Below are 288358 nucleotides of genomic sequence, written 5' to 3'. Positions count from 1 at the left end.
TATTAAGTTTTCAATTTAACGTCAATCGCGATACTTTGAGGGCATTTCACAGTAATTCATTGGCCTCGGTTATTATTGCGTGAGCTATCCCTGACAAAAAAATATTTCGTGATAGATTGCGTGCTTTTGCAACAGTTTGCATTTTCACATGCTTCAGTATGTATGAGGTACTCCATGCATTCTGATATCCGACAGCCGACTTTCTGCAATTATTTTGTCTGATAATTATACCAAATCATTCCATTATTTCAATAACGTGGTATGATAGATTCATACCTCAGGACCCTTGTGGAAACCGCTTTGTGTCCACTTCATTGGAAGGAAAAAAAAAGAAGAAGAAAAGGGAATGCAGGCTGATTCTATCATACCTGACAATCTCTGCGTAATTATCATGGTATAGGGTTTCATTCAATGACTCTCAATTATTATTTCTTCATGACTTCATTTTTTTCGGGTGTTAAAAAAGAGATAGTGTCTCGACTTGATAGTGTTCATCAGTGATTTAAAAAGCACTTATTTTCCCATAGGAACACTCTTACATTTGGTGACAAAGTAGTAGCATTGGTGGCTATACTGCTAACACATTGAATAATCGGCACTTATTTGTATCGATGAAGGACAATCAACTTGTCAATCATCAGTTACAACAAAAACACAAGAAAAACGTAAGAATTCATTAATTAAAGGATTTACTTTGACAAAAGCAATTAATTTTTTGTTTAGAATAATGCTAATAGTGCTTTTATCGGTATTTAAAGCACAAAATGTATAACAGTGGTTACTCTACAAGAACTTGATAACCATCCTGCATCACTTAATTGCCGTATCAAAATTTGATGATAGACTTAATACTGTAGAGGTTCAGGGCAAGACGTTTTCTATTCCCTTCTGAACTCGCGAGCCCTGTATGGCGCACTTGCATGCAGAGGAAGGATAGTTACCATGGTTACCAAGCAAGTCTCAGCTGCTCTCACTGCACTAACTACATAGCTCTGATTAAGAAGATCGAAGCAAGACAATCAAAGAAGTAATATGTTGTCACGAATACAAGTACCAATGTACAGTGTATATATTATTTTCTCGCCCATAAATTTGCCAGAACTTGGTCATATTGGTGGCTTTAAAGCGATCATGGCGATATGGCTATATACATAATGATATCAATAGATTTATTAGGCCTATCATTCAAAATCAAACTTCTTCATGTTATGAAATAATATTGTTCCCCGACAATGACAAAAGCAATCTGTTTTCATGCAGTAGTAACGTCAACCAGTGCGTATGGAGATGATACTGCCCTGCGACCCGTTGGCTGGACTCTCCTGCCATTTCGCTGGACATGGTGGATGGCCTTACAGATCTCTTCCGCCGTCCTGGGTATCGTTGGTAACGCCCTCGTCATCGTTGTTATCGCTAGCCGTCGCTCCGAGACTCAGTCCACTGGTATCCTGATCAAGGCTCTGGCCGTCGCTGACCTCTTGACCTCCGTCTTCCTCATCCCGATACCGACGGCGATGACAGTGCCGTCTACCGTGTTGGGAGAGTTCTACTGCCGGTTCATCTACCCATTGTATCACCGCTGGGTTACCGTCTACGCGTCCATATACATCCTGACCGCAACGTCTGTGGAGCGGTACGTCGCGGTGGCTCATCCGATCTACTTCAACCGCTTCGTAACAAGGCGGAATGTTCACGTCCTTGTCGGGATTCTCTGGTTTCTCGCGGCCATCGTCAGCGGGATCGGCCGATTCACCAACATCCTAGACCACAAAACACACACCTGCCAGGTAAAAGGTCACATGAAACAAACTTTGCTGCTCTGCTAGATGTCCTGAACAGTGAAGCGTACTAGACGTGTTGAGAGTTTAGCCATTTGGAAATGTCCCTTACACGCAGCGGATGAGGCCTCAACCTCAACACACCTGTAACACCGTTGAATTCACGTGCACTCTAGCCCCCTTACTTAGCATAGAATATTACAACTCGTTCCATTGCATTTGCTTCTGCGACAATTGCTCCCATGAAATATCTGCACGCTATTCAAGTTTAACATAAATTCTAACCACAAGCATAACCCTAACCTAATCATAATCTTCACGTCACCAAACTGTACCTAAAACCTTATCACAACCCTAACCCTAACCCTAAGTTCTTGGAGAAAATAAGACCGGAGTAATGTCGCAGGAGCAAATGTTGTGTAACCATTGAAATTATTATTGATCGAGTCTATGAAAAAACAAACAAACAAACAGGCAAACAAAATCTAAAAGGTTTAGTGCTGATGATTCTCATTCACCAAACCAATAAACAGGTAAACGCATGTCAGTCCAAGGATGTGATAGCCGAGCCTACTACCTATAATTGATCAGACTATTGGGGTCGCATGGCGATCAATGCTCGCCCTGGTGTAATTAGCAAGTAATCGTTTGACCCTCCATTAAACTTGTGTATTCCGCAGAACACCATCCGCATACAACCCAATCGTTTTCCCCAATGATCTTAATGATCAGAAAATCACCATTTCCCAGTTTATTTTATGCTCGAAGCAGCAGGAGTGTGGTTCAACTGCCAATAGCTTGAAGAAACTAGAAGCGAGGGAGAGATCACATGTTTCTATTATGTAACACTGATGCAATGGCAATTTTGAGCAAGATTGCGCGCCGCAGCTTCCAAAGATTTTACAGAAGATAAAGTATAGGTACTCCTAATTTGTGTGTATATATTTTATTCAAAAGCCAAGATCCTCCAAGTCCAAAGGCGCTCTCCCCCAATTTGAGTTGGGGCGTCTTAGCTTAACAATAACCCCATGACAAAGGATCGCTATTAAGATCACTGTATGAATAGAAATAGATAGGGAATATTGGAGAAACCTAAACGCCAGAGGGAAATATCAAAATTCAGATAAACTTAGCGTAATACTGCAAGGTGATATGTTGTGAGCTTCTTTTTCCATTTCGGGTTTTTTCTTTTCTTTTTAGGGGGATAGTATTGCATAAAGCCACTCTGACAGCTGACAAACGGAAGCGCTACCAAAATCTGATATGTAAAGAGATCAAAGTATTCATGTATTTCTTTCTCAGCTGAACATGTTCAAGTTAAACAAGTAAAGCAGAACAATGCTGACAGACAAAGAACCCTATAGTTCCGTGGTTCCGTACGGCAATTGCGTGACGCACTTCAAAAGCGGATAACTACATCAGATGATGGAATTTTCGTAGGAGCCTTATTTTCTTAATTAAGTATAATACAAAACTGCAAACAAAGAAAAATAATAGGTATGCAGTTCGACTATATCCAGTGAAATCATCTTAAGATGACGTCATTGAATTCAATTTGATACAATTTTCGTGGTTTCTCATGGAAGACTGAATGTAATGTTTGTGTAAAGTAGACGCGAGACCAAACGACGGCGGTTGTAATTCCCCTCCGAAGCCCCATAGGTATTAAAAGGCTTTAGCTATACATGTACTGGCAAAATTGCTGCCATACCAACAGTGGGTATTGAACCAAGGAACTTGTGATTGATAGTCTATAGTTTTCTTAACCGACTCCATTTCAGTGTTGTTCCATTTTTCTCTTTGAAAGCCCGTACTTTCTTCTAACCTCGGCAGGTGAAGTTCTACTCCTACGCCGGTCTGATCTTCACCGCCATCTACCTACTCTCCTTCGGCCTCCTCATCCCGGTTATCATCATGTTCGTGTCGCAAGCCCTTATCGTGTGCAGTCTTCGACGACAGTCAAAGGTCTTCAAGCAGCAGGCCAACAACTCGACAGCCCCGTCCTTCCACCTCGTGGCCCGTAAGCGCGTCATCCGGCTCATGATGCTGGTCATTGCCGCCTTCATCATCTGCTGGACTCCGATCCAGCTCTACGTATTCCTCTTCAGCGTCGGGGTGACGCCCCGGAGCCTGTTCTACGGGACGCCGCTCTTTCAGACGTTCATTGTGCTCGGCTTCTACAACTCGTGTCTGAACCCCATCATTTACACCATGCGACACGCTAAGTTCCGGATGGCCATTAAGGACATGTTCTCTCACACATCGAAAACGTCTACTGGCCCGGTGTTCTGAATACCCCGATGAAGTTGTGAGAAGATACGAAAACGTCTTTAATCATGCAGAGATACGGAAGTCTCACATTTTCATCCAAGTGGTAACAAACAAGCCTGTCACTTAAAATGAGAGCAATTTGCCTCAGCTTAGCGCAAAAACAAAAACAAAAAAATGATTCAATTACATTCGTAACCCCAGCCCACCCCCACCTGTCAATAATCGTTAAAGTGACCTCCTGTCCAATTCCTCATGCATTTCTAAATAAAATAAGTAAAAAAAAATAGACAATGGAGAGGAAGTCTTTTTTGCAAGCTATCAATCGCCTGGAAAAAAAATAAGATAAATCATGAGAATATTACTAACAATGAGCCGTTTACTATGATCATACACGTAACGCTGTGTGAGCCAAAATTTATATTCTGTTTCACATGGTCAAGCGAACTAAGCTGTCTTCTCGTCAGTCATTGGTACCGAAGAACATCTTCAGGAATTAACGAATTCATATCCTAGATCGCATAACATATTTTTAATAAGCATCAAATTAGTCCCGATATAGATTTTTGCGGGCATTTTCGTAAGGAGCATTCAATTTCGCACTCAAGTCAGAGAATACGGATTCATGACGTTGAAATTGAAATGCAGTCAAAAGAAGCATTTAAGATATGAATGACCGAGAAATAAACTGAAGTACAAATCCTTCAGTATGACTACATCTCGGAGCTAAATACACGCAGTATGAATTTTATCAATCAGTCGTCGATCATCAATGGAAATCGATTGCAAAGACCTATAATTATGAAGCTAATCCTTTAATATGTGTTTTTATTCAATTTCATTGAAATACTTTTGATTTTAGCACAAAATACTTCATCATACTTCGTCATCACTGACAAAATTGAATCTTTGCCTTCTGTGAGTGTGTGGGTTTTTGTATTTTTAATGACGTTTACGAATATTTTGTATCAAAATTCAACTTTGCACTTTAGAAACGCCCGCATGAAGCGCTCAGTATAAATGGTATGTTATTGCAACGTTGTCGCTTTTCTTGACTGACGCAAAAAGCGGTTTTTTAGAGATACAAGTGTTAAGATTTGCATACGTCCACATGATAAACTGCTATGAAATGTCGTCAACTATAAAACACTGCTTTTACCCAAACGCGTGCTAACCAAGTTAAAGGGATGGTTTAGTATTGGTGGAGATGATGATTGAACTTTTAACTCTTTGCAAGATACTAAGAAACTATTTATGAAATGTTACAGAGCACACTACTCTAAAAAAGAGGAATTCAAAGTTTATTTGCTAAAAATCACTTTTTTAATAACCAAGATATCCAAAAACAAAGCAAAACATACCGATCCTAATAAAATGTGGGTCCCACCTTTTAGTCCCATCTTTTATTAGTATCGTTTTGTTTTGGATACCTGAGCCATTTCAAAACCAATTTTCATCAAATAACATGGAATTCCTCTTGGAATTACATGGTCTCTCATATTTCGTAAAAGGGTTATCATTATCTCACTACAAAACTTAGAAACCTGAAGCCGGGTCTCAACCAAATCTGTACCATCCCTTTAAATGGAGAAAGAAAGGAAAATAATATAAGGTCCTGCAGAAGAGTGTGGGTATGTATTCGTGCTATAATGACCAATTATAAATTCGAACACTGTTTGTTTTACCACATTAGAATTTCAATTTGTTTAAAGTGCTAACACTCAATATTGTGATTGCTTTCTCCTGTCTATATCGGAACTTAGATTATAAAATGTTCACGCTATAATGTTGTTATTGTGTTATTGTGTGCTGTTAGCGTAGTCTGGGTGCCAAAAGGCTGTTTTTCCATCCACCCAATGTGATTGAGTGGTTTTACCCTATTTGGAGGGTAGAGTGAATCCGAATCTGGATGATCTAACTCTTGCATTCACAAGTGTTTTGAGATATTCAAGATGGTCGCCAAAACTTGAAAGAATAATTTAGAATATATAGATTAATAACTAAGTAATGAATATTGCTAAATAACACGTGGTAATTCATATTTCTACAAACATTTCAATGGTGAAAATTTGTCAAATCAGCCGAAATGGTATCTAAAAAAAGGAAAGATAAAAAATGGCTGCCACAGTGATAACTTATGCGTAATACCCTCGTATGTCTTACAGGATATGTTCACGCCTACCACGTTTGCCTACGCTGAAAGCGTCGATTTTAACATCCTTTTAAAGAGAAGAAAGTCTGACATTTCAGGAACCCAAAATAGACCTAATAACTCTATTATACAACAACAAAAAAACATAAAAAACGGCTTTCAGAATGGCCGCCACGATGGCAAAATTAAGGCCTAAAATCTGACTTTGGCACCTGCTGGACAAAGATAGTCGCAGCAGAACGATGAATAAAATATTGAATGTACTTATGTGTGTTTATTCCTTTTTTTTTTTTTTTTTTTTTTTTGCAACACTTACACCTCGAAGAGCCGAACTAATATACAGGAGTATAGGCCAAGCTCATCGTGTGCCTCTTAAATTTATCTAAAGGAACGATTTTCACTGTAGTTCATGCATGCTTCTCTACACGATGTATTTTGTGTCTGTAAAAGACTGTACAAAGACATTATGTTAATAAAGAACGATTCTGCGTTTTTGCACATTAAATATACTGTCAAACATTAATTATTCATCCATCACATATGGAAACTGCATTTTATATTCCTCCGGTACCTTCACGTGCTTAATACCATTCATTCAAGAAACATTGGTTGCTCGTTCAATGAAGGGTGAAATACTGAGTAGATATGCTAGCCAGATTCGAATATCTAAGTATGCCTACTCATGTACTTCCCATACTTAAGCCTAAATGAACATTGCGCCCATGTTGTGTCGCATCGGTACTGAATGACCTTGTAATGTTATAGTTGTATTGCAATCACTAGTATATGCGCGTCTGTCAGTGTATGGGTGTATGGGCCTACTTACAAGTGTGTGTCTGAATCTATGTCTGCAAGTTGAGTGTCTGTTCTACTTGTAACGACAGAACAATCAGCCAATACACTGTAGCCTATATTTTTAACAGAAAGCGATCTCCCACAATGAGAGTAAGTATCCGCTCTCATATCAAAAGGATATTGCAACATGCATAAACCATCTCAAAGTGGGGATGGCAATAGAAGTGTACTTCGACGACTGCTCCACGCAGAATTCAATATCTTTGGAGTATTAAACCAAGGGAGAGAGAAATGATTATGACGTCACTGGCCTTCACATTTAACATTCGTTACAACTTTACACGCTATTGAACGCAGAGAAGAGCGAAAAAAATGACGGTGTCACCAACTTTTCACATAACGTAGCGCTTATTACTTCACTCCTATTAATGTCGTATCAGACAGTGTACATGCATGTCAAGACTTCTAAAGCATGCAGTGGTTCTTCAGAGTCCACATTATCTTCTTATCATCATAATACACCCACCTTTTTCCATTTCCATGCCAGTTTGTGGGTTTTTTGTGCTGTTTTTTTTTTTTTTTTGACATACGCGAGATGCAAAATTTGGTTAACTACACTTTGTAGCCGATGATAAGAAGACATTAATCGATGTTCGCGGTATACACAGTGTAGTTGTACACTTCACCAAGCTTTAGATGATTGTCAAAGTAATGTCGTTTGTCGGTACCATGATACACTCTCATACACAGCTATTCCTTATTACGTCTACCTTCATATATTTAAACAAGAGAATGCTTTTATTGCTGTTCCTCCTACTTGGGGTATGCCAGACATCAAATTTACAACACCTCAAGTTGTAATAACTATATTTCTGCGCGTTGAAATCAATATATTGTAAAAATAAAAAACAAACAAACAAACAAACAAAAATGCAAATACATTTACAACATTACAAAAAAAAAGAGAAAACTATGTCAGCGAAGTGCAACAACGTGCGCTGGCGGTGCTGCGGTTTCGTGCAGTATTTTTGGACGCGTCACAAAATAACAAGTGTAAGGAGATTACGAGTATATGCGCTGTCATATCATAATATTGTCATTTTCCCCCTGCCCTTTTGACAAAAGCAATAACATCTGGAGGTAATCATCCCAGGGAGGTTCTAATACGATTGTCTCCTCTGTACCCAGCTTAGTTCTACCATTAAAATGTACAGCAAATAAAGAACATTAAGATCGTGGGTTGTTGTTTGTTTGGGGGTTTTTTTTTCGCTGGGGAATCGCATTTCGAAACTTCAAAAACAAACAAACAAACGCACGCCAACGCTGCGGCATCGAGACAGCGATGTTGTCTCCGCCAGTGCTGTCCTAATGCGAGGCATCTTACCGGCGCCTTATAGCCTCTAACACTGTCGAACAATCGATATTCCACACTTGCCGGTACTCACAATCACACTCACACTCTCTATATGTCATGAAGAAGCGCCCCTCGTAATCCCTCGTGGGTTTAAGTCGTTCTAAAGGGTTTACTAACCATCTTTCTGCCGCTCCTTCTATCATGTCCAAGGTACTGTTTCTTCAACATGTCCTCTTTTTTCTTTCCACGTACCTCTTCTTTCTTTTTACATTTTTCTTGTTTTCTTTCTTCAACTTCTTGCCCATTTTCCATTCATTCTATCAATGGCAAGAGACCTGCTCTTTAAAATTACATTTCTCTTGCGTACATCTTGCTTAAATTTCGAAATGCTTTACGGCTGTGGTTAGCCTACCTTTACAGTTCCCTGTAAGATAGCACATATCCAGTGCAAACATGTCTGTTATAATCCGTAATGACTGAAGACAAAAAGCGAAGTATGGGATGTTTGTGTATGCACATGAAAAAAAAAAAATAAGGTTTGGAAGCATGATTATGCAAAGCCACTCAACATGTAGTTGCGTATAAAATCTTGTTTGGTATATATACCGCATTGCCAATTTGTTCGATTTGATATTGAATAGAAACCCAAAAAAAAAAAACTAGAAATATCACTGAAGGTGATTAATACCCCCGCCCCGTGACGACAGTCTTACCCAAGGAATGATCTTTCCTTGATCTTCTGCCATTTAAATGCCGTTACCATGGCAACGCAGCTTCCGACACGTCCGAAAAATATGTCTTGCACATCTTCCCACCAAGACTATTGTGTGTGCCACATTTCATAAGCTTTTGTCAAAAATTGAGGAAGTAGTTCAATCCACAAGATCTTTCCTTGATCTTCCGCCATTAATATGCCGTTACCATGGCAACGCAGCTTCCGACACGTCCAAAAAATATGTCTTGCACATCTTCCCACCAAGACCAATGTGTGTGCCACATTTCATGAGCTTCAGTCGAATACAGAGGAAGTAGTTCAATCCGCAAGATCTTTCCTTGATCTTCTGCCATTTATATGCCGTTACCATGGCAACGCAGCTTCCGACACGTCCGAAAAATGTCTTCCACATCGTCCCACCAAGATCAAGGTGTGTGCCACATTTCATAAGCTTTGGTCAAAAAACTGAGGAAGTAGTTAAATCCGCAAGATCTTTCCTTGATCTTCTGCCATTAATATGCCGTTACCATGGCAACGTACTTTTGGGTACTGTCAAAAAATGCGTCTTGCACATCTGCAACCAAAGGCACACATCTGTACCAAGTTTCATGGAAATTGGGCAAAAACTGAGGAAGTAGTTTGCAACACAAAATTTTCCATCATTTTGGCTCATAATATGTGAGCTGTTACCAAGGCAACATACTTTTTGTCACTGTCAAGAAATGTGTCATGCTGACCTATATCCTAAGACAAACATTCAATATGAATTCCATGAGAATTGGAAGAACACCGATGAAGCAGTTTTGCCATGAAGCATTTTGCCCTATATTTTACCAATAACATGCCGTTACCATGGCAACGCACTTTTTGCCACTGCGGAAATATGTGTCTTGCACATTAACATATTCAGATGAACATCTGTACCTAATTTCATAAAAATTGATCAAAAACTGTGGGAGGAGTTCGCGACGCAAGATTTGTACCCATTTTTGCCCATAATATGCCGTTACCATGGCAACGTACTTTTGGGTACTGTCAAAAAAATACGTCTTGCACATCTACAACCCAAGGCACACATCTGTGCCAAGTTTTATGGGAATCGGTTGAAAACTGAGGAAGTAGTTCGCGACGCAGGATTTGCAACGGACCGACCGCCCGACCGACCGCCCGACCGACCAACCGACCGCCCGACCGCCCGACCGCCCGACCGCCCGACCGTCCGCTGATTCCTATATACCCCCTTCAAACTTCGTTTGGCGGGGGTATAAAAAAAAAAAGCATATGAATTCTTTCGAATGCATTTCATTTTTGATATATCATTGACCTTACACGTCCACTTATGATTTTTTTTTTCTGAATGTCTCTCTATACTATATTTTTTGTCACTTGCACAATTATGTATTTTTTCGCTCATAGGTAAAAGTAATCTTTCTTGTATATCTACAATGTCGCGTCTCGTTGATTTGCGCTATAGTACGCGTATGTTGAAGTTGAAATGGTTAATAATCATCACAATGTTCGTTTCGCTCCCATCGTTACGCGATTATGGATTGTTTTCACAGGCGTATAAAGATCCATCATCGTAGTGTGAAGTCTATGTGATTTCTTTTTTTAAATGTAATTGCATAAAATCCATAACTGACTCGTCATATGTTCCAGCATTCAATAAATGCACCTGCCAACCTCGACGTTCAAAACGGACCAAGTTGGAAAACAGTCTCTACAAAAAAAAAATAACATTAATGATATGATAATAATAATAATAACAATAATAATAAAGAGAGAAAAAACAAAAATAAATGAATATATATATATATATATATATATATATATATATATAATCAACAATCGCATATATTCACGAAAATTAGAACTTACAGACCATCACCTTTTTATATCATGAAAAACGGAAACGTTTCTAAAATCTTAGGAAGATAAGTCAATGGATAAAGTCAGAAAAAGAACTGTCAATGTTTCCCATGGTTACGATCTGCATGTCTCAAGTTCTTACAAGTACTAGTATATAGTAGCATGTCCTTAAATCCGTTCTGTACTCGTATCCCAGCACACTATTAATACGGTCTTGCAGTGACGAACCGAGTTAAAAATATATTACGCTTTCTCGCAATTTAACGAGTATAATTATAAAAATCCCTTAAACTACGAAAGTCGCTGCTGTATGTATCCGTTTTTGTTTCATTGCTTGCTGCGAGTTCATTTCAAATGTAAAACCATAAACTGTGCCACTACACCACAAATTCTGTCGCAGACAACAACAATAACAACAAAATCCAACGTGTAATTATCTATTCATGTTATAGCAATTGTAGGTTTGTATGGATTTGTGGCAACGACCCGCCTATATATTTAATGTGTTGATTTCTTGTTCGCTTGCTTTCTGTGCGATTACATTTTTTTTTTCCAGGTCTTTTCTTTTAACAGCGTGCCGCACGCTTATTGTGTTAATACAGTATCAGGAAATACACGTTATTTGGTGAAGCTCAGATCCGTTTTAATACATCAGTGATCATTCCATCATAGGTTTATAATACTTGCTTTTGTCCCAAATCAGTTGTTCTATTTTATTCTTTTTATTTATTGTATGTAATAGATATTCAATTCAAAATTGTATTTTGAAATACAATTATTATTGTACTTATAGTTACAGTAGTAAGGCCCATATTGGTTTTCTTTGTTTCACGTGAAAAATAATTCTATTGTGTTGCATGACTGTAAACTAGTGTACATGCACACGGATGGCACGCAATTCAGCCTCTGGGCTGCTATGTACCATTTGTGTTCGATCAAAGTAAACTTATAATCTATCTACTGTTGCATTTCCGCGGGTATTTGACGCATATGGATGAACAGAACACGGAAATCATAAAATACACGAGGCTTGCATAATACATCATCTTCCATAACTCAGACTTCGCAGAATAATCACACTAGAATAACACTCGTTCTCCTGAACAGAATAAACGTAAAGACACGTACAACTATGGTTATTGTCATGGTTGTCATTGATAGAGCACTTTACTAGAAAAACAAACAAACAGACAAACAGCACGAATATTCTAACAATGCGATACCAATAAGACCAGTCCTCACATTGCAAACACTCTCATTATTCAAGTACATTTTTAATACTCTGAAATCTCAAAGCAGACTGCATAAAAATGTCATGTTCTTAAAAATAGAAATATAATCACAAAAGTTGAATATTTTTACTGGAAAGAATGCAAATGCTCACACGCCCCCATACAGTCTATATCCGCGTCATCACTGCGTATTAAAGGAAGAAAAGTAAAGGCTGTCATTAAACACGCTTCACGCGGGCAATGATTCTACCGCATGGGTGCGAGTACCAACTGCGAGATATGGTTCCGGCCTATGGGCAATGTCAGAAGTGAAATAATAATAATAATAATAATAACAATGACAATAACAATAATAATAATAATAATAATAATAATAATAATAATAATAATAATAATAATAATAATAACAATAATAATAATAATAACAATAATAATAATAATAATAATAATAATAATAATAATAATAATAATAGTTTTTATTATTATTATTATTATTATTATTATTATTATTATTATTATTATTATTATTATTATTATCATCATCATTATCATTACTAATTATCATTACTATTATTATTATTATTATTACTATTATTATACAACGTACGGTCTTCTTTATCCAGGATGCCATTTTTAGTGTTGCCACTGCCCTACCAGGAAGGCCCTACTTATTATACACCTGGGTCGAGAGGGACATGATGGGTAACAAGACATCATGACAAACTTGTCCCCATCATGGTGGCGTTTCACTATTTTTATAATAATTACGTTATATATCTACTGCATGCAAATTAATTTTCTATTGTACTCATTTATTCATTTTTCATCTTATTTATCCATCTAGTTTCTTTTCGAAGAAGGAAAGAACCTTCTTTCGTCATTGGCTCAATGCTTCTGGTAAACTGCAAAGAGACATGATCTACTTCGTTTACGTCTATTCTTTGGTTTTATCGGAGCGTTCCTCTAATGCACACGTTTCACACTTACAGTTGTAAAACCATATCGGGTAAGTATGCAGCCCTCTATACAGCCTATAACAATCCGCAACATTTTATCAAACGCAAGGAAGCGCACTAACAGATTTAATCGCCAAAGTCTTCAATCCAACACTTTGTGTTTGAGCCTTATGACATTGTGACGGGAATCACTATTATGAGCGTGACATTCGGTACTTGAAAGCACTGCAGACAGTGTGCAACAACCTCTCAGCACAGCTGATAGTCAAATTGCAAGGAGGGGTTATCGTCACGTCCATGTTTAAGGCCGTAAATCCCTTTTGCAAAAAATCACAAGATTATGCGTGGTTTAAAAAAAAAAAAAAATGTCTCCATACATCGTGAATGAAATCTTATGGTAATATACCTCACAGTTTTTAATCAAAAAATAAAAAACTAACCTCGTGCATGTCACTCGAGAATGCGTTCTCCTTCTCAACCGGGAATAACGTTTGGATTTTTTTCGGGGTCCGAATTCACTTGAAATCTATAGTAGGCCTACTGTTTTCCCCTTCATCATAAAGAAGTTTTTATTTTTATTATTCTGAGGAAATATTTGAATTAAATAATAATAATAATAATAATAATAATAATAATAATAATAATAATAATAATAATAATAATAATAATAATAATAGCTGGTTTTTATATAGCGCATTTCACACACTTCAGGGTTTCAATGCGCTTTACGCAGACTATTATCACCCCTGTCTCTATGTTTTGAAAGCGCGCTAGTTTTATCGCTCTAATTGAGAAAATTTCTCGAGTCCAACTCGGGATATTTCCGAAATAGCAGGATAATTAATGCAAACTAGCGCGCTATTTGATAATGTTCGGGCTGATGAGAATAGGAAATGAAACAGCGCGCTAACTTGCGATCGCGAAAAATATCTCGAGCTTGGATTTTTATCGGGCTGATGTGAAAACGCCTTATACGATATCCACCTTCTGAAAGAAATGTAATTCCCAGGGTTGCAAAAGGGACACACAAACTTTAACGATTGTATTCTGTCAAACCACGACCCCTTTTCTTGACCATCATTTCAGGACGCGTCGAACACAGTTTCACCACTCACTTGCGATCAATACGGCCAGTGTCACGTCAACGGATCATTCCATCATAATAATAAAGATGACCTTAAACATATCTCATACATGACAAGGTACAAACCCGATTTCAGTGTTCAGCCTCTTGTAAGCATTTTAATGATGTGCGAATGATAAACTCCGAAAATAATGCGATACAACACTTCTGATCATTTGTACAAGTGCTAGGACTGTACTCAGACGAGGTAAATAATATAAACTGATCCGACCTGGCAGCCAAAAATCCGCCATTATACTGTGGTGTCCCATTCGCGTGTGCACATTTATGAGAATAATGATAATAAAAATTCACGATATTTATATAGCACATTATCACATGAAATGTCTCTAAGCGCTACGGGGGAGAAAAATGAGAATGTATGATATGGCATGGCACCTGTTTCGCGCCCGCCGCAATTCGTATCATGCAGTCAGTATACGCGTGCGCAACTGTGACACCGCAATTAATGGCGGTGTTTTATCAAGTCGGATCGAACTATTGAATAGGAGTGGCCGTTGTGGCTCAGTGCTTAAGACTTAGCTCTCTTAAATAGTGAGGTTACTGGTTCAAGTCCCATGCCAGCAGTGGTTGTATCTCGGGATAAGGGAATAACATCTTTATTCTCATTTTCCTGCTCATTGTCTAGTCTTTCGAAATTGACAAACATTCTGCTCCACGCAGGGTTTGTACTTCTATCAGTGTATTAGCCATCACAGAATAAGCCAAATTAACGAGAAGTATACATACATTGTAGTAACGTATACATTCCATCATAAGAAAGCTCTTTAAAGTATGAATATGAGTATGTAATCTATCATCGACCGCATTTTAATTTTAGTCAGGTACTTAACTTTAAACTTAGAGTCAGGAGACTTATCCACTACTCGTATATCAAGCGACCCTACTTATTTTGTTTCCTATAAAAACTCAACCGTTACCATTGATTGACAATGACTAATAGCTTTACAGTTGTACTTCAAGGGTTGACTGACGTCACGAACTATAAGCTCGGTAAGATATGCAGTTCTGCTTTAAAAATTTAATAATTCCTGATAGTATTTGAAAGCATTTCACATCGCACAAAGATAACCGTCTATCTCCTGGTACTGATACGACCAAATCGCCGGGTCACAGTGAGGTCATCCAAGCTGTTTTACATTTAGATTATGATTACTCCACACGTGAAGGTGAAAATCCGATCAACTTTACCGATCAACTTTGAAGTTGACCTGCAAGTAAGATAGGGCCTAAGTAAATAAGTCAAATAAATTAGAAAAATAAAGCGAATCTGATGGAAGATCAGCTGAAATTTCCTTGGCTTCAGGCATGTAAAAATATCACTGAGTTTGACCTCGCTCCGTCAAACAGTGATGTTGGATAGACTGAATATGCTAATTAGCAAGATTAGAGGCAGTAGCATGTCTCCTGTTGTCCTACACGCAAACTTTCGTCAGATTTCCGGGTATGTTAAACATACACGTACAGTAGCTTGTCCATGTTCTATTCAATCATTATGAAAGACTTAATCATAATCCTTTGTACCTCGACACTGGCGACTTCTTAACACTCAACATGTACACTTTAAAGGGAATCGGTTGGCTGGCTGCTGACAAATCGAGTTTACCTGTAATCTGTATGATATCTTTGGGAACAAGACACATCGGAAGATGGGAGTTTGCGGCCAACATTGTTTCGTGGAAATCCACTGACAGTGGAATTTCATGACTTTCTCATTTCAAAACTTTACCCGTTGATAGTCATCTAAACTTCAACACTACATTATCTTTGAAATTTCACAACTTTCTGATTTTATGTCCGATTTTTTTTTTTTTTTTTTTTGTCAATGAAACCTGAACACTTCTGTGCATGTGAATTTCAAAATCCTGTTAATTTTGAAATCAAATAATTTTCAAAGGAAGTGTAAGAACCGTGAGAATCTGTATACAGTTCCATTCACTTAGATTTACTCTCATTATCAGAAACAACATGAAAATTGTAAAGAGTTCCATTTCAATCTAAAAAAAAAAGTCAACCTCTGACAAAAAAAAAGCTTAATCATTCAACATGTACTAAAATAAGAGAATGCAAGCTTATACACGAATCTATGGACTAAATCAGATAACAGTAGCTTACACAGTACACTCCTACTTGGGAGTTTAAGTGTGCTGGCGATCACAGCACTGTATAGATACATGAAACATTCCCAATGATACATAGAACATAACTATTTGAAAATGAAATAATCACACACAAAATTATTTCACCACAAAGCTATAACAATGGTGCAACCAGATGGGGTAAGCCTGTATAATCTATTATTGGAATAGCACAATCATCTATCACCGGCCAGGCTTCATCTCAATCTAATGTTGTTAGGGGTTTTTTCTAATAAAACCATCCTAAATACTAAAAATAAAAGATACACCAATTACATTTCATGGTGATATAAATACATCTTCTGTTTTAAAGCAATGATAAGTTATAAGGCATTGAAGAAAAGCGTCTGCTTGTACCTAGACTCACAAAGTTACAGACTGTGTCAGACAACAGTATATGTTACTTGTCATAAACGTGGATGACATAACATATAACAACAAAATAATGGTCCTACGAACCCACATTCAACATACTGTATATAGTTAACAGAATGTCATACTATTGCACTACAAATGATAGATATATGCATAGTTTCAAGAGACAGAATATAAATAAATATAAGGTTATGCATGGCCTAGGGGCAATATAAAAAGATAATAGTCCACTTCATATAACGTTATGTGTTGTATATCGGAAATCTACTCTGCACAAACTTTGTTTGTGGAGGAGTAACCACTTCATTATAATGTTATGTGTTGTGTATGGGAAATCTACTCTGCACAAACTTTGTTTGTAGAGGTGTAATGATTTCATTGGATAAAGTAACAGTCTCATATAACACTTAGTGATATTAGGATAAAAAGTAACTGAATTCGAAGCAAAACATCCAATCCATGTAACCCGGTCATTCTAAAATGCTTTCCATGTTTGGCAAGTCTCATTTCTGTGCTGCTTTTAAAATGTGTGGGAAATCCCCATACATGAACAAATTGGCCAAGCACCTGAGCATGATTGTCCTTTTTTTTTTATAATTATTACAGCACAACAAATCGATATTCCAATATGTTTAAAAGAAACTTTTGGTAGCTTTAGAAACATGTTAAAGTTTTACATCACCATATGCACCAGTCAAGATGGACTGGTAACAATACTAAAATACAGCTGCATAACAAATATATATATGTGGACTTTTGTTATAAGGGTAAAAATGAAACACTTTACACTAGCAGGCGGGCAAGTAGGCCTATCTGTTTGACATGATACCCTTACTCATGCGCGTAAAGTTGAACAAATTATTTCTCACACCAAATCATACGAAAGAAAAAGAATAATTTTTTCTATCAGAACTGGCAAATGTTGTTAGTGTAATTTCGTACTTGCACACTAATTAATAGAGCTACTAATGTATCATTTCATGCAATTATATAGACTCGCAATAACAAACTGCCAAGGTCTTTTTACTACATAAAGGAAGAAAGTCTACAAAGATAATGATTAGATAATGAAGTATGCATATATAAACTTTTGTTCACACTGTAAATCATTCTGAGAGATCCTTTGGAGGTGTAAAAATTGTTTAAATTTGGCTGTGAACCCCCACAAACATACACGAAGGTAACGTTTCTTTTTTCCTATAAAATAATGAAAGTGTGATATGAGTCTATTGTTAAACATGACTGCTAATAAATGTACGAACACTAGCTGTAGTTCTATAGTTTGCATATTCTTACATTAGTTCAGCAGCACTAAACTATACTATAAGATATAATATACATGTACAAGACTACATTGTGGATTTTTCTGTGCATCATGAATTTTTTTTCAAGGCCTTTAGACTTGCTAATATAATTTATCTTATCAAATAACTTAGCTATTGAGGTAAGGCCCCTAAAAAGGACTAAAAAAGCCACAACCCTGCCAATTAAGATAGATAATACCAATCAACAAAAAAAAATCAAGGTCATCAACTTTCAATAAAATGAAAGCTACAACATGCATACCAAGATCTTTTAGGTATAACAAAGTATGGCTTAACGTTGCCTGAGCTCTGATTTTTGCAGTGATATGCGCTTCCTTACAAGGATGATTGTCTTTTTTCCAGACATATTTACTTTGATTGTAAGTCAGAATAAAATATAGGCAACTAATGTCCACTAACAGACAATTCAAAAACATACAAACACTGGCATAAGTGGATATCTAGCAAAGTGTACAAAGACTCAAAATCTTAGCATAAATATTCCACTTTTTGGAAAAGCCTGTTCATGCATTTCACATAATGTGTTATTAAAGAGAAATGCAGAAAACTATCAGTGAGACGGGGGGAAAAAAACACGCCATGCTTTACAAATTCAACTTTTCTAAAAGTAAATGTTGGCACCAAAATATCTTGAGAACATTCAGTTCCTGGAAAGCCCAATATTTGAATGCATTGATGGATCATGATTGACACATCACACTTACTTAAACAACTAAGAACAGGTACAAAACATTCACCAAATCAATATGAACAGCACTTTCAAAGTGTTCACAATTTTCAATACTGCAAATTATTCCATGCTTTGGATAATTTTGAGATACACACTCTGGTGGGGTTGACAACTCAGCAAGCATTACTATGTTATATCATGCAATTAAGTTTCCAGTGACTGAATTCATGAGACTTTTAATGTAAGAAAAAATGGGTGCTCTGCTAAATGTCTCCTGGTCAATCTTGGACCCATTCACATCTCGTTTTGTTGTACAACCTCGAGCCAGAGTATAGATCACAGCAGTGGGCAGAAAACAAAACAAACAAATCAATGCATATGAATAAGTGGCTCCTTGCCTCTATGGCATACTGTATATGATTTTGCATGTGAAGAGCCATAATCATAAATATGCAGTCCAAACATGTCACCTTCACACCTGACAGAGCTGACATCCAATAATGAAAACACATTGTGAAGAAAGCAGCCATGCTTACCACAAACACACTAGATTCTGCCATTTTGTAAGTTCACTATGAGTTGCACAGTATTTCCCACACATTTCTACAGAATTTCCCTGTTCAAAATCAATCAAACACACACACACACACACACACACACACACACACACACACACACAGAAATCCTTTTCACCTTGTGTGACACAATCCTGATGGCACGTAGCAAAGACTCATTCATAATATCTGTGATCTACAATCTGTAATCTGTAATCTATCACCTATAATCTGTTGCAGGCAAAATCTGCAACATCCATAATCCCACACAGATTACCAGTAGATCAGAGCAGTGGCAAATTCTATACACTACAAACGTGGACAACCATAGACCAGTCCTTTCTTATTCTTCAAGCAAGTACAGGGCAGCGCTCCCCTCATCAAGAAAGTGAAATGTGGCATCTATCAAAAATATACTACAGACTACCAGTAGTATCTAGAGTACAGTGGCAAATTTTATACACTACAAAAGCTGACAACCATATTGTATACCGGTGCTTTCTTATTCTTCTTGAAAGCAAAAACAGGGCAGAGCTCCCCTCATTAAGAAAGTGAAATGTGTCATCTATCAAAAATATAATACAGATTACCAGTAGTAGCTAGAGTACAGTGGCAAATTTTATACACTACAAAAGCTAACAACCATATTGTATACCGGTGCTTTCTTATTCTTCTTGAAAGCAAAAACAGGGCAGTGCTCCCCTAATTAAGAAAGTGAAATGTGGCATCTATCAAAAATATAATACAGATTACCAGTAGTAGAGTACAGTGGCAAATTTTATACACTACAAAAGCTGACAACCATATTGTATACCGGTGCTTTCTTATTCTTCTTGAAAGCAAAAACAGGGCAGAGCTCCCCTCATTAAGAGAGTGAAATGTGTCATCTATCAAAAATATAATACAGATTACCAGTAGTAGAGTACAGTGGCAAATTTTATACACTACAAAAGCTGACAACCATATTGTATACCGGTGCTTTCTTATTCTTCTTGAAAGCAAATACAGGGCAGCTCTCCCCTCATTAAGAGAGTGAAATGTGGCATCTTGTAGTCTTCAAGCTGTCCTGATAAACCAGAAAGTTCTTTACCCATGCCCATACCCTTCTGTTTCTGTACAGACGCCTGACCTGAATCAAGGTCGTGAGCAGAATCTGGGAACTTCAAGCACAAATCTGACGAATTTAAGGAATACATATATGTACAGCTCATATGGATATTCAATACAACACTAGTACTACTTGCAAATGCGTGGATAAGTTGCACACAAAAAATACAGGCACTGCGTAATATGCGGCTGCATCAGGGCCGTAAGATATATCCAAGATGCCCCAACACCTCATTGTCATTGAAACCGCACACCTCAAAGCATGTACGTAGGGCATTATGCCAATGCAAATTCTTCGATTCTTATACAATTTCTGCACGTGCACGTGTCATGTCATATACACGTAATTTTGAGAATTAAGATTCTTGTCACATGCTAGCCATGGAAGATTCACATTTGTCGCAAGGAATTTGTATTTTGATCTTTCACTCATACAAAACATCATTTTGATCTTTCATTGATACAAAATATATAATATGATAATCATTAAATAATATATATATTCAAATATATATATATATATTATATTTGGTTAAACAAGTTACCCTGTAATTACCATAGCAAAGGATTGATATTGACCTCTTATTTGTCAAACTATGGATTACAATTACTCTGCTTTGCATTGTAACCATTAAAGCGATGTGAGGTGGGCTTTACTGTGCCTGCAGTGTGTGAACACCTAGGAAACAAGTCTGCATGATTTTACTCCATAGATTTCTATATACTGTAAAACAAGAAAATTGGTGGCATGAAACTTTCACAAAGTGGAACCAGCGGCCTTTTTCAAGGCGTGAAATTTTCGCAAATTTGGTGACTGGCATTTGGTACATTTTGTACACCAAACTTTTACATGCACAGTGTATTTCCCTTTCACAAATCCTGGCTCTGCATAAAATTTGCAAAAATTTCATGCACACTAAAGTTTCTGATTTTACAGTATATTAGCAATAATTGCATATTCTATGCCCATAACATAAACATGTTCAGCAGCATGAGCTGTTTAGATGCCAAAGCTAAGAAAAACCTTTTTGGTATTTTGGAAGGTCAGGAGATGAAGTCAGCACCTTTAAAATCATTAAGTAGTCTGTTCCAACACTCTGTATAATTCTGAAGAATCGCAACTGGCATACATTCAAAAATCTCCTAACTCAATTCTGAATATCACAAAAATACTGATTTGATTTGGAAAACAATGCTATTATTGATTTAATTCATAACAATGTTTCTACATTTACTATTTGATGTCAAAATGGATGTTATTTTATTAAATTTAAATATTACTAAAAAAGTAGCAAAAAATGAACAAATTTTTTTCTCTCTCTCCTGAAAAATTTGCAATTTCTAAGATACAAGCTCTTGGAACACTAGAGAGAGTTGGTATGTTATCAGCAACTGGTATTTGACACGCAAATGAGCACTGATATGCAAATGAGCATTATCATGCATGCAAACAGTACAAGAGACAGTGCTGAGGCCAACGACCTCATTGACGATAATACATGTACTTCAAAGAAGTGACACTGAAGGGGTTAATAAAGCAGTGAGATTTTTTTTGTATGTACTGATACTACAATGCCCTCACTGCATACACTGCATATTTTTGTAATCTGTCAGAGCTCAATGTTTCTTTAACCCTATTTTAACTGGGCTATTTGAGACCAAGTTTTTACGGGGGGGTCAATTTGACCCCCCCCCCTTCAGATCTCGGCTGCCGATCGCGCAATCGCGCGAAATTTGGCCTAAAAATAGAGCCGGATGTCAACTACAAGATTGCATTGTCATACAATAGAAAAATATTACCTTTCTATTTTTAATAAATTAATTGTGCAAATTTATGCATGAAATCATATTTTCACCTATAACTCCATTAAAAAGACTTAAGGATTGATCAATTTTTGTGCAAGAATTCCTCAAGACACATCAAACAATTTTGTTGCAAAAAAAATAGCACAATCAAAATCTATTTCTTTTGTTTTTTATTGTTTTGTTAATTTCTTATGTATTCTGTTGTTCTTCTGACCTTTTGTTTTTTATTGCTTTTTGCCCAAATTTGTTGCAGGCACTTTTTCAAGCTTATCTACACTAGAATTGATTAATTTCAATGGTTAAAAGTTGAAATAATCTAATTTATATCATTTTAACCAAAAAACACAATTTGCATTGGATTTGCACACGATATCATGAATTTGAGCTGTTTACGGGTTGACATGCATGTGCAAAACATTACGTAACTTCAGAACGGTGTACCCGGACGTCACAATTTGGTCTCAAAATATGCGGGAGACTTCAATGAAAAAAGTCATGAAACGGCGCGGCAAAATCTTTGCGCGTTGCGGAATTGTGGCGCGAAACGTCGGGGGGGGGGGTCAATTTGACCCCTCCAGTTAAAATAGGGTTAATACTATAAAGTCTAATTTTTTGAGTGACTGTTCTTAATCTTGATTGAACTTACGCATATTAACTATAAGTCTCTCTTCCTCACTGCATCAGTGAATTCACAATTATACAAACATAGTACGAAATGCAGATTTATGTACACTATCATCATATTATCATCGAAATACCCACAAGCATAATCATAAATATGAGGTTACCAGAGACCCTGTGTTACAAAAGCCTTGTATTCATCTTAGAGGAGCTTTGCACACTCATATCTAAATTTGAAAGCCCAAGGATGCATTGACAGTGAAAATGACAATCTGGAATATTTGCTGTCTTAAAGGCACAAATGAGACAGAGACAAAAGTGCTGGGCAAAAGGAGAAAGTGAGTGAATCTGTGCCATGTCCTCAACGAGGCAGTTCTGTGAACGGATTAGAAGGAATCTGGGAATTCATGTCTTTGTGCAACGTCTGTGCAAAGTGATGCCGGTCCCTTACTTTGCAATGGACCAAGAGGGCTTGCTAGTGGGCTGGGTCCAGGTCCCATCCTCCACTGTGACTAAATTAAGGCCTGGGGTCTTTTTTTTTTTTTTTACTTAGCCTGGGCCAGGGCCTTGATCTCAGCGCTGAGAACTTTGGTGATGTGGATGGCCTCCTGCGCCTCGTCTCCTCCAATCTTCTCAAGGGCCATGTGGGCTGCCTCACGCACGTTGGATATGGCATCGTTTCTCCTGCAGAAAAACAGGAACAACAAAATCACACACAAAGTCAGCAATGTTTATTGCAGCGCCTGGTAGCCTTTATTTTTTTTAGACTCCATCTCTTTTGAGTCAAGAGTGTCAACCCAACAGCATTCTGAGATCTACAAATTATTGTGATAAGTGACTTCTATTTACACCTTATTGTAGTGCTTGGTAGCCATTTTCTCAGACTCTAGCTCTTTTGTGTCAAGTGTGTCAACACAATAGCATTCTGAGGTCTTTAAAGTGAATCCTTCAGAGGCAATTCCAGTCCAGTTTAAAGTTAGTGTGAAAAGAAAGAGTACAATTTCATAAGCACAACAGTTAAAATTTGACTATGATCTAATAAATACATGTATCAGGATGTTATGAAATGTTGAATGTTTGCTAAGTATTGAAAAACAGCTCTCAATCAGTTGATATGAAATGCAAATGAGTGAGCTGGTGATAACATTACCCCAAAATTTTCCTCCGATAGGTTCAAATAAGTGACATACTAACTTCAATTTTTCAGCTGGAAAAGTGCAAAACATAATGATATTCCTGGCTGAATAACTGCAATAATAATGATCAGTCAGATGCATTAGGATGTGAAACAGGAGCATAATTGTGTTTGAAATCCCAGATCCACAACAACAACAACAATAACAACAAAAATGCAATACAACTGCTACATTCCCCTATTGATTGTCATCACTGCACTGTATGCACAAAAACTTCTCAGCATACAGCTCTGTTCTATGGTTGCAGTTTCTGTTACAAAATGCTGGTAGTAATAATCAGTAATTTAGAGGTACGAGTTAAGAATCTTAGAGAGTTGACTAAACTTTAATCAAGTTGTTACTACAGAGTTTGTTTTTTCGTCCAATTTTTTTCCAAAGACAACAAGGTACAAGACGCTTTTCCCAATAAGTTAATTTCTGAGAGGTTGAAATTAGTATCACTTACTTCAGTGGGTTAACAAATACTAGAATTTGATCAAGATGTACATAAGTTCTGCAGGTGAAAATCTCTGCCTTGCAAATATGACTGCCGCTAGCGAGTCTAATCATGTGAGTTTTTTGTTGGAATTTCTAACACAGGGTCACAAATGCCTTCATTCATCTCCCGGCCGATCCTTTACACTCTAAACTCACCACAAGTTCACCAGGCTGGGCACGGCCTGTCTGGCCTTCATATGGCCCAGGGCCAGGCAACCACTCTGCCTCACTAGGCGGTCCCTGTCCTTCAGCAGCCGCAGGAGCCGCCTCACCACCCGCAGGTTCTTGGGCGGGGCCACGCGGGCGAGCGAGAGCGCCGCCACGGCCCGCACGTTGTCGTCGCGGTCGGCGCAGAGGTCCATCATGGCTTCCACGACGGAGCGCGAGCGGAACTTGGCTGCGAAAGGTAGAGGAGACGCATTTTATAAAGGAAGATTAATGTGAAAGTAAACAAACACATGAATATGAATAATACATGAATATGCCTATTGCATTAAAACACAGGGACTGTAGATCATTATACAAATGATGCACAGGACAGAGTGGATCGGTGAGCTTTGGATGCACTAGTTTAACTTTGGAACTGTTTAAACACACAAGCGCAGCAGGTGGGTTTTAGAATGTTCCAAAGTTAAATGAGAGCATCCAATTCTCACTGATCCACGAAATAGGCCTGGGCATCATTTGCGTTATAAAATGGGTCCATAAATTCATGAAATACAACCATTTTCCCCATCATGTGTCCGGTACACCTACTACGCTGTACAAGACTTGAGCCATGCGTTTGGATTTTACCGGACGTGTGGCTCAGTGTGGATCAGTAAAAATCAATGCATGACAATTGACCAATCAGATTGCAGAGATTCTAATGCCCATTTTATAATATACAATACATACATCAGTGGGTAGCACACCCCACTTACCAAGGTTCTGGATGGCATCGATCCTGACGGTGGAGTCCATGCTGAAGACTTCCAGCATGGTGTAGCGCTCCAACGCCTGCTCCTTCACCCTCTGCCAAAATTCTTGCCGCTCTTCATCGATGATGCAGAAATCTGAGAATAAAAAAATTTTAAAAAAACTTTAAAGTGCAGAAAAGATTCATAATCCTTTTTTTTTTTTGGACATTTATTGACAAGAAAAAGGTACGACATATTAAATTGATACTCTACATTCTGTCCCTGGGTTACTACACAGCAAATTTTGTGACCCTGTGAACACCTGCATGACAAGCGAAGGCGACTCAAAACCTTCCTACATTGAGGAGTGCCGCTGGTATCAAACCACAGGAAGAGGGCCACAAATTTAGCATCTCGAAAGACTCACGCTCGTAGCTGTCATGCGAGATGAAATTGTCCTGCTCTTCGTCGAGTTCTTCCGTGAGAACGGGAATGATCCACTCGAGGGTGACCCCAATCTTAGCTAGCTCGTCTGTGCATTCCTCCTTGAACGCCACCATGAAACTGCCAAGCAAAAAATATCAAAGAAAACATCATCGGCTTCTTCAGAAAAGATACAAACAAATATGTTGTGTGGAGAGAAACATACAGAATCACGCAATGTTTCTAAGTCTTGTTCTATCATATTATGCCGAGCATTCAGAGTGGTCTTACATGTACTCCATGAAGTTTTTGAAGATGCTTTTAGTGTATACACCAGGAAATCCACAGTTTTTTCCTTTTCACACATTTCGAAAGTCACCTGTCATTTACAGAATCAATAATACTTCTGGTGTTGACGAGATGTAAACTTTACATCATCTCAGAAGTATGAGAGCACAAACTTTTCTTCTTCGATAAGAAAAAGACATATCTTTAATATATCAAAATGTTGTTATTGCCACACAATAAATGTAAATAACAATATATAAATGTGATTATTTCGGCACCAAAATTTTTACCTTGTTTTAACAAAATTTTTCTTAAACTATGTTTGTCGTCATGGGCAGCATCCTGTCAACTGTGAAACCAGAAATTTTCATGCACAAGAATTCTACGAGAAGCCGAGATTCGCCACAGTGAAATGGACACAAACGTTCTTTTTCCTACACAATGCATTGAATTCCAATGAAAATTCCCAAAAAGTTTCATGCCACAAAAAAAAAAAAAGGCTGTCATCTCCAATATGTAAAAGCTTCATAATGCGAATGTTTCTGGATTTACAGTAAACAGAAGAAGCTTGAACATGTAAATGTATGCGGTCAGCAAAGTGACCTTTGAACTCACTCCTCCACAGACACCGACGTTTGACCCTGGAAGTGGCTCTGCCAGAAGTCTTTCTTCTCCTCCTCCTTGTCGACTTTCAGCTGGTGGACGTTGAGTCGCGTCCTCGTCTCTCGCCGCTTCAGGACCGGGTGCTTTTTGCCCGTCTGGCCCTCCCCTTCCTCCTCCTCTTGATCTGTGCGGGAAGGCAGTGAAAACAACGGAATTCTTAATCCTTCTGTACAATATTGCATCATTCACGACAGTTTCCCTCCTCTCTAGTCCTTCTGCACCCTGTCAGTGGTAGGGGGCTTCCGATGCAAAAGAAAATTCCGATGCAAAGAAAATTTGTACTACTATAGGAGTGGGAGCCACATGTATTAACCCATTGAAAGACTAGTCAAAAGTTCTGTTAAAAGTGGAAATTTTTGTGGAGGGAAATTTGGGGCACTTCGTGCAACATGCAAACGGAGCAAAAACAGAAGCACACAAATTGTTTTGCATGTTATGTGTAATTATAGTCATTCATATTTTGATTCTGCGGAACTAAAAACACACGAAATTCATCTCACCCGTCTGAGCGAGGAAAAAAAAAATACTCATGGAAAAATTTCTACTTTCACAGCATGCTCAGCTGGGTGTTTTTGTTTTGTTTTTTTCCGAAAATTGCAACAGGGTGCCTGCAGACAATTCTGGTGCAGGTGGACAGTTCTGCTTTCAGGAGGCGAGATACTGCCTCAGTAGTGAAAATGTTAAAGGAAATTTCTTGAAGTTTCCATTGTTGTAGTTCTTCTCAGTGAACACTTGGCATTATGTGCTGACTTAGAAAAGATGCACTGTATTACTCACAATTGTGATGCCTATTAGAATTTTAAAACAAACAAAATGAAGACAAATTACATGCCACTTTTAAACATATCAAACTAAGTCCATCATCAGATACAGCAATATAAGACCTTTCTAGTGATACCTCATTTCCTACATAACAAACAGAGTAGTCTTGATGTTATGAGTATTCTTGATGTATTCATCATCAAGAGTATTCTTGATGTTATGATTGAATAAATGCCATCAGTGACTTTAATCCCAAATATCTCCTGTTATTATAAAACAAGAACAGAGTTAGCTCATTTTGAGATCAAACTCTTGAAATAAACTTCAATAAATTGACAAGAGTTTTAATAATAAGCACCGAAAATTGCAAATTTTTTTAATTAATCATTTTTTTTTTCTGACAGCAAGCAAAGATTTGCTTTGATAAGATGACAACCACCTCTACAAATAGGGTTCCATGACATTTGCTCCTGAGACAATTGCTCTTCAATAAAATATCTGCATGATAAACAAAACATAATTTCTACCCACACACATAATCCTGACCCCAATCCTAATCCTCAACTCAAACTGAACCTCAAACCCTATCATAACCCTAACCCTAAGTCCTTGGAGTAAGTAAGACCGCAGCAATTGTTGCAGTTAGCAAAAGTTGTTTCAATACAAATAAAGCCACACGTCACTTACTGTTTGCATCATCAAGCTCTTTCAGCTTTGCCTTAATGCTGGCAGCAAGCTGGGAAAAGCTGTCCTCAAATTTGCTCTCATCCTCAAAGTTGAAACGCCTGATGGGCGCCAGCTGAAGTCGCCTAGATATGCACAGGAGAACGAGTTCATTTTTAATCCTTGGAAGACTAGTCCTGAGTATACTCTGGCAACTAACTTGTATGGAAAATGCATGTTTGATAACAAAATCACCTTGTCCTCAATGTGTTCAGACTACAGATGGTCAGCTTTGACCAATGCACACAAGAGTTTAATATGAATCGTCTTAACTCGATCTCTTAATCCAAGCAGGTACAATACCATGCAAGATGTCCATGGTGTTCTTACTTTATGATCCTGAAAGACCTAAAACACAATTCTACAAATTCATGGATGTGTTCAGACAGCATGCACACTATACTAGGTTACAGTTAGCCCCATTATTGTGGGTGTGCAAAGTCACAAGTCATTACAATCAGGCTTGGTCAGACACCATGAAGGTCACTGTACCATTCACACCCTAATTCACATCCCTCTAGCCCAGCTTTATCAGCACAGTGCATTCAAGCATGACTTCAGAAGTACAGTGTATCAAGTACAGTACAGAATTATCCCAAAACAGTTTACAAAACAAGCAAATGTAACAACTTGCCATAGCAAACAGCAGAACATTTTTCCCAAAAATTAACAAAATATGTGTTTCCCATCATCCTGTAAAACTGCAAAGGGTGCCTGAATTAAAATTTCATTTGGTTTCTATTTTGTTTTGTGTTGTTTTGCTTTGTTTTTTTACAGGGTTTCTTTCTTTTTTAAAGTGGTTTGTGAATCTAGGCTGTGATGACATATTGTGTTAAAATTACATGTACAGCTGTACCCCGGTTAAGTTTGAAACAATCAGCTTGATGTTGAGACACATTCCATGATCAATGTGATGGACTAATGCAAGCCCCTTTAAGGAAGAATGGTATGAAAATCTCTCTTTTAAAATGGCACTGCCCCCCCTCCCAACAACAACAACAAAAAAACATAAGCTATGAGAAGACTATCATACCACAGAACAGATTTAATACAGATTTCACACAGTGCCGATTCAGTCATACTGTGTGATAGGCATAAAGGTGACTGTACTAAAGGCTGAGGCAAACTAGTTAGTATGGCTTCCAGAGCATCTGCCTTAATACTCCTTTGCTTCCCAGAACATTAATGCCCTCTAACAAAATTCAAGAAGTAGCAGGTTTAGCTGGATGGTCTTGATCAGCAAAGGCAGCAACTTTCATCGCCATGGAGAGCACATTTTATGAAAAAGACTATTAAAAAAAATGGGTAAAGGGTCTGGAAACTAGACTATAAGCAAACATTCACAAGCAGTTCCTAATTGGATCACAGTGATAAAGACTCACCTCGCCAGCCCATTAGTCCAGATACTGGACGATTTTAATCGTCCGCATTCCCCACATACACAATCATGCATGCACCCACACAATGCGCCCAACCGCTGATTGCGACACTCCACCAATTGGTACTCCCGAAAAAAATCGTCCAGACTACCCTGCCAGAGCGAGCGTGATAATATAGTATGACATCATCTATTTGTATTCAGGAGGGGTGATCTTGTGTAATACAGTGTACATACAGACACCATCAACGTACGTCCGTACGTCACTGCATGTCAGTGCAGGGAGGTGATGCTACGAATACAGTCCAGGAAGTGGACTACAGCCCATGGGCTTTGGGTCATTTTACAATACACTGTTCACTGATTTATCTCCTATAATATGTACATAAATAATAAAAAGGAGAACAAAATAGAACCGAGAGTACTTGATAATGAATAGTTTCTTACACACCATTGAGTACACACACACACACACACACACACACACACACGCACACACACACACGAAGCAGTCACAAAGTCAGAATTGAACTTAAAAGGGATGCTCGGTATAGTTTTGGTTGATATGGGGATTCAGGCTCTACTCTCTTTGGGAAATAATTAGAAACCACTTTCATATGAAATATTAACCCATTGCTGACAGACTGATTTTGCTGTAACACGTATTTCCCATACATTGTACCTGCTGATTATACTCGGGGCTCATCCTCAACAGGTTAAAGAGGCAGCATACTAGAATTCCACAAGGAATTAAAAGTTTATTTGTTAAAAATTGGTTTAGAAATGACCAAGATATTCAAAAACAAAAGATCCAAATAAAAGGTGGAATCCCCCTTTAAATAGGACCACTATATTTATGATTTGCTTTGTTTTCGGATATCTCAGCCATTTCAAAACCAATTTTCATCAAAATAGACTTTTAATTCTTTGTAGATTTGTATGCTCTTTAATATTTCGTGGTTTCTTATCATTTTGCAAAAGATTAAAGCCTGAAGCTCCATATCAACCAATACTATACCATCCCTTTAATATTCCCGTGTAACAAGCATCAAAGAATGGCACTGTGGCCTTCAGAGCTCACATTCCAAAGTCCATGAGCTCTGTCACTTCTTTGGCCGACTCGATCATGCAGGGAAAGATGGGCTTGCTGGAGACGTAGGCCAGGGCCAGCTCGTCCTTGCAGTACTTGGACGTGGCTGACTTGGTGCTCAGCAGTGACAAAAACAGCTGATGGTATCAAAAGACAAAAGACGGTCAGAATGAAAGGGATTGTGAATATAGTTAGGGTTGAGGTGAGGATTCAGCTCGTAACATTTTGCGAGATATTGAGAAACTACTCTAAGCATACAATTCTAATGGAAACTGAAAGTTTATTTGATGAAAATTGATTTTAAAATGACTGAGATATCTAAAAACAAGGAAAAACAAAGAGATCCTAATAAAAGTCGTGGCCAGTCAATTTTATTACAATCTTCTTCTTTTTTTTTATCTCAGCCATTTCAAGGTCAATTTTCATCAAGTAAATGCTGAATCCTTCTTGATTATTATGCTCTTTCCTATTTCATAAGAGATTTCTCATTACCTCACAAAAAATGTTATAAACCTGAATCCTCATCTCAACCAGTACTGTACAGTCTCTTTAAAGTGCAAATTTATGGTGAATGATGGAAACATGAGAGACAGAGCAACATGTTTCTTTAGAGGGATATGGTAAAGGTTTGCTTGAGATATGGATTCAGGTTTTGATTTTTTGCAAGATAATTAGAAATCACTTATGTGACAAAATCTTAAGAGCATACAATTCTAGGAGGAATCTAAAATTTGTTTGGTGAAAATCAGTTTTGAAATGACTGAGACATCCACAAACAAAGTGAAGCTAACAAAATGTGGGAAACAATAGGACCACTTTGTTTTGTTTTGCTTTGTTTTTGGATATGATCTCAGCCATTTCACAACAGATTTTCATCAATAGATTTTGAATTCCCCTCAGAACTGTATGCTCTTTCATATTTCAGAAGAGGTTTCTAATTATCTCGCAAAAAAAAAAAAAAAAATCAAAACCTGAATCCCCATCATAACCAAAACTATACCACTTATCTCTGTAAAGTGCAAAATGGTGAATGTCAGACGTATTAAAATACATACTACAAGAGAAATCACAGAAATAACATGTTCCTTTGAAGATACAATGTACACAGATGTTCAAATTTTCAATACACCTTTCACTTTCATTTTGCCAACTAAAACATCTAAAAAGAAGTGACAGCATGAAAATTTGCTCGACAAAACATCAAGATGGTACATGCTTGTTCTAAAGGTTGATAAATCATTACCTTATTTACTTGAGATACATAAATTTTTATTGTGATCTCAAGGAAAAACAGGGACAAATATGCTCAATTGAAGCTCAAGAGTAAAGTTCATGAAGTGATATCAAAATGGTGATTTGAAAATTGAACACTTATTATGCAAAATGAAAATTATTACTGCAGCATCAACTGTACACTGTACTATGTACAACATATGTGGTGAAATAAATAGTTCTGAAAGAATTCAGCATTTTGCATTCATCACTGCTGAAATCTCCTTCTAAAATTAAAAACACAAAATTTAAGAAACAAGCTTAATACCTCTTTTCAAATTCACTGTGAAAGCCTCGGTAGCATGGGTCAAAGTCAAGGCATTTTAAACTACTGTACATGTAGTCACTCATTGGACCTTGTCACCTACAAGTACATTGTATCTCGTCATTATTCCTCATTGTACACCATTTGTATCATTCGCAAAGGTTAAACTATCAAACTATTTAAGTTCATACCTGTACGGATATCATTGATTAAATTGCTGTAGAGCACAAAATCTTAATAACATGCATGCATACCTCACCCTGCTTAAAGTGCGTTTAAAAATGCATGACCTGACTTAATAATCTGTTATACATAGGGCCTACAACTGCTTTCATATGAAAGTTTACACCACAGTGCAATCATGTCTCTGCTTTTTTGTACACATTTCTTTTCAACATTTCATATACAATTGCAACTGATTGACAAATTGCCCCACATCGACGTAAATAAGCACTGAATTGATCAGTGTTTTAGTAGTAGTCATGATAAAAAATCATGGGCGTGCTCGAGTATGTACGCCCATGATTTTTTATCATGACTACTACTAAAACACTGATCAATTCAGTGCTTATTTACGTCGATGTGGGGCAATTTGTCAATCAGTTGCAATGAAAACATCTCGACGGAAGAATTTCATGAATTTGAATAACAAAGCAGTACCCGCTGCATGCTATAAGGATTAGAACCAACACTTGCTGTCGGGCGAAAGCTCGGTGGTCTAGTGGAGATGACGCCTGTCCGGTGATCAGGAGGTCGTAGGTTCGTATCCTGCTCGAGTATGTACGCCCATGATTTTTTATCATGACTGCTACTAAAACACTGATCAATTCAGTGCTTATTTACGTCGATGTGGGGCAATTTGTCAATCAGTTGCAATGAAAACATCTCGACGGAAGAATTTCATGAATTTGAATTTCATATACAATGTTGTGTATCTACAGAATTTTTAGCAAATATCCAGAGATTTCATTCAAAATCTTTAACAGCCCTAAGATTGGCATACAAGCTGTAGTTTAACAGTTGTTTAAACAGTGGAATCTGACTCATCTAAATCCTTGTATGCAAACTTGTATTTAAACATTGACCCACTTTTTAATGAATGTGCGCAGCACACATCTAATATTGCCATAGTCAGTCAAAAATGCAAACAGACGCACTGAATTATGATTATGGTAGACATCTTAAATACACAGTGACATGCACCACGCACAATACTAATTACGTACTATGTGTATTCAACTGTACACGAGTGAAGTTTTTGACACAATGCACTGTGAGTGTGCATTGTACCAGTTCTGGATGTACACACTGTATAAAATACTCAATTTCTCCTATGATTTATTGCCTGAGGATTGTAAACTATGGAGCATTTTAGGTGAGGAGCAGCAAAAAAAAACAAAACAAAACAAAACAAACTACAATATACAGCGTACACAGTTTGCATTTGATTGAGAGTTCATTTGTACTACACACAATGTCAAGTACATTTTTTGCCACAAAGAACTAGTACATTGTAGTATTTGTACCACTTTTTGTGACTCATGTACTCAATTGATTACATGATATCGGCTTGAAAGTGGTAATAAAGGATTGGTAGCACAAACCAGACCAGAGAAGGTTAGTTAATATTAATAGTTAAAGAGCTGTTGTTTTGGGGGTTTGTTTGTTTGTTTGTTTGTTTGTTTGTTTGTTTGTTTGTTTTTTGTTTTTTGTTTTTTGGGGTTTTTTTGGTTTTTTTTGGTGCCAAAAGGGTCTCTCAAATTGATAGGTTAAGGACGGATTTGGAAAAAAGCCTGTTTTTCAATACGATGATGAAATGATAATTGGACATCTATGCTGTGTTCAGGAGAGTTAAAGGCATTTCTCATTGTACTTGCACATGGCACACAGTTTAGTGTAGATTATAATGATTGGACAGTTAGGTAATTCCATTCTCTGCAATGTCATGTCATCTTGAAATGTGATCTCCATTAAAAAAAAAAAAATAATAAATTATGTAAATCATAAAATGTATGAGGGGATATTAACAAATAAAGCAGTGTTCAATTACAGTGTCATTGCTTTTCCTACATGTTGCTATTGAAACCATCACTTGGCCCAAGGATATATTAAATTTAATAAACATCATAAACACTATTACAAAAGGAAATAATATATATAAGGTAGAGCATCTCATTAATTGTTTATGTTCACTAAAAGGAAGAAATTACTACACAATGTCTACAGTAGCTCAAGAAACACAATGTGATATGTGGGTACCATCAAATATTTGCAGCATGGTTTAAAATTCAAAATGTTTGTTGAGTACATTGCCTGTATCTTTGATGATCTTTTCACATAATTTCTGATCAACGAAAATGTATCTTTAAAGGGACTGTACAGTACTGGTTGAGGTGGGGATTCATGTTTTGAACATTCCTAAGTGAGATAATGAAAAGCCTCTTATGAAATATGAAAGAGAATGTAATTCTAAGAAGGATTCAACGTTTATTTGATGAAAATTGGTTTTCAAATGGCTGAGATATCCAAAAAAGTGCTAATAATAAAAGGCGACATGCCACAACTTTATTAGGATCTCTTTGTTTCACCTTGTTTTTGGATACCTCAGTCATTTCAAAACCGATTTTCATCGAATAAACTTTTGATACCCCTTAGAACTGCATGTTCTTTGACATCTCATAGAGTGGTTTCTGAATATCTCGCAAAACGTTAAAAGCTAAATCTTCACCTCGACCAGAACTGTACACACCCTTTACCTCAATGATTGAATATTTGCCAACAAACATTCAGCAAGGAAAAACCATTCTCACATTGAAATAACTGCAGATTTTTATAATAATTGGAACAATGACATAAAGCCAGGTGAACTAGTTTGCTTCCTTGGCAAGCATGCAGGCAATTTGTCTCAATAAGAGTTTCCTCCTTGAGCAACTTCGTAGAAATGCAGAATGATTATCAATCAAGTAGGAGAAAAACAAAGGAGGTTTCAGGAAAATTGGACAGTCAGTTCAATGAATTTTCAACATTTTACATTGTGGGGTTGTAAACACATTTTGAACAACTTTTTTCCATGACTCAATCCTTCTGAGTATGAAAATGTAGAGTGTTCAGAGATTGATTTGGAAACATACAATTGTACAGTAGGCCCTATATTGTGGATCATTCTCATTCTAAAAGCTGTGCCATTAGTATTTTTCCCCATCACTATCCTGCCTTGTATATTTTTAAGGATTGTTTGAAAAATGCATTTGACTAGCTGCTTCCTTTGTGAAAATCACTCCATTTCCGGACACTGATTGTACCATAAGCCACCTATAAGTGCCAAATCTAGACCTATGATCTATGTGAAAAAAAGACAAGCATGCATCTGTCTCTGATTGTCTTTTCAGCTCTTAGAAAGTTAGTATATTGTGCATTATGATTGATCACTACTAGCCATGTACAATTTGTAGTGAGTAATGGCAACATAACAACTACACTGTATCATATTCAATATAGCCTTCATGAGCTTCGTGAAAACATTTTAACATCAATTTCTATCAGTTTCTGCTCTATTCAAGCATCAGTAGAATCAATTCTCCAGAAAATCAAAGAAGAGAATGATCTGATACAAGGAGAGACATATTATTTTGACACTTTCTCTCTCTCTCTCTCTCTCTCTGCAAGAAAATTTTGTATGAAAAGTTTGAAGACTAAAACACTGACAAACATGTACCACTACATGACGAAGAAGGTAACAATATTACAAATGAATTAAAATTTTACATTTAAGACCCTCATACAGTGTACAAACGTATAGTATCAAATGTTATGGCATGCAGAGGGACGGAGAAACTTGCTGTATTAGTGATCTCTATAAAAGCAAGGGAGGTTGCCAAAATGTCCATCCAAAGTTTATCTCATATCCGTCCCGGTAATTACCCCAAGTAATGTACTACATGTACATTGTATTTAACAGTGATGATTTTTTTTTAAATGATATCCAGCATCCAGTGAAAGGCCACGGTCACTGCTACCTCCATTTGTACTTTATTGGCATTCTACATAATTTTACATACCCCCACACAATTTTGATAGTGCATTTACTTCAATTGTACGATCGTACTTTAGTGTTGTACATATAATTTAATATGATCATTATTTAAAGGGGAAGGCTAGTAACTGATCAGTGGGAATCAGTGGAAATGCTGGGAGATGATTGTTCCAATCCTTATGGGATTCATTCAAGAGTTCATTGTATATCTACTGTTGTGTGAAAATGATTTGCTTCAGAATGGTCTCGTATTCAAGTAATGTGCAGTTTAATGCTTCCAGGTTAGCGTCCCTGGTCAGTGACGGGGCACTAATCTGCACATTACTTGAATATGAGACCGTTCTGAAGCAAATCATTTTCACACAACAATAGATATACAATGAACTCTTGAATGAATCCCATAAGGATTGGAACAATCATCTCCCAGCATTTCCACTGATTCCCACTGATCAGTTACTAGCCTTCCCCTTTAATCATATATTTTTTACTATACATTTTCAATCAAAGATTATCAATAATACAATATCATGCCTTGATGGCCTTGTAAAACATTGTGTCTGCCAGCAAGAAAGTGACACACAATATGAGTGGTGACCTTCCAAACAGAATTCATAAATTGAAAGATATCTCTTTGATACCTTTCCATTCATGAATTAAACAAAATGTACTAGCAAGTGGATGCCAGAAAATTACCTTGGCATCAATGATGGCCTGTCCTATTTTGTTGAGGAATTCTACACCGGCCTTCAACCCAGTCTCATCCACCCAGACAGTGATACCAGCTCCTTCCAAAGCATCTGGCATTCAAGTGATTAAAGAAAGAAAATTTTTAAACAGCTCAGTTACAACACTAATTGGTATGATCATAATGTGCAACAAACTTTGCAGACAGACTTCTGGCAGCTTTTATATTTTATGTCGGACTGCAAAGCTGAACCAATCTATTTACTCCCAAAGCTTGCAATTATTCACATAATGACTTGATGAACTGACAATTTGCACAGATCTACAAAATTCAGTTTCACATTCAAACAATCAGGGCTTTGTTTTGGGACTTTGCATTATACATAGATCTGTTGGAACATTCATAACAATTACTAAAGGTACATTGTGAATTGTCTCCCCACTGAAATCTCTCAACAACTGGATGCACAGCACACTGTCACTGAAACAAAGTTTACTTGTAAACATGGAATGCTTTGGTTTGTGAATAATTCTGCAATTTAATTTAGCACACTACTGAACCAGCATGAAAATAAAAACATGCAAATATGCTTTTTGGAGATCATTAAAAAGGAGAAATTGTATGGGTACACAGAACTACTCTTCCTCCAATACGGCCCAGCTTGAAATAATTTATCATTGAATATCAACCACTTTGTGGTGTCTACTGAGCTCAGTTTCTTCAGTTTCAAAGGGCATGTTGGTTGCCAAACAGTATAGATCTTACTTGCCCATGATAGGGTCATAAGTCAAACTGTAGCACTGTGTATACTCCTCTACAGCACTGGTATACTAAGGATTAAATTCATATTCTGTATGTTGTAAACCTGTGTATGAAGGGATCCCCCCCCCCCCCCCCCCCCCCAGTCCATGGTGATTCCTACCATCAGTCTATTTAAGGCAGTGACACTCTTCGGTTCGGGGAATCGACCAGAAAGTGACACAGACTTGCTTGAGCATTGGGTGGTGGGCTTTTTTGTTGTTGTTGTCAGTTTGTTTGTCAGTTAGTTAGTTATTTAGTTACACTAGTTACGTTAGTTAGTTTGCTTGTTTGTTTGTTTGTTTTGAGACAGACCCAGAGCCTGGAACCAGGGCTATATGGCATGGCTGGACATTCATGAATATGCATTTGTGAATATTCATTTTTGGGATGATAGGCCCTACCCAACAAAAGAACTCACCCCTCATCTGTCTCATCTTGTCCCTGTCCTGATGGCTGTAGCTGATCATGAGGTCCTTTGGCTCCATGCTGAACGTCCTGATTGTTAGTGATTCTCGCCTCTCACCAGACACGCCTGGCGACAAGATATCCGGGTTGTTGTCTTCCGGTTTCACGGAGGCAACTCCTACGTCAGATCCACGCTCTGGTCCTCCCGCAGCGCTCACTGGTCGCGACTCGTCCGCAGGCGTCGTAGCCCTACTTCTGTGCTTGTGCACACTCCCGCTGCTCCCCATTGGAGAGATTTAAAAGGGACACTGTTTGAGAGCGTCAACGCAATATGCCATGGAGCGACAGAAGGCTAGTGTGTCAGACTACGGTTTAGCGATGCAGTTTGCACATGTCCGTCGAGTAAGCATGCGAAGGTGTGATGGAACTGTACAAATGTGTCACCAGTGAAAACAGAGGGAATGTGCAAGGGGTGTGATGATTAAAGGGAAGTTGTAGCATGCAGTCTGCAGCCCCAGTTTCAGTTAATAGATCAAAGCATGCACAGGTGAGGACCATATCCCATATTAAATGCAACTTGACAAGAACACAGAGGATGCAACAGACGAATGCTTTAACCCAGCTCCCATCAGAAAGCTTCTACGGTTCGCAGGCCAGTACTTATCAGCTTGTGAAGACTCCTTCATGGACTAAAATGAGGAAGTACTGTACTGTACATGTATGTAGCTACAGGAAACAAGACAAAGCATACACCATTTTAGCAGTAAATGTGTGAAACTGGAAACATCAGGAGTAACAAAAAAAAAAAAAACTGAAACACATGGCAAAGATCATATTCAAAGGACTGCCTCATATGGTACTGACAGAAACTATTGCATTGTCAGTTTTCACAGATCTTTATGAAGGCATCTACATGTAGGCTGAATATTAGGTCATAAAATGTAAAAATTTCCTGAATGTATTTCATAATATATGGCAATCTCTACTGAAGGACTGAAATTTCTGCATTAAAAGAAAGTGTGTCTAGAATGAACCATATGTCTACAGGGATCTCGCCAGCGTATATCACCCTTGTCGGCCCCGACAAGCGTGCGGTTTGAAGAAGCAATTGCCAACAAGGGTAAAACTTGCCGACAAGGGTAACACCACGCGTGAACTTGCCGACAAGGGTAACTTGCTTGACGAGCTAAGTTCGGACCAATTTCTCGCCTTTTTCAGTCTTTATTATCTGGCTAGAAAAGAAGCTAGATGTTGAAAGCAGCAGCAGTTTACATAGCGCAAAAATTTATCTACGCAGTCACCGCACCGATCACAACAACGCGGCTCAACACAACAGAGCGACGTACTAGCTGATACACACCACATCACACACTTGCTCACTCACATGCGCTCTGATTTGGGGTCCACACACACATGTACAAGCACCCAGCCGGCCACCACTTACAGCTGCCTGCGTGTACAACGGTACAGTGTATTGTGAGAGGGAGAGAGAGGACGGAAAGAGAGGGTCGAGGAAGGCTGACACGTGCTCGCTTGTTGTCACGCTTGTTGTCGGGTTACGCAAAAACAAACGATATGAAATGCATGCCCCTCTCCGCCAAAGGTTGTATTTTTTTTTTTTTTTTTGCTGCTTTGGTTTGTTTGTTAGTTTGTCTGCCTGTCTGTCTCTCTATTCGCAAAATAAGTCAAAATTTGGGAACAGATTAGGATGAAATTTTCAGGAACAGTTTCAGTTGGTTGGTAAAATGGCGCAAGGAACTATTGATGATTAAATTTTGATAGTGAGCAGGATTTATAATACCATCGAAATTCACCGCCAGAATCCAGGATTTTTAGACTTTGTTTCGTATATTTGAAAGGATTCGTATCAATTCTTTAGGAAGCTGGCCATCGGCAATGATGCAAAATTAGATGCGTTCAAAGCATTGCCGCAGAGAGAAAATTAACTCCATTTTTCGTTTAAAAAAAGAAAAGAAAAAAGAACGTGCGATGGAGTAAGCAAATGCAAATTGTTATTTAGGTTTTGGTAGTTTCAGTGGGTTATTTTTTTTTTAATCTAAAAAGCCATGCGTTCCATTTTAGCCTTTTCAATTTCCATGGATTTGTAAACGTCATTCGTGAATATTCCATTTTCCTTCTCCGGGCCGAAATTTATAGTAATTCTGTCATGATGGTCTTTCAAGTGCAACGTACGTAATGCTCCACGTGCTTCTGGGTTGGTTTGTTAAAAGGTGGGTTAGGGGGCATTCATGGGCAGAAAATAAATGGCTGATCATTCATCAATATTCCCAGTTGGTTTACATGCTATGTACACGCTGTTTACGACTACTGAAGCAAGGTGGCAGTACGCGCGACATTCTTTATCTGACACCTGGCTTTCGTGGAAATTTCGTGGAAATTTCCACAAGCCATGATATCAAGTTTCCCCACTGCTTGAGGTCGTGCTTTTTTTTTTTTATTCTTCATTACGAACATCAATTTTTTCAACTTGAAAAGTGTAGATAATTTGCTTCGAGGACGTGTTTCTTTCTTTTTTTTTCATTGCAGCGTCGGTAACATTTTGTTTTGTTCATCGTCCGTGCATGGCAGGGGTTCATGGGAGGAGAACGATAAGAATGACTGGGGAGAAAATAAACTGAAAGAAAGAAGCATCTTTTGAGCGAGCTGTCTTTGTTTTTCTCTACACCAGCATCAGTTATCGCCACCAAGGTTCATTTTTTTTTTTTCGTTACTCCGACAGATTAATGATAAAATGATGCTAGATTCTTTATTCTGAAGGTTCGTTAATCCAAAAATGATTAAGAAAAAATGTCCGTTCATTTCACGACGAAATCAGTTTTGTTATTTCGAACGTTCTGCCAGTGAAATTTCGGAATAAAACGACGGCACAAAACAGCGTGTTTTCGTACTCTAAGGGTCTGTTATTCCGACAGAAGTAGTTATGATGAAATAATAAATTGTAGATTCTTTATTCTGAAGGTTCGTTAACCGAAAATTGAATAAAGAAAAATGTCCGTAAATTTCAAAACGAAATCAGTGCGTCATTTCAAACGTTTTGCCAGTGAAATTTTGGAATAAAACGACTGCCCCCAAACGGTTGCAGTTTTCTTACTCTGAGGGTTCGTTACACCGACAGATTAATGAAAAAATAATGCTAGATTCCTTCTTCTGAAGGTTCGTTAATCAAAAAAAAAAAAATGATTAAGAAAAAATGTCCGTTCATTTCACAACGAAATCAGTTTTGATATTTCGAACGTTTCTGTCAGTGAAATTTCGGAATAAAACGACGGCACAAAACAGCGTGTTTTCGTACTCTATAAGGGTCTGTTATTCCGACAGAAGTAGTAATGATGAAATAATAAATTGTAGATTCTTTATTCTGAAGTTTCGTTAACCGAAAATTGAATAAAGAAAAATGTCCGTAAATTTCAAAACGAAATCAGTGCGTCATTTCGAACGTTTTGCCAGTGAAATTTGGAATAAAACAACTGCCCAAAAAAATAGTTGCACTTTTCTTACTCTTAGGGTTCTCGTTACTCCGAGAGATTAATGATAAAACAATGCTATATTCCTTATTCTGAAGGTTCGTTAATCCAAAAATGATTTTAAAAAATGTCCGTTCATTTCACAACGAAATCAGTTTTGTTATTTCGAACGTTTCCGTCAGTGAAATTTCAGAATAAAACGACGGCCCCAAAACTGTTAGTTTTCTTTTACTCTGAAGGTTCGTTAACTGCGAAAGAATAACGATAATACTTTAGATTCTTAATCGGAAAACTATAAAGAAGAAATGAAAACGGTTATAGTTTCGTTACTCCGACAGAATAATGGCAAAATAATACATTCTTAATTCTGAATGATCGTTAATAGAAAAATTATAAAGGAGAAAATATTCGTTTATATCCAAACGAAATCAGTTTTGTTATTTCGAATGAACACCTTCTGCCAGTATAATTTCGGAATACAACAACGGCCCCAAAACGGTGTTTTCTTATATATTCTGAAGGTTTTTTATTCTGAAACAATAACGATGATAGATGATAGATTCCTTTCTGAAGGTTCGTTGATCGGAAAATAATAAAGAAAAAATGCTTGTTAATCTTCGAACGAAATCAGTTTTATTTTGAACATTCATCTGTAGTACCGACCTTTGGTGTTGTTGTTTTCGATTACAAACCTTCGAAGTACTCAGTAATGAATCGTTTCATTTTATGATTAAACAAACCTTCGGAATAATGACCATCATTACATTTAAAATTGTAGGATGTCTCTTTGATGTCACGGCCAAACTACCGCAGTATACCCAGAAAGGAAAGTGCAACGATGTCCCGAAAGTTCTCGATCGCTTCTCGCGCATCTGCATGCAATAGGCCTACCACGTGGTCGAGCAGACGGCGAGAAAGCAACACGGCGCGCGTTGTTGCGATGCAGAGGCGGCTAGAATTATTGCAACAGTGAAACAGGAAAGGCCTAAAAGAAATCGGAACCTCCACCATCGGCACCTACTTCTCTTTCATTTACCGGTATTATTTAGGAACTGCCGCTAACATAAGGTATGGAGTTTCTGCATTGTTTCTGTGAGAATATGCCCCTCACAACGTTCATTACATCTCCGTGAGAATGTCGCATTTAGTGGCATTTTAGCGGCGATTTATCTGTGTTGTATTGAGCATTAGCGAAGGCTTCCGCGCTTCGCGCGGGAGGGGGAACCCCCCTCCCGTACCCACCCCCAGAACAGCGCGCATAAATGCCGACAAGCGTGAAGAAATTCCTGGCGAGAACCCTGGTCTACATGTCATGATTGAAAATGACCATGAATAAACAGCACCAAATCATTGTAAATACATACTGTTGTAAAATAAACATTGATGAGAAAGTGTGAACACAGTTTCAGGAGTTATCATTAATAATCTCTTTATGTGCCACGTTCGCACGCACAACTCAGTTGACGGCATGCCAACTTCACATATTCTGCTCAAACCCACAAACCAGCCCAAACTGATCAATAAATACCTAAATGCCACATTACAATGAAAGCATTTGTCGCATTTGTCGCAGCAAGAAGTGTTCCCTAATTATTCCAAGTTTCTGTCACTGTTTTGTGTGCAAAAGTCATGCATTTACAGTAATGTAGCTACTGGTCATTTGAAAGCAAAACAATCATAGATTTGTCATACAATTTACATCAAAGCGAGGCTTGGCATTTTCTCTACAACTTTGCTCACCAAAAGACGAGGTTTTATCAAAAATGTATCAAAGTTACGCTGATTTGAAGAACTGAATGTTTTCTCAAAGTATAACTGCGTTGGTGTCTCAGACTAATGTGGCACACAGGGGGTCTGCATCATGGCCCATAAAGTGTTAAAAGACTCCATTCTCCCTTTTTGTGTTTTTGAAAGTTGAAAAAACATAAAAAGAAAATATGAGACATTTCAATCATATATTTGACTTCAAGAATATTCCTTGTTATTCAGTTCAAGTGAAGAATCACTGGAAAGGTTACACTTTGCTCTATTTGGTAATAACCTAACCTTAAAAAGAATGAACCTTAGCCCCTTCTGCGTTCAAACTCTTAACAAATAGAAACAAGTCATAGGCAAAGTTACCACCAGCAATAACAGCAGCGCAAGAATGCAGCAGAGTCCTCTAAAGAAGAGAAAAACAAGCAAGATAAGAATGAAAAATCTACCACAATGAGAACTTCACATAGGACACTGTGCATTAATGAGCCAATAGGGGGAAAAAATGTTGCTACTTAAAGGTAATTTGAATTTTGGAGGTCAAATTCATGTTACACTTAAATATAAAAAGTGTGATAAAAATACTCATTTCAAAGTTGGCTTAGTGGTGGAATAGAAATGAACAGAATGGTTGAGAATTCGTCAAAATCAGATCACTTAATTTTAAAGTTTTGGAAAATTAGCAAAGCTAACCAATGATTTCTTATGGGAATCTGGTATACGTACCAGGAGGTTCCCATGGCGGCAATTGATATGGAAACCTGGTATAGGAGGTTCCCAAATGTAGACAAGAGTGCCTGTGATTCGTGCCCTAAATTCATGTTTATTTATGCTATTCTGCCCAGAAAAAAAAAAAAAAATGGCTTTGAAAGAAAGATTTGGAGTTTTGTCTATGAGCATCTGTTCTCTTCCTTTTACGAAAATGCATATCACAGTACTATTTACCTCTTTTCCACCATGGTACAGCTGTATAAATATGCGCTCGTTTTGCTATAAAACTTGTATGAAGATGTACACATGTACAAATATACACTGTAGAAATCAAGGCTTAGCTCAGTAGATTTCGGTGTTCGCTGACCCCATTCAGGAGCCTCGTTTTGTGTATAAAGAGTCTGTATGCCCATCAGTGTACGCTCTATTCATACTTTGCGCCGTTGACTCCTTTCACACAAGGATTACAAACTTGTTCATTCACTGTCGATGGGCAAAAAGAATCTCGTTTTGGGGAATTGAAGGCTCTCCGAGAATTGCTGGAGGACCGGGTTAAGCACGTCGCCAAACAAAAAGTGATTGCAGTCAAAATCAATAATTACCGGGTATGTCCAAATCACAGGAACTGGTGATTTCATCACAAGCTTCCAATTGTCCTAGACATAAAATCTTCACTATTTTCCCATCAATACCATAAGTTGTCCTTCAGTAAAACCTCATAATGATTCCCTTCTAGGAGAGAAAGGGGGCTGCAAATGCTAAATTGCAAGTGTACTGACGATAAGATGATTTTTTTCAGTATACGATATTTCTTTGCCCAAACTGATGGGAGAATTATAAACTCAGTGATGACATGGTCTTAATTGCCACAACTTCAACTTTTAGTGTATGAAGTTGCAACAACCCTTTTCATTTGATCATTCAGTGAAAACATGTGAACATGTTTTATACGTCTGGTAACTTGCATCATTTTTTTTTTCCCATTTTTGATGAAATTTCACATTGAGTTGGTGATAAGCACAATCAGGGTATGCAATCATGACTTTCTCATTTTAAAAAATTGTAACTTCTAAAAGAATGCACCAACTGACTTAAAAATTCACATGCAGCATGCTAAGACATCAGTAATCACATGTGGTAAGACAATAGCTAATTTCTTCTCATTTACTGTTAATTATTAAAGATTAATTACCAAAAAGTCCCCCAAAACCCACGTAATGCGTCAAAAAAAGCGTTTTACAACTTACGTAAAATCAAGATTTGAGGTCCATATTTTAAGTCTACCCCTATGTGTTTGGTATCAAATTAATGGATTTTTTCCTGGCATTGCTTGCATGCAATAAAAAACAGTGGTTCTTTCAGCTGGAGAAAGTTATAAGGTCTGAAGTCCCATCCTGGTAGGAGTGTAATGCTGGCTTATTTTTGTGACATTGTGACCTTTTAACCCATGCTGTACAGCTATACATGGAGAAACAGCTTATTTTTCTGCTTTTCCTGAGAGTACTGAAGACACACTACAATATGGTGCGCTGTTTGCCAATAAATGTTCAGCCAGTTTTGAGTTTTGAGCCATTTTCAAATGCTAAGTGAAATAAGTGCAGCCGTTTTTCAGTATTTTCAGTGAGGTATATCCTAATTTGACTACTTTAAAGAATCTTTTCCCCTATCGAATATCCTTGTTTTTTTAACCATAAATTGTACATATGTAGAAATCTATTGTGTGAAAATTTTAGCAAATTTGAGAAATAGGAACTTATTTTTTTATATTTTTACAAATTGCTGAGCATAAAAAAGTGTGATACACGCCCATGTTATACTGCATGAAGGTCATATGATAAGTGTTAAGTGTTCATATTTCAATGCTTGTTCAATTTCTAAACATATCATAAGCAAAAACATAGTATTTAGGCTTAATATGTAATTGTTTGAGTGTCACAGCTTGGATATCAACTCAAGTCATCATAAATCTCACATTCATTCTTCTATCTGTGTTTACAAATATGAGAATTGATCCAAACACTGTGCGCAAATTCAAGGTCAAACTGTACAGATAATTTTTTAATGAAAAATATAATATCTTCCAAAGTACCAGCCCTACTTTCATAAAAATAAATAATGCCCACTATATGTCTGTTACCTATTCCTGAAAGTTTCGCCTCTTCACTCTTTGGCAAAAGTGAAATATGATAAAATATGTCAAAGTGGTTTTATTTGAATTCAAAATAATGCCTACAAAATTGATCATCCATTTTGAGAAGTGAAAATATGAAATTCATTCATATTTTGTGATATGTCATGGCTATGTACTGGTGGTGAATGAAAGGGATATTTATCAGGAATATCTAACAGCAATATCAGATGAAGAAAAAAAATTCTCCTTTTTTTTAATGAATTTTTCCAATATATTAGTCATTTCAATGTAATTCGACACCCCTAATTTAAATGCTAATTTATGCGCAGTTTAATGCAAAATTTTGACTCTTTCTTTACATGAAATGAAAATTTGAACACTCAGCTACAACAAACAACAAAAAAAAGCATTTTCACCAAGTTTTTTCATTTTTGCCCTGTTACACAATTGCATACCCTGATTGTGCTATTGACCAGTTGTATTTTCCTTGCCACTGATTGACAAATCAACTTTTATCTCAAATTCAGGTTATTCAAATTTATTTCACATGCTAAAAAGAAAACATCACGTTCATCACGTTCACAATACAAAAAGAAGAGCAAAATACAAACATAGCACGTGAGGGATCAGTAAAGGCCGTATGAAGCCTATCGAGGCGCAGGCCAATACCCTTACAAACAATAAATAGGACGCAATTTCCATCAAATATACATTAAGGAACAAAAACAACAAAGAAACATAACAACAATAAAAAAGGGAAAAGGTGGCAAAATTATTACAATAATTATTCGATTGCACTTTGGATTAAAACATTTCGTATTCAGCTCGTTTTTCTCAAAAATTCAACTTCATTGCAAGATCATACAACTCTTTTGTTCTTAATTTCAATAGCTTGCATTTTTCCCTTCTCAATTATTGAATCAACTATAAAATTGACCAATCAATCACTAAGATACTCCCTAACAACCCATCTCACACTCATCCGTCCAGCAATCATTTTCTCATGCCTCCAAATGACATTAAATGGGAAGCCCGCACTGGTGCTGAACTATTAAGGAAGGTATACTGTTTCTTTATTACTCTCTTTCTGTTGGTTAGAGGATACATACATATTGCATGGCTGTATCATAAATTAAAGCTAAATTTACTATTAAAAATATTCTAACATACTAAATCCAAAGAGGTCCGTGAAAACTGTCATCTATCGTAGTAATTCATGATCATGTCACTCATACATTCTACTTCTTCTATTTCTATGGTGCTTCTCATCAAAGCCTGGTCAGCAACTGGCTGAGGGTTTGTGGTGTGGGTGCTTCAGACAGTGGATGCCATTTGTGCTTTGTGCTCTTTCAAATGTACATACAGGTACTCACTGTGCAAGTGGCCTTTTTTACGATCAGTGGTGTAACTTTTGTACTAAGAGGGTCAAAATTTCAAACAAAATATTTTTTCATTATTCTGTTTGATTCCTGTTGGGAAGTATTCAAATTTTTGAAAAAATAAAATTTCAGACCTTAAAGCTGAAGAGTTATTGGTGTAATTTAAGGAAAACCCTGGCACCTGAAGTAAATTTAAGCAAAATTTTGTTTTCATGAATTGCACCATAATGACAAAACTCTGTAGTCAAACTTCACCATGCAAAGTTTATATGGTTAACAACAATATATAGTTTGTGAATCAAAACTATTTGGGGGTTGAATATAAAGTGAATTTTAAAAAAAAATACATGAGATTTACAAATTTTTGGTAAAAATACCAATTGACATGCAATTTTTAAGATTTTAACCATTTATTGGAGGGCAAGCCAGGTCAAACTCTATACTATAACAAGTCTTTAAGAAGGGCTACCTTCCTATGTAGGTTAAATGAAATTCCAATCATTTCTTTAAATCTTGGATTTTTCACACATGGATGTTTCGGAGGTGACAGTTAACATAATAGAATGTTTCGGAGGTGACATTAATATTAACACTCAGTTTTTTTGAGAATAAGTGACAATAACACAAAACTTCTTCTTTTTATCAATGTTTTTGATAATTATAACTCGAGAACAAGAAATGAACTCCTGTTTCAAGCAGATAAACCACACAGAACAAGTGTTTTTTTACACTTCATTAATTAGCATGGGCACCGGTAGTTTGCCTTCCATTTGGACGAAGGTTGTAAGCTAAATATTGTAATCTGAAGAAACATGGCATTGCATTTTCTACCTTAAATTGAGATGAGGGTGTGAGATCATTTTAGTAATGTTTCTTTGCTCTCAGAACATTTTATTCCACAACACCAGGGAAGAATCACTTCGTTTCGGAGGTGACATTCAATGTTAACATTGTGTTGAAATATTCATTTACAGTAAGAATATGACGGACATATTTAAAGCTAGATATTGTAACCTGAAGAAACATGGCATTCCATTTTCTACCTTAAATTGAAATGAGTGTGTAAGATCATTTTAGTAATGTTTCTTTGCTCTCAGAACATTTTATTCCACAACACCAGGGAAGAATAACTTTGTTTCGGAGGTGACATTCAATGTTAACATTGTGTTCAAGTATTCATATAGTATGTCCCCCCCCCCCCCCCAAAGAAAAAAAAAAATACAATTAGACTTTTGCATTGATAGCACCCAATATGATTAAATCAGCTAAAATCTACTTTGTTGTCTTAAATTATAACATCTTAGCTCTATTTTGCAGAAAGCCCCAGTCAATTTGGTTAAGTGGTCTCAAAGAAATGTGGATTGTTATAAAGGATGTCAAGAGTCTGATTCTTCCAAGTTTAGCACTTGGATGCTCTTGGAACTGCATATTAATGTGTAAACACAATATACAGAACTTGGAGGGAAGGGATTCCTGACATGCTCTACAAAAATCCTCATTTGTCTTTGACCTCTGAAGCAAATTAAATGGGGTTTTCTGCATTAAAGGTGTGGGCAATGAGTTATAGTTTCAATCCCTCAAATTGTATTTTAGATTGATTCACTATCTTTAAAGTTATTGTTGCGGAAGGTACCATTGTAATTTTTTGGTGGGGACATAGGTTATGAATGCCACAAGCAAAAATTCTTATTTGACTTGTATTATGTTTTTGTTTGCACGTAGTATTATAAATAGATTAATTCAAGGATGTTCATGAATTCTTCATCATTCTTGATAGCCACCATACAAATGTTATAATACTGGTGAGAGGTGTTTGGTTCATCTGGGATAAATTTTCTATATACCAGATTCATTTAAACTGTTGACATTACTAAAATATATTTTATGTATCTTTCTGAATTGCTTGAAAATTAACAGCAAATCATATATATTAGTCACTTTTGAGAGTAAAAAGTATAAGATAAGAAAAAATCATTTTATTGTTTTGGAGGTGACACAACACAGAGACAGCCCAACTTCTCAGGTGTTAGCTAATACAATTGTGAACATTCATGTCTTTCCTCATGGCTTTAATTTTCAAATATAAGCTCTTTCTTTCAGTTCTTACTTGTTATTTTGTTTAGTTATTTTCTTTCATGATAGTGGATACCAGCTCAAATTTTGTTTTAGATTGTAATTCATACTAATCTTTAGCAAATTTTTACAGTTTGGTTAAGACAACAGTTTGTGTTTCCCAGCTGAAGAGAGCAGCATAATGCGTTTGTGTGAACTTATGGGGAAAATTTTTTTTAGTTCAGTAATTTTACCCATCAACTTCTCAGAAGGTCCCGGACACAAACTGGTCTCAAATAACCCTATAAGGGACTGAAAAAGGACAAGTTCACCTTAATAGACACGAGAGTTGAGTAAATACAGCAATATTAGTAAAACACATCAGTGAGAGTTTGAGGAAAATAAGGCAATCCGTTCCAGAGTATGAATTTTTGAAGTTTCTGCTCAGTCAAAGCTGAATGAGAAGACTTCTATAGCTTGTGATGTCACACGTGTACAAGGATATAGAGAAAGTATCAAGAAAATTCAACATATTTTCACTTTTCTTGCATAACAAAAGAACACTTGACTTCTCTCTTTTGGAAGGCAGGGTGAATAATATTGCCCTAACATACATCAGTAGCAAGTTGAAGAAATGTGCGCTTTTTTCAAAAAGTAAAGTTTTGTGAAATTCACTTATATTTTCTTTTTATCGTTGTATGCATGTGACATCATACATTGTAATAGTCGTCTCATCCAGCAGTGATTGCATCGATATTTAAAAAAGACCATAACTTTTGAATGGATTGTCCAATTTCCCAAACTTTCAATGATGTGTTCTACTAATGTTGTTGCATTCACTCAATCCACATGTATTTGAAGGTGGACTTGTCCTTTAAGAAACCATTTTCTTTTCCTTGAAATTCCAGTACTTAAAGCCAAATTCTAAGATAAAACATAATAACAAAACAAGGTAAACACATCATCAAAATTATATTGAGATAGAACTACAAATCTTGTTTTTGGATCTTTCCCTTTCCAGTCCTGGAGACTTGTTCCTCTGTTCACTTTAGTTGTCAGATAACTTCAATAATATTTAAAAATACAATGTCATAAACAGTTGGTTCAACTTGGAAAATGTAATGATTATTGTCATATTTAAAAAAAAAAATCACATAATTTTGTTTATGATTACCACGTTGTACATGGAAAAACAACAACTAAGAAATCAAGAACAAGTTGTGCACCAGCTATAGGCATGTGGCCTTTTTGTGGAGTTTGATTATTTTATGATTTTTTTTAAGATTGTGGACTAGGGCATGCATGAAGTGCCACATGTATCACTTTGGTATCAAGGGAATTCTGGTGAGCTAGGTATACAAAAGTCACTTCTACTGTGATGATTTTGTAGATATTAAATGTATTTGAAAATGTTAATAGATAGTGAAAAGGAACTGAAGTCTTGCCTTTCACTATCACATAACAATATGGTGTTAACAAACAATGTCACCTCCGAAACACAAGAAAAGCAACCTACATGGAAAGCTGTGATTGGTAAATCTTCACAACTAAATTGCTTAAATTGGAAATCAAGTTTCTAAGATGAAAGCATCTATATGTTTACTTAACTAAAGCAGGAGAATTGATTTTGATTACAATATTATATATGCAACAGATGGGTGTATTTTGTGCATTCTCTTTGTTAAAAAAGTGAAAAAATGTAAATTTGCACTAAAACGTACAGTATAGTAATAAAAATAAGAGTGAGAGTGTGTTAGTTGATTTCTCCACTTTGAGACTTATGTTACTAAAATAAATGAAACCATTGGTGTACATGATATGGTTTCTCTTCAATAGAAATGAGCAAAAACTCTTGTTAACAGTGTTTTGTCACCTCCGAAACAGTAATTCTTAGTTTTTATCAGATCTTTTATTAATCTCTAGAAAATTCTCACTTCCTGTTGCCATATTACTATTTTCATCCAAAAGAGATTCCTGTCAATTGGACAGAATCAAACAAAATTGCTTTGTCTTCGAGAAATTATCAAATATAATACCCTTGTTGTTTCGGAGGTGACGATTGTTTCGGAGGTGACAAGTGTTAACGGAAAATTGTAAATTGCTCCGAAATGAAAACAACAGGCTATATTTCTACTACCTTCCTTCTGAGATAATGTGAGGGGATATGTTGCAGTTTTGTAAATGTAATGTATAACTGATGTCAAGAATAAAAAAATCAAATACATAAATCTGTTGTCTCGGAGGTGACAGAAAAGTTAACGGAAAAGTTGCATAAATTTATAAACACTCACCAAGAAATGATAAGCTATTTGAATCAAATAATCTTTGGATCAAAGTTAAGTCAGACTGATTACTATTCTGTTTTGATGGAAATTAGCAAAGTTGAATTTTATAATTGTGAGCAAGAGCTAACTCAAAAGAGGGGTTAACTGTTAACGGAAAATCCAGCATGTAAATGCATGCCACATCTGAAAGAAAAAGAGAGGAAAGTTCATTAAGGTACCCAAGGTAGACACTGTGGGTGGTAAGTTTATGAGAAAAAATAATGCATATCTGTTTGTGTATAAGAAAGTTATACACCAATTAGTGCCAAAACCGTGTTTTACACCACTGATTGTAAAAATGGCCAAGTACAAACAAAACTCTGCCATGCTTTAGTTGACTTCTATGGCTCTCTTGAACTGCTCAACAGAGGGCAGTTCAATGATGTGTTGAGGAAGCCCCTATCCCAGTCTCTGATTGTCCTTGGGGGAAAAAAAAAACTGTATTTGTAGGCATCCAAGGTAGAGCCGGTTCTCATAAAGCGTTGATGTTGGCTGCTTCGTATTGTTCTTTGTCTATGTTTGAGGTACTGTGGTATGGGTACTGACTCATTCACCCTTGACAAAAATTAGGGGACCCCTTCCCCCCCCCCCCCACCTAAACACTTATTATACCCTCCTCCTCCATCTCCCTCCCCCCTCCCCCCCCCCCCCCAATGTTTTGCTCCCTTGCATTCTTCTCACTTCCAGCCAGTTGAGACACTTGGAATCTCTGCACATATTTTACAACAACAACAACAACAAAATATTCCGTTTAATACTGCTGTGAGTGTCATTAGGCAGCAAATTGAGAGAACATGCCACATTCATCTAGCTGGACCTAATACTACCTGTAGTAAAATAAAAAAATAGACATGCGAAGTTTTCAACTTCAACCACCACCTGTTACGGGAGGAACATTTGTCATTTGTGCAATCAATAACTATACACAGCAAAGAAGCCGTGCTTGGCATGGCGTCTGGTGGGGCTATACAATCAACAGAATACAATGCGGCACTTGCTCTGGGAAATATAGAGTTCGACTTTTACAATCAATATCCTTTTGAATTCTCACCATCACTCTGCATTAAAGTCTTTTCATGCTTTCACTAAGTTTTCGTTAATAAATATTGTGACAAGTGATCAGGCATTCACCATTTCATGAATTCAAAGTCAAAAATAATACCGGTATCATAAATGGTATGTTTCATCAGTTCTTAACTCCGAATTGAAACAAATTAAAGACAAACACAATAGACAGATAGTATACTGTACACCTATACGCCATATATTTCGCAAGTCTAAATTTGCGCGAATCGGGAATTCCCGATGATTTCGCAAGTGGTTAAATTCGCGATCGTGGAGTCCTACTGAACAGGGAAATGTACACACGTACGTACATGTACGTCACATTCACATCAGGATCAAAGTCGATATTTTCGCGTGCCGTTAATTTTGCGAATAGCACCTGACCTGAAATTCGCGAAAATAAAAAAAATATTCGGCGTATACAGTATGAAATAAATTAGAAATGAGACACCAAAACAAGATATTGAAACTCAAGATCAAGTGCATAGAAAGTGACGTATATGCATAAGGGTGTTTTTAAGTCCATCAGGTGCTATAATGCTATGTTAGCCCTCCTGATCCTCCTAGCTCATCCATTTTCTACTCTAGCTAGACCTGGATCTATTCTATTTTGTACTTTTGACTGACCCTCTTGATGATATTTGTAGATGGGGGTTGGACAACTCGACCGCGGGATAAGTCGTCCCTGGACAACTCGTCCCTACCCCTGGACAGCTCGACCGGGTCGAGTTGTCCAGGGGCGGGTTTGCGATTGGACAACTCGACCCAACTTTATTTGTGCCTAATTTTTACAGAATGAAACACATTTTTGTCATAATATTGACATAGGTTAGTGGAGTGATGTATGATAAAAATGTTTCATCGCATTTTAAGGCAATTCCTTTTTATTTTCTGATGCTGCGAAGCAATATTTAACGGTATCTTCTCTGCTCTGAGAGTCTCGGTGACGGAGCTTTTTCTTGTGACGAAAGCTTGCATGGTAAGGTGAAATTTGTTGAGAAATTTCCATTAAATGCTTAACACCAGCAATAAAATATGGTATTTTACATAGGTACATGTGTTTTCTATCCTTGGTCACATTTTCATGAGCAGAGGAATCATTTTAGTATGAAAAATGAAACAATTGTCTACAGTATGTCGAATCGTCTTCGTTCGTACTTGTTCGGTTTCCATATCGCGGGACGCGCGCCGCGCTGCTAGCTGTGCTGAGAGGCTCGGCTCGGCGTGGCGCTCGCCCACTGGCCACCGGACCCCCTCCCACGTGCACCGATACCAGCACAACTTGTGACGACAGCCTGTTTGGTAAGGTGAAATTTGTTGAGAAATTTCCTTTAGATGCGAATAACCAACAATAAAATATAGTGTTTCACATAAATAAATGTGTTTTCTATCCTTGGTGACATTTTTATAGGCAAATGAATCATTTCAGTAAGAAAAATGAAACAAATCCTATGTCGAATCGTCTTCGTTCGGTTTCCACACCGCGGCACGCTGCTCTCTAGAGTGGCGCACGCAACCACCGATACCGGCCCGCGGGCCCCCCGGGCTGTAGGGCTGGCAGACGTGCAGCTCGATGGGTGGAGCGAGCTGTGTCGCTGCGTAGCTACGAAGTCGACCGTGATCTTTTCTTCGATATTTGAACTAAATTCCACTCAATGAAACTATTTCATACATTTCTCTTAACTTTGAACGATGTTATACTGACTAAATGGTTTGAAAAGTGTCTGAAATTTCACCGGCACTGTATTGATTCGTAAATAAGTCATCAACATGACAACCAGTCTTATCATGCAAGCCCAATAATTCTCCGCACTACCACTGCCATACACTTACCACAAGCAATGGAGAACCTGACTCCAATGATACAGTACTGTGGGGACCAGTACTTTACTGTCAACAAATGATGGGGGAAAAAAACATAGTGACAACAAAGGAAATAAAAATTTTCACTCTTTTTCTTTTACTTTTTTTGTGTGGTTGGTTTATTTCTGTTTTTGCCAAAAAAAGGAGAGTTGCTCTGCATGTCCTGCATTCATAAAAAAAAAGAAAAGAAAAGAACAGGGTGTACATGAGGCACTGCTACTGGCTGTCTTAGCTTGCCTGAAAACTTCAAATGTACGTGTAATCCTCTATTTTTTTTTTCTACGCACTTCTCTCTCGGTCTTTGCCGAAGATATTATTTTGGAGAAAAAAAAAAAGGCCTGTTACTTACACTACAGGTACTCTTCCTGTCCCCCACCCGTAGGTTTCCCAGACTCTGGAACAAATTACCTGACTTGGTAAGGGACTTGGCAGTTATCGATTCTCTCTCATCTTTCCTTCAACAGCTGAGAGGTTCATTTTAATGTAGTGTATTGATAACCACAGGTATGACATACATACAATGTACATGTGTATGAGAATCTCTGTATCTTGACTTTGTTTGAAATACCCAAATGTGTCAAGTTACAGTTATATTTCTTCTCTGGGTTTCAGATTCTATATGTAAGACATTATATAACATTATCTGATTAGTAATTGTATATATTTTTTTTAATGTTCATGCCTTAATTCATGCTCACATTATCTAATATTATTTATGAATTTATGGCTCCAGATATATAATATACATTGCAAAGTGGTGTAATACTACACGAGGATTTTTCAAAGAAAGTGCTGGGTCACGGAGTCTCAGGGTAATGTAAATGATAAAGTTTAAGTTTTGAAATTATTTTTATTTTTACTGTGTATCGAAGATGGTTTGGGGTATGTTGATGATACTTGCTGGCATCGTACACTTTGCTGTCTGCAGTGATTTTTTTTTTTTTTTTTTTTTTTAGGGGAGGGGCGGAGGTTTTGGGCCTTGGGATAGGGTTTGGGTGCAAAGAATTACATTATTAGTCAGTAGTGCAGTTAGAGGGGACATTTGTTGTTGTTGACATGTACTCTGATAATACTTTTTGTACACTGGATTTTTTTCTTTTTTTACGGGAGGGGGTGGAATGAATACCCATTTGCCACAATGATATTTTTAGTTTGTACCATATGTAGAATAATCCTAATGGTGTACACGCTTCATTCAAAATTGTACTGTTTCTTTTCTTTTATGTTCAACTACTCCCTGATGTGCGTTGTAGGCCCAAGGGTCATAGTGATTTTGACTACTTTTTTCCAACCCGGCTCCTTAGGGAAGCTCAACAGGTATCTAGATATTACAATTTGTTGTTGCCATGGCAATGCAGTTTCTCCCACTGATGGAAATGTGTCTTTCTCTTCTTCTGGCTAATGCAAACAGGACTCCACAGCTGGGATATTCAGTTGCAGGTGCAAGGTGTTAGCAGTGCATCAAAAAGGGACCCCCCCCCCCCCATGGATTCCTTGTGCATTTTTGTTGTTGGTCTCATCAGCAATGGCCAATACAATTGTAATTATGGTCATAATTAGATATTTCTATACGGCAGGGAGGTGAGAGGAAACCTCCCTGTATACGGTAACATAGCATACAAAACTGTGTTAACCCCATTCATTTCATTGCAAGAAAGTGTTTCTATGGGGCTGATAGTAACAAACTGGCAACCGATGATCATGGCATAAAGGTGAATTCACCAAACTTTTTAGGTGACACTGATTAAATTGATGATGACTCGATCCCTTCACGCAGCAAATCGTCACTGCAAACCATTAGGGTCAGGGTAAATAAACAAATGCATAACACAGACAGATTAATGCAAAAGGGCTCGTACAATCAGAGACATTTCCTCCACCTTTTTTCAATGACTTTGATCTTCAGTTTTAATAATAATAATAGTAATATACAGTACATTTATAAGGCGCTTGATACGGATGTTTCTAAGCGCACAGTTTACCGGGAAAATTAATATTTAGACCAAAATAATACAAAAATACCAAAATACAGATACAAAAATATCCAAAAAGAAAAGATTCAGTGTATAAATGCGATGAGTAGGCCTACTGAAAAATCAAAATCAGTGTGCACCTCCATCGACCAACGGTAACATAATAAATTGTATCAACCTTCCCCACCACCACCACCACCACTTCATCTCTCTTTCCAGGCTCTCTCTCTTGTATCTCTATCTCCCCTTCAAATCCCCCAGTTACAGATTAAAATAGTTTTTGAATACCAATTCTGTGAGTTATAACTACAAATGTATCTCCTTTTGGATGTCAGGTAGTCAAATCACATTTATTTGCAATCTTTACATTATACATGTACATGATTAAGGATTTTTGGGGTTTTTTTCTAAAATGTTCCCATTTTTCGGCCATTTCCCTCCTTTTGTGTGTGTGTGAGTGTGTATGCAATATGAACTTAAATGAGGAATAAAGATAGTAAAGACAATGAGTCCGTCATGTTTGACATTTTTTTTTTTTTTTTTTGGGGGGGGGGCAACATGACTGTTATATTCTGATGATTTAAATGATCACATGATATTTCTTTGCTGCTAAAAGACATTACATTGTATGTGGCATACACACACATGTGCATGCACAAATGAAAAAAAAAAAGATACTGTGACATCATAACTTGACCAAAAATTTACCATCTATTTTCAGCCTTCTTATAGTTAGTTTTTTAAGAGTACTGATAGTTTTTTAATTTCATTTGTAGAATTCCAACTACCTATATTGAACATTTTGTCCCATCTTGGTAATTTATCTTCAACAATGTTATCAAACTATAATATAGACCACTGGACTTGATTCTCATCAGATTGTGTTATGTTAGCAATTGTCTGTGAAAACAAACAACCATATAGGCCCTATGGGTTAGAAATTTGAAATTGCTCATGTTATAAAAAAGCTTGTGTGTTTGTCCTATAGGCATCATAAAATGAAATGTTTTCCTGGTTCTACAACATACTCCTGTATGTACACACATTGGTTTTTTAAGTGTAGTAAAAGAAAAAAAAAAAAACCTGCTGAAAACTGCTTATCCAATTGTGGAGAGCCAGTGGAGTAAAATTGAGTCAAAAGGGGCCTGAGCTTTGGATCCTATAGCAGAATCTTTGTCAGAGACAAAATAACAAATAGGCAGGGAAAGCAATCATATAATAGGACTTCACACATAAAGAATAGTCAGAGACTGGCTAGGGACACAGAAAGGAAAACAAAAGGGGAGGGTAGGAAGTCATGGGCAAGGAGCCCAACAGGTTTAGGGAGGGGGATTAGAGTGGGAAGTGGACAGACAAAAGGCTGAGGAGGGTCAGTGATGATCAAGATCCGAGGACCAAAGGGTGAAACCTTTGAAGGAACAGGATGAATAGGGAGGCAATATCGAACAAGATAAAGAACAACAGAGGGATAAAAAAGGAAAAGAGTGAAAAGCATGGGGGGGGGGGCTGAGCAAGCAGTGAGCCTTAATAAGGTGTACCAAGAGGAGGCAACAAAATGAAAGTGAGTGTCAACCAACCAATGCAAGTTCTCAATCATATCAAAGCATAATAATAGTCATAATAACAGTCATAATATTAATAATAATGATAATAGGGGCCTAATAATGATAATGATAATGATATTGATAATAGAAATAAAAATGATAATTTATATTCCACAATTTCTATCAAACTATAGTGACCACTTCATTCTGAAAGGTGTTTGCCTGTGTTGTTGCAACAATTTGTTCCAATCAAGTTATACAAGACAATAGCAGTGTATTAGTTGAAAATGTGACAAGCATTATTTGTGTTTGTGTCTTTATCAAGATAATGCAGTTTCTTGAAGGTATGGTGAAGGCTAATGAAGCCATAATAATGTAAAGCTATGTTCTTTTAAAAAATTAATTATGAATGTATTTTAATCTGTTTTCATAGTTTTTAAGCAAATATCTCAAAACTTTGGTACACATGATGATTGTGATATGAAAAAGTCCATGACACATCTTTGCAGTGTCCTGAATTGGTTGCTATGATAATGGCATAGCAAAAATAAAGGATGAAGCATGATTATTAAACCTTATCACAGGATACCCGTACCGGTCATTTTCATGAATTTTGCCACCATTGTTGGCCTCGATAAAAGACTGTAAGACACTAGGTTTCCTTGACATGGTGATGGCCTGTTGTATTATGACTCGGAGAAAACCTCCCAAAGAGAAGGAAACTGGATGGAGGCAGGAGTACCTGAATACAAGGTAATCATCTTCAGTATATATACAGTATTATACTTCATTTTGAGGTTTCATTTTGAGCAGAAATACTACCTGAAGCAAGAGGAATCATTCTGAAGGTTACAGCTCGTTATTCCAAAGGTTCGTTATTCGGAAGGCTCTTAGTCCTAAGATTTGTTATTCCAAAGGTTCTTTATTCCAACTTTCATTTTCGGATTAACGAATCTCAGGAATAATGAACCTTCGGAATAATGCCACAAATGTTCGGATTAACGAACCCTTATTTCATTTTCGGATTAAAGAACCTCTAGGTACAGGGAATTTGCAGTTTAATAGCACACACATTGAGCTAAATGTAAAGCTGTGTATGCCCTTACATGCAAACTTGCATTCGGGAGGGGGCTTTATGCACTGCTAGACACCTTGCCCCTGCAACCGAATATCCCAGCTGTGGAGTCCTGTTTACATTATAACATTTTAATCAGCACTGGGGAGAAAGTGTGTTGCCATGGCAACAGCAAATTATGGCCCTTTAAATGGGGTAATGGACTAGCAAATAAGACTTGATATGCCATTTTTTCAATTAGAAATTACCAGATATATGGAACACATTAAAAAAACTTGATATTCAAAGTGCAAGATACATTTTTAAAGAGTAAAGTGTGGTGTCATGGTAACAGCACATTTTTGATGGCCTCAAAATCAGGAATGCCGTGCAGGGTCATGAAATTCTTTTCCAATTTGTGCACTCAGTCAGTAGAAATAGTAATTATGGAAAATACATAATTTTTTTTTTTGAGGTCAAATAGGCTTTAATGGAAAATACCAGTATTTAAAGGACAAGTTCACCTTCATTAACATAAGGATTGAGAGAATGTAGCAATATTTGTAGAACACATCATTGAAAGTTTGAGGAAAATCGGACAATCCGTTCAAAAGTTATGAATTTTTGAAGTTTTTGTGCAGTCACCGCTGGATGAGAAGACTACTGCAGTGTATGATGTCACATGCGTACAACAATATAATGAAAATATAAAGAGAATTTCACAAAATTTCATCTTTTGAAAAAAGTACACATTTCCTTGACTCGTTACTGACATATGTTATGGGTACTATTATTCCCATTGCCTTTAGAAAGAGGCAAGTCAAGTGCTCTTTTATTATGCGAAAAAATTGAAAATATGTTGAATTTTCTTTATATTTTCTTTATACTGTTGTACTCATATGACATCACAAGCCTTAGTAGTCTCCTCATCCAGCGGTTCCAACACAAAAATTGTAAAAATTCATAACTTTTGCATCGATTGTCAAATTTTCCTTAAACTTTCACTAATGTGTTCTACTAATATTGCTGCATTCTCTCAATCCTTCTGTTTATGAAGGTGAACTTGTCCTTTAAGTGGGGGTATAAATCATCTTGACAGTGACATTTCTAGTTTTCGTTTATACTCCCTTCTTTGAAGTGCTATTCAGCAAAATTTGAGGTTGTTTTATCTAGATACCAGATAAGTAGACTGATGAGCTCACATCAAACTGGGACATAAAATAAGACAAGATGGTATTAAAAATGCACCTTTGTTTATGCCCTGATAAATAAAATGTGATGAAAATTAGTCATGTCCAGACCAGAAATATGTTGTGAAGAAAGGTGCGACATTGTTTTCTGTGATGAAACTAAGGTTTAGAGAGAACTGGATGGTTTGATGGACTTTAACGTGGCCTTAGGATAATGTTACACCATAACTAATGTGTAGTGAAGTGTCTGTAACATCAACCAGTTTTCGCAGATTATATCTTTAGCAAAGACAGAGATAATTTTAAAGGGACTGTACAGTACTGGTTGAGGTGGGGATTCATGTTTTGAACATTCCTAAGTGAGATAATGAAAAGCCTCTTATGAAATATGAAAGAGCATGTAATTTTAAGAAGGATTCAACATTTATTTGATGAAAATTGGTTTTCAAATGGCCGAGATATCCAAAAAAGTGCTAATAATAAAAGGCGACATGCCACAACTTTATTAGGATCTCTTTGTTTCACCTTGTTTTTGGATATCTCAGCCATTTCAAAACCGATTTTCATCGAATAAACTTTTGATACCCCTAGAACTGCAAGCTCTTTGACATCTCATAGAGTGATTTCATATCATCAAATTCAGAGAAGCACTGTCAGAAATTACTGGTGAATATAACTTACAAGTGTTTAAGTGTAAGTAACAGGCATTTTTTTCCCCAAAAATAATGCAAAGACCGAGAGAAGTGCATAGGGGAAAAAAATAGAGGATTAATACACATATATTTGAAGTTTTCAGACAAGCTAAGACAGCCAGTACATCATGTGCACCCTTTTCTTTTCCTTTTTTTTTTTTTTTTTTTTTTTTTTTTTTTAATAAATGCAGGACATGCAGAGCAACTCTCCTTTTTTTGGCAAAAACAGAAATAAACAAACCAACCACACAAAAAAAGTAAAAGAAAAAGAGTGAACATTTTTATTCCCTTTGTTGTCACTATGTTTTTTCCCCATTATTTGTTCACAGTACAGTACTGGTCCCCACAGTACTGTATCAATGGTCCCCGTATCACTATGGAGTCCGGTTCTCCATTGCTTGTGGGAAGTGTATGGCAGTGGTAGTGCGGAGAATTATTGGGCTTGCACGAGTATTAAGACTGGTTGTCATGTTGATGACTTATTCACGAATCAATACAGTGCCGGTGAAATTTCAGACACTTTTCAAACCATTTAGTCAGTATAACATCGTTCAAAGTTAAGAGAAATGTATGAAATAGTTTCATTGAGTGGAATTTAGTTCAAATATCGAAGAAAAGATCACGGTCGACTTCGTAGCTACGCAGCGACACAGCTCGCTCCACCCATCGAGCTGCACGTCTGCCAGCCCTACAGCCCGGGGGGCCCGCGGGCCGGTATCGGTGGTTGCGTGCGCCACTCTAGAGAGCAGCGTGCCGCGGTGTGGAAACCGAACGAAGACGATTCGACATAGGATTTGTTTCATTTTTCTTACTGAAATGATTCATTTGCCTATAAAAATGTCACCAAGGATAGAAAACACATTTATTTATATGAAACACTATATTTTATTGTTGGTTATTCGCATCTAAAGGAAATTTCTCAACAAATTTCACCTTACCAAACAGGCTGTCGTCACAAGTTGTGCTGGTGTCGGTGCACGTGGGAGGGGGTCCGGTGGCCAGTGGGCGAGCGCCACGCCGAGCCGAGCCTCTCAGCACAGCTAGCAGCGCGGCGCGCGTCCCGCGATATGGAAACCGAACAAGTACGAACGAAGACGATTCGACATACTGTAGACAATTGTTTCATTTTTCATACTAAAATGATTCCTCTGCTCATGAAAATGTGACCAAGGATAGAAAACACATGTACCTATGTAAAATACCATATTTTATTGCTGGTGTTAAGCATTTAATGGAAATTTCTCAACAAATTTCACCTTACCATGCAAGCTTTCGTCACAAGAAAAAGCTCCGTCACCGAGACTCTCAGAGCAGAGAAGATACCGTTAAATATTGCTTCGCAGCATCAGAAAATAAAAAGGAATTGCCTTAAAATGCGATGAAACATTTTTATCATACATCACTCCACTAACCTATGTCAATATTATGACAAAAATGTGTTTCATTCTGTAAAAATTAGGCACAAATAAAGTTGGGTCGAGTTGTCCAATCGCAAACCCGCCCCTGGACAACTCGACCCGGTCGAGCTGTCCAGGGGTAGGGACGAGTTGTCCAGGGACGACTTATCCCGCGGTCGAGTTGTCCAGGAACCTTGTAGATCAAATCAATCACCCTGCGCCTGCTGACTGAACCCTAATAACTAAAAGTAAAGTTACACACAGCCCTGTCGCTGTAATTACTAGACCGTAGACGCCGTGCTGAAATTCTTTGTATAGTTCTGGTTCATGATGGATTAGGATAGCCTTAGGTGAAACGCGATAAAATTACATGGGTCATCAAATACTCTCTAGAGCACTGAAATCATAGACACTGTCAAATCACCTCGGCACAAAACCACCACTCTGGCACTGTACCAATAAAAACACTCAGTAACACTCGGGTTAGACCGCGCGCAACAAACACAAATCATAAGGCGTGGGGCAATGCAATTCATTGCGCAATCGGACGAGTGACGGAAAAATAGGAAGAATTCGGTTTGGTCCGATTAACCCTCCCAGACCAGGTAACAAATTCCAGTAATTAGATCGCGTAATCTCATGGTTCTCTCTCTCTCTCTATCTCTGGCCATACTTACGGTACTAACAGTGTAGATCTGTCCTTGAAGGAAGTGATCAACAATCCGCAGTCCACACAATAAAGTTTTGACGGCTAGACGTCGCAATAAACGCATACAATACGGGCGGCGGTGGATGACCTTGATCAGAAATAGTGCCGCCGCTGACCCGTGAAAGTAGAGTTGTGTAATACGAGGTTCCTGTAACTTACTGATCATTTTTTTTTTTTTTTTTTTTTTTTTTTTTTTTTTTTTTTGGTCCAGGATCTAGATGGGTTGACAAATTTCCCAGTCCCAATCGATGGATTGTAGGCCTATGTACCATGGGCGATCTAATGGCTCTGGATCTGGAAAAATGCACTGCACAGAACCGTTAAATTTACTCGCTTATTCTCCCAAAAAGTGTGCAAAACTGCGATTTTCGTGTCGCCAGCATGTTCATACAGTTTTTATATTTTGTCCCTCAGAAATCAAAATTTTTATTCAAATTCATCTGAGAGGTTAGCCTGACCAGACCGCTGTGCACTGAGGGGTCAGACCTGTAAAATACATCAATAAAACTCTAGTGACATCCGGGATAATATTAGCCTAAAAACCCCATGTCGCCAGGACAGAAGTGTTAATATTGCAAGTTGTTACTCGTTAACATATCATTCAAATCAAATCTTAAGTACCTCATTAAATTGCCCCTCGAGTGCCTGAATGAAAAATAATATTACATAACAATATGATGTTTTGATATTTTTCTAAGAGATAATTTATATCATGTCGCCAAATCGCAGTCAGATACGTTACCTTTTCAGACTCTTGAGAGAAGATCAAAGAAATGCCTCATGGCAGTGTAATTTCATGTGTTAAACAAAGTCAACCTAACGCATACATGGAACCATGATTTATTCATTGAATCTCTTGTTACAAAAAAAAAATATACTGATCCGAAGCCGCGGAAGCCAATTATTTCGATGAGCTGATTTCAGATACCTTATACTTAGTTGCTTCATTTAGAAAAAAAAAGTATGCTGTAAATAAAAACGAAGCTCAGATACGTTTGAATACTAAAGGTAATGATTAATCACACAACAGAAATTGTTGGAGAAAATTATTATTTTTGTAGATAATAGTGTGAGAACGGTAACGGCACATCAGATACGTTACCATCAAAGGGTACATGTCAGATACGTTACCAATAAAATGTATCGTGCAGCAAGGTTAACCACGACACGCTTAAATTGCGCGCGGATTTAACCGGTTTACAACGTGCTCTCTTATATGACTTACTAGAGGATAGTTCTAAGAGGAATTAGAAGTTTATTTGATGAAAATCGGGTTTGAAATGGCCGATATATCCAAAATAAATTAAAAGATAGAGTTCCTGACAAGATGTGATGGCTCATCTACTTTTATTTGGACATCTTTCTTGTACTTTATTTTGGACATCTCTGTCATTTTAAAACCGATTTCATGAAATAAATACTTAATTCTTCTTAGAGTTGTATGCTCTATGTATTTCGTGTAAGTGGATTTCGATTATCTTGCAAAAAGTTAAAACCTATATTCATCTTAACCCAAACTGTATATCCCTTATTGTGGCATTTACAAAAAGTGTCGTCAGATATGTTACAAATTCGTTTTCTTTCTGCTTTGTTGTGTTTGTGTGTGTGTGTGTGTCTGTGTGGGTTTTTTGTTCCACAATAACATAGAAAGACTTTAAGGGCTGAATCGTGGTACCCACCTTTTTTTTCCAACTTCACAACAATATGAACATGAACACATGAACGGTCTACCTTTGTTCATTATAATTTTGCATCTTATTTACATAAAATGGGGTTAGTATTATGGTTAAAGTCAAGATCATTTCCTTCGTTGCAGGTTTATGTTCTAAAAATGACAATAGGATTTGATGTCTAACGGTTCGCATCATAGCAGGTTTTGAACCACATATTTGAGTGATGTAAATGGGTAGTTTATTGTGTCAATGGACATAAATACTTTGTCAGATACGTTACCATCGCTTATTGGTTCTTGAGACCTAATTTATTACACACAGGAACAAAGGAAATTGAATTCATATGTATCATTTGCATAAATCTTCTCCAATTTCATTCTTACCGTCCTCCGTGTATCATAATAACAAAATTTCGGAACTATATCAGAAAAGAAGTGTTGTGGATTTGTGCCTGCTTGACTCTCGTATTTCACGTGCATCTCAAAGTTTTATTGAAGAGTTATCTAATCTTCTATCAATGCCGAGAACATTCTTTACTTTTAAAAGTGCGGTGTTTTAACGAAAATGATCATACATTATTGTGATGTTCTTACAAGTTAAGATGAATATATTTGCATGATTGGTGTTGGGTTTAAGATTGTATACTAAAGGAACGTCTGATGCGTCAGATACGTTACCACAAACCGTTCTTCTTTCGATCCGAAATGTATAATTAATCTTGCAGAGATGTTACCTGGCATTTGCAATTTATGACAAGTATAATATTTGTTCATAAAGTTTCATACATAATCAATGAGATTATTGTTATAATTCAAGTGCAGGTAAAAAGTAACATTACGGTAACATTTTAAGCCAAAATATGTACATGTTCTTGATTTTTATTTAGCCTTTATTTTGCAAATTACGGTCATTTTTATTACAGACTGTAGATCAAGGCTGACTCCAAAATGTTTCCACGATGCTTGTAAATGATTCAGCTTGTAGTTTTACATTATCATTGCCATTTTTATGCAAGAAATAAGCAGACAATAAACAGTTTTCTGAGATGCTACCTCTGGTAACGTATCTGATATTTGGTTTTAACATGCAAAAAAAGAACACTACGTTTGGAAATGTTTTTAGAAAAAGTATGGGCTCTCAAAAATCACCCGTTGATTGTTTTGTATTCCTAAGGGATTGAAGTTTCTGAAATGATGAAAAATGAATGAAATCTCTCATGTTGAATTTTTGTCATTTCTACAATGGTAATTGCACACTTTCAGGCCTACCTATAAGAACACAAGCATTCCAAAATTTATACGGCAGGGCCATTCCCCCCCCCCCCCCCGGCTACTATAGCTATGGTTACAGTAAAGATTAGGGATAGGGTTAGGTTTAGGGTTAGAGTTTGGGTTAGGGTTAGAAAAGGGTTATAGGCCCTAGGTCCTATTATGTCTCAATTCAATAATGTTGACATTTAAATTCTTGTAAGAGGGAACTTTCCAACAAGCTCCACGTTTGTGGGGCTTACCTGGTATCTCATCTTCATTATAGGTATAGGGCCAACCTGAATCTTTATGAATATAGGTCTTGAGGGGAAACCATAGGCTCCCTATTTTCAACATTATACCCAAGCACAGTCATGACAGTTATAAAATAATATAGCACAATATTATGCATCGCGTGTATTAATTTTTTCCTCAATTACACTTAATTGTGTTTATATATTATTTCGATGTATTGATAATTATAAATGCATCTTTATGTATGTTCTTTTCTCACGGTGCATTTGACTTTTTGTTGAAAATGAAATAAATGAAAACGGAAACGACGTGTTCTCATTCTCTCGTTGGTCATCATAGGCCTACATGATAACTATATCATCTCATGAGTGACATTTAAATGTATCAAAGTGACCTTGTGCATAAAGTGATTAATATTCCTCATCCATCGCATTTTCGTCGACACATTCGAGGCAACTGCAATTATTGTTTATTTATGCATGGTATAGGACCTAATTATTGCGGCTACTTTTTATGTTTCCGCGAGAGAGCGACATTTAAAATTTTCAAATTTGCTCATTATCTTGCATGGTGACTACAGAGTTTTCGGCTTGTGGTATATTACATGAAACACGCAGGGAGCAGATTTAGTTTCAAACTTCAAAGGTGCTCTGCATGCTCCATAGTTTGGAGAGAGCAAGGTAATGATTTCTCGTATTCAGTACCCCATCTCCACAAGCTTGTCTTCTACGTTGACTTCTCTTTCCAAAAACACGATTTTGTTCAAACAGTACAAGTGTATGAACTCACCTACTTTCTTTTCCAGTTTTTCATTTGAATCTTCATGTAGGCCTACTTTGTATCAGTGACACGTAGGGCCTAATATGTCTTCATGTAATTGTTTTTGAAAGAATGTAAATAATTAATGATTTTTGAAATAGCGTCTTTAAGTAAATGAATTATAAATGATAATGGAATAATCAAAAGGAATAACAAGTTTGTTTTGTCTGTGTTATTATAGTGCCTTGCCACCGCTTATTTACGTCTTCTTGGCCCACAACAGTATATACGCGGCCCATTATGACAAGCAAAATATTTGTTTCAGCGTAAGGTTCATACCCTATCCGATATTTGACCGAAATAAAAAGAAAGAAACGAACGCAAGAAGAGCTAAGGCGATAACTTTTGTATTACAGATTAGATGTCAGAATTTCTTTCTATACCAAATTTCATTGTCTTTTGATGTTATTTTCTTTCTTCCTTCCTTCCTTTCTTTCTTTTTCTTTCTTCCTTTCTTTCTTCGTAGAAGTTCTTATGAATCGTTTATGTCATTTTTCGCCAGTGCCATCTTTTGTCGCAATTCAAGAGCCTATTATACTATTATTTTGAAGAATAAAGAAAAACCATGCCGAACGCCGCTTTCACCTTGTACTGGCTTGCCGGCATTGTAATGATAATCAGGGATGTATAATGATTATGCCATTAGGCATTACATTAAAACGCATTATCTGGCATCTAATAAGCACACATAATGGCATGCAGCTTTAAAGCAGATACATCATTTGTTATCGGCAAAGTTCTTTCATGTATGTGCACACACACACACACACACACACACAAAGCCATATATTTTTCATTATTTGAGTTTTTCTTTTCTTCTTCTTCTTCCTGTTCAGTACAGTCCACCTTTGATGTATTGTCGTACTGTTGGCAGGCGTGGTGTGGAGGTGTTCATGTACAGTGCAGGTTAAAATGACTACATTTTCTAGAGTGCAGCTAAAAACATCCTATTCCCTTCTAGCGGAGTTGAATATCCTGCACCACTTGCTTAAACTGAGCTCAAGTGGTGCAGTTGAAGGTATCCTGGGGCAGAGCATTCAATAGTCTGATTGTGCCTGGGAAGAATGTCCTTTGGTAGCTAACAGTTCGTGCATATGGAATAAAGAGCTTTTCTTTTCTTTTCTTTTCTTTTTTTTTTTAACCATTGATGATGGTTTGTGTAGAAATTTAAGAGGCATAAAGCTCATACTAATCCATAATAATACCCGGGATATCCGCATCAACAACGCATCACTCCCCATTAATGTCCTCATAAAATCGTAGATGCAAAACAACACACATTTTCCCTTCCTCATTGTTGTCAATAAAACAGGCCCACGCTCGTGAAAAGGGATGATTAATGTCCAGATCACTAAGTTTGATATCCGCACGGTGGTAGGAAAGCAATATCACGTTTAGCATGATTGTCTTTACATAATGTTATTTAAAGCCAAGTGCGTAGGCCTAATTATTGAAACGTTGATGCTGATATTTTGTGTGTTCTAACTTCACAAAATGATGGCACCCCTCCCTTAGATAGTCAAGAATAAACAGGCCCGTACTCGCGAATGGATAATATGATGTCCGATATAATATGCATTGATGTCTGCCCTGTGATATGAAAACAATATCATATCTAGTAGGCCTACTGTATGTTTATGATTATATAATATAAAGCAATGTATTATTATCCTATACGATATAAGGCCGAGTGCGTATAATATGAAAACGTTTGTTCTCATGTTTTGTGAGTTCACAAAATGATGTGTTTCCTTAAAGGACAAGTTCACCTTCATAGACATGTGGATTGAGTAAATGCAGCAATATTAGTAGAACACATCAGGCAGAGTTTGAGGAAAATCGGACAATCTGTGGAAAAGTTATGAATTTTGAAGTGTCTTCTCAGTCACTGCTGGATGAGAAGACTACTACAGCTGATGATGTCACATGCGTACAACAATATAAGAAAATATAAAGAGAATTTCAACATATTTACATTTTTTAGAAAAAGAATGCACTTGTTCCTACTTTCAGCTGGGCATATTATAGGCAGGGGGAATAATATGCCAGTGACAAGTCTAGGAAATGTGCACTTTTTTTAAAAAAGTAACATTTTGTGAAATTCTCTTTATATTTTCCTTATACTGTTGTACGCATGTGACATCATCAGCTGTAGTAGTCTTCTCGTCCAGCAGTAACTGAGAAGACACTTCAAAAATTCATAACTTTTAAACGGATTGTCCGATTTTCCTCAAACTCTTGCTGATGTGTTCTATTAATATTGCTGCATTCACTCAATCCACCTGTATGAGGGTGGACTTGTCCTTTAATTAAAGGGGTAAATCCACAACATGATGAAGCTGGCTTTGATTAAAGGAATAGGGTTATAAAAGCAACCGAATCTGACAATGAAATAAAAGAATCTGAAGTACACAATAATTATTTTCAGAACAATGATGTCCACTATACCTATCGCTGTGCAATATGCGAATAAAACTATAGGCGACGAATCTACTTCATTCACGGCCTCGCATGACACCATGCACTGGACATAACCATCATTTCCACTAAACTTTATTTTTGGTACTTTTTTGACATCGAAGATCTTCTCATCAAAATGGCGATTGTTATTGTTCAACCGTTTAGCAAAGAATAATTTATTTGTAGAGGGAATCAATAATGGATTATAGTCACGGCTGAAGTATATGGCCACGAAGTAATTCAAGAAACTGTGCGTATAACATAACAATAATATGTTTTTATTTTCAAACCAATGGAAGAGTATATGCTATCTATGCAGCACTTCTTTATCTGATCTTATTGCACCCAATGTAAGTGTTTCGCAGAATAAAAGATTAGATTCAATATCCCATTACTTTCTTATTTCTGTCTGATTTCATCGAAGCTTTCGCTGTTCCATTGTCTTCATTCACGCTACGTGAATATTGGATTATTTTTTCTTATTTCCCCGCGATTTTCTCATGAGTGCCATATCGAGCGATAGCGTGAGAAACGTTTTGTATAAACCATTGCACGGCCATTGTAGCGGAAGGGGTACATCCAAAGGGGAAATTCATCCCGAAATTTAGTGTGTGTGAATAGAATCAAAGGGGGGAAAAAATGAGAACAGGGCAGTAAAAATATGAACAAATTCTGATGAAAACTAAGAAAGTCATGATTTTTTTTTTTTTTTTTTTAGAAATTGTGATTACAAGCCCAACTTGGCGACGTCATGATGCAGCCGCTTTACTCATTCTCGATTTGTCCCGTACATAGAATTTCATAAAATATCTTTGTGTGTGTGTGTGTTATTGATGATGGAATGTAGCATATACAAGGCTTTATATAACAGAAATATTTCAATGAACATGAAGGGTGCATGGACAGCAAGCAGTTCACGTGATCTGAAATTAAATAATTCTCATCTTATAGCAATTAAGAGCAAATGGGGGAGTGTGGTGAGTTCAAATGTGACATCAAAGAATTGCCTATTTGTATCTGCTTGACCACAACTTCAAACAATCATAACCTTCATCATGTTCATTTAAAGTTTTCATTAGAGTTTGCTCAAAGCTTTCACTATCCTGATGTGCCTCGATATTATCTGCTTCAATTCCCGTGAACTAATTTGCAGGACGGACTTCTCCTTTACCATCTCCAGGCCTCCATATTTTACACATACACCCCTCCGCCCTCTTTCTTCATTTCCTGTAAAAACTCTTCTTTTTTTTTTTCGAGTTTGAAAGTGTATCACAGAGATTTACTGACAAAGTATCATGCGTGCGTCATCAGCATCAGATCATGGCCGACACAAATAGTAGGCTGTGTATTAGAGAGAGAAGAAGAACAAAACAAATAAGAAATAAAAAGTGTTACAGTATCCTTGCGACACCCACAATTGACCATCTCATAAATACTGCAGCCGAGAAGCACACCCAGCAGCACAAAATAAGACAAATAATGCTGAAAGAAAGAAATTTGTACACTTGAAAAAAAAAAAAAAAAAAAAAAGATTGCGTCCGATTCTAACGGGAGATAGGTCATCGTTTGCTCACGGGGAAGATAACCTGTATTGTTCGAGATTTATACCTCTCATCGGCTTTATATTGTTCAAGCTGATGATACCATTAACGGACTGACAGTCTTATAGGAAAGTATTAGAACATCATAATCGTCCCAGAACCATCCCCCTGGCTGTGGAATGACGCTCGCTTCGTATCCAAGGATAAACTCGTCACATCTGAAACCAGTACCTTCAAATAAAAATGCTAATCTGTTCAAATGGACTTTTACGGGGAAAAAAATAGAATATACATGTACATTATGTATATAACATATGGCCTACAGTCAACAAACAAAAACTGAAATGTCCACTTACTTGTACGAAAATAGTTGCAGACATTTTTAGAATTATAACTTTCTCCCTTATTCTTTGTTTTTTATTATATTCCTTTGAAAATGCTAACAAAGAAATCCTCCATATATTAGTCTGATTTTGATGAAAATTTTACTGATTTCTTAATTAAATTCGCTTCATCAAAGTCCGCTCTGACTTGGAAGTTGGGCGTCAATTCAAAAGGTTGCTATTTGAAGTATGACAAACAGGCTCAAAGGACAAGTCCGCCTTCACATACATGTGGACTGAGTGAATGCAGCAATATTAGTAGAACACATTAGTGAAAGTTTGAGACAAAATTGGACAATCGATGCAAAAGTTATGAATTGTTGAAGTTGCACAGTCTCTGTTAGATGAGAACACTACTCCACAGTGTATGATGTCACATGCGTATAACAATGAAAGGAAAATATAAAGAGAATTTCACAAAATTTTATCTTTTGGAAAAAAGTGCACATTGTCACTGACCTATGTCGAGGGTAATGTTATTCCCCCTTGCCTCCTGAAAGAGGCAAATCGTGTTCTTTTATTGTGCGAGAAAAGTGGAAATAAGTTGAATTTTCTTTGTATTTTCTTTACATCGTTCTACACATGTGACATCACAAGCTGTAGTAGTCTTCTCATCCAGCAGTCACTGAGCAGAAACTTCAAAAATTCATAATTTTTTAACGGATTGTCCGATTTTCCCCTAAACTCTCACTGATGTGTTCAATTGATATTGCTGCATTCACTCAATCCACATGTCTATGAAGGTGGACTTGATTCTCATAGCATACTTGGGATTTAACTTATTACGAAAGAAGAACAAAGAGTCTCACTGGGCAGTGGATTAGCGTTTATTTGTGAGTGCTCAATTTCTGCAATGTGTTTGGGGGTTTCAAACAACTAAGAAATGAAATCTCTCTCTCTCTCTCTGATCTCTCTCTCTCTCTCTCTCTCACGCACACACACACACACACACACACACACACTCTCTTTTGTTAACATAATCGCAAAGCTAAAGATCTAATAAGAGACATCAAACCCATCACTTTGCATTAAGATCTACTTTTATTTGCACTTCATATTTGAAGTAGGTGTGTGACATTTCATCCGCAAGACACAGAATCAATACTATTCACAGAAAGTGAAAAAGATTCTTTTTAAAAAGTACAATGTTACTTACATGCTTAAATCAAGAGTAATAAGAAGACATACATAATATGCACAGACACTGGCCATTGCTTTATTCATGAATTTCTCCTCTAATCTCAGCAACAAGAAAATCATGACACCTGCCACAGACTAAAAAAAAAAGAAAAGAAAAGAAAAGAAAAACAAATATAGGAGTGAAATCAGTATTTGCCTAGCCCAAGTTCTGTTAGTCCATACCTACACTCCTATATCTAACATTGTTCTTTCTCTGTTCTTGTTTTGCTGTGTGTTCTAAAAATCATTCACATTGTACGCTGTTCGCAGTGTTTGATTGTCTTGTAAAGCTGCACATATTTTGATAATCGTTTCATCAATTTATCCACAGACTGGTGGAAAGCTGTAAAAGAAATCAAGATGCTGGTCTTGCACTATGAACCGACAGCGAGGCTTTCCTGTAGTCCCACCTATAAGAGTGAAAACTGAAACAAGAAAAAAAAGACAAAAACACACAGTATCCCAGCTCCTCATCACGGCAAGGTGCTTCAGTGATCAAACTTCAATCTCTCCTTAAAAGCAAAAAATCAAGAAGACCTCAAATACCCATTTATCCCGCTGAAAAGAAAAATGAAACACACTTCCAACTTTTTTAAGGTTGAGAAAGTCAGGAAATATACATGCCCACAGGTAAAGAGAAATGTTCATTTATCATTTATTGTTGCAGACCGAGAAATATTGGCAGTAGACTGAGAAATATTCGCTTGTTGTCAAAACAGAATTTTGCAAGAATCTTTATCACAGCAGCAAATTTAGAATGAATACTCTGCCTCTCACATATTTTTCACTCCTTTTTACAGCTTTTAATTTATCTGTCATTTCAAGCCTGATATTGGCGTTAGTTTTAATTTTACATGACCTCAGAGACACTTGCGGCATGAAGAACCATGCAGCCTGGATTTTACAGACTGGACTCCTTAGTAAGCAGTGTCATTCCAACTACAAGGATTACCCTGTCTTTAATAAGAAGATCAGGTGAAGGTATTAGTTCTGGTGGCAACTTGGCATCGCCATAGCTAATTTCGAGCAATATCACTTTTTTCCTGACTTCTATAACCTGGTAACTGAATTAATCATGCCTTCACTTCACATGTGGATTAATTCGCAAAACTTTGACAAGAGTTATATGGTCACTTGCTGATCTTTAATCTGTATATCCTATGAAATGAAAATACTAGCTTCAACTCATGAATGGAGATTTCAGTGATAGAGAAAGAAGATTTCAAAATCATCTATCTACAAGCCTCTTTTTATCATTTTATATCTTATCACTCACAATATTGTTATCGTGAATCGTGTGGAGTGTCAATGACCAAGTACGCTACAATGAATGGAGAATATTCGTGAACTAACAATTAAGATAACAAAAAATAACTGCATCTTTATATGCATTGCAGTACACTCATCATCAATATAATCCAGGATATCTACAATTGTACATCATTTACCACTGAATTGAATTAAAGAATTACAAAACTGACAATCAATCAGAAAATTTGCCATGCATAACAAGCACATCATTAAATCACCTCACCATCCGCCTCCACATACATATGATACACTGTGCACTCAATTTTATTTACACATGATTCGGGATGCTGATATGTACACGCTGAAATTACATTCTTGGGCCTTTTGTTTTTTAAATTCCATTTTTACAACATTGCACGATGCTCAGCACATGTTAAAAAAAAAAGAGGATTGCAGGAAGAAAGAGGCAAAGAGGTAAATGAAAACTATTAAAAGGTAAACTACTACATGTACCATCAAAGCTGCTCATTGGATTTTCCCTGCATGCGCATGTAAAGCAGGATATTGTCAAAATCAACAGAGTGGACATTTTCATGGTGAGGAAATTTTCATTAGGCTATGAAAGTAACGTGAAAATAAAAGCACATTGATATTTTTTTTAAGCTTGTCATACATAGCACTATTTGATATTTTGATTCTGAGAAAATAGAAACACATGAAATTCATCTTACCCGACTGGGTGTAAAAACTCATCCGCATGAAAATTTCAACTTTTACAGTATTATGCCATAAGGATAATTAATCCACAGGGTTCTATGTTGTTTCAATTCTCTCACACAGTGAACCGTTTGCTTCTTGAAGCCTATATCACACAGTTTGCATAGGAATTCATATCAATATACAAGAAATCAACATTTTAAAAGCACAAAGGAAAATGTCAAATATGCCAGAGTGTTTTAGATGAGAGTTTTTCTCAAATGCCCTCGTATTATTCTACACAGGAAGAACTGCATGAATTGTGCATGAAAGAAGTATCAAAACCTGCCATATATCAACAATATCAAACACTTATACAATTTCCTTCCATCCTACAAACTAATGATTGATATACATAATAGATATAAAACTTCTCATCATTTTGATTTGCTACACAAAGCTGAAGGAATTGCTGTCCTCACAAGACGATGAATTGCCTAGGATTGTCAGGGATCCACTGTGACATTTACACAAACTTTGTAAGACAGTGTTTAAAAAAAACAATTCATAACCTGTAGTATTACTACCTTTTGTTTTTCTCTTTGGCATACTACACACACAAGAAAAATAAAAAGATTTTCCCTGCATTTCAACATGTTCAATAAATGTAATGAAATGAGTGGACATTATTCATTAACTTGTACTAAATTGAATACTTCAGTTTACTAAATTGAATACTTCAGTTCAATATCCTCAAGGTGATAACATTTACTATGTATCTCAATATAAATTTCTAATGTGACATACACGCATGTATTTAGTTAGACACAAAATGTGGCCATCAAAGTAGTCTAGTCTAGCACCTAGCTTGTGACAGAGATTCTTTCTTTTTTCATTACTCTGCAATCTAATATTCATTCCAAAGTTGTTTTAAAATATGATAAGTGATAACATCAAGTTTGATATGTCCTTAAGTGGACATTGTGCTGTATGCAATATTTTAACACAGAAGAATACTTACAAAGTACTACATGATTCAACATCACTCATTCTCTTGCTTCTTTGTTTCATCTTTTTCTTGTTTGTAATCTGGTAGACCTATGACTTCAAGACATCTCCAAGAGTGAGAACAGCACTGGTTGACATCATGTTCATTTTCAGGTCAGACGTCGGGGGAGGTAAATGACAAGACTGGTCGCAAAATGAGCTAAGCGCCATTTTTAAATGTTTCAAAGTAAGTACATCATCAGATAGAGCTACACAAAAGCCTTTCCATGAGAAGATATATACTTGAAGTTATGATTTAAAACATTCCATATTTCTTTGTTTTTTTCTAGCAGCTTAAATCGCAAATTATCTCAACTTAACAGGAATGGCCTTAACTCCTTTTGCGATCAAATCTTCAAATCATAGCCCACAGTCCTGAGACCTTGCTCATTTGTCGTCCGGTGCTGGTAAGGCCAGGGCTGGAGGCCCAAATGGGTCCACCTAGAGGGCATGTGACAGAAATTCAAAAATTACAAAATGGGTTTTAACTCTCAGCCAAATTGCTGCCACCTACAAATTCTACTCAAAACATGAAACGTCCCTATTCAGCCTCTGATTATCCATGGCTTATATGTTTTGGGTTTGTTTCTAATTGTTCAATTGCTCCTCTATGCTTATGTAGTTTTGGTGAAGCTTGTGAACAGCTTTCGTCTATCTCTGATCTCCATGCAAGTACACACACAACCGAAAAATGTGGACTGGCATCAACCATTACCGACAAGCATTATGTGCTTCAATGCATATTTTCGCTGACCGGCGATATTCGTTATTTTTAGATGTGCTTGGGTGTGCAGCAAATGAATTGGGCCACCCATGTGTCCCCACACTACCAGATCTTTAACCCGTTGAGGACGGGCTGATTTTGCTACAACACACATTTCCCATAGACGCATTCCAAAGTACACTCGGGACTAGTCCTCAACGGGTTAAGAGGGTGCTCAGTAATGAGAAGAGACAAAGTCTGCTCATACCTCAATGACAGGATGGGTGTTGGCTGTCACCATGATGTCGGTGGCCGACTCTCCATCCTTCTTCCGCGCCCTGGACCAGTTCGCTTTCACCTCCACCTGGTTACGGCTCCCTGTAGGCACAACGGTATAAAGACCAGAAATAGTGAGCAACTGTTCTTATTGCCTTGGGCAAACAAGCTTCTTTTTGAATAGACGGCAATTAATGGCAGGTTTTCGCGATAATCTTACTGCCAGAATTTCATGAAATAAGAATGAGTGAAAACAAGAACATACGAAAATATCACGGATAAATTAATTATAACGGATGAATTAATAAATCAAACCATGCCAGCACCAGATGGCGGGCAACTAATAAATGTAACCACTGTCAGTCTAGCAAGCTGGATGGGTCATGACGTAACGATATCTATGGCATCATAAAGAACATATTAATACAGTACTTTGAATGCAGAACACACTTGTTTACGTACAGGGTATCACCGAGTGTAAAACCTTTTTTTTTTTTTTTCATGAAATGTGAAGTAACAAGTACTAGACCCTTACAACTGTGAAATATCTCACAAGCAATAATTTGCAAAAATATCTGCATGCAAAAATTTAAGCTCATACGGTATGTATAGTAATCTATCTCATTTTGGTTGGCTGTTTTGTTGCCCTTTTTTTACAACCTAATTAGTGCAGGTCAATGCAGAAACTGGGGAACTAGCCAATTTTCAATTGTGCCGTTATCTCGGTGTGATATTGAAAAAACAGGGAATTCCCCCCTCACCCTTGACGCCTTTGAATGCCTCGCCACTGGTGGCGCACACAACCTCGTCTCGCTGGACATCGTCGAAGGCCTCAATGGGTGCCCCGGCCTTGGTGTAGAGCTGGCTGGCCGCTTTGTGCATGGTCAGCTTGACCGTTGCCTCCTTCAGCAGCTCCTCCAGGGTGGAGCCCCACACGTAGACCGCTTTCTCGGGTGATGCGCCATTCTTGTACACCAACACTCGTTTCTGAAGCACAGTGCAAAAAAGGTACACAATCACATTAAGCATCATCTCCACCCTAAAGTACTTGATATGTTTTAAGTTTTTTAATGAATGTCTCTGTCACTCTCAGTGGGCATTAAAAAAAACTAAAAAACTAAAAGGAATTAAAATAGATAACAAGCAAAGCAGAAACATAAATTGTATTACTTTTTCTTAGTAGATCAGTTGCCTTTACAAGTTGAAGAATAAGAAAAACTTTTGCCCATCAGAAGGTGTCTGAAATCATCATAGCATTGCTTAAGTTGTGCATCTATTACAACATTTTGGTGCCTTTAACAAAAGATGACCCTCGTAAGGTCAACTATACTGTAAAACCAATAGTTTTCATGTGCATTTCAATTTGCGAAATTTGCGAGAGTCAATGTTTGCAAAATTAAAGTGCACGCAAAAGTTCTTGTCCACACTACACCCATTGAAGGCCAGTGATAATTTGCACAAATTTCATGCTGAAAAAGCTGGCGGCTCCAATTTGCAAAAATTTCATGCCGCAAAAATTTTTTGCTTAACAGTAGCAACTGAGGATAACTCGTGCAATGAAAATTGTTTCATAAAAATAGGGCGGTGAGTTGGCTCAGTCGGTAGCGCGTCTGCCTCACGATCACGCGGCCCGGGTTCGAACCCGAATCTGGACTGAGCAATGTTGTTTGTAAGCATACCTTCCCCTCTAACAAGAGGCAAAACACTCTGTCCCTCGGATAGGACATAAAATGGAGGTCCCGTGTGTGAGAGAGTAACAACTCATGCACGTAAAAGATCCCGCTTCATTCATTCATCGCAAAGAGCTGGGTGTTTAACCCGGTGAAGTGGTCCCACCTCACATCCAACTGGACCCCATGGAAGACCAGCTAAACGTAGCTGAATATGGGCTATCCAGCCATCTTGTCAGATGGAAAATGAATAAACAAGAGAGGGAGAGGAGGGAACGACAGGGAAGTAGATAACAAGAAGGGGAAGGACTTCAAATTATGAATGAGAGAGAGGGAGGAGAGAGAAAAAGAGAATAATATGATGACAGAAAAAAATGGAGAGGAAGTAGGAAAATGAAAGAAAGGAGAGAGAAGCTCACAAGATACAAATGTAAGTATATAAAATCTGAGACCTGCTTACCCTGGCAGGCTGATTGTACAGCTTGCGGCTGGAGTCAATGATGGGTTTGGTGGTGGTCTCCTGCTCCCTGGACTTCTGGTGGGCTTTCACCTCCGACAGGTGGTTCTGCAGGGGACAAAGAGTCAAGTGTAGGCCTAATATTTTGATTGGGGATGGGAGCGATGGGATTTTGGATTAAATAGATTTGGATTTGGATTTGGATTTGGATTTGGATTTGTTTCTCTTCTTCTTCCCTGTGAGATTCAACATTAAAAAGTCTATTTACTTTCTGTGTTAAACTGTGTTTTTTCTCAAGTGTTTTTCTGTTTCACACTTATGTTACAGTGAAGCCCTGTTGGACTGCTGATTTCCCTCATTTTAACCCGTACCTCATCGTAAACGTCCTTAGCAAAAAAGACCAGCTAAAGACAGTAACGGAAAATATGGACCGCCAGACCCACCTTGTTAAAAGTTGTACCTCATCAGTAGTGAGCTTGTTATGATGGGAATTCCCTGTACATGGTTCTACTGTTCCAGTTCATGGCTAACCCACATCATATGGTTCTACTGTGCCTGTACAGAACTAAATGGCGTTACAAGGTCTTAATACTGTTCTGGACCTAAGCTACATCACATTGCACAGTCTTGTTGTATTAGTCCAGGACTATACCTTATTGCACAGTTTGTGAAATGGCTATGGAGTCTGGTCCAGGACCACATCACCTGATGCATCCATTCTAGTCCGCCACTACCCATCTTCCACAGCTCTAAGTATCCTAAACCAGGACTATCCATACCTGGAACGGTTCTCTTTGACAGTCTACGAACACATCACATCACATGGTTCATTCTGTCACGGTCTCACACCACTCTCCACCACACAGTTTCTCTCATAAAGCCATACACAACTCTATGTCACATGGTTCTAATTTTCTTGTCTGGAGCCAAGGCACAGTTAGTAAAGTTTCTATCTCCCTGGCCCTGGTCCAGGTCCTGGTCCTGGTCTATCCATTTCACCCACCTCAAGCTGGTTGACCTGGATGCTCTTCTTGACTTCACTGACACTGGGCTTGGTCCAGCCTCCCTCCACTAGTACTGGGGTATCTGGGCTAAGAGTTGGTACATGGTCTGGTCCATCCATTCCTGCTGTTCTTCTCCCTGTAGCATAAAAAAAGACATTTGACAACATTGTCAATCCACTCTTTAAAAGTCCATGTATTTGATAAGTTGATGCACTACTCAAAAGCAGACTGCAATGAATAAATCATTTTCACCTTTTTACAGAACAGAAGTTTACAAATCTGTTACTGCCAACTGATTTTCTCTTCTGTATTTTGTCTTACTACAGAGTCTAAGACTGGTAAGATCTCATCAAGTTCTGAGGTTTTTTTATATCTTTTTAATCATTCCTTTTTGTAGAAAATATTAGCTCAATTTTCATCATCTGTAGGTTTCCTATTTTTAAATCTTAAAGCATTTGAAGGAGGGCAAAATCATATCCCTTCAATAAATCTACCACCCCTCAAGAAGAAAATAAGATATTAAAAGTCAAATGCATTTTGATGTGCAACTACACAGATTCATAGAAAATACAGATTTCAAAAGAAAAAACTTTCTCACATTAATTTCTGCATTAAAATGCAAGACGTTCATGACCCATATTTCCAATCAACCCTCAGAAATGCACAAAACTCTACCAGAAAAATCACACAACCAGAGACTGCAAACCATATCCTGGCTTGATGACTATATTTCAGGTATACAGGCAACTCCTGCGATAACGAAGTCCTCAGGACCATTAGTTTTCTTTCATTACACCAAATTTTGTTATAGCCAAACAGTATTTAAAGAGATACAGATGATAATTTGGGTAATCCATCTGAATTTTACTTCATTATTACAAGAATTTCGTTGTAGCCATGTTTATTATGACAGGAATGCACTGTATCCGTCTTGGCCCTGAGCGTAATCTTTGAAAGTAGCAGAACTCTGTTACCCTTCAATCTCACCTTGCATCTGCCTCAGCACATGTTTCTCCTTCTCCAGTTCCAGCATGACCCTTGACCTCTCCTGCCTGAGTGCGGCCTTCAGGGCCCTGGCGTAGTCGACCTCTGTCGTGGGGAAAAGACGCATGGTAGAAAATGTTACCTAGACCGCACAAGATGGGGTCGAACTTGGCGTGATGGAACCTTTGCCTGAAACCTCCCCGGGGTCTGTCTCTAAACCTGATATCCCCCTAATTTACTCCTTACTTTCCCCTTACCCCCCCCCCCCCTTCCAAGGAAAGTGTAATTGTACTCTCTGGTCTGGATAAAAGTGCCTTAACTTAGAAATAGCTTGCTGTCACAAATGTGGAATCAGCCATTGACCTCTCATCTGCAAGTACTGTATACGCCGAATATTTCGCGAGGTTTTTATTTTTGTGAATTTCGCGAGTCGGGTGCTATTTGCGAAATTAAAAACACACGAATATATTGACTCTGTTCCCGATGTGGATGTGACGTATGCTAGTACATATTCTCCGTTCTGTACAGTACTCCAATCGCAAATTTAACCACTCGCGAAATCGTCAGGAATTCCCGATTCGCGAAAATTTAGACTCGCGAAATATATGGCGTATACAGTACGTTGTATGTATTGCTCTCCTTACTATGCCCGTCATCTTGTGGTGTTCTGAGCTAGGCCATGTCTATGTTAGCTCACGGGGGCGCATGGCACAATAGCCTAACTACAAAAAAAAAATAGAGGTGTGAATTTTCTTCAATTTGTCTCCTTCTACAAATGAAATTTGTACGATTGCAACTGGTGATCTGTAATTTAACAGACATGTTGGAAATAAGGAACCATGGGACTCAAACCTGTCATCTACTGCTTTCCGGGCAGCGACACTACCACCAGGCTATCCCTGGTTGCCCGCAGTGAAGAAAATTCACACCTCAACCTTCACCCCTGTGATTAATATCCTCTTGCTTACAATAAAGTAGTTAAAAATCAAATCCATGATTTACATTAAGTTCATGGACTTAAACCACGCCACAAATAGGAATACAAGTTCATGCGCTTTTCTACATGCATTCACATTATTAGATGTCTGCTGGCTGTTTGATGGCATATCCACATTATTGCAGCCGAAATTGGCAAAGTCCAGCTATTATCTCTTATCTATCATGCGGGAGTAGAAATCTTACGTTCGGGTGGCACAAACTGCTCCCCCTGGGAGACCCACACCTCCACCGGCTGCCGCTTGAAGAGCTCCTGGCGGAGGTTTTCAGTGATCGCTTTCTTCATCGTGGCCTCGTCCTTGATGTCTGCATCAAGTAGGTGAGAGAAAAAAAAAGGTTGGGTATCACTGTTATCATTTGATACAACATCCATGTGGAGGAATTAAAGAGGGGAGAATATAGCTGAAGCATAATGCTCTTTCATAACAAGAATGTGTTGAATTCAGAAGAGAATACCCACTACCCACAGGGTATTATCGGGACGAAACATTGAAGACTGATCTTGCCTCTCTTTTTCAATCTCTCTTTCTGTTTCTCTCCCGTGCTCAGCCTTTTTCTCTTTGTCATCATCATCATCACTATCATCATTGTTTTTGTCGTAATCATTGTCCTCATCATCCTTGCAGTCCTCAACATCATCATCATCGTCACTACTACCACCACCACCACCATCACCACCACCATCATCATCATAATCATCATAATCATCATCCTCATCAACCTCGTCCTCACCATCCTCATCACCATCATCATTACCACCACCATCACCACCACCATCATCATAATAGTTAATAGTAATCATAATAGTTAGTAGTAATCATAATAGTTAATAGTAATCATAATAGTTAATAGTGATCACAATAGTTAATAGTAATCATAGTAGTTAGAAGTAATCATAATAGTTAATAGTAATCATAATAGTTAATAGTGATCACAATAGTTAATAGTAATCATAATAGTTAGAAGTAATCATAATAGTTAATAGTAATCATAATAGTTAATAGTGATCACAATAGTTAATAGTAATCTTAATAGTTAATAGTAATCATAATAGTTACTAGTAATCATCATCCTCAATCCTCATCGTAATCACAATCGTCATCTTTCTCATCACCATCATCACCATCAATACCATAATCACCACCACTATCACCATTAATAACATTCTCTCCGTCATTATCCCATTGACAGCATTACCCTTGACAAGAGATGATTTTACCCTCCTCGTCCTCCTCTTACCAAAGCAAATCTTTTGATGCCACACTCACCTGTCTCCGTACCAAGGTCCAGGTTCTGCATACCATAGTTGGTCAGCTTCCACGTGTGGAGGTCACCGAGAGTGAGGAGAGCGGTACCGTCCTGGGTGTAGAGGCGCCGCCCAGCTGTGGGAAGCTGGAGGGAATAGGTGCACTGGTCCAACAACTAGACAGGCGAGAAGATAATGTGTGAAATTTAGCCAGGACAGCCAAACTGATTTGAGATACACTATGTTAGGTTTTTCATTTGAACATATCATACTATTAGTATACAAATAATCAATTAGTGAGAGGGTATAAGTGGAGATGAAGCACACTCCAAGGTATTTACAATATGGTAGAACATGGATGAGGCACAGACAAGTGCATGTTTCACGACATTGTGAATACCTGAGAGTGAACTTTATCTTAACCCGCTGAGGACGAGTCCCAAGTACAAACTCGGGCAAGTGTCTATGGGAAATGTGTGTTGTAGCACAATCAGCCCATCCTCAATGGGTTAGCTAACATCACACACTTGAACCTGTGCATTACTTGGTTTACAAAATTGGTTCTATGAATGATATTTCATTCACCTTTATGGGTGAATACCAGTGAGCCACACGCAAAAAACTTGCTAAAAAGCCAAAATGTCAGAAATGCTCCAAACACACTGAGCACAAAAGTTGTTAAAGGACAAGTCCACCTTCATATACATAAGGATTGAGAGAGTGCAGCAATATTAGCAGAACACATTGGTGGAAGTTTGAGGAAAATCGGACAATCCGCTCAAAAGTTATGAATTTCTAAAGTGTCTGCGCAATCACTGCTGGATGAGAAGACTACTACGGTGTATGATGTCACATGCGTACAACAATATAAGGAAAATAAAAGGAGAATTTCACAAATCTTTACTTTTTGAATAAAGTGCACATTTCTTCGACTTGTTACTGAGGTATGTTAGGGGTAATATTATTCCCCCTGCCTCCCGAAAGAGAAAACTTGAGAGTTCTTTTGTTATGCAAGAAAAATGGAAATATGTTGAATTTTCTTTATTCTTTTTTTATACAGTTGTACACATGTGACATCACAAGCTCTAGTAGTCTTTTCATCCAGTCGTGACTGAGCAGAAATTTCAAAAATTCATAACTTTTGAACGGATTGTCCAATTTTCCTCAAACTTTCACTGTTGTGTTCTACTAATACTGCTGTATTCTCTCAACCCACATGTCTATGAAGGTGACCTTGTCCTTTAATATTATAAAAGTGATTGAGCGCGCGCTTGCACCTGATTGACTGCACGCTGCTAAAACATGCAATTGTGACGTCAATGAGCACGATTACAGCAATTAAATGCATTGAATGAAAAAAGTCACACATTTGAGCAAGGATATCTCTGAGCGGTCGGGAGTAATGGTCATAGCACCGGTCATCCAGAAAAACTTATGCCCACTGACCATGTTATGCAAAATGAAAAACTGGTCACATGACTACTCTTAGCCAATACAATGATCAGGATTCATATCACCATTTTGTAATACTTTCTTCATCCGACTGAGAAGAAACAACACCTTTCCTGCGTCATGACCACACCCTATGTGACTCACCCCTCTCAGCGTGGAGCCACAGATGACGACCCCCTGCTGTGTGCGCCCCTCCCCGTTCTTGTAGGCCACGATCCGCACGGTCTGGACCGGCTGGTAGGCCGAGATCTCCCGGGCGATGACCCTAGCAGAGGTCATCTGGCGGAGACGACGGAGCTCCTGTTCGTAGTGGGCCACGGTGTTCAGCGCTTCAAATGCTGACAGATCGACCTGGAAAGGAAGGGAGCAGAGTTTTCAGAATTACACAGGCTGAATTGATTCATACTTTACTACCTGCTAATGGAATGTTCCGCCATACAGTAGGCCTACTATAAAACCAAAAACATTCACACCACAAAACTTTCATGAATATTGAGCTGACAGTCTCTTTCACAGCATGAAACTTTTGAGAATTTGTGACTGGCTTTCAATGCATGGTGTATACAAAAAACTTTTGCATGCGTTTTACTTTTGCGAATCTTAGCTCCAAGAAATTTGCGAAAGTTTCACGCACGTAAAACTTTATAGTTTTACAGCATGCTAAGTTTAGCAGGTCACCTTCAGGATTCTGTTGGGAAGAAAAGGCTTTACTCCTGACATATGTCTGTCCAAAACTTCCTGTCTGAGAACAAAAAAAGAGTCAAAATTTCCTCTTTCTCACCTTTCCACCAAGAAATTGCAGGCATCCCTTTATCTTCTGGCCCTCTTTCTGAGCCCGCCCAACCTCGCAGGAGAATTCCGTCGGCTGCGTCAGCCTGTCGAGGCGATAGTGCGCCCTCAACGTCCGAGAGCACGCCAGGCAGACATGCGCATCGTCCTGGTTGGCTCTCTTCATTACAAACCCCTGTGAATACAGAAAGAAATATCAATATCTGCTCTAGCAAACATGTCTAATCAAACAAATTGCCCATTCAAAGTTCAATGAATTTGTTTGCCCAAAGAGCATTGTATTCATTACATAACCTGCTGATGAAGCCCATCTGGCCATAGAGATATTTTCTCTAACTCTCTCTTTCATGGGTGGCCTTTGTGAACAGGTTTCACTGTGGTCGACTGAAAACTTATTGTAATGCTTTAGGTAGCAGCAAGTTTACGTCTTTCAACATATACAAAACGGAAAAGAGCATTACAAGGTGTTTCATTAACTATATGAGTAAATCTAGTCAACTGGACTTACTTGTAATTTGGAGTAGCCACATTTCTCATCCTCTCCGGGATGATTCAGAGGATGTGAAACTTCACCACTCAAAATTACAAGTAAGTCCGGTTGACTAGATTTACCGATATAGTTCATGAGATATTTTACCTGGATGACTGGGAACATTCACAGACATATCACAGGGTATTGCACTGTATGCTACTGTGCTCCTCAAACAGGAAGTTGCCACTCTAGGGAGCATTGCTATCTTAACATCTTTTATGAAATGAGCCCCAGGACACTGTTGACAGAGTTGAGACCTCCCAACATCCCGCCCATTCCTTGGTCTTACCGGTTGCTCTATTGCTTCAGAGTCGGCCACAGCAAAGGTGCAGACGTTGGCCCTGTTTGCCGATGTGATTTCTGTGGAGGGAAAACATTACCGAGAAAGATCAAACTTTATGCCTCAATTTACAATCACTCAGTCTTTGTACAAGTCTGTTACTTGAATCAAGTTGTTGAGATGAAATACAATTACTAGACTAAGTTCAGTTTGGTCATAGAAAGTCAAACCAAGCCCCTTACTACTGTAAAACGAGGAATGTTCGCGTGCATTTTAATTTCGCGAATTTCGCGAGTGCGAAGATTCGCGAAATTTAAATGCACGCGAAAGTTCTTTTCTATACTACGGTATATGCATTGAATGCCAGTGGCAGTTCGCGAAAATTTCATGCCCAAAAAAAGGCTGTCGGCTCCAATTCGCAAAAAATTCATGCTGCGAATATATCATGTTTTACAGTATCCTGCTAAAAAAATAGGGCCCGATCAGAAAATAATTTGCCCCCGACGATACTGACCTCAAATCGGACAATATCACAAACAGCTATCATCCTGCTACAATGTATGATAATTGAACTCGTTATAACAAACTTCCACTGTACCACCATTGATACCTTGTTTTCAAGGCATTACTTTATGTGGCTCGGAAGTATCTTCAGGACTTGGGTGACAGTGAAACAGGCAGCTTCCAGTCTAGGTTCCTCCTCTTCGACGGTGCTACATGTCCCTAAAACTCGGACAACCTACGGGGATTGCGCCTTCTTTCGTATGGCTCCTTCACTTTCGAATAAACTTCCGAATAATGTTCGCACCATACACAGCTTAGATACTTTTCAAGGACATGTCAAAGCACATCTTTTGGGTGTGAGTTTCTTCAATTTGTCTCTCTCTACAAATCAAATTTGTTGAAATCGCACCAGTTGCAATCTTAACAAATTTAAATTTGTAGAGGGAGACAATTTGAGGAAACTCAAACCTAAACCTTCACCCCTCTGAATAATATCTTTCTTTCATATCTTTTTGCTCAATCATATAATTAGTCATTTCTTTATTACTTCAGTTACAACCATTGTTAATGTTTTGTGTTGCCTTGTACGGTATTGCACTGCATTATACAGTTTTAATGTTTTGTACCTTTTCTATTTTCTATTTTCTTTATTCATTTTTCCACTTCTATTTTCTTTAACATTGTTAAGGAGAGTGCAGCAAGCGCTCTGAGTAATGTGTAAAAATAGATAGCACTATATACAAAATTACTTATTATTATCTTCAAAACCAAGATCTTGTTACCTCTGTCTCTGTGCTCTGCAGCCATGGCAAAGATGAGTCCCGTCTCCTTCTCCAGCGCCCACACCTGATTGGCTCGCCCGTTCTTCTCCGGCTTCAGCGACTGGAGGACTACAGACTGGCCGGCGAGGCCTACAGGGGGCGCCCCGTCTCCGGGAGTTGCGTTGGGGAGAGTGGCCGTCAAGACAAGGTCACTGTTGGCCTTGGATCGGATGATGCTGCACAACAAAGGAATAGTACATAGAAAGGCAATGTGAAATATGTGATGTATCTGGACTTGTCGACATTAAAAAAAAAAAAAAAAAAAAAAAAAAAAAAACTTGTGGAAGTTTCAAAGAGTTCTCAGGGAGTACTTTTGAGTTTCATGAAGCTCAGCACACAAAAATAATTTGCACGGCAAGAGGGCTTTTATACCCTCTTTTTAGGACATGAAGAGATATCTAATATTCTTGAAGCCTACTGCAGAATCAGAAAGACTTGGCAGCTTTGATGTACAACATGTACTAACACGCTTTGTACCAGGAAGATAGATAGACATACAGACAGATTAGATAGATAGATAGATAGATAGATAGATAGATAGATAGATAGATAGATAGATAGATAGATAGATACACAGTAATGTAGATACTGTAAAGCGAGGAATTTTCGCGTGCATTTTAATTTCGCGAATTTCGCGAGCGCCAAGATTCGCGAAATTAAAATGCACGCAAAAGTTCTTATCTACACTATATGCATTGAATGCCAGTGGCAGTTCGCGAAAATTTCATGCCGCCAAAAAGGCCGTCAGCTCCAATTCGCGAAAAATTCATGCCGCGAAAATATCATGTTTTACAGTAGATAGATAGATAGATAAGGAGAGAAATTATACAGAAAGACAGATAGGAAGATATTATATATCAATGAGAAATAAATGCATTGAATGGACAATAGAGATAAAATGTTAGCTAGATAAATAGATACAGATATAGACAGAGACAGATAGATAGATAAATAGATAGACAGATAGATAGATAGACAGAAATAAATAGACACATAGAGAGATGAATTAACATGAACATGTCTGCATGCAAGTATTTGACATACAAGCTTAACAATATATATATATATATTTTTTTTTTTTTTTTTTTTTTTGCCAGGGGCCCTTCTCCCAAAACTTCACATGGCTTTTTGAATATGAAAGTACCAAATAAACTCACTTGTCATCGCCCACACTCCACCTGAGGTAGGCATTGTCACCGTCCTTCTTGCACAGGACAATGGGGGAGCTGTCCGCACTGGGGTCCAGGGGTCCAAGAACCAAGAAGGGCACGGTCTTCACCGCGATGTACCCATCCATGAAGATGAAACGTTGGTGGGACTGCCGAGAATTGCCCGGACGCGGGGTCCGTGCTTTGGGCCTACGGAGAGATACAAAACATGATTGTATGTTGTTAAAATGTATCATGTAGTCTTGTCTGGGTAGCTCATTGAGCAGAAAAAGCAAAACAATGATAGATAGCTTTAAATTTCTCTGTCATGATAAATCACGATCTCCTGAAATTACTACAGCAACAAGAAGAAATCTGAAGAGCAGCTTTGCTGCTGCTGCTGTTATTGTGGAAGTATTAACTGCATGCTGCTGTTACAATCAGTCTTTGGTCACCATTTTCATGCATGTCCACTTCAAAATGTAATAAAAGCTATGAAGACATGATATCTTGGTAGAAATATGCATACACTTCTTCAACACATGTTATGCCAAAAGTGACTATCTGTGGTCCTTGCTTCAACTGGTAAGTATTACAGAGACAGTATAGGGGAGGTGTGCAAGACAATACTGTGAAGCACGAACATTTTTTCCCCTTGTATGTTTATCGCTGAAAGGCCCTTAACTGGAACATAATTCTCCTCCTCCTAACATACGCACAAACAAACAGACACACATTCACAGACAGATATGCACACGCAAAGCACACACACACACACACACAAATGTAAGCACATCCACTCCCATTAGGAGACACTCACTTCAGTTTGTGGTAGAGTTCAGGGTTCGTGTAGCCGTCCACCGCCTCCGCGCCCCCTTGGTTGGCGTCGGTCACCTCGTCCAGCCCGATGTTGAGCACCTTCTCCCACGGCCACTTGAGCCCCTCGTGCCGCTGGTCAGCGATCATGTGAGCCTTCTGGTGGGCGCTGGAGGTAGAATTGGACATCACAAAAACAAGAACAACATGAACACATTAAAACATGGCTGTATTCTGAGCTTGGAAGCAAACAGGATTAACCTATCACATCCCGGGGTCTTTTTGCTGAAGAAATTATATCCCTGTCCTCTTCAAATTGCCAACAATGAATTTCACTGTGTATCCTTGTCAAAAAAGATTAGAAGGAAGATTGTAAAGCAAGACATACATTCGCAGCATGAAATTTTCAAAAACTGCCACAGGCATTCAATGCATATAGTGCAGACAAGAACTTCTGCATGCATTTTAATTTCGCAAACTTTGCAAAATTAACATGAAAGCAAACATTCCTTGTTTTACAGTACGTAGGTTACACTCATTAAATGTGCACAAAGTCAGAAAGATTTTTTTTTCAATGCCAACTGAGAGAGAAATAAGAATATTAATCTTGTAAAGTGTGTTGTCAATTTAAGAGTCAGTCACTTTTCAATTCAGCAAATAAGCAGCTTCTACATTAGTAATTTTTATAAAAACTTCACGGATGATGGCCTCAAGACTCATGCCTCTATCCTAAGGAATTTCACAGGGATCAACGTTTAATAAATTGTCTTCCATACCAACAAACAGAAAAGGCATGAAAGAAAAGGGAAGCACAGAAAATAAAACAGTTTAAATCTTCTTATGACTTGCACTGAAGACATGAAGTAAATACTCAAGGCATTGGAAGATGAATGAGCATATCCTATTCCACTAGTTTTGAGGACCTCTTCACTCTGGAAGTACCTCTTGACTAATCACATTTACTGACACGGCTATCGAGAGAAACAATATGAACTACCTTTCAACAATAGGGAGCTGTCAATACTCTACACACAAAGGCAAATAGAGAGTACTACAACCCATTGTGGCTTGCTTTCAATGGCATTTACAGATACCAGCATTGTTTATACAGGGAATGATTTCCATTCTAAAAATTGGACAGCAGTTGTATGAGATGGACATACGCTTTTTGAACTCTTTATGTGCCACATTCGCACGTCCAACTCAGTTGACGATGTGCCAACTTCGCATATTTTGCTCAAACCCGCCCAAAACCGATCTATAAATCGCCAAATGCCACAGTACAACTAAAGCGTTTCACTCGATTCCGTTCCTCTCGTCTATAGATTGCATTTTATGTGGTGAATGACTAACAAGGAGTGTTTCATACTGGATTTGTGTGCCAATTCTAAGCTTCTGTCACTGCTTTGTGTGCAAAAGTCATACTTTTACAGTAATGTATCTACCGGGTGCTTGAAAGAACGGCAATTACAGATATGTAGAATTTACATCAATGCAAAGTTTGGCATTTTCTCTACAACTCTGCTAACTTCGTCTACAATTTAACAGAAATTTGTAAATGTTATATTGATTTGAAAAACAGATAGTTTTCTCAACGTATTACTACGCTGGTGTCTCAGAATAATGTGGCACACGGGTGGTTTCCACCGTGGCACATAAAGAGTTAAGAAAGTGGACCAAGGTATACAATTCTATGACAGTTCCACAGAAATGACATTTTGTGTAGTGCCAGTCATATATATAAAATGAAGCCAGTATATATGCTCAACTCTGACAATCTCTTTCAACTTGATAGTAACCTTGATAGTAACAAATCATTTTGCTACATATAGCAACCTTACAAAGAAATTATGTTTTATGTTGAACAGTTAGTTGCTGTAATATGTAAGGCACACAAGTGAGCACAGTGGTGCAATTGTGTAAAATCAAGCCATGTCATCAGTCATAGCTCTCACAACACCACAGAGTTTCTTTGTTGAAGAAACCTATGAATCCAACAAGCAAACATACAAAAAAGAGGAATATAAAGTACACATGAAGGAATATGCATGAATGAATACATAGTGGATATTATGCTTACATGCAGATTATACATAAACCTACATGTACATACATGCACACATACATTCATACATACATACAAGCATACACATATCTGGTAGATACATGTAACTGTACAAATGAACAAGTCATCTGATCACAAAAAAAGAAAAGAAAAGCAATCAATCAAACGTCAAACATAACAAACAAATCAATGAATTCACAAAAGCGTATACAAAGAAATAAAAAGTCTGCATCGTCACCTCATGTTCTGGTACGGGTCCCCTTCTGTTTCGGGCTCCTCCTCTGGGGCCTCTGGGGTGGGGCCCCGGGCCAGCTTCATCCGGTCCTCCTCACTCAGACAGCAGTCACTGACAATCAGGGCACTGCCAGCACCGAGGGCGCCAGTCACTTCCAGACACACGGCTGTTTCAAAACAAAGCAAGAAGATGAATGAATACACAGAGAAATACAGTTCAGCCAGCGATCAAGTTCCCCCTAGATCGCGATCACGGGCGATCAGTGATCGCATACGCGATCAATTGATTGTATGCCGAATTGCATACAATCAATTGATTGCGACATATCGCGTATGCGATCACTGATCGCCCGTGATCGCGATCTAGGGGGAACTTGATCGCTGGCTTAACTGTACATGAAGTAATGATTCTTTTGTCAAATGTTTCAAATGCAACAGATTGACAAACTACTAGCAATGAAAGGCAACTATGAATTAGCTGATAATATGCTCTAAGACACTGCATGGTAATGTCATAATATTATGTCAAAATCTACACAAATAAGTTAAGAATTAAGGTTTAACCCTATTCTGGGGGGGTCAAATTGACCTCCCCCCCAACATTTCACGCTACGATTCCGCAACGCGCAAAGATTTTGCCGCGTCGTTTCATGACTTTTTTCATTGAAGTCTCCCGCATATTTTGAGACCAAATTTGCGACGTCCAGGTATACCGTTCTGAAGTTACGTAATGTTTTGCATATGCATGTCGACCCAAAAACAGCTCGAATTCATGATATCGTGTGCAAATCCAATGCAAATAGTGTTTTTTTTGTTAAATTTATATAAATTATCGATTATTTCAACTTTTAATCATTGAAATTAATCAATTCTAAAGTAGATGTGCTTGAAAAAGTGCCTGCAACAAATTTTGGCAAAAAAACAATAGAAAACAAAAGGTCGAAAAAACAATAAAATACATAAGAAATTAACAAAACAATAAAAAACAAAAGAAACTAATTTTGATTGTGCTATAAAATTGTTGGATGTGTCTTGAGGAACGCTGACACAAAAATCTAGCAATCCTTCAGTCTTTTTAATGGAGTTATAGGTGAAAATATGATTTCATGCATAAATTTGCATAATTAATTTACTAAAAATAAAAAGCCAATATCTTTTTGTTGTATGACTGTGTAATCTTGTAGTTCACATCCAGCTCTATCTTCAGGCAAAATTTTGCCGCGTTCGCGCGATTGGCGGCTGAGATCTGAAGGGGGGTCAAATTGACCCCCCCCCCCCCCAGTAAAAACTTGGTCTCAAATAGCCAAGTTAAAATAGGGTTAACAATTGAGTTAAAAATTTTGCATTTAAGTCATATTTTCCTGACAATCTTCTGTGAGACTGTCTGTCAAGTCAATGAATATATAACAAACACTCTAAAGAATCTGTAACAGTAGGCTCATTGTGTATTTTCTGGTTTATCTCACATAGCTGAGACTTCCACTAATTCATAAAAGTCAGAAGAAATTCAAATGGATCAATGAATAACAATGGCTATGTGCAGTTCAGTGTTTTGAAACTTTGACAAAATTTCAACAAAATTTTGACCAGCAATGAAACAAACAACACAAAAATATGTTTAATCTTTACTGTGATTTGGTTGCTAACTGACACAGATGTCTAGAATATAATTGTCCATAAATTGAGATTAGCTATTATAATCCCCCAATCCCTATTCTGTTACTAAGACCTTCATGTTGGACTGAGGTATGTTGCTACACCTAGGTGAGCTTGCTTTAAACTTTACAACTAGGTCAAGTTTGGATGGATTACTGAATGACAATGCCCTGAAAAGGCTTGGCAGGTTAAGTGAAGCACCCGAGCATATTAACCCATTGGCCCGAATTCACGAAGGTGGTTTAAACTTAGACCATGGTACAAATTTAGACCATGGTCTAAAATAAGCGTTAAATAGGCGTACCAATACATGCGCGCATAAATGCATGTTTTTGTACTGGATGCCTTTTAGCGTACGCAATCTGTCAATCATATCTACGCAGAAGAAATTTACATAAACCATGGTTTAAATTTAGACCACCTTCGTGAATTCGGGCCATTGAGGACGGGCTGATTTTGCTACAACATGCATTTCCCATGGACACTTGCCCGAGTATACTCGGAACTAGTCTTCAACGGGGTCAAGGGTTCAAGAATCCACCCACCTCCGGGGTCCCTGAGGGCGCAGAACATCTTGATGGCGTCCACGTCACTGGTCAGCGAGGCCAACAGTAGCCGCTTCTGCTGCTGCTGTGTGGTCAGCTTGGGGTTGACCCAGGCCTCGCCGCTGCTGACGTACACCAGGTCGTCGCGCCCCAGCGTCTCGAGACTCGTAAGCTCCCGCCCGTCCTTGTCGAAGAGGCGTCGGGCGGCGAAGGGCAGGTTTAGCTGGGGAGTACATCTGTCCAGGAACTGCAGCAATGGCATGAAGGTGAAATGTACCAGAATTATTGGCTAGTACATCTATAAGGAACAAATACTTGATAGACGCAGTTAGAAAGAGGCAGTCCTAAGACACTAGCTTGTCCTTACAAGCTAGTTTTGTTATTTGATAAGCCTATACGTTCAGATTACTTCTTTGAATTGATGCCCCAGTAAAGTAATAGTTATCATTATTGATAACCAAGTGAATGTATGGTAGTCATATTATTTGATAAGTCTGTAGAGCCTAACTAATTTATCTTCTGATATAGCACACATAATGAAATTCCTCTTCTGGTTATGAAAACAGCACACAGATTCATTGCTGAATCAAAAGAAAAGAAGGGCTCAATTATCTGAAACTAAAGATATAATATGTCCCATAAATACTGGAAATAAAGTGAGTGCAAGCATGCACCCTACAAATAGTCCAGTTCAGAGTTTGATAATCCACAATGTAGGATTTTGTTTGATTAATTCATATCACTTCTTACAAGCCAGGCTCCTTACATTCTATACACAATAATTACAGTTGAACCTCTCGTATCCGGACAAGTCGGGACCGGGGCTCATCCGGATAAGGGATTTGGCCGGATACGGGAGACTCAATGCTTTATACATCATGTACATATACATAAACATGTACTGATGTAGCCCATTGTAGTACCACATGTAGTAATGTGTATACTGCAACCTTTTCATTGTTACACTCAGTAACAGACCCCAAAATAGAGGTGTATGTTAATGTTGGAAGTAATATGTAATTCATGTGTGTTTGTGTAGGAGTTCTCAAGGAGTTGGAAATCCCCCTTTCCTCCCGTAATTATAAAAAAAAAAAAAAAAAAAAAAAATCACGGCGAGATTGCGTCCGTATAATAGAGAGATCCGGATAAAGGGAGGCCGGATAAGAGAGGTTCAACTGTAATAGTATATAATACTACTGTAAAATGGTAATACTGGGGGCTAAACTTTGAAAAGGTCTAGAGTGCAACAACTGACACAGCATGAGTGAGGCAAGGTGTCTTGCCAGGACTACAGGTGTGGATCAAAATGCTGACAAAATGTAGGATATTACTTCACTTCTCCTTTAATTCTTTCTCCTTTCTTCAAAGATGTCTAAGCACAGAGGGACTCTCAAAATGATATGTTGCATGAACCATACATGTGCATCATTTTCATTATAATTATCCAATAATCCTCCCCACTTCTCACCAGCTGGAATTCAAGCTGCTTTAGGTTAACTTTCTTAGACTGGAGCTTTGCTTCGACGTCGTCCTTGCTGCGCGACCCCGACCTACGGTGGCGGTGCGGGCGCTTTCCGTTTTGTGCCGTTCGGTGGAGGTCTTTCATCATCTGCGGATTTAAGTCAAGGTAGATTTTGTAAGGATTTGAGCAAGCAACTTGACCAGTTGCTATACCTACAAGCAGTTATTTGTCACATCATCTGAAAGTACATTTAACTGTTTCCTTGAAAAATATGAACTTGCAATTAATGTACATCCGTTGATCCATCCAAATAAAAACTAAGCTTCTGCAAAATCAGTGAAAAAATGATAAATCACTGACTGCATCTGATAAAAATAACCACACAATATTTTTTCACAAATATCCGTGGTAGCTAGATGTAGGAGAATTTAATGCTACAATAGAAGAAGATAACTGTCGAGATGAAATGCAAATACAACAAAGAACTAAGCACTAAATACCATAGGTCTCAAGAGTAAATGCAACATTGAGAAGGTCTAGCCACTTCAGAAAGTGCATATTGCACGCTAATATGGTTAACTATGGTTTCTTACATTTGTGAGATCTGGCCCGACAACATGCGCCATCCTGTTTAGGTCCTTGTCCCCATTCTTCAGGACTCGCAGTCTGAGAGGCACAGCTAAAATCAAACATTAAAAAAAAAAAACAGACTAGTATCAGGAAAACACACAAAACCTCTTTGTCATTTCAAGGATTAACCATACTTTTCAAAGATTCAATTCATATGATAGCAAAGACTTAATATGCATAGCAAAGATTTGATTCATATGATACCAAAGATTTGATATGCATATCAAAGATTTGATTCATACATCACTGAGTAATCTACATAATGTCAGCTGAGAACCAGGAGGGCACTTTCCCGTCCTAAGAATTCAACGTAAATAAAAACAAAACAATCAATTTTCATGAAATCAGAAGTTTACATCTTCAATAGTGGGTAGATTTATAAGTACTGTTTGAAATATTGGGTAAAATCACACCATTGTGTTTTGATTTTTAACATTTTACTGAAAATGTAAATAATTTAGAATTGACATCATAATGTAGAGGAGATTGAGCTCTACAACATGATACCAATAACTCAAGCCAACACCCGCCCCCCTAAAAAAACTTGCGATAACGCCCTTCTGGTTCTCAGCCGATGATATCAAAGTTATCTGTATCTCAACAATTTGATATATTATATAAATGATTTGACATCAAAGATTACATTTGTCATGTGGGACTAACATAAGGATACAACACATTACAAGCTTTTCTACAGGAATGGTGCATGTTCAATTCAGCAAGGCTGACGATGACCAGAAAAAAAGTCCTGACGCAAAGATGCAGTGTACCAAAGTGATTTCTACAGTCGCATTTTCATGTAGTGCTTTCACTGTTGTGTTTGTAACTTAAAGGGAAGATAAACCCCAACAGCAATGTGGATTGAGTGAAAGCAGCAACATTAGTAGAACACATCAGTGAAAGTTTGAAGAAAATCGGACAATCGATGCAAAAGTTATGAATTTCTAAAGTTTTGGTGTTGGAACTGCTGGATGAGGAGACTACTAGAGGTTATGACGTATGAGTGGACAAGAATACCAAGAAAATATAAAGAAAATACTATAAAAATCTATTTTTCATGAAAATTACAAATTCCATGAACTTGACATTGACATATGTTAAGGGTAGCAATTATTCCCCCTGCTTTCTGAAAGCGGTTGGTCCATTGCTCTTTCATAATTCTAGAAAAGTGAATTTTTGTCGAATTTCCTTTATATTTTCTTTGTATTGTTGTCCACTCATACGTCATATCCTCTAGTAGTCTCCTCATCCAGCGGTTCCAACACCAAAACTTAAAAAATTCATAACTTTTGCATCGACTGTCCGATTTTCCTCAAACTTTCACTGATGTGTTCTGCTAATGTTTCTGCTTTCACTCAATCCACATTGCTCTTTGGGCTTACCTTCCCTTTAACTGCCTGCTTCAAATGCATGTGCATCGTATCCATTTCCAATACACAAGTTGACACATGTGAGAAAATGTGCTATCAGCATGACAGCCACAGCCAAGGCAAGCTAACTTTTCGTGAGACTTACTTCGGTACACCTCCGTGCCGCCGCTCTCCAGCGACGCGACGGTGCTCTTGGTGCGGATGGGCGGGGCGTAGGCGATGAAGTATCCCTCCATGGGCCACTCAAACTTTTCGTTGAGGTCACCCCGCCAGTCGACGGGCCAGGAGTAGGCCAGCTTGTTCCACATGGGGTTCGTGGCCATCAGGTTGTTGTGTCTCCATTCTCTCGGCTTCTCCAGATTCTCCTGTTTCAGGGCCCACCTGAAAGATTCAATGGACCGTCTTGAATCATCTCAAAACCCTCATGCATTCAAGAGTTGCATAATCCAGATTTAGATCTCGCAAAATTAGGTAAAACCATATGTTTTGTTTTGTTTTTTTCATCATTTACAAGGAATTGAGAAGGAAGGTCAGATTTTGGCGGCCAACTTTAATGCATGTATTAACACGCTTGCCATCTTGAATGTATCATGCATGAGTTGCATCAATCAGATTTGGATTCAGCACCCTCAAAATAGGTAACACCAAAAAAAAAAAAATTAATTATTTCGACACAACATAAAGAATGCTCACACAAGTAAATATATCAGTCAGATATCAAATTTCATAATAATCTACTAGAGACCCTGAAGAAGCATTGATTGGGATTGGATTGGGGATTGGATTGGGGAGACCACTAATTCCAGCATTCCATGACAGCTTTCATGAATGCGTGGCTGGTATCTTCATTTTCAACATTCCAGTGCACATTGCTATATCATGGAATTTCGTAAAACAAGAAATGTCGCTATGGCGACTGATATTCCTCCACCATAATGCATGGTTCTCCTCAGGAAATAGTGAAATTTTGAGGAGTTGACCTTGACCTTTGACCCATGACCCCTAAATTCCCTCAATAATCCCTGCCAGTCAGTACATGTATATGTACCAAGTTCCATGAAGATACCTTGAACCATTTGCAAGATGTGGAGAAAAAAGTGAAATCTTAATGTTTTCATCTGGCCTTTGCCCTACTGACCTTTGACCTCATGACCTGAAACTTACTATGGAGAATCTTTATTTGGTAGTACATGTTTACACTAAGTTTCAAAAAAATACCTTCAGGAATTGCATAAACATGGTGAAAATAGTAAAATGTTGAGCATTTGACCTTGACCTTTTGACCTTTGACCCCTTGCCGATTTCATTCAAAAACTAATTCATTAATTGACCCACCAAATATCATCCTTGGACCAAGTTTGGTGAAATTTGCTTCGTCCAGTCTTGAATTATTGCATAAACAGATATATTTTAGGATTTGACCTTGACTTCTGACCTTTGATCTCTGGCCGATTTCACTAAAAAACTAATCAAGTAATTGTCCCATCATATGTCATCTTTGGACAAAGTCTTGAGTTAACGCGTAAATGGATACAATTTCATGATTTGACCTTGACCTTTGATCTTTGACCTCAACCGATTTCATCAAAAATCTAATCAAGTAATTGCCCCATCACACTTTACACCTGGACCAAGTTTGGTAAAATTCCACTCAATATTACTCAAGTTATCGCGTAAACAAATGCGGACGGACGTACGGACAGACGGACAACCCGAAAACATAATGCCTTCAGCACCCTTTGGGTGGAGGCATAAAGAGTTTCTTCATAAGGGCAAAGAAGAATCATGATGTTTAAATCAAACTCTGCTTCACAGAGTGTATGCATCCAGTAGAGTTCATTTTTCCTGCACTGGAGCCCTCACCTCTGCGATTTTGCCCACTTGTGTCGGTCCGACAGTCGCTCCATGCCGATCAGCGCAAACTTGTGACCTTTGAACTCCGGCTTGGGCGGCTCAGCCTCCTCCTCCCCGTTCTCTTCCCCGCCTTCTGGCTGGTCCCAGGGGTCCAGTGGCTTGGAGCTGGTCAGCCAATCAGAGCCCGATGCTCCGCCCCCACCTTCCAGGGTCATCCCCATCCCCGCCCCCTCCTCCTCAGGGTTACGGGAGCCAACGAAGGTCAGGAGCAGGTCCCTGTTGTACTGCAAGGGGGAATTGTGACACATTCGCTAAATTACTGCTAGGGGGGCTACAAATGCGGCAGATACTTTAAAGGAGAAGTTTCCCTAAACTTACAATGTACATATGAATTCAACAAATACAGGCTGATTTGTGGAAGATCAAACAGTCCCTTCAAGCGTTATAAATTTCCAAGGTTCTGGTTAACTCCATTTCATTCCATGAATTTTGACGACAGCACTTTGGCTCAGTCGGGAGCACGTCTCCCTCCCAATTCAAAGACCCACGTTCGATTCCCGAGTCTAGCTAAGCAATATTGTGGGTAATATGCTGGGCAATACTGTGTGCTGAGTAATATTCTGTATATTATCCCCTCTAGTAAGAGGCAAAACACTGTGTCCCCCTGACAGGACATTAAAGTTCCCGTGTGTGAGTTAGTCACGAATCACGCACATAAAAGATCCCACTTTATTAATAATCCATTCATCGCAAAGAGGAGGGGTGCTAACCCGGTGAAGTGGTCCACCTACCTACCCTGACAAGAAAATTGTGCGTACAATGAGGACTCAGGTCACTATAGTCAGCAAATGGGATCAACCAGGCACATTGTGCCATATGAAGAAGCCAATTCCATGAATCATGACAATGCATCAGTTTGAACATAGTAGAACATATGTGACACGCTATAACAAAAAGATTCGAAAGTCGGGGAGGGACAATTTTCTGAAAATGACATGATATTATTCCCTCGCTCTTCCACTATAATTTTATATATAACACGAATCATAAAAGTACTCTGTTGCAGAGATATCAATGATTTTATTAGCGCATATCGAAAGGTTTAGGAAATCAGCGTTTTGAGAAAACCGCCTTCAAAGTTTTCCTTCCGACGCTATCATGATCAAGGGGAGGCAAGACAGTTTTCACCGCTTGACAATAGTAGGTATGCTCTTAGCAACCTCCACAATGTTCATTCAAGCTTAGCGCCAGCGGTCTACGCACGACCAATCAGTAACCAGGATGCCACGCCCTGACCAATAAGATCATTTCCTCGTTGCTAGGGGTGGAGTCTAGCTGCGGTGCAAAATCCAAATCTTCGGACACGTTTCTGTTCCGTTGAAAGTCGGAAAATCACGGGGCCAGAAAAACGCTGATTTCTTGCCTTTCCTTTGATCATTTAGCTTAAAAATTTTGGCAGATGATAGATGATACATTAGATTACAAAATTAGGCAAAAAACAGAAACCCAATAGTTCTGACTGGTTTTGATGGTCTGACTTTAAATTCGATTTTTCTCTGCTCAGCCATCAGCGACTTTAGGATTCTTTTGTTGTAGCGGGTCACATATATGGAAACTAACAGGTCAACTCGCTGCAAGATGGCCACTGTTGCCACAGACGATGCCTGGCCACAGTGACCTCCTTCCAGGAAAGCTTACGAATACACTGGAAATCTTACACTCACCTTGTTAGCTATCCTTCCGTCGCTCAGGAAGTCCCACTGCTGTCTGTACTCACCATCCTCCCTGGAGAACAGAAATGAAGGATGTTTTAATCACAAACACCACTAAGGTGTACACTGTGTAGTGTGCTTGACTAAATCACTTTCTCCCTAAACAGTTCCCTCTCTACATATAACTCTTATGCAGAAATACAAGTACATAACGTAGGTACAGTACCAGAAAGGAAACCTTACATTATTTTGGATGGATAGAGCACGTGTGAGCTATTTAGCGATGATTTGGTTTGAACGCTGCTCAAAGAGCAGAGGGGATAACTTACTGTAGCTCCTTGTTCACATGGCAGGACTGGGGATATACAGAGCACCATATAATGGTGGGAAGGCACCATATCAGAAACAGAATCTATCACTGACAATGCCATCATACCTGGCTTAAAGGTATTGTTTACCATTGGGAGCAGTGATTTAAAAAGAAAAAAAAAAGATTTGAGTTATCACATTTGATGCATGTGCAGGTCAGTTGTATCACAAAACATCTTACCATATAAAAAATTTGCAATAAAGCCTGAAATATTAGGGAGATATCACTGTTTTTCTCATTAAACCATAACTGTAGACGGGTTAGTCTAAAAACACCATAACTGTAGACGGGTTAGTCTAAAAACAATTTTATTATAACTATTGTTCATATTTTGCATATTATACAATACTTAGCATTGATTATACTGATTAACTTTTTTAACACAGTGGTTGTTTCTATCCCTAACTCATATTTCAGAACACTTTTGAAGCACTAAAGCTGTGGTTTTTGTTTCATCTGCAAATGGTAAACAATGCCTTTAACTCTCAATGTGCTACATTTGCCAAATGGCTCACCTGCTAGAGGACTTTCTTCCGCCAATTGGCAAAGACGCCTTTTAATAATCAAACATATTTGTCAAAGAATATAGATTTACCTAATCCCCCAACATCTATCAAGGGTCACCTTATTCCTTCCAGTTGGACTGGTTGGCAACATTGCTACTCATGAATGGGCTTGCGAACATACAACTACGTCAAGATTGGAGGGATTACTGAATGCTGATGAAAAAAACTTGGCAAGTGAAGCTGAGTGCCTGGGCACAGAAAGGGTTTGAATTGATATTCTAGGACACAAAAAGTCTGATAATTACCCCAAGACGTCCCTAGATATTTGAAATAAAGTACAAAACAAAACAAAATACAAATGAGAAAGATAGAATCACTAACTAAAGGATTTACAGATAAGGGGGGGGGGGGGATAGACTTACTTCTCCATCATACAAACGGGGACACCCAGGGCCTGGGTTGACCCATCAGGGAAAGTCAGCGAGACGTCCCAGTCCTGGCTCCGGTTGACCATCAGGGTCAGGGCTAGCTTGGGGTGAGCCTTGCAGTAGATTTGACCGTCCTGACAACAAATGATTGGTCAAACAGATTCTATCAAATGTTTGTGGTTTGTTTGTTTTTTAAATCACATGCATCTGTTAACATTGTGATACATTTTGCTTGTAGGATTATGAGCCAGTCTATAATTATATGGGAAAATAATCAAATGTCATTCATGTTCACCATGTACTTCCACCAAGAAGGTCACATTTTTGCAGGCATAGATTTGTCTGTCTGTCTGTTTGCACAATAACTCAAAAAGTTGAAAAAGTATTTGGATGAAACTTTTATAAAAAGTTGATAATGATGCAAGTAACAGGTGACTAAATCTTGGATGTGATCAATTTAAATATGGCCAACAACTAGGCATTACAAGCTGCATGCATCTGAGGTGTGCATACACGCACTGAGATCGCGCTCAAGGTACTGCAGGAAGCTGATGAGGTTGACTATGAGACACTAGAAAGGCTTCTTAAATCATTGGGAAATAGGGTGATTTTTTCCATACATGTATGGGTGGAAATGAGCTGTTTGTGGAGGTCTGCACTCTCACAGTGCTTTTCTAGTTACTTTATGAATCTATGTACCATCTTCTTGCTGATTATCAATTCTGGAAAACTTTTGCTGCAGAAATAATCACCTTGCCACAATCAAATTAACAACTCTGAAATTCACTGCATATCTTACATTGGAGAAAGAATAGATGGAACAGGTCAAATTCATTATTTCTGCACAAAATGAAAAATAACTCCCAAAAACTAGCCAATTTGAGCATGAAAGTCAAGTGTTATTTTCAAAATTCAGTTACATTTTTTTCTGGGTGTTTCTAAAAGAGGGAGAAATATGCATACTTATATCTCTTCATAACCAACTGAAGTTCTTTTCCCATGCCGGTATAAACCATTGCATGAACAACTGATAGAAGTGTCAATCATGAGATTCTGTTGTGTACTAATCATTTATTGCTGTGATATTACAAAAACCTCTTTTATTCGGACAAGTCAGGACCGGCACTCATCTGGATAAGGGATTTGTCCGGATATAGGAGACTCAATTTTTAATACACAAAGCTGCCTACCCAATATGGCAGCTACATGTAACCTATTGCAGGTAGTGTACACAGAAACTCTTTCTTTACTTAATCAGCGCAAAATTATACCAATTACAGGTCTCCTTTTTTTTTTACCAAACTGAAATCAATTTTGCGTGAACGTGTCACCTCTTCGTCAGCTGGTCTGTGCTCAGAATTCTCTGATAATTTGTACTGTGCCCTGACTTAGTGAAAAGTTTTCTGTCCACTACATGTGCTTGTGGTGATTTGGGGGTAGTGAATCTCTGAATGTATGTTATTTAGTTGAAAATTTGATGTGAATGTATATTCATTATGTTGGGAATGATATGTAATTCATGTGAGTTTGTGTAGGAATTTTGTTTGAGTTTGAAATCCCCCTTTTCCCTGTAATTAATAGACTGAAAAAAAAAATCACTGCGAGATCCGTGTCCGGATAATATAGAGATCCGGATAAAGGGAGGTCGGATAAGAGAGGTCGGACTGTACTTACTTTATTGATGCACCAGGCCTGTGCCCTGGCCGGCCACACTTTGCTTGGCTTCTGCTTTTCCTGTACTGAAATTTCCGGCAGTAGGAGCAGGCTCTCATCATCCTGAAAGAAACAGAATGACAACAACAAAAAATTGTCTGTGAACATCCAGCTGTAAAATTAATGTGCACGGCATACTGTTTTCTTGCATGCCATGTTATATGGACATTAAATACTCGGAACATATCACTTTAACCGTAAAAGGGCAAGGGGAGGGGGGTAGAATCCGCCCCCTCTAAGATTCGCGCTATAATTCTGTAACGCGAGAAGGCCTCATCATGAGGATTCTTGACTTTCTGTTTTTCAAATCTCACGCAACTTTAGAGACCAAATTTGCAATGTCCACGCATACTTTTACGAAGCCATGCCCATTTTTGTAACTGCATGTCACTACAAAACGGGTACAATTTTGTGATTTCGTGTACATTTTCTGTGGAAAACAGTGCTGTGTCATGAAACTCATAACACCCTGATAAATTCAGAATCCATCCCCTCCATTTTTAGCACAGCCGAAAAAGCCCGGCCTGATTAGGGTCAAGCCTACAGATTTTGGCAACTGTATTAGTCTCTATATGCACATAGAGACCTTATCATAGGTATCATGCACTACATAAGAATGGTTTCATGATCTAATTACGTCACAAAATGCCCTTTTACTGATTACAGCATCAACCCCTTTCTTGACGAAAAGTTCTGTCAAAGTGAATTACACATAGACTGAGATGTACACAATAACGACAATAATAACAATAATGTACACATTCACAACTGGCAACATAACCATTCAGAGAGGAAGCTCACAAATTGAATGTTCATAAGAATGCAATAACATGTAAGGTTCTCTAAAAGGTTAAAATAAAATAAAAAATAAAAAATTATGCATACACTGATTCCTTCAGACTTAACCCTTTCCCTCTTCGCCTCCTGCAACAACTCACCTCATGCTGAAGGAAGTGGGCATCATAGTGTAGGTCATGTGACCTCATGTCCGCCTTGACCTTTTCCCCGACTTCAAGGGGAGTGTCCTCGTTGATTTCCTGGAAGGCCTCTTCTGGGTAGCAGTCTCGCACCATCCACGAAGTATGTCTGGAATAATCAAAATGGTTTGGCCAGCAAAGTGCCATGATAGAATGATTCTAGTCAGTACTGTAAAAGCGGAGATTTTTTTGTTTTTTTTTTTGGGGGGGGGGGGGGGGGGGCTCCATCTGGTACAGTTGAACCTCTCTTATCCGGCCTCCCTTTATCCGGATCTCTCTATTATACGGACGCAATCTCGCCGTGATTTTTTTTTTTGATAATTACGGGAGGAAAGGGGGATTCCCAACTCCTTGACAACTCCTACCCAAACACACATGAATTACATATTACTTCCAACATGATTAACATACATTACATCAAATTTCCTTCCAAATTGCTTACCTCCAGACATTTCAACACCTGTCCCCAAATGTAACAATGAAAAGGTTGCAGTATACACATTACTACATGTGGTACTACAATGGGCTACATCAGTACATGTGTATGTATATGTACATGTATAAAGTATTGAAAGAGAGGTTCAACTGTACTTAGGTAAATTTCACACGTCTTTACGTTCCAGAAATGATTCTGGCCAGTCGTGTAAAAGCAAGTTTTTTGCAAGATTAATATTTCTGGGGATTAATTTTGACTTAGCATTTTGATGAATTTTGCATGTTTTTACTTTTGTGGGATGAATCTGGCCAGTACTGTAAAAGCTGAAATTTTTGCAGGATAAATCTTTTTTGTGGTCAGCTGGGTAAAGTGTATTTTGCATGTTTTTATTGCTGTGGATGGTCACAACAATAGAGCAACAACTTCAAATAGCTCACTGCTGGCATGGTGGTTAAGGGTTTGGCAGTCTTTACTGTAAAAAAAAAAAAAAAAAAAAAAAAGGTATCTGGTAGATATTACATGCTACAGCACTAGCTAACATGAAGGAAACTACAAATAGCCAAACAGAGTAATCCCGTTTTAACAAACACAGTTATAACGAAACTCCTGTTACAGCAAAGTGAAAGTTCAAACCCAAAGTTGTTGTTTTTTTCTTTATACCTTTATGTCATGAACTATATCAGTAAATCTAGTCAACTGGACTTACAATGTACTTGTATTTTGGAGTAGCGACGTTTCATGATCTACTTTACCTGGATGACTGAATACATTCACAGATACATAAATTATACCTTTACACATTTTATTGTCCGGCTACAACAAAATTTCAATATACCGAAAGAAAACAGCCAGTCCTGAGAACATCTTTATAACAGAAGTCACCTATGCAATAAGTAAAACATTTACACACTTTGTATTCACACTAATTTGACACTGCGCAAAATGCATAAAAATATCTGCAGTGCCATTGTCGCTGCCATCAGTAGTACCACAGTGATATCATTATCATATTGTTGTCGTCAATAGCAACTTTATCACGTTCTCTTTTCTCACTTTTCGGCTCCTTCCGGCAGCTGTTCTGCCAGGAGAGGTTCGCGGACCACCACCCTGTTGGGCTCCCCGTAGGCCTGGCTGAAATCCTTGTACCCGACTGCCTTGTCCAGAACCAGCTGTAGGCAGTACACTGTTATGAAGAAGATATAAAAGTGGATAAGTGCACAGTACATTCTGAAACAACCATACAGTGGTAAATCATTACTTTTCTCTTCCTCCTCCGCAATCTCTCCTTTTATCACTCTCCATCTCACTCTCTCTATTCCCATTCCTCATCTTTGCTTTCTGCCTATCTATCCATCCATCTGTTATCTATCTATCTATCTATCCATCTATTTGAATATCAATTCATCAAAACTGCCTAACTATATCTCCTGTATTTGATTCCAAATACCAATCAACAAAAAAGCTCACCAGTCTTCACTCAACTCAGTGCATTACATAAATATTCTATAGAAACTTAATGTTTAAGGTTACATTCAGAATGTGTGGTAGCCTGGCTAAAGTGACTCCTACCTACAAGAAAAGAAAGCGCATACTTAAAGGGGCAGTTTTTATTCCAGTTGCCAGAGTTGATGATTGAATGGTACTACGATTTTGAGCACCATAACTTGGTGGAAAGGTACTGGGCAACATACATGACATTGTACAATGTATCTCCACATAGAAACAGCAAACTTTGTGAGGTGGACTTTAAAATTACAGGGACACCTTGCCATAATGAGGATCTAAAAACCATTTCCAATTTCCCTATTACAAAATCAGCTTTTTCACTATACCTGGGCCCTGTTTTATGAAGATATGAAATTCATTATAAAGTTGGTCTCAACTGTAAGTCTATGGCAGCCTGTGTGGTAAGGAAATTTAAAATCGATTTTATCTTTTGATAAAACGGGGCTCAGAATACAAAAGCAAAGATATATCAAGGGCTGGGACCTGCAAAATCACTTTGTTGTAAGAGGGTTTTGTCATAACAGACCTCTTTATAACAAGGTTCTACTGTAATTATCTCATGCAGCTTGATTTAAGTACTACAAATAACCTCTTCCTCTGGCTCACCATGAGGGTCTCTATACGGCTCGCCAAACGACACCCAGACCTTCTGGTCGTTCTTGAGATCATAGACGTCGCCGATCTCCCGGCCCCTGTTGTCGAAAATCTTGGTCACGATGGTGCTGAGTGCAGTCGTGTTCTGCTCTGGCTGCACCCAGCGAGTAATAGTATCCAGTAACTGTGATTGGGTAATTCACAAAGAGTACACAAATGGCGATATGTATCTCAATAAAGGGGAATGAAACCCAAAATGTGGCTTGAGTCAGTGCAAAATTATTCAAACAAAGCACCGAAGTTTGAGGAAAATTAGGCAATCCATTGAAAAGTGATGAATTTTCGCTAAATATCAAACAAAGATAATCAAATTACCATTTATCGCCATGCCAAAAATTTGCCAGAAATATTTGCTTAAAAATCACCATGAGATGCAGTTGTGAGTAAGTGAAGGTAGTATTATGGCTATGAATGGTAAGACACATGACTGTGTCTATTGTTCACCTGCAGTGTTACAGGAGAATGATGTCACAGCTGTACATAATACAAATAAAGATGGTCTGGAGGATTTTTTTTAAGGTGGGCTTTACATGGTGCATACGAAATTAAGAGAAATGATTAAAAGTATATGATGCATATTTTCATGAGGCATTCAGTGATACGTTACATACGGACCAAAAGGCATCAATAGAGGTCAACATACATTTGGATTGCAAAGACCCTTTAATCATTAGTATACTCTTTCTCTCTTACAAATGTGAGTTCTTAAATTATCGACTGTTATCTTCTTCTTTTTTAACTCTTCATGTGCCATGGTGGAAACCTCCTGTGTGCCACATTATGCTGAGACACCAATGTTGTCATGCTTTGCAAAAACATTGTTTTTCAAATCTATGTCACTTCTATAGATTTTTGTTAAACTAGACATATAGTGAGTAAAGTTGGAGAGAAAATGCCAAGCTTTGCTTTGACGTAAATTGTATGACAAATCTTATGACTGTTTTTCTTTCAAATGACTAGTAGCTGAATTACTGTAAAGGCATAACTTTTGTATACAAAACAGTGATAGAAACTTAGAATTTACACGCAAATCCAGTAAGGAACACAGCTTGTTGGTCAATCACAACATAAAATGCAAGCTATTTGTAACAGGAATGGAAGCGTGAGGAACGCTTTCATTGTACTGTGGCATTTGGCGATGTATTGATCAGTTTGGGCGGATTTGTGCATTTGAGCAGAATATGCAAAGTTTGAGTCGGACGTGCGAATGAGGCACATCAAGAGTTAAAGAGAAGTGAGATGCATCAAGTGATTGAGCATGGATGGGACCTACAATAACTATGAATACAAATTTACTTACAAGTAAGAGACCAACCAAAAAATACTATTTTATTGCACAATTGCACTTTTGGTTCAAAGGTAAGTACATAACAAATGCAAGCTCATACAAACACAAATGCACAGAGTGGAGGAACTGCATCTTCTATGTGATGCAACAGCACACACAGATAAAGAGAAGGAATAAAAAGACTTTGACAGAATGTGCAAAGACACCCAGACACTCACCCTCTGCATGAGAATAGTCTTGTCACCCTGGATACCCTTGGATGCTTCCTTCAGGTTGAAGAAGACCGTCTCCTCGCCGTCATTGCGGCCATTTTCAAACACCTGACGGGAGATGGCATAGCAGGAGACACAAGTGATGAGCATTTTGCTGCTGACAAAATTGGACTGGGATGTATGTGGCTCCCCGACTCCTGCCACAGAGGTTCTCTCAAATCGGTCACAGTTGCCTTTCAGTCCACACAATTATATCACTCAAAGATCTGGTGGAATATTAGTATTACCGAGTGCTTACATACACCACGATAGTCAAACTTCATCCAGTTTCATTAAATGTTATCCTACATTGCCATTCTTCCATGGATAGCTCGGGTTCTCATAGACATACTGTGGCCACAGAGTTTGCATGGTATAAAATCACACCAAAACACTAACTTGTGTGCCGTCTGTCATAGCCATTGTGTCTTTGCTGCTTTTGCTCCCTATGCTGAGGTTATGTTCTCGCCAGTGTTTGATTCTTTGTTGGTTTGTTTGTCTGTTTTAATAGCATTGCCGGTATAACTAACATTTTTGAACGGATTTTAATACAACTTTCAAGATACAACGTAGGTTCATTCTCAGAAGCAAAAGGAACAGGAGATTAGGTTTTGGCTTTGGATTTTTAAAGGGTGCATGAACAGTTCTATTGTTTTAGTTGGGTGTTGTTGTTTTTTTCTTTGGCCATGATGGGGTTCATCTAGTTGTCACAGTTACTTTGAAAGGGGCTGACTTCCACATCAGACAGTGCTTATGGCATACACGAAGAAAATGCTCTAAACACTGTTTAGAGTGTTAAGAGTGTTGCAACGTGCAGCCTCTGGAGCCAGGCTCCTGAAATGGTACTGGCGTATTCATCCTACCTTGAGTTTGAGACCCTGTTGTCCCACCAGCCTGTGTGAAGAGTCTAGCGCCTTCATGTGCTTCAGCTTGAAAGAGTGACCCTCCGACTGATTACATAGGAACAAAAAGTATATTTAAAATGGTAAGTGGTTTTCAAAGTACCGGTAGGTGAAATACCCATTCTGCACTTTCTTCCAATGTCCATCAATTTCTGGATGACTTCTTACAATTGTACTTATCACTGCAGTAGCTGTAATCACGATTAAACCCATTTAGATTTAGCAAGTAAGCATACAACTATTGGCTCAACTCACTTAAAAAATGCTGAAAATATGGCTCTAAGCTTCATGAGAACAATTTCATTAGATGGATCTTGTGTGAATTACACAAGCTGACCTTTGAATTTCAACCACAATGCATTTGTGTTTTTTTTTTCATATTTAATGACAAATGTAAACAAGCAATGCCTACCAAGAGCATCAATCAAATATAATCCCACATTTGTTTACCCCTGTAAGAGAGCTATGCTCATCTTCAAATGATAATTTTTCAACAACTCAAATTGATTTTTGCTTGTGATTTTAATCAATTTAACAATTTGAAATCAAAAGGGCTGGATGCTGTAAAAGTGAAAATAATTGCTGTAAAGCATTTTCCATGCATATTGTGCGACACAAAACTGGTTCAAAAATAAAAGTGTGTGTGAATACTTTTGCTTGTAAGATGTAATAACATTTCATCAATTCGATTCCACAGAATTAAAAACAAGCAAAACTCAATTTTACACAACTGAGCAAGAAAAAATACATCATGATGTACTCATGTGAAAATTGTCACTTTTACAGTATGTACATGTAATACTCTGTACAAGTTTCTTTTCCCAAATTTGTCCTGAGATTAGGCATAATCATTATATCGGAAAAATGCTTATACTTTGTTTGGTTGTTCTTTTTTTTTTATCTGTTTTGCTTTTTGCTTTCTTTTTGTCACTGGTTCATTGAGGAGTACTATAATTTCAGCCTTTCATTAAAGAATCTCACCATTTCCTCTGCAGTCTTGTCACTTATGGAGTCGATCACATCTTCCATCTTCAGTTGAGCTTCCTGCAACTCAGCAATCTGTTCTTCAACCTGTGGGAAAACACAAGCCAACACAGAAAGGTTATCACTGACTCAACAGTAACTACCTCCTTCCCAATCACATTATATGCAAGCACAAATGCACACACACGTGCAGCTGTGATGCACGCATTAATGCAAAACATGAAATACAACAAGGGCAATAACCGCATTCATGCAATATGGGATATATTGCATGGTTGATTGACCAATCAGATTACAGAATTCACCATCACTGTATAAAAAGATTAATATCTAATGCACACCTGTTTGGCTTCTCTCTGCATGACTGCTGCCTCCCCAGCGTTGCCCCTCTCCTCAGCCGCTGCCTCCCCTTGCTGCAGCTCCCTCAGTCTGGCCCTGTTCAGCTTCACCTGCTGCTTGCAGATCTTCACAATTTCCTTCATGAAATCTGGCAGGGCAAGAAAATGTAATTCTACTTAACCCTCTGCGTGGTTTGAGTGTCGATTGGCACAGAGAATCACATAGCATTGCATGCACTGTCAATTGATCCTGGCACAGAAGTGGTTTAACACTTCATTTCCAATGCTGGTAAGATGATCACCAAGAGACAGTATTCCTTTTGTCAGCAATACGCGGAAGAAATACATCCCACTAAGCTGTCAAATCCAGCACTCCCCATACGCGGTTGATTGTTTACCTCTTTGCATGCCACACTGTAAACTACATTTGTACCTGTGTCCAACATTATTCTGAGACTGCATCGCATGAGTGCATTTTGAAAGCAATCTGTGTTTTCACAGCCAAGTAACTTTTCATAGAAGTGTTTCTGCTAGAAGCGTTGCACAGTTGTAGAGAAAATTGCAAGCTTTGCCGTGACATAAATTCGACAACATCATGGCTATGATCTTTCAGTATACTGTGGAAGGTTGTTATCTTCAGATCTGTTTGTGCGCAGTTGTTCATTTTAGCAGACTATGCTAAGTTGGCAAGCTGTCAACAGAAATGGGCATGCAAATGTGGCAAACACTGAGTTCAGAATACAATGTATACATACTCATATGCAGGATTCACACAGCACACATAACTATCACCAACACCATATCACACCTATTGAAAGAAAAATAAAAGTTATAAGACTTGACACCAAACACATACAGTAACAATACACTCATAAAAATCTGCCACACTGACAACAACCTAAAAAGATCCAAAACCAATTAGTAAATTGTGTATCAGAACACTTCCAGTGATAAATAGAATGCACACTAAAATTACTGTATACCCCATTGTATTTAGCGAGTCTAATTTTTGTGTGAATCTGAATTTCCTGACAAGGTGGTTAAGTTTGAGATTATGGAGTATGGCAACAGAGGAAGAAATTTGTATCACTCATTTTCACAAAGTAAATCAGTGATCCTGCATCGAAAACCAAAATGACATTAACTTACGAAAAAGCATTGAGTATTGCTACATTGTAATACTACAATGTATTTTTAATGTGATTCCAAGATCATTCAAATGAAGCAGATATTCACAGCCCACGTGCTAGTTGATATTTTTACAAAGAGCACCTGACTCAAGAAAATAAAGATTCTGTGATATATATGGCGTATAGAGAAGTTTAAGGTACTATTACAAATACTGCTGTACAGGCCACTTACTTGTAGCAGAGAGGGCACTGAACCTCTCCCCCTTCGATATCCAAACTGGGCCATAGATGGGTGTTGTGCTGCTCTGCAGACATGAGTCCAGTTTGGGTACTGTTTGGACAAGAGAACAAAATAATTAAAAGCTTTTACTGAAATAACACTACTTAGCTGAACTCATCGTTGAATTACATTTTTCCATGGTATACCAGACAAGAGTGAATGGCATTCAATTATAAAATTAGAATAAAAACTACAGATACAGCAATTACAATAATTGCTTTAACAATAAGAATAAAACACTTTTATCATAGTAAACACAACATTGTTGACACAAAGAAATGTGTAGTTACATTAATACAAACATGTGGAGGTTACATATTATCAACTAGCTTTCCGTGACAAGTTCATTGAATCTTTTTGCATACACAACTTTAAAGTTACAAATGTATACATCCATGGTGGAGTTTGGGGGGGGGGGGGATGAGGCACAAAGTAAGGAAATATCAGGTGAGCTCACCCACAAAGATAAACTTCACAGAAATATTGCAGCACAATTTGTCCTGCTTGTCAAATATTGAAACAGAACAGAATTAAACAGATAATGAAGTATGATAGAATTAATCAATGCTAAGCACAATACAGAGGTGCGTTTACACAACTTACTTTCTTCCAAGTCTTCAATCTTCTGCCCATCCCACCTGTATATGAACCTGGCAGGGCTGGTGAGGTTGAGCTTGCTGGTACAGGAGTCCAGAAACTGAAGCAGGACAGAGTTAATAAAAAAAAAAAGTATATATATATATATATATATATATATATATATATACAGCTTTTAATGAAAGTGAGAAAATGCCATTCAATTATAATATTTAATCTTTTTACAACCTACAATGAGCATTGACTGAATGATACAACTCACAAAATGTATGATCTAAAAACATTCTTTTTTCTTCGTTCTTATTGGGGGGGGGGGGGGGGGAGGTTGGGTGAAACAAGAGAGTAAACATAAGCTTCAATGAAAGTAGTTCCACCACATATCACTCCACCAGCAACCTGGGATCCAAACTCCACAAACTTCATTCTCTGTGTCTTCCCTATTCTTTTCAAAAACAGGTACAAAAAAAAAGGGGAAAAAATGACACTGCACCCTTATGCAAATAAAGCAGACTAGACAATCTGAATGCATGCACGGGTGAGTTCTTTCAACAAAGTCTACCCTGGAAGCCAGATCTTCAAAAAGAGACAAAATTCACCTGGTTGAGTTGGCCCACGTTGGCAACCACTTCGTGGGACTCCGATGAGTCACCATTGGCAAACACCATGACACGCCTCATGTTTGATGGCAGCATGTTCCTAAGGAAACGCACAAAAGACATATATATATAAAGACATGCATACAGTGTACAATTCTAGTTGCATTGAATAGGCACTGATATAGAGTAACTGTCACCTTCTCTTGCTTTTATTTGCATAATATGTGTAATATCATTTTACAGGCAAGGCATTGGCATGAACACTTTGCTACATATACAAGAGAATAATATGTAGCTACATGAATACAACCTGCGGCATTAGTGTCCCCATTGATTTATTGTATTTGACATAAAATGTACAGTAAAATATTTTGCTATAATATTTAATTCATTTCAATCTTTTTCTCAATCTACAATCATTACAATAAATGTGATCATAATGACAAGATACAATGATTTCATGATTACATAAGAAAAAGAAAGTATAAATACAACGTTGAAGAAATAAAAGAGAAAAGATTCACATAATGGTGGTGAGTTGGCTCAGTCGGTAGCGCGTCTGCCTCACGATCACGCGGCCCGGGTTCGAACCCGAGTCTGGACTGAGCAATGTTGTGTGTAAACATACCGTCCCCTCTAGCAAGAGGCAAAACACTCTGTCCCTCGGATAGGACATAAAATGGAGGTCCCGTGTATGAGAGAGTCACAGCTCATGCACGTAAAAGATCCCGCTTCATTCATTCATCGCAAAGAGCAGGGTGTCTAACCCAGTGAAGTGGTCCCACCCCACATCCAACTGGACCCCATGGAAGACCAGCTTAAGTAGCTGAATATGGGCTATCCAGCCATCTTCACAGATGGAAAATGAACAACAACAACAAGAAGAAGCAGTGCTTTAGATTGGCTATCCCTTTTCTAACATCATGGCATTTTACATTGTTGAAGAATAATAATCTTCCAACATCGTGTATGAAATCTTACCCTAATATACCTGAGACTTTGAAAAAAAAAAAAAACAAACTAGATATATCGCTACGGCTACTGATATGCCTCCACCATAATGCATGGTTCTCCTAATAGGTCTATAGTACAATGTCTTGACAATGTGTGATGACAGTTTCACACAATTGGCAAAATATTAAAATGACAGGTTTGACACAAATGTGCTGAATGTTCACTTTCCTAGAACTAGGTTCAATTGGATGAATGATTAAAATGTCAGAGTGCAGGTATTTGGGGAACTGATGATTTTTACTTGACTTTTGACCCTTTTATAAGTTTATGCATTTAGTAATTTTCAAGGTATTGAGAAAAAGTATAATTTCAGTATCAAATGGGAAAACAGCATTATCTAAACCTGGTCTTTGACCTTTGACCTCACAGTTCCACAGAGAATCACTGTTTGGTAGAACATGCATAAATATGTAAGTTTCACGATGATACCTTGAGTTACTTTCGAGATATGGAGGAAAAAGTGCAATTTAGCACTTTCACTTTACCTTTGACCCTTTGACCTTTGACCTTTTGGCAAGAAACTTCCCCAAAAATATATATTGGGTAATACAAGCCATACATCAAGTTTAAAAAAAAAAAAAAAAACCTTCCGGCATATTGCATTTTAAGGAAAGTAGTGATATTTTGAGGAGTTGACCTTGAACTTTGACCCCCTGACCTTTGACCCATGACCCCAACTTCCCTGAATAATCACTGCCCATCGGTACAAGCATATATACTAAGTTCCATGAAGATACCTTGAACCATTTGCGAGATATGGAGAAAAACATGAAATTTCAATTTTTTTTTTTCACAAAATAACCTGTGACCTTTGACCTTTGACCCCGTGACCCTAAAATCCACACAAAGTATTATCCCCCAAGGATATACCCTCATACCAAGTTTGATGTAAAACCACCACACGGTTCTTGAGATATCGACAAAAACAAAACGGGACGGACGGACGTACGGACGTACGGACGGACGGACGGACGGACGGACGGACGGACGGACGGACGACCCGAAAACATAATGCCTCCGGCCACTTCGTTGCGGAGGCATAATAAAAAACAAATAACCTCATATCAGTCGACAAGGTGCTTCACTTTTATACCAAGAACAGCAGTTGGATTATTTGGGGGGAGCAAATATTTACTGGAAATCTATAGTACTGTTTCTCCTTCTACCATAAAGAAGTTTCTAGTTTTATCATTCTGAGGAAAGGTCTGAATTGCCTACATCTACAATATACTTGTGTTTGAAAGCAATCTAAATTTCAGGGTTGCAAAACAGACACATAAACTTTGAAGGAAGAGGTTCCAGTAAACGTGCAAGATAACACACGATAGGCTACTGCCGAGATGCAACATGGCAATGCTACAAACCTCATTCGTGCCGAAAGCGTCGTGCGGGTCTTCCTCTTGTTGCTAGGGAGAACCACTCCCTCTAGTGTCCACGCTGCTTGCATGTTCTTCTTGACGATACCTGGAAAATAGGAGGACGCAAATCTAATGGCACATCAGGCGAACCTTTCTAACATCGATTCACTCCTTGAAACATGAAAGTTCCTTGCTACGTGTAGCTTCACAGCATGCACCCAAATGGATTCATTGTAGCAGGTAATAAGGCTTGCATACTACATCTCTTTATATGTATAACTGAGCAACTCAAAGTCTGGTGCAGCACACAGACATACATATATTATACATGTATACAATAAATGCATAAATGCAAGCATGCATGTATACACTATCATAATCATACATACAGACAAACATACCATTTGCATTTCCAGAATGTTCACATACATGTAATATTCTACTTCTCGGCTTGTGCAATTCTCAAGGCTGAGGGTCTTTTCTCTTTGTTGGTAATCATGTCAAGGTTAGTTAATGGCACAAGATTTCTCGAACAGAATTAAAGCTACAGCAAAATTCAATTCAGTACAGTACCTTTATCATACAATCATCTTTCGTGTACACAAGTACAGGTGTGATTTACTAAAGCAAAAGCACTGTACGCCCAAGATCATAAAAAATACATTATATTGACTACCCAAAAGTCAAATATATTTCTTGTAGCTACAGAGTAGAACATGATACTAGTCCAGAATTCTTACAGTCAATCTCAGTAGTAACAGAACATACATGATTCCATGTATCTGCTTTAGTCCTGACAGCTCTCATGATCTAAATCTAATGTATGCTCACATGATGAACCTCACACACACACTAACATCTCACCAGCTTCAGTCAAAATACTGAGGGTATTACCAGTCACGCACTGACTTCTCAGAAATGTAAGAAATTCACAGTACTCTATTTGATGTAATTTCTATACAATGTCTATATCAAAAGGCATCAGGAAGAATTACTGACCTTTGACCGGCTTGAATGGATTCTTGAAAGGCTCTCCTCCAGAGATGTAAACCTCTCCGTCTTTCGGAATTTCCTCCGCAGTCTTCACCTCTGTGCCGTCTTCCAAGAAGATGCGCCTGGCTGCAAACTCAAAGTCCAGTTTGATGGTGCAGTACTCAAGGAACTAAATCAAAATGAGGAAAAAATAAATGTTTTATATTCAGAATCCATTCCCAATCTGCCAGTTGTTTTATTCTTAACTTATTCCTCATCACCCACTATTTCACCAGCAAGCAAATGAAGCCAGTTTCACAAGGAATATTGTTATAATTGGTTTAAAGTTTGATTCATGCACAGAGTGAGTTCCTAGAAACGATGCTAACTCTTTAAAAAATTTCATGAATAAATCTCAAAATACATGGCCTGATAAAACATAAAATGATGAATTTCAGGCACTTCGGACATCCTATTGCTTCTTTTCATGCATGTTAATGAACCAATAAAGCAACAAAGCACTGTTGAAATGATGACGTAACAGTCTTTTGTTATAGCTTGCGTTAAAACCAGCTGTGTGCATGGTTAGCAACAATAGAGGTGAGGTTGTTTTAGAACCAGTTTCCATGGTCATGAATGGCTATGACATCACATTTTGGTACTCCATGAAGAACATTATCATTATATTTAATTCAGCATGTGTGGGGAAAGTGACTTACAATCTTCAAAAGTGACTTACAATCTTCATTGTAGGCGCAGTGATCTTGACGCTCTTCTCCCGGCTGCCGTTGCGGAAGCACACAGCCCGGATGACGTGAGGCTGCTGCTTGTACTGGCTCTTTAGCTTGGAAGCGTGGGAGAACGTGGAGATTGAAGATGTTGCTGATCGCCCACTCCATGGCCTGAAGCAATTATTGCCAACAAAAGAGATAAAGTTTGTAAGCATAACCAGGGAAGTGCTAATAGCAGTCCACCACTGAAGAACAACCATACCCATGGAGCTATTAATTAAATTGCCATCATATACTTTCTGTCATATCTTATCTACGACTAGCTATTTGTAGACATTACTTGTATTCAAGATGAAACTTATTATCAAAAATACATGTATCAGGCACCACTAAAATCATGTCTCATCTATAGTTATGTTTTCACACACGTAACGGGGAATGTCATCATATGAATAAATATGATGCTATTACACACTTTTTACATAATATATGCTAGTATAGGTAACAGAAACCATACAATAAAAAAGAAAGTAATGTTATGATGATTCATTTTCACTTCAAATACACATATGAAAGAAAGAACTGTCATTTTCAAGTGTACAGGTAAACAATACACAAGGCTGCTGGAGACTAAAACTTTTGAATGAAATCATTAAAAGAAAAAAAAAACATCAAAAAGGAAAATGGCAAATCTACACCAGCTTTGTGTTGTATCCATTAAGCTACTTTGTATTGAGGTGGGGCTGATTTTACTACAACACTAAAGGCCAACAAAAAAAAAATCGTTGTATTGGCGTAACCCGCCCGACCCTGAACTTTTCAACAACAAAAAAAGAAGGAAACACATCGTTTTTACCGAGAGAGGGCGCGATACGGGTTTGCGAATTATCAAAAACAACAACAACAACAACAGCTGGTGTCTGAAAATGGCTGCGAAAACGGGAACACGCATGCGGTCTCCTATGGGTTCGAGTGGGGGGGCCAGGGTGTCTTTCCGTATCCAAAATATGATTCTCTTTTAATATTTATTGCTTTTAAACCGGTGATATAACAAACTTTGGATGCAACAGACCCTCTCTATCGAATGGGATTTTGTTAAATATGAGTTTTACACGTAAAATACAGGTAGAAAAAAAAAAAAAAAGGTCCGCCCGATTGACCCTATTTGAAAATCTCATGTTACGCCAATACAACATTTTTTTTTTTTTGCCTAATTTCCCATCATATAGACATCTGCCCGAGAATACTGCGACTAGTCTTCAACGGGTTAATACTACACTGCCATTATTTGTGCAAGTCATTTTCATCACACTCTTCACAATTCTGTACAATCATACAAAGTCTGCAGACGTGACAAAATACAGGCAGTTATTACCTCCACCAAGGAAGGAGGAGGTTAAGTGATCATCAGCATTAGAATGTCTGTTTGCAAAATAACTCAAAAAATTGGGAATGGTTTTTAATGAAACTTGCAAGAAAAGTTGATAATGACACTTGTAAGGAACAGATGATTAAATTTTGGCAGTGATCAAGGAATTTCTATGGAGTTTTGAAGGATTTTCTATCTTTTGGCGTATAAGGCCAATGAACTTGGGAGTTCTAGCTGCGCGTTCTGGAGGTGTATACGCGCACTATTAAAAGCGCATGCTCTGCTGATGACGTAAACAAAAGATGGACTGGCTTGGTGGAGGTCTGCGCTCTCCGAGTGCTTTTCTAGTTCAAAGAAATGTATTCACACAAAGTGACCATAAACCATTGTTTCTTGAGAGAAAGAGGTATGGATCCAAACGCTGCATTACAACGAGAGCAAACAATGAATACAGCGCTCACTTTACTATGAACATGGTTACAACAAATTTTTTTTACAGAGAGGTAAGAATTCAGGTCCTGATATTACTATAATCACAAATGTCTATGGTGGAAAATTCCATAAATTTGGTTATAATGCAACTTGAATATTTGTAACAAAAAGAAGACTACTGCCCCAGAGGAATTCATTATATCCGGAGTTGCCTGTATCTCGGAGTGAATTTCATACTGGACTGGAACTCACCGTGCTTTGTAGACAGGAGCGCTGGCGGGTCGATGTCGACTCTTCCTCTCTTCCGCGTCCTCCGCGTCCTCCTCGGCTACTCCGTTATGCTTGGATGCATCCACCACAAACTTTGCATGGATGCGCTTCCTCTCCCGCTCCGACCGCGAGCCCGACTGGCTGGTGGCAGAGAACGGGCGTCGGCCAGAAGCCGGACGTGTACGGCCCCTGGTGTCTCCAGAGGCTGGTCCGATGAGTTCTGTGTGCGCTAAACGCTGGAGATAAGGGGAGTGGTTCTTGGGGGATTTGGAGAGCCTGTGGAACAAATTTACAAGGAAAACCTGTTAACATGAATAACACAGAAAGTCAATAGGACACATGATTACAAAAACTTGGATTTGCACAGTATAAACCAACAAATTTGAACAGTCTCCTTAATTGGTTTAGATTGTAATTCACGGCTTTAGGATATGCAGGCGACTCCTGTAATAACAAAGTCCTCGAGACTGGCAGTTTTCTCTTAATACATTGATATTTTGTTATATCTGAAGGAAATTTGCTCCACAGACTTTGATAACACTAATTTGGGGGTCTGAATCTATATTTCACTGTAATAGAATTTCCTTGCTATGTTCAAGGTAACAGAAGCGCCCTGTATAAATTTGCATTTTAGATACAAGAACTACGCTGTGGGTAACATTTGTTACCTTATTTAGAAAGCACAAACAACATTAAATAAGCACACTTTGGCATGAATACAACCATGTAGCTTCATAATACAACCAAACACATAACTTTGCATTTATAATCTTAAGAGTGCAGATCTTCAAACACAAATATGATACTTGTGTAGCTAAACGAAGCCGAGTGAAAAGATGAAAGTCACCTCTTCTTCTGCTGGTTTCCTCCTGTTTTCTTCAGTCCTTCCAGGTACTGTGCCACGAGCAAGTCTTCGTAGCTGATGGCGTCCATTTTTGTTCCATGCCCAACTTGTCGTTTGCCCACAGGCGGCATGGTGCCAGACTAGTCGCTGCACAGACAGTACATATTAGATGTGGTTGAAGTAGAGCAGCAAATTTTACTTTTAATGTTTATTGACATTCCAGTAACACTTGATGATCAGAATCACATGAAGCTTCAATAGAACTTAGAAGAGGTTACTTTCTAACCGGCAGCTAACCGGTAATCGATGGTGTAGCGTTGTGGTAATGACATTTTAAATCTTTAACGCCACAGTTTTTGCAAATTTCCATGCAGAGCTATTAACTTAGAACTTCTCTTCTTCTTCCTGTAGTGTACTGTGCAGAACCCCCTAAGAGTATAGGACCTAACATTTTCACCACTCCAGCGTTCACAATCCTTGTAGGAAAGAGTGGCACTAGTGTAAATTACTTTCCCACCTGTTTGTCAAACAATCTCCAAACATGCACAAACTCACTCTAAATATTAACAGCTTTGACTATTTGCATCTGAGTGAGATTCAAGTCCAGTACAAAAGGAATTTTTCACCGTTTTGACACTTCTACACTTGTCGGAATATGTCGATTGCAGCTAGTTCGCTCTGTGATAACTGCATTGCTACAGGAGCAGACAGCGCAGCACGGTGTACAAAACACATTCAGGGCAGCAAGCGCTGCGATTGATCTGAATGTAGCTATCTCACAGCGATCAGAGCAAGTTCTTCTCGATATGGTATCTAAAAAGAAAATACCCTTTTCACCTTTCTCTCAGCTTGTACCGAGTCACAATTTTGGGCAATTCCGTATGGGAAGGGCAAAAACAGCAAAATTCAAAGTTAAGTAAATGCTCAGAAATTTCAGTTTCCCGTACAGATGGATTGTTGTATTTACGGAAACAAAAAACCCTTTTCCAATAACTTTCCTCGTTTTTGTTGTACACACTTTTAAAGTTGGAAGACTATTTATTGTATTTATCTAAAATTTTACAATATTACATGAAAATTTGAAATGAAACAACTTAAATATCTCTCTGCTTTATCCATACTTCCACATCTTTCTTCCTATGCTTCAACAATCACATTTAATGAAGCATTCAGTCACTCTCATTATGATATTTTTTGGAGAAAGTTTCAAAATCTACTGACAAATTGACGTAATTCCGTTACCATAAAATTGAAAAAAGTTTTCTCCTGAACAAACTAATCACAGATTTTTTCTCCCCTTGTAAATTTTTTCTCTACATGTGACTCCCTGAAAAGTCACAAAACATTTTGTGGAATATCTCCTTCAGTTCTTCTGTAATTGTGGTAACGGAATTACATGGTAACGGAATTACATGGTAACGGAATTACACGCACATCTAATATGGAAGAGAATGACATATCCTACTTTCGTGCCAATATGTATGTGAACTATTCATGAAATGGCTTCAGGGCATTATTATTGAGCTTAACAGTGTTAGTGATTGGCAGTAAAGGAGTGAAACTGTATGGTATGATACACTGACATGACTCAGCATACAGTGTATATAGCTGGATGCCTCTGACAGTGAGTCCTGACATCAGGGTACACGCTTGACAAGACTTCTTGTGCTGAAAGTCTCCTCCCTTCTTTCACCTTTTCTCATGTACAAGAACTACATGTGTACATGGAGACTGTGCTAACTGATAACTTTGCTACAGATACTCATTCTCAAATGTTCAAAATCATACTGAATTCTGAGATATCAATGTATATTTTCTTGCTAAAAAGTCTCATGGTTTCATACAAAATCTTAAGTATAGTGATGAGGGACTATTGAATGGGTGTGATGCAGCATAAATTGAATAAAGGTTACAAAGAAGAAGAAGGACATAAAATTTCTTTAAAAGGAAAAGAGAGCACTGCTACTGACAGAGAGAAATGAACAGGATAATTTTTGTGAGGAAAGATCAAGAATTAAAGAGAAGGATCAAACACAATGTGATAGAAGTCATTACTTGACACGGGATGCCCACTGAATGTGACACCTTTGATCTTTCTTTATGCTAAAGGCTTTATTATCACCAAGTCGATAGTCTGACCTTTTATTGAACATGTCCTGTTTTCATCCTCAAGTCCTTTATCTTTAATGGTAAGTGTATGACTATGACCTTCTTTCATCTGTTTCTTAGATCTTTCCTCCACAGAGACATGTATTTTGATTTTCATGCCCATTTGATACAGAGCATCTGCTACCCTTTGAAATTTGTTCTTTAATCCTTTCTTTTTAGAAGGAATAAAGACAAAAACACCATTTGTGAAGAACATTTACCCAGTCAGTAATTGTGATACAGCTCTAAAATGTAACATTTAGGCCTAGACTTTCCCATTCTCGGAAGATTTTAAATATTAAAGTCAATGGGCTTCTACTTCTACCTTTACTCTTCATGTTACCATTTGCTGTACAATCCAGTTTCCTTTCATACAAGTGCCATTACAGTGTACATGTATTTTATAATTTGCTTTCAGGCAGTCAAAATACAACTTACTGCAAAAGAGAAGATGCACACTTCTTGTGAGTAAATCTATGGCAACACTCAGGATGAGAAAATAGACAAAGTCAAAGAAGAAAGACAGAGACAGGAAACTTGTAGGAAATTTATAGGCCTGGTCATGATTATTTTTCTGAAGACGTCATTTGGAAATTTTGTGTGGTCAGAAGTAAATACTAACATTATTCACAGGTTGATTAATCTAACTCTAACACAGTGAGCTGCAGATGGATAAAAGAGGCCCTCTTACCTTTCTATGAAATACATTGTAACAGAATTTGGTGGACTCTAATGGTTGTAAAAGTTGTAGTTTGTTAAAGTTATTTTGCTGTTTTCTATTTCCTTTTAGTTTAGTTCATTTTATTTTGGTGGGCTTAAGTAGGACTTACACTGTAAGGGAATTATCAAATTATGCACTACATTATATACCAGGGGGCAACTTCAGCTATTAGTAAAATGTCACAAGTTTTTAGTGATTAATATATGCCACAACATATAGATAATAATGATTAAGCACTGGTGCAGTACCATAATCATATAAGAAAATTTTCTTTTCTATTTATGATTGAATTGTAATTTGTTATATTTGTCATTGAACCACAACTGCATCTTTTCACTTAACAAATTAAAAGTTTCAAGCATCTTTAGTGTTCGTCCTTAATATTAAACATTGTGTTCAATGATGGGGCTGCACACTGTGCTCTTGCACTGTAAATTGACACTTTATGATTTAGATTTAAATTCAGTGTCAATCCGGACAGTTTTTTATTATTTTCTTATGCATGTGCACATAATATTTATGTACAATACTTGTAAGTAATTCACACATATTGTCAATTATTGGCATATTTAGGAAGAAGAAAACAGAGAAATCTGTCTTGCATGATATCAACAAAAGAAATACAAGAAAACTTGAGTATTGTTGACTGGATTTATAGAATTGTACTTGTGTAGGGCTATTCTAGCGTAATTCCGTTACCATGTGTCTTAGATGTCATTTACCTGCAGAGTGTGAAATTCTCAACTTGAAAGTAGACAAATTTTGATGGATGTCGTACTTAGAAGTTACAAGATCTTGATTGACATAGTTATGACTTCAAATCAAGGTCGTTAGCCTGAACATTTTATGTTTTTTTACAATAAAAACTCATTTGGCACCTATACACTTGTACCAGTTCAAGGTCAAAGGCTAGAGAGTACTTATTTAGTGGTTATATTATAGCTAAAGGCATAAACAATCTTTATCAAGACATTTCAGAATACTTGAGGATCAAGAATGTGTATTTTTTCCAGTGTATTTCAGAAGGCGTAATTCCGTTACCATTTGTGTAATTCCGTTACCACTGACTTTATAAGGAAAAAGCCTGCTGCTTTGAAAATGTGATGAAATATTTGAAAAACAATACAACTGAATTGAAGTCAACACAATCAAAGATGAAATCAAGACAACAACCTACAGTGTATGTGTTATAGATTTCAGAGAAACAACTCCCAAAGTCAGAGTTGAAGTTGTGACTAAATTTTCTGGTAATTCCGTTACCATCGCACGTAGACCTCCTTTGTAACCAACCAAGTGAGAACATTTAACAAATTTGTATTTGGGGTGACAGTGTGAGTACCTCTGCATCTTTTAAATGTATCAAGAGAAGGCAAAGTAATCAATCCTGTATACAGGGTGAAAGAATATGAGCCAAAATTCTCTGATTTGTAATTCCGTTACCGCGGAATTGCCCTTTTAGCTATTGAGGATTGGGGTTGTTCATGTTGTGTGTGTGTGTGTGTGTGTGTGTGTGTATGTGTAAATGAAAGATGATTGTGAAAAATGTTATAAGACAAGGGTGAAAGAATATAAAGACTTAAATAAAAGGCTAGAAAAAGGGGGAAAAGGAAATGAAAGAGAGGATGGAAAAGGAAATGAAAGAAAGGATATAATAAAAAAAATGGAAAAATAAAAAGGTTTACAAAATAGAGAGTTCACTAAAAGATAATGGAAGGAATGAAAGAAGAAAACCTTGTATTATAAAGGAAAGTAAGGGAGAGATGGATACTGTATGTTTGAAAAGAAAAGAAAAAAGCAAAGAGAAAAATACTTTAGAATGAAAACAGAAAAGCAATAGGTAGGGTAAAAGAATGAGAGCTGAATCAAAACTGGATTCTAAAAGCAAAGATGATTAGGAAGGAAAGAAAGAATTATACAAGTTGAAAAGAAAATGAAGAAAAGCATTCATATGAACGACACATAAGATAAAGATATTGGATAGCATAGAAAGGAAAGACCCTTGTAGTTGGAGGGAAAAACAACCCATGAAGGAAACAAAGAACAATAAAAGGCAGAAAGTACAGTTAAATAGGAAATTGAGAAAGTTAGACAAAAGGAAAACCACAAAGAAATGATTGATAAGAAGGAAAGGGAAATTTAGGAATAGATTCTACCTGAAAATGAAAGAAGAGAAGATAGAATTAGAAAAGAAAGACTCACAAAGAGAAAGATATTTATGTCAGTGGCTGCAGCACACACTCGCGCACTCACTCAACCGCTTTGAAGCTACAACCACTAGGATTAACATAAACGCAAGACTGGGCGAGGAAAAGAGAAAAACAAATTTTAGCTTTTCAACGACACCATAGAAAAAGCCGCTGTGTGGCTACATTCAGACCAAATGATCGACCCTTCCTTATATGGCGCTGGACGTATTCGTACTGTGCTCTTGCTTGTACAATCAGAGCAGCATTTCAAGCGATCAAGATTTTCCAATGATTTGCTGACACTTGTAAATACTAAAAGTGTTAAAACTTTACTTCTATCTTCGACTTTGGAGACTCAGCAGATGCAACTACTTTAGGTTAGGCCCTACTGAATAACAGGGTTGATCGTTGAGTTTGTGCATGTTTGGACAATGGAGATCATTTGACAAACAGGCGCGAAAGTACACTAGCTAGAGCGCTAGCGCCGAAAGAGTCAATATTGAAATTCTACCAATCTTACAAAATTCAACACAAGTCTTGCATACGTGTAGCTTAGCAAAAACTAGCGAGATGCTACTCAGTAGTAGTAGACCTCTACTTCACTAACAATTGTTAGAATGTGTTTCTAGGTACGTAACTTTAATAGTCTGAGAGTAGGCCTAACGTTAGGCATAGACAGTACTCAGTAGTATAGTAAGGGTACTAGGTCTCGCGCAGGGACCTAATGATCGCGCATAGCGTAACTGCGTATAGCAAGCGATATTACGCGTAGGACTAAGCGCAAAATTTGCCGATACGCCCATGGAATAAACATACCTGACTTACCGCTCCACATGAGAAGGAAGCAGGTAAGAAATTTTGATTTCCAACAAATTTCCACTAAATTTCCAATTTTTTACCTTACACAAACCTACCTTCCCTTAAAATCTGTTCTAAGGATGTTGTAGCCTAGACGTGTCGTCTCGCTTGTCACTCGTTCGTAGTCGATAGAATTCGTAATTTGTTCAATCGATCGTTTACCACGTGACGTCATCATACACAAGAACAATGTATGCTGCCAGCTACGCTGAAATACTGTTAATAAATGTTGTTTTAATTGTTTTAAAACTGTTGCTTTAGTTTCAAATTTTAACACAACGATTATAATATTACAAAGGAATGAATATTTCAGTCTATCGAAGTTGAAGTGTGATTTCAATTTGAATTTGCTTGTGATTTCTTGCGCTAACTTGTGATATATTTGTGACAGGGGAGGGCCATAATGATACTGAAGAAAACAAATTAACGTTAGATGAGAGTGTGACATGGGTGACGAAAATGAGAGGGTGACGAATGGGTAAGCACACACACAAACACACACATACACACAAAAAATATATGTTCATATTTTACTTTTTTTTCCACTTTATATTATGTGTATATTATTGGTTAAAGTGATTAGAAATATTGTAAGAAAACTTTATAAATGAAAATCATTAACGATTATGAAAATATCAATGATAAAAATAATGATAATAAGAATGATAAAATGATGATGGTGGTGGAAGTGATAATAATAATAATGAAAATGATGATGATGATGATGATTATGATGATCGATGATGGTGGTGATAATAGTAATAATGATAATAATAATAATAACAATGATAATAATAATAATAATAATAATAATAATAATAATAATAACACATATATTAATAATAACAATAATATACACAAGTTAGGTAAAACTGCTGTTGCTTAACAGGGACAAATTTAATATCAAGTGAAAAAATCTTCAGTCTGTTGAAGGAGGCAGACTTAATCAGAAGAAGAAGAAGAAGAAAATATTCTACGAAAGCCGGAGCACGTTACAGCCGCAGAGGGGCAGACACTTTCACGCATGAAACTACAGAGGGCAGCTGCGCGATCTTTACATACCCCGAGAAATTAAACGCATAAAAAAAAGTCCGACATACAAACGGCGACAGCGCACTACTCCGTCATCGTATCATCAGGAGATTCTGGGAGGTGATTTTTCTGCATTTTCGTGATATTCATTGAGAAATTCAGGTATGATTATGGCATAACTTCCATTATAAGAGCATTTCAAATTTTCGTGCGCGATATCTAGACCCCTCAACCATACTAGTAGTAGGTGCCTAGGCCTATATTCCCTAACAGGTTAGAGCCTTGCCTAACCTTGTAGAACTCTAACGTTACACATGTAGTTTAGAATCCTCACTGTACTGCAACGCGTAGACAACATTGATCGATTTTTGACAGGTACGCATAGACCACATTATCATACAAACCTGGATGAATAGAGAATAGGCTGTGGAGTCTACCCCGACCAATTACTCGTACCCGTGTGCCGTGAACGCCGGTGGTCCGGTAGGCATGACGCTGCGGCTCAGCAGAATAGCGTAGCACTCACAGCTCACGCACTGCACTGCCAGCGAAAACAATTTCAAATCGTACGCTTACTAGCTAAAATGTCTAATTTCATGGAAGGCCAGTATGTTCAAGCAAAAATAAAGAATGGAGGCAAACTTACATTTTCTGTTGCTTCAGACGCAGTAATGTAACGTTAGGGCTAGGACGTGAAAGAATGTATGGATCGTACGAACACTAAAAGCAATACCCGCTGTGGATTGTCATGGTGACGTCAGGTCAGCGATCGAGAGACCAAGTGAGACTGGAGCTGTGTGAGCGATTATCGCAGAGGGCAGCATACCATTGATGTGAAACTGATTGATTGACTTCCGCACTCTGTTATCACAGTAAACTCATAACAGTACGTGCTCATGCTGTACAAGCAGTGCAGGTGCATCCGTAGTCTAGTCCGGTGGTCTCGCATGAAATCGCCATGCAAACTTAGTTCAGACCCTACCCGTCAAAATTCCCTGACCATACAACCCTTCCCGACCTGTGGCTATCTCTTAAAAGGACGGAGTGTCCAATATTTCCTCAGTATAACCTCTGTTTATTTAGTATTTGCAGACTGCTAGGATGGCTACTGAGGCGAAATGGGCTGTACAAAATGGAGATCTAGACAAGTTAACACAAATTGCAGACTCATCATCGGTATGTAGTAAAATAACAGAATGTTCTCGGATATGTACGTGTTCTCCGAGAACTGGCAAGTCGTGTGTCCCACACGTACAATCTTGTGTCGTAAAACTTGAATCACGCAAAGGGCGTTGTTCACTTTTTACGCACTGCGTCTGGTATAGACTAACGTTAGACCTAAACTTTTACGGCTTGCTTGTTGACTAGAGACATCAAAAAGACGAAAGTGGAAGAAAAGGGAAGCGCAGACAAATTGAGTTCTAGAGTCTAGACGTAGGGTCTAACAGTTAGAATGTAATTTTAACTCCACATTGTCATTGCATTCATTGGATTGGCAAAGAGCCCAAAGAGGGCTTATTAGAGGAGGGGGGCCGGGGAAGGGAGCCGGGAGGCCAAAGCAAGGTCCAAGGAGGGTCTTTTAAATAATTGATAATAAAATAAAGACGATCTAAATTTAATGATATTTCCAATGTTGATTTAGATCTAGAAAAGGCCCTATTTAGAGTTCTAACGTTAGATTTTTCAGTCGTCTGCATTGCCATTGGTTATTGATGTTTTTGCAGAATAATGCTGGCATATAGCAGTGTTTTATATTGTTTTGTTTTGCATTGAAATGTAATGGTAAATTATGATCAACTCCTGATCCTGCCCTGCTGGACCGGGTCCGCCAGGCCTGGCAGCACAAGCTTAGGTGGTCTTAGACAGAAAGATTCGTCTGTCCTGAGGAGTCTTATATATTTTTTGTTTACGTTAGGAATGCCTATAGTCGTTATCGGCTGTCCGGAGAGACGGAGATTCCGTGAAACCAGTTGCAGTCTTCGCAGAACATATCCCCGACGACCAGATACAGACTGATCTTTTGGTCAAGGCAGCACTAAGCTTTGCCTGGCCCGGTGCATGTACTTTACTGAGTGTACATTAGACATTGAACAAGTAATTTAGTCACAATAACAAATCATAACTAGATCTGACCTTTAGCCAGGCTTAGGTTTTGGCCCTCTGGAAAGCTCGCTAAAATTTACAGTACAGAATCTACATCACTGCAGGGCTGCCAACCTTGTTTTGAGTGGGACTGGAGTCGAGGAGTGAGACACTATGAGGAAGCGAGTGACCAAACTTGAGGGATAGAAGCAACAACAGTAGTGGGGGAAGAGGGGATTGGAGATGGTGTAGGGGGGAGTGTCTCCACCACCCCCCCCCCCCCCTCCTTTCCACTGGAAGGAGCTCTGACAATTTTAGATTTTGAAATGCATTCTGGTGCATGCTTCAGTAAAGATTTCAACACATGCATTCACTGAAAGTGCAACAAACATTAAATAAAACTTTATATTGTATACATGTATACATACAATATTTTGACAGTTTGAAAGAGAAAGAGAGATCTGTGATATATTGTGTCAATAAGGGCATTCTCATCTGTCATATTGCAGGGTGCTACTGCAAACCCACTCGCCCACTTGCTGTCTATGCAGTGGCTTCCAGAACTTAAAGTATGAGAGCAATTAAAGTACCAGTAATATATTTATGAATAGACACTTACCTCTTTAAACTCAAACCTAGATGTATGCCCTTGTGGGCAGAGAGAAGGAAGGTCAAGGCGAAATATCTTTGGTAATGCCATGTACAATGTAGCGTTCTATTAATATCACAGCAATGGTGTCACTTTTCTTTGCGCAGTTCGATGTGAATGGAGACGTTGGGATGGGCAGGACGCTGCTTCACTGCGCAGCAGATTATGGGCAGATTGACTGCATCAAGTATTTGGTGGACCAGCACAATGCAAACGTAAATGTGAGTATGCAAATCTGGGGCTTGTGATCATGCAGCTATGGCATAGATTAAAATGTAGGTGCCAGGCTGCTGTGGCGGTTTATTCATCACAAGGAAGCTGTTTAGCAGCACTTAGAATATCATACTGCATCAGATTTTGTCACATGCTTGTTTGGGGTCTGTTTGTATTTTCTCTCTTGTAATGCTCTTTAAATGCTCTGGGCATTCATCCTGTGGTTTTGAGCTTATACATGAAATTTTGAGAAAAAAAAGGACCTCTTCTATTTTTATTTTTATTTTTTTATTTTTTTTTTGTCATCAGAGGGAGGGCACTGTTTTTTTGTTTTTTGTTTTTCTTTTGCCTGAAAGTAACACCATGCATTCAGTATTTTGATGACTTACTCGGGAGGGACATCATTTTAGGCCACAAAAATTCCATCGTTTTTCATTGTTCCCACGTTTGTGTAGTTCATTTACATCTTTGTCATTGCAAACGTTGTAATTGATTCATGTCTTTAAGGGGGGCAGTGGTGTAATATATCACGTTTTTCGGGTATCTACAATCAATTAAATATATTCTGTACATGACACAAGATACCCCCTGCAAATGCATGTACTGTTGGAAAGCTTAGATCCTGAGGAATCAAAAAAAAAGGTAACCAAAAGACAAGAAATCTTGAAATAAGAGAAAGACAGTAAGTTTACTTCACATGGCAAAAATTTCTGATTTTTTTTTTTTTTTTTTTTTTTTGGAAATCAAAATTCCAACCACTGCTACTCAGAGGTGTAGCTTGTTAATCAAATCAAAGACAGATATTATGTTGATGTACTGGTACATGTAACAATATTTTAATGATGGTTTTTTAAAGAAATTCTGCTGTTTTCATGGATTTGTTAAAACTACAAGGTGTATTTGTAAAATCTGAAAACCTATTCATCAACTGACATATTTTTGTTTTGTTTAAATCTGTTCATCACATAGAAACAAATATTTCCACCAAATTTCAGCAAAATTGGATGAATAATTTTCAAGTTATAGCAATTTTAGACTGAAAAACCTGACAGTGGGTAAATAAGCAATTAAAGTAAGCATGCAAAATGTAGAATATGTATTGCAATTTCCTTGAATAACAAATATATTTGAGTAATAAACAAGTTTCCAGGGACCATGATACATTGTATTATCTCTTTAAGTTCATGACATGTAAACATGGCCCAAAATGGCATATTTAAATGCCTGTTTTCCTTTTTCCAGGCAGTAGACAAGCATGGTGTGTCAGTGCTCTTAGCAGCTGTCTTTGAAGGTTCTGGCCACGAGCGGTACTACCAGTGCATTGAATATCTCATCGAGAAGGCAAGCACACCATTTCATTCAGATTTTAGTTGTGTTGATTCATATTTATGGCTCCCAAACTCCCTCTTGCTCCTTTGTGCGTAGAATCGGAGGCAAGTTCTTGTTAATTTTGGAGGGGTTTTGTTCTGTTTTTAGCAAATGCCTATTTCTCTCTATTTTCCTTTTTAACCCTAAAAAGACTGGGGGGGCTTTTTGGGCCCCCCCCCCTCGACATTTTTCGCGATAAATCTGGAACGTAAAAATCTTGCGCCACGACGTTTTATGACTTCTTTCTTTTAAGTCTTGCGCAACTTTTGAGACCAAATTCGCGACGCCTGGGTACGCAGTTCTGAAGTTATGCAATATTTTGTAAGTGCATGTCAGACCCAAAATTGCTCAAAAACGTGATTTCATGTACAAATCCAATGCAAATTCTGTTTCTGACCAAAATTCATGAATGTATCATTATTTTTACTTTTACTGATCAAAATCAATTAATTTCATGTTGTTTATGATCGGAATAGTATCACTGATGATTTTCAACGAAAAAAAACAAAAACAAAAAGTCGAAAACAATGAAATACTATAAGAAATTTTAAAAACAATAAAATACATAAGAAAAAAATTTGACACCGCCGTTTTTTTTTATGTACATTCATTAAGAATCCTACAAAGAGTACCTAAACCAAAAATCAGCAGTTTTGGACCTTTAATTACAGATTTACAGCCATTTTTTAAAATTCATGCATAAATTAGCGTAATTACGCTTGTAATTCATTAAGAATAAATTTGAATATTTGTGAAATAATTACCTATTCAGTTTTGTAGATTACCTTGTTGGTGATGCGCGTGCCAATTTTCCTTGTGATCATGCGGTCAATGGCCAAGATCTTAGGGGGGCCCAATGAGCCCCCCCCCCCCCCCCCCAGTCCTACAAGGCATCAGAATAGCCCAGTCTTTTTAGGGTTGAAACCCTTTTTTTTTTTTCTCTGCCTCTGTGTCACCTCATTTGTTGTTCTGTTGCTTGTTGTTTTTTATTCTCTGGCTTCTTTTTCTGTACCCTTTTGCTTTCTTTTGCTCTTCTCCTTTTTTTTTTTGTTTTCTTATTGTCTTCCGTGTTATTTTTTTAATGGATATTTCATGGCCATTTAATACACAATTTGCCTTCATTCATGACAAAATATGGGAACATGAAATTGGAATACAGATGTGCATTTGCTTGGAATATGTAAACTTTAAGGGGTAGTGTAGTATTGGTGGAGATGAGGATTGGGCTTTTAACTTTTTGCAAGATACCAAGAAACCACTTATGAAATAGTACAAAGCATAGCACCCTAATAGGAATTCAGAGTTTATTTGATAAAAATTGGATTTGGAATGGCCGAGATATCCAAATATAAAGTAAAACAAAGTGATCCCAATAAAAGGTGGGTCCCACCTTTTACAATGTATTAGGGTTGCTCTGTTTTGAATATCTGAGCCATTTCAAAACCAATTTTCATAAAATAAATGTTGAATTACATGCTGTTTCATATTTCTTATGAGGTGTCTCATTACCTCATCAAAAGTGTTGGAAACCTGAAGATAGGTCTCAGCCAAAACTATATGATCCCTTTAACCAATAATATAAATGGAATGAGTCCAAACTACTATTACTGAAAGCAACATAGATTTCATCTGCAAAGAATTTCTGATTATGCATGGATCATCATATTAACAGCAGTATTTAACCCTAATCCCACCGGGTTTTTTTAAGGACTTGAAACCACCGTTTGTTTGTTTTTTTTGCTTCAACATTATTGTTGAGGATATTGAAAATAATATGTTCACCAAAAATTAGAAGTCTTCGAGCTTCATTTTTTGATTTATAGGGCCAAAAAAAATATTTTTGCATAAATTAGCATAAAATGATTAAAATAAAATACATAGATTAAGATTTGAAAAATCTAACTATACAGTCTTGTAGATTACATTGGCCTCTACCTTTGTGCAAATTTTCGCGAGGATCACATGATCCTCGTCAAAATTTGCACTAAGGTAGAGGCCAATGTAATCTACAAGACTGTATAGTTAGATTTTTCAAATTTTAGTTTATGTATTTATATTCATAAATTGTTTATTTCGTAATTGTTTCTTATGTATTTTATTGTTTATTGAATTTCTTATGTATTTCTTTGTTTTTTAACTTTTTGTTTTGGGTTTTTTTTTTCGTCAAAATTTGTCGCAGAAACTTTTTAAAGCATAATCAGGCTACTATAAATCATTGTCAGCCATTGAAAGTAAAAATATTTATTTTTATTTTTTTGCAAAAACACAATTTACATTGGATTTGTACACAAAATCATGTTTTTGAGCAATTTTTGGGTCGACAAATTTTTTTCAAAGGGGCGTGGCTTCAGAACGGTATGCCCGGGAGCAACAAATTTGGTCTCAAAAGTTGCACGATACTTGAAAGAAAAAAGTCATAAAATGTTTCAGCAAGAGCGTCATGCGTTGTGGAATAATCACGCGAAACGTCGAGGGGGGGAGCCAAAATGCCCCCCCCCCCGGTGGGAATAGGGTTAAACCATGTGGTGTAATCTATGTCATGCAGTAAAACATGATCATCTTCACAAGCTTCTCAGAAGAGGAGGGGAAGGAATATGGGCAACTAGTGTGACTAATGAGGAAGGGAATTTTCTGTGTATGTGCATGTGTTTTGTTTTGTTTTTTATTGATGTGAATTTTTGTGTTATCATTTGCATTTTCCATTTGAATTGTGTTGTACATGTATATTTGCTACATGTGTCTTATACTGTTGTCAAGTGTATCATTTATGACAGAAAATGATTCTCTTTTTAATATTTGAACAATGTGCACTTAGTCAAAGCCCCTTTGAAAACAGTTTGCTAGAGCTGTATGGGTATGTCAAACCATGAGAAAAGTAAAATGACTGAATAAGCAAATGATGAATGAATGAATGAATGAATGAATGAATGAATGAATGAATGAATGAATGAACGAATGAACGAATGAATGAATGAACGAATGAATCGGTTAATGAATGAATTTATTCATTCAATAATAATTTATTTCATTGATTGGTTGATTTATGCATGAATGAATGATTGAATGCAGGTCTGGAGTTAATTAATTCTCATGCTTTTTCACTACTCGGGATGCTGACACTGAACACATGAATGATTGCATGACTGAATGATTTTATGAACGCATGAATTCATTAATCCAATTCTCATGATCTTTCAACAATCAGGGTTGACACAACATAAATACATGAATGATCGAATGAATGAATGAATGAATGGATGAATGAATGAATGAATGAAAGAATGATTGAATGAATGAAAGAATGAATGAATGATTGATTGAATGAATGAATGAATGAAATTATGAATGAATTTATTAATTAATTAATCAATTCTTGCTCTCTTTCACCACTCAGGGTGCTGACACAAAGGGCAAAGCTCCAGATGGCTCCTCGTATGCAGATTCGACAGATGACCCCAAAATAAAGGAGCTCCTCCAATGAGTCACCTTGCCTGGTTGCATTCTCTTTTACATACTTTTCCTCCTTACCTTCTTCTGGATTTTCTTTTAAGTTCTTATCATCATTACTTTTAATATCACAATTATGTTTCCTGGTAGCGTATAATTTCTCTTGTGCATGAGAAAAAAAAATGGAGATTTAATCCAGAGTGGGAAATTTATGATCGGTAACCGATTCTCAGTGTGTTATTGTTGTTAGTGGAGGGACTTTTTATGTTGGATTTTTTTTTTTCTATCATTATCAATCAGAATCATAGTTTCCCTAGGATGAGATAGAGCAAATAGACAGGCTTATGAAAGAAAAAACGATGAACCAAAGAACAGGGTGCCTGTCATGTCGTATTTTACCTGACCAGTTTTTATGCCTCCGCCACGAAGTGGTGCCGGAGGCATTATGTTTTCGGGTTGTCCGTCCGTCCGTCCGTCCGTCCTTCCGTCCGTCCGTCCGTCCGTCCTTCCGTCCGTCCGTCCGTCCGTCCTTCCGTCCGTCCGTAATGAATTTTGTGGACAAGGTAACTATCGAAACTTGTTGAGGTATCCTAATGAAACTTGGCATGTATGTGTATTAGGGGGTGAAGTTGTGCCTATCAACTTTTGGGTGCACATGCTCAAGGTCAAAGGTCAAAAGGTCAAGGTCAAATACATAAAATTTCACTATTTCCACCATATCTATTGAATGCCTGAAGATATTTTCTTGAAACTTAGTGTATATATGTATTACCCAATTAAGATTCTCTGGTGAAAGTTTGGGTCATGAGGTCAAAGGTCAAAGGTCAAAAGGTCAGGGTCAAATACATAAAATTTCACTATTTCCACCATATCTATTGAATGCCTGAAGAGATTTTCTTGAAACTTAGTGTATACATGTATTACCCAATTACAATTCTCTGGTGAAAGTTTGGGTCATGAGGTCAAAGGTCAAAGGTCAAAAGGTCAAGTAAAAAACCTTTTTTTCTGTGTACCTTGGAAAATTGTTCAAGGTATCTTCATGAAACATAGTATATACATGTACTGACTGGAAGTGAATGTAGGGTTCATGGGGTCAAAGGTCAGGGGTCAAAGGTCAAGTGCAAGACTTCAAAATTTTACTATTACCCTCATATTTATGCAATGCCAGCAGGGTTATTTTTTTACATTTGGTGTATGCGTGTGTAACCTAATATAAATTCTCTGGAAGGTTTTTTTCTTTTCTTTTTTTGCCTCAAAGGTCAAAAGGTCAAAGATCAAGTAAAAGTGCTGAACTAACTTTTTCCTCCATATCTCGGAAGTGGCTCAAGTTACCTTGAAACTTTGAGTACATATTATGCATGTTCTACCTGAAAGTAATTATCTTATGAATTTTAGGGTCAAGGGCCAGATAAAAATGGTAACAATTTACTATTCAATTCAGAAATTGCACTTTTTCTCCACACCTGTACCTTGAAAATTACTCAATGCCTAAATGTATGAATGGGTCAAAGTCAAGTTAAAGTCCTTAAATCCCTAGATACATGCTCTCCTATTCATCTAATTAAACCTAGGTCAAGGAAGGTGAACATTCAACACATTTGTGACAAACTTGTCATTTCAATATTTTGCCAATTTTGTGAAAATATAATCACACAGTGTCCACATGTACTATCTAGACCTATTGGGAAAATCATGCATTATGGCGGAGGCATACCAGTCGCCAAAGCGACATTTCTAGTTGTTACTACAATTTTTTTCTCTCTCTTTTTAGTCAGGGGGATTCATTCGTATGTATGTTTATTTGGGGTTTTTTTCTTTTTGTTCATTTTTTTTCCATTGCTTCTCATTCTCGCACTGACATTTGTCTGAGGCCAGTCGTTCAAACTGTGTGACGGCTCACTCAAATTTGGCCTTCTCTGCAAGGTGAATAATGCCTTGAATATTCAGTAGTCTCATTTACCGTACCCGGAGTTCAAAGGTCACGACCCACTGCACATAGTGTGCATCTTTGAATGCGTTATCAGCAAAAGTGAAACAAGCTCTTAGAACCGTCAACAATACAACAGGAAATGATTTTCCTGCAGAGGAGGAACTCACAAAACAAATCTGTCTTATCCTGGTAATAATTTACTCAGAAAAAAAAAATGAATAATGATTTTTTAAAAATGTTGATCTAGTTCTGAAATACCATGTACACAGCGTATGTAGTGTGCAGTGTAAAGGAGGATTACATCTACTTACCATGACTGTTATGAAAATTTAGAAAAGCAGGAAAGATAATGCACCATGTAATTGTGGCATGCACTCCAATATGAAATGCAGGAGAAGTAATTGAGTCCAAGAGTGTGACATACATTTTTTATTCCTCGTATCATTTACATTTACAGTATGTATCTAGTCACGTCCCGCAAACACATATTACTGGACAGACAAGCAGACAAAAGCACATGTACGTATGTACATACAAACACACAGAAGAAGGTGCTTTTGAAATGTTAGAAGCAAGACTTTTCGAAACACTCTGCCGGGATGTGGTGTCCTCCGTTTTCGTGACTGTGTTAACTTTAAGAATTATGAATGAAATTTAGTCAGCCACTTGCGGCAAAAGAATGAACAGGTACGGCATGAAACAAAATCACCTAATTCGAAAGCAGCTGCCTAGTAAAGACTGAGCTGAAATTTGACTCTGTGGCACATTAAGATTGGTGTGTCCGGCACAGTTCTTTTGTGTTTGTGGTGCAAAATTTGATAGGTCTGCAGAGAGCTGAGGATACAAATGGTCCTCCTGAGGTGACTGCTTTCAAGTAAAACGGGCTGGATCTGCTTCAAGCGAATCAATTTTGACTGCCCCGACAAAATTCAGTATCAGAGAGCGTTATAATCCAGATTTCTATTTCCAATTTTGTGAGCATTATGATTAAGATGTGAATTAACCTCATTACAAGTAATCATTTGTACTCTTTTTTTTCTCTGATGCACTTCTTTTTCTTTTTCTACAGCTTGAAGTTGTGTTTCCTGCCATGAAAACTGTAGAGACACATACTCGCATACACTTTCAAGTATAATTTTCTCTCTAAATCTGTCTTTTTCTTCTTAATTCTTTTTTTTTTTTTTTATTTAATGCTGCTCCCTGTGAATCACCTCTTTAGTGTTGGGGTTTTACCCAAGTCTTTAATGCAGTCCACTCCATGTAAGTCAATCTTAACAGGACTAAGGAAAAGCGTGGACTTTGGCGATATTCAAATTCTGCCAGTACAGATGAATAGCACACATGATGCTACCAATGTAAATTGGGACCTTTTTAAATTCAACGACATAGCTGATTATTGCGCAGTTGCCTTAAATGCGGAGTTGGCTATAGTTTGTCAGGTTTGGTTGTACTTTCCAATGTGAAACAGCTACTGAGCATTTGAATCTACCCTGTCTATGAACCCTGCTACAATTCCTTCTAAGTGGTGATAACCATACACTTAACTCTCATAGCAAACTATTTGTATGTAATTATCAGTAGGATATTAGGAGGATCGTCCCGAGGGGCGTAGCTGCACACCCAAAATTCCGTTTGGACAGTTGTCATCGGTGGTAGTTCCTGATGCACTGCTGCTGTTGGCTTTTTGACTTTTGCATAAAGAAGCATCCTCCATGCACTGTAATTTAATTTATTGAAAGATGCAGGCCGATATTCAAACATTCTATTTTTGCACAACAAATTTAGTGGATAATTACAGTGATAATCATGAATGTTTACAATTGCTGCTGAGTCATGACGAAGAGAGCTTGCTGTATCAATGATCCTTAAATTTTTCCACTCTTTCTTTTTTAGCAATATTTTTTATATACCTAGCACTTTCTACTCAGACTGATGACTACAGCATAAACAATGCTGATTTTAATAGTCACTGCATTGCTTTGTGAGTAACTTTAATGAGTAGGCCCTACATTCAGAATGCGCACTGTCAAATAATGGAATCATGGATATATATGTGAACTTTGGAAGTGGCTGGCTAGCTGGAGAGATACTATACAATTGTGTACATGTATGATTTTATTTGATGTTGCTGCACGATGGCAAATAAAGTGTTTGCGCCATTGTTCCTTTTCACGAGTGCCAAACTTTCAGTGCTACAAAATGTGCATCGCATTATTCACCAAATGATGTTATACTGAAAGAACACAAGATTGTGTAGGAAAGAAAATGTTGCGTATGTACCATGTGCAATGAACCATAAAGCTCCCAAACCCATTGTATGTGGTGTAGTGAATGATTCCATCTAGAAGCACACAAGATCATGTACAAAAGAGAAGTTTGGTTAACTTTGCACTATTAAAGTGTATGTGACAGGTAAGGCATATATAAGCATTTGTCAGCCCTCTGCCATACAAAGCTACATGGTACATTACCAGGCGCTGCGTTTCCATATTTCTCCCTGTTTTTACTTGCAGCAACTAAGTCTTTCCCTTGAAATGATTAAACTCTTAACATTTACATGTAATGTCGTCAACAGATGAAGCAATTTTAATGTGTGTTTGAATGTCTCAAGACTTTTGCTTTGCAATTTGTAGCAGCTTCCAAATAGCACATGCACATTCTATCACTACATCCTTTAAATTGTTGTTAGTTACAATTATGTGCAGGAGGCGAAAAAAAAAAAAAGGACAAAGAAATATTGTATAGATGAAAGGATTTTAATGTTTTGGGATTTTTGCCCAGCAGTTTGTGAGAGCCTCCAATTAAATCATGCTCATGCTATTGCAACATCCTGCAAAATTGTTCCTATTCACAATCATGTGCAAGAGGCAAAAATAGAGTGATTTTTCTTTACAACCTTGTAATCTTACGGAGTTAATTGCCATATATAATAGAAGAAGTATTTGGCAAATGCCACAATCGGGACCCTTGAATGAAGATTCAAAGAAAGCAATCTGTAGGTGATGAAGAAAATGTCTTTTTTTTTAATCAAAATTCTTTGCATGGAGGCAAAAAAACAACAACAGTGAAGTCCTATGACCACACGGCCAGTTTGTTTATTTCTGTTTTTCTTCTTGAATTTAAAAGAACTTTCTCAAAGTGGTTGTTTTTTAATCATTTGTGATGACCCACCCCCCCCCCCCCCCCCGAGAGTTAATTTGAGTGATATCATTCAATCATAAAGCATAAATTAGGTTGTTGTTTTTTCCTTCCCCTACCCTTCTTTTCTTACCATACTTGAATGGTTGCATGCATTTGAAGTAGATAATTCACCATTTATTGTTAAAGTGATATCTGCCCTTTCTCCTTTTTTTTTTTTTGCTTTTTTGGTAATTATTATATTTCAATAAGTATTATCTTATTTTTCAAACATTATATACTTACATTGTGTAATCCATAAAGGAGGGAAAAAGCATATTATGTTATCATGTACATCTCATGTTAATTGTATACCTACTCGCCTTACATTGGTTTGTCTATATTTTGTACCATCGAGTGATCGTTGCACTTTTTTCCCCCCACAAATGAAATACCTTTATAGACAGGACTAGACTTTGGAATTGCTCTGGGCCTGGTCACTGTTTCCTACAAAATCATCTAGACCACAATCCGTGATCTGAATGATACATCTCAGATGGACTGTGAGAACTGCTGTATATTTCAAATTGATCTGTATAGAGTTGAGCGTTACAAATTCGTTCAAGTGATCAGCATCCGATGTGGTGCAGATACTGTATAGATAGATTTTGCCGATGGTAAATTGATATACTATAATAATGTGTTGCAAATAGCAGTTAGTGGAATAAAGTAGAAATTAGATTTTTTTTTTTTTTTTGGCATTTTCATTTTGTATGTTTGTACATGGACAGGTTCCTTGGTGATTTTTTTTTTTGTATGTGTCCTATTGCTTGTCAATGATAGTTTGCGATGTCATGTGAATGTTTTATTGTTTATGCATACAAATCATGTCTAGAAAAAATGTACAAGCATATGACTTTAGCACATTGTAGTCCTATTTTTATGCCCAGCAGTACGTAATAAATATTGTAATAAGAATACATTTACTGTACCTCTTTGCTGTTGTCTTTGAAAAGGTAGTGTAGTAGCGTATTGTGTGTGTGTATATATATATATACTGTATATTATACAAATAATGAATGTTTATGAGTGCAATGGACAGAATATTTCATAAGGTGAAAGATGAAATGCTCCATTCAACGAGGTGCAGTGGAGTTGAATGGATCAAACAATTCATTCACCGAATGAAATATTCTGTCCATTGCTCGAATGAAAAACATTAATTGTTTGCTTTATATAACGCCTGAAATAGATCCTTGTCATTTGATGTTTTGTTAATTTAGAAACTCTAGAAATTAATTTAGAGAATCTGAGATCATGAGAGCGCTCACTGAGCGCTTTACGCTAGCGCGCTGTCGCAGACTCACACTGCAAGCGCAAGCGTTTACATGCGTAGTGTGCCGAGCTCTCAGCGAGCGTGTAATGGAGCAAATCGTATGGATCCAAAATTGCACGGATGATGACGTCATAGTGAAATAGGCCGAATGATCAATGTCGATCAAACAACCAATCAAATGACAAGGATCTATTTAGGTGTTATATAAATATATGTTTATATATACATATATATATATTTATATTTATATGTATATATATATATATATATATATATATATATATATATATATATATATATATATATATATATATATATACATATATATATATATATATACATATACATATATATATATATATACACAGTGTGTATGTATATGTGTGTGTATGTATATGTATATGTACACTCTATGTATATGTTCCTTTCTTTTTTTCTTTTTTACAAACCTGCTATTCCCCCAACATGGGGTAAATTGGAATATATGCAGTAAATAGGAATAACTGGGAGAAGATGCAAAAAGAGGAAATATTCATCCATCTCCTATACAGATTCACTATAAGCCAGTTCACAGTTCCAATCTGAGCATGTGCAGATAAAGGTCATTGCAGACCTCTTGAAATGGATTTGCAACCGAGGTATTCCAAACCTAGATATACTGTAGGGCTTCATGACAACTGTGTTATAGGCACACCAGGTGCAGATTGGTATTTACAGGTGAATGTGCATTCTTTTCAGCAATGTACCAAGGTACATTAACAAAAGCCATTCATGCAGCATTGGCATGTAAATTACATCTTCCTGCATGGCTGTTTTCAACTGCTCTTCTTGAAGACTATTCCATGTTTTTCAAAGTCTGTGGTTGGAGAGGTCATTGCAGACTAGTGCTAACTGAACTGGCTTATTAACAGGTGGTGACAAAAATAGGAGCACAAGTTTGAATCCTGGGGGTTGAATAAAGGTTTTTCTCTCCTAAGAAACGATGGGAATGCTCCTATAAATGGGGGAGCAGTTGGCAGGTATGGTTTAATGTGGTCCACTAAGAAGGGACAACAATAATGCCACTTAACAAGCAACCATAGGATCTAAGTCCCATCAAGGACAGATCGACAGAAAATAAGGGATGGTGAGAAAGAGAGATCAAGTATTTTTATCATGGTAATATTAATAAGCTGTATAGTCCCAAAAACCACATTTCTGTGGTTTTACGTTAAAAGCAGAATGAAACCCAAATACAGTGCATGTAGGCCTACATGTACACTTGTACATGTATTGTGGATTGAGTGAATGCAGCAACATTTTAGTGCAGTAGAGCTTGTCAGTGAAAGTTTGAGGAAAATCAGGCAACCAATTCAAAAGTAATACATGGATGCATATTTTTTTAATTATGACGTTGCCATCGCTGGATGAGAAGACTAACTGTACATTTTGTGATGTTACATATAGACGATATATTAAAGGTACTAGCCCACATTTGCAAACCCACGAAAATCAAAACTGAATAAAACAGGTCCAATATGACTTCAAGTACAAGTTATAACAGTAACATACCTCACCTGTCGCTCTTTGTCTATACCATTCGATAAAAGAGAGAAAATCATCGTTTTAAAATCAATTTTCAAACCGGGTCAACCCGACCCAAAATCGAATTACGAGCGCGGGCTATAGCTACGTACATTGTACATGTAACACGTACGTGGACCGGAGCTAGCGAGCGTTATACGCATGCATACGGATTACGGTGCATTTTCATTTATTTTTATGAAAGTAATGGACTAATTGGAACGAAATTTTGCACAGGTGTTACTGCAATCATACCCAAACTCCATGCTAACTATGAGACCAATTGCTGCAGGTTTACAAATGTGGGCTAATACCTTTAAAGAAGAGACACTGTATAAAGAAAATTCAACATTTTTTCACTTTTCTAACATGATGCAAGTGCATTTGACTTACCTCCGTTAGAAAACAGAGGAAACATGCAGTTTTCACAAAAATGAAATTTTAAGACCTTCAGTTTATAGTTTCTTTGTTTTCTGTTTGTGATATCACAAACTGTAGTGGTCTTCTCATTCAGTGATGGCTACACCAAAACTTTGAAAATGCAGGAATTTTTGAAATGCAGTGTGTAATTTTTGTCAAACTTTTGACCGATGAGTTCTACTAATAATGCTGTATTCAAGCAATGTACATGCATATTTGAGTTTCATCCCCTTTATTGTTATGGCATGATTTTCCCATTCATTGCTAGTACATGTATTTCTCAAGGTAGAATCCAGTGGACTCCCATTATAACGAAGTTTTCAATGCATTTCGTCACCAGATACTGCAACAGAAAAAAATTAAATGATGTGGTTATTTTTGTACATATATCGCGCAACCAAAAACTAGTGCAAAAATATGAGCACACAAAAATTTTTGCATGTTTTGTGTAACAGCATTTAATGTTTTGACTTGGCAGAATTTAAAACACACAAAATTCATCTTACCCAGCCAAGCATGAAAAACTACTCGTGCGAAAACACTGCATCCACTTCTACAGTGATGATTTCTACAGCAAACTTTCCTAAGGGCATGTCGAGGTACAATGTAATCTCATACCTGCCAACATTTCAAGATGAAATATCTTACTCGTGGATTGCAAAAATCTTATTTTATATGCAAACTGAAGTTAAAAATCTTACTTTCAGTCAAATCTTCAGAAAATACACATGAAAGGTATATCTAAATATTTTTTTAAATCTTATTTCTCTGACAAGAAAAAAATCTTATTTTGCTATTTTTTATGTAAAAAATCTTACTGAATCTGATAAAATCTTATTAGTTGGCAAGTATGTAATCTGGAAATTTTCCCAAAGTATGTCTCTATTATAATGTAGCATCCCACTTGCTTGTGTTCTAAAACCACTGCATTCTTTCTTCATGCTATACGTGCAATTGTACTCCTTCAGCTGTATGTGATATTTTTTATGATAATGACATCTTATGATTACTGCATCCCCTCAAGTAAACTCTCACTTTCCATTCCATCACTTGCCATAAAATCTAAAGGTCACCACTAAGACTCGGAGGACATAAAGTTACACCTGACCAGTTATTGCCACACGCACACTGTGAATCGTGTATGATGAACGAAACCACACTCATAACGAATCACGTAGGCACAGTAAAATGTCATTTTATTCCAGTTGCATATGTAAAATCCAAATGCAACTTCGACACATTATCGTATTAAAGAGCATTATCAGTCTTTGACATGGTTGCCAACCCTCTGAAATACAACAAGGAGTTACATAGTAATACTCGATCCTCTACTTTGTCAGACCAGTATCCTGGTAGATGTGTATTTGAAGCTTGAGAGGGGGAAAAAATAGAGGATCTAGGGTAACATATTAACACGAAGTATCTCCTCACAGGCTCCAATCTCCATGGTAACTGGGTGATGTTACACACAGGCAAGAATTAATTGATCCACCCATGGTCATGTTTGACTTTTTGCATTGAATTTCGTATTTTCTGCCCAAATGTCGTAACCACAGGAGCTCACATGCATTACGAGAATGCTAACATGCACATATAAACTAAAATGGCATCTTCAGCGAAGGCGGCGATGGACAGAATCCAATAACACTTGGATAATACTTTACTCTGATATTCATATTTTACAAACGTAGGAGTATCAATGGTATAGCTTGCACAAGCTACACACAGTGTCTCCTTTACATCATGTTATAGTCAACAGCAGCAGAACAGAAATTGTAATTTGCTACCAGAGCTGAGAGGAAGTATAAGAGAGCATTGATTTCATGAGAACTGTGAGTAAATTTCCTGCCAGGCATATGAGGTAACCAATCCTACACAGACTGGGTTACCCTTAATATACAATTTTTTTCACTGTTTGCAAAAGCAAAAGACCGGCAACTTGACACACGTGCAACATGGTTTAGTAGTGGGCAATTAACACAGTGAGAATTTATAATGCTTCAACTCTGCCTCCGAAGAAGTTTAAGGTGTATCTTCAGCTTGACACAGTTCTGAACAAAAAGCAAACAAACAAAATTACATTTCATAGTGTTTCCCATGTTTTAAAGGTCATGGGTCACCATGCTAAGCGTTCTGAATGGTGTCTTCAATGCACAGTAAGAGGATTGCTTTCTGACAATAGAACAAACTTGATAAGTAATTAAATGTTTCAGCAGCTACCTGAGCAGCTACATACCTTTGAAAACACAAGCTTGCTTCTTTGTGACAAGCTTGTCAGCGACATATTTACCAGTACATTAAAAAAAAAATGCAGCTAAATTCTTGTTGAGCGGTCAAAGGTTGCACCAAAATCTTTCCATCATGATCTTCATAAGTTTGGTTGCTGACATAATCAACATAATCTTTTGGGATGAGGACATAGAAGTGCCTACCAAAATTCCTTATATCAATGTCATTTTTACTATTGATTTACTGTGTTGCTGGAAAAGATGGAAAACTAGTGGCTTTACTAGTAGTTTTGCTTCAAGGCTCCTTATGATTTACAAGAATGACAGGATTGGTGTAGAATATGCATCAAAACAAGTCTGCAACAAGAGTAAAAGTCAACATAGATTTGGCATTTGGCCCCTGACTTGTCAAGAGTTTCAATAGACAGTGAAATAAACTATTACGCCATCAAACTTGAATTACCGGTATGCTTGACATCAATCTCACAATTCAACCAAAATTCTTGACAAGAAAAATCCTTGTTAAAGGGATACTACTGAATACGTGAGACAATTTTTTTTTTTTGAGACACATTTTTTTCAAAATATGAGAGATAATATGCAAAGACATAATCGCAACTTGGGGAGAAATAAAGTTACATCTTCGCATGCTGTTAACTGGATGGTGATAACTCACCAAAAACAGACAGAACACCGAAGCATATCCAAAACATTTTGAGGCAAAATCTAGTCGTTGGACTTCTTTGAGCATGAGATACTCCATTATCAGAGAAGGCTGTTACAAAGAAAACATGTCAAAGACATTTGCAAGGTTATACACCACAAGTGTCTAATCCTCACTGTCTTCTCATGCATTCACGTATGACAAGATTCATAGCTTCCAGGCATTTGGGCTTTCACCAGTGGGCGTGGCTAGGTCATGGGAGAGCGGTGTGATTGGGCGACGCCCTGAATCATAAGAAGTTGACTCCGACACCAAACTGGATGCCCTGGGATATGCTGAAAAGAGTCCGAAATAACAAGAGGAAAGAGAATCAATGCATAAATGCATGCTATATTGTATGTCAACATGTATCAGTTTCGGTTCCAGTTTATGTATTGTCTTCACGTGTCGTCTACTTGAGTGTATTTTATGTACGTTTGTCGTAATATCCAAAGCACTTAGAATAGTCAATTGTGGGCAATAAAGCAAATCAATCCATTAATCAAGTCAGTCATATACTCACAAGCATAACCACTGTGTTCACAAACCAATTATTGTGTGTAATAAATGACACTTCATGACATATACTCTAGAAATGCTGAGTTGCCAACTAAGAGAATTCACCCTGAATACCACAGAGAACAAAAATTACAACTGCATAGTCTACAACCTAACACTGGGAAGTATTTCAATACTAGTAGATTACTAAACTAAAAATGTCGCTACGGCGACTGGTATGCCTCCGTCAAAATGCATGGTTCTGCAAATAGGTCTACACAGTGTAGTACAATTTTTTGACAATGTGTGATGACAGTTTCACATAATTGGCAAAATATTAAAAGGACAGGTTTGTCACAAATGTGTTGAATGTTCACTTTCCTTGAACTAGATTCATTAATATATGAATGGCTATATTGTATAAGGGTGCAGGTATTTGGGGATTGGAGGATTTTTCCTTGACTTTTAACCCCTTTATATAACGAAGAAGTGAAATTCAGCCCTTTCACTTGACCTTTGACCTTTTGGCAAGAACCTTCCAGGGAAAATCTCCATTAGGTAATACAGTTGTACATGCATTCAGTATGTGTCAAGAAAAATCTTGCACGCATTGCATAGATAAGAGGGAAAAAGCAAAATTTTGAGGAGTTGACCTTGACTTTTGACCTCCTGACCTTTGACCCATGAACCCTAAATTTCCAAGTAATTCCTACCAGTCAGTATATGCGTATGTACCAAGTTCCATGCAAGATATGGAGAAAAAAGTGAAATTTTAACATTTGCACCTGACCTTTGACCTTTGACCTCATGACCTGAAATTCTCTCTCGAGAATCTTTATTTGGTAGTACATGTATACACTAAGTTTCAAGAAAATGCTGAAAGATACCTGTGCTCCTCAATTCAAATTCAAGTCCATTTCACCAATTTCAAATCGTAAATAAATACATATGTACAAAAAAAAAATGCAGAGGTTTATATAAACGTATATGAAAAAATCAAGAAAAACTGAATGCACACAAAGATAATTATGTGGAGAGAAGAACTTAATCATAACTCAGAGGAAATTAAAAAAAAAAAGAAGCATAATTTCATTAACCTACAAGGATAAATTTTGGAAGAATGGAAAAAAAAGAAATGGATGATGGCAAAAGTAAGCAAAAGAGGAAAGAAAGGGAAGAGGGAAAGGAAAAGAAAAGCAAAAGTCTGCTATAACCAAAGAGGTTGAGATGCTAGTTGTTACTAGAGTGCTAACTCATAATATGCCCCATACAATTGTTCTGTGAATGCGCAAAACAAGGTCAGCCATTACTAAGAAGGGCACAAGAGTGATCTTGCCCTTCTACAATGTAAGTACTGGGGGACAGTGTGTGCGCTCCTTGCAGGCAGTCAAGGAATGTGGACTCGCAGCACAATTGTACACAAGTTTGTTCTGTGAGTACACCAAGCACTCGCGCAAGGAGAGATCAGGGGGGCATTTCATGAAGGAACTTGTCGGATAAAATATCTGACAAGTCAATTATATCCGACAAGTTTTGAGAAATTCTTTAGTCTGATTGGCTGATTTCTCTGAACTTGTCGGATATAATTGACTTGTCGGACATTTTATCCGACAAGTTCTTTCATGAAACGCCCCCCTGACCTCTTCTTAGAAACAAGGAAATACTAACGTCTCCTTGTGATCGCAGGCCATTTCACATAGTCTGCTCTCTCTGAGTAGTTATTATGTAACCTATTTGGTTACAACACAGAGAATCTAAAGACATGCAGTACAGGAAATGATGCAGGAAAATGAAAAAGGTCATATTTATGACAGACAGGAAAGGCGGCTTCCTTTGCAGGTCGGCACTGTGCAATTTTCGTTCTTGGAGAAGGTGCAGCTACAGAGGAGCTAAAAGTCTGTGGTTGCCTGATTGCTGGGGCGTAGTCATAGCAAATTGAGTGTTTCCACACCAGAACTTGGATACAAAAGTATGGCAGCTTTGTATATTAACATTAGGAGCATTAATTCTTTTAGCTTTAATGATAGCTTTTATAATATACACCACAGTCAGCCAGTTCAAGTAATAACTATGATTGCATACATCCACTTATTGATTAAAACTTTCATTCAGTGCAAGACTACTTATTTACTCAAAACTTCAGGTCATTTCCTACAAAATATTTCTTTCTGTTTTTTTGTTTTTTGGGGTTTTTTTACTACAAATAAGCAACACCTACCAGATACAACAACCAGATACTTACAACAACACCAAAAACCCTCTCTGTGTTAAAGGACAAGTTCACCTTCATAAACATAAGGATTCAGAGAATGGAGCAATATTAGTAGAACACATCAGTGAAAGTTTGAGGAAAATTGTACAATCGATGCTAAAGTTATGAATTTTTGAAATTTTTGTGTTGGAACCGCTGGATGAGGAGACTACTAAGGCTCATGATGTCATATGAGTACAACAGTGTAAAGAAAATGTAACAAAAATTTAACATATTTTCACTTTTTTTTCGCATAATAAGAGAGCACTTGACTTGCCTCTTTCTAAAGACAATGGGAATAATATTACCCATAACATATGTCGGTAACAAGTCAAGGGAATGTGTACTTTTTTCAAAAGATAAAATTTTGTGAAATTCTCTTTATATTTTCCTTATATTGTTGTACGCATGTGACATCATACACTGCAGTAGTCTCCTCATCCAGCGGTGACTGCACAAAAACTTTAAAAATTCATAACTTTTGAACGGATTGTCCGATTTTCCTCAAGCTTTCAATGATGAGTTCTACTAATATTGCTACATTCTCTCAATCCTTATGTTAATGAAGGTGAACTTGTCCTTTAATGAGTTTGGACTGTGTTTACAACTATGGGGGGTTTTCTATGCCAATCAGCACTCAAAGCATTCAAAGGGCTAAAGACATGAATCAAGAGGCAGATCTCCTCCAGAAAGGTGTTGCTACATTAAAACACCACATACATGTACACCCGCACTGACCTGTCTGACGCTTGAGCCGACTTTGGGACGCAGTAGTTCAGCTCTAGTCTGGCGATGGACCCGATGCGCAGGACCAGACCAGCTCCATAGCCCCATCGGAAATCTTGCCTCAGTCTCTGTAGGTGGTCCTCCCAGGCAAAGATGTTGTCTGCATTAAAATGAGCACAAGAATGAACGAACGAACAAATGAATGAATGAATGAATGAATGAATGAATGAATGAATGAATGAATGAATGAATGAATGAATGAATGAATGAATGAATGAATGAATGAATGAATGAATGAATGAATGAATGAATGAATGAATGAATGAATGAATGAATGAATGAATGAATGAATGAATGAAAGAATGAATGAATGAATGAATGAATGAATGAATGAATGAATGAATGAATGAATGAATGAATGAATGAATGAACAAACCATCGACTTGACTAACGTTTCCTCTACTACCTCTGCTTCAAACAAATATTGCAATCTATTACCACATCTTTGACTGAACTTTAACATCAACTTTAAGTACTAACGAAGCAAGGAGCATGTCACCCTTTTTATTTCTCTAATCTCTGTTTCACACAAGTTGTCATTTACAGTGGAAAGTTGTTGTTATAAAGAGGTTGGATATAACAAAACCCCCACATAACGAGGCGATTTTGTTGGTCAAAACTCTAAGCGTGATATAGTGAGAAATCTGGTGTAACAAGGTAACTGTCATGATCTTTGGGTCATCATTATACAAGGTTCCACTGTGTTACTCACTTTAAACTGTGACTTTTGAGTAGCAGATCAGTCTGGACTCAGCCCTATTCATTGAACGCACATTGTGAGTCCACTGGAGCAGAACATACCAACAAAATGGGACTTTTTTTTTTCTTTTCAAGAGGTTCACCTGATTGGTAAATCTCTATTGGAAGGAAATCTTCGTACTTCACAATCAAAGTCTAGTTTTTAATTTTGAGAGCTTTTGCCTGCTGTTTTGTGCAGGCTTCATCGGACTGGCATCGACTCGCCATAGATAGGGGGTACCAGCAGTGTTGCTGTTCACGAGTAAACAACGAGTAAACAAATGTGAAAATCAAACTTTGATGGTGAATCAACAAAGTTTGCTTCCAGGTGCAAAGGGACCTTACCGGTATTGAGTGTGGTCAGATTTCCGGCGTTGACGAAGAAGTGCGTCCTGAAGAGATCCCCGAATCCTCCCTTGCCGGAGGGGATGAAGGGGAGAGGGGTGTACAGGTGGATGGCCCCCGCCCAGAAAGCCTCCCCTCCCTGAGAGTCACCTACAGAGAAAGAAAGCAACAACATCAACAAAAATAGTTTCCCCTAAAATTTCCTCTTTTAAAAGTAATAGGAATTTCAAGAGCATTTTATATACTTCAGACACATAGCAACACAGTACACCTTTAACTGTGACACAATTCTGAAAAAGAGACAAATTATGAAATAACATTAAACTACAATGAAATACTGGCATGGGAAAGACTAACTCTTCTGTCAATCTTATCAGCTTATGATGAAACTTTCCACTGTTTCATTAGATATGACTCTATATTGAAGGCAAGTAGAATGTATATATTTTCTCCTTGTTTTTCATTTGAGGGCTTACGGGTTGGGCATTTACGGGACTAACATTGCAACCCTTTGCTTCATGACTTACATCACATACGTACTGTTCTTGGGATCTTATACCCCATTTACACTAGTCACTCAGGGGATCACCAGGGAGATTTAAGGCGGGAGGGGGATCCAAGCAGCAAACATCCACAAAGAATTTCTTTCATACTGCCGATTGAGCTCTCTGTCAAATTTCTCTCAATTGCTCTTCAGCAGTGGAATTACACATTACAGCGCATGTGAGAAATGCTAATTTCTCTAGCGCAAATAATCATTGGCGTACTGGCCTGTTGCTTTTCACCCAGGAGTTTAATTGTGACAACTTTCATATTACAGCTTCATCCACAAACTCCCAGGAGCCCCCAGGAGTTTACCAGGGATAGTTCAGGGGTCAAATTTCTGAAAAGAAAGTCACCCAGCATTTTCTGCAGGAATTCATCCGTGACCCTTTCACAATACATTGATCCCTTATGTTCAGCAGGGTGCATCCAGGTGATATTTGCTAAGTGTGAATGGGGTATCAGGCCCGTTGCATGGCCAAACATTATCTCACCCACCTTGAGAGTGGGGCCCCAGGCCGTGGATGTTGAACCCTCTGACCGTCGTGGGTCCGCCAAGGAAGAACCTGTCGTTGATTTTTGTCTCCTTCCCTTCCAGGCCTTTCATCACTCCAGCCATCAGACCACACGACAACACCTGTTTATGGTGTTTTTTGTTTTGTTTTGTTTTGTTTTGTTTTTTGGGGGGAGTTGGAATATACAATTACTGTAAATATGGAACACTTAGCAGTGTATAATTTTTTTTTTTTATTCATGAATTTCGCCCTGAAGTGAACTGGTGCACAAATGACAAGGCACACAATTTTATTCCAGGATATTACATTATGTAAGCATATCGTCGCTGGGGCGACAAGACTTCATATCTACAAAAAATGTCAAATGTTAAGGAGAGCCAAAAAACATGGCGACCAAAGCACTGTGGTGAATGGGATAGCCTTTCCTTTGACATGCCGCACTGGCATCATTTTTGGAGTATTGTGAGGCAGTTGGGATTTGGACAGGACATCACTTAACCCATTATTTGACCATCAATCCAAAAAAGTCATTTTCACCAAAATTGCAGATACAAGGTCTTGTCACCGCAGCGACAATATGATTCTCTCCTCCACCAAATTCTTTAACACATAGAGTTCATTGATATTGGCCAAGCACACAAAGAAAAAATAATTATTTGATAATTTCCACCTGAACAGTTTTCACAAGCACTTTTGTAATTTGATAACCGTTTAATCTCTTGAAATTTCATCACCAGAAAATCACCAGGATATCAGAACAGTGGGGGGTTTTTTTCACAGATTATACTATCAAAACAAAATTTACTTGACTTTCTTGAATGAAAATCATTAAAGGCATAATATACCATTTGCAAATGAAACAAAAACCCAGCATTAGTGCTTTAAAATAGTTCTAAAATATGAGTTAGGGATAGAAACAACAACTGTAAAAATTCGAATCAGTAAAATTGATGTTAAGTACTGTTAAATATACAAAATGTGAACAATAATTATAATAAAACTGTTTCTAGACTAAACCGTCTACAGTTACAGTTTATTGACAAAAATACAGATATCTCCTTATATTTTAGGCTTTATTGCGAAAATGTTATATGATAGGACGTTTTGTGGTACAACAGACCTACACATATGTATTAAATGTCATATCTTGAAAATTTTTTAAATCACTGTTCCCAAAGGTAAACAGGACCTTTAATCTATGGATGCTGAATGTCAAGTGAAAGATCTGCACGACATAAAACTGCAGTACAGCTTGAAAGGAAGAAATAAAATGGACCATAAACTCGACATCATTGTCCTTAAAGGAGAAGTCTGCCCTGAAAACTAGTTTTTAATTATCCAAGTAGAATGATTGTTGAACTCACGCAGTTGAATAAGAGTGATTTGTTGAGCTGCAACTGAAGCTGTTCCTTCCAGAACTTGACATCCCCTCCTGTGTAGCCTGCCAACTCTTGGGAGAGCTTCAGCAGGTAGCCTCGAGACGGGTAAATCTTCTCATCTCGCGTGTCTCTCGCCAGTGTGTGCTGTGACAAGGGAAACCACGAGAAAGGAGTTTACCACTCTGAAACACAACAAATCAAACTCAAATCCCTATTAACCCGTTGAGGACGAGTCCCGAGTATACTCGGAAGGTGTCTATGGGAAATGCGTGTTGTAGCAAAATCAGTCCGTCCTCAACGGGTTAACATTTAGCTCACATCCGTCCAACTTAGGTTTAGTTATGTATCTTCAAAAATAATGTTAAGATAATCACAAAACATCTATGGATATAATCCTGGAGCCATTAGACTCCAGTCACACGGAAAGTCAAGCTTTGGACTTGTGATGTGCACACATAACAATGTGCACATGTTAGCACACTCAGAATTTTCAGTTTGGTAGGGGATCCAGGTGGGAGAAACTCCTAATTAAAATGTGCTTGGAGTTGGAGTTTCTGCACACAATAAAGCACAATTCAATGCAATACAGCATAAGACAACATAATACATCAAAATACAGTGCAACAGAAATCAACATAATAATCATAATAAAACCAAACTAACAACCTAACAGCACGAACCTTTACAGAAGACTTCAGGGAGTGGCCGGACTGCTGGCGGGTGTCGAAGGAGGCGGTGCGGGTCAGACAGGAGAGCTCTCTCCACACCCCTTCCCACTGGGCCTCCTGTAAGCCCAGCACACTGGGGAACTGCCACGCCCACCCACATGGAGAGAAAAAATATCAAGAGTGCATCTTATCTATCTACAGTACTTCTTACCAAATGGGTGAAAGGACCTTACAGCCTTACAAATGTCAGTCATCTATCAAAAAGGGAATTATATGAACCCCACATATATCTAAACAAAAATATATGAGTGAATTGAGTGAATACAGACATAGCAGTGAAAGATTTGAAGAAAAATAAAAAGAATTCCACAAATTACAATCTCTTATTGTGAAAAGTACACATTCCTTCCACTTCTTACTGGTATGCCCCATATGTTGAGGGTAATATTATGCCCCCCGCCTTGCGAAAGAGGTACCTCAGGTGCTCTTTCATTATACTGGAAACATGCTGAATTCTCTTTACATTTTCTTTATCCTATCATTGTGGTACTGTGACATCACAATTGTTGGGAGTCTTTGCATCCTTTATGGAGAATTTTGAGATCAAAAGTGAAGAATAATTTCGATCATAGTACATGTAGGGCCTACACGACTTTTCTTCCAGAAGAGCATTGTTTGTAGGCAGAACGCTGTGTGACGATCAATCATGCCCTAGCAATCATATTTCATATTTTTGCTGTTACCTAAGAGAAATGTTGTTATTACAGCATGATTTCACACATTTTCTATGCACATGTGTACATTTTAGAGCAAAAATCAACAGTTTTGCAGACACATATTGATATCTATGTTTTGGCTTTAAGTAAAATGCCATCCTTATTCCATATCCTACAAATTTCAGAAATCTTCACAGGCTTTGCACAAGGCCTTTCAGGCTCATGCAAGCTATGGGCTCATATCATTGAGCACTATACGTCAACCACATGTGCATAAATGGCTTTATTCGATGGTCATCCCATCATCATTTGAAATTGAGTCCAAAAGGGCCTGATATTTTGATCCTAGCAGAATCTTCTCCAGAGGCAAATTAACCACCATAAAGAGTATTAAAGCACTACAGACATGTATAACACCATAACTGCCCTCATTTGAAAATATGCTAGAGTAGCACATGTATGTATGTGCTGCAGTACATAACACTGAGATGTTGTGATCTCCAACCAGAGGTCACCACATGCTTGTATTCCTCTTTAAAGATCAAATCTCAGCCTAACTAGGAGCCATGCCACCATATCACAACACTTGGTATTGAGTTTCACAATAATGCCAGATGGTTCCCACTGATTTCTCCTTTTTTGTGTGATGCTATAACATTCCATACGAGAAGAACAATTGTATACTCCACAATTTACATAATACATACATATCAACACAATGAAGAAGTGTATTTTCGGCCATGCACACATGTCATGTGACTAATGTTTCAAAAATATTTCCACTGCTTTTCTCCCCCTTCAAACAGAAGAATGCACTTAACAGGGACAAAACACATATATTGATCGGGCTCCCAAATTTCATGGCCAAGTGAGGATATCTTGCACTCACAGCAAAGTCCACAGTGACTCCCCTGCCGATTTCACGGTACGAGCTTGGGGCAAAGTCTGCTGACGTCTTGAACACTGAGCTCCTGAACCTGTAGAGCCCCAAGTGGAAAGCACATGAGTGAGATGGTAATAACACGCTCCTATTGGGAATTGACTGCCCCCCCCCCCATCAAGAAAAAAATTAATAAATAAATGAAATAATAATAATGATAATCATCATCATCATCAATTTACCATCATCATAATGATAATAAAATAATAATGATAACTATAATAATTCAGAAAAGTAAATAAATAAAACACATTATAAACAAACAAAGAAAAATGGAATACATGGTGTATTAGTTTTACAACTCGAGTACAAGTTTCTGCTAAACCCTTGACTGTACTTTCTCTGAGCGTCTGACTGTCAATGTTGGTTTGATGTTTTTATCATTTGTCGTTTGTCTGAGTTTCTCTCAGCAAGGCATTGAGGATGGCTGGAAAAGAGCATCTAACCTTTAAAGGGACTGTACAGTACTGGTTTGGGTGAGAATTCAGCTTGTAACATTTTGCGAGATATTTGGAAACCACTCTTTGAAATGTTAAAGAGCATACAATTCTACAGGGTTTAAAAAGTTTGTTTGATAAAAATCGGTTTTGAAATGTTTGAGATATCCAAAAACAAGGTAAAACAAAGATATCCTAATAAAAGCCGAGGCCTGTCGATTTTATTAGGATCGCTTTTTTAGATATCTCAGCCATTTGAAGACCAATTTTCATCATATAAATGTTAAATCCTTCTTGGAATTACACGCTCTTTCATATTTCATAAGTGGTTTCTCATTATCTCACCAAAAAATTTTATAAACCTGACGATAAGTCTCAACCAAAACTATACGTTCCCTTTAAATGATCACATCAGAGAATCTGTGAGACCTGGTCCCTCTCTCAACCAATGGGGTGTGAGCACTTTCTCTACTTTAATACACGGTAATTGAAAGCACAAAAAAAATAAAATAAAAAATAATACTTCTTTGCTTCTTTCCTTTTGCATGACATGGGAAGTAAAATTTTGATCAGCAAATTAGGTTCAATTCTATTTGATGTCAATTCACAATTTAAATGCTAAGTGACAGATTTGTACATTTGTTTGATTTATCAATCTTGTAAAAAATGTTTATCTGAAAAAAAAAAGCACAAAGTTGGCTGTTACCTCTTATCAAATTTTGATCCTATGGGTTTGGCAAAAGTGACGTTGAACCCAGATGAATGCTTCGTTCCCCTGGAGTACTCAGCAACAAGATTCTCTGCTCGCCCAAATGTGTTGGGAAACTTGGCTCCAAGCACCTGGGGAGGGGGGAAGAGAATGGTTCATGTAAGTACTGTAAACAGATGAAAACTGTGCAAGTGGAAATTTTTGTGTAGAGATATTTCTGCAAATTGCTACTTGTCGGACATTTTTGTGTGTTGCATATTTCACAGTTGTAAAGGGTTTAGTAATCACTACTTCACCTTTCACGATATAAATAATGAGTGACACGCAACAGAACTAATAGTGCTCTAGATCTACTGAACATTTTTACTTGGTGGATCTTTGTACATAGACAAGTACTGTGTTCCGCATTCACAGTATTCTACAAGTGTGTTGCTATAGCTCTGATATTGCTACATCATAGCCTACAGAGCATGCTAAACCTACGGTAGATACTAGTTGCGTGGGATCCAGTGCAGGCATATAGCATGGATTTTTTTTTTTCTTAGGAATACTTTTGCCCATCGTTTTGCTCCTTTTTATATTGCACATTACTATTTTCACAGAACATGGGCAATTTGCAAAATTTGTGACAATAAGCCATTACAAAAATTACAGCTCATACAGGACATTGCAGATGCCTATAGCAGATCTACTAAGTCTCATGCATTAGGCATACGACTTATGCCTCAAGAGTCTTTCTCATGCTCACATGCCTGACGAGCTATATCTCATACCTCACACACACACAAAAAAAGCACAAAAACATGGCTTTCCAACCACTCAATCATTTGTTTTTCATCACAAGGAATCCAAATATCATTGTTAGTATGCGACAGATCGCACAATTCACAGCTGACTTCCCATACTCTCCACCTACCCATTCCCAACTTCTCAAGAGCAAGGTGGGAATAAAGCTGAAAGTTTAAGCACCTTTTAATTCTGTTATTACTATCTTCAACTAGGATGTCTTCAGTATTCAAAAGTAAGCATCGCAAAAGGGGTGTAAGTGGAAGCTTTCCTCTCTTTTTGACACACAGAGATACATGGGTCTTCTATCTCACCAGACTGCCTTCATTATTTCCGACAGCTGTGTGGGCGCTCCCCGCAATCCTGCGGGTCTCACGGACGTTGAACGTGACATCAAGACCCTGCTTGCTGGCATTAGGTCCTAAATTGGACAAAATAAAAAGACTGAAAGTAGAAACAGGCTTTTATGTCACAAAGTATACAGCTGAAATAGATATTGCATTTTCATTTCATCAGCAGAGTAATATTTCCTCTTCTGAAAGTAGAGATAAATCAATATCAGAACAAACTAATGAGTATTCAATTGGTGATATTCCAAGTTTTGTGTCTTGCTCAGGGGAGTCTCTACAGTGTTTTAACCCATTGAGGACGGTTTGATTTTGCTACTACAAGCATTTCCCATAGACTTTTGCCCGAGTATACTTGATACTCGTCCTCTAAAAGATGTTCCTGCCTGCATTAAATCATTACCCCTGCACTGCAGTGAATCCATCTTCACCTGAGTCAAATAAGGATACTATGAGTGAAGCAGCTTGGTCAAGGATTGTATGCAATGGGCACAAATCAAACTCAGAATTTCCTGTCCAGGAATTCAGAGGCGTATGCACTACATACTTAATCCTATTCAGGGTACTGCAATGTTTTGCTCATTTGCCAGAGGGGCCATTAATGGGGAAGGTGCCCATACTTCTCAGCAGCAGAGTGCCCACTATGTATCATTTGGTCCACAGTAAGTTTCAGGTGCCCAGGGCAAGTTGTCCTGTGAGTTTGCTAAGTTTCTTCCTACATTCTTCTGCTGCTAAAAAGAAATCAGGGCATGAAATGTCTCACATCCAAAGAAACTCAAATACGAGGTATGAGAAATGATGGCTAGAATCTTGAAAGTCTTTTAAAGAAAAAAATCCAGTTATAGCTTACTCTTGCTTGTGTCGATGTAGACACCGACAGATTTGAAGACGCCGAGGCCCTCCAGTTTCATTTTGGCCTCGGCTGACCTCTGGATGACCTCCTTGAATGTCTTGGCGGTGAAGACGTCCTTCAGTTGACCGACCACCAGGTCATCCTTGGTGCGGTGCAAGCCGTCGACGTGGACACGGTCCACGACCACCTGGTGGAAGATCGAGACCAGATGGGCAACAGTGAGGCTACGAAGCCGAGGGTTACACCAGTTTGATTCAAAGTATCCATACTGCATAAAAACATCACTGAAGAAGACACTACATGTATTTTCCTGAAGGTTAATTTGACTGCAAATTTTGCAAATCACTGTCAGGCCACAAGTTTAACAACATACGAAAATATAGCCACCTGGATCCCGTTTCATAAAAGACTTGTTATCAGTGACAACTGCCACATTTCTGTGATACATTTGCTCTTAGCCAATCAGATGCAAGGATTTCAGTAGCTTGTAACAACTATGACAACTTGTCACTGATAACAAGTTTTATGAAACAGGACCTTGGTCTTGACCACATCAAATTTATGAAGTGAACAGACAGGCATTAGTGCACTTTCAATAACCTCGGTGTCAAATAGCAATTTAAAGAGAACCTTTTGAGAAAAAATGTCTGTGCCACCTCTTCATTCAAATAAATATCTGTATGCAAAAAAAAATAACAGCTTTCAAAGTAGACAGACAGTTTTGTTGACATGTGCCAAACTGGCATTTCAATGATGTTTTCAGACAGACACAGCCTGTAACCATTCTCAAATTACATTTTGTGTTGTTTTACTCAAAGCATTAATACATTCGGATCATGATGAATGCTCACATTGCTGAAAACCAACACTGCAAACCACACTATAAAATGTAGTCTGTAAGTGACAAAGTCAAAATCGCAATGCCTGTAATCATATTCCTGACAGAATGGTTGGAATCAAAATCCCTAATTTTGCAGGGCTGGCTTAGGTTTCAAGAGGGGTTAAAATGAAATAAATGCTAGTGAGTCATCCAACGAGGCTTCCTTAGTCATGATATTGTATGATCAGCTTACCGGGTTGTTGCCATCAAACACACGACGATGATCATGGCCGTCATCATTTTCCTCCACTGGGGGTGGTGGCAGCAAAGAATCTCCCCCATCAGCCTTGCTCATTTCCTGAAATATTCAATGTAAAGAGTCAAGGTACAGTGTACTATAAAGAGTAAGCATTTGTCTTTTTTTGTTTGTTTGTTTGTTTGTTTAGGTGTTGTTGTTGTTTGTTTCTTGTTATTGTTATTAATCCGAATTTAACCATCATGATTTTGTACTATCTTGGACTACTATCACATGCTTGACAAGGGGTCACTTTCCAAGGGAATGAACACCAGTAAAAAAAAAAATAATAAATAAATCACTGATTTCATTGCATTTGGGCAAGACTTCCCCCTGTATTGATAATAAACTCTGGAAAATTTAAGGGCTGTTGGACTTACAGTAATCTCAAAAACATAGGTAGGGTTTTGAGGGGATACTCATTGTTTGTTAAATTGGGGTTGGAGATATTTTTTTGTGGTTTCATCTATAAAGTCTTTGATGATCCTACAGCATGTACACATAAGGATGGGGTTGGGATTCCTATGATACTGCTTTCACTTGTATTTCGCTCAGTTTCATGTTTAACAAGTGTAAGTTCCAATGTGTCATGAAAATGTTAAAGGCCAGTTTTATTGTGCAGAATTGATGGTAGTCTGCATAATGGTTTATGTGGACAACTCTTTCCAATATCTTCAGAGTCCACTATAAATAGCCATTTACACACATTCACATGTAGTGCATTGGACTGTTGGCCATGGTCCATGTTAAGTTGGCCCATGAGGCCTGAGGCCATGGTCTTCCTACACTGGTCATCAAATTTAGCCTTTCACCTTTTTGTTCACACAACTGCTGCATGCACAGATCACTTTTTCATAGTGTCAACTTCAAGGCTTACAATACGCTTACACTGTATGGACAACTTGTAACGTTTGGCCAAACACACAATCATTCACACTAACGTTACACAAACACAGCATCACATCGACTCAGTCATACACTATACAACGCACATCATACAATCATGAATTAATCATGCATGGATTCATGGATGGGCTAATATATTTGCACTTGCTCTTGTCTTGCACCATATCATCACAGCTTAACGACAAAACGTAGATCTAAATTCAAATTTATGGCAGAGATCTGTCAACGACTTGCATGCACACCCAACCAAGAGTAAAGACTGACGAGAAAAAAAAATGCAACTGTATTACAATTGTGCAGTGTACAAATCTGTAGCGTAGCCTAATTGACTCAGTCATGTCATGTCACTGAGCAATTCACATGCACAGTCTACAGACTCTAGGGTAACATCCCCAGTATTCGGTCACTTACCGGGCAAGCTTTTTTGCAATATTTTTCAAACTAAAATAATACATACATACATCATATCTACAGCAATGTATGTGAAATATATCAAATTTCTTTAATCTCAACTTTCATTTTGTTAAATATCTCACAGAATTGCACAAAATCCCAAAATATTTCACCTTGAAAATTCCCCAGTATACGGTCACCGGCACCAGTATTCGGTCACGCGATGTGCGCGTTCAAAGTCAATGCGTGTTCAAGGCAGCTGAAAAATGCGCGCACGCGCGCTACCTTGTTGGCACAAAATTGCATCGGGGACGTTGCGGCGACCGTTGGTGACCGAATACTGGGGACTCGGCACTTGTATTCAACCCTTGTACATTGGGACACTGTATAGGCACGTACGGAAATTTTGTTTTTCTTTTGCGTTTTTGAGGATACCATTACACTCCAAGCTTGCGATAAGCAAAAAATCCCGCGAGAGAACGGCGTATTTCTTGATTTTTAGCGCTTTTTCGGCAACCTGTACTCTTAAAACTGGGCCTTATCCGCGCACGCTTTTGGAAAGTAGCGCCGATTCTGCACTTTTGACGGTAAAATTTTGGATTTTGGATGGATTTTTGGAGGGGGCTAAGGGAGTTTCCTGTTGTGAATGAGTGTGCAAGTATGTGAATTAATGATGTGATTTGCGTGTGTTGTGACAGTTGAACTTACTGGCTGGTGACTAGTGATAAGTGACCGAATACTGGTGCCCTTACCCTAATTTACTCTTTTATTAAGCAAGGGATCCAGACAGTCTACACTACAGTCTAGGGAGGACTCTAAATCGGCTACCCGTCTTACTCTAAAACTCTAACGTTAGATCAACATGATCAATGTTTCTGTAATTGTAAATTTAGATCTAGATTGTTAAATTAATGTATATCTATTCTATGTTTTTGAAATACATTATATACCACAAATGATTTCTCAGTTCATATTATTTCCGTGAAAAGAACAAAAATCACATCAACTCAAATTTCTCCCATTTACATTCCAACGGCCCGATTTATACTGTCATTAGTTTAACTCACACAAATTTCACCCGACATCTGTCAGTTTTATAACAATGTACACGTGTATACAATTAACTAATAACGTATTTTTATACTGTCACAAATCTCTTTCTCTTGATAGCTATAACACAATATAAAGGACTTACAGTTGTAAAGGACTTAGAGCTCTACAGTTGTTGTCCAAAAGAAACTCTGCCAAACCAAAAGACATCATAACAGGCAGAAAACAGCCAGACTCAACCCATTGCGGCAGGTTGCTTGTCCTAGCTACGGCGCGAGAGTGCGAAGTGAGGTGTGTGTCGTGCAGAGTGCAGTGCAAGTGTCCAAATTTCCCGCGGTACATACGAACAGCACAAAGGGCGCATTCATGTGCAACTCAACCCCTGGAAAATGACTAATATTCATCCGCCTACTGTCCATTTCTGTTTACAGTAAAATTTCACAAAATTACGAAAATTATCCTTCTCACTCCTATTTCTAAACACACCAATCTAACCTTCCATTTTCCAACTACATATACCAAATTACGCATCACAAATAGGGAGTACATTAATTCCAGACACTAATTTCTGATACATCGGTGCATGGTCATCTTGAATACCTAAAGCATTCCGAATTCCTGACTGTGATTACCAAGCACGTTCAACAAAGAGCGCTTTGTAAACAACTCCTGTTTCACAACATCTGTCTAAAAAGCTGTAATAAACTCACAATAAGGCTAGTAGGCCCCTAGTCTTCAATAAAGTATTTTCATCACTTTCTCAATTTCCATTTCCCGTCAATATCTAGCTATCACTCTCCCTAGCCCCCAAGATATAGGCCCTATATCTAGATCTAGACTTTCTAGATACTAGATCAACTCTAGTATAGTTCTAGATTAATCTCTAGAATAGTTCTAGATTAATCACAGATTCACACAAACACACACTGAAACAAAACATAATTTGCAACGAATGGGACTGTACAACAGCGATACGAAGAATATCGTCTGGATTTTCTTGCTTACCTGGTATTATCGATGCTTGAATGATAATGAAACAAACATTAAAAATACAACTATTTTACACCTTCAACGTTAGAGCTTTTTACAAACACTACGAAAGCAGAAATGCTTACCTTTGCGTGAATTTGTCCCATTTTTATACGTCAGGGACTACAGAAGCACGTACAGAAGTGTGATCATGTAGGGGACATCCATTGATTTCTATGTAATATACTAGATAATACACAGAGAACTTCAGTGTGCAGGTTCAGTTCCTTGCGCCGCGCGTGTACCGTATCTTACCCATAGAGACGTAAAAGTGTGTCCATGTGAAATAACTGTGTACTCTAACCTCTTTGATCTTGACACTTGATGGCGCATAATCAATGCTTCTTCTTCGAATAGTTTATGGACGATTAGTCAGATTGACTATTATCACCAGTTAGTTCTTCTTTTTGACGTATAAGATCTTTCCTTCTCATGTACAGATGCGAGAAGTTAGTCATTTTTTTTTTTTTTTAAGGAAAAATCTGGTAGACAGATTTACAAGAAAAAGACTGAACTCCCAAACAGCCAAAATCTGTCATGGGCGTGGTCCTATAGTCATCTAACATAATGCTTGTCCTGCGATCTATTTTTTTTTTTTGTTTCTAGGATGTCACAACAACTTCAATCCTCATGTCAAAGTACAACGTGTTATCCTCAAAGAAAACTTTGAAAATATTGCTTGAAATAATTAGCTACATGAAGGCCTAAAATCAACATTATTTTTTGTTTTATATTCTTTCTTTGAGTTTCATTCAATATTAGGTCCATGTTGACAATGAAATCAATATGAACAAAAATAAGCAGCTGTATTATTCTCTCTAAAACATTATACTTTACTATACTCATACATGTTCTTGCTTTTTTTTTTTTTATTGATACAGCTCGAATTCCATCATCTTGGATGATCAAACTGAATATCTAAATGATTATGAAACTTAATGCTGTGGAGACGAGGGGACCAAAACAAAACAAAAACCCCAAAAAACAAAAACAACAAACAACAAACAACAAAAAAACAAAAAAGGTCAAATAAATGTTTTGGCGCCATTTCTTTTCTCTCTTTCTTTCTTTTTTTAGTTTACCTTTCAGATATTTGGAATGTATTATGCCAGAGAAAAAATAAAAAACAAAAAATAGAAAATAGAGAGAGAGAGATAGATTTTTTTTTTTTTTAATGAAAAAAAATAATAAAAATCGTGACCTTTCAAACACAATTCATATCGGCGGTTTAGTTGTTCATGGCGGTTCGGCTCAGACCACCGGCCATGCCCTGCCATCTGTGGTGATCAGCACAATGATTTGTGATTATATAGGCCCATAGGTTAACAAAACACCTATACCCCCTCCCCTCCATAAATATCACACACACACACACACACACATACACACACACACACACACATACACACACACACACACACACACACAAATGATGATAAACAAATAAACATTTTGATAAATCTTGGTACGGAAATCTTCTTGAAATGAACAGTCTTCTTCATTCGCCTTCTCAATTCACTACTTTAAGAACGTTAGCCTTCGTTTTGTACCAGCCGGGATCCCTGATTAAATCCATTTCGTGTCGCCAGCTGTTATCCCACAGTCATTACATTTCATTTTCCTTCACCACCATGACCGTGATCACTAAAAGTTGTTTCTGTTGCTAGGCAACAAAGAGTGACTGTCAATCTTACTTTTTTTTTTCCTGCGTCCTTATTCCTTGACATATCACAGTACTAGGCCTACTAATATCATGTCTATCATGGACACAACATTGGACAGGTCCTGCGCGCATGAGCAGGAGTCCGAGCGGAGGCTTGCTTGCATTGATCACTGCAACAGCTCGGTTGTCTTTCATTCAAGAGCGCCACCTTATGGCGAGGTTGTAGCTTTTGTTGTTGTTGTTATTTTCGAGAACGTAATCGCAGTCTGTATGTCCGTTGAGCAATAGAGGGACATCTACGTATAATTTTTATGGCAGAAAAGGGAAGTGGGTTAAACAGGTCTATATCTTTACGGCTGTTATCATTGTAGATTTTGAGTATGTGTCAAATTATGCTGTTTACATGTACATTTATGATTAAAATATCAAACACAAACATGGTACACCATGTATTATGTGTACAATAGCCTCTTATGCACATTACTTATCTCTAACCATGATATCCCATATAAAAACATGTACTTATAATTGTATACTTTTGTATGATATACGATGACTGATGCAGTGTCCATAAAATTATTTGCGATTGGTTGAATTATTTCTCTATGAGATGTATATTGAACGCAAAGTTGAATTATTTCTCTATGAGATGTATATTGAACGCAAAGTTTGGACATGTATCATTAAGCAGCAACAATGTATACAAAGTAATTTTCTTTATATTGCTTTGTCATGCACCATTCCGCAATGACTCAGAATGCATTGTCCAAACCTCATGCAACTCTATTCAGCTTTTGGTCTCGACAAACATGCAGCTTGTAGGCTTAATCATGATAACTACACTCGGACTAATCATTGTTAATATTGTATTTTATTGTGCATACTCTAGGTGTAGGTAGATAGGGATATGTACATCTGTAAGATTACGAACTCCTTCTCTATCTCTCAGCATAATATTGTGTGCACATAGGCCTAATAATTATCATATGCATGCATACATACATACAAACTATACCAAACGGATCAAGTGTATATTGTATACTTTTGGAATATAACTGATCAATAACTGATTGTTCCCATGAAATCATTCGTACTTGCACGACAAAGGACATTATGTAATCAGCATAACAGCATTCAGTACGTTGACATGACAAAAATAGCTGAACAAACGCCCTTGCAGTGGCGGATCCAGGGGGGGGGGGGCACCGGGCGTGTGCCCCCTCTTTATTTGTTGTTGAAACAAAAGAAATAAAAAGAAAAATGGGATGAAACTCGGAAGTAGCAGCAGAAATATTGTTTGCGCCCCCTTTACGGAATCTCTGGACCCGCCCCTGCCCTTGCATAAAAGTTTGAGAGATTAGGGTGTAATTCCTGGCTTTCATGAAATGCTAATCAACAGCAGCATGATTTATACTATGTGGTGTTCTTATAACTGCATGCCAGAGTATTATATTTATATCATATTCAGACAAAGGGCTGCAGAACTTGTTAAAAAAAAAAACTTCATGGGAAACGGTAGTGATATGGAAAACGCTAAAAACGTTAATCATGAAAATGATATCTATAATGATATTAGCAATAGTGATACTGATGAAAATATGATAATGATATCAATCTTAACAGTAGTAATGGCACATGATAAGATGTGTGATGGTGAAAAGATACGGTTGCAACATCGATTTTAAAAAAAAAGTAACGATGATAATGCTGTACTTCGAATCATTTCACAACGCTCTTGAGTGACCATCAGCTACTTTTGCTTATTCTAGTTTTTGGTTGGCCACTGAGCAGAAACGCCTTACTTCAATGCTTATCGAGATATGTGCCTGATGTTGTACAATGGTTAATCATAATTATTGATGAACAGTCCTCAATTTCATAATTTGTACAAGTTTATCAAGGTGACATAATCTTATGTAATCAAATGTGTGTGATATGGTTGGTGATAGATACCCCCATAATGTAGTTCAATCCCACGCAATTTCTCTCTCTCCCTCTCTCTCTCTTTCTCGCTCTCACCCTCTCTCTCAATCTCTTTCAGTATAATGCATGTGATATAATGAAAATAAGGAATTGTAAAGCAATGTCATACAGTGAACACATAAATCAAATCAAAGAAAATATACAATCTCTCCTTTCTCTCTCCCTAGTATAATTTGAGAGAGATGTGGATTGTATATCATAAATGAATCTTTTGCACATCATTAATTTATTTCCAATTGTATGTCTCTTTCTCTCCTTTCTGTCAATCTATTCATGTGTCTATTTTGCACCTTTCTCGATATCTGTCAGTGTCAGTGTATCTATTTCCCTTATTAATCGGCTGGCAGAAAACAACAGCATTTTCTCTGCTTATTTTGAGAGGCTTCATGAAAAAAAAAAGAAACTTTCCTGAATATATTTATTTCGTTGCAGTTTGCAAAATAAGAGTATAACTTCGGAATACTGTCGACATTACTATCACACCTCATAGTCATATTCACACCTCATATTCCAAAATAAATGTAATTTGTGCAAAAGATGAATACGGGACATTGAGCTGATTACAGTAGCCTCGCACTCTGTATTATAATCAGGACCTCGCTGTGACGTACGACTTGACTGAATAGTGTTGACTTCGTCATTGATCTCGTCTGATAATGATATGTTCCACTGTCATTCCCATTGCGTCCATTCGAAATGGCACTGGATGAAAAGGGAAACGCAGTAGTATCCATTTCGGTGTGTGTGTGTGTACTTTAACAAGCGGTGCCTAACAGATGGTGTCTTGATAACAATAATATCTCAGCCATGCCACATCTCTGGCACTTCTTTGACATTGCATCGAGGGAATGCAAGATATCTTTATACCAAGCGAAGACAACAGAATAATCGTGATGTCAGTAGATTTTTCTAACCCCCATTATAGGTGACCATGAGTGATCTAGTTCTCAAGTAAAGTGCATGGTCTCTCAGCAATGTTGCGCACGCGCCTACGCAAAAACGCATTGAACCTAGACTATTCGACTTGGGAGCTCTGCGGACAGTTCGACGTTGTCACTACCCCCATTTTGCCGTGCGTCCAAAAATGGACGACATACCCAACGGGTCACTGCCAACAGGGTGCTGTGCGCAAAAAACAGAAGTAAGATCCAAAGTGATGGGCTTTAAAACACCCGTTTCAATTTCGCAGTGCCGTGTGCAAACAGGGGCAAAGAAAATTACGAAGGATGAATACGATGGAAGTAATCTCTTGTCCGCAGTTTGCTCTAGACGAAGGTTAGTACACCAACTTGGAGCTAAAGTTGGCCGAGCAGGAAGAGTTTCGCCGACGAACCAGTCTCCCGCGTCTTGGTCAAGGTTCTATTTCTGATCCATCTTTTTGACGGTTTGCCAAAAAGGTCCGTTCAGCAGACGATCAGCCAGAGGCGGGAAATTTCTTTTCGCGCGTAAGCTGCTTTCCCTCTCTACATCTCGATATAACTACAGCTCACCGTCTTGGGTTCTTGTGTGAGACGTCGTATAGCGTAGTAAGTAACACTATTTCATATCATAATTACACCAGTCATTGCGCTCATTTGATCACGGGGAGTTCATAACAAACGCTTCGTGACCTCTGACATGGAATTTTTCATGCGAACTGACATGACTGATGTGTGGTGCGATGGTATCGGGTTATCGGAATATGAGACGATCATGAGTTGTCTTATATCTTCATCTCGCTGTCAGATTCTTCCTCCCTCTCCACCCCATCCCCTCTTTTCTCTCTCCCTCTCTCTCTCTCTCTCACTCTTCCTATCTTTTTCTGTTCTCTTTTGAACGTCATTCCGAATAAGTTTCCATTTACGTTGATATTTTGCTTTCTTTAAAACTTTTACTTTACAAATCAGCCAGGAGCAGTGGATCACAATGTTCAGATTAGATACAGCCTCGCATGCACTTTTTGACATTAAGATCGATCTTATAAAATTTATAATGATAACGTTCCTTCGATACAAAAAAAAAAAAATCGATCTCTTTGCACTTCAGCTTAGAAAGCTACCCGTCTTAGTGATATGAACTATCAATGATGAAAATATAATGATATCTCCTAGAACCATAACGAGTGACATTTGGTTTCGACTACTATAGCCTATAAGGAATTGTTCCTCAGGTGACGTAATATCGGTCTTTGTCATCATGCGACGTCAACATTGATAAATACGAGGAAAAAACAAGTGTCACGTGGAAAGCGTGCAGTCTTTGAATTTTCTTCTTGTATTTGACATTTTCATTTCCCAATATCAAAACATACCGAAAGAACAGATTGAACTAGATATAAAACGTAATGACACTACATCGTGCAAAATGTCTATGCTGGTGTTGAAACTGATCAAATAGGAACAGCTATTTTAGTAGGAAGGGGTGCTGTTCGTTATTCCAAAGGTTCGTTATTCCGAAGGTTCGTTATTCGAAGGGTCGTTAACCCGAAACACACGAATTCCCTATACCCGGGGGTTACTTAATCCGAAAATGAAAAAGGGTTCGTTAATCCGAACATTATTTTGTGCCGTTATTCCGAAGATTCGTTAATCCGAAAATGAAATTCGGAACAATGAACCTGCGGAATAACGAATCTTCGGAATAAAGAGCCTTCGGAATAACAAACCTTCGGAATAACGAGCTGTAACCGTAGGGAGAGTTAAAACGCCACAATTTCAGATCTGAAAACCTGCATTATAAAGAAGCGATACATGACTAGATACGGAGCATGTGCAGCAGTTGATTGTACAATCAAGAGTCAATCATATTGTGTGAAAACGGAATTAAAGTGCGATATAAAATAGGGAGATGCACATGAAGCAATTCATGCCTTATTGAGATGAAGTTAATCTATAGAAGTCTTTGTACTATTGTCCTCGCCGGAAAACAAGTAGTAGTATTCCTGTCAGTGTCCATAATGGCACCCATTTCTGTTTATAAAATTAATGGTGATATGGATCCTAATCACACCATTCGCTGAGAGCTATCACGTCATAAGCCTCAGTTATTTTGCCTATTCACAGACCCAAACTTTTCAACGTAATGTATAAAATACCAGTACTAATTACCGTACTTCAGCTTTACTGCCTGTGTCTTATAACGCACAGCAATCTTGTGAATATTGTGCAGCTCTTTGAATTCTGTCACCATTTAATAAAACAAATATTGAACGTTACTTAATCTGAATTTTTGTAATTACGCATCCAACATAATAGTCCATGGTTACTATCTGTAAATAATTCTGCCAACCTTGGAATATGCATTATAACCATTGTATTTCCCCACTTAAAAACTAAGTTTATCTACACTTACCAAGAGTGTTATGCTGTAATCTGTAATGTAATGCTATGTTCTGTATATTTTTGGTATAGGTTTTAATGATTGAGAGAAACACATTGGTGTATATAATCAGCTTTTAATCTTATGTCTTTTCACCCGTAACCATATGTATGGCATCTGCTCATACATAGTAGTCTATGTTAAACTTCATTATTGTTACACTGATGATCGCATAAACATTCACTTACTTATAAACCAACCTATATAATCATCTAAAATTATATATTATAAATATATCCAACGACCATTTTGCCACTCTATTTAGTTTGTATCTGCGGATCTACTCATCTGTAATAATCATGCATTCATCTCACTATCCTACTCGTAACTACCTTCCATGTTTATCTTGCAGCACAGTTTGGTTGTTTATATATTTTACGGTGCCGAAACCACATGTATAATTAGCATGGGCTGTTCCGCGCCCTTCTGAGTGCCCGTAATGTAATTGGATGATTGAGGGTAGGAACTTCAAAGGCGTAGCTATCTATCTGGTCCATCTGCTGTACCAGGTCATACAGTACGTGTTGTGAAAAACAGTCCTCGCAAGGATTATCACGACCTAGTCCTCCGACGATGGCGGCCTTACGACAAACTGTGGCCATAAGTCACTTAAATCGCTTCGCTTGCTCCTCATCTTACAACCGATACCGATGCTTGGAGCGCCGTCCTATGTAGCCTCCATTCAGAGGTCTTTGAGTCATGCTCCCGGGAATTCGGGGAATGCAACTCGCACTCAAGCAGTGACTCTTCGTAACCTAGTTTCAAGGGCAATGTTATATTTTATCTGTGTGTCCCTTGTCGGTGCACCCATTCGGCAAGGCGCCTCCCGCTCTTATAGTTGCTTTTCCTGTTTGTGTCATCTGGCAATATGATATCGCACACTACAGTATACTGCACATCCAAGCTGGCTGTTTGGATAGCGATAGAATCAAAGCAAGGTGTGAATAATAATGTATGGAAACTTAGACTAATATGATTTTGATGCCCCCTGGGAGAGAAAGAGTTAAGTCCTCGTGAGGCCATGATCGTGTCGAAAGACAGCTGTACTTTCGTGTCATACTGACAGTCTATACTGAGGCTCCCTCCACAGCTGCTGTGATAGGCTAGTCTGATATCTAGTAGGGGCCTACACTGTATTCAAATGATAAATATTTCTTCTACAAGGCCCCTAATAAGAGTCTATTCCGTTCGCTTGTACGTACATGCAACATCTCAACTCTTGGAATGCATGTTTGTATGAACAAGTTGTTAATCTGTCGAGCAAATCACTATAGCAAGCTCTCTTGGTTATCATGAAAAATCTTTATCATAGCGGAATTTATACAAGTGAAGTATATTTTAGTAAACTGACCAATTGGCAAATCTAAAGGAGTTTTGAAATCTCTCTGTGTGTATGTGTGTGCGCGTGTGCGCGTGTGCGCACGTCTTTGTTTTTATGTAAACTTTATGTAAACACTAATATGAAATGTATAAACTGTGACACTATATTGAATTGTATTAATTTACTGATTTTTGTTTCATTGTACAACTAATACGAGTATTTACCTAGTTGAATAGGAAGCGTTGTTCTACGCCAAAAAAAAAGAGAAAAAGTTAAAAATATTTATATTGAGTATAAAGTTGTCGCTTTAACAATGGCATTTGTTGTATTGACAGGGTCAGCTGCTTATCATTTTTTTTTCCAGCCTACCTTTCGACACGTCTTGTAATAGATATCACCGGTATTTCGCCTATGATATAGGCCTACCTGTAGCAGGTCAGAAGATACAGACAGCTTCACTGATTTAACATCTACCTAAGATGGCAGGTTTATGGTACTGTTAGTGGTCTAATGACAAACTGGTGATCAAACTGTTAAGATTTATGCTACGACAAAATCAAATGTGTTAGAGTGACTCTACACGTTTTCAACTCGATGTTGCTGATATATAGAAATCAGTTTCATTAAAAGTTAAACAAACATGTTTTGAAGTTAAGGCTTTAATACTAAATTATATTCCAAGGGCGAAGTAGAAGATAACCCTCTAAGAGTATAGTTTAAGAATTTCTTTGAACAAAATACATAATGTCATCACGATTTCTAGGAGAATGAAATGCATTTGGAAGACACTCTGTTGTCATTTATACTATAGGTACAGTTCTATAAACCACAAGGAGAATGTTTATCTTTCAAGGTATGCATTAGAGTATACTCGATCCGCGAGTTAACACTCGTGGATCGTATACTGTATACTCGTATACTGTATACTCGCGGATCGTATACTGTATACTCGTATACTGTATACAGATGAAATTGACAGGTCAAATGCGATGGATCGCGTGTGCCTACCATGTATTTGCTATCGTGTGACCGGATGGGGTATCAGTCACAACATGGTTAAAGCATTCCAGACGTGTCCGAAAAGTGCGCGCAACTTTAACGTTGAATCTGGATCTAAAGGGCTTTTTACACTTGTAAATTTTTGCTTAGCCCCGGACTATCGGTGGGGCTAAGGGGGGGCCTTAGCCCCACCGATAGTACGGGACTATCCTTAGCCCACTTTCTGTTTACACTCGTTTTTGCCAAAGTGGGCTAGCCCCACCGATAGTACGGTACTATCTGGCCCTGCAAAATAGCAGGGGTTAGCACCGCAATTGCGGTGCTAGCGCCGCAATTGCGGTGCCAAGCAAGTGAGTGTAAACAGAACGAAAAAATAATCCTGGGCTAAGCGACGGAGACGAAGTGCGACCCTCACTGACCAATCAGAAACGAGGTAATCAAGTGCTGCCGGTGCGTGCGTGTACGTGTACAGTACACAGCCTAATTATGAATATTCATGTGGTTTGGAAAGTCCGGGGCTAAGAAAGACGAGTGTAAAAAGGTCAGTTTTCTCCTTAGCCCCGGACAAGAGATAGTACGGGACTAATTGGCGAGTGTAAAAAGCTGAAAAAATTGGTACGGGACTAACGATAGTCCTGGGTCAGAGAAAGTCCGGGGTTAAGAAACACAAGTGTAAAAAGCCCTTAAGAGGGTTGTCCTTGGGCAGCAAACCGGCCAGGACACAACAAGAACAATATAGGCACGGAAGCAAGAAGAGAAAGTAGAATTCGATCAGTAAAGATTCCCTTCTCCTGATGTGCCCGACCAGAAATGCCGCGAATATTAATGATAGCGCAAATACCGTATCCTTGGTGTGGGTGATGGGTAAAAATACGAGGCAATTTGAGGTCATGTATCCCATCATTCCATCATTTCCGGGCAAGGTTTCTTCGCTGACACATCGAGCCTTTCTTAGCGTTTGAGCAGCTGAAGATGGGACCAATACAACTCTTGGTTTGAGAAACTGTTGGGAATATAACATGAGCATTATCCAAAGGTAAAAATGGATAGCCAAATTGATAACGTATTGTTAGATATCATAAGAGTGGTTAATGATGACAAATACAGCATTCCTTTGTCGACATATTTTAGCAAGATTAATTTTTTATATCGTTTGGACCCAACTAGGCCCCGATAGGAACAGTGAGACGACCCCCCCCCCCCCCCAAAAAAAAAAAAAGAAAGAAAGAAAGAAAGAAAGAAAGTAAAAAATTCCACAATCTGTGGACTTTGTGGGCTAAATCGACCATGGGAATATCCCGGAGGCAAAGCATTGGAAATGCTACACGAATTAAGGGTATAGCTTCTTCAGTTAAAAGGGTGTTCATACTGCATTGAAAGCAAAATATAAGCCTTTTTGTGCCTGAAAGATTCTTCACACATGACTTATACTCAGCCGAAATTTAAGAAAACACAATAGTCCAACTCATGATATCTTACAATCTATAAAAAAAAAAGATTACACTAAGACATCAGATTAAGAAAGTGAGCAATACCCCCTCCCCCCCCCCCAAAAAAAAAAAAAAACATTTAAAAGAAGTATACTAGGAATGAGAATACGCTATGAAAGTCCTTCTGTAAACGCAGTGTCTCATTCGGCTTAGACTTCTTGTTATCAAATCAGATATCTTTCTTGGTCAATTCGAACTCCTGTGATTTCGTCTCTCGTCTGTTGCATGTGTATATTTTTATGTTAAAGTTGATGTATATATTTATTTTAAAAGAAATAGATCTACATCAGATCATCATTACATCACTTCAAGTAAAGAGCAGTTAAAGAAGTCACTGAGTGTAAAATTATGAGGATAAGGATGATCTAGAATTGGGTCATCGAGGTTACCCTGGTGACGCGATTAACTCGTCATCCCTCTGCCTGCTGCTTCGAGGATCGAGCAGACGACACGGGGTGCTGAAAGGACTGGTGACTGCGCGGGAAGGGGAAATTGACCAGTTCCCTCTTTTACGCGCTTTGACTTCCTCCCTTTTGGAGATGACGTTCAAGTATGTCAAAGGAGGGGTCATTTGGTCACCTGCCTGGATTTAGGAATGTAAAGTAATGTAATGTACCGCAAGTGAATTTTATTTCACTTGGGACATTTTCCATGGTATAACACAGATCAACATTGCAAACCAATGTCTTCCTGGAGAAAAATGGAATGAAATATATCTGGAGAGAGAAAAAGTGTATGGATTTCGGGAAAAATATCATCCCTTGCAAGATGTGAGTGTTAACTTTAAGGGAGACTTGAAGGGTATAAAGGGCTTGAAATTGAAACAATGACAATAAATCAAATTTGTTACATTGCTGCCATAGCAATAACAGTTATATTGTTCTCCGCCAGTCAATGATGTTAAAAGATGACATTATATTCTTTAAGGAAGGGTTGCACGAAACTATTGGCGATATTTATATCAGAAAATCCGATGGAATTTCCTTTGTCGGTAAACACGTTTTTCTCCATCGTAGGCGAATTTCAGATTTTCGGTTGTGATATGTCACAGGGAAAGTAGGTATCAGTGATTATTTTGCTCGAACCTGTTACTTCTCATGAAAGCAATACATGACTAAGCTCTCATGTAGCTTGTTTCGGTAGCGTTAATCCTATCCTGGGCTGCCAGGCTTCACGCTGTGCCGAGCACACGTATTTAGTAAGTGGTCTATCGTTAGTGCCGGTGTCAAAAGGCAAAGGTCGTAGACAGGCTGAGCGAATCAGCTTGGCGATGTGGTGATTACTTTGGACGGTGCCGCATAAAACTGTTTAGACGCGCGCAGTGGAATGTGAAATTGATTGACTGCTCTCTCATTGTTTGCTAGCAGACCAAGTAAAAACAAACATGCGTGCCAAACAGGCGGTGCGAGCGACTGAAGGTATCACTCTATCAGACACAATCTGCTTCAGGGGTCTGGCCTAAATAGAGGTGTTCTCAAATGGCGAAGTGTGTTTTGACAGAGTTTAGCTGGTGAGGAATATTATGTTTTTGACAGTTTCCGAAATGGAATGTACCATTATCCGTCATTATGAGGTCATGTACATGCACAGACACACCCGTATAAACTCTTTCACCCAATAAAATGGGAACAGAATAAAGATACAATCGTCTTACAGAGAAATAAATTTTGTAATTTCCCTATAAGGATAACAACTTGGAATATATTGACAAGTGGAGACAGCGACAACTGATGTAATCTTCAGAGAATTCGTTTATGATATTTAAAGGGTGTGTACAGTTCTGGTCGAGGTGAGGATTTAGCTTCTAACGTTTTGCGGGATATTCAGAAACCACTCTATGAGATGTCAAAGAGCATGCAGTTCTAAGGGGTATCAAAAGTTTATTCGATGAAAATCGGTTTTGAAATGGCTGAGATATCCAAAAACAAGGTGAAACAAAGAAATCCTAATAAAGTTGTGGCATGTCGCCTTTTATTGTTAGCACTTTTTTGGATATCTCAGCCATTTGAATACCAATTTTCATCAAATAAATGTTGAATCCTTCTTAAAATTACATGCTCTTTCATATTTCATAAGAGGCTTTTCATTATCTCACTTAGGAATGTTCAAAACATGAATCCCCACCTTAACCAGTACTGTACAGTCCCTTTAAAACTGTCTTCATCTTAGTATTATACTCTAAGTTCATGAACGACAGCTACAAATCGTTTCACTCTAAAAACACAAATGTTGAATTAGCATTTAAAAGGGCCGAGGAGTGACAGCATTTTCAAAGTGTTGGTTTTCCTGCTAGATTCAACATTTAAAATGCTATCTTAAAAGTTGGATGCAACACTTCAAAAATGCTGTCACTCTTCGGCCCTTTTAAATGTTGATTCAACATTTGCGTTTTTAGAGTGTTTATATAAGCAAGGGTGCATTGCGTTGTTTCGGAAAACACCTTAAATTGCCACTTTATAGTCGATGTGACACACGGTGACACACTGTGTCAAGACGGTGTAGTTTAGACTCTGACATATTTTAGAATACCTCTGTTTTTGTGTTTAAAAGATTAATAGATGAATAAATGAAATGAAACGAAACATAGCCAGTGATAGCAGGGGTGCATTAATTTGGTTGCTGCACAATGATCCCATTAGATTTTCAACCTTATAAAAGATCTTCTCGAGCTCCGAGCCAACAATATAATGTGTCGGGAGTAATTCAGAAGGGAGGTTAATGATTATGGGAGACCTGTAGCGCATCAATCGTGTATCATCATAATACAGGCTACATAGAGTGACGAAATAATGTTTCAAATGTCAGCATTGGCTAAATGAGGGCGCTGTTCTATAGCGGCATTTAATTGAGGGTGATAAACGGTCGATGGTTAATGATAATGGTATCGCTGAACGAGTTTCCAGCCGCTCCATCATAGCAAGGATTGTTGTATAAACTGTTAACCCGCTCCATACTGAATTCTGAAATCCCCATACACTTATATGGGCCATCATGTTTTTGTAAGGAACGAGCTAATTACCTTCTTTCTTGGAGGGTGTGACACGACATTACCATGATTACATCAACCGACTCTACACGGCGATTGGCATTTACCATGTTCATCAATGTGCCGATTACTGTCGAGATTCCACTTGGCCGGGGATAAACTTTGAAAACAATGGGCTTTGCATTAAACCTATGACTGATACCTAACATAATGTGATTCCTTCTTTTATTTCTTATGTTTCAGAACTTGTCATTTCCCTCACATTCGACTGGACATGCAAGTAAATGGCACCTGTTTAATCCACGCATCGGATACTTGTTCATGTATCCCCAGGAATTATTATAATGTACCTGATGTGTTGAATTCTCTTCTTAACGACATTCATAAATGTTCATTGTAATCCTTCTCATCTTCATCTGTTCAGCTAGGAATACAAACTAAAGCAACCTCATCGAGACTGTGACAATTAGTTGACTGCTTAAGTATACAACCTGTGACTTTATGACGAACGATAACATTAAAAAAATTGCAGAATCATCCAAGAACTGAACTCTGCAAGTACCATATTCTAATACTAAAAAATTAAATCATTTTCTCTCTCTCTCTCTCTTTTTTCGTTACTTCCTTCTGTCTTCTGCAATCTTATACAGACTTGAATAATGAAAATCATTTTAAGAAAAAAAAAAACACGTAGATTTCGCCCGCAATAATATTACAGAACAACTGAGACAGCTCTGCCCTTTACGATGTAATGCAAAAATAATGACTATCTCCGGGATATATATAATTATATATATATATATATATATATATATATATATATATATATATATATATATATATATATATATATATTAGGTATTTCATATTTTGTCTTGACATGAGTTGCCTTAATGTTGTAAGTGATTAGTACAAAGCGTTATATGTCATGGCAGTAGCTTCTCTCTTGGTATAAACACCCGGACGGACCTGCTATCTTCACCCCACCCCACCCCCTCGCCCACACACCACCACCACCACTATACCACCACTTCCAACATCCCACTCAATGCCAATCGGAGAAAGGGGGAAAACTCGCTTCATTCCATGCCCATATTGGGCGGGCGCGGCGGCGCGCGTGGTATGTGACCGGATGACTTCTTTGGGTGTGCGAGCAATTCCCAACACGTCCGCGCTCCCCCCGCCTCGCTGCCTGACCCTCCGTGCTTGTTTAGGGGCGACACGTTGGGATTAAGACCGGAGTGACGGGTGGATAGTAGTACCAGCTACCGTCCCCTACAGCCTTGGCTCCTTGTGTTCAGAATCATTTTCCATCCCGGCAATATTACCGTTGGTCCACTACGAGCGTTAGGGGCGTCATCTCCACAGTCTGATCTCCTCATCCGATTTTGGGCACGTAGTGATTTTGAAATGATTTCGAGGTCTCAGAGATCCATTCCGTGTAGGCCTTTATGTGTTTAATCCAATGGTAAAGTAAAGTAAAATGAACAGACCGGAAAATATTAGATACAATTTGAAGCGTCATTGCCTCACGATTTTTAATTGTGTTGCTTCAAAGTTATGCAAATGCCTTTTTTTTTTAATGGAGTCGAGAATCACCTTTCTTATAGTCTATAAACTAGTCTGTATGGAACATTAAAGTACAGTTCGACCTCGATTATCCAGCCATATCGGGACCGGCGCTCATCCGGATAAGCGAATTGGCCGGATATGGGAGACACCATGTTAATGTATATACCGTCCAAGCTGCCGTCCCAGTGCACTGGCAGCTAGGCAGGTATAGGATAGCGTACCCCGCAATCGTGGTGTAATCTATGCTAGCCTGAGCAAAATTGTAGTCCCTTCTTCACAAAAATAAAGTATATCTTTATGTGAAAATCATCATGTTTTACCACATTAGATATTGAGAAACCTATCATGCACATCTTATGAAAATATAATTAGTGAAATAGATCCATGAAAAGATGTTAAAGTCGCTGTTTTTTCTCAGTTTTTGGATGAAAAAAAAAAGTCCTTCACTCCGTGAACGCGTCCGGATGATAGAGGTTTCCGGATAAAAGGAGGCCCGATAATCGAGGTCGAACTGTATATTGTTCGTTTTCTCTGATTTCACTCTGTTTCTCGAAGTCTACTTGAACAAGAAATGGTGTTTCCCTTACTGCACTATTGGCCTTACGAGCCGAAAGTATGTGGTCGATTTCGTGCTCAGTGTGGTTATGGAATACGCCCCGATAAAGCAACCAACCAAACAAACAAACAAAACACTCTTCCAGAATTTGGGGGAGATCGACCAAACGGAAGGAAGTGGATTTTATGGGCAATGATGAGGTAAGCGAAAAAGAGGAAAAGAATTGAAGAAAGAACAAGAGAAAATGCGTCGAAGATGATTTACAGTATACATAGAATAGTAAATGAAGTTGGAGACCTCAGGATAGCAGGCCTGAAATAACAGGAAAGACATTTGATAATAGCAGTTCAATAGATTGTTCAATTGACATTCATTTCCATTTGTCCACAAAAAAAAAACCGTAGCAAAATACAAAGTATAGGTCTACATAACACAATCATTATTTTATCATTTGTAGAAAATACACAATAAAGGTATCATGAAGTATAATAAACTATGCATACAATTTCATTAAAAACAGATGAATTATAATAACTATAATCATTATTAATCATGATTAGAGCCATCATGTTATCACGATCTTGTTGAACACACGTGTGTCTGAATCAAGGTGGTCAACTTCTAAATAGCAAGTCTTAATGATCTTACTGAGATGTGAAAATGTTAGTAATCTGTGCGTCTATAATTATGATACTTGGATGTACGCCATGAAAAGCATTATGGGGAAAAGGGTTAAACGTTCTGATTAAATAGTCAGAGAAGGATAATCTTTTACACCCTCTTTGATCTTTGATTTTTTTCACACTATCAGATGCTACCATGAAACAACCTTAAACTGCGCCCTGAATATGACACTGCTTTTGCTGTGTAGATGGCAAAGTGTATGACCAGATTGATGGGGGGGGGGGGTTGTGTTCTGTCTGTAGATCGTCAATGGATGAAGCTGTGCTACACTGCTGCCAAGCTGTCAATGCAACTCTTACTGCAATGTTATGACACAAGAAAATCACATGCTGTCAGTCATGGCTAGCATAGGTCGTGAATACATGCTCTGTAATAGGCCTATCATTTACAACAATTGCCCTATAGGGTACGTGCGTGCGTGCATCTTTGTTCGTCACGACACCGCCACATACACATTGTGCAACATGACTCTTTACAGCGCCCCCACCACCACCACAGCGGGGACCGTCTTAATTGCTGTACTTAGATATTAGATGTCCATTGTGGTGCTTAGTACATGATAAATCATTGACAAAATGCGGAATCTAGTTGGTCGGGTATTTTACTTGCAACTTATTAAATGACAAATCACCTCGTGGTCTTTTAAACAGAAAATTTTCCAAAACAAGTATTTACTCTCATTTTTATAACGTGCACAATACTGTTGAATTCCAATTCTACGAATACAAAAGCTCCCTCGTGTGGAAGATCCCCCCCCCCCGTGCATCCTCCCAACGCTCGAACGCGGCACACCCTCGCTTGTGTATTCCTCCACAATGTTGAATACATTCTTGCCCCCCCCCCTCCCCCCCCCCCCTCCCCCCCCCCCCGCAAAAGAATGTATTGATGGTCGTGCGTACTACTTGGTATTATTACATTATATCTGTATGTATACAATATACATAGATCTCAGCCATCAATGTCGAAATCATAAATCAAGCCAAATGAAAATCAGGGGGCTTTTTATCGATGAGCATTGATTAATCAGCACTAATTTTGTACATACAATGAAATTGATGTAAGGTCAAGTCAAATCATATATAGGCCTTTGAATATAAATGACGTGAGGCGGAGTTCCCATGAATGACACTATCGACCAATATAGACAATTCTGAAGAGTGGTTGCACCAGTAGCGGCAGCATTACACCACTTTTCACAGTACTAAAACACACAAAGACACACATACTGTCTTATTGACGAAAACGCTCACAGCATCAGTTGTGACCTAATGACATTTACTTCTTATCTTTCCCTATGATCGGTACAGATCAGGTATGGAGATGAATAAATCGACATTATTACTTTGTAAAATATAACCATTTGGAAAAAAACATTTAACAGAAGTACTGATTTCAGTCATGGTTCTTTTAGCTTCCTTGTTCATGAATGGAGGAGAAGATATCATACCCAATCATGATGCTCCAATCTCATACTGAATAGGAATTTATGACGAAGGGACCCAGCATGGAACGGAAACATTTCTCGGAAAAGAAGCGGTAATTACAAAATTAAAGACAAATGCTGCATCGCTATTCGGGGGTCACAACAAGGCGACAGAAGGCATATTTTCGCGGAGAATCCTTGAGCAGCATCTGCTCTTAATGCAGACTGCGACTTTAGGAACAACTGCTCCTGTCATATTACGGAATCTCTCAGAGGTGCTGACGGTGGTGGGTCGGGCGATCAGCTGCGGTAGTGCAACGAGATTTGTAAGAAGATCCCAGGAGTAGCGTCTGCACTCCAGTGCAACCTTGTTCCTAGAATTCATGCAGTGTATCATGCTGAGGACGCACTTTTGAAACACTGTACTTATTAAGCCTACCACAGAGCGAAGGTGTTTCATATATACTCAATGAGGCTTTTTAAGTTGCATAGGCCCACTATCACACCGATTCATTGGTGGTCAGAGTGAGTTATCACATTACACTGATGAGACATGACTAACAATTTATATTTCATTCATTTCATTTATTTCATTTTCCAACTACATTTAATTGCATCATAATATATTTGCATATACGTAATGAAATTAATGAGTCTCATGTCTTTAGAAAGGAAAATATAGTTTAAGAAAAATCTTCAATCACAATTATAATGTGATTTTACTGTATAAAAGAATGTTGAAAATGGTGGCGACTGCTGGGTGACACTGTGTTTACGTTTGCAACATTGTAAAAGTTTCTTCATCACTGTTCCGCTGCAAAAATTTCACACTATTTCAATTTAATATACCTGTAACCAGTGGCGTATCTAGGGGGGGGGGGGGGGCAAGGGGGGCACGTGCCCCGGGCGCCACTCCTTGGGGGCGCAAAAAAACGAAAAAAAAAACGAAGAAGAAGAAAAAAAAAGGAAAAAAAACGAAGAAGAAGAAAAAAAAAAGAAAAGGAGAAGAAGAAGGGAAAAAAAAAAAGAAAAGGAGAAGAAGAAGGGAAAAAAAAAAAGAAAAGGAGAAGAAGAAGGGAAAAAAAAAAAAAAAAAAACTCGCCCGGAAGGGGGGAGGGAGAATGGTGGGGGGGGGGGGGGGAGGGGAGGGGCAGAAAACCAAATCAAGATAAAAACAAAATATGATGATGACGCGGACAAAATGACAATGTTTATTGTGTTCACACAAAAATTCGATGTTCTGTGAGCTGAAATACAAAAATTTTTGGCTCGCTCGCCAAAATTTATATAAAAAAGAAGGTAAGAACAAAACGTGATGATGACAAAATGACAGTGTCTATTGTGTTCACACATGTCATTTCATATTTAGCAGGCAAAATGTTTCACGGAGCAGCGGCTGCAATTTCTTTCGATCGCCAATTGGATCAAAAGAAGGCGCCAACGGTTTCGAACATAAGGGGGGGGGGGCGCAAAAAACCCCCGAATCAAACAAGATAACAACAAAACGTAATGATGACGCGGAAATATACAAATTTCGGCTCACTCGCTCGTACTAATTTAGAGTATTTTTTCAAGTCCTCAGTTTGTTGGTATAAATCGTTATCTATAAGGCCGTCACTATATCTTGATTAGAATTGTACGATTTAATAAGCACAAAATGAAAAGAGTTTCATAATTTGTAAGCTGAAATACAAAAATTTTCGGCTCGCTCGCTGCGCTCGCTCGCCAAAATTTGTATATAAAAAAGAGAAGAAGATAAGAACAAAACGTGACGATGACGCGGACAAAATGATAATGTCTATTGTGTTCACTCATGTCATTTTATATTTAGCAGGAAAAATGTTACACGGAGCAGCGACTGCAATTTCATTCGTTCTGAAGCGATCGCCGATTGGATCAAAAGAGGACGCCAACGGTTTCGAACATACGGGGGGGGGGGGCGGCGCAAAAAAAAATCAAAAAAGATAAGAAAAAACGTAATGATGACGCAGAAATATACAAATTTCGGCTCACTCGCTCATACTGATTTAGAGTATTTTTTCAAGCCCTCAGTTTGTTGGTATAAATCGTTATCTATAAGGTCGTCACTATAATTGTGAGATTTAATGAGCAAAAAATGAAAAGAATTCCATGTTTTGTAAGCTGAAATACAAATATTTTCGGCTCGCTCGCTGCGCTCGCTCGCCAAAATTTATATAAGAAAAGATAAGAACAATACGTGATGATGACGAGGACATATACAAATTTCAGCTCACTAATTTTGAATATCTTTTAAAGTCCTCAGTTTTATTGGTATAAATCGTTATCTATAAGGCCGTCACTATATCTTGATTAGAATTGTAAGATTTGGTAAGCAAAAAATGACAAGAATTCCATGTTTTGTAAGCTGAAATGCAAACATTTTCGGCTCGCTCGCTGCGCTCGCTCGCCAAAATCGATCAAAATTCATTACATTTAAATCACCCTCAAAAGATCCCTTTTTAAGTGCTTGAAAGGCATCATGTGGACTTTATTTAAAGTCCCTACCGGGATGGTGTTGGGGTTGAACACTTTTTCAGAAATTAGGGGCGCAATTTTTGTACTTGCCCCGGGCGCCGTTTTCCCTAGGTACGCCACTGCCTGTAACTAAACCGAGAACTCACGAAAGCATATTATTTGGTATACAATGGGTCCATAATTTGGTTCTCGACTGATTTCGATTCTCGATCTTTTTTGTTGTACTACATAACTGGTGAAACACTTGGTTAGAGTTCGTTAGTTCGAAGATAAAATTACGGTTCTTTATTCTGGAGGTTCGATAACCCGACAACGAAATAAGGTTTGCTTTTGCAAAGGTGCGTACGTATACGCACCTTTTTATTTCATTTTCGGATAGACCTTCGAAATAACGAACTTCACGGATCATTTTCGAACAACGAACCTTCCGAATAATGAACATTCGGATCGAGTAACACCAAAAATATTGGTTTACCGAGCCTTATTTCATTTTCGGATTACCAAACATCTAGGTATATGCAATTTTCCCAACATGCTTTGAGAGCAGTCAATGTACAGAATACGGTCATTTCATCTAGGGCACCAGTTAAGTCCTTGCGACCACAAGCAGCCAACCGACTGTCGCGTTCAAGCAGCGGTTGCCCTACTTCATCAGGTTACACCAGGCCCAGTAGTGAATTCCTCCTCGTCAAGTACGAATCAGAATAAGGTGCTCGTGTTCACAAAATAATACTTCTCTTAAATAAGGTCTGCAACCAGTCTGATCCTCCGCCTTTTAAGGTTCCGAACTTAGGTTGAAAAGAAGAAGTATGTTTTGTTTTGTTTTGTTTTGTTTTCGCAGGGAGAGGTTGGTGGTATAGAGCTATCTGCTCCCAGCAGATGCTGCTAAACATGAAGCAAGACAACTGCAGATAAAAAGATAACTTTGATGGCATCTCAGCTATGTCTCATGATAAAGGAAGGAAAGAATGATAATGTGTCCCACATTGAGTTGCCAGGCTCCATTTTATTTGTACAGTCATGACAGTGGCATGATGGCCTATAAAAGTGATGAGGAAAAGTCCACGTCGTTGGTGATACGGCTCATTACGCGCTCGATTTTCGGGGTATCCGAGTTATGTTCTTTTTTTTATTCAAGTTCTTTATTTCCATCGAACAGAAGCCGATAGAAGCAAAGAGGTAAAGAAACACAAGCGATAAAGTATACACAAAATGTATACGTAAGAATGATTGTATTATGATATAAGACCAACAATGGATAAAATAAATACTTTGCAGGAATTGCATTTGTTAAGAAGTAAATAAAGCGATGGGAAAGTCTCAGAGTGACCAACTAAAAAGCAGAGCTTGTAGACATGGATCACACTATAAACAATATGCAGGTAACACATCTGTCCAAAATGTACGGCCTATCTATGGTGAATAAAAGAATTTGTTAGCTGTCATGATAAAAAAAAATACTGCCAAAAATACTAAGATAGTACCTAGAAGCGGAAAAATATGATATCAATATTGGGGCAGAGAGAAATTCCATTGAGCCGTGTGTACCAGGAAAACATGGTGATAAGAAATAATACATACATACAGACACAGCTGGTAACGGAAAATGAAAACCTAAGGACAAAAAAAAAACAAAAACACATGTTTGTAAACAACATGTGCGATGGTATATCAAGAATAAAGAACACAACGTATTTACAACACAACGAAGAACAAAGAGAAGGGAGAAGGAGCCGATAGGGGGGGGGGGGGAGAAAAAGGAGAGGTCTGTGAACAAGCCACTCCATCGCCGGAATAGGAGAAATTACGAAGATCATTGCAAAGTCATGAACAATAATATTATCTATTACTGTATGTTGGAAGCAAATATATTCTCAGTTTATACGTATTTATTCTTATTGTATATTCTTTGATAACTTGATTATTCCCATGAATTCACAAAGTTGTATCAAAGAGGTACTAGGACAGCTCGCCTACTACCTCCTTGGTTTTTATTATAGTTCGACTCATAAAAGCCTGACAGAAATCTACTGCCGAAAGCATTATCTTGTCATCATTGCACATGGTCATAAGCATCTCTAAATTTCACTGCACATTTTATTAGAGATGCGAGATGATAAGAAATTGATTTTGTTCATCAAATCTGCACAAAATCAGAAAGAACTCGCCATTTGTTGACACTTTTAGGGAGAAACGGAAACTTTGAAATTCTAAATTGTGTTGTGTATTTCAAAATCAGGTGCGCTCTTTAAAATTAAGAGATTTTTGAAAACTCTGCGTGTCATAAGTAATATTATTGTATGTGGTGCACGTCGGTTGCAACGTATGGGATGTACTGCTGTATATAACTTTGCGTGTAAATCAGGATGTATTTTGTGAGCATTTATAAGTGCAATGTGCTGGGAAGGCCAGAAGTTCTTCTTGATTACTTACGCTGTTACCGGTATGTTCCTAATAAGAAGTGACAGATGCTTTCACGTACCTCGGATCGACCATCTCTATCACTCGACATGGATATCACTTGGTGGATAGGAGGAGCCGCAGCAATTACCTTGGACAAGAAATCCAAATTTAAGGGTACGGTGTGGGACAACAGAAAACTAACAGGGAATACCAAGATGCGTGTCGATCAAGCATGATGCGTTCTCGGCACTTTCCTGTATGGCAGTGAGACATGAACTACTCGAGGCAGGAACGCTGTCTGAACACCTTTTACATGCGCTGCCTGTTTAATCGCACTCTGGGCATCTCCTATAGCTGCAGCAGGACCAAGAAGGCCTACCGCACAGCGACATCCTGTCCAGGCCTGAAATCCCAAGTGTGTTTGCCATGCTGAGTCTGGAGTAATTTACCTGGATCCGTGGTACTCACTCCATCCCCAGCCAGATTCAGAGAGGTTGCACATACCCTTCATGATGCAACCTCCTGCTGGGCTCCACATGCTGTAGAAACTAGAAAGGGATCTATGTCTTTTACTTCGGCAGACACTCTCATGCACATTTATTGTACATAAGAGATACATGCTGAATCTTGTCGCTTCTGCACCTCCATTGGCGCACGACGTGAATTGCATCCCGGTAGACAGCTTCCGAGGAGCTGCGATTGGGATTACTGTAACAAGTAACAAGTCGGAGACGTCTTCACTGCAAAGCATGGGAATGCAAGGCGCATGGAAGATGGGCGTATTCCCAAGGACCTTCTCTACGGCCATCTTCCTATACTGGTACCAGACACAAAGGACGCTCCACTCTGAAGTTTAAGGACGTAAAATATGCAAACGAGACATGAAAGTCTGCAACATTGACCCTGATACATGGGAAAAGTAGCCGCCAACGACTGTGACTGCTGGCGTAAAGATATAATTAAGAGATGGCGCAGGCAAGTGCATGATGAGAGACCAGCAGGCAGCAGAGAAACGAGCCCACCGCAAGCAGTGAACCTCTGCTTCTTCCCTGCTGCGTCTGCACCAACCGCAACAGGGACTGTCACTCTAGAATTGGGTTGCAAAGACACACCAGGTGCTGTTCACAACCCTTAGAGAAGACCTCAGCTGACGCACCAAGCCTTTTCTTCCGGGACTGCACTGCCAACCACCCTAGTGAAGAAGAGACTAATGATGTCGAGAATGATGATGTCGATTTCGGGGGTGATGATGATAATGATGCAAGCACGAGTTAGTGGCAGCGACGACGACGACGGCGGTACATGGTAATAGAGATGCCATAATGATGTGATCGTGATGACGTTCATTTCATTTCATTTCATTTAATTCATTTATTTAAGCATGACACGTAATTGATCAGTCCGGAGACTGTTCTTCCGCAGATCCGTGCGGATAAAATACAACATCAATATATCAGAAATTAAAAACAAAAATCATACATAAAAACAAAACAACACATACATAGAAAACAGACAAACATGGTGATGAAACTATACGGCACACATCTAGACAGAAGCAAACATGATCAATCAAAGATATCCACATACAATTAGGCCTACTTCGCCGTAGTTTAAAATGAAAGAGACGAAAACAAAGGAGAGTTCTTCAGGAGAGAGAGCATACACTCAAATAATGATGAAAATGACGAAGATGACGACAATGATATGGATGAGCCGACAAGCTTCAGATATGCCACCAAGTCTAACCAAGGGAAATTCCGTAGCCAGGAGAGCCCTAGAACCTGGACTCCAGTTAACCTGTCCGATGACTGTTAATCTTCGGACACTCAACAGACCGTCATCAGGTGTCAGCCAAACACTGCAAATAGTCACGACAGTCCAACAACATTATCTGACACATATTACGAGTGACTTGACACTTATATCGACACTTATAATGCTTACTCGACTTGCGACAAACATGGCGTCCGGACTAATACCCCCGTTCAACAGAGATTTTTTTTTCCTCTCTCATCGGCACTCGTCGGAAGTAAAGTTTTTTGCTTCCAGCCACCCATCGAAATGTATGCGGATAGCAGTCTGATGAATGCGACTCGCGATGGTCGACTATCAGGTTAGTGTCGGACAATACCGTGTCGGGCGTCATCCAATGAGGCGAGATCGTCCGATGATCTTATGCGTGACATGTCTGTCACTGACTTGATAGACGACCAGCACTAATCGGATACATCGGACGGTCATAGTACGATTACGATACACACTTCAGTAGGTGCTCGGAAGAAGAAGAAGAAGAAGAAGAAGAGAAGAAGAAGGAAAGACTGCGATCCGATACACTTTGACCGGAATAAAAAAAAAAATAAAAAAAAACTTGGCTTCCGACGAGTAACCGGAGAGGAAACTGCCATGTGGAAGTGGGAGGGGGTTAGTTAGAGGAAAGCTTTTAATGTTTACTACGGGCTGTAAAACGAAATACATTTTCCACACCATCTTTATCTTTCATCTCTCTGTCTCTCTGTTTCTTCTCGTCTTGCTTCACCAGATCTGAAGGATGCCTTTCGGAGGAGGAAAGAAGTGTTCCCGCTGCGGAAAGTCAGTGTATGCCGCGGAGGAGATTAAAACCAACTCGTTCTCCTACCACAAGCTCTGCCACCGATGCTGTAAGTAATCACCACCCCCTACCCTCCCCCCCCCCCACCAATCTCATCCTATTATACAATTACGTCAATCAAGAAAAAGAGAGCTGAACTGCAAAGCTTTCAAAGTCGCAACGCATCAATAGAAATAATTTTAAGATTTCTGTATCACTTTAAAAGCTATACATATAAAGGGTTTACGATGATCACCGATGTTACAAATATTGATAACACTCTCGTTCAATTTAACCTTTATCAGTCTGGAACAGAAGCATTATAATTTACAATCAGAATGACCCTCGGACCTTCCAGTTCAGTGCAGATGTAGCAATATGACGAATTGATGTTCTGTTAGGAGTCTCAATAACAACTTTAATTTCACTGATGTTAATACTTTGCTAGAATACCAAACCGTTATCAGGTGTTTCTGTTTGTGTCATTTTTTATCCCTTACCAAATCTTAAATACAGCTTAGTTGTCTAATGTTAGCGTGTTTGCTCATCTGTTTGTTTGATTAATGTTGTTTTTGTTTGTTTTTTATTTGCTTGCTTGTGTTTTGTTGTTGTTGTTGTTGTTGTCTAAACTCTGTATCATTTTCCCCACTCCCAATTTCAACAAACCTTTCTTAGTTCTGTGCGGAACCGGACTGGACTCCAAGACGGTAGCCCCACACGAGGATGAGCTGTACTGCAAAAAGTGTCACGCCCGCAAATTCGGCATTAAAGGCATTGGCTTCGGCATCGGTGGGGGCGCCCTTGGCATGGACGAAGGGGAGCAGCTCGGCAACCTGCCCGACGAGAGTCTCAGGTGCGTTCGAGCACGAGTTCGTCCGCAAATGAGACCAAGGGTCGTGGCACAAGTGCGAGCACATAGGAAAACGGTTTTTTTCTGTTCTCATCCCCAGATGCTAGTTAAACGGATGAAACCCAAATGTTCATGTGGATTGAATAAATGCAGCAACATTAGCAAAACACATCGGTGAAAGTTTGAGAAAAATCGGACAATCCTTCCAAAAGTTATGATTTGTTTACGTTTCGTTGGATGAGAAGATTACAATATTTTGTGACGTCACGTCTAGAAAACACTGTAAGGAAATGTAAAGAACATGCAACATTTTTCACTTTACTAGCATAGTGAATGACTTAACTTTCCTCTTTCAGAAAGCTTAAATCAGTAACAAATCGAGGAAAATTATGTGTACTTTGTATTCTTTCTTAGAATCAACTTTGTGGAACTGTGGGAGTGCTAGCAACAGTAGTAAATAAAGTTAAGCAGCAGTAGTTGCTGTCGCGATATAAAATTCCTGAAATTATCTGAACAGCGTCGTATAAGTTCCTAAACTTCATAGACATCAGAAAAAATGACACGTTTTAAAGAATTGTTCAAATTATTTGTGCCTGTCTGTCTCAGTCCTAATTTTATCTTGCAATTTTACAAAATCAGTGCTGCTATAGCAAAAGAATCCGTCATTCAAATTCATGAGATTCTTCCGTCGAGATGTTTTCATTGCAACTGATTGACAAATTGCCCCACATCGACGTAAATAAACACTGAATTGATCAGTGTTTTAGTAGTAGCCATGATAAAAAACCATGGGCGTACATACTCGAGCAGGATTCGAACCTACGACCTCCTGATCACCGGACAGGCGTCATCTCCACTAGACCACCGAGCTTTCGCCCGACAGCAAGTGTTGGTTCCAATCCTTATAGCATGCAGCGGGTACTGCTTTGTTATTCAACTGATGTGGGGCAATTTGTCAATCAGTTGCAACAGAATCCGTCATATTGTGAAGATGTGGATGAGGCTGGTACAGTAATTAGTATACCGCTTATCAGAAGAGCGGATATTTCTTGATGGCATGTATGGAGTTATGATGTTATCAAAGTAAGAATGGATTTTTTTTTTATTATAAAATCTATGACAACGAAGAACAATTTTATACAGAATTCTCTTTACTACAAGATTGGTAGGCCGGTGAAGGAGATTGAAAATAGGATTGATATCGGTGAAGTGATTGCGGTGTTGTTGACGATGTGGCCGCAGTAGAGACTGAAGACGAAACATGATTACGATCTCTTGTACTAAATCATAAACTATTCTATTTCCCGCCTTACCTCCCCCCCCCCCCCCCACTCACCCTTCTATCGCATCTCTCCTTATTAATACCACTCCCTCTTCATATCCTTCACCCTTGGAACCATGCAGGAGTGCTCCCGCCATGGCCGCTGCCTACGCCCATTCCGACCTGACGGGCGTCTCGAATATGGGCGGTGATCGCTGTTCGAGGTGCGGTGGATCCGTCTACGCAGCTGAGAAGAAAGTCGGTGCTAATGCCGTAAGGAAGAGCTCTCAACTTCATCCCTCCTCCTCTTCCTCCTCCTCCTCTTCCTCCTCTTCTTTTTCTTCCTTCCCTCCTTCACCTCCTCCTAGATATTCTTCCTCCTTTACTACTACTACTTTTTATACCTCTCCCTGTTCTCCCTCTATACTCTAGTCTACATCTATGGTACTCAGCAAATTCTGTCTCGGATATAACGCTGAGGTGACGGAGCCCGTTAAAATAAATGAAATGTTTGTGGCTGCCTTCATATCAGCGATTGTTAGTTGTCACGGTTGTCATTAAAAAAAAGAATACATTATCTTGAATACATAAAACAAGATTGTAATGAATTCTAATACCCAGGACAAATGAATGATCAGCCAAGAGCACTTCTATTTCCTCATAGCCGAAAGCAGAAGTGAAACGAAATTAAAATTTCAAAAGGGTTGATTTTAATTGTAATTATGATTATGATTATGATTATTATTATGATTATGAGTACTATTATGGCGTAGAATACAATATGCCACATTGTGGCGTGTACAAAAGTCGTACTCGAAATCGAACCCAAACATAAACACAAACACAAACGCAAACTCAAGCTCAAACTCAAACTCAAACTCAAACTCAAAGTCGATACTGATGCGATGAAATGTGAGCAAACCCTGCGTACCTTACTCACATCGTTACCATGGAAACATCGATCTATGATGCATGTCACGTGTGGTCTCTCCTCGTTACAGATCTGGCACAACAAATGTTTCACCTGCTTCATGTGCAATAAGCGACTGGACTCGACAACTCTGGCGGACAAGGATGGCGAGATCTTCTGTAAAGGTGAGTCAGCAAAGGAGGACAAGCACGAGCTCAAAGTTGTATGTGGATGACAATATTGTGGTTGCCATGGTAGCCAAAAGAGAAGGGACTTCTGATCGAAAACATTGATAATTAGATGGTGATGGTGATGATGGTGGCGCTGAGGATGATGATGATGTTTTCAGTGCTTGTGATGATAATGGCCTACATGAAATCAGCGATGATGTCGTAATTGCAATAGAGATGATTACATTGCCATGTCAAGTTTGGTCTGATATCAGTAACACACATTATGGCGGTGGCGATGGTGAGTGAGATAACGAAAGTCTATAGTTTTAGTCAAAGCAATAGATTTGAAGGAAAAGTTTAAAATGATAACGAAAATACAGACGGTACATTTTGCTTTTCAGTAATCTAGTACCAAACGACTGATAGGAGAGGATGGGAAATAGAAATATATAGACACAGAAATATAGAAAGATAGATAAATGAATGGGTATGTAGATAGATGATTCGATAGATAGATAGATTGATAGATAGATAGATATGTATATATATATATATATATATATATATATATATATATATATATATATATATATATATATATATACAAATAGATAGATAGATAGATAGATAGATAGATAGATAGATAGATAGATAGAGAAAAAGATAATCGGGGAGGGAGAGGTAGATGGATTTGTTCCGAGGTAATGGCGTTCTTCAAGCGATGTTTTCTTTTTTAATTTGCCGACACCTGCAGGTTGCTATGGCAAGGGCTTCGGACCCAAGGGTGTTGGCTTCGGAGGCGGAGCTGGCTCGCTATCAACCGAATAGACTCTGAGGGAGCGATCGTACCTAGCCCTACCTGATTATAATTATCTTTGTCTTTTTCTTTCTCTTTTCTATCTTTCTGGTTTCTCAACGGAAGGTCACTTATTTGTGAGAAGATATAAGACTAATGCAATTATTTCTGTTCTTTGTGTGTGTGTTATGTCATGACGTCGTGTTTACAATAACAAATTAAATAGTATACGTAAAAAAATATATGTATTTTGTCTCCATTTTGGAGGGATGGAAATGACAGAGTCCTTTCTATCCTGATGTCTAGAAAGGAATCACTAGTATTGTGTCATGCCGCGATAGTCAAGTAAATCTAGTTTATGCATGATGTCTTTCGGATTACGCAATTATTTTAGCCCCTTTTTGATATTTTCCATGACATCATGCTTGACCCCTCAGTTCTAAAAACTTATTTCACACTTTGAAGTATCTTATCTAATCCATTATTTGAAGTCACCTTTAGAATAAACAGCCGAATTTTTTGGTTCATGTGATCTCTCAATTATTATTATTTTTTTTTTTAAGAAAGATAAGGATATCATTCATAACTTGTGTATTTGTATAGTATTCTGTTAATTCTAATGGGCCTTCCCATCTCCATCCTTCCATTTATTGGTCAACAAAATACCTATGTCTGCAATCCCCATCAAAAGTATAATGTAAGCCTACCCCCTTTTTTATTGATTACTTATTTTGATATGTCTGTACTTTCTGTGCCTATAATTTATGTAATTAATCATAATTGAGATGGAGGAAAAAATAACTTAAATTTGAAGCTTTAAACTTTTTGATTTATTCTGTGATCAACCTTGTCAAGGTTTATTTGGATTGGTGCTATGTAACTATACACGCTGTGAGTAATAAGAAAACAATTTATGCATTCATATCGCTTTCCCGACGAAAAGAATAACGTCGGCAAGTAGCCTACAAGTACTAGACGGTCCATTTTGCAATATGGCCGTATAGTAACGTGTTTTGGAGAGACAGATCAGTCCATTTGGTACCATTTTGACACAAGCGTACCAAATCAAGTAAATGAGAATTGATTATGGTCTCGTAGTTAATGAAGTGAGTTGCAATAAGTGACTATGTAAATATTATGAATTGTATACTTTCACCAGTCAAAATCTACTTCATGTATATGATGTTTCATTTCAACTCGGATAGTTCTAGGTTTCACCTTTCGTAGCCATCCCATGTTCGTACATTCTGCGCACAATGCATAAGCTTAGGGCTAGCCTCACTTAAAGACTGCTATTTGCTGCATGCTTTGTTCAGCGTTGCCTCACATAATTTGCATACCTTATGTTCATTATCTCTCACCGCAAACTCTGTCGCCCGTGATAACAATACATTGCAAGTAGCAACACCACATACGGTGTTTTGGTAAGTGATGAAATTTGTGGATAAGACAAATTAGTAATATAGATAACAAGGGAGAATGAGCAAAACAATGTTAATCTTCTTGAGTTAGTTTGAACATTGGTGCATGTTTCGGAGGGAAGTGTTACAGAACAGAAAGGAGCTTCAAAGTAGCCTGGATTCAATGCAATTGTACCAGCAAAATATTAGACTATCCAGTGAACTCTTGCCTTGCCGTCCATGGTTCGTGATGGGAGAATGAAATCTAACGAGGTTCCTGCCAACAAAACTGCGGCTGAGGACTAAATCGCTAACTACAAAAAAAGAGACAGTAAAAAGACTAAGTGATATGTACTGCCCGTGGATTGGCTAAGAGTGTACACATTATAACATTTTATAGCATGACGTGATGTGTGATGGACGTGTTTGAATTGCTCCCAGTCAAATTCGTCGTAATGGCGCTTTGAGGGCAATATCCATTAAACACTATCGTTGGTTGACAAGAACCGATGCTTAGAATCGGAAAAAAAGTATGAAGTCTTATCGACAGGATTTCATGGGCGTAATGTATGAACGGTTTTGTTCAATGACAACGAAGGTAGTCGCAGGATTTTGGTGATTCCAATACCAATTTCTTGTGTGCAGACGTTGGACAGAAAAACTTGGTGTGCCAATCTCTTTAAAGGCATAATTTACCATTTGCAGATGAAAGCATTAGTGCTTTAAAATAGTTCTAAAATGTGAGTTAGGGATAGAAACAACCACTGTCAAAATTTGAATCCATATAATCGATGTTAAGTGTTGTTAAATACACAAAATGTGAACAATAGTTATAATAAAAATGTTTCCAGACTAAACCGTATACAGTTACGGTTTACTGAGAAAAACCCTGATATCTCCTTATATTTTAGGTTTTATTGCAAATATTTCACATGGTAGGATGTTTTATGATACAACAGACCTACACATATGCATCAAATGTGATATCTTGAACATTTTTGAAATCACTGCTCCCAAAGGTAAACTGGACCTTTAATATCTAAGCGATGAGTGAACGTGCCTTAATGAATGTTTGATGAATTTTGTTTAGATTAATCTTGTCAAAAGTTTAAATAATCACCGTCACAGAATTGGTCCCATCATTCATTGGTGTATGGTGTGCATTTTTCTCTTTTTATGAGCTTTGTTAATCGCTTTTTTTTTTTGCATGGAACGATTCCTAAAAGCATATAAAATGTTACGTGTGTGCCTCGATATGCAATTACAATTATTGTACTATTTCTAATCTTTCTTTTTTTCAGTACAAAATTCAGAACAGCAATGTGCAGTAAATGGGGGCAATAGTTTGTATTAGATAGCATATTATGAATATATTTCATTGCATTTCGCCGCCCAAACATATTCACAGCTTGGCAGTGTGAAGTACGAGTTGCACACTTTTTATAGTGCGGGTGCACGGGGCTACAATTTTTCGTAATCTTTCTAACCTTGAATCGCAAACTGGCATCATCATGGATTCCCATTCTTGAATAAACTTAGTAATTAATGACAAGATTGTACTTCTTAATTTCGATTTTTCCTTGGTTCTCCTACGGTTGTCGTACCATGGTTTTCTTGACTTCTCCCTATTTTCTCATGCTTTTTGTTCATGTCTTTCTCTCGCTATATATCATAATGATATATGTGTATCCATAATATATATATATATATATATATATATATATATATATATATATATATATATATATATATATATATATATATATGAAGAGTTTGTTGGCAAAAACCGATAAGTCCATATTAGCCAAATGGAGATATTTGCGATTAAAGGTCAAGAAAAATAAAGAGAGTAATAAGAAAATTTTTGCTTCTTTTGACCATAACTTCAAAAATGTACCTTTATATAGTGACCAATATATCATTTAAAAGGTATTATTTTGCACTTTATGACAGAGACCGCACTTCAAAATCTTCAAAAATGGACTTATCGGTTTTTGCAAACAAACTCGTCATATATATATATATATATATATATATATATATATATATATATATATATATATATATATATGTATATATATATATATCGTCGCTGGGGCAACAAGACCTCGTATCTATAAAAAGTCAAATGTTCATCACTTAACCTATTATTTAACCACTAATCAAAAGGTCATTTTCACCAAAATTTCAGATACAAGGTCTTGTCACCCCAGCGACGATATAATATACAATTGTGTGTGTATATATATATATAGTCATGACATAATTGCATGACTAATTAAATGAGGACCAAAATTGTCATGTTGACTGCAGTGACGTCACAACAGGCAACATAAATCTGAAATTTTATTGGCTGCCGACGGGACTAAATGAAAAGATGGGTATTGACGTAAGCCATACTGTTCGTATTGCCCTGGCCCCAATTTACCAAAAGATAATAATCATCATAATCGATTGTAAATTCTCTTACCACACAGGCTGCCATAGACTTATGATAGAAATCAACAATATAATCAGTTATAACCCTTCGTCAAACAGGGCCAAGTCTATAATTGTATATGTAACATTTACTACATTCATTTGGGAAATATACTTTCTTCTCAAGACAGTATTTCCCCTCAGTGCTGAGCTCTCCGAGAAAAATGTACAGTGCACTCCCATTGTAACGAACATGGTTATAAGGAAATTCCAGTTACACCGAAGTTAAAATTCAGGCCGTGACATCCACTCTATGTATTTTTTCTTTTTCTTGTTTATTTGTTCGGTTGTGCCAAAATTTTGATAAACAACAGAAAACTGCTGGTCCCCAGGACTTTGTTATAACGGGAGCCCACTGTAGTCTCTTGGAGTAAATAGCACTCCCGCAAGGATGCAAGAAGACTGTATTATATTACAACTCTTTACATATTCGTCATACATGCACGCACACAGACAAAACACAGACACACATACACACAAATCAAACTTTCTCTCAAGCGTGACATCATGATAAATTGTGCTGAGATGTGCACAACAGACGTGCCATCCTCGATACGCTTCAATGCATATTTCTTTTCAACACTTTGCCTCCCTTCCACAATCATCACTAGCCCTGAACAAACACACACACACACACACACACACACACACACACACACACACGCATACACACACATCAACACCATACCACGGAGTGCTTCAATCTTTTGATCATAACCAGCTTGTATATGGTATGTTACTGAGCAACAGGACAAAGGAAAAGAACATCAGAACTTGCAGAGACGATTATGTAGTATCATGTATCTGTCTTCCAAAAAAAAAAAAAGGAAAAAAAGACACGAAATGTACAATTAACGATCAGAACTCACATATATATGCAGACATGAACTCTACAAGCTATAAAATTCCATGCAAGCTTCCACCCATGGACCCCTCCCCCTTCTTCCCCACCCTCATCTCTCACCCCACCCACCCATCCCCTAATCCCCACCCCCATCGACCAATAACACCACTTCATGATAGATTTGTAGCAACCTTAATCAAACGCAATAAATATGACACTAATGGGGAGGGGGGGGGGGGGGGGAAGGACTCAAAACGCACCCCTTCTGAGTTGGTGGTGCACAAATCCAAACTAAAGATACTGATATATACTCATGAGATATCTAACTTTTCTTCATTGTGTCACACACACAAACACACACAGAAGTGTGTATCACAGGCAAGGCATATATCCCATCATGCTGCACTCTATACATACCATTACTGTTCAAGCGCTCTAACAGACAACTGTCAAAAATTGTTGCATCGCTACTGAAGCTATCGTGTTACTTGTAAAAATCATATGATGAACGAAGAAAAAGGAAAAGAGAATCTGGCTTATGATTCTACAGTAATCACCATCAAGTTTCCATAATTCACATGTAGCAACTGACAGATGCAAAATTTGATATAAATATTTTCTCAATTTATTACTGCATTCACAGTTAGCAAATGTGAAGCCCATGTTTAAAGGGGATGGCTAGTAACTGATCAGTGGGAATGCTGGGGGTGAATGTTCCAATCCTTGTGGGATTCATTTAAGAGTACATTATATATCTATTGTTGTGTGAAAAGTATTTGCTTCAGAATGGTCTCATATTCAAGTAATGTGCAGTTTAATGTTTCCAGGTTAGCATGCCTGTACAGTGACGGGGCGATTGTTAACGGGCCGTTAACGATCGCCCCGTCACTGAATATGAGACCATTCTGAAGCAAATAATTTTCACACAACAATAGATATATAATGTGCTCCTAAAGGTCCAGTTTACCTTTGGGAGCAGTGATTTCAAAAATGTTCAAGATATCACATTTGATGCACATGTGTAGGTCTGTTGTATCATAAAACCTCCTACCATATGAAATATTTGCAATAAAACCTAAAATATAAGGAGATATCAGGATTTTTCTCAATAAACCGTAACTGTATACGGTTTAGTCTAGAAACATTTTTATTCTAACTATTGTTCACATTTTGTGTATTTAACAACACTTAACATCGATTATATGGATTCAAATTTTGACAGTGGTTGTTTCTATCTCTAACTCCCATTTTAGAACTATTTTAAAGCACTAATGCTGGGTTTTTGTTTCATCTGCAAACGGTAAATTATGCCTTTAAATGAATCCCACAAGGATTGGAACAATCACCCCCAGCATTCCCACTTATTCCCACTGATCAGTTACTAGCCATCCCCTTCAATAACAACACAGGAGCATTAACAGATGTCTTATCTTCTTTTCTTCTCAGCATTAACCCCCTTTCGGTTCTCAATGCAATGCCACTATACTGACCTACTAAGCTTAGCAAAGCTACTACATGTATATTTCATAACATTCAGTTTTCTATCTGCATTCTTAACGTATTTCTTTAGGAGAATACAGCTTAACAAGCACACACACCCATGCAAAAAAAAAAAAATAAATAAATAAAAAAAAAATCAGATTACTGTATTAATTGACCTACAGGGGAAGGGAAAATTTTGCTAAAATGCAAGTATGAAATCTGCTGACAATGCCTGAACGTCTACCCTGGTGCGCTAAAGCTATGACATTTGCTAACAAATCTCCAATGAGGGGAATTTTTTTTGGCTGCACAATACCCACACAACATCGAAACATACGCTAGACCAGAAGGCGCTGGGTATCGACATGACTTCTGGTGGGAAGAAATTGCCATTTCACCATTCTTGCTCTGAGGAGTTATGTAAGAGTCTTCTTTGTTGCACGGTATCAGGCTGAGACAGATTACATCACAAAACCCATGTACCAAATGGTCTTCATTTTGGTATCCCATTCGCAAACGTGCATGAACAGGATTTAACTTACCTAGTATCATGAACTTTGAACAATCATCTATAGAAAGTTACACAGTAAGGATACTGAACTTTTTATCAAGGCTTTAACAATGCTTACATGATTCTTCATGAGACACAAACCTAGGAAATGGAGTTGGAAATAGGTTGTGAAATAAGTTGGAAATAAGTTGTGAACAAGTTGGACTTACACACAGCATCAAAATGAGTGCATGGGACTACGACAGTCACAAATTGGCAAACAGTGAAAGAGCACAGAGTTAAGATTATGACGACCCTCATTGGAATATGTCTTTCTTATTTTAATGATGAAAATTTGCCTTCTCCTACATCATGCAAACACCTAGCTCAAGAAAGAAAGCAGGCATGTTGCATGAAATAATGAGTGTTTCACTTGCTCAGCAATTTACAAACTCCAAGAAAGAGAAATCTTCAAATAAAATACAGCATATCACCTACTATTACATACTGCCTTTGGATACCTCTATGATATGAGGCATCTATCTGCCAAAACATTGCAATTATTGGTACTCAATGCAAAGCCAATGATTCAAAAGGTTAGACGCAATCATTTCTTTCACACAATCTTGAAAGTCAAATGAACTGAACTCGAAGAATCAAACAGCTCCAAAAAATGTTCAGGTAACTAAAACACTATTGTTACCATGATCAACGTTCTCGAACACAATGTGAATGACAATTTAATGTGGTCATAGTGAGAGAGTTAATAGAAACTTCAAAACGTTCTCAACTAAGTAGAACAAGAGTGGCAAGTCACTGAAGACCAAGAAACCAATCGGCCTAAAATTTTCTTGTCTCACACCGCAGTTTGATCTCCGTTCTCATTACAAAAAAACAAAAAAACAAAAAGGACATGAAGAGAAACTAAAGTTTGAACTCCCATTTCGATTACTGGACAGTGATTATTACAGTATAATGCACACAATCCTATCAGCAGTGGAAGGCTAGCTCAATAGATCCTGGCTGTGACTAGTAACTTCTTCATTAATCATTGCACCCTCCGCCCACCTCTTCCCCCTCCCCCCCCCCCCCCCCAAACACAAACACACACACAAGATACATCCCTTAAATAAGACAAAAAGTTAGTTGGACAGTTCCTAGTTACTGTCCAATCACAGGGATGCAATCTTTTGTACATCAAACTCAGAGAGATTTCAAAGAGTTATTCAGGAGTTAATTGTGCCTTATATACATACCTGTGCATATGTCACTGTGCAAAAAGTATTCCCGAATCACAGAGGTTTTCATATTCTCTTGACAGGTCATTAAAAAGGATATATTTCTTCTTTTTTTTCAGCAAGCCTCCTGCAGATTCATATTCAGACAGACTTGCGACAGGCCAAGAAGAGGTTAATTACATCCTTTACAAGAACTGGAGTACACCCCTAGAAAGGCACCCCTTTCGACCAAAGACTACAACTACATTACAGGGGAATCTTGTTATAATGAGTTGCTCGGGACCACTCAAATTTTCTATTTATATTTGGAAACTTGTTATATCCGGTATAAAAACTTAAGAATATAACAGGAGTGGGACCTACAAAATAACCTCAGTATATCTGGTACTTTGCTTCTTGTATAGCTGAACGCATTATAAAAAGGTTACACTGTATAAGGAGTTGTATACGCAAAAGAAAAAGAGGTGCTTTTCTGAATTAAAGAAAAAAACAGTTAAAAGGGTAGAGTGAAAATTGGAGGTACAGGACAGAGTTTTCACATGTTCCACAGAAAACTTACTGATACACACATACAATGTATATCACCTCTACAGGGGGAGTTGGATACCGTCTAATGGACATCAATGACATCAAGAAATCGTGCCTTATCCTTTTCTCCAATTCGCAATCAATGGAAGGGAACTTTACAAGATGAGATACTTCTTTTTTTTTTGATGATGTTTAGAGTCCCACATTCAAGATATAACTCATGACTGCAAATATTGCAATACAGCTACTTCGCACCTAGTTGCGAACTGCTTTGCTTCCAGTTCACTACTTTAGCCGTGATAATACGCACCAGATTTATTTACAGTCTCAAGTCTTTGAAAACTCTGTCAATAGCACATTGTTATTTTTACTGTTTTTTGTTTGTTGTTTCTTTTTTTTTTTTCACTTTTCAGTAACATTCTTGAGGCAATGACATTAAATAGTATCACATTTTGGCATACATAATATTGCTGCATATACAAACTGAAATAAAAACAAACAAAAAACCAACAACAGAAACTGCTTTCATACACTCCGATACGTCTCATCTAATTAATAAATCTGCATTGTACAAGGATCTCTGCCAATTCAGGGAACTCAAACTGACAGAGATATTTCCCATTATTCCTGTAAATGCACTTGTGCGGCGAAAAAAAACAAGACGAGTTGCCAAGTGCTCAGCATATCTTGAATTCCATCTCCCTCAAATAAATACACACTACCTAAATATTCACTCAGACACAATCATATCTTCTCTGCACGTTCTGCTCAGGAAGAAAGTTTAATCTAAATTGCTTTTGTCAAAGACAGAGACAACTGTGATTAACCTAGACAATAGCAATACTCTTATAAGATGTTCTGACTTATCATGTGACCTCCACATTGCTTGCACATAAACAATGTTATCACCAATTCTTTAATCAAAATCAAAATTAACAATTTATGAGAAGTAATCTACAGTACGTACTACATAATGGCAAATAGAGCACATTTTGCCATAGCGATCTTCCATACTCCAACCCCGAATTTCCGTTGTCGTACAACTAACTACACATGAGGAACCTAGACTCCTCCCTCATTTGGCATGTGTCATCATATCAGCTTCACAACTCAGCGCAAGAACGTCCTACACATCCAATAAATACTCCAATTCTGGGAATTCCACGTTTTTGAAGTTCCATCATATAAAGCTTTCACGTGGGAATATTTACATCGAGAGATCTCGAGGACGCACGACTATCGCTTTGACTCGCGAGGCAACGTGTGCCGGTCATGATGACGCCATGCCCCCTCAATGCTGCAGGGACAACATTGTAAAAACATAATAAATACTTCAGCATACCAACATCAATCAGCATCGAGCCGCTAAGTAGATATCATTTTCTTCTATCTCCATTCCACTGCACTCCTGATATTTACAAGACTTCGGCACACGTAGGTGCATGGACAATTCTGAGGCAATGTACACCAGAGACGCCTCTCCTCTAAAAGCTACCAAATTCTGTTTGAATCGATCTAATGAAGAGAACAGCATGTACTATACTCTGTGTGAAACACACATAAACTTTAAAACGGCATAGAATACCATTTACTTTCTGTACATCACTTTTTCATTTGCATGGCCTACGTCAAAAACTCCACTAACCTAACCTAAAGTATCGAACGACAGAGTCGGGATACTGGCAAAGAGGTCAAAAGAAGGAAAGTCCACATGTCCAAATCACAAGCTATGCACTGCTGTTTTTGATGGGAGGTGGATCATCCGCGCATCTGTGAAATATCATGTATATAAGTTTTTCTTTCGGATGAATGAGGTCGAATTCATGTTCAGTTTTGAAATGGGCAGTCACAACACATAAATTGTAAATTGTACAGAAAATCAAAAGGCTAAAGGCTACATACATGCCTTTTTTTTCCCAGGATGCTTGAATGGAAGCACTCTGTGGAATCAAGAAACAGAGCACATGATTTCATTCCTCCATATAGCAAAATGTTTCATTTATCCTACATGAGTTCATAACACCATGACAAGCAGTAGCTTGACATATAAGAAAGAAGGACAAATGCTTCTTTTGTTATTGTTTTTGGGGGGAGTTTGAGGCTGCATGAGAAGCAGCACTTCATTATGTCTAGAAGTATACCATATCCTTCTTATTCCTCAGCAATGACATGGGATAGCATGTAGTGCCATGTGGATTAATAGCAGCAACAATCCACAGTAGTAATGGACGGCCCTACCACACTGCTGCTTGCATTTTCATGTGGCCCTTTATCTAAAAGTCTATGCTTGGTAGCCTTGCTGTACATAATTATTCTACAAAAGGTTGGGTTATTGAAAATATGTAATGAATATTTGGGAGCTTTCATTAGTCAATCCCATTTTCATTTCAAGCATAACTTTGAGGAGGGGGTCAGTTGTCCAGGGAAGTCACAGTTCGAAAATCTCAAGCGTTGTCTACAGATGCAGCAAATTACATACTTTGCGATTCCTGTGGCATTCTCCGATCAGCGAGGCAGCAGAAATTTGGCATAGGTGCACAAAAACAGCTGGGTATTCTTCCGTTCCTATGACTTCAGTCCAAGGCTCCGGCTCTTTTCGATCAGCTTGGAGGCACTCGCCGGCTCCTTGCTCCCCTTGGTCGTCCCTTTGCTTGACGACTTGAAGATGGACTTACCAGACGAGCCCCCGCCAGGTTTGCCCGACGACGACTTGTGCCCGTCCTGCCCACCGGGCTTCTTGTTCCTATACTGGCACTTCTTGACGTAGCCGTCGATCAGACGTCGGATCTTGACTGGGTTGATCTCTCCCGTCTTGCTGTGGCAGATCTATCATCCATGCAACAAATACAAAAAATACTGATGAAAAGACTCTAGAACATGAACTAGACCTTATGAGAAGCCTACTGAGACAATTTAGGTGCAAGACAGCTGACATCATATATTAGGACATTTACACAAAAAATCCAGTAACAAGAAACCGCATTTTTGTAGTTTCAAGCTGCAAGTTGATTATCCTTTGTAGCACAAACTGTTAGCGTCTTCTTATACGATAGAGTAAATTATCGCCTTTCATTTTTAGCGAGCCACAAAGATTACTGCTACAGCAAAATTACCCCAGGACTTTATAGTGGGTGATAGCATAATCACCTCCGCAAAGGAGGGTGTTTTTGCAGGCAATGATTTGTTTGTCTGTTTGCAAAATAACTTTGAAATTTGTGAACAGATTAGGATGAACTTTACAAGAAAAGTTGATAATGACACAAGGAACTGATGATTAAATGTTAGTAGTGATGCAAATCACCATCTGGATCTGGGAATGTTTTGCTTTGCTTTGTTTTTGTTTTTGTTTTGTTTTGGTTTTTTTGAAGGATTCTTTATCACTGGCATATTGGGCCAAGAAACAAGGGAATTCAAGCTGCAAGTATTTCAAAAGTACATATGTGCACTGAGTGTGCGCTCCAGGAAAAGCAGGAAGATAAGGTAGAGACACTAGAAAGGGTTCCTAATCACATGGAAATGTGGCCATTTTCAGCATATTGTATGTGTACTGTATACGCTATATATTTCGCGGGGTTTTTATTTTCGCGAATTTCGCGAGTCAGGAGCTATTCGCGAAATTAACAACACGCGAAAATATCACTATTCCTTCCAAAATGAATCCCTTGCCTTGATACGAACATTTCAGTACTAGTATATACCATGTCACGGCTTACCGAACAGACCATACTGCTAAGTATGTTTACGTACATACAGCACATCCATGTCTACTTACAAATACTGTAGAGAGCCAATCCATTATCGCAAGGGGACCACTTGTCAGAAATCTAGCGCGATGGACTTCACACTTCAAAAATGTTGAATTCTAACTTACTAGTTCGCAGAGTTTGGTAAGTTTTTTTCACGCAGTGTATAACTACTATCATTCTTATTTGCTAGTAAGTTGAAATTCACACTTTCTTTGCCACTTCATATTTTCTCTGGTCCCCCAATCACGAATTTAACCACTCGCGAAAATGTGTGACAGCGGCAATTCGCAAAAATTTATGTACGCAAAAATTATAGCGTATACAGTATATGGGTGGAAATGAGCTGCTTGGTGGAGGTCTGCACTCTCTGAGTGCCTTTCTCCTCTACATCATACTACATACTGTGAGTACTCATTTCTACCACATGACTGCTACTGCTGGAGGAAGATGTCGGTTGTGACCATGGGGATAATGGGGGGGGGGGGGGGAAGGGTTAGATGAGGTATCTAGCATACCTGATTAACAGACTTTCTGAGGATCTCCTTGTAGTCTTCCTTGTTGATCTCCCGCCGCTGGTAATGAGGTTTGATGGCAAGCTTGACCTCCTCCACAACTCTCTCCTGGTGATACAGCTTCTTCAGGTACTGCAAAGGCAAGAGGAACAGAATAATTCAGCAGGAATTATTAACACAGTGAGGACTAGCTGATTTTGCAATACCATGCATTTCCAATAGACATCTGCCTACGCATACTGTAAAACCAGCCATTCTCGCATGCACAAAACTTACACGAATGTCGCAAGGAGCCAAGATTTGCGAAAGTTTCATGCTGTAAAAAAGGCCGTCAGCTCCAGTTTGCAAAGTTTCATGCTGTGAATGTTTCTGGTTTTACAGTACTCGAGACTATAAAGTCCCTGGCACAGAAAAGGTTGAGTGTATTCTCGTGGTAAGTGGCAGACTGGCAGTGCCCCCCCCCCCGTAAATTGAGTACACCAAACTTGCAATACTTGCATTTGCATCTTCCCTTTTTAAAAACTTCTTTTAAAACTTCTTTTAACTTTTTTTAATCAAAATAATATTCAATGCACTAAAATCCTCTCACTACAGCAATACTTCTAGTAGTAAAGTGACATAAATGAAACTGGACAAACAGGACAATATTATCTCTAGGCACAATATACACAGAGTTCATGTCCTCCAGGTTTTAACCCTATCTCTGTCACATAGACGAAGCCAGAATGTTCAGACATTTTGCAGTGCGGAGACATGGGATTGTTGTTGGCCAGTTCTGATCGTTATTATTGACATTAATGTGTCATGTTATACATCATTTGAAAGCTTATGGTCTATACTTTCATATCTCATAATAATCTGAGTGAGGGCGTCCTCAAATTTTAAGTAGGACGCCCTCTTATGTCACATAATTATCTTTTCAGACTTGTACATGTTACCACCTCATTTTCTCACACAATATGCTCTTATACCCCAAAAAGGTCTTACAAATGTTATAGAGAATTTATTCAGCTTTCAGATGATGTGATTTTTTCGTCAGTAGCATTAGTACTTTTCATTTTATGAACAAAAGTGTGTGGCAAGTACAACCTACATTTTACACACTTCGCACAATTTCTGATTTTATGGATGAAATGTTGGCATGAAAGTAGATAAAGCATGCTAACATCTAGTCAGGATGAAAATATTAATTGATTATACGACTTTTACTTGTAGTTTAGATTATTCTTGTCCTATAATATTGCCATGTATGGTAAGATAATCTAAGGGTAAAAACTGTCACTGAAAATATTCAGTCTTCAGAGTGTCCATTCCTGTCGAGTAGCTAGACTCCTTTGCACTCTCCTCATTGAACAGAATTGAACCATCACTGTAGTCATTTGCTTTATGATAAACCTACATTGAACATAAGTTTCACAAAGTAACGGTTTATTAGATAATAATGATCAACAGTCAAACATACCTCAGCTTCTAATCTTCGAGACCGAGACTGTCCAGCTTCGGGTAGGAGGCTACTGTACCCTTATTGCTCCTAGCACCCTGCCCCGCTAGCCCCGGCTAACTAGAGACCCATTGCACCGCTGTTAGTGCTTAGTAAACAGCTACAACTGCTGCACTGAATGTGCAGTGTTCATTTATTCTACAGTTCATTTATGAGGCCGATATCACTAAAACCATACCCCTTCACAGAATTCAAAGATGTTGAAATCCCTATCCTGAATGTTTTCACTTCATATTTTACTATATTGACTTAGATAAAATGGATGAAAATTGACCCATGTGTACGATCTTTTCATCGCACACGGAAGTCTTATTACAGTCCCACATATACAGATTCGTGTAAGTTCTCCACACAAGAAACCTATAGCAAAACTGTACACAATACATTGCAGTCTGAATGCAAATAAACATGGGCGGGGCCACCACAATTTTTTTGACTTTGAGAAGGCTTTCCTGATTGGTTGAAGGTGGGGAAGCTTTTTTGCACACTGGATATCGTTTCCTTACACTGTCAGCCAATCACAAATGAGTTTGTAGAGTGGCAGAGTCATAGCCTTTGAAGTAATCTGTCAATCAAAATAGGGCCGATTTAATCGGCCCAAGCATTTACATGGCAGGTTTTGGGCCGATTTAATCGGCCCGTGACACAGATAGGGTTAAAGTGGAAGCATCTCTTAACCCTAAAGGGGCCGGGCTTTTTTGGCTATGCTCAGACCGGGGGGGGCGGATTCCGCCCCCCCCTGAGATCTCGGCCATCGGTGGTGCGATCGCGATGAAATTTTGCATGCGTGAGACCCGCGTCATAATCTACAAGATTGTGTTATAAGATTTTTTGAAACAATCAATTTCTAATTTTAATTAATTAATTATGCAAATTAGGCTCAAGGTGATATTTTAGCTTAATTAAAAGCATTGAGAGTCTAATTTTTGATCTGTAAATCTGTTTTAGCTTATTCAACAATTGTACATCACAAAAACTTCCAAAACTCATTTCAATTCTTATGTATTTTATTGTTTTCAGAATTTCTTATGTATTTCTTTGTTTTTCAACTTTTGTTTTTTCTTTGTTTTTTCATTGGAAATTGTCACTGACCACTTTTCTACCATAATTAGCACAAAATTAATCAATGAAAGTGATTAATTGTAAAAATAATCAGGTTTTTATGCCTTTCATGACAGAGCACTGTTTTCCATAGGAAATGTACACAAAATCACAAAATTGTGCCTGTTTTGGAGCGACATTCCGTTACAAAAATGGGCGTGGCTTCGCAAAAGTATGCGCGGACATTGCAAATTTGGTCTCAAAAGTTGCGCGAGACTTGAACGAAGAAAGTCAAGAAGCCTCGCGATGAGGCCTTCTCGCGTTACAGAATTATAGCGCGAAACGTCGAGGGGGGGGCGGATTCCGCCCCCCCCCGGCCCTTTTAGGGTTAAGTCCCTTACCCTATCTCTGCTGTTCTTGTTGTAAAGATCAACGGCTGACATCTCAATGTCTTCCTCCTTCACATCTCCGATGTTGTCGTCTGCCATCATCGGCTCCACCCCATAGTTCTTGTCGGAGCCCATGGAGCTCACTGACATGCTGGAATCAATGTGCTTGGTGGGGATGCCCAGTGAGCCCGTAGACATGGCAGGTGAGAGGGTCGGTGAGAGGGGGGCATCTGGCGGCTCGGTGGGCGTGGCTATCTTGGGCTTGGCAATGGGCACCGAGGCCAGCTGGTTGAGGATCTTCGTGATCTGCTGGCTGGCCTGCGAGGCGAGCATCAGGCGGTCCTCGTTGGTCATTGCCGACGAGCCCGACGGGATGGTGGACATGTCAGAGCTGGAGACGTCCGTGGTGGAGGTCGGGTTCGGGGGGATCTCCGGCGGTGGGCTCGGCACCCGCTTGGGGGCCACGTCTCCTGAGGAAGAGGAGGCGGCATTGTCGTGGTCATGGAAAGCCTCCACCTGAATGGGGGATGGGGACTTAATGACAGGTGGAGGGGATGCTGTCGGGTTGAACGGGTCGTACATGTCAGTCTCAGCTTCAAGGTGACTGCTGTCTGCAACCACCACGTCGGCCGGCGACTTTGCCGCCTTCGGGGCTTGTTGCGGAGACTCACTCACTGTCCTGGACAGGTCGCCATCGCTGACTATCATGTCCTTGTAGAGATCTGGACTGTGAGACACCAGGCTGTGAGTTGTCGAGGGAGCTGGAAGCATGTCTTCCTCGTCGTTAAACTTGAGCGGACTGGGAGGTTTGAGAATTGACAGAGCTTCAGCGGCTTCTGTTGGGGGCTCAGCCGTGGGAGCCGGTTTCACTTTTTTCGTTGTCACAGTGATTTCTTCCACGTCAAAGGACAGTGGCCGCTTGGCTGCAACTTTCTTTTTCTTGCCTTTCGTCAATTTCTTTTCTTTTCCTGCTTTGGTTTTCTTGGTCTTCTTCTCCGCCTTCCCTTCGACTACAGTTTTGTCTTTCTTGACTTTCTCTTTCTTGGTCTTGACCTTCTCTGCTTTGGTGACCATTGGCTTCTCAGTGGCCTTCTTGACCTCCTTGACCTTAATGGGAACAGGCAATTCTACCTTTCTCAAGCCCGATGCATTGACCGTCACCTTTCCTTTATCTGCTTTTACAACAACATCTTCAACGACAGCAGGCTTGGGCTCCTCAGGCTTCTTTTTCATTTTCACCTTGTCCTTGGCTTTGAACTTCTCTTTCGGTTTCTCGATTTGATGAACTACCCTATCCTCCTCTCGGTCACTATTCTTGTGATGGGATTTATCTCGTTTGTCCTTTCTACGGTCCTTTGCTGGCAAGCGCTCACTGTCATCACTACGTTCCATCCTTCTGCTGCGATCGCGGTCATGGCTCGCTGACCGATGCCGGCTGCGATGACGGTCGGTGTCCCTGCTGCGACTGCGATCTCCCTCTCTATCGCGATTCCGCTTGTGACTCTTGTCTCTGCTGCGCTCCCTGGCCCTGTCGCGACTCCGCTCCCGCTCACGACTGCGTTCCCTCTCTCTGCTCTTGTGATCTTTGTCCCTGCGACTGCTGCGGTCCTTGTCGCGACTCCTCTCTCTGTCCCGATGCCTGCTTCGTTCCTTGTCCTTGTCGTGACTGTGCTTTTCTTTCTCTTTCTCGCGATGCTTTTTGTCTTTCTCGGCGGCCGCTTCGTGCTCCCTCCCATTCTTATCACGGGCGGAATTTTCATGCACATGCCCTTTATTGTGACTTTTGTCCTTGCTAGACCTACTATCACGGTCCTTCTGTGGTTTGTCAGAATCTTTCCTCTTTGAATGCTCTTTCCGCACAACCTCTGTTTCTACCGCTATCTTCTTTTCACCAGACTTCCTCGCAGTCTCTTTCTCTCTACTCCTCTCAAGCTCCTTTCTGGCTTGCCGCTGCACCTCGAATCTGGCACCCAAGACGTGCTGTTCACTGCCGTTTTTCCTGCGGTCGTAGATCGGGGAGCGGTCGCGCATGTGGAGCTCCCACTGTCTTTCATACTCTCCGCCCATCGTCCTCCAAGCCTCGTAATAAGCAAACTGATCATACGTATACTGATCCCATGCCCCAACTCGTTCCACCCTCCGCTCATCCCTCCTCCGGTTGTACTCATCCCAGTACTCCTCGTGGTAGCGGCGCAGCTCCTCCGCAGTGTAAGGCGTGTCTCTCTTCACCTGTATCACCTGCCTCAAGTCCCCGTAACCTTCCCTGCTCCCTTCTCGTCGCCCGACCCCTTCATCCGCTCTCTTTGGCAATCGCGAGAGGTCCGCTGGCAGTTGCGGATGCAGTGATATGGACTTCCTTGGATCTACAACGACATTGCGCTTGTCACGGTTACGCTTTGACTTGGGTTTCCTTTTACGCTTTCCCCGCCCTTTCTTTCCCTTTTTCGATTCGTCGTCAGTTTTTACTTCCCCTTCCTCTGCAGATGATGCACCGTGCTTGGTCTCAGAGTCTTTGGTTCTATTCCCTTCTTTGGCGGGGTGCTCCGCCACATCACCCTCAGATTTTATCTTGTTCCTGTCTGGCGGTTCCATTCTCACAACAACGCTACGTCCATCAACACCTTCTATAATCATGCCCTCCTCAGCATCTGAAAAAGTGTCATTCTTATGCCCGCTCTCTTCTTTCTGGAGGGTGTGGCTGGTGGGATCCTCTTCCTCAGGGACGTTATCCTCATCTGAAATGTCCTCACACTCCAAGTCGCTGATACCGATCTTTGGTTTGACCATCTCACCACCTCCTCTCTCATCGCTGTCACGGACTTCCACCGCTTGCTCTTCGTGCTCTTCACGATTTGAAGCCTCCTCCTCCTCCTCTCCTTCCTCCACTTCAACCTCCTCTTCTGCTGCCTCCTCTCCTTCTTCGTGCGCTACCTGCTGCTGCAGACTCTCACTAACCTCCTCCTGCTCTTCCTCCTGCTCTTTCTCTTTCTCCTCCTCCTCTTCCTCCTCCTCCTCCTCTACCTCTTCCACATCCTCCACTTCTTCGACTTCTGCTTCCTCGGCCTCTGACCGCACACGCTGAGAGTCCTCTGCCACATCTTCCACTTCCTGCCCCTCAACATAATTTTCCTGTTCCCCACCTTCTTGCTCTTCTTCTTCTTCCTGGACCTCCAAATGATGTCCGGAGTCATCTTCCTGGATCACTTCTTCCATCTCTTCTTCCTCTTCCTGATCTTCCTGCTCATTCTCCTCATTAACATCTCTATCATCACTATCCTCCACTTCATAAACGTCCTCATCTTGTTCATGATTCACTGGTGTTTCCTCCTCTTCCACAATTTGCAGATCTTGATCCTCCAGTGCATCTCCTTCCTCTTGTTCTTCCTCCACTTCTTCCTCCTCCTCCTCAACCTCTTCCTCCTCTTCCTCTTCTGCCTGATGATCGTCATCTTCATCTCCATCACCATCTTCCCCACCACCATTACCACCATCATCCCCCTCTTCCTCATCACCATTACCATCTCCATTATTATTGTTGTTCATGTTGCCGGCGTCATCCTGGCTCCCGTTGTCTTGCTCATTCTCCTCCTCTCCTGCATCTCCTTCCAGGTCGTCCTCATCACCATGGAAACCATCATCACCACCACTCTCCTGGTAATTGCCATTGCTTCTATCATCCCCATCACACCTCCTTGTTCCCGCTTTGCATCCTGTCACAGCAGAGGTGACAGCTCTGCTGGATGGAATGTGTGAGAGTCTGTCAGTATGTTCCTTTCTTGAGTCACCTCTGGCAGACTTGCAAGGCGAAGTCCGGTCCATGCTGTGCTGCCGGCTCTGGGAGTCACGGCGAACTGGTTTTGATGTTGATGTCTCATCTACAAAAAAATAAAAGAACATGGATCAAAACAAAATAGTGATCTAATGTGCAGTCTAAGAGTATCATTACCACACAACTCTATAATGTACATCTTGCACAATCAACAAACACACAAAACTGCACACAAAATGCGAGGAAAGAATAAAATATCCACAGCATCTAGAAGTAATGGTTTATGATCTGTCAAAAGTGTAACACTGTTATACGATAATGAATAATGAAGTAAACTTGAATGAGCCTACGGACAAATTAAATCAATAGAGTTTCACATTACTATACACAAACATGCCCATCTATACAAAATATGTATGTAGAAAGCTATGCACGAACGTAAGTTTTTCAAATCATCAATAGCTCTGTTACAGGGGTCTACGGCAATTACCCCCTGGGCACACCCTTCCCATTACCCTAACCCTAATCCTGAACCTAATCCAAGCCCTAACCCAAACTCTAACCCTAAACCTAAACCTAACCCTAATCTTTACTCTAACCTTATCACTAACAAGTATTTAGCTGGGGGCAGGGCTCCACACTAACTTTTATTTTTGGTGGCCCAAAGGCAAACATCCGACCTTTTTTGGTGGCCCGATCAGGCCACTAAATTCTTTATTTCTGAAATTTTGGTGGCCCGACGTGGGTTTTTGGTGGCCCTGGGCCACCGGGCCACTGTTAGTGTCGAGCCCTGGCTGGGGGGTAATTGTCCTCTGGGGGTAATTGCCCTGATACGATCACAGAAAGCAGTAACATCTTGGTGTTTTTCTTTATTAATTATGAATGTAATCTGCAGTACCATTTCACCTTCTGAAAATCTCGTTTTTTAATGCTGTCTGTATTTGAAGGGAATTTCTCTTGTCGATGCATAGTCAAAGACTAGCAATACCAGGTTTAATTTCATCCCCATTTCAATTTCTTAGTAGCTAGTCTCCTCTAGTAGAAAAAGCATCACATCTTTGACAAAAACTGCCTGCCATGATTGTGTCCATCATGAACTAAAAGTGTCGGTTATATTTGGCTGGCAATATTCAGCACCCAGAATAAGCTCTGTTTGAGGTACACGTAGCTAAAAACTTTCATATCAATGATTATGATCGAAACTGGCAACACACAACATGAAACTTTGGGAGGGTGGGTGGCGATGGGGTTATATGGGGAGGGGGGGGGGGGAAGAGAGCAACAATTTCTACCAACCTCCTTTCCTCTTGGTGGAGAGGGTGCCGTCTTGATGAATAGTGATGTCCTTGCTCCTCATGTGCAGCATGTCTTGGTCGGCCAGAATGCTGCCCAGGAGGTCAAGGGGACCGCCACTTGAAGAGGTGGAGGGGGCACTTGGCCTCCTGGAGAAATGACGGGTTCATTGATCCGAAAATGAAAAGGGGGTCGTTATTGCAAAAATGGAAAGGGGTTCAATTCAATTTCCAATACATTACTGTAAAACCAGAAATATTTGTGGCATGAAACTTGCACGAACTGGAGCCAACTGGCTTTTCTTCTTTTTTTTTTTGCGCTATATGAAACTGTAAAAATACTATTCAAAATTGATGTTTTAAATAAACATACTATTATGAACTTCCAAAAACAAAGTAAATTTTGATAATATGAAATGAAAAAAGATTCTTTAAATAGAAACAGTTACAAACTAGAGAAGCACTATGAGAGCGCAGACCTCCGCCAAGCATGCAGCTCATTTCCACCACTGATCTTGTTCTTCCATAGAGATATAATTATGTATCAGTGATTTCCACCCATACATACAATACTTATAGCATTGTGTGCTGAAAGTCGCCCAATTTCCTAATATAGAAGCCTTTGTTACATCAAAAACCCTCAGCTGCACGGCGCGCCTCACCCTAGCAGAAACTAGAGCATGCACTTTAGTGCGCGCATGCAAACCTCGATACGCGCAGCCTGAACTCCCAAGTTCATTGACCCTACCTGCCAAAATGTCAAAAATCCTTCGTAAATTCTCCAAAAATTCTCGAATCACTACCAAAACTTAGTCATCTGTTACTTGTATCATTCCAAACCTTTCCTGCAAGTTTCATCCAAATCCGTTAACTACTTTTTGAGATACTTTGCACAAGGACAAACTAACTAACTAACAAACGAACACACAAACCAACGGTAACGAAAACATAACCTCCTCCCTTGGCGGAGGTAATAAACATCAACATTGATTGAACAGCAGGCCTCAGCGATGGTCTATCTGTGATTATCATCTACTTAGGACGTTTTAGCGGCACATTACCCCTTTCTGTGCCAGGGACTTTGGACAGTGTGTACAACACTGTGGCATTTTCTGTGCCAATTGACACTCAAAGGCGCATTCTTGTCCGCCTGGTTTTCCTGATTTTTGAAATACAAAGGCGTATTAAGTAAAACGCATTGGTCAACGCATCAATTCCGCATTGGCCAATGTATTAAATCCCCATAGGCTACTGTTGATAGTGGCCATGCAATAACACACTGTATTTTGTCTGTTGCGTGGGAGCTTGCTGCACTTCCTACTGTACTACTGCAGAAAGTTCACAAACTCTTGTAACAATTCTCAAGCTTGCAAACCTCTTGCTAGTTGCTACAAACACAATTGAAATGAGCAAGGGTGAGTCACTCCTTTTTCGGTACAGGGTCAGCTCCTAAGACTAGTGGTAGTATAGCAATCTTGTACAGTTTATACTTATCATAGATGATAATTATATTGGATGGCTCTTGAATTCATGGAATATTGCACTCATCTTCAATCTATGCAATATACAATGTATTAGCCCATACTCATGCAATATTCCATGGTATCCCATTCACTGCCATCCAGTATAATATAAGTATCTGTACTGCCTCACCTTGCCGCTGTTGGGGCACTTTGGGCACCCGGTCCTCTCGTGACAACTGAGTCATCGTAGCCACTGGAAAAAAAACAAAAAAAAAACAAAGACAAAACAAAGACAGAATTCAACAGATGCATACATTAACAGATAGAATGAATAAAACACATTGCACAGGAATATATCACACATATCCTAAAGCATTCTGGAACTCATGTTGTAATAATACTTGGCTATTTGGATACTACATGGTTATCTGATACCACCATATGCATCGATTTGATATCATGCATTTATTCTCTTCTACAGATAATAACTACTGAAAAAAGCACAAATAACATTTCGTTTTTGTTTTTTCAATTATATTTCTCACATTTGCGGCAAATTACAGGTAGAATCCTTTTTGGCGATAAAGTGCCTTTCTCATACATATTTCACAAAGTAGTAATTAGTAATGCAAATTGGAATTAGTAACAGACATCGATGTGCAAAAATTTACATAACTCAAAATGATATTACAATTTTGTGAATATGAAGGTGTCTTCTGGACCCAAACTTTGGATACAAATATTTTGCTTTATTTGTAATTTGTAACTTGAAACACAAGTGTACATTTTAATTAACCAATCAAGTGAAGCATGATCGGCCTACTCAAGGATAAAGACCACAAACGGTGCATTCTGCAAAGCAAGTGCTTGCACTTTTCTGAGTCCTAAAATGCAGAGGTGGGACCCTCCAAATGAGGCACAAGACAAATACTGCCCCCTTGTGGTTTGCTCTGGATGACGTGCAACAGTCAGTAGATGGAATCTACTGAGCATATAATACTGTGCCACACACAAACAAGAGGAAAGTTGCATAGTGTCAGCATACCTTGGATCGAAGAGGTGATCGTCGCCGGTGAGGGACAGGGAGGCGGCGCCGATCTCGTACCGCTTGAAGAGCAGGCTCTGTTCACCTTTGACCTTCATGTCGGGCATGATGGACCCCACCTTGGGCTTCACCAGGTGCAGCTTGCCGGCGATGCGGCGGCGAATCGTGGTGGCACCCTGCGGCCGAGCTGTCCGAGCCCCGGCTGTGCCTGAACCTCTAGTTGTCCTCCGAACCTGCATCATAAGGCAGAACGTAAACGCAAGACCATTTTTACCTCTGCCAAAGAGGTTTGATTTTTTCTGGCATTGGTTTGTCTGTGTGTTTGCAAAATGACTCAAAAAGTTGTGAACGGATTTGGCTGAAACTTAAACAGTAAAGGTTGATAGTGGCACAGGGAACAGATAATTGAATTCTGAAATGTACAGAAACTGGTGAAACATCTTGCTGAAAGGTGTTAGAATTACTCAAGTCCTAGTTTGGCTAACATCTTTGGAGAACCCTTGCTATGTAATTCAAATAAAAGAATTAAAATGACCCTTTTACATTTACCTTTGCATAAATAGCATGCCCATAAGTGAAAAATATTGCACAAAAAAAAAACAACAACATTATGATGCTCTTTGTTTTGGTTTTAAATCTCTTTGAAAAATTCTCTTTTATGGAATGGCATTTTTCTTATATCCAGGTACTAAATTGCAACAGCTGTCTCATTCGGCTTATTCTATCATGTTTCGATAAGACACAATTCCGCTACTCACTTTACGCTTGCGTCTGACCTTTCGGCGACCCTTCCGCTTGGTACCCGTTTTCCTCTTAGTGCTCTTGCTCTTGGCGGCGGTTTTGCGTTTGGTTCCAGTCTTGCGGCGCTTCGTGGTCTTGCGCCTTCGCGTGGTGGTCTTGCGCTTGCGGGTCGTCTTTTTGCGCGGCTTGGTCGTCCGTGGACGTCGCACGGTTGTTGCACTGGAAGTACCAGCCTAAAAGTGGTGACAGTTTTTTTGGAAAAAGAAAATCAGCTTCTCACTGCAGATTTCATCTTTCATCAAACTGCTTAGTAAAGCTGATTCACTTACTCTATCAAAAGTGCATATAAAACATCACTTCCTCATAAACCTGGGGCCCGTTGCATAAAACTTACCATTGAATTTCAATGGTAACTACCGTCAAAATTAGGCATCACAGCCAATCAGCATCAAGGATTATAAAATTTACCGCTGATTTGAAGACTTACCGCTAGAAAGGAGCGGTAAGTCCAGCGGTAAGGGTTTTATGCAACAGGGCCCTGATATCAATGCCTCTTGCAAACTTCATAATCATTGATTTTGTGCATAAATCAATCATTTGGGACCCATACGCACAAACAATATCATTGTTATGGCATTTTTAACATCATATGATAGAATAATGTCCTCATATATATATATATATATATATATATATATGTGTGTGTGTGTGTGTGTCATTCATATGGACACAATCAATTCCATAGTTGTCTGTAACACATAAAATCAATCAACAGCGTTTACTGTTGGTAGATATTACAAGGCCAGACAGGAATCATCATCAAAATACAATTTTCATGCCCAGTTTGGGGCTGGTTTATTGTGTGCACATGACCCCTTCCCCCCCCCCCCCCCCCCCGCAAAAAAAAAAAAAAAAATCAAAACGGCAGAATGCACAAGGTTGTGAAGTCCTGTGTTCATATACATCTTCCAGCATTCATCACTTAAAGGGACTGTACAGTACTGGTTGAGGTGGGGATTCATGTTTTGAACATTCCTAAATGAGATAATGAGAAACCTCTTATGAAATATGAAAGAGCTTGTAATTTTAAGAAGGATTCAACGTTTATTTGATGAAAATTGGTTTTCAAATGACTGAGATATCCAAAAAAAATTGATAATAATAAAAGGCGACAGGCCACACCTTTTATTAGGATCTCTTTTTTACCTTGTTTTTGGATATCTCAGCCATTTCAAAACCAATTTTCATCAAATAAACTTTTGATACCCCTTAAAATTGCATGCTCTTTGACATCTCATTGAGTGGTTTCTGAATATCCCACAAAACGTTAAAAGCTAAATCCTCACCTCAACCTGAACTGTACACACCCTTTAAAATGTCAAGGAGGGTACATGTTTCCATAGAACAATAAAAGCTGCATTCATCCAATACCATAACTGTAACAGCTGACACAGAATAGATGGGAGGGGAAAATGTGTGTTCAGTTGGTTGACAAGATAAGGCAGCTACCTGTTGAAAAACAAAACCTAGATACAGTGGAACCTTACTGTAAAGCGGTCAGATATGACAAAACCCTTTTGTAACAAGGTAAATTCACAGGTTCCAACCCTTTATATTTCTTTACTTTTGTGTAGTGATATAACAAGATAATTGTCATGGTTTTTAGGTCCTCATTGTAAAGAGGTTCCAAAATCCAGATCCAAAATCCTCACTGAGATTCGTGCACACAGAAGTGAGGGGAAACGTGTGTCCCAGGGTTGATCCCATTCAGGGCCTGCTCAGGGCCAACCGCTGATTTCTATTGAAGGTATCTAGATATCTCATGAGCCCATTCTTGCTATATAAACAAGTGAAGCCGCCGCACTGCCATCTTTCCAGGCACACTCTACGGGGCAATGCAAACATTTTCCAGCTGAGACTGTTACAAAGGTCACGTGATGTCGTGAGTTCCGTACACAAACATATGGGTGATGTGCATGGTAAGATGGCAGCGCTGTGGCTTCAAAGCCATTGAGATATCCAGACCATATTCACTCACCCTCTCCTGCTCCTCAACTTCTCTCTCCGCCCTCGCTCGGATAACCCGGGCCAGCACCCGCTCGGCAACCTGCGTGCGTGCGATGGCCCTCGTGGCGTACTCTCGCATCCTCCTGGAGTGGCGGCGGCGCACAGTCGCGATGTACTCGTCCTCACTACTCTCATCTGTATGTTGAAAGAGTTTAACCCTGATATTACCGCCTGTGAATACATTTGTGCAAACACTTCAAGGCAACATGAAAGTAGACTTAAATTGATCAAAAATATTATGATCTAATCAAGACCCACTATTTGATTATTGCTTCATTGTTATCATTTTGTTGTTTTCGTTAGTTTTTATGCTCACAGACGTTATTCCAAATTGTTCGTGTATACCGAGGAAAAAAAGGGCAAATGGGGAACATCAAATATATACAGCATTTCAAAGCAATTGTCTGTCAATTTCAAATGTTCTGAAAAAGATAGGGGGTGGCGAGACACATGAAAAACTAATGTCCATCATGTATAGCCTAAAACATTTGTGATAAAAGACTAGCATTCATACAGTGTCAATTTGCCTATATTCATGAGACAGAGCATGTATACCACTTTGCAGGATATGGTGGCCTCTACGCAGAGTTTGCAAATAAGGACCATGAGGCTGCATGTACCTTTGATCAAGATATAAGAAAGGTGCATTTTAACCAAAACTAAAGCAGCGTCACTGATATGTAGACTTACTTAGAAGAGTCTCCTTTTCCCATCTCCTAAACCCTGCTTTCAAGATATATAACACTAAAACTCTCCCCTCCCTCCTGCACTCCTTTGCTCATCCCCTGGAATAGTAATGGTATGACCCTGTAATGATGTTATTTTTTTTTCTGGGCTGTGTGCAGTGCATCCCAGCAGCTGTCTCACCATCCTGCTCCCTGGTGATGCAGTTTGGGCAGAACCATTCTTCAATGGGGATCTCATCCAACGGAGGGGTCAGGCACTCACAGTGGTAGCCAGCGTCACACCCGTCGCACAGCAGAAGCCGATCTTCCCGGTTGCACTCACCACAAACCTGGAAAGGTTCAGTAAACAGATAGACTGAAAGTGAAAACAAAGTTCTGGTAAGGGCCTGAGAACCCGTCTGGCACCATTTCATATTTGCTTGCAATATATCGAAAGAGTCTACAAAGAAACTTACCTGGCTGACGCGGTTTGCCGTAATGATGAGTCGTTTTGGAGTATTTTGAGAAAAATAATAAAAGTCGGTAGACCGACTTTTATTCCAGAAGGCTCCAGACTAACTCGGTCTCAGGGAAAACTCGACCCTATTTCAGACAATTTACACAGTTCGTGATCGCCATGTTCATCAGTACTCTATAATACTACGGGCACAGATATAGTTCTGTGACTACGGGTACCAAACGAGGCCTTACTGAGCAGACAGGAAAGTGCGTGCTAATCCTGTACAAAACAAATGGACAGCGCAATGTCCTCAAGCCTACTAGTATACGCACATCACCTCAGTTGCTGAGACGCGCGGTCTTTGAAGTTTTTGTTGTTGTTTATCAAGCGTCTTTGATTGTTTTTAGAGGTGCTTGAGAGGCGCACACTAATTTTGCATGCGCGCCAAAGAGGTTTTTGATGCGCGCGTTGTAACAACTCGGACCATTACTGCGAGTAGCCAGAACGTTATGTACAATGTAGTTTATACAGGCCGCTCCCATATGCATGGTACAACGCTGTACAATCCAGAGGGACAACCAATACAATTCATCCCGCCGTCAAGCAAAGCGAGGCCGAGTTATCCCCGAGTCCGAGTCTAGCCTGACCCCGTTCGGGTAAGTTCTGAGACTGAACGTTTTTGGTTAATATTTCCCATTTTCGTCGTTACCCATCGACTATCTTGTTATTACAGCGTTATTCCGCACATTTCCTAGGCATACGTTCACATTTTGGAGCAAAATTTGACAACTTTTGCAGGCGTACCAGAACTTTCTTTGGGCTTGAAGTGTCTTTTGTCAGCAAAATGAATGCACATACAGATAATAAAACAAAAACACAGTAACTCAAATTCATCAAATGAATGTTGAAATTTACATACATTAGCTGTTGCTGTTGTTACTCCTCCTCTTACAACTACCACTGATATAAACTACTAAACTCTTCTCCTACAATTATTACTCCTACTAATACTACTTCTACTACTACTACCATACTAACACACGCACAGAAGAAAAATGTACAATAACAATGCTTAGAGAGGTAAAATATATGTATAGCAACTCTACTATTTTGTGCATTGGGACTGCCGCACAATTTTGGGAGTGGCTGAATTCATTATCGTGGAGGATGTGGAGAAACTACAAATGCATATCGTATTCATGTCAGGATCAAAGTTAGTACTTTGATGTGTCGTAAATTTGCAAACAGTACCCAACTCACGGAAATACCCCCCCCCCCCCCCCGAAATACATGCCATACAGTATATCATTGCTCCTATTCTTACCTCACAGTAAGTGGGATCATCATCCAGAATCTCCACCTCATGTGCCTTGACCTTGACCTGCCGGATGACCTCTCCCTGCAGCGAGTGCCTGACCAGAATGAGTGAGAAGACACTCCGGTCAACTGGGCAGGTGGTCACATTCTGTACAAAGAAAATAAAGCATCCATAGTTATATCATTGACATATCATGCTGATTTTAAGAAGACTGTTTCCTTCTAGTCTCAAGATTTTGTAGACTATGTGTTCTATATTGACAACTTTGTTCATCAAGATCAATCCAATATCCACCATATTTCAGTATTTGATACATTTCCTCTCTGCATCTGCCACGACACTGATCAAAACATCCACATCATGCTATGGACAGGTTTGTCAGCTACATTTCAGCTGTGACAACATTCAAGATTTCATGAACTTGTATTACAGGTCTCCTAATAACCTTTGCGATCAAAGTTTCACTGCGGAATAATTCTTCCCCTGAAGACCTCTTGAAGTTCTGCTGTACGTGGAGAAAGAGCCTATTAACTCCTGGACAACTTAAGAAAAAAAATGATGTCCTCACTTGGAGATGCTGCACACACATTTGACGATTGCACATGTAATGATGACAATGATACTAACAATGAGAACATGAATTTTGTTTGAATCCAATCACCAACAGCCTACAAATCATTGTGAGCAACACAGACAGCAAACAGTGTCATCCTGGGGCTCTAAACATAACTTCGTTCCATTCACAATCGCAGAAATGGCCTTGGATTGAGGACACGCAGCGGTGTCTATCTCTCATCTCGTACCTTCGACCATTCTTGGATGCACTCCAAGCAAAAGGTGTGGTCACAGCTCTCCGGCGTGCCCACCTCCTGGTCGTCGAACATGCAGAGGCAGATTGGACACTTCTCGCACTCCTCCCCGCCAGATGCACCTGCATCACTCGCGTCGTCCCCCGCATCCTCCTCGACCTCCTCTCCATCTTCTTCATCTACTTCCGCAGCATCTTCCTCATCCTCCTCCTCCTCCTCCTCATCCTCTTCTCCTGTGATGTAATCAAACAATGCATTAACTTTCAATTTCAATTTCAATTTACTTTCACAAATCATTCACATGTAACTCAAACCCCTTGTGGGGACATGTACATTGCTTTTTATATAATTACACAAATTGAACCAGATTGATGCATACGGTACATGGAATATTGAGTGGGACCTAGAAAAAGCACAGCCTGTTAAACAAGGTCCCCCCCCCCAAAAAAAAAAAAGCTACCTTACATGCAGATGAGTGAAAATGATATACAATGCATTGCAAAATGAAGGGCTGAGATGAGAAACAAAAACAAGAGGGAGGTGGGGAAGGAAGAGTAGAAAGAAAACAATTTGTGACTGTATAATCAGGGATGCCAACCTTATAAACAGCATGGCAATGCTCTAAACACTAAAAGGGCACATCTTTTTTTTTCTTTTTACCTTCCCGGCAATATGTGCAAACAAATGTACAAGTTTCAGGGGAAAGTGGTATTTTCCCTGACACCTGCAGTATTTTTGTCATCAAACTTTACATTATCTTTAAATCGCTATCCTGTGACTGACATCTGGAGTTTTTGCAGGCTTCTTATCTAATGATGCCAAGGCATGGATTTAATCAACAACTTTACAAAGTCATAAAATTTGAACAGATATGCGGATTTTCCTTGAACTTCACTGATGTGTACTATGAATACTTCTGCATTCACCACATCCATAAGATATTTGGGGTAAATTCTCCTGAAAAAGGCAACAGATATGACATCTTGCGCTGATTGACTGAAGAAAAGAAGACTCACCTTCATCGTCGTCATCTCCTTCCTCCATTTCCTCATCGTCATCTTCTGTGATGTACTCTGGTTTTGGAGACAAGAGATAAATCATACACTGTTCCAGGCCTGTTAAATCACAATGGCAGGTTCCTTTTCTGTGGACTGTAATTGTCTTCCCAATTACAATACAATATCTTTGCAATTGTTGTTCAACTGTAAATAATTATGTTCAATGCTAAAATGATTGCAAGCAGCCCAGGAATGGTTGATCGTAAAAGAACAGTCATAACAAACTCTGCCCAATACAAATAGTCAGCAAACTAAAAGGCTAAAAAAACAACAACAACAAACAAACAAACAAAAAACAAGCAAACAACAGCATGCAGGGAATAATTTTCAGACTCATATTTGATTAGCAATTTCAGCTCATGAACAATATTTCAAATGGTAACAAAAAAGTTCGGTTGTGTAGCAGTGGTGTAAAAATGCATAGCAAATTGCGAAGCGATACCAGGAAAATTATTCCCTGGCATGTTGTATTCTTTCAGAAGCTTGTTGACCGAGTCTGTTCAATCTATCACATGATCTCTAAGAGCAGTGGCATTGCACCAGTGAAATTCCCAATTACTATGCTAGCTTCCATACCTTCATCACTTCCAAGTTCACTGCAGGTCTCCCACACTACGTCCTCCTCATCCTCATCTTCCTCTTCCTCATCTTTCCGGATATCTTCATTGTGTGGCTCTGCGCTCTGGTTCATTGCAGCATCTCTGCTGTCCGGTGAAGGGTCAACACTCCCATGAGCTGTGAGAAGATAAATAAAATGTAATAAACTAAGGTGCATCAAATACCTTTGCATGTTATAAAAGAAATATGTACAACAAATTCAAAGAAATTTTAATTACAAACATAATTTATACACAGCGCACCTTACATGTCAGAAATATCTAAAAAATAATAACAATAATAATTCTTAATGTTGGATACTAAAGAATCATGTGCACACAGTACGGTGCTTCAGATTAGCTGTTGGTGTATATTATGACAATTCTTTTATAACGTAATTCTAAAAACTATTACACAGTCTTCCTTGCATGGTCCATACTGTACTGGTCAAACTACAACAGAAAAAGTTTTGTTATCTCTTTGCTTGTAATCGCTAATTCATAAAGACAAAACTTAAAACTCTCCTTGCATCAATTACTACAATGAAAACATGACATACTGTACAAACATAAACAGTTTCACAATTATAATGGGTATAGCGTATAAATTCTAGGTTTACATTTAACTTACCCTCCATTTCATTGGCAAGATATTTCCTCACATTTACATCATACAAAGCACCATGTTGGTTTGCGGGGTTTTGGGTGTAGAACGAAAAATCAATGGCAAACGGTCCTCCACTTCGCACACAGTCAGCCATACCTTGCAGCTAGCTACACGTAGTATGGGCCTGGAGACACAATGGAGGTTACAACAAATTAGAACGACCAGTGGCAAAAAAAAAGAAAGAAAAAAAAAATGAGATCATGACTGAATTAGTGAACCCAACAGTCTTGAGTTAGGAACCTACATGTAACCTGTTGCAGGGACATACATGTACGTGTTGGTTCGCTGTTGTGGTTAGAATAAACCATGGACATGGTTTCACATCAGTCATCATTTTCTAGAGTAGCAGACCCAGTTTGCGGCAGGTTAAGGCCTTTTCAAGGGTATTTAGTAGTATTCTGGTAAACGGGCAACAGAAATTAAATAATTTTTTTTTCTTTTTTTTCTTTTTTTTTATTGGAGGAGGTACCAAAGGCCTCTTGACACTACATCACAATTTTGTATGGTGGAAAATTACCCTAGTCATTAAATAATCAATTTTATGCAGAAAATTTGCAACCACCAAGAGGACCTGGTTTGCGGCAGGGGGGTCTAGTTTGCAGCACCCGTAAATCCCATAGGGGTGCCGCAAACCGGACCCATCCCCGACATTTTGGTCACTGTTGCAATCCTCAAAACTGACAAAGGAAATTAATTTTAGAATATTTAACACAGTTACACAAGGAATCCTTATCATGCCAGGCCTCTTTTCATAGTAAGATTCTGTATAAAGATACAAACAAGGGATGATGGTGGTTGCCTAGCAACAGAACAAATGATTTAAATGAAAATTATGAAGGCCATCATCCGAGTTATTTCATGATTCTGGTATCAAAAGAAAGCTCTTCAGTTGCTCTTCAAATAGCGTTTTTCATATAAAAATCAGATGTTCACCAAGCCATGAAATGAGATCAATTATCCGTAGATTGATGCGTAATATACACATGAAAAATGTTGAAATCAGCCAATTTTTTTCGTTTTCTTGTAAAAATATTGCATTTTAATAACGTTTACGATTTTCCTATTATAGTAGCGAGCACCCTAGCGGCCGCTAGCAGCCCTAGCGGCTTCGATTTTCCGATCATCCTAAGTAGAGAGCTGAGCCAGCGCGCAGCATCCGCGGGCAGTCGTAAATCTCACAACACCCATAGCGACTCCCGCGGCAGCAAGCGCGAAGCTCTTCGAGGGCTCCGATCGGGCCAGCCAATTTCACTGAAACAGGCATTGCAAGGTCCATTTCGTGTACCGTTGTAACATATTGAGCCTACGTGAGGTCGATAAATTTCCCTTTCAAAAAATCAGAAAACACTTCAATTTTGAAAAAAGTGAAGTTTCGATATTGCCATATTTTGCGCAATGTGGATTAAGTACAAAAATACACCCAAGGTCACGACAAATAAGTGTGAAATTTCGACTTAGCATGCCGAACAGATCGTCCTCCTCGGGCTACTAGCAGTATGTAGCAGACGCAAACCCACATACAAGATGGCAAAAGTACTTCAGGTTTGTGATTCGAACATGTTGTTTGCAGTACGGCCGTATTACTTTTGAAAAGAACGATATCAATGCACCCCTGTCATAACTGCTAACACTAACAGGTTACAGCTAGCGATCGTCGCGAATGGGCTCAGAAACTGAGCACACTGCGTGTGTAGAAAATGATGTACATGCGCGAGAGCGCCATCTAGTGCTGAATGACGAACGCTACTTCAAATAAAACAATTTAGAAAAAAAAATACCCTTCTACTTTTGAAGATATGGTTAGATCAGGGAGGTGTGAGAGAGAGGGTGCCGCAAGCTGGACCCCTGCAGCAAACTGGTGCCCCAACTCTAACGTTACACATTCCTACTACTAGATCCGGCTCGGCTCTAGATGTACGGCTACAGTATGCAATCCCAAGCTGCCTATTAAATATTGACACAACCTCATTCAATTATTCATCTTCCACTTTTTTTTTTTGTAAATTTAGGCCTAATTGTGTGCAATAGGCACTTGATAGAATCTAAATCTGTGTCAGGTTAGAATTTAATACGCGTGTACAAATAGTCTAGACATGGTCATGGACAGTAGGGGCGCTGGTCCGAGAATGCGGATCGTCCGCACAAACGAGGGTATCTTCGTAAACGCGGAAAAATCGCGTCCGCGAAAATCAGGATCGGTAGCTTTTTCGCGGACGATTTTTTTCCTCGGGGCTTTGCGGGCTTAGGGGTACCGAACCGCACGTTCTAGATGCGATAAACGGATTCCTCGTGTACAAATACCCCTAGTTCACCGTCTACTTTTGTGGGTTGTCCGTCTTCCCGTGGATTTATCGCGCGAAATGTGAAAGTCGCTGTGCTGTCATTGGCAATACACGCATCATGGAGCAACACACCTACGAAGTAACCAATGCACTTTGCAGTGGAATTATGGCAAATTTGAACGGTATGAATATTTCTGATCGATAAAATATTAATTCTAATTATTGTTAATTAATATTCCGATTTCCGATTGCCTGGTTTGGCGACTGTATGCCGGTACCTAAAATCCCGTTGTGAACACCGTTGTGTTGAATATGTCCGACTGCCCGTGCATGGCAGCTGCGTTCATGCCGACGCTAGTTTCCCATGTACGGTATAATGTATGCATGCACATGGACATTTAAATGACCACAAACAAAACAGAAAGTGCTTTAATATTCAAGGACCGGTTGAATAAAACTAACAACAAAACTTTATGCAAAAAACAAAAAACAAACACGAAAAAAAAAAGTAATTATTTTGAAACAGTGGAAACGAAATTATCAAAGATACTTCTTTCGATCGCATCTAACTTGTTAAATGATATTCCCATTTTTAAAATCCCAATAATAATTCATAAAATAAACGTGAAAATGGCTCCCATAAGTGAGTACTGTAGCAATTTTAAAGACTGGTCTCACTACAGTTATAGAGTATGCAGTGCTGATAGTTTTAACCAAACTGTGTTTGATTTATTCCCGTGAATCATTGTATCTATGAGGGTGAGATCTCACCTGTAGGTCCGGTAGCACGCCCGTCATCGTGGAGTCAAGTGAGGGGAGAGGCCAGTATTATTATGGTAAGAAAAGTTACCGGTACCAGAACTTCTCACATGATGGCCCACACGCATGCTTCATTAATCATATCACATTTGTTTTATTGGTTATTGCATCATAAGCAGGAACAGATTATATGTACTTCTTTAGAAGTGTTATACGTGTGTCACATCTTAAATTCTGTTTGAATCTACAGTAGATGCAAGTGTACTAACCAAACTACATCTCTTAATTTCATAAAGATGACCTCCAAGAACTGATGGATGTTCACATTGAGGAAATGAAGGAGTTGCGTAATGAAGGCCAAAACGAACCAGGTAAGCAACGTTACACATAAAAGTAACATTGATATATTGCTACTAATCTGATCACATTGCATATTTATATTTCTCTCCGTGAAACCGGAACATTTCTTGACAGTTTTTGTATTTTTCTTTCCTTGTCTTATGGCACAGATCCCAACAGCACAATCGAAGTTGAGCAAGGTAAGATCATACGATGTGTAGGATAATGGCAGCTCTGAAATAGGCCCTACACTCTTCCCTGAATCATTATTATTATTGCTCAACAATGCTTAACTGCATGTTGCGTTGGCAAGAGGAGCTGATATGGTGCACTTGCGTTACTACGACACGAACGACATATTGTTACAACGTCGAAACACATGCAAAAATTCAGATTTAAAAATAAACATCATTGAGTCGCTCAAAACTAAAACGTTTAATAGCTAGATGATTTTTGATTGAACTAAGTAACTTCCGGGCGACATTGAAAAAGAAAAACGAAATTTATTCAATTTAGACCCTATAACGGAATTCGGGACGCTTACGATACACAGTATAACTTCAGCATAAGAAAAATTTAGCGAGCGTCGCTTTGTTGAAGAACGCATCACATTTTAGTGGGTTTAAATAGAAATCGCTCTGCGTTTCACGGAACTTGCATTAGGCCATATTATAAGATAATCCGAAATGCAATTACGATCGTTTTTCCGAAGGTTCGTAATTCCAAAACACACAAATTCTGTTTGCAGTGTACCTAGATGTTCGTTGCAAATCCGAAATAAACTACTGTCCGGCATTGCGACATTGTTTGTATGGCATTAGTTACTGCGAAGATTCGTTTTTCCTTGCGTTCAGTAATCCGAAAATGAAATAAGGTTCGCTATTACGAAGGTTCCTTAATCCAAAAATGTTAGGAATCTTTGTGTTTCAAGGTTCGTTAATCGGAAATAAAAATCATCGTTTTTAGATCAACAAGTCTTCGGATAATGAACCGTTTTCATTTCAGGATGAACGGTCTTTTTCTATGAACAATAAACCTTATTTCCATTTTATGATAAACGAAACGTAATAACGAACATTTTCTCATTGACGGATGAACGAACCTTCGCAAAAACGAATGATACATGTACTTCATTTCGGATTAATGGACTTTCAGAATAGCAAACCTTCAATTTCCTTTTCATATAAAAAGAACCTTTCATTATTAACGGATGAACGAACCTCCGGAAAATCGAATGATACTTCATTTCAGATTAATGGACTTTCAGAATAGCAAACCTTAAATTTCCTTTTCATATAAACAGAACCTTTCATTGACGGATGAACGAACCTCCGGAAAAATCGAATGATACTTCGTTTCGGATTAATGGACATTCAGAATAGCAAATCCTTTTCATATAAAAAGAACCTTTCATTGACGGATGAACGAACCTCCGGAAAAATCGAATGATACTTCATTTCGGATAAATGGACTTTCAAAATAGCAAACCTTAAATTTCCTTTTCATATAAAAAAAGAACCTTTGGAACAACCGTTACGAACCTTGGGAATAGCGAGCCGTAAAACCGGCGACCCGTCGAAACGACGAACCTTTTATAGTACAACGGACATTAGGAACAATGAACCTTTGGAATAGTACTCGAATCCTCAACTACTTTGATGTGATTTCAAACTAAGCATGAAGTACAAACAACTATCTCTATTAAATGTACATTATCAACGAAATTAGAGTGATAACATTGCATTTAATATTGCTTTTTAGCGTATTATGGGTAGTCGATAATCGCATACCGGTAATATAAACGGAGCTTGAGTGTTGGGTTTTGTGTGTGTGTGTGTGTGTGTTGTTGTTGTTGTACACAAAAAAATTGATACAAGGAAACAAAACTGCCGATCCCGAAGACTTTGTTCTAACGTCAGTGCACTGTACTTCGGCAAGATATCTTTATCGTAAATGACTGTAGCTTGATTATGTCGGACATACAGTGTATTATATTTTACATCAAATAGTTTTATTTAAAAGAACAAAAATATGTCATGGAATGGGTTACCATGCATATAAAGAGAACCAGCTATGTTTAAGAGAGGTTATATAGATATATAATTTGAATAATGAACAACTAATTACATAATATAAGAGCTACAATGTACGCTCCTATCGTGTTTCATGTACAATTCTGCCACTACACTCAAAACTGCCGAGTTACTTTTGTTGTACAAATTAATTACAGTATTTGTTCTTCTCTTTGATTCAGTGAATGATCTTGGAGGACAGAACACGACAGCAGTTCTAGAAGTTGATGTTGAAGGGCACATGTTCATGCAAGTTGGGCTACTCCCAATTCATGTTCGCATGTTCGGCTTGCTCCTCACGAATGTCGGCTTTCCCGGCGGCTCTCAGTACCAGTGTCACGGCGTCATGAAACATAGCTTGCACCTGTCGTCATGCAATTAACATCCAGAATTACTGCTCAACTTTCCTTCAGCTTGTTCTTGATGGAAATGACGCTGTAACCTTAATTCTCATGACTTAATTCTGTAGAAAAAGAAAATGACATTTTTATTTCGAAACGGGGAAAACTTGTGTGATATCAAAGTATGCAGATCGTAAAGTGACTGTAGGCATAATGTTACAATATTGTGTACTTGACCAACGGTGTTGTATATAATGTTAGGGACATTCCTTCCTGATATGTTGCTGTGTATGAACAGCTATGTGCTTAGCATCTACCCATTCTGTTTGTAACTGAAAAAAAAGTCACCAAACTATCTTCTCCCGAGGACAAAAGATAAAAAGTCTTGACATCAGCTCCTACAATAAAGTCATACTTTTGTTTATGCCCTCCTCGGTAACTCCTAGGCCAAGATCTGTCTGTGCCAAACTGTTTGGTAACTGTTTAATAATAATCATTAAGTGCAATTTCACGTTCAACACTCACTAATCTTTTACAATTTACTAAGTTTATTATTATGTCTGTTATACTTAAATTGTCAATTATCTATTTGTTTGTTTCTTCTTTTTTTTTTTTTTTTTGCTTTCCAGTTATCTTACTGCTGAATGTTTCATTATTCTAGGCATACAATGTAATTAGGCTTTTAGTCTTTTTTAAAGCATAACGCTTGTATCATAATTCTAGCTAGCATTAATATTATCAGCACAGAAAGGAAATGCATGCATCGTGTGCTGTGATACCTGTGCCTATATATTTTTTTTATAGCATTGGCAATAAAAATGTGAAGATTTGTGTGTGTGTTTGTGATTAAATGGTACAAAAGTATGTACCTGATTTCTTGGCGTTTGTTTGTTTGTTTGTTTTTTTCTTGATGTATGATAACAATTTCCTGGCATTTGGGTATACAGACTACTCTCAAACACCCAAATTGCATACACATGCATACCCACACAAGACTTCTAATACATACAGGTTTCGTCAGCGCTATTGAATGGAAAATACTAATGTGTGTCGTTTTCAACTAAAAATTGTAGTAATTGAATGATAGACGTAAACAGACTTGAAACTCATCTGCCTTTCACATACAACTCAACATGCCACAATAGGCCGCTTGCAAGAATTATTCACAATTTACAGAATCCCGAGTGAAACGTCCATGTAATCCAAACACATCTAGAGATCTACTCAGGTATGTTATGCCGATGGTCTATACAAACATCACAATGATTAATAGTAGGACATCGATACTCACGTTTAGGTTGAAGAGCATTTTGCTAATAAAACTCGATCCATATTGCTCCTAGAAACGCAAAATTTGCATGACTTGTAAATTGATGTCGCAATGCGCAGCATGCAGCGGTACGTATATTTTTATCACGCGAAGCGAGGTAAACACAAATGTATGCATTTGTGTTTACCTCGCTTCGTGTGGTACGTTTGTATTATAGAGATAGCCCTACATGTATTACATGTATGTCAGCTTCAACTTACAACAAAACATATGCATGGGCACACAGAAAACGAGGAAAGCAGTGATCTCTGTTTATTGCACATCGTCCTCATTTACGAGGGTCAAAGCAAGAAGCAATCAACAGTCGCGCTTTTGCGTCCTTACTTTTGGGGACAATCATAGTTTTCTAAGGTTATATCGGTTTTTAAGGACGCATCCTCATTTGTCGGGACGCCGTTCGCCGAGAAGTCGGCAGCTTGCGACGTAGTCACCGTATACGAAGACGACCCTCATATACAAATACGATCCTCATTCTCGGACCAGCGCCCCTACTGATGGAAGGGGATTCTGCAATTCATTTGAAGGAAAGACTAAAGTCAAAGAGGAATTAGACTGCCTAAAGTTTGTGAAACTATGACTAACGTTAGCTTAGGCCTAACGTTAGAACTTTTTACAGGCTACAGGCGTACAGCTGTACAGTCATTGCTGCAGAGCAGTCGTGTAGACTAGAAATCTCATATTCAAAGCCTCATTTGAGGCCAAAAGGCAAGACTGTTAACACAGGAAGTACTGTAAATGTGACTGTGTGCTGCATGCACTTAGGCTATGTCACAGTTGTCTGTTCTTCTAACCGTTAATTCTGTGCACTGTCTATTACTCGCGAAGAAATTCACCGGCAATTATAATCTCAACACTATTACATTAGTCCACACCGATCACCAATGATCACAGACGACTGCGCTGCGACGCCGACTGTCACTGCACTGATGTCTGTGGCCGTGCGGCAGGCAGTCAATCAGGTAAATTACCTTAACAAACCCAGCACAACGCACATTTCCCCCCATTCCTCACATAACATATCATTATCCGTAGGAAACAGAAGAATCGACAAGATGGAACTGTCTTAAAAGAGTTTAAATGGAGTAATCGTGAAAGAATCATAAAAAAAACGATCATACCGATGGTTGACTTCTCACAGCACCGTAAGCGTCGCCATATTTTTCATTGCCAGAAGATATCCCATCATGCATTTGCAAGCCAGTGCAAAGTAGACTGAAATCCGCTCTCTGTCATTCTTCAACATGCCCACAGCACGTGATGAACAAGAAATGCAAAGCTAAAACGTACACCATTCAAACTGCATTTCTTCACTTTATTACATGATAAGCAAAGACCAAAGAGATTACTAGTACAATGTACATGTATTATCTCTTTGGCAAAGACTCACTCGCGTCGTACAGTAGTACTGATCAGTGATCATAAAGATATAATGATCATGGTATTTCATTTAGATTTCGTCTCGCCTTCCTGTCAAGGGAGCTAGTGACCACACTCGACAGTTTTGCACTGAGCTCTCTCAGACCCATTTATCTGCATGATCTGTCAATCGTCCGTCTGTCTGTAAGAAGAAAAAAAAAGTTGATGAGATGTTTATGACATATATGCATGCTGATGGCTCTATAAAATATACACATATCTCTATCGTCTTCTCTTCCCATCTATCCATTTCTCTCTCCCTCTGTAGGGCCTATAATAATTATATTTACATGATACATTATTGTTTAAGGGCCGGCGGAACCAGGGGAGGGGGATCGGGTGCTCCCCCCCCCCCACTTTTTTTTTTTTTTACACAATACATCAAAGTTATAGGAATACATAAAGGGTTTAACCACTCTGGGCACTCCACTTTTTTTTTTCTTTTTCTTTTTTTTTAACCTCGGATGTGGCAAAAGAAGGTTGTTTTTTTTTTTCTGGCTAGCTGATGAAACCCGGAAGTGGCTGCAAAAAGTTCCGCGGCATACATTATTGAATATTATACAGATAGGCCATGTTTTTGCCTTTCTATATAGACACTGCTATATTATGTATAACAGTATACACTTAACACCCGCGGGGAATGCTTTCCCGAAGAATGTATTTTCTCGAAGCTCGCAGTGCTGAGGGGAAATATAATTGTCCTGAGAAAATATACTTCGCCAGATTGGCCAGATTGGTATAGGCCCTATCAATAGTTTCTAGGCTGCATAATTGTGTATCATTAAATTTTGTTTTACTTCCCCATACAGTTTGGATGAAATATTTACCATGTTCCGCTTTTTACTTAAATAGAATTCTTATAACGTTATGAATCTGTCTCTCCTATTATTCCCCTTATCAACGAGCATCATGTTGGACCCCCTTTGATCTCTAATTAATGCATTAAATTATCGGTTGTCAAAGGGTCAAGCTTGTAGCTTATTATTGGCGACCGTTCTGTATGGTAATTCATAATACGTGTACTATTATGTCACAGATGTAGGCCTATGTGTAATCAAAATTGTTGAAATTGTAGAAACTACAGTAGCTATAATGAGTATCATATTTGTATATATTATGTTTGATTACATTGATTAAACAAATGTAAATGATGCCATACGGAGAATGAATAAATCAAATCAAATCTGAAAAGGGATTTCATGGCCGAGAGAGTGCATATAGGGATGTTGCCACAGTTTCATATCGCTTTCTCGTGCTTTTTATATTACATGATCTTTTCTCAGACCTGTAACTTATCATTACTATCAATATTGTTTTCAACATAATAGATATGTCAAAGTAATATAGGCCTACATTAGCAACCCCTTCACTTTACCTTAGAAGTGATACTTAAATGAATGGAGGATTACCAGTACAAAAATTACGGCTCAATACTCATCATACCCGCCAGTTTACCATGTTTACCATGTTTCCCTTAAAGGGATGGTACAGTATTGGTGGAGATGAAAATTGTGCTTTGAACTAATTAACAACGTATAATAGCGGGTACAGATCCCTCATCATACCCGCCAGTTTACCTCAAGTATAGATGCTGGAGACTCTAGTAATGCAGTGCAAAATTAATGTATGTTGATTTGTAAGTGTCTTGACTCAATACACTGACCATTAACCTATACGTGACCAAAGAATACATAATGTAATATCTAAAGTAGGCCTGCCATGTGTGCCATATATTTTATTTCTTTAGAGTGTTTGGATACGCCCACAGAAAAACAACTTCTAAACCAGGATTCTGCCAGTGATATCATCTGTCAATCATTGCTCAAGTTTTGATAATTATGATTGACAAAAGACATTGAAATGCACCTTTCCCTAGGCTAAGCCTAACCATGTTTCCCTTAAAGGGATGGTACAGTATTGGTGGAGATGAGAATTGGGCTTTTAACTTTTTGCAAGATACCAAGAAAACAGTTATGATATAGTACAGAGCATACCAAAGTTTACTTGATGGAAATCGGGTTTGGAATGACTGAAACATCCAAAAACAAAGTAAAATGAAGCGATCGGGATAAAGTGTGGGTCCCACACTTTATTAGAATCGCTCTTTTTTTTCTTTTTTTTTTTGGCTATCTCGGCCATTTCAAAACCAATCTTCATCAAATAAACGTTGAATTCCTCATAGAATTACATGCTCTTTCATATTTCGTAAGAGGTTTCTCATTATCTCACCAAAAAATGTTGAAAACCTGAAATTAGGTCTCAACCAAAACTATACGATCCCTTTAAAATGCCTTACATTTTAGTAACATTGAAGCATGCCAGTAATATGCTCAGCCCATAGAGAAAGGTGCATGCAGTGTCAACGTTGATCATATTATTTAGAGATGAGTGACAGATGGTGTAACTGGCAGAATCTTGGTTTGAAAGTTGTTTTTTTTTGTGGGCGTATTTCTAGGAATCTGAAGAAAAATAGTAAAAACTATATGTTGATGACACGTATATAATAATGGCATGTTTAGCTTATAATTTTGCCACGTGAATCAACAAATGTCAACATACATTTGCAATGCATTTGTCATATTTGTATAGTTCCTTCGAGAAAGGTTTTGGAGTACATTCACATACAATAAATGAACAATATTATTATCATCATATAAAATAGTCGTCATGTTTATGAAGGAATTCCGACGGGACGCCATCCTATAGACCAGGTGCAGCAAACAGTTCATTTCCAAATCCGGAGAAAATAGTTTTTAGTCTACTTTAAAATAAGATGCGGGAAAACATGAGTAGATTTTTTAAATCATAATCAAATATCTTTTGAATATTGTGATTGATTGTATCAGGGAGGTGGTGTTTCTTCCCACCTCCATAATTAACCTTTTTATGCCAATGAATCAAATGTGCACATATCTCACAAACAAACATAATTGACGGGAGATCAATATGGCACGCAAAGGGCTAATCTTCAGAAAGCGCTGCCCCTGACAGACCCAATTACGGCGAAAACAGACAAACAGCATAATATCTCATGGAACATCACTTTAATACATTTTCCTGTAATTTATGTGAGTTACTTTCCGAAATACTGCGTTTATCAAAAACCGTAAGTTTTCAGAAACTTTCAATTCAATGTAATTTCATAATTGCTTAAAAATGAAATAAAAATACTCAGCCAGTCCCTAAATAGTTCATGCAAACCAAACTTATAGCAAATGCTCATAAAGGGGGAAAATTCAGCTCTTCACGTACAAGTAAGTTGTATTGTATCATCTCGTTAAGTTTATTTTGGTTTTGAATATTTGTTTTGATAATGAAAATGGTGTCTTAGGCCCGATCAAATGGATTATATTCCATTGGATTCCAACTATAAAAAAATCAATACATTCGCGATTGCATCTCTGCAGGAAATACCCATCCTGTTTTCAAACCAATATACAATTTATTCATGTCATGTTTTACAATACTCTATACACGGTGCATATCTAAAACTATGAGACAATAGTGCATGACTGGCGCCACGTTTTTAAAAGTGAAATGGGAGACAGTTTCTATTCTGGTGCATGCCACTTCCGGGTTTCATCAGCTAAACGAGAAGAAAAAAAAGGGGGGAGGGGACAGGTTCTTCAGCTTTAGCGTTACCCGCTCTCCCATTTCAAGGTTTCATCGGCTGGCAAAAAGTGTGTGTGTGTGTGGGGGGGGGGGGGGGACAAAGTGGTTACATGTATTGTACAAAAAAGTAGGGCCCCGAGCCTGTTACGGCACATTTTGATAAATTGCACATTTTGGTAAATTGGTAAATTGCACATTTTGGTAAATTGGTAAATTGCACATTTTGTGACGGGATCAACTATTACCAAAATGTGCAGTTAAAATTGGATTTGCCTGCACATCTTGGACAATCTGCACATTTTGGTATATATAACTGAACTAAAAATCCATGGATGGGCTGGAGAGTTAATTGATACGGTCAAGAAGTTTAGGTGATAAGTTTATGATCCTGCAGTAAAGACAGGCAAGACACTTTTTTTTTTAGCTCACATTGCGATCGCTTTTCGTTTTTATAGGGGCCCCCTTGGGCCCCTAGATGAGGGTGAAAGTTTGAGGGGTACGAGGGGCCAAGGGGGAAAACACATTTTTATCTTCTTCTTCAGAACCAGTCGGCGAATTTCAATCAAACCTGGTGGAGATCATCCTTAGGGGTTGGGTAATAAGGTTGTTCCTGTTGGGCATATGGCCCCCATGGGGAGCCCCCCCCCCCCCTCCTCCCGAGGGGAAATAGGTAGAAATTTGTGCTCCAGGCCAAAAAGCATTACACGCAAGATATGTTGTACGTGGATATCTCTACAGCTGAAGAATATGTTTCTGGGAATACCTAGGGCATCCCCCTTGGAGACGGGGGGGGGGCAAGGGGGAAAACACATTTTCATCTTCTTCATAACCAGTGGGCAGATTTCAGACAATCAAACTTGGTGAGGATCATTCTTAGGGGGTAGGGTCCCAAACAGTGGCGTATCTAGGGAAAACGGCGCCCGGGGCAAGCGCGAAAATTGCGCCCCTATTTCTGAAAAAGTGTTCAACCCCAACCCCATCCCGGTAGGGACTTTTAAAAAAGTCGACATGATGATGCTTTCTCAAGCACTTAAAAGGGGTCTTTTGCGGGTGATTTAAATGTAATAATTTTTGATAAATTTTGGCGAGCGAACGCAGCAAGCGAGCCGAAAATTTTTGAATTTTAGCTTACAAAACATGGAATTCTTGTCATTTTTTGGTTATTCAATCTTAAAATTCTAATCAAGATATAGTGACGGCCTTATAGATAACGATTTATACCAACAAACTGAGGACTTGAAAAAATACTCTAAATTAGTACGAGCAAGTGAGTCGAAATTTGTATATTTCCGCGTCATCATCACGTTTTGTTCTTATCTTTTTTTTATTCACTTTGGCGAGCAAGCGCAGCGAGCGAGCCGAAAATTTTTGCATTTCAGCTTACAAAACATGGAATTCTTGTCATTTTTTGGTTATCTTATCTTCTTTTTTTATATCTTATCTTCTTTTTTATATGAATTTTGACGAGCGAGAGCAGCGAGCGAGCCGAAAATTTTTCATTTCAGCTTACAAAACATGCAATTTTTGTCATTTTTTGGTTATCAAATCTTACAATTCTAATTAAGATATAGTGACGGCCTTATAGATAACAATTTATACCAACAAACTGAGGACTTGAAGAAATACTCTAAATTAGTACGAGCAAGTGAGCCGAAATTTGTATATTTCCGCGTCATCATTACGTTTTGTTCTTATCTTGTTTGATTTGTTGTTGTTTTTTTGCGCCCCCTCCTCTTTTGATCCAATCAAAGAAATTGCAGCCGCTGCTCCGTGTAACATTTTGCCTATACTGAATATAAAATGACATGACTCTGTGTGAACACAATAGACATTGTCATTTTGTCCACGTCATCATCACGTTTTGTTCTTATCTTATATATATATATATATATATATATATATTATATAGGCCCTATATGAATTTTGGCGAGCGAGCGCAGCGAGCGAGCAGAAAATTTTTGTATTTCAGCTTACAAAACATGGTGTTCTTCTCGTCAGGGCGAGGTTTTTTTTTTTTTTTTCGTTTTTGGCGCCCCCAAGGAGTGTCGCCCGGGGCACGTGTCCCCCTTGCCCCCCCCCCCCCCTTAGATACGCCCAAAGTTGTAAGTAAGTGTGGGTCAAGTGCATTGGTAGGAGATTTAGTTTTCCAGGAGTAAGAATTCAATTAACCCTAAAAAGGCCGGGGGGGGGGGGTGAATCAACCCCCTCGCCATTTTTCGCGACTATTCCGCCACGCGAAATTTTTTGACCGCGCCGTTCGCTGACTTTTTACTTTCAAGTCTTTGCGCATCTTTTGACACCATTTTCGCGATAATCGCGCATATCGTTACGACGCTGCACGACCTTTTATACATGCCTGTTACACCGAAAATGGCTCAAAAACATGATTTTGTGTAAAGTCTATGCAAATGAAGTTTTCTCATCTTATTCATAAAGATATGGTTATTTTCACTTTCATAGGCTGAAATCAATTAGTTTTAGCATAATTATGTTTGAAAAAGGTTCTGTCATAAATTGTGTGAAAAAATAAAACAAAAGGTCGAAAAACAAAGAAATACATAAGAAATTTATTAAACAATAAAATGTATAAGAAATTAAGTTTGATACCATTTTTTTTTTTCGAGTACATTGTTAGGAATGCTACAAAGAATGTATCATCCAAACTTAGGATTCTAGGAGCTTTACTTTCTGATTTAGAGCAAAATGTATGATTTTATGCATATATTAGCATGATTGACTGATATACTCAGTAATGAAAATTTCCATTTCTTTTCGTATATGTAGTAGATCTATACGCCACAGGTAATGCATATGTCAATTTTCATGGCGACTGCGCGATCGACGGCCGAGATATCGGGGGGTTGAATCAATCCCCCCCCCCCCCCCCCCCCGGGCCACAGAACACCCCAAAAAGCCCGGCCTGGTTAGGGTTAAGGTGATCAATAATAATTATTGTTCCAGGCAGGACTAGTGTTCATTGCTAGTAATTTTGTGAAGGGGCGTGGCATTTTTCTGGCATAGATATATCAATGTATTGAGTCCCTGTGCTGCCATGGCACTTTTTTTAGCACTGGGTCATGGGTGGGGATAAAGTTTTAATTTGTTTTTGTGATGATTGTGGAGGAGCAGAACTGCACATTTTGGTAAATTTACCAAAATGTGCAGTTACCAAAAAAAAAAAAGTGCCTTAACCTGTAACGGCATATTTTGGTAACTTCACATTTTGGTAATTTACCAAAATGTGCCGTAGCAGAGCACCCCACCCCCCCCCCCAAAAAAAAAACCAAACAAACAACAAAAAAAAAAAACGGTTCCGCCGGCCCTGAGGTAACTGAAAAATCGGTGCATACTTATGCAGCTTTGCACTGAATGCGGGTTTCTCGCAAAGCGTACAAACGCCCTCTACTGTTGAAAACTCCCCAAATACTGTACATGTATTTTTATAGTTTGTGCCTTTTCAGTCAATCTCGTCCTGCCATTCCCCAAATGCGTCGCATACAATACACATGATTCTCAGAAACTATGCTGTTTATTGACCAGAAATTAATCCTTTTATAGAGACAGTACAGTATAACATGTAGTCATTGCCAAAACGGTCGTCTTCTATTTATTCTTCAAGTTCAACTGTACATTTCGGTTTATTTTTGTTGTTGTTGTTGTTGTTTTGTTTTTTTGTTTTAATTGCTATAGCTCCCCTCTCCAGTCCTCTGCAAAGCCACTTCACGTGAATAATATGCTAAGAAAACAGATTAGTCTTCAACTCCTGTAAGGATCGACCGGCATTTTTTTTTTTTTTTTTAACCTGCAGCTTGTCGGCAGACTATCATACAATCATGACTGTGCCGTCAATGAAAGATAACGCAGTGATAACAGGCCGCTGACATACTCGACTGTAAACAATATAGTCGCAAATCGTATAAACGATCTTTGTATTACAAAACAAAAAGTGTACTGCAGTACTGGTATCAGTTCCGTCTGAAATGAGAATCGAATACATGTAGTCTATTTCAAAGACTCATCCTTTGTTTCATACAACTTGCAATCCGTAATGTGACATGGGGTATACTAAAAATGAAAATAAATAAAGAAGAGTAGTTATACACAAGTATACATGAGTATGGAATAAACAAGAAATAGGGCCTATATGAACAATGAACACTGTGCATGGGTTGGCGTTTGTGTAGGCCTATCGTGTCCGAAACACACGAAAGAAGTCGTATGGTCCATTTTGAGTACTGTATTCTATAGTAGTCTGGTGACATGCAAAATTCCGCGGCAGCCTTTTTCTTTCTCGCCTGCACCACCAGTACCAGCTCCGAGTTGTACTGAGCTGCTCACACAAAGCATGCATTGAATGCATAATATTATACTAATAACCAGGCAGAATTGCAACTGACTGCAGACAAAAGGTATTAGTTTGGTCCATGACAGATATTTTTTAATTGCTCCTTATTTCTGTCTCATGCACATAATACTTCCATCTTTATGAATATTTCCTTTTAGCATCGGCATGGTTGTATAATAGAATTTAATGTCGAATGTTTACCCCCCCCCCCCAAAAAAAAAATGGACTGCGACATCCCTTGTCACTGCACCTTCTCCTCTCTCTCCCTCTCTCTCTCTCTCTCTCTCTGTAACGGAAGTACACACACACACACACACACACACACATATATATATATATATATATATTGTAACAAAATGATATTTATTTTGTGAAGAGTGTAGTTCATTTCATTTGGAATTTGTGCGAAACTCTTGTTAGAGCGATATTTGTTCATAGATATTCAGTAACACAATGTAGTCGTGGTTACTTTGTGCTGATTTATACATGAAACAAGCTATGCATTCTAAAAGAGTGTTTGAATTGTTCCTTTAAGTCAGTCTTCTGTATTGATGATTATTTGTCAATTAGTGGTTTTTGTGGAGATTCAGATAGTGATAAAAAGTATGGATGATAAGTGCAGCGATAATTCCTACAGTTAGTTCAAAGTTGTGTTACAGAGGTTTGATACATACATTTAGCATTGTGTGTGTATACGTGTGTATACAGGTTGGCCATATGACACATTTTAGACAATTAACGTCGATTAATTAGTAAACATGATCAGTTATGGGACTGAATATGGTGTTGATGTTTGATTAAAATGATTTCAATCAAACTGTGAAGAGTTTAAAGGGATAGCTTAACTCTGTGTAAAAATAAAGAAAGAATAAAGGAAATTTTAGGGGAAATTAATAACCATGCCTATAATAATTTCACACAGGTATTATTAGCAACCTCATACTGTGACAGCAGGGATGAAGTGCATGAAACAATTCCTGCATTATACTCTGCTCATACACTCTGACCAAAGGAGAGGGGGATTGAGACTAAACATGTGTGTTGTACTCAATACGATGTTCTAATTGACAGCATGTACACACTATACCTATAACTAAACAAGTTGGTGTTCCGGTACATCGCCTCTGAGGTTGAGATGCATTCGTGTTCAGTGTGACATAAGTACTGGTTGGAATGAATGCTGGTGAGATTAGGATGGCATCCGGCGGTTCTGCAGCAGAAGACAACTCATCCAGCAGCCTTTGCGAGCATTCTCGAGCGGGCTTTGCTGCACCGTGGGATAACTGAGTTTCAGAACAGACGTCGGAGAACGAAGTTCAGTACTTTGGAAGGAACAAGTACGTCCGACGTACTTTCAGAACAGACGTCGGAGAACGAAGTTCAGAACTTTGGAAGGAACAAGTACGTCCGACGTACTTTCAGAACTGACGTCGGAGAACGAAGTACAGTACTTTGGAAATGAAAAGTACAAACGACGTACTTCCAGGGCGAACGTTGGAGGATGACGTACTCTAGAAACGACGTCGGGAGTGAGAGTGAAAATTCACTTGTCAGTGTGTTGGGTGAATTAGATATGAGAGTGAGAATGTGCCGTTGAATCAGATAGTGTGAAGTGCAAGGTGTAGACTGGTGACGTACAAGTGGTGGGAAACTTAAGGTTTTATCCTCTTCATAGAGTGATCGTATATTTCGATCAAACGGACGGTCGGCTCGGTCTGCACAAGTGCCAAGGCCCCGTTGTTCGCTACAAATTGGTGTCAGGAGTGGGATACTCTGGAAGAGGATTTAGTGAGAAAGTTTTGACTCGGAGAAAGTCAAAATGGATTCTGAAATTCGACGTCCAACGCCGCGGGATGTAATGCAGCGGTTGGAGAATAGTTTGGCTGAAATCGACCAGATGATGGCAGATCTGCGAACGTCGATGCAGCCAAAAGCAGAATCAAGAAGTTCACAAGTGCGGGCACCGGAGATGTCACCATTGCACTCTTCACCTATGGGGCAGTTTGACAGTCAAGTTGGTTATGACCAGCCCAGAGGACAGCGATTGCCAGAAGAAGCGGGAGGCTTACCTGGACGACAAGCTCCGTTTTCACAGCCGGCATTCAACAGAGAAACATTGGCATACCCTGGCTCGACGTTTGACACAAGAAGTTTGTCGAAACCTAAGATGACTCCCGATAGGTTTGATGGAAGAACTCCAGTATCAGACTATCTCTGCCATTTTGAAGCATGTTGCAGAATTAACAAGTGGTCGGAGGAGGAAGCCACGGAATATTTGGCAGCAAGTCTACGAGGTCCAGCCGTGAAGTTGTTGTCACAACAGACGGGACGCCGCTTAACTTACCATGAATTGGTTGACCGAATGAATAAGTGGTACGGTCCAGGCGGTAAGGCGGACGTGTTCTTGGCCGAGTTGCGGCATCGACGCCGGGGCCCAAAGGAAACTCTGCAAGAGCTAGGGCAACACATCCGCGACTTAACAGCACTTGCGTACCCTGACTTTGATCAGGACGGCCATGATAGACTTGCGAGGGGGCATTTTATGGATGCCATTCTGGATCCAATAATCAGAGAGGGTCTATTTCGAGCGCAGCCTCGTACTCTCGACGCGGCGGTGGAGGCAGCACTGAATGTGGAGGCGTTCCTCAAGATGGAAGGCGGGCGAAGGGACCAGAAAGCGTCTGGTTATAGTCGCGCAGCACTGGAGGAGACGCAAGGAAATGTTGCAGCACCGACTCACGACAAAGTTGAGAAACTGCTCGAAAATTTGATCGCCAAAACAGAACAGCGCATCCAGCAAATTACCAGCCAAGCGCAAGAACGAATGAATAAGCTAAGTAGGCCAAACATCAAGTGTCACACGTGTGGAAGAGAAGGCCACGTTGCGAAGAATTGTCCACAGCCAAAGCCGCTCTCTTCAACTACAAGTGAAACTCGACGATGTTACAACTGCAAGGAAAGTGGACATCTGAAGAGAGATTGCCCGCAACTCAAAGAGGCATCAGATTCTTCGCGGGCCGCGATGGAACAATCTCATGGAGAAACCACTCGCATGCTAGCTGAACAGAGAGATGAAGTCGACAAGACGAATGAGAAGAAGAATGAGGTGAAACAGCCCGAAGACAAAACAAAAGGAGAAAGTGCGAGGACGTCACAAGATGTGAGACGACATGGACTATTTGTAGAAGGGAAAGCAAATGGTCAGTCCATCACTTTTCTTCTCGACACGGGATCATCTAACACCCTCATCTCAGAGAGAGCATTCAGTAAGATCATGGAGGCGAAGAAGCCTTCTCTTCGAACTTCCACAGAGATTGTTCAACTGGTTGACGGCTCCCCACTGAAAATTGTGGGAAAAGCAACAGTGGAGATTGAGGTGGGAAATACTCAATTCGTAACCGAGGCAACGGTGGCAGACCTACAGAATGATGGCATTCTAGGTCTCGACTTCTTCATCAAGACGAATGCCGTACTAGACTGTCGTAAACTAGAGTTACGAACTCCTTGTGGGAATATCCCATGCAGAGTCCCGCATGGGCGAGCGTTCTGTAACCGGATGGTAGCCGCGGAGAAGACGAGAGTGCCTGCGGGGCCCGAAGTCATTCTTCTTGGGGTAGTAAAGCAGTCAGAAACAGCCTTCAGGACAGGACTGGTGGAGCAACCTCACGAGACAGTGGCCCCTGAGAGGAAGGGGTCCACCCGACGAAGGTCGAGGGGTGGGAAGCATCGTTCCCGACGGAGCCGTCGAGAAGACAGCAACCCCCCGGACAGCGTTCCCGTAGAAGTGCCATCTTCGAGCCCAGTTCGTGAGGAACTGAGACCGCCACGAGAAGCATCCCCGTTGTCGGTGTCATCGGGAGGGAAGACGCCCTCTCGAGCAGCTTCGCCAGCGAAAATGGCCTCTACAGGTGGAAGGTCTCCGTCCCCTGAGGCATCTGCAGAGAGGGCTGCGTCGCCGGCAAGGAGTATCTACCGGGAGGCTTCATCAGCCGAGTCCACCTCGTCAGGAGGGAAGAGTCCCTCACCTGAAGTCTGCGACGCAGGAACCCATACTGTGCTGGATGGCAGGCACAGAGTCAGGGAAGCAGTCTACCGGGTTAGGGGACGTCGACATCGACGTCTGCGTCCACCGCGCTTGAAGACAACATGAAGGAATTCGTGATTCCCAACAACGTCGTTGTCATCCGACGCAAGGAACGGTACATCAGCAACATTGGGGAATACATCGAGATTGTCAAAGAGGAGATGAAACGAGTGGTGATGGAGTGAATTAGAGTGTAGTGAACATGGACTATAAGTGATAGGATGAATGGACACTAAAACGGACTCTGTGAAAGACATTCGTTCCTCACTGTGTATTTTCTTTGTCTTGTTTTCTCTTGCCAGTTCACTTTAGTTTAAGTTACTTTGATTTGTTTCAAATATGTTTCAAGAGTTCTTTGTAGTTTGGTTTAATCGATCAGAAGTCTCGAGAAGAGTTGTTGAACTTGTATTATGCAAAAGATAAATTAAGCTTGATTTGTTAAGCTTGGGGACCAAGCTTATTAGAGGGGGGAGTTGTGTAACAAAATGATATTTATTTTGTGAAGAGTGTAGTTCATTTCATTTGGAATTTGTGCGAAACTATTGTTAGAGCGATATTTGTTCATAGATATTCAGTAACACAATGTAGTCGTGGTTACTTTGTGCTGATTTATACATGTAACAAGCTATGCATTCTAAAAGAGTGTTTGAATTGTTCCTTTAAGTCAGTCTTCTGTATTGATGATTATTTGTCAATTAGTGGTTTTTGTGGAGATTCAGATAGTGATAAAAAGTATGGATGATAAGTGCAGCGATAATTCCTACAGTTAGTTCAAAGTTGTGTTACAGAGGTTTGATACATACATTTAGCATTGTGTGTGTATACGTGTGTATACAGGTTGGCCATATGACACATTTTAGACAATTAACGTCGATTAATTAGTAAACATGATCAGTTATGGGACTGAATATGGTGTTGATGTTTGATTAAAATGATTTCAATCAAACTGTGAAGAGTTTAAAGGGATAGCTTAACTCTGTGTAAAAATAAAGAAAGAATAAAGGAAATTTTAGGGGAAATTAATAACCATGCCTATAATAATTTCACACAGGTATTATTAGCAACCTCATACTGTGACAGGAGGGATGAAGTGCATGGAACAATTCCTTCACTATACTCTGTTCATACACTCTGACCAAAGGAGAGGAGGATTGAGACTAAACATGTGTGTTGTACTCAATACGATGTTCTAATTGACAGCATGTACACACTATACCTGTAAATAAACAAGTTGGTGTTCCGGTACATCGCCTCTGAGGTTGAGATGCATTCGTGTTCAGTGTAACATAAGTACTGGTTGGAATGAATGCTGGTGAGATTAGGATGGCATCCGGCGGTTCTGCAGCAGAAGACAACTCATCCAGCAGCCTTTGCGAGCATTCTCGAGCGGGCTTTGCTGCACCGTGGGATAACTGAGTTTCAGAACAGACGTCGGAGAACGAAGTTCAGTACTTTGGAAGGAACAAGTACGTCCGACGTACTTTCAGAACAGACGTCGGAGAACGAAGTTCAGAACTTTGGAAGGAACAAGTACGTCCGACGTACTTTCAGAACTGACGTCGGAGAACGAAGTACAGTACTTTGGAAATGAAAAGTACAAACGACGTACTTCCAGGGCGAACGTTGGAGGATGACGTACTCTAGAAACGACGTCGGGAATGAGAGTGAAAATTCACTTGTCAGTGTGTTGGGTGAATTAGATATGAGAGTGAGAATGTGCCGTTGAATCAGATAGTGTGAAGTGCAAGGTGTAGACTGGTGACGTACAAGTGGTGGGAAACTTAAGGTTTTATCCTCTTCATAGAGTGATCGTATATTTCGATCAAACGGACGGTCGGCTCGGTCTGCATAAGTGCCAAGGCCCCGTTGTTCGCTACAATATATATATATATGAAGGGTTTGTTTGCCAAAACCGATAAGTCCATATTTGCCAAATGGAGATATTTGCAATAATGTATCTAAAGGTCAAGAAAAAGAAAGAGAATAATAAGAAAAATTTTGCTTCTTTTGACCATAACTTCAAAAATGTACCTTTGTATGTAGTGACCAATATATCATTTAAAAGGTATTATTTTGTACTTTATCACAGAGACCGTACTTCAAAATCTTCAAAAATGGACTTATCGGTTTTTGCAAACAAACTCTTCATATATATATATATATATATAGATATATGAATTTCTGTGTATGTGCGTGTGTGCGTATCCTAGGCCCAATACCAGCATGCATAGCACGCGGTGTAAAATACTAGTAGACAGTCAATGATTGTTTACTGAGTATAATAAACAGAGTCCAGAAAGAGAAAGGAGATTGAAAGGAATCATGAAAAAGTGTAATAAGGGGAAGCCTGTTGTTGTTATTAAAGATAGAGAGAGGGGGGGGGATACATGAACAGATGTATGGAGAAAGCACAGAACTCTAGAGTTCTGTGGGAGAAAGTTAGAGGGAAGTATATTTCATACCGCCCAATGAGGGCGCATGTTCCATTTTTTTTTTTTTATAGGGTCAGAAACAGGGAAGTGATTCCAGTATATACCAGTATAAGCATAATAGCTGGGTTAAATTCATTTGCTGTTGCCTTCCCCCCCCCCTTTTTTTGTCCATCCGCTTCACAGTTTCTCCCCTTCCAATCTATTTCAACAACAACAACAAAAAAAATGTTTGAGAGAGATATAGGACTTATTTCGCAAAACATTACCGGAGGCGCGCAAATATTCTTGGCAATCCAAATTAAGAGTTCACAAAAGTGCATGAACATGGTAAATTGTGTTTCCACTTTGCGTTTAATTATTCATCTCGTCTATGATGACGTGATGTAACATAGATTCACTTGACAGAATATGTCTTTGTATAGGCCTATCCGCCTGAACCACCAGTTACCCGGTAACACGATCATCTGGACGAAGACCTACTCAATATCGACAGCAACTCTGCAGGACCTCTGGCTTTCAAAACTCCTTCTTCACAAGTGTCATAATATGCTACTGGAACCAACTCCCCACCAGTGTTACAGCTACTTCTTCCCTAGAACAGTTTAGGAGGCAGCTGGTTGGGGTGACACTGCGTCAAATCTAGTTGGAAGAGGAGCTAATTTTACTTGCACAAAGAGCACTTTTTACTTTTTAAAGTGTATTTATTGCAACAAAACAGTATCAAACAATATACAGCATGGCATACTAGTTTCAGCACTGCACAAGGTACGAAAATACTGGCTTCCAGAGGTCAGTGCTTCACCTGGAAGAAGAAGAAGAAGAAGAAGAAGAAGAAGAAGATCCGTTTACATGCAGGAAGAGACAATGATGTTGGCGTACCTTGATGGGCCTGATGGAAATCCAAGAATATATTTTATACTACAAAGTGTAGATGACAATGTGTGCAAAGTATGCGACAACACACCTATATTGACCATGTATATGCAATGGTCTAAATGCAAGATGCGCAATTTCAAATAATATAAAAGTGATGATTTATATAATCATGTTAATTACGCAATCATGCATGAATGTCCATGTGCAGATCTGAAAAACATAAAACAATTATCGTAGATTTCCCTCCACGGTTCCTCTCTCCCCCTCACACACACACACACACACACACTCTCTCTCTCTCTCTCTCTCTCTCTCTCCCTTTTTCTCTCTCTCTTTGTAAAATTATCGAAACCGACATTACATGTAATGTTTTATCAATTTTTTTTTTTCGGCTCGAAAGCTGAACGGTAAATGCCACATCATGGTCAAAGATTTAAAAAGCCACGAAAGAATCTCGTTTTTTATGACATATGTGAGCCTAACAACGAACAGTGCCTCAAAACAGATAACTTTTTTTTTTTCAGCTTTGACTTCTTCCTATTGAAAATATTTCTTTAGACTGAGTTTAATGTTAATTTCACCCAACGTGACACATTGATAATCATGATATACTCCGTGTGCATGAATGTTCGTTTGTGTACGCCATATAAAAACACCGTCTGTGAAGATCGAAGAAGGCAGTGCATGACATGTTGATAACATCGATAATGCGAACAAATTCTGACATTTTGTTTTTCTCGCGCTTTTCTCATCCATTGGCTTTTTTACAAATGTATAATCTATCGAGTGTAAAGTAATTGCGAACAATGATGTGTTGAAGGTCTTTGGAGGATTAAGGGTTACGTAATGGCCAGGTTTCGGTTTGCTTGCGGGACCTGTTTGCCCGGTGGTTTGCAACTGTCATCAATATGAGTAGATTTGTAAGAATGAATAAACATGCAAATATGATGTTCTTGTCGTAATGTTTTTTCCTCGAAGAACAGCTGTTTGTCAGATTTTTGATGAAATGTCGCTGAAATGCAGATAAAGAAATGAGGTAAGAGAGAATGAAGGGACCATTATTTAGTACCAAACATTAAACTAGTTAGTGGTTGGCCCCAAGAGTACGTCCGAAGCGTGAACTAAAATTGTAATTAACGCCTGAATTCCTAGACTAGTCATGGGGTAAACCGGAGGCGTCGGCCCTCCGCGGTGGATACAGGGATCTGATTGGCTCGTGCCGATGGGCTCGTCTGATGACGTCATCGGAGCCTCGCTGTGGAATATTTTAGTCACATGCGCTATCGGAGTAAAACTCCACCGGTTCTAGTATCACTTATCTTGATTTTATTTTGATATTTGGTGTGTTTATGCAGGGGGGGGGGGGGAGGTGATCACCTCCCTGGTTTATGCATGAAAAATATAAGTGGTCAGGGGCGTATTTTCACTCAACAGTTTCACTTCATGTGAAATAAAAACTGATATGCTGAAATAACATGAAAGAAATGATGCTGAAATAAAGAACTGCATGCTGGAATAACATGAAAGAAAAGCAGAGAATCGGAAGTTAAATGATTTGTGCCAAATTTCTCAGCTCATTTTTTTTTTCCTACCAGTAGTCTACTTCTGCCATCAATATTTTGCGTGATACACCATTTCCTGCAGCCACAACCCGTTGCATCATCCAACCAAGGAGCTATTAGTGTGTAATAGCTCCTTGATCCAACCATGCAAATCTGAGCCTGGTCAATGCATGTGATCTCGTTGAACAAAACATGAGTCTGGAAAACGCCGGGTATGCATGGACGGCATCGCTCTAGTAGTAGGCTCACGCGACAAAGCCGTTCATTATGCTTTTGTGTGTGTGTGGCGCATGTTCATTTTGCGTTGTGTGTGTCTACTAGCTGTGTGGTGGCGTACTGTACTACTGTATAATCGAATCATCATCGAACATCATTCGGACGTGGTGGGTTGGAATTGGGAAACTCTGACGTCGCATTTAGATCGACGAGATAATTCTGCTGAATCTTCAGACAAAAATGTCTTTCTCCCACATGATCAAGGCCATCCAGAAATCTGGAAGACAGGTTCGTATCGTTTGGCTTGCTCAGATTCATCCGTTTGATGTAGAAGCGCGAGCGTTTCGTTTGTTGCTTGATCGGATCTCTTTCACTCTTGCTGAGAAGGCGAAATGAGAACGCACTGCATCACTTGTAATGTCGTAATAAGCGTATAGACTCTGTACGTTGTGTAGGAGGCCGGCGTTGAGTGTATTTTTGTTTCTAATGGAAAGTTACCGGGCAAGTGGCGCTGGATGACGATCAGCTATAACTCAGTGTAGAAAATCTGTGAAGATCGATGCGGCTTTGTATATGAAAATGTTGAATATGTGACTCGAGAGTAGAGTCGAAGTTTTAACTTGAAGCCAAAGACGGCAAAGTTAACGTTACTCGTTTGTACCGCAATCTTTTCGAGGGCAAAACTGTGACCCCGTACCCCTGCCCTGGGCTTAGCCCTGCTGCTGCCCCTGCCCTGGATTGCCTACTGTAAAAGTGGATATTTTCGCGTGACTAATTTTTCGCGCTAGGCCGGGTCAGAAGAGTTTCGCGTGTTTTTAATTCCGCGGAATCAAGACATCACGCACAGGAACGTATGGCAAGCAAAAATATTCGCGTGTTTTTATTTTCGCGCTAGTTTCTGGTTGCGCGAAATGCGCGAAAATTTCAACACCGCGAAAATTTCCACTTTTACAGTATCTAATAATACAGGCTGTAGTAATATTCTAACGTTAAGCTGATGGGATGACACTGTCACTGATGTAGATGAGCTGTTGAATGAGAATATTACGTTAATCATGCTAGGATCTAATTAAATATGGGTCTTAATAGCAGTCTTTTTTTATTATTCCTCACAAATTATTTCTAATTCTAGCCTTTGTGGTGTTTGGTCGAGAGCACAGAAAAAAACAAAATTACCCAAAAACGAATTCTAACGTAGATATTCTACCAATTTATGTAGGCATGAAAATCTCTAAATCCTTATCCCGTCAGCAGTGGTCAATGTCTTAGTCTTACTATTCTCCCTAGCTAAATAGTGAAATAGATCTAGATCTATTAAATAGTTAGGGCCTAGTGGTCTAGTAACAAAATAAAAGACTACATACGACCGGTACGTTAGACTTCTAAGTTCTATATCACACTGCCATGGTCCATGGAGATACGATGTACTTTCTATGTGTATTAGAAGTGCGCCCTGTCACATTTTTACAGCGATTGGGCTGTGTATGGTTACTTTGTTACTAGTGGCATTGTACAAGTCATGCATGCAACGCAAGCAGATACTGCTACCTAGTGATAAACACACACAACAAGTCATGCTTTCACACAAATGAGCTTGAATACAACATTACACTACAATGTATATCATGATTGATTTTGAAAGTGATGCGTGATTGATTGTGAAAGTGATGTACAGTAAGGGTACCGGTTTTCGACACTTTAGCACATTTCCTTGTTTACCATCAGTGCTGCACCGTTTTACCTCGGAATTTCAATATGAAGTTGAGCTACAAAGGCCAATAATAATATGCCTTGAACGAATTCCAATTTGAATGCACTCGTGTTCAATTTTAGCGATTTCTGTCACGCCGTCGCTGGCATCAGATTTCAACACCCACCATCATTTTTCGGCACAATAACAGCGCGCATCACGCATAAATCACATGGCGCGTACAGTATGCGTACACTGCATTGTGGACACAAACCAGCAAAGTACCGGCGCAAGAACTTGTTGTTTCCTCCATTACGTGTCTTAAAGGACAAGTTCACCTTCATTAACATAAGGATTGAGAGAATGTAGCAATATTAGCAGAACACATCATTGAAAGTTTGAGGAAAATAGGACAATTTGTTCAAAAGTTATGAATTTTTGAATTTTTTGTGCAGTCACCGCTGGATGAGAAGACTACTGCAGTGTATGATGTCACGTATGCGTACAACAATATAAGGAAAATATAAAGAGAATTTCACAAAATTTCATCTTTTGAAAAAAGTACACATTCCCTTGACTCGTTACTGACATGTTATGGGTAATATTATTCCCATTGCCTTTAGAAAGAGTCAAGTCAAGTGCTCTTTTATTATGCGAAAAAAGTGAAAAAATTTTGAATTTTCTTTACATTTTCTTTATACTGTTGATAGAATCTATCAACAGTATAAAGAAAATGTAAAGAAAATGAAGAAAATGTAAAGAAAATGAAAACAGTGACTGTTGTACTCATATGACATCACGAGCCTTAGTAGTCTCCTCATCCAGCGGTTCCAACACAAAAATTTTAAAAATTCATAACTTTTACATCGATTGTCCAATTTTCCTCAAACTTTCACTGATGTGTTCTACTAATATTGCTGCATTCTCTCAATCCTTGTGTTTATGAAGGTGAACTTGTCCTTTGATATGGGAATGTCGAAATCTGGTGCCACATTCTCAAAGCCAACTCTTTCTACAAGTTTGCTCATTTATCATGAATTCAGCCATGAAATTACTGAAGACGATTATGAAATCAAACATCAGGATTTGGCAAACAAACTGATACTAAAGTAAGATAATCGGCATGGGTGAATTTCATTTTACGGCGATGTTTAAAAAATGCGTCATATTGTTTGAACCCTTAAAAATGGCCGACATCAAAATTTCTGCTGACACTGTGTTGCTTTTCTCCTAAATATTCTATCGTCGGATTATGATGACAAGTTACAAACGGTGTTTATATAAGACTAGAAATGTGATTGATAACATGGTTGATTGTTGAAGTCAGACGTTTGTATTGAGTATAAAATTTAATAAGAATTATCTGCTGGGTGTCGAAAACTGGTACACTAACGGTACCATTCATGCTCTTTATAATTGCATGCCAATATACATGTATTATGTTGTTTACTGAGGTAGCCTTTTGGGATAGGCCTAATGGCATAATGGCTTTTCAGAATACTGCTCTGCTGTTTATAAGGTTGGCATCCCGGAGAGTATACAGTAGTTTTAAAGCAACGTTCTTTCCCCTCACTGTCATTGCGCTTCCTATTTCGATGAAAAGAAAAGGAAGCCATGTGTTACCTGGTACAATTTTGTACCAGTGACATCGGAAAAATGAAATGGCAATTCTACACATCCTGCCTAATCCTGATAGGGGAATTTCCTTTTTCCCCTTGACTAATGAATTAATTTGAAATGTACTGTAATTAAATTAGTGTGGAATGATTTACTGGTACAAAATTTTGTCATTGTATGTTGTTCTGTCTGAAAAAAAAAAAAACCAGAAAGTGAAATTAATGATGTTTTGAAGTTGGCTTTCTGTGAAAGCACATTGTGTGGGTAGGTCATACTTGTACATGTACATACATTGTAGTTCCATGTAGCAACTGTAAATAAATTTCATAGTTCTAAATGTGTTCAACAAGTGCAAAGTTTAGGCCTACAGCATTCATCAGACTGGACCATATCAGTATACATTGTACTGTATAAGCTGTTATTTTCGCGTACAGATATTTTTGCAAATGAGGAGGTCTTGGACATTTTCGCGAGATGTTGTTTTCGTGAATGGAAACCTTGGCTATCGTAAGTGTACTACACGTGTATTAACCTGACAGTGCATATAGCGGCATTTTTGCGTGTTGTTAAATTTGCATTCCAAGAGTGATTCGCGAAATTTGCAGAAATTAAACCCTTGCGAAAATAACAGCTTATATACTTAGTTGCAGTTCTGAAGAAAAGAAAAATGTTTCCACTGACATCACTTCTTGTACAGTACTTGAAACATTGTACAATGTACACTAAGGCTTGAATATGATAATCCTGTGACCATCTCCCAGAGCTACCAAGTCTCACGCATTCTGCGTGAGACTCAAGCATTTAGGGTCTGTCTCACGATTTGACGCATGGCATCCATTTTTCTCAAGCATCGGGTGAAATCTGCAACTTGAGCCAAAAATAAGGAGCATACAGATAAAGTGATAGTTGCAATTGAAGGTATATTTCCCTTTTGTCTTTCGAAATAAGTAGAAAATATTTACTTAAGTATGCACCAGATCGCATCATTAAGAGCTAATAATAAAAAAAAAAAGCTCCGTACCCGTGGGAGGGGGGACACCCCCTAATTCGCACACGCATGTGCGCGAGTGCCAAGACACCGAGTCATGAAAATTTCACTCATTAAAAATTTGTTGAACTTGGCATCACTGATCTCCTTAGAGCTAAAATACCTGGTACACTGTTGTATAGATGACCGTGAAATTACAAGTTAGTCTACAGCTTTAATACAGTCTAGAAGTAGAGACTATTTAAATCGGATGTCCTCTTGTTTGTTGAACATTTATGTCTGCATTTCCAAGGACTGTTTGTATAGTGAATGCAGTATTTCGTGGTAAAATGTTGCAGGAAATGAAATGACGGCAAGGCTTTGATGAAATTACAAGTCAGTCTAGATCTTGCAGTCTAGGAAGGAGAGACTATTTATTTGCTGTTTAGTGTGATAGATACAATCGTGTGCAGATCCAGACTTTTTGGTTTACGTACAGTAGAGAGTGTTATACTTCTTGGTAAAATGTTTCGATAAACAAGATGGTGGCAAGGCTGCATTTGGAGGTTGGGTGTGGTGTCGTCTGTGATCACAACAGCATGTGTCGTCATGTTTTAGTCTCGAATTGTGTACTCAAGTTGAGGCTTTCCCACAAAAACATGCATGTTCAGTGTTGGTTGCGATGAAATACAAACTGTACACAACACTTGACACATTTTGCTAATCACAATAAAAGCTGTATTTTCATAAAATGAATTGAGTTTAATTTTCTTGAATTTCGTGGATCACTGTTGGGCTGTGCATTTAACAATGCATGAAAATGTCGCCACATGCTATGGTTTGTACAATCTATACTTGTAGAGTGGTACAATGTATCTTGGTGCAGGTACGATAGCTTCAGTGTTGTAGATCGCGAAAACAACATCTTGCGGCAATGTCTGTGACCCCCTCATTGGCAAAAACTGTATCTGTAGGCATGCAAAAATAACAGCTTTTATAGTATTTACATGTACAGTAGATTACTGCATGATGATGTGTTAGTATTTACAGGAATTTAGGGAGGATGTCAACAAAGTTTAAATTCTTTCTGGCTAAAACTTGACAGTTTTTCAGACTCACTGTGCGTGCAGTGATGTCGGGTTATCATGGACTTGTGATGTCATCACACCAGACATCCATACACAGACAATAATGATGAGAATGACAGATATGAGATACGAGACAGACTACTTTCAAGCCTGTGTGATGGTGCTGTTTGTTCTGACTCTCAACCAGATGTTAACAGTTTGCTCAGGAAAAAAAAAAAAAAAAAATCAATGAGGTTTACAGTGTCATCGCACAGATGGCTGCATGAGATGTACAATGGTAGACTTTGTCTTAAAACTGAAGACTATATAAAGAGCCACCCATAGACTGTAATACACCATTTTCGTTGGTGCTTTAGAATTGAAATTTACTAGTATAGTGTATTACATATGCCAAATATATTGCGTATACCGAGGTTTCTTGTATTTTCACGAATTTTGTGAGTCGGTTGCTATTTGCAAATTTAAAAACACGTGAAAATATTACATGTAACTCCGATCCCAACATGACTGTGAAGGGTGCACATACACACATTCACATTTCTCCATTACTGTACTGCACAATCGCAAATTTTCCACCCTTGAAATTGTTGAGAACGCCTGATACTCAAAAAAAGTAAAGACTCACTAAATACATGTACATACAAAGTGTACATGTATGTATATGGCGTATATGATACCGGAGTATGTCGGAGAGTGTAGGCCTACAGTATATGGCGTAGTATGTCGGAAAGTTACAATGTAGAAATACAGATTGTATTTGTATGAAAGTCTACTTTTATCACATTTTTTTACACACATTGGCCCGAAATCTCAAAGATGGAATAACTATTCCGCGGAATAGTTATTCTGGGGAATAAGTTATTCCACCTTTGAGAATAGATTCCGGGGAATAAATTGCGTCATTTTACGTCACGAGGGCCCGATCTGCATAAGAGGCATGATAAATCGGCGGAATAAGCGGTGTAATAAAGTTATTCCACCTTTGAGAATTCGGGCCATTAAGTGCCAAAACTACATCCGTCTGTGCTTTGGTGCTGTGCATTTGAATCGTTGGAAATTATTTGTGTTTTGTAAGGCAGATTTTTTATTTACATTTGATCACAACTCAAGACTGTTGATATGCTGTAGTTGTTTTTTTAGTTGGTAAATTTTCAAAAGTACACCATTTTATTGCTGAATTTCTCACTGCATGTTAAAGGAGCAGAAAAGCATTGAAACTGTAATTTTTGTTTCTCAATCAATTTGGCAAATGTTTTAATATTTCTTTTTGACTTAGTGCAGACTTTAAGATGACTGTAATCGGTTTCAAGAAATCTGTCAATCTGAGACATGTATGTAAGCAGTCAGATTCAGAGTTGACGAGATGATAATTTCTACAGCGAATTTCCCTGTGAATTGATGGTTTTATGAATCATTACGTGTGTATAAGCAGGGAGGTGGGAAGAGACTCGTCCCAACTGCCTGGTATATTAAAGGTCATGTTGTGTACTGTGAAGGATTATCACAGGTTTCATTTCAACTCACTTCTGGCACAGAATTAAGGTTTCCAAACAATTTTCCGGGAGTTTGGGGCAGTTTAATAAACAAAGCTGTTTGGATTATGAGATGATAGAAATCGACATGCATTTCTGAAATGCTAAAAAGTGATTGCAAACATGTTGGAGCCAGAAATATGTTTCTATGGAAATGATAAACACAAAGACATTTTGAACTGCTTTTGTAGCTCCGACCTGCTCATGCCAACCACTGCCAACTACACATCTCTGCACCTCGGATCAAACTGTACAACAGAGCTGTGCAGTGACAAGGCCTCTCAATCGACTCACAACAGAGTTGATACACGTACAGTACATATCAGCTATACGTAACCACTTGTGATCCGAAAGGCGTTAACTTTTTACATGTTTTGATTGTGGGTATTATACAGGAGTTTGAGAAGCACTAGCTCTATTGTTGATGTTGTTTGTGTTTGTTTTTTATCCCCCAAAGAACTTTTTTTTTTTTTTTTTTTTTTTTTTTTACTCATACCATGGAGCTACAGCTGTATTGCCATGCTCATACAGGGCAAGTCCAAGCTATTTGATCACACAAGACTGAAAATTCAAAATGGGTCAATCTACCTAAACTTGGTATCATTTGAAAGCTAAGAAGTTAGAATACATGAATTTTAAAAAGAAAAAGTCAAAATCTTTCCGCATAACCAGCAATAAATTAATGAATCTGCATAAATTAAAATTTATAGTAACGCGTGGGACATTCAAAAATTCTGCATTTTAAAATGTATCTTTTAATTTTTACAAGTTTTTATGAAAATAAGTATGGTGACCTTAAGTCTGACTAACAAGTTATCATGACTGTGATTTTCAGTTTCTCAACTGATTAAATATGCAAATGAGGGATGGGCCAAAATTAGCATGTCCCACGCGTTACTTTTTTAGGTCATTATTTCTCATTTGCATAAAATTTAATGATTTGATTGACCTGAAACTTTCAAAAGACCAAATTCACAATGGACCTAATCATATCCAAGAGATAAAAAGTTAGTCTGATAAATCTCATACTTGCAATTTTCAATTAGATTTAGTAACGCGTGGGACATTTTAGTAACGCGTGGGACGATTTGTGTACAAGTCAATGGAAGTGTACTAAATTTTAGTCTTCTATGGGAAATGTGTACATTATTGAGGGATTTTTTGTAATTTTCTGAATTCTGACTTGAAATTTGGTAAAAAGTTCCACTTTGGATAAATAATTCACAAAAGATCATTACATGCTATTTTCAAGGTCACATTCAAAGTCAAATGTCAAAAAATAAAGGATAACACAGGCATTTCATATTTTTTATTATATCTATTGTTCTGGTGGGTCTAAATCATTTGAATATGCAAGAATTTATTAGAAATACATCTGTTTAGATAATAAATAACCCATATTAAAGTTTCTCTGAGCAAATGTGCAATTCACATCACAATATTCATAGTGACAAAAATGTCCCACGCCTTACTTGTCCCACGCGTTACTATACCTATGTTTCTATAATTGACCTTGAGAGAAAACAGTTTCATGATTTTTTCTGAAATGTTTTGTTTCAGGTACAGTTATTGTTGTAGAAAAAGATGTTTGTAATGATTTCATAGTATATCAAGTATTTTCACAATAATTGAGATAAAAGTAAAAAAAGAAAAAAAAAGACAATTTTTGTGGTCCCACGCGTTACTGGAGAATAAATTTGCATAAATTAAATACTGAACGCCTGATTCTCATTATTTCTATTGTTTTGAATGAAGATACCTACTAGCTATCAAAAGCAACCCAACATATGAAATTTCAATCTTAACAGTGCAATATAGGGCTAAATCTTCTTGTGATGTCCCACGCGTTACTGGTGCAAAATAGCTTGGACTTGCCCTACAATGTATTCTGCTCCTTCGTACAATTCAATACACTGTAAGCATGATTGAGTCAGTGGAATGTGGTTCACAGTGCTTCTTCCAGGGCTGTTGGACATGTTTGTTGTGGGTGCATATATTGCAGTTCCACACTAATGGTGTTACAGTTGTTTTCAGTAGCTGTGTTTTTTGTTTTTTTTTGTTCCTTTTCTTTTGTTTTTACATTTGAAATTGCATGTGAAGCGTGATGTGCTGCCAGGGTTTCTCTTAAAAACAAGTTGAAAGTGATTGTTTGATGTACATTGTATGTCTTCTGTTACACAGTGTTTACCATTCATTAGTACCATACTGACAGTTGTGTCTATTTTTACGTTTGAAGAAAAAGTGAATTGACAGTTGCTGTCTTTTGGAAAAGAAAAAAATCATTCTCTGTGCACTGTGAATTAATCTGTGCCAGGTACACAGTGTATGTTGTACATACAAGTCTTTTCCCTGGCTATTCCACCTCAACTGGAGGAAGTGATGAGTCTATCCCGCATTCATAGACTAATATTAATCCTTGTGCCATGAGGAAAGTCCTAGAACTTTCCCCTCCAACTGGTGTGGATGCTCACAGGGACTTGTTCCCCCGTCCCTGCAAAGCAAGTTGGGTCCGGGGACTAAATGTGGAGGGGAGAGTGACTTGAGGCCATAATTGATGGTGCCCAGCTCTGTATTCATCAAATGTGAGCATGCGCGAAGTCTGGTTTGAAGTGGCAGGGCTCACCCCAAGCCCGATTGCCCCCGCAGTACAGTCGAGATAGCTGTGTGGAGTGTCAGTTTTTGTTGTTGTTGTTGTTTTTTTAAAGATTTTTGGTGACTGTCCCCGCAACACGGGATCTTAGTGTAAACACAGGGTCACCTGTCTGTAGATAGGACCACAGACTTATCAATCATACAATATTGTAAGGTCCCTGGTTCAAGTCCCCTGGCTGCAGCTGTTTCACAAACAGGTACCCAGGGCTAGGCAAGGCTCTTTACCCTCTGTGCTTATTCCTTGTTCCTAAACCGGTTCAAAATACAGTCATAACACAAAAAGACTGCCATCTTGAGATTTCATTGCCAAAGATGTATGCAGAAATAAATTGTAGGTACAGTCAACCTGGCACAAATCAAAATATTGGCTAAGTTGGAAACAAATTCCAGCCCTGATTGGTGGGCTGTCAAACATTGTGTAATCTTTTAAACAAGTTGAAATTCATGGAAGTCAAAGGCTTCCTGCTGTCTCTTTGGATTTGAATTTTGCAAAGTTGACAATAGCCTTTAATCTGAGTACCGGTACTGTAGGTGGACAGCCCTAGGTATTCAATGTACTAGAGTGGGCAATGTACAACGTAGACAGTGACCGCGGAGATATTCGTCCCTTGATTGAGCATGGGTGTGGGACGGGGTTTAAGATTAGAATTGAGGCATGTGATTAATCTGAGGAAAGGGGAGATCAGATCGTGTCTCCTCATGTGTGTCACTTTAAAATCATCCCCATCTCCTGACCGTAGAATAGTTTTGTCTAACGAGGCTTCACCCCCCCCCCCCCCCAAAAAAAAAACAAAAAAAAAAACAGGCATTCACAAAGTAACTACAATGTACTATACAAATGTAGATGGGGGGGGGGGGATGAATTGGTGAGTGGAAGGGGTGCAAAGGGCAAGGGAGAAAAGAAAATAAAAGTATTTGGAGACATGGAGAGAAAATGGAAGAATTGTTATGGAGGGAAATGTTTTAGTAGCGACTAGAGGGTTTTAAGATGAAAATGAGGCTAGTGACATGAGGATTAGATTCATTTGGCATCATGTGTACTGTGTATACAATGTAGGATTCACAACTGTTAGAAGTCAAATGAATACGTATGTTGATGTTTTGCTTGTTTTTAAGGATGTGTGTACACAAACCACATGACCACAAATTTATATCCTGATTCATTTGCAGCAACTTGGCTTTTGATGGATGAGGAAGTACAATGTACACACAGTATACAGAGCGATACCCAAAAAAGAAAGAAAACAACAACAGCATTCTGTTTGTAAACTGATCACACTCGTATTGAAATGTAATGTACATTGTACATGTACCATCAGGTGAAATGCATGACTGTGTACATGTAATCACAAACACCCCCCCCCCTCCCTCCCTGTAGTTTTGGTAACGTTGGTGCGCATTTATTCATCAAGTTCCAGAACACAATAAAATATGTGATATGAAGCCAGAGAATGATAGAGAAGGAAGCATGCAATTAAGACACGTTGCAGTAATTGCTGCTTTCATTTACAGAAGATTTCATGCTGTATTTTTGAATTACACCAGCACAGTGCATGTTTAAATCTTGATAATGCAGTGGGGCCTACTTTTAATGGTACACGTACTGTACCCCATATCATTTGCAAAACTTTTAATCTGTTTGTGCAGTTGTGTATGTAGAGAGTACAACTGTAATTCAAATCACATGCTTATCTCTGAGGTACGGGTTTGTATGTGAATTCAAGAACTCTATACAGCTACAGCATAGAGTTTTAGCCGTTTCTTTTTTTTTTTTCTTGAAAACCAAACAGTAGGAAAGTGAACTTTTCCATGTAACTGTAAAAACAAAACAAAAGAAAAATGATGTTTTCTAAGTCTTGTAGTTTGAATGGGTGCCTGAAGCTGAAGCACATGTAGTGCCAATTTGACAGTGTTGTTCAATGTTCTAACAAAAAATAAGAGCCAGACACTACCATTTCACCTGTTCACACGTAATGCTTGAATTGTTTTATCACCCCAGCTCCCTTTATATGTTTGCTGAGGAAATTAGTTTTGTGGAAATAACTGAGACATGCGTGCACGTGAAAGTATGCCTACAATTTGCACATTGTGCTGGTGTTTACCTTGTCAAACATCTGATGGAATTTTACTGCCTTTGTGTTCTCAGCTGAATCGATTCACTCGCATTCATCATGTACGAGAAAAACATAGGACACCTGCATGCCAAGATGTAATATACTGCAAAATGATGAAATTGTAGTTTGAAGCCTACCTAGAGAATCACTGTACCACAAAAGGATGAATGTATAGTACTGTATGTGCACATGTACATTGTACACTGTAAAAGGTGCGTATACAATGTAGTTCAAGAAATTGAAAGTTGTTGTTAGAAATCTTTTGAGAGTTTTCTGTCAAAACTGTACATTTTATATGTGAACATTTCTGGTAGAGTGTCATATTTTACATCCCAAACTAGAGTGGGGTTGATTTATCAATAGAAAAAAAGAAGAAGAAAACAATAACAAAGCTCTGATTGTATGTACACTTACAATGTATCTGACAACACATACAATGTATTAATTAATAATTGCAGACTGAAGGAGCGGATCCAGAAATTCCGTAAAGGGGAGAGGGGGGGGGGGGGGGGGGGGGTCACATGTAAAGGGGGGATGCACGCGCCCCCAATTTTTCTTTTAATACATTTCTTTTGTTTTAAAGGGACTGTACAGTATACTGTTTGAGGTGGGGATTCATGTTTTGAACATTCCTAAGTGAGGTAATGAGAAACCTCTAATGAAATATGAAAGAGCATGTAGTTTTAAGAAGGATTCAATGTTTATTTGATGAAAATTGGTTTTCAAATGGCTGAGATATCAACAAAAAAAGGTGATAATAATAAAAGGCGACACTCCACGCCTTTTATTAGGATCTCTTTGTTTCACCTTGTTTTTGGATATCTCAGCCATTTCAAAACCGATTTTCATCAAATAAACTTTTGATACCCCTTAGAATTGCATGCTCTTTGACATCTCATACTTTACAATGTAGAGTGGTTTCTGAATATCTCGCAAAACGTTATAAGCTAAATCCTCACCTCAACCAGAACTGTAAACACCCTTTAACAAAAAATAAAGGTGGGGGGGGGGGCGCACCTGTGGATCTGCCACTCGACTGTGACAGCAGTTTACAGCATTGCAGAATTTAGTGATAGAACACAGTATGATAATGACAAGGTAGATGAGTAATTTGGACCCATTTGCAAATTATATAGTAGTTAGTACTGCATCATTCTAGCATTGAATGAACAAAAATTGTTGTTGAGATTATATCACTAAGTAATTTGTTGTAGTTGCTACATTTTATCAACCAAAAACATGATTTCCATGCGTCCATTTTATAGCAATACAGTTTTTGCTGCTCTGCTGTGAAGACTACACCCTCTTTTCATTCTATTCAATCAAATTAAGCAACTGTTTCCCTTTTATCCACTACGTACACTTGTACACTGTCCCCGCGTTCACATTGGTCCCCGCGACGCGGGGAAAGTCCCGAGCTGTGGGACTTTCTCCTCAAAAACCATAATGTGAACGCTCGCTGGGACTTGTCCCCTCGTCCCCGCGAAGCAAGTCGGGTACGGGGACAAGATTTGGAGGGGAGAGTGACCTTGGGGCGCAATTGATAGCGTCCAGCTGTGGTCATCAAATGTGCGCATGCGCTATGCCTGGATTCAAGTGGCAGAGCTCGCTCCAAGCCCCAATTGCCCCCACAGCTCGGGGACAGATGAGATACCAATGTGAACGGTCAGTCGTAAAAAAGATAAGCTCTCTTGTGGCTGTCCCCGCATCGCGGGGACCAATGTGAACGCGGGGTGTAGCTTCAGGGAGTACAGCATTGTCATAAGATTACTGTAGTGCAACAGTCTAGAATGCTGTATCACACTGGAAGATGAATGGGACTATTGTATTGGTATGTTATTAAAGTTTTCATGTTTGCCTGACTACAGTGTATTCATCATGCAACAAAGATTATTTTCTGTTATTCGAATGGCACACAAGATGCCTCAGAAATTAGTCCCGATGCAGTACAACATAAACTTTTATTTGAGATTTTATTGGCTGCCGTTTTGTGTTTGTAAAACATCAATTCCATCAAAGCACTGAATTGTGCATGCATTGTTGTTAAAAAAAAATATGGTTTGAAGCATTGTACCTTTTCAGTGTTGAGAGTTGTAAAGATGCTACACAGTGTAAAAATATACATGTATCTATAACTGGAGGAGGGTGGAGGGTTACAGAGTTGTACAAACTGTATATCTTCTCTATGAGGAAAGGGGCATAAAATTGGTGCCAATCTTGGGTCACTGGAACTGTTACCAGAGTGCGACAGCCAGTAAATAGAAAAACTTGGCATAATGTCAATGGCCTACAGTGTTTGAAGAGAATCTATCAAGTCACGATGAGTCAATATGTACAGTGTACTCAGAGATAAGGGACCTCAAAGTAAAATCTTTGAGGACAGCCCAGACAGACAGGGTGTTCAGACGCAAAAAAAAAAGAAGATTATACAAGAACGGTATAGCTATACCAAAACGGTATAGCTACATCATGTACCGGTATATGATGAATTTATCCGTGTGAATGCTGACTAGCATCGTTTCGAACTATATCACAGATCTCGATAATGAATTGATATCAGCATTCCATCATGTCCATTGTGCTTCTGAAGGTATGGCGACCATAGAAAGGTATACACTATGTAACTGGGCGGGGTTTAATGGGAGCCCGAATGAAAGGTGACGCCATAGCTGTCACTCATGACCATATTGAACAGCATGCGCAGTGGGAGACTGCACATCTATACAAGGTTTTCCTGAATGGTCAAGAGTAGCATCTGAACAGTCTGTCAGCTATACAAACTGTACAATGATTCTTTATACGTCATTTCTTTATTGGGTTTTGGTATAAACTGGCTTGCATCTGAACAGGGGGTAAGTGTCGAGTCAGTAGATCGATGTATGTCATGAGGTAGGCATTTCTATGACTTGCACTCGCCATGGAGTCTGACGCAATTGAAGTCAATATTTACAAGTACTACTAGAAAATGAGAGATAAAATGAGATTGTAGAGTGTTCCTGTGACATGCCCACGAATCAAGCCTGCTGATTGGTCAAGCCCCTCACACGCCCCCATAGAGGATGTCATTCACACCACATATCCCAGTACTTTTCCTGTTAATCTTCCTGTTCTTATCACCAAGTTAATCATCGCAGCTAGTCTTAATTCAAGCTCGCTCTTTATAGCTGCTTAACTGCTATGATGAAATAACAAACTCATTCCAGTATTTTATGAATTACTTTTTTTCCCCATATTATTTTTTTTTCTCCATAATCCTTTCATAATCATCATAAGGGGACTTATTAGAATGGATGAAATAGTATAGTGATTTTCCTGTAAATTTGATAAAATAATTTTCACAATGTCCATGAATCATGATAGTCTCTCCAATATGTTAAACTCATCATCCTAATGTGAATTTGTGTATTTTGTTCCCAAATGATAATGCATTGTGCTCATTAGTTCTTTAGAAGTACATCGTATGTCCGTTGCCAGTCATAAGGCATGCCCTGCAAACATGTAAATGGAGAATGAACCAAAGCAATGCCAATAATAAAACAAAACACAATCATCACAACTGTCTTTATTTTAAAGATGTGTTCATTTTAATATCGAAGTGGAAAGGAACAGAGAAAAATAAATAGCTCTGTTAGTTTAAAGAGCTGGTATAGTATTGGTGGAGGTAGAAATTGGGCTTTTTAACTTTTTGTGAGATATCAAGAAACCTCGTATGAAATAGTACAGAGCATACCATTCTGAGAGGAATTCAAAGTTTATTTGATGAAAATCGGTATTGGAATGGCTGAGACATTCAAAAACAAAGTAAAACAAAGCCGTCATAATAAAAAGTAGGTCCCAACTTTTATTAGGATCGCTCTGTTTTGGATATCTCAGCCATTTCACAAGGTATAGTTATCAAATGAACATTGAAATCCTCTTGGAATTACATGCTCTTTCACATTTGAGGTTTCTCATTATCTCACCAGAAAATGTTTGAAACCTGAAGTTAGGGCTCAACCAAATCTATACAATCCCTTGATATAAACATTAGGTCATTTGCTTTGTTACAAAAAGACCCCCCAAAAATTTCAAACCAAGATTATGTAACCCTGTCATGTGCTTGAATTGCGCTGTCACTGTCAGACATTCATTGTGTGCATTGGATTTAGGACGTTTTGCATATTTACCCCGTCTCGGAAATTTGGCTATTCCTGTCTACATGAGATATCATATGTCTGGCACAGCGGATCCTAATACCTGTCTCCTGAGCTGTACAAGTGTTGTGATTTGATACCTTTAATGATAGATATGTGCACCAAAAGATAACCTTCGTGGAAATTTGGTGGCGTAACATCAATATTTGGTTTCCCTGGGCCACTACAATAATTATATGTTCACTGTATGCCACGGCTAATGTCAAGCCTGATGAGAGAATTTTGATTCCCCTGTGACCAGGAAGTATGTTACTGTGCAGACCCGTGAAAGAAACAAAACATAGACAAATATTATAGCACGTACGTACGAGCAAACAAATGTGAAAACACAAAATATGTTATCAATGAAAGAACTTACAGTGTACTTATATTGACCTCTGTGATGAGGAGCTTTATCGTTTGTGTTTAAAAAGGTACAGTAAAGTTTCCAACCATAATAGGAAACACCATGTTGATCAAAAGAATCAGTCAGTTTTTATAATCAATTCAGGTAGGACTCCAGAGATCTATAGAATACTCAGTAGTTCTTTTCAGCAGTCTTCGTCTTTCATGATCTCGGCGATGTTTTGTGCCTCATGGTGACCATTGTCTATGTTCAACAATCAACATTACATGTCTACCTGGGTCTTCCTATTCTTGTAATATCAAAAGTATATCTCAGTATTAACCCATTGAGGATGGGTTGATTTTGGTACAACACGCATTCCCCCTAGACACCTGCCTGAGTATACAATGTACAACGTACATATACATATTGTACTCGGGACTTGTCCTCAACAGGTTAAGAAATAATGATTACGGGTAGAGTATTGTGGAATTGTTTCGTGTACATGTACATGTACAGCTGTACATGTCCCTTTCTACTACGTTAGTGTTCACTAAGTGCTACAAATGTACAATAGCCCCAGCTATCGAGTCACTGGAATCAGCCCCCAGCACATTGTACATGTACAACAATTTGTACAGCGCATTATACTCTGGTCCCTGGGGGGCATTTACTACCTACATTTGTAGCCAGGCTGCCATGTTTTATTTACTGTTCTCACATACAATGTGTACAGTACTTGTACATTTGTACATCCAGCAAGAGTTGCATCACATTTGCATTACCTTAGTATTAAAGGGTCTGTACAGTACTGGTTAAGGTGAGGATTCATCTTGTAACATTTTGTGAGATATTTAGAAACCACTCAATTACTGTAAATGTTAAAGAGCATACAATTCTAAGGGAATCAAAAGTCTGATGAAAATCGGTTTTGAAATGACTGAGACATCTAAAACCAAGGAAAAACAAAGAGATCTTAATAAAAGTTGTGGCCTGTCAATTTTATTAGGATCTCTTTTTTGGATATCTCAGCCATTTTAAGGCCATTGTTTATCAAATATAAATGTTGAATCCTTCTTGAAATTACATGCTTTTTCACATTTCATAAGAGGTTTCTCATTATCTCACCAAAAAATGTTATAAACCTGAATCCTCACCTCAACCAGTACTGTACAGTCCCTTTAAATTACTTCAGTAATTAGTTGGCACTGTTCCCAGTTGGTAAAATTCCACAATACTAAATCCCGCGATAATTTGTGTGGTACTGTTCTCATTCATGAAATACCATCTAGTTTAATGTCTGGCCTGAAAGTACGCCTCTCTGAGGTAAAGCACTGCACATACGAGTACGTATGCACATACAGTACTTTGTACATCTATAAGGAGAAGACGGGGAATGTGTTAGGTCATGCAAGAAATGTACACCTCTGTACAGTCGATGGTACAAAATTTGGTATTTTGTGCCTCGATTCACACTCAAAGCTCACATGCTTATCTTGTAAAGTTTGAATTACCACTCTAAAATACCATGGTAATTTGTAAAATGTAAATTTGTGGTGTACTGTAAAACACAATATTTTCGCGGCGTGAAATTTTCGCGAATTGGAGCCGACGGCCTTTTTCGTGGCATGAAATTTTCGCGAGTTGCCTCTAACATTCAGTGCTTAAAATGTAGGCGAACTTTCACGTGCATTTGAATTTCGCGACTCTTGGCTGTCGCGAAATTAAAATGCACGCGAACATTCCTCGTTTTACAGTACTTGTATGCACCTCCGCATTAGGAATTACTGTGCAAAATATTGTGATATTTTGCCATTAATGTGAACGCACCTCAACATATCCAGCAGTAGCATTCATGTATCAGGTAATTTAATGCACCCTAGTAGAGAAGAGCTTTGTGCATAAAAGCGTCTTTTTAAGGACACGGGTGGATGAATGTGTTTTTGTGTAATGTACACTTACAATGTACCTCAAAGAGCATTGTCTCTGAAGTTGATAGTGTGCATCGGTACATTTGTAGCATGTACTGTGTAATATACTTGCCAATGTAACCATGGATTCCGCCATCAAACCAGGGCAACTTTGGTTGAAATCCTTCCCAGCATGAACCTGTATTGTCCTTGTACAAATTGGTTTTGATACCCGCAAAATCCCTCTCATCCCAGGTGTAAAAATGAGTGTACTAGAGCTTGGTATGAAAAATGGCAGGACCCCTACAAAGATCAGGTATCTAAATCGCATTGGAAATGATGACAATGATGGTGGTAACGGCACTGATATAGTGTAGTAATGTTTTGTTGTCATCATTTGCTTACCCTGATTATGATGATGGTTATTATTTTTGTTGTTATCATTTTCATAATTTTTCTTTTATGATGTTGTCGCATGATGATGGTATATTCTGTGAAACCGGTATTGTTCTATTGCACACATACAGTACCATTTTAGATTCTGATATTCTCGTGAATCTTGGCTCCTTGCAAAATTTGCCAACATTACAGTACAAATTTTTTAAATGTCAGGTTTTACAGTAATTGGATGATTTGGAGGGATTGAGATTATTAGACTAACCCGAAAAACCTTGCAGATCGAATAACTTTTCCATCATTCAAGCAATTAAAGTCAAATTTAGTATGTATCATGATCTAGCAGTGTAGTTTTGCAAGACACCAATGTGTTAGTTTAAGGAAAATGTGTTGCCATGGTAATCACTCATTTTTGTATCAAAATAAACCATTCAAGCTATGAAGGTCAAATTTGGTGTGTACATGTATGATGGTCTTTAAGTATAGTGATGCTGGGGGAAAGCATGTTTCCATTTGCTGTAAGTTTTATACTCAGTGTCAACTCTGTTATTGTACAGTAAACTAAAATTATTCTGTTTCAATTCGACAAATGCACAAACATCATTGCCCTCATGTCATCACATACTACAGTGTATAAAGTAACACTAGGGGCGGGGGTATTAATCACCTTCAGTGATAATTCTAGTTTTTTTTAAAGATGCGTTTCTGTGTTCGATAGGCGTTTTCACATCAGCCCGTAAAAATCCAAGCTCAAAATATTTTCCGCGATTGCGAATGAGAGCGCTATTTCATTTCTTATTCACATCAGCCCAAAGAGGGGTAGCCCGAATAGTTAAAAATTTTAACATACTGTAAAAGTGGATATTTTCGCGCGTCTAATTTTTCGCGCTAGGCCGGGTCAGAAGAGTTTCGCGTGTTTTTAATTCCGCGGAATCAAGACATCACGCACAGGAACGTATGGCAAGCAAAAATATTCGCGTGTTTTTATTTTCGCGCTAGTTTCTGGTTGCGCGAAATGCGGGAAAATTTCAACACCGCGAAAATTTCCACTTTTACAGTAGCTAATTCGACAGCTGAGTATGTGCAAACAGCATTAGTAATGTGTGTGTCCTCTCAAAAATTCCTCATGACTTGTGTGCAGTTTGCCTCGATCGATCGGGTCACACACGTTAGGCATAATAGGATTCATCGCGCTAATTTCTTGAGTCGTTTTCACATTATCAAATAGCGCGCTACTATCCCGCTATTTCAGAAATTTCCTGAGTTGAAGTTGAGAAATTTTCTCGATCAGAGCGACACAATTAGCGCGGTAGTTTGTGTTCACATTATCAAATAGCGCGCTATTTCGCTATCGGGAAAATTTCCCAAGTCAGAAAATAGCGCGCTATGTGGAGACATCGGCTGATGTGAAAACGCCTATTGTGTGTTCAAATTCCTTGAGAGGGTTGTCTCTACCAGCCTGTGTGGGCACTGCTATTAACAGTTGATTATCTGTCAAGGATGATGGAAATCAAAATAGAATCAAACAAGCAACTGGCATGTACTCAAAGTACATGCACCTCCCTGGACTGCCCTGGATGTAATTCCATGCATACTGAGATTTGGGCTGGAACGAAGTTGTTTTTCCCTTCAATCTTGCACCCCACCCTCCCCTCTTCCCCCCTGTCCAACAACCCCTTCCCCCCCCCCCCCCAGCAGTTACATTAAGTGTGTTCATGGATTGACTGTTTAATATTGCTGCAACCCCCTTCCCAACTGCCCCTCTAGTCAACCTCCCCCATCTCCCATACCCACTCTTCTCTATAACCCCTCCCCCAAGCCCCACCCCAACACACACATACAGTTAATGTGTTCATGATGAATCAAATGATATTATTGCCATATAATCTCCCACATCCAACTTTCCCCAACCAACCCCCATGCTTCTCCCAAGATCCCTTCTTGCCGTATGTCATCATGATCATGGGACTGATTCATTTTCGCGAATTGGAGCCGACGGCCCTTTTTGCAGCATGAAAATTTCGCGAACTGCAACTGGCATTCAACATAGTATAGACAAGAACTTTCACACATATTTTAATTTCGGGAATCTTGGCGCTCACAAATTTTGCGAAATTAAAATGCACACGAACATTCCTTGGACACAAATTTACAGTATCTTCCTCTATATTACTCCGCAACCCACCCTTTGGTCCCCATACTAATTTCCCACCCCTTCTTCCCTCCTTTCTCCCCCCCCCCCCCCCCCCCCGTCAGTCCCCTCTGAACACATGCTGTGATCATGGAGTGAATTTCTTTGTGATATCATCCTCTATTTTACCCACTCCCACTCGCCTCTCCCTTCGTCCCCGTTTTGACAAACTGTATACCATCATGATGGTGGATAGAAATCATTGTTTGATAATACATCAATCTCCTAACCCCCTCCCCTCCCCCCCCCCCCCCCCCCCCACCAATGCATACATTCACCCTTGTTTCCTCTTCTTACCCCCCTACAGATTTTAACTCTGAGTCAGACGGGAACGCCGGGGGTGATATCCTGTGCGCCAAGATGTATGTCGACAGAAGATGGCTTCAAGGTACCGTGCAATGCTTCGGTTTTAATACGCTGTGCCAATTGTTTGCGTGCCATGTGTGTTTGGCTCTGCTGAGTAGCTGTGCTTTTGCATCTTTGCTGTATTAGCAGGTCTCTGTGAATTTTAGTGATGAAATGTCAATATTTTACCCTCTCTTGAATACCATTTGTTATACTGCGTTTAAAAAGTGAATAGCTATAAAGTTACTTGTAGTGTAAAATTTTAGCTAAAAGTGTCTGTGTTTTATGAGAGAAACACCATCAAGAAGATAGGGAAAGTTACATGGAGAAAGGAGAAAAATGAGGAAGAAAAAGAAGAGAAAAAGAATGAAGAAACAAGAAAAAAAAGGTAGTGAAGAAGAAGAAGAAAAAGAAAGAAGATGCAGGAAAGATGAAAAAATAAAGTGATAAATAGGTACAGAGAGAGAGAGAGCTAGGGTTTAAAGGAAGGTAAACCCAAAAAGCAATGTGGATTGAGTGAAAGCAGCAACATTAGTAGAACACATCAGTGAAAGTTTGAGGAAAATTGGACAATCGATGCAAAAGTTATGAATTTTTAAAGTTTTGGTGTTGAAACCGCTGGATGAGGAGACTACTAGAGGATATGACGTATGAGTGGACAACAATACAAAGAAAATATAAAGGAAATTCAAAAAAAAATCACTTTTCTAGAATTATGAAAGAGCAATGGACCAACCTCTTTCAGAAAGCAGGGGGAATAATTGCTACCCCTAACATATGTCAATATCAAGTTGATGGAATTTGTAATTTTCATGAAAAATAGATTTTTGTAGAATTTTCTTTATATTTTCTTGGTATTGTTGTCCACTCATATGTCATAACCTCTAGTAGTCTCCTCGTCCAGCGGTTCCAACACCAAAACTTTAAAAATCATAACTTTTGCATCGATTGTCCGATTTTCTTCAAACTTTCACTGATGTGTTCTACTAATGTTGCTGCTTTCACTCAATCCAAATTGCTCTTGGGGTTTATCTTCCCTTTAATATCGGTTTTGATAACACTGACCTTCAGTAAAGGAGTTAATGAAAACTTACTTGTTTGTTTATTTGTTTAAAAAAGAGATCACTTTTGAATTATAAGCTGTGTGTTTCGTATACTAAAGCACAACTTTAAATATTGCATTGTATTCTAATGTAAAGGCATGAGAATTTTTAAACGGGTAGCATTAATTACACATGTATGGATGTAGTAACCTGCATTCTATTCTGGAATACTGCTTTTGAGTTAGGCTGAAAATTCTGCCAATCTTATTTTGTGCATTACTCTTCATCATAGAAATATAGGAAAAGACTTTTGCTTGTCATTCTTGCAAACCGACAAGAAATTCCCTCTTTCATCAAGGATATACCTTTCCGGAAAAGTGCAGATGTTTGAAATTTAGCTAATGGTAAAATACTTTAAATTACAAATTGCAGGTAAGATGTTGGGAGTGTGCAAATGTTTGGAAACAAATTATTAAGTGTGCAGTTTTCAAGTAGTGGTGTATACCTGGGGAATTGTACTGTAGTTGGACCCTCCCCCATCCTCCCCCACCCCCCCCCCCCACTGTCTGTTTTCCTTTTGAAGTGCACTCCTGAATCAGAATATATCCAGACATAAGGTATTTCCTATTCATGTCCTCATCAGACAGGGCATTAAAATTTTCTTTTGCAGTTCCCACGCTCCCATCTTTGAGTAGCATTTGTACAGTGAGGGAGCTTTCACAAAGGATTTAACAGACAGAAGTTGTTCATTCATGGCTTGTTTAGCCCATTGAGGATGAATCCCGAGTATGTACATTGTACTCTGAGAGTTTGTCAATGGGAAATGTCTGTTGTAGCAAAATCAAGCCGTCCTCAGTGAGTTATATGACAGTGGATGCTACTTATAACCAAGTTTTTTCCAGTCTCTATTGAAAGACTCCGTTCTTAACCCGTTGAGGATGAGTCCCGAGTACAGTATACTCGGGCAGGTGTCTATGGGAAATGCGTGTTGTAGCAAAATCAAACCATCCTCAATGGGTTGAGTTATAACCTGAATCTTGTGTTCCTTCTTGATTGTAACGACAACATTCATGATACTTCCGGATTGCAATGAGTATTATGTATGTGTCGGAAAAATAGAATTTCCTCAGGAAACTGGCACCATGGTTGCTTTAAAATGTCTAGAAATGAATACATGAAATATTAAAGGAAAACCTTCCATTTCCAAATGTTATACCATTCCATGAATTGGCAATTCACTTTACAAGGTTTTTTCTGTTTCAAATTGGCAAATTTATCCTAAGGTGCACATTCAATTAATGTGATACCCGGGACTTGATAGCATAATATTGAGAATTATTCTTGGGACATCAGTGTTTTGTTTTGTTTTGTTTTGTTTTTTTCTGATCAAAATGTCAGTGTAGACGTAGATATATGTGCAAATCAGCAAACAGAGTCTGTTAGTAAGAGATACGTACATTAGTAGTACATAAAGCAAGATTGATTGCAAGCACAAAAACATGGTAAAGGTTAGACACATGTCTTGAGATGTTTTGTAGACACCAGTCAATATACAATGTAACACCCTCTCATTTATTGTGACAAATACAGATGGTAATCGTTTGTCAGCACTTCAAGATAAGGTAGGCATCAAATCACATGTATTTGGGAGTATAGTACCAACCCATAGTGCAGTTAATTTGCCAATCAGGAAATCAGAAAGAGATAGAAGAATGTCCTTCATCGCACTTGTCTTTCCCCGTCTCCTCCCAGTATGCCAACCTCCAAGTGGAGCAGAGTAAGATCCTGAAGCCGAAGCCGCACGAGGACAACCTCCTGTTCGGCCACAACATTAGTGACCACATGCTGACCGTCCCCTGGACGGAGAGGACGGCTGGAGCACCCCCCGCATCACCCCACTGAAGAACATCTCCCTCCACCCGGCCTGCTCCGTTTTCCACTACGCAATATGTGTGAGTATAGACAGCACAGAACCAGGCTAACTACTGTATCTTATTATGCTGAATATTTTGTGATGTTTATATTTTTGGCGAATTTCGCAAGTCAGGTGCTATTCACGAAATTAAAGACACACAAAAATATTGACTCTGATCCCGATATGAATGTGACGTACATGTAGCCATTCAAGTTCAGTACTTCAAGATCGCAAATTTAACCACTCGCGAAATTGTCTGGAAGTTCCGATTCGCGAAAAATTTAGACTCGCTAAAAATATGGCATGTATACAGTACCTGTTTCAGACTTGGAAGAGGGAGGCAATCTGGGTAGATTTCCCAACACTGTTGGTATTGTGTTATTGTATTACCAGTCAGCAATTATATGAACATGATGTCATTGTGGATAATGTGACTGTAGTTCTCACTTGTGAATTCAACCTCTTGGATGTTTTTGTCTTACAGGTTGCAGTTCGTGAAATATTTCTCTCTCAAAAAACAAGGCATGTTGCATATTGTTGCTGGAGCAACAAGACCTCGTACCTCAAAAATGTCAAACATTCAGGAGAGCAAAAAAAAAACAACAACCAAAAACATGGCAGCCAAAGCACTATATCAATGGGATACTCGCCTTTCCTTAGACATGCCTTGGTGCTCCATTTTTGTGGGAAGGCAGTTAGGATTTGGACAGGACGTCACTTGACGAATTATCTGAGTATCTGACCGTTAATTAAAAAAAAGTAATTTTCACCAAAATTTAAGATGCGAGGTCTCATCACCCATGCAGGATATGCAACACTTATAGCCAGCATATCAATGTGTGTGTGTTTTTTTTCATGTTACGTTCTCTCACGAACAAAGGTTGTCCGTACTTTGATGAATTTCTTCTTTCTGTCTGTCTCTCCTCCCTCCCCCCCCCCCCCTCTCTGTATTGTGTCTTCTTCGCTCCAGCTCTTTGAGGGCATGAAGGCGTACAAGGGCGTCGACGGCAAGATTCGCTTCTTCCGCCCCCTCATGAATATGGAGCGTATGAACAGGAGTGCCACTCGGGCAGCACTACCAGTAAGTCCTCTTGCAAGAATGGATCACAGCCTCTTTTTATAGCATTCATGTTATTTTCACTGGATAATCGGGCGGGGACCTCTGATAAACGGGACAATTTTTCTTCAAGCGATCTTTGATTTTGTGGATAGTTTACACAAAAAATCTACCAAAAACCACAACATTATTTCAAGATTCCCTAACAGTTGTCGTTTACATCGAACTTACAAAGCAAGCTTCGGACTGGTGGTTTTGACCTCCATCCATCCAGTACACGTACATTTCAGCTCACTGCCCGCCTTCGCTTTTCTGTACATGTGTATATATGGCGAGCTAGATCGCTACATATTGACAACACATGTACAGTGCAGTGATCGCGGCAAGTAAACAATCAAGCCGTGATGATTGAATGATTGACGGACTTTTCATTGACGTTCCCACATCAGTTCTGGGTAATCATTTCCCATGGTTGTGGATATGTTTATACGGAACGCCCTACGTGTCCAAGAATTCTACGAATGTTTAAGAAAGTGCTAGCTTTTAATCCGCATATTTTGTGTTCGAAGAGAGGTGACAGAAGACCCCGGTTGCGATTACTCTACATCATTGCGAGAATGCAGGGAGAGCTAGAGGGTCGCGCCGAGGGGTAGCATGGTTGTGTATTCATGTACATGTACAGTACGTCAGTATGCATGTGTGTGTGTGTGCACTACATGTACATGTCGTATGCCGTTAGTGTATGGTGAGTGCTCATCGCGAAATCCGGCACCCCGCTTAAAGGGGCCGTGTTTGCTACTCCCAACCTGTCCCGATTATGCGATGAATACTGTACTTGAGGGATTATCCATTAAAAAAAACAAGAAGAAGCAGTTCCTTTCCTCCCTTTTCCTCCCTTCAGCAAGCTCTGGACAAAAGGCACACTCAAAACAGTATGGGTGGGACTACAGTGTGCATAACAAGTGATTCTGTCATCGGTATAATCCCTCTGTTCTTGCATTTTTTCATGGCAATGAATCATGAAATCCTACACTTCCTGTTGTCAGCAGCCAACAAAAGTGGTTATACTACGTGCTTTCGTGAGTTTTGTATCATTTCAGATCAAATTAAGAGTTTCGAGAAACATTAGCACTTGGAAGACATGATTTGTTACGGTGGGATTTTATAGCCACCACTCTTGATAGTATGCAACATTATCAACAGCATCAAGCAAAACTCATGGTAAATTTACCTCCCCCAGAGCCACTCAGTCTGTGGAATTTATGACCTTTTTCCTTGTATTTATAGGTTTCAAAAGGCTACCACAGAAAATTAGTCTTCTTTCCGAATGGAATAAAAACAGATAGGAGGTTAATTCCTCTCTTTTTTTATTAGCTTGAATATCATAAATTGTGCTTTGCCAGTTTTGAAACAGAATGTAATAGACACCAAAGAATTTGCATGGTGTGAACAGCCTCAAGGTTTAGGACTGACAAATATACCATGAATATCCAAGTGTGAACTGAATCATATCCATTTCTAAAGTCCACAGGATGTTTATAATCAAAAGACATGTGACACAGTCACTATAAATCCGACCACTGCCTTTCAAAGTTTGCCAGTTTTGAACCAGAATGGAATGAACACCTAAGACTTTGTTTGGTGTTATAGCAGCCTCAAGGTTTAGGGCTGACAAATATGCCATGATAAAGAGAAAAATACATTATACTTTTGATAAAGGGAGAAATGCATGAGGCCTATCTACAATTCAGGCCTTTCCAGGCCTGTTGATAGCCACAGACCCAAGGCTGAAGTGAGTTTTTTGTCTTCTGTCATTGACTGACCTTCTAACTTTGGGCCTAGCTTGCTGCCTGCTCTTTAGTATTTGCTCTTTATGTCACCAGATACATGTCTCCAGATAGAAATAAAGAAAGAAGTTTGCGAGGTTTTAGCTTGCTTTGTCTGTAGATAAGAAATAGACAAATCATACTGCTGAGTTGGGAGTTTTTAAGGAGGAGTGCAGAGATTCTCCAGAGTGTTTAAAGATTCATACAACGTGTAGATCATAAAATCATAGTGGCATGAACACATCAATTTTGCGTTGAGAGATAGTGTGTACACGAAATTCTATGCTCTTATCATGTCCCATAATCTAAAGTAAAATCGTGGAATGTATGTGGTTTTTTTTTCAAGTGTGTGTGGTATAGACCAAGTGAGTGTGTTTATGTGTTTGTGTTATGTCTGTGTGTCTATGTTTCTGTTTGTGCATTTCTTACCAAACTGGGAGCATGTAGTTTATAAGGAATACATATTATTAGTCACTGTGATATTTTGATCTCTTTTTTTTTTTCTTCTTCTTCTTCTTCTTCTTTTTCTGAGTGAACAATGTGAAGGCCCAGTCTTTGGTATGGCAAAGACATTGTCTGTTGAATTTGTTTATTTCAAGTAGAATGTCAGAGATCTTTCATACATTACATGACAATGTTGCAAAAGCAACAATCAAGCCTTTGTTGTAATGATCTGACTTCATCTGTCGTAGAATTTCAATGGGGAGGAGCTCATCCGCTGCATGGCTCGCCTTGTCCACATGGACCGGGACTGGGTCCCCAACTCACAGTCTAGTTCACTGTACATGAGGCCCACGCTCATCGGCACAGAGGTAAGGGACTGTAGAGGGTGCTATTTCTCTCAGTATCTACAGACCCACTGCTTAGTGCATAAAAAAAAAGGGGGGGGGGGGGTGTTCCAGACTTGGTACATTTCCATGATGATTTAGGAGTTCAGTTAAATTTTGTTTTCTGTAGATGCTACAAGTATATGGGTAATTCCATGAAGTTGGGGCAAAAAGTGTCACATTTTAGCATAACTCAATACTAATTATGCTATACATATATTCTTTATAGGCTTTACATTTGTATTGAGACCATACATTTTCCTGGAAATTTTGTGCCATTCAGACTCAATTTTGATGAAGTTATTTTAAAAAAATGTAACGGTGTCCTGTAGCATCGTGACGTGTCCATGTAGCATCGTGATAGTTAAAATCTCTTCCTAAAAGACAAATTAATGCAATTAGCTTGACCAAAATTTGATATAATATGCATAATTAGTAGATTAGTCAGATAGCTAAATATCTTAACTCTATTTTCCACAGTTTTACTTTTACAAGAAAATTACACAATGTGTCACTATGCTACACGGTGTCCACCAAATGTAACAAAAAAGGACACCGCGTAGCATCGTGATACATTTTTTAATCTTCTTTTAAATTTAAAACTGTGAACAGGAAATTTGAGATATTTAGCTATCTGACTAATCTAGTAAATATGCATATTGCATCAAATTTTGGTCAAGCTAATTGCCATAATTTGTCTCTTAGGACCAAATGATAAAATTTCACGATGCTACATGGACACGTCACGATGCTACAGGACACCGTTACATATTGTTTAATAACTTCATCAAACCTGAGTCTGAATGGCACAAAATTTCCAGGAAAATGTGTGGCCTCAATGCAAATGTAAAGCCTACAAACAATAAATGTATAGCATAATTGATATTGAGTTATGCTGAAATGTATTTTTCAAATATCACGATGCTACATGGACACTGCCCCAACTTCATGGAATTACCCATATGGATAAAGCGTGATGATTATTGAATGGGCCCCCTCCCTAAAGACATGGCTAGTTAAAGACATATCATCTAGCATTTCATGACAATTGCCCCGTGGCTAAATACCCGTATAGTGATAGAGTTAGAGTCCAGATTAAGATAGGGTTAGGGTTAAAATGCGGGTTACGGTAAGGATAAGATTAAGGATTAGGGTTAGGGGAAGGGGAAGGGTAAGGGTAAGGGTTGAAATTATTGACCAGGGTAATTGTCGGGGGGATAATTGTCTTGGAACCATCATTTATGGAGCACCACATGGGAGGTGTGTGTAGGCCAAAATTATCTTTTGCTGAGGAGGGCATTTGTCCCACTGGGCTCCTGGTTTTTGTTATCTACATTAACCCTTTGTATGCTTTGAGTGCAGAAAACCCCCATAGCATTGCACACACTGTCCAAAGTCCCTGGCCAGGAAAGGATGAATTATGTACTCTGTTGTTATTCTTTTCTAGCCCACGCTTGGTGTCAACTACCCGAGCCACTCTCTCCTCTTCGTCATCCTGGGCCCCGTCGGGCCCTACTTCACTACGGGAACATTCAGCCCCGTCACGCTGTACGCCGACACAGAGAACGTCCGGGCATGGAAAGGAGGCGTGGGCTTCGCCAAACTTGGATGGTAATGACATTGATCAGCATTTTCTTATTGTAACAAAATAAAATTGAAATTGCAGAGCGATTACAAGCTCTAATATCCCACATGCCAGGTACAGGATATCTCATAGTAGAAATAGCAGAGATGCAGCCATTAGTTAAGGCTTTGTGAATGCTGTAACTGCTAAATGAATTGAATGCCCGTGATTTATTCATGTGTGTAGAGAAAACTTTCTCCTCTTTAGAATGATACACGTTTATAGAGAAAACTTTCTCCTCTTTAGAATGAAATATATTTATTGAGAAAACTTTCTCCTATATAAAATGATACAAAACTTGCCCATATTTTACTTTTTGACGTTTGTCAGTAAAGAGTACCATCGTGGTAGTTGTTTTGTTGAGCTGTCAGTTTGAATGCGCTCATGTGAAAAAGAGGCTGGCCTCCAAAGGTATTTTTGCAGTCATGTGTGCTAGCCTGATTTGGATTAATCCTAAAGGAGAAAGGGGTAGGTTTGGTGTCGCAAGCAGGAAACCAATCAGTTTACTGAAAGGGGATGAAAGCAATGGATTGAGTAAACACAAAAGGATATGTATTGTAGGGCCTTTGTGATAATCCCTTGAAGTTCATGGATGGGCAACCTGTGATTGATACAAAAAAAAAAAATGGGAATGCAACATCAAACCAGACCAGTAACAATGCAGTGGTGATTGATTTTAAACAGGGTATAAGATTTTAACAACAGGACAAGTGAAGGGGGGGGGGGGTGGAATAGGATACATAGGAAAGGCCATATGCTGGTGATGCAATGGAACAAACTCAAATACAGTAAGTAACATACAAGAACACTAACAAATGAAGGTAATCTGCATGTCTCTCTAAGTTTCAAACAGTAGTTACCCAGATAATATAACTCTGATTTTCATCCAAATCTCTTTGATTCTGGTACTGTAAAACATGATATATTCGCGGCATAAATTTTTTTGCAAATTGGAGCTGACAGCCTTATTTGCGGCATGAAATTTTTGCGAACTGCCACTGGTAATCAATGCATATAGTGTAAACAAAAACTTTCGCATGCATTTTAATTTCGCAAATCTTGGCACTCGCGAAATTCGCGAAATTAAAATGCACGCGAACATTCCTTGTTTTACAGTAGTTCCTAGTGGCAAACTAACCATGACACCTGGACTCCATTTCATACTGTGTAAAAGATGTTAGGATAGCAACTCTTGCTGGAAATGCAACTTCCAATAGCAGCAGCCAATCAGTAAGCTGGATTCTTGTTGTTTGCAAGACAGTTGTCTTTCCAGCAAGAGTTTGCTATCGTAACAACTCTTTATGAAATGGGGCTCTTACGGAATAAACTCATCATATGGCAAGTTACATATCAGGTTCCTCTTGTCTGTGTGGTCCAAAACACTGCATTATGAAACTAATCTTTGCGTCGTCTCTCTCTTCGCGCTCCTTCCCGTGCAGCAACTACGCGCCGACGATCATGCCGCAGCGGGCGGCGGAGCAGAAGGGTTGCCAGCAGATCCTCTGGCTCTACGGCGACGACCACTACCTGACCGAGGTGGGCACCATGAACATCATGGTCTTCTGGGACAACGAGAATGGTGAGCGGGAACTCATCACTCCGCCCCTTGACGGCACCATCCTCCCCGGCGTCACCCGCATGAGCCTCCTAGATCTTGCCAAGGAATGGGTGAGTCTTTCTTTTAGCTGCTTTCACACATACACCAGAAACTAACAGTTTTCGAAAATCAGGTTTTTCAACCTTAATGTGACAACCATTGAATAGTTTTCACATTGGTTGGGAAAGTTGATCATTCTTGTGTGTCAACACACAAAAAGATTTGTTCACTCTCACGATTCGCATTGCGACGTGAAAGTCAATCACACCTGACTTTTTTTTTAAACTTTATAAGTGATACCCCGTGCACAGTGTATGTGTGAAACGGCACACGAAGAAAACATCACAAGTTTTAAAATCCTATGTGTGTATAACTTGCTACACATAAGCGAGCATGCTTGGGTGCACAGGGTCACACTTTGGTCTTTGTTTTGATGTGTACAGTCTCGAAAACAATCCTATTTTATGTTATTATGCTAATGAAGGCAGGTGGTAAATGTGTCGCTTTTATTTTTACTTCTGGAAATTCACCTGTAGACATTTCAAATTTATGAAGCACTGTACTCTTCATGTACCAACAATTTGATTAAGTTATGAATAAAAAATGTAAATTTCATTATATGTAACTTTCATTTTCTGTTTGGATGGGAAGAAATGTACTTCTTCCAAGGCATTAGTTTTCCGAGTACCATCATGATAGATTTGTCTATATTCCAAGAGGATGCACTGAAATTCTTCTCGTATGGTCCGAATTTTTTCTGAATATTTGTCATTTTACTCACATAAACGTCAATTCATATCTATTCTTTTTTAATTGTTGATTGAGATGAAGATAATCTCCCATTTGAGAATGTTCTCCTTCAGTACCAGAGTGACTGCAGATATAGTATTGCATCATTCTGCCATTTGCATTTTCTGTCTTTTTATTGTGTATGTGAATCAGGGTGAGTTCAAGGTGACTGAGCGCAGACTTACCATGGAGGAGTTCAAGAGGGCGCTGTCAGAGAAGAGGGTAAGAAAAATTCACCGGCCACAATTTACTGGTGTAATAAGCCAGTTGTGGTTCCACTTAACGCATGAGCAGAAGAAAAAAAAAAATAATAATAATTTGTACTCACAGCCACGTTGGAAGTTAAATTCACTGAGATAAGTATATGTGATATAAAATGATTATTCCTGTAATCCTTGTCTGTGGAGATTGCTATTGTATCCACCTGACGGCAAGCCTGGTATTTTGCGGTGTCAATAGATAATGTTTGCTAATATATTTGATGCAAAATAATGAAGTGGATGCTTCCAAAGGGTTCAATTGATGGAAAACTCTGGTCACCTGATCTACGTACCATGTACGCAATTTCCTTGTTTGTTTGAGCATGGATTGGGCAAGCTTAAAATGCATTATGTCGCTGTGTAAAGGAGTGTAATGCCTATTTAACCAAGTTAGAGAAAGGAAAGGTCATTTGCACCAATGTGCACATGAGCTAACTACAATGTAAGAACTGGCTTATTACGAGTGCATGTTCATTCAGGTGACACCACTTGGAGTTGCATATTTTGTATTGCTAAGTTTTTACGTCCTTGAGGAAAAATTGAGCTGTAATACTGAAGACTGAATTTTTTTTTTTTTTAAGTGATTTCATTGTAAAAGAGATGGTAGTGAAAATGTGAATGATAAACCACCTTTCATGCAATCTTGTATTTGTTGCCATTTCAAATGGTAGTGTATGGCTGAAGTTCACCTTCATATACATGTGAACTGAGAGAATGCAGCAATGTCAATAGAACACATGAGTGAAAGTTTGAGAAAAAGTGGACAATCCATTCAAAAGTTATGAATTCTTAAAGTTTCGTTGCCACCATGGCTGGATGAAAAGACTACCTCAACCTGTGATGTCACATGTGTAGAACGATACAAAAAAATGAAAATAGATTTCAACATATTTTCACTTTTCTCGCACAATAAAAGAGCACCTGACTTGTCTCTTACAGAAGGCAGTGGGAATGATATTACCCTTAACATCAGTACATCAGTGACAAGTCGAGGGAATGTGTCCTTTTTTAATAAAAGGACATTTTGTGAAATTCTCTTTTTATTTTCCTTATATAGGTCATTGCATGTGACATCATACTCTGTAGTAGTCTTATCATCCAGCAGTGACTATGCAGAAACTTACAAAATGTACAACTCTTGAATGTATTATCTGATTTTCATCAAACTTTCACTGATGTGGTCTACTGATATTGCTGCATTCTCTCAATCCACATGTATATGAAGGTGGACTTATATGAGGCACAGGTTTATGCATTATCACATTCATATAAGAAACAGATTTTCTTTTCAACTCTTTATGTGAAAATTGAGAAAGAATATTACTGTTACTCTTAATGTGTTTTTATTTAAGTGAAAAGCAGGAACTAATAAATTTGAGAAGTAGGATTTTCTACTAGTGTAAATATGGAAATTAAGTAAGAATATGTCCGTTATTCTGGATGAAACAGATTGTGGAGTTCTTTGGGGCGGGCACCGCCTGCGTGGTGTGCCCAATCGGCAAGGTGCTCTACAAGGGGGAGATGTTGGAGGTTCCTACGATGGATAACGGCGCCAAGCTGTGTCGACGCTTCTACGACAGCCTCATGGACATCCAGGTAGGTTATACTCTAATCACCTTTCGGAATGAGTCATGGCGTGGGCTTTGGGCTAAAACGCATCTACTCTAACTGTTCCTCATCAACTGCTTGCCGGGTCATGGTGTGCTACCCCCTCACCGTCCCTGGGTGTGTCAACCACACTCTTTTGGCCCAAGGAAAGACCCTAAAACAGATTGTTAATTCAAAAGTGGTTAATGCACTATAACAGCAAAATTTGTGCCCACCAAAAAAAAAAAAGTGTATGTATAAAGGAGATTATTGTAATAGTGTGTTTTAGAGGCAATATTGCTAAAGGTAGTATTTTAGATTATATCCCTCACAAATTATTCCTTGTCCTCTGATTGGTCAAGAGCATTAAAAGCGACAAATCATATTTCTCCCATGAAAATCCTTGTCCCGTCAGAGTCTTACTATTTTCCCTATGGAAATAGCAAAGAAAAATATATCACACTGGTGATTTTCGCTTCGCGAGATCTCTGGCATTACGAGAGATTCCACTTACAGATGAATGGGTATTGAGAGGTCTTTGCTTCGTGTGAAGACAGGTTGGGTTTTGACGTACAAATGAATGGTATTGTGCACTGCAGGCCATGCACACACTGGGCGTGTGTAATTTTTTGCATAGGAGAAATGAGCTTGTTCACTTGAGTGATCGGTCAACTTTACAGTGATTTAAAAGCATAATTTACCATTTGCAGATGAAGCAAAAACCCAGCTTTAGTGCTTCAAAATAGTTCTAAAATGTGAGTTAGGGATAGAAACAACCAATGTAAAAATTTAAATCAGCATGACTGATGTTAAGTATTGTGAAATGTACAAAATGTGAACAGTAGTCATAATAAAAATGTTTCTAGACTCAACCATCTACTGTTATGGTTTATTGAGAAAAACAGTGATATCACCTTTTATTTTAGGCTATATTGCAAAATTTGTACATGGTAGGATATTTTGTGATACAACTGACCTACACATATGCACCAAATGTGATATCTCAACATTTTTAAAATCACTGCTCCCAATGGTACACAGTACCTTTAATCCCACTTAAAGATAATAAAAAGTTTTGGTACCTCAAAAGTTTCCCTGAATTTCCTTGTCTTAGTTTGTGTTTCAGGTTAAAGTACCTTTCATATAACTAACACTGTGAGACTTACTCGCCCCAAAGTGCTCTCTTGTCTTAGTAATCATGCAATTAACTGTGACCAGCAGCCCCATACGCATAGCGACCAGCAGCCCCATACGCATAGCGTAATCGGGCTTCGCATTGTAGCATTCAGGATCATGACAGATTTAGTATCGCGGGGACATGTCAAGTTAAAATCCCAAAATTTCTTCAATTTGAAGACTTACCAATTAAGTTGAAGTATTGAAAACAGGCTTAGGGCAACGTTTGGTTCTGCCAATAGTCCCTTTCTGTTCGAATTGATGACTGAATGTGACTCGGTCGAGAGGACCTTGGGAGAACTACGTACACTGAATACTACAGCCAGTGCATGAGAACACATCACATGCATGCACACAGATTTCAAATCCATGAACGGATAAGATGTTTGTGTGCGCATGCGCTGGCCGTAGTATTTAGTGTATGTAGCTCTCTCAAGGTCCTCTCGACTGAGTCTCATTCAGTCATCAATTCGAACAGAAAGGAACTATTGGCAGAACCAAACGCTGTCTGAAGCCTGTTTTCAATACTTAACTTATTGGTAAGTCTTCAAATTGAAGAAATTTTTGGATTTTAAATTGACTGTTACCCGCGATACTAATTCTTTCATGATCCTGAATGCTACAATGCGAAGCCCCATTACGCTATGCGTATGGGGCTGCTGGTCGCTGTTAGCTATGCGTATGGGGCTGCACGGTGCTGGTCGCAGTCAGTGGTTTCGTACAATACACATACATTATACTATAATTTTCGCCGCGGTACCACAACGGCTCTGGTACGAAACCATTATTGCATGATTACTAAGACATGAGAGCACTTTGGGGCGAGTAATTCTCACAGACAACGTACTTTAACCTGAAACACAAACCAAGACTAGGAAATTCAGGGAAACTTTTGAGGTACCAAAACTTTTTATTATCTTTGATTTGCTGTCAGTCTTGAAATAGTTTATGAGGGATATGATACAAATATACCAGGCCTTTGTTAGAGGCACCGGTTAGAATATGTGCCATCGGTGACTTCAGCAGCACTACTTTATTCGGGGCTGCGCCACTCAGAAAATAGTGCTATTTAAGTCACCTCATGCATATAGTTTTAATCAGAACCTATCAGGCCTGGACCCTGTTGTATGAAGAGCTCTAACTGATTATATAAGTGATTTCTATCATAAATCTATGGCAGCCTGTGTGTTAAGGAAATTTATAATCGATTTCATCTTTTGATGAAACGGGGCCCAGGTATATTTGTCTAACATGTATAGGGATACTCTATACATCAGGTGGCATGATTTCCATGTGACGAAAAATGAGAAATATCAGATGCAATTGTCAGAGCTGCAAAGTTTTCTTGATTCTGCAGGAGGCTGTCAAGAAAATTGAGATTTCTTTTCACATCCTGACAAAAAGAATATAAAAGCTCCCCCCCCCCCCAGTCGGTAATTGCTTTTGCCCAATGAAATGCCTGTTAATCACAAACACACTTTTTACCTACCTGATTGCTCTTTTAAACCTCACAGATTTCAATGTAGAGAATATTGGCAGCCCTCAAATTGTCAGTGTCCTTGTTACCAACATAGTTTTTTTGTTTTTAGTAACCAGGCTGGAACTTTAGGACGCAGTTGGATGCAGGCGTGAAAAATAACACTAGGGAATAAAAGTATGGATTTCATAAACACAGTACAGAGTACGCTTTATATTTTTTTCCACTCTCCCATCTCTCATCTTCAGTATGGCCGGATTCCGCATGAGTGGGCCGTGGAGATCGATGACATCATCGACCTGGAGCTGAGCGATGAGGAGTCGTCGATCAGCAGCACCGCCAGATGAGAGGGATGCGCAGAGGAGCCCTCCATCATCCGATGCAGGGGTGTCAGAAACTATTCTATTTCTTTTTTTTTTAATCCCCCAGAGTAGCTAGCACCCATGGATAATACTTCCCTCCATTGGCGCGAACCCATGACCATCACCTTGCCCCCTATTTGCGAGAATGTTTGCATGCTTGGAGCTTCTAGGGAATAAACAGGGTCTGTACTTGGATTAAGAAATGTCTATTCCATGCAGAACTTCATCTTTGCAATTCTCTGACCCCCTGCCTTTTTTTGCCCCCCCCCCATATCTCTATATATTTCTTTTTCCTTTTTGTTTGTCAGCATGGTGTTTTCATAAATTATCTCTTTTTTTCTTTTTAAGCATAATGTGTTCTCATAGAGAGCTCAGAGTGTTTTATGCATATCTTTATTCTTGTCTGAATTCACTATGTTTTCTATTTATAGCTAAATTCTATATCGCCTGTTTTGTTTGCTGTCTCTGGACATGTTTTATGCACAAATAGTATCTGTATACGTGATATATAGTCAGTTTGAGAACTGTGAGGTGGTTGGCACTGCTGAAGTCTGTGGATCCAGTGCTCTTTGCTTCTGTCTGTGGTGTGTATGCACCCCATCCCTCAGCAGTATATAGCCATTAACCCTGTTTCTACATCAGAGCACTGTTTTGGGATGCTGTATACGCCATATATTTTGAGGGTTCTTTTTTTTTTTTTCACGAATTTCGCGCATCAGGTGCCAATCACAACTTTTGCAACAGATGAAGGTGTGACTTTCATCCATCCATG

General features: G+C 38.6%; 8 protein-coding genes across 8 annotated transcripts; 4 read left to right on the top strand and 4 right to left on the bottom strand.

Annotated features, from left to right (window-relative positions):
* The first annotated feature begins 1232 nt into the window (after positions 1–1232).
* On the top strand, positions 1233–4070 carry LOC140235769 (allatostatin-A receptor-like). Its single transcript, XM_072315778.1, has 2 exons — positions 1233–1787; positions 3612–4070. Exons 1-2 carry the CDS (start codon positions 1233–1235, stop codon positions 4068–4070), a joined length of 1014 nt encoding a protein of 337 aa, XP_072171879.1.
* Positions 4071–23085: 19015 nt separating this feature from the next.
* On the bottom strand, positions 23086–38769 carry LOC140236186 (uncharacterized). Its single transcript, XM_072316153.1, has 9 exons — positions 38233–38769; positions 37022–37125; positions 30750–30895; positions 28255–28376; positions 26758–26911; positions 25859–25995; positions 25456–25587; positions 24689–24929; positions 23086–23543 (listed from the first exon to the last, which is right to left on the bottom strand). The coding sequence occupies exons 1-9, from the start codon at positions 38504–38506 to the stop codon at positions 23405–23407; spliced, it is 1449 nt and encodes a 482-aa protein (XP_072172254.1). The 5' UTR covers positions 38507–38769; the 3' UTR covers positions 23086–23404.
* A 37007-nt stretch (positions 38770–75776) lies between these two features.
* LOC140235650 (doublecortin domain-containing protein 1-like) lies at positions 75777–128962 on the bottom strand. Its single transcript, XM_072315658.1, has 39 exons — positions 128838–128962; positions 121250–121393; positions 120385–120678; positions 118340–118502; positions 117628–117790; positions 116635–116734; positions 114257–114356; positions 113667–113760; positions 113016–113114; positions 111657–111802; positions 111313–111402; positions 110293–110379; positions 109397–109498; positions 107843–108014; positions 106784–106913; positions 105256–105403; positions 104279–104380; positions 102599–102738; positions 101313–101373; positions 99598–99872; positions 97880–98115; positions 96328–96413; positions 95741–95881; positions 94273–94519; positions 92076–92238; positions 89777–89941; positions 88966–89166; positions 87770–87984; positions 86493–86563; positions 85664–85846; positions 85027–85233; positions 83453–83606; positions 82371–82490; positions 81192–81293; positions 80204–80340; positions 79204–79308; positions 77835–78060; positions 77066–77175; positions 75777–76535 (listed from the first exon to the last, which is right to left on the bottom strand). Exons 2-39 carry the CDS (start codon positions 121375–121377, stop codon positions 76482–76484), a joined length of 5517 nt encoding a protein of 1838 aa, XP_072171759.1. The 5' UTR covers positions 121378–121393; positions 128838–128962; the 3' UTR covers positions 75777–76481.
* Positions 128963–129230: 268 nt separating this feature from the next.
* Positions 129231–136348, top strand: LOC140236359 (myotrophin homolog). Its single transcript, XM_072316315.1, has 4 exons — positions 129231–129367; positions 131030–131143; positions 132378–132476; positions 135898–136348. Exons 1-4 carry the CDS (start codon positions 129293–129295, stop codon positions 135982–135984), a joined length of 375 nt encoding a protein of 124 aa, XP_072172416.1. The 5' UTR covers positions 129231–129292; the 3' UTR covers positions 135985–136348.
* Positions 136349–145491: 9143 nt separating this feature from the next.
* LOC140236232 (sorting and assembly machinery component 50 homolog B-like) lies at positions 145492–164404 on the bottom strand. Its single transcript, XM_072316197.1, has 12 exons — positions 164338–164404; positions 160832–160936; positions 159756–159945; positions 158873–158979; positions 157770–157903; positions 156576–156663; positions 154983–155111; positions 154288–154446; positions 152907–153045; positions 151866–152015; positions 150735–150882; positions 145492–147543 (listed from the first exon to the last, which is right to left on the bottom strand). The coding sequence occupies exons 1-12, from the start codon at positions 164356–164358 to the stop codon at positions 147498–147500; spliced, it is 1416 nt and encodes a 471-aa protein (XP_072172298.1). The 5' UTR covers positions 164359–164404; the 3' UTR covers positions 145492–147497.
* A 4768-nt stretch (positions 164405–169172) lies between these two features.
* LOC140235624 (cysteine and glycine-rich protein 1-like) lies at positions 169173–196705 on the top strand. Its single transcript, XM_072315631.1, has 6 exons — positions 169173–169423; positions 189724–189841; positions 190447–190624; positions 192026–192155; positions 192884–192977; positions 193720–196705. Exons 2-6 carry the CDS (start codon positions 189733–189735, stop codon positions 193791–193793), a joined length of 585 nt encoding a protein of 194 aa, XP_072171732.1. The 5' UTR covers positions 169173–169423; positions 189724–189732; the 3' UTR covers positions 193794–196705.
* A 4887-nt stretch (positions 196706–201592) lies between these two features.
* On the bottom strand, positions 201593–233632 carry LOC140235611 (uncharacterized). Its single transcript, XM_072315618.1, has 15 exons — positions 233602–233632; positions 225325–225484; positions 224674–224832; positions 224056–224112; positions 223034–223269; positions 222237–222377; positions 220655–220802; positions 219759–219922; positions 217738–217953; positions 216980–217212; positions 216125–216187; positions 214476–214621; positions 209423–213285; positions 206483–206611; positions 201593–205047 (listed from the first exon to the last, which is right to left on the bottom strand). The coding sequence occupies exons 2-15, from the start codon at positions 225452–225454 to the stop codon at positions 204787–204789; spliced, it is 5946 nt and encodes a 1981-aa protein (XP_072171719.1). The 5' UTR covers positions 225455–225484; positions 233602–233632; the 3' UTR covers positions 201593–204786.
* Positions 233633–251182: 17550 nt separating this feature from the next.
* On the top strand, positions 251183–287724 carry LOC140235614 (branched-chain-amino-acid aminotransferase, cytosolic-like). Its single transcript, XM_072315620.1, is given in 11 exon segments — positions 251183–251314; positions 272009–272089; positions 274842–274953; positions 274956–275041; positions 275975–276085; positions 278580–278699; positions 280162–280325; positions 281778–282006; positions 282878–282946; positions 284434–284580; positions 287473–287724. Coding segments are annotated over 11 exon segments (1266 nt in total). The 5' UTR covers positions 251183–251266; the 3' UTR covers positions 287572–287724.
* The last annotated feature ends 634 nt before the right edge of the window (positions 287725–288358 follow it).

Source organism: Diadema setosum, chromosome 12 (assembly GCF_964275005.1).
Source record: "Diadema setosum chromosome 12, eeDiaSeto1, whole genome shotgun sequence".
In the NCBI taxonomy this organism is placed as follows: domain Eukaryota; kingdom Metazoa; phylum Echinodermata; class Echinoidea; order Diadematoida; family Diadematidae; genus Diadema; species Diadema setosum.
This window is presented reverse-complemented; position numbering and strand designations above follow the sequence as displayed.

Bases quoted from the DNA above. Each gene is read 5' to 3' on its own strand.
- LOC140236232 (XM_072316197.1), bottom strand. From the start codon at position 164,358: ATGGGACAAATTCACGCAAAG. The intron at 156,664-157,769 runs GTAACAGCCAAC...GGGGCTCTACAG, and splicing joins GGATCAAAATTTGATAAGAG to GTTCAGGAGCTCAGTGTTCA. The intron at 150,883-151,865 runs GTAAGGTCCCTT...ATTTTAATGCAG, and splicing joins TCTGACCACACTCAATACCG to ACAACATCTTTGCCTGGGAG.
- LOC140236359 (XM_072316315.1), top strand. From the start codon at position 129,293: ATGGCTACTGAGGCGAAATGGGCTGTACAAAATGGAGATCTAGACAAG. The intron at 131,144-132,377 runs GTGAGTATGCAA...TCCTTTTTCCAG, and splicing joins AGCACAATGCAAACGTAAAT to GCAGTAGACAAGCATGGTGT. The intron at 132,477-135,897 runs GCAAGCACACCA...TTCACCACTCAG, and splicing joins TTGAATATCTCATCGAGAAG to GGTGCTGACACAAAGGGCAA.
- LOC140235769 (XM_072315778.1), top strand. From the start codon at position 1,233: ATGACAAAAGCAATCTGTTTTCATGCAGTAGTAACGTCAACCAGTGCG. The intron at 1,788-3,611 runs GTAAAAGGTCAC...TAACCTCGGCAG, and splicing joins ACAAAACACACACCTGCCAG to GTGAAGTTCTACTCCTACGC.
- LOC140235611 (XM_072315618.1), bottom strand. From the start codon at position 225,454: ATGGCTGACTGTGTGCGAAGTGGAGGACCGTTTGCCATTGATTTTTCG. The intron at 220,803-222,236 runs GTAAGAATAGGA...GAACCTTTCCAG, and splicing joins ATGATCCCACTTACTGTGAG to GTTTGTGGTGAGTGCAACCG. The intron at 217,954-219,758 runs GTGAGTGAATAT...CACCACTTTTAG, and splicing joins AAGTTGAGGAGCAGGAGAGG to GCTGGTACTTCCAGTGCAAC.
- LOC140236186 (XM_072316153.1), bottom strand. From the start codon at position 38,506: ATGGGGAGCAGCGGGAGTGTGCACAAGCACAGAAGTAGGGCTACGACG. The intron at 37,126-38,232 runs GTGAGTTCTTTT...CTTGAATGCCAG, and splicing joins CAAGATGAGACAGATGAGGG to ATGCTTTGGAAGGAGCTGGT. The intron at 23,544-24,688 runs GTGAGTTTAGAG...GTTTTTCTGCAG, and splicing joins CCCAGCCTGGTGAACTTGTG to GAGAAACGATGCCATATCCA.
- LOC140235624 (XM_072315631.1), top strand. From the start codon at position 189,733: ATGCCTTTCGGAGGAGGAAAGAAGTGTTCCCGCTGCGGAAAGTCAGTG. The intron at 189,842-190,446 runs GTAAGTAATCAC...AACCTTTCTTAG, and splicing joins CAAGCTCTGCCACCGATGCT to TTCTGTGCGGAACCGGACTG. The intron at 192,978-193,719 runs GTGAGTCAGCAA...CGACACCTGCAG, and splicing joins TGGCGAGATCTTCTGTAAAG to GTTGCTATGGCAAGGGCTTC.
- LOC140235650 (XM_072315658.1), bottom strand. From the start codon at position 121,377: ATGCCGCCTGTGGGCAAACGACAAGTTGGGCATGGAACAAAAATGGAC. The intron at 102,739-104,278 runs GTAAGTACAGTC...ATTTGTTGTCAG, and splicing joins AGGCCTGGTGCATCAATAAA to GACGGTCAAATCTACTGCAA. The intron at 79,309-80,203 runs GTGGGTGAAATG...TGTCCCCTGCAG, and splicing joins TCCAGGTCAACCAGCTTGAG to AACCACCTGTCGGAGGTGAA.